Raw genomic sequence first — 288,358 nt, forward strand, 5'->3', positions numbered from 1 at the left:
TTGAAAATTTGAATTTACTATCAGTAGTAGTAATACTGCAACCATATATTGCTGTAAAAATGAATTAAGGGACTCGCCTTCGCAGCTTGGTCATGAACCACAAAAAATATTGCCGTAGGAGTTGCAATCAGTAAGCATTCTGTGCTCTGGCTTTTCGAAGTGACATTATTTCGGGATGTTGACTCTGAAACTCGCAAAAAAACTGACGCAGCTGCACTTTCACCTCATCCCTCACACTATGAAAGCGGCTCACTTCTGTGCATGCCACTGAGTTACAGTGCAGAGATTAAACAGAAAAGATTTTTTTTAATAAAGTCAAGATGAAACAATGTCAAATGAGTGAACATCTCAATGTGTCTTGGCAGCACATGAATATTCACACGTACAAACTGAACATTAAAAGATATTCTGCGACTGACCTTTAACACATCAGCTTTTTATAGTCCACCTGATTGAAAGAGTCGAACCTGTGATCATATAGTTGGTTTCCTTGACAGCAAAACTGTGGGAGACTGAAAAGCAATGCGTGTACAGACATTTGGAAGAGCAGGTGCTGAAATAGGGCAATGGACCAACAACTAGACCCTTATTGAAAGCACGAATGTGCCCTATGGGCAAAGAATGTTCAGTGCGGAAAGAGGAGGGGGGAAATAATTAAAGCTGTATTTAAAAAAAAAAAAAAAAATCTGAACTCCGAAGTGGGAATAGAGGATTTTTGTTTGACAACTGTGTTAGGTCTGTTTTCGTCAGCCATGATCGGCTCCAGCTCTTCGCGACCTTGAACAGGATTAGCAGTATATAAAAAGGATGTTGAGAGCCGTTCAAATGTCACCCAAATTTAGCACAACTAGACTTACACCATGTCAGGCTTTTTCAATTTCTAGCAATGGTAGCTTTGCATCATTTCCACCTCACCCTGTTGAGTGTAAAAGCTAAATATCTGCTGCTGAAGCACAACACGGCCGCACGAGTCTTTCCCACACTGCTCTCAGCATGCGTGCCTGAGTCGAAATGAAGGACGCGAACACCCACAGGTGCACATCCAGTTGACCCACGTGAGCCCAAAGTGCCCCGAAGGTGGCTTTAACTTTATCTCTGCCTTCCATTTGTGTCCCCTTTGTACAGCACTCTTCTGTCTCAATGCCTCTGATTTATGCAAGTGCTGCTATGACCTATATAGTAAAGGCCATTTGAAATGCACGAGCGCATACAATTATGCATCCCACTGTGTTTAACCCCAGTGGGTCTCCTGTGTGTGTGGAAAATGTGAAGGTCTCCTAGTGTGTGCAGGTCCCTGGCGGGGACTATCCGGTGTATGTCTTGAGGTACACGCTGACCCTGATGTGTCACTTCTGCTTATGGCCATAGCCATAGAACTAGTGGACCACCATGAATCACTCAAAACGCACAAATCTCGACATCCTTGCATGATTACGGTACGCCTTCCTATTACATACATCCCTACAACATCCTTCTTCAGGCACATCCATAGGCTCCACTTTATGGCAATAAAAAAAAAAAGCCAGGAAACTTTGTTAACAGTTGTCACATTGTGCATATATCATATGTGTGTGCACATGTTCCCAAGGGCCAGCTTGGCTTTTCAGAGACCTCATACAATTTGTGTTTTAATAACAAAGTAAAATGCCATCAGGTAGAGTACATTAACCTTTTAAAAAGAGTCATTCTATGCTCCGGCTGGAACACAAACACACCATTGGCAGTGTTTATTAGAGTTGAAAGTTCCAAAAAAGGTACACATTGTATGCAGTATATATTTTGACAATACATTAAAATATCTCAGCAGTGTCTACAATTTACTGATTAAAAAGAAGAGTGATTAAGCATTAAGTTCTGCATCTTTTTTTTTTTTTTAAATGGGCATTCATGTTAAGTACACTTATGAAAGTTTGACCTTTAACTTGAACAGTCAACAAAACTACTTGTACCAACAAATGTCAATAAATAAGAGCCAGAATGGCAGTAACATTCATCTGTATTATTCTCATCATAAGAGAAAGGCCACAAGTCGCATACAACACTTGACGTTGGATAAGTTTAGCAGGAAAAATAACTTTCATTTTATCCAAATGGATGAGAAGGATTTATACAATTTATTTATTATAATTGTAGCGCATGGCAGCAAATAAATTGACACGAGGGCTGTCGGGCTTCAATGCACACGCAGACACACACACACACAAACAATTTTTAACGTTAAAAAACAACAACAAAAAACAAACATGCATCCGTCGTAGCCAAAATAAATAAGTACGCAACAGGGGACTAACGCACATGCCATACACTCAATTGGTGGCCAGTCAAGTTCAGTCAGGCAAATATTTAAACGATTTGCTCCATAAATCACTGAAAAAGAAAAAAATCTTTACAGTTGTATCGCGTGATTAGTTTACAAGGAAGGCGGCTTAATGTTTTCAAATGAGGTTGCAATATGTGGCCTTACCAGAAGTTGAGACCACCTCTGCCGTCACATTGTTTTACTAACAAACACATTGATTGCATTTTCACTGCAGGATTACTTTTACAGTTTTGTATTTAAAAAGAAGAAGAAAAAAACATCAAGAGAATAGAATTCACAATTAAAAAACAACACTGGTGTCTTCAAGGTAATCCTTCAAAACAAATACTTTGTACATAATGGGAATTTAAATTTCCTTCAAGATGTCTTAATGCTTCTGGTCCAAGATCCAATGTGGTATCACGTGGCGCACGCACACACATGCGTGTATTTGACTCTTGCCAAGTTACAAGGCCATTCAGGAGACCATCACATGCCATTAAAGTGTCGAAAGCACATTCAAGTGTAAGCTTCGACTCTGCACTGGGAATAATGGCCGTCTTGTCCATTCGAGTTTGGTCTAGTTCACTTGCTCCAGTTTCTTCATTCCTGTCTGCAGTGTCACATGCTGATGATGTCACTGGAGTGTGGAGAGGTCACCTGGTGACGCCAAACACCCGCCCTGCAGCAAAGATATAGTAGCTGAAATTGAATGCTATTGTTAAGTCGAGCCATGAATCTCTTAAGAGGTCAAGCTTAAAATGTGCTTCCAGACGACAGACAGTTTGGAGCCATGACATAACATGTATGATGTAGCTCACCAGTGGTGTTTTTGGCAGGCCTTTTTAATTTTTGTCTTAGCCCTAGTCTTTTGGACAAAAATAATTATTCGTCTTATAGTCATTTCAAAATGTTCGTCTAGTTTTAGTCGACGAAATCTCATACAAATTTCGTCTAGTTTTAGTCGACGAAATCTCATACAAATTTCGTCTAGTTTTAGTCGACATTTACTCATGATGTTTTCGTCTGTAAAATTCAAAAGTTTTAGTCCAAAAATAAAGGTTTCTAACAATTTTGTATGAACATAAAGGAGTTGGACAAAATGAAAACATTAAAAAATAGACAAAAACTAATTTAATATGGGGTAGGTCTGCCTTTTGCAGCAATTACAGCCTCAATTCTCCGAGATATTGATTCATACAACATGTGAATTGTTTCCGAGGAAATCTTAAGCCATTTTTCAGTTAGAATACAGTCTAACTCTTTGATTGACGATGGCGGTCGAAATCGACGTCTTAATAAATGCTCAATAATGTTGAGGTATGGGGATTGTGCTGGCCATACGAGATGCTCAACTTCATTAGTGTTCCTCATGCCATTCTTTAACAATTATGTTCAAAGGTTATGATGCCAAAATCCATTATTTTGTCCAACCCCTGTATGTGAGCACATATTGTAGCATCTACAAGGACAACGCCAACTTTGTGATGATGCACACTCAGTAGGAAAAGCAGTACATTACTTTCAATTAACCCTACCTAGAAGCCAAGAACTGTATGCAAAAAAAAAAATGTCCGAGCGTTTAACTTCCTCTGGACTGACTGACCAGAAAAGCCAAGTGGCTGTGCTATAAATTGGCTAATGTTTTAAGAGGACGCTCGCCATTCTGAAGCTAATGCTAACGCTAGGATTTACATTTAGCATCTGATGATCACTCAGCACAGACCTTTAAAGGCTAAAGCAACAGTGCAATTCTCTCTTGCCAATATAAGAAAACCCATACTGTATTTGCTAAACAAGCAAGATAGAGCGCAGTATTCCTCGAAATACAATCTAAACTCCAGTGAAGAGGGAGAAGCGCAGCACATCTCCCATGACACGACGTAAACAGTGCTACGATGCAAGATGACGTACTCCACGTACAATATGAAAAAGTCAAGCATTGTGAACATATGACAAAAACTATGGGGCAGTTTACATGGCGACTCTGTGACACCAAGAAGCAATGACTGTGTTGCGGAATGGCCTCGCCTTCATAAGGTGTCGGCGAAAACAAAAGGCGAAGACGCAAACCATTTAATCCGCGCTCCACAGTGGAAGGATTTGATTGCAGGGCGTGGGGGGTGGGGGGCTTGATCCGCATTCATATCAATGGAAAGCGCCCGCGCCGATAACGTCAGCGCTCGCACACGTCAAATTGGGTGTGCGCAACGGTGCTAACAAACACTAAAAACAGCAAATGTGGCGAAACAGCGGCTTTAATTAACTGATTTTATAATACTTTTAAATATGTTGAATGTTTCAATTTTTGTGCCTTTTGGAGCTACAGAAAAATGCCGTTGCTTGGTGTGGGCGGGTATGTTGTCTTCCGGGCTGAGGAGGTTATTAGGGTCAAAGTGCATTGGCTGTCGCCTTGTAAATCTGCACTGCCTCCTAGGGCCTGGCATGAATACTACATCGTTTTAACGCGGAATTGCGACATTGTTCGAATGGAGATGGAACAATATCAATGCAAATTTGAAATTTTTCATATTCTCGGAGATGCACCATGTAAACGGCTCCTATGTCGCATTTTCGTCTCGTAATCTCGACAGACGGAAACTAGCATTTGTCTCGTTATTTTCTGGTCTCCTAAGCCACATTTTTAGTTTGTCATCACGACGAAAAGTATTTTCGTTATCGTCACTGTTGCCGAAAACAACACTGCTATCCACTACTGCTATACCCAGATGAGGACGCATATATAAAAACTAGGACTGATCACAATTAATAGCATGAGATCCTTAAAATTTTTTTGCATTGCATTGTCATACACACAAACAATTTGCTATTTTTTGAGATTTGGTATATCAACAGGGGGTGTGTAGAATTTGTATATCCATTATATTTTGATGAAAGCATGTCGAGACTTAAGCCCAGTTGGCATCTAAAGGATTAACTTTGCATTGTTTTGTTCATCCTTTTTCTGCTACTGTTTTTTTTTGTGTGTGTGTGTGTGATGCAATTACAGAAACCAGGGATGACAAAGAGGAAAATGTGACCAGACAATCTTAATTAGATGTGCAGCATCTCCGTCCTGGCAGCTGCAGCGCAGCAACCAGCTAAAGGTGAACAAAAGGCCGAATTTAATCTTTGATGTCCAAAATGTTGGCCATCAAGATGGATCTTATGCTAACAGAGGTACAGGGATGATGGAAAAACCGCTGTTGACATTTCTATAGAAAACAGCTATAACAGGATGAGCAGAGCTCATCACACGGATGAGCAAAAGGAGCAGTGACTGAGCAATCAAGAATGTTCTGGCACATAAATTTATCCCTGGAAAAAGCTGAAGGTTGTTTTTTTTTTTTTTTTTTTTTTAATACTGAAAGTCCAGCCGCACAATTTGGCCCTGGATTTGACAGGAGTCGTCATCAAAATGAGCCTGTTTGGTCTAGAGCCACTTTACACACACATCTCTCTGCTGGCTACTCAGTATCAACAAATCAAATCAACAATGATGATTATGCTTGTATAATACATCAAGAAATTATTGCAGAAACTACCAAGTGAGCCCTGTTGTTTATAGATAGAAGGCAACTTATGTTTGTTGTGCATGTATGTAGTAGTGATGCACGATAATACATTTTTAAACCGATATCGATAACCGATAATTTCCTGCCCCTTCCACCCGATAACCAATAATGTCACGCTGATAATTCTATTCAAATATGTATGTAAAATGTTAAAGTATACAAAGATCAAATGTTACTGTGCAAAAATGTAATTTTGTGCTATTTTTTTCCACATCAAATGTGAACAAGTAGTAAATTCCAACATCTAAACAATGGCAATGACATTGTGTAATGGTAAGCTTTTGGCAACAATTACTTGGAGAGTAAACACCCAAGTTGCACAAAAATGCCTTTAAAAGTAAGCCATTCCCAACGTATATCACATTACTAAACCGCAAAAACACCTCCTTAAAACTAGCAGAATTGGACAAAACTGCTGACTGCGCACATTTGGAGGCTAAATCAAGTATATAATTATCGGATTGCATTATCGGTTGAATTTCGTTTTATCTGGATTACCTGTGTGATAATTGCCATTATCGGCCAATAATTATCGGTGACCGATATTATCGCGCATCTCTAGTATGTAGTGTTTCATTCAAGAACTGGAGGACATTTTGGCTTTAAAATTCTTGAGATATACGCCTTCACGTCTCTGGTTTTCTTCTACGGCTTGATTAACTCGGCTTACAGATCAATAGTAGTTTATTAATTATATTATTTAGTTTTCCAATATTTGGTGATCACAGTAATAGGGTTGCAAATCTGTAGTAATTGTTTTTTTTTTTTTCTTAGGGGCAGTGTCGTTTTCTTCAACAATGACAATAAAAAAAAATTTTCATCGAGAAACAGGGTTTTTTATAATGACCACGTGATGATGACGTGCTAAAAATGTGGCTTGGGAGACGAACATATCAAGACGAATGCCAGTTTTTGTCTGACGAGACGACAATGAGAGGACAACGCGACATCGTATGTGTCATATGTTAACAATGCATGAGTCAGCGTGGCATTTTAATATTGTACGTGGAGTACGTCAGCTTGCATCGTAGCAGTGTTTGGGTCGTGTTACGTACAGTGGGGCAAATAAGTATTTAGTCAACCACCAATTGTGCAAGTTCTCCAACTTGAAAAGATTAGAGAGGCCTGTAATTGTCATCATGGGTAAACCTCAACCATGAGAGACAGAATGTGGAAAAAAACAGAAAATCACATTGTTTGATTTTTAAAGAATTTATTTCCAAATTAAGAGTGGAAAATAAGTATTTGGTCACCAACAAACTAGCAAGATTTCTGGCTGTCAAAGACGTCTAACTTCTTCTAAGGAGGTCTAACGAGGCTCCACTCGTTACCTGTATTAATAGCACCTGTTTTAACTCATTATTGGTATAAAAGACACCTGTCCACAAACTCAGTCAGTCACACTCCAAACTCCACTATGGCCAAGACCAAAGAGCTGTCGAAGGACACCAGAGACAAAATTGTAGACCTGCACCAGGCTGGGAAGAATGAATCTGCAATAGGTAAAACGCTTGGTGTAAAGCAGGGCTGTCCAAACTTTTTGCAAAGGGGGCCAGATTTGGTGTGGTAAAAATGTGGGGGGGCGACCTTGGCTGACGTCCTTTACGTAGAACAATATATTTAAGCAAATTTCAGCAAGCCATTCTGTGTGTCACATTTGCTTTATTATTTTTTAAAATAATTTCAACAATCTCGCAACTAGCCTTTGTGGCGTTCTCTTTCGACTCTTGGGCTCTTGCGAAATACTGCTGCTGTGAAATTAAACTAGCTTCAAGTTACTTCAATTTCCCGGTACGTATCTTCCCTGTAATCTTGTCATGACATGTCAGCGTGTCTTGTTTGGTAATATCGCCTCACATTGAACTCTTTAAAAACAGCGACTCTCTCTTTGCAAATGAGACAGACAGTTGTTTCGTATTCTAGTGAAGAAATAGTCCAATTTCCACCTATCCTTGAAGCGTCGGCCGTCACAGTCAACTTTCTTTTTTTTTGGTGATTGTCGCCATTTTAGAAAATTGGGAGTAAAGGGTCACACGGGGTAATGTTGCTTAGAGTGCTGCTGCCTTTTAGTGGGTAAATGAGCAGCATTTAGTGTGTTAGATATTTCATATGCTGGTAGCCGTACTGCTGACCAATTTATTAAGTCTGTGTGTGGGCCTGACTTTAGTGATTTTATGACAGAGGCTGGGGGCCGGATGAAATTTGACCACGAGCCGCATTTGGCCCCCGGGCCGGACTTTGGACTGGTGTAAAGAGATCAACTGTGGGAGCAATTATTAGAATGTGGAAGACATACAAGACCACTGATAATCTTCCTCGATCTGGGGCTCCGTGCAAGATCTCACCCCGTGGCGTCAAAATGGTAACAAGAACGGTGAGCAAAAATCCCAGAACCCACATGGGGGGACCTAGTGAATGACCTACAGAGAGCTGGGACCACAGTAACAAAGGCTACTATCAGTAACACAATGCACCGCCAGGGACTCAAATCCTGCACTGCCAGACGTGTCCCCCGACTGAAGAAAGTACAAGTCCAGGCCCGTCTGCGGTTCGCTAGAGAGCATTTTAATGATCCAGACGAGGACTGGGAGAATGTGTTATGATCAGAGGAAACCAAAATAGAACTTTTTGATAGAAACACAGGTTCTCGTGTTTGGAGGAGAGAGAATACTGAATTGCATCCGAAGAACACCATACGCACTGTAAAGCATGGGGGTGGAAAGGGACCATGACGACTGATCTGTGTAAAGGAAAACAATTAATGGGCCACGTATCGAGAGATTTTCTAGTGAAGATCTGGAGTGGCCTAGCCAGTCTCCAGATCTCAACCCTATAGAAAATCTGTGGAGGGAGTTGAAAGTCCGTGTTGCCCAATGACAGCCCCAAAACATCACTGCTCCAGAGGAGATCTGCATGAAGGAATGGGCCAAAATACCAGCAACAGTGTGTGAAAAGCTTGTGAAGAGTTATAGAAAACGTTTGGCGAATACTTATTTTACACCATGATTTGCAAATAAATTCTTTAAAAATCAAACAATGTGATTTTCTGGGGGGGGTTTTCCACATTGTCTCTCATGGTTAAGGTTTACCCATGTTGACAATTACAGGCACCTCTAATATTTTCAAGAGGAAGAACTTTTAGTTTAGTTTTCACAATTAGTGGTTGACTAAATACTTATTTGCCCCACTGTATGTGAGATGTAGGGTTGCCACCTTTCAGAAACAGAAATAAGGGACGCCCCCCTCACGCCCAAAGCCTTACGGGCGAAAAAAAAGGGGCATCCTCAAAACTCCTAAAATGCATAGAAATGTATTTTTAGATGCGAAAACTGTATTGTGCACTATGTGGGCATGGCAGTTTCCTTGCAGCAGATTTTTTTTTCTTTTTCTGCAGGTTAGTGAAAACAAAGTTGTGAATATCGTAATTAACATTTGTGTTGTCGGCACTTAATCCGGTCACGTGATCCATTGGCAAGCCAAATTTCTTAAGGGAATGTTCCAGGAGAGCTACAATTCCAGCAGCTGACTCGTCTGGCACTGAAGTACTGGACAGCAAGGGGAAGCATCTTCCTGCTCAATTTATTCGAGGCATCGGTCTGTATGGAGAATGGGCTGGGTGACGTTAAGATCTTGAGCACATCACCCACTGCCTTTGAACCCAGGACCTGTTTCAACAGTGCCTCTTGCTTTGTTCTCCCCAAAGTTATTTTCTTCACCATTTTGGAATCACATAAAAATCTTCTGATTGAGCCTTTGTCCACAGTCAGCACTATTGTAGCTCTGGCTGGCTACGTTTTTACTGTGTGGTATACCTGTGTCACCTCAGCTGCAGTAATTTAGAGGGTAGGAGTGGGGTGATGTCAAATTCACTATCAATCAATCAATAGATAGTATATATCCGCATTAGGAGTATTTATTCAGTGTTTATTTGCTGTTAATCTATTAGGAATTATTCCAAATGAAGAGCATTAGTTAGCGTAACAAAATAAGATGTTCTTTATGGGTACATAAATTCATTCTATATTGATTGATAATAAATGCATATTTCAAAAAAAAAAAACAAAAAAAAAAGAACATTCCTGAAAATAATCAACCATAGTAGCAACTGAAATAGCCTAGCTATGCTCCTATCAATGCAAGATGTATGAAGGTAAATATAAATATAGCCTATATGTTATCCATATACAAGAGCATAATAACATAGCAAATCAAGCTCAGGGGATGTTTCAGGTACAAATAATTGTGACGAAGGCTCTTCTTATATTCCGTTTGTGGAGGTCCCCTGCACCATGCTGTTTTACACTTCCGTGAGACGCTGCAAAAACTTTCCTGCCTGCCTTGCAGTTCGCTCTATAATTATCATCAGTGACTATCGAGCCACGGGTTCCCCTCTTCCCACTCCACTGTATTTTTTGGAGACGTTTCCCCTTTTGAGGATGAGGTGGGGTGTCCTGAGCTTCTGCTGCTGAAGAAGACATTTTTGTATTGAAAACGCGCAGGGCGGTGCGCTGAACAGAGCGAGCGAGGTAACCAGGCAACGAACCCGGAAGTGGAGCGCAGTGCAGGGCAGACAGCAGCGGGCAGGCAAATAACTATTTTGCTGTCTTTAATATCTCCTGCCCTTTTTGTTCATTATTGTTGGCTCGTTGGTCACTCAAGAGCGCAGGAGGTGTTTGTTTGTGTGTGACAGACTTGCATGGGCTGGGCGCACCGCCGCCCGTTATTCCCCGCCACCGGAGCCGCGGGTCGCGCAGGATCGCCCCATGGGACAATTGTGAAATACGGAATAAACTGCTGTCCGTATTGGTTCAATACGGAACGCAACTTTTAATTCCCAATTACGGAACGATTCCGTATTTCAAGGGACGGGTGGCAAGCCTAGTGAGATGTGCTGCACCTCTCCCTCGCTCTCCTCGTCGGAGTTTAGGATGTGTTTCAAGCTAGGATGCGCTCCATCTTGCTCGTTTGAAAACACATGGTAAGATTTATTGTCTTATCTTGGTAAGAGAGGATATGCCATGTTGCGTTAGCCTTTACAGGTCTGTGCTGAGTGATCGTCACACACTAAATGTATTACGTTAGCATAGCAATTGCGTTAGCATTAACATCAGCTTTAGCTTGGCGTGCATCTTCTAAAACGCTGTGACCTTTTTTTTATTTTAACATAGTTCGTGGCTTCTAGGTGGGTTCAAAGGAAAATAATGTACTGCTTCTTCTGCTGAGTGTGTATTATCATCACAAAGTTGGCGTTGTCCGTGCAGGTGCTACAATATGTGCTCATCTGCCTACGCGAATTTGAAATTGTAGGAAAGCTTTGTTTATTTTTGGACTAAAACATTTGAATTTTACAGATGAAAACATTTTGAGTAACTGTCGACTACAACTAGACGAAATTTGTATAAGATTTCGTCAACTAGAAATAACCTTAACCCTAAGAAAACAAACACATTTTGAAATGACTAAAATATGACTATTGCTTCAATGACAGATGATGAAGTAAATAAGAAAAAAAAAAACTTTCTGATCAGATCAGTCTCAAACTCTTGGCCCAAGATCCAATTGTATTTTGGTTGATATCGAAGTTAAGTGTTTAGTGCTGCACTGGGCTATTTTTATTTATTCCTAAATAACTTGCAAAACAAGCAACCATAGCTTTATCAAATTTATAAAAAAATTGCAATTCTAGGCATTAAGCATTCATATTATTTTTAATCTGAATTTAAAAAATGGCTTAGTAGTGTTTAATTTGTGAATAACAGTAATTGGTTTCAGTTTTTGACTTAGTTTTTAGCCTCGGTTTTCAAATACAGGTAGTCCTCGACGTAAGTTAGAATTAACCCTATAAGTGCCCTTAAATAACCCATAAATCTCAAAATAACTATCCAAAAACATGTATTATTCGTCATTGTACTGTCCTTGCCAAGACAATGGAGCTAAGTCCTAGCTAGACAGTCAGCAAAGCTGTAAACATGTCCCTCTCTCTCACTTAGCTGCACCACTTCTTTCTGGGAGCAAATGCGCTCTTCCTCGTGTGTGCGCGTGCACTGTTCTTCGTGTGCGTACATGTTCTTTTACTCGCGTGCAAAAGTACTACCTGCACATTTTGCCAGAGGGCAGAACAGTCATATTAGTAAAAAAGTAAAACATAATATACTGTGAGGTACATTAAAGTACTGTTTACGTGACTTAAAATAAAAATGACTGAAAGACAACTACGGCATCGTAACATCGAAATCACGAAAAGCTGGTAAGCCGTAAACCGGGGACTACCTGGAGTCGGTTTGTGGTTTTGGCCAAAAATGATCATTTCTGTGCCTCCCTCATTATAATTGTGTCAAAGCAGTAAAAACAGAAAAATGCTTGCCATTCCAGAGAAAAAAAAAATAGAAACCAGCATGCCAAGTACAGTGGAATGAAAAAGTATACCTGAACCTTTGGAATTTGTCACATTTTTGCATAAAATCATTATCAAATGAGATCTGATCTTTGTCAAAATCACACAGATGAAAAAACTTAACTAAAACCACACAAACATTTATAGGTTTTCATATTTTAACGAGGATAGCATGCAAACGATGACAGAAGGGGGGGAAATAAGTAAGTGCCTATGGAGACTTAAAGAGCAATTGAAACCAATTCGAAACCAATGATGGTCATTTTATTCAGAAATGTAAGAAATTCCAAAAGGTTTAGATACTTTTTCATACCACTGTATATTTTTAATCAGCTCAAAAATTTAACAGCAATTTCTTCAAACCTTTCCCCAGTCTTACAGATAATTCTGCATCGCATTGGAGGAGTAGTTAGCAGTTATGTCGCACCTTCCTGATATTTGGAGTTAAAATGTCAAATATATTTAACTGGGATGGTTGGTGGTAATCATTCATTTAACACTCCTAAAATGGTTTGAACATCTATTGCTGTCGATGGCAGAAAATGACTTCAAAGTAAATTTAGGTTTCACTGTGTATCCTTCAAATGAATACATGCTTGGGAGTTTCTTTGCCTCTAGAAGTAGTTAGAAAACAGAAGTGAATTAGCATTAAACACTGTACCTTTCTTGCAGCCTCCATTATCGAACGTCTCTAAAAAGCTGAAAGATAAATGGACAAATAGAGCATATAAAGACTTGAAGGCAGATGGAACAGTGGAAAGGAAAAAAGAAACTTGGCAGGAATCGCTCCAACAATCACTAGAACGCAAATATCCCGTGTAATTCTTTGGTTGGACCCACACATACTATACAAGCATTGAAAGCACACAAAGAACTTTCACATCAGTATGCCAATCCCTCCCACACACTCAAGCAAGAATCTAGCTTCCTAAAGCAGCTCCTTTCAAAGCCCTCGACTAAAATGATTGGATCAATGACGAGAATCAATAGGAAGCATGTGAGGCATTGCCCCGCTGGAGTCTGTTGGGTCACTAATCAGAGCTATGGGATGTCTGGAAAGAGCTGAGGGAGACCTTTCATTGTATTTTAGACGATTGGCTGCCAAGCATGTTCACTGTGTGTAGAATGAAGCTTTCGTGATGCTTAAACTAACCTTTCTCAATTTAAAAAAAAAAGAAGAGAACAGAGAGAGTAGATGATATTGATGTTGTTGGACTGCTCTGGTCAAAAGTCTTTGTGCTCGTAATGGAGCCCAGCAAAGCTAGAGATGATATTTGTCAGCTCCCTGCCAAGTCTACTAGGCTGCAGGGTGCTATGGCAGCCATGTAATTTAAATTTTTTTTTTCTAAACCAGCTTGGCAAAAGTCCTGCCAGAATAACTTCTGCACGGTTGTTTTTTTGGCTCACACTTCCACTAACTACAGTACAATATGTAAATGATGCATCCTACTCCTCTCTTCTTTCTCTGGTTGGAAGCTCAGGATGCAAATTAGTCATCTATTCTTCGATGTTGGCAAGTGGGAGACCATTTTACATTTTGTGTCTAAACTCACAGTTTAGGAAGCCAGATCCAGTTCTGATGCTTAAATCAAAGTTAAATCACAGTGCAGAGATTATTCACACTTCACAGGCACAAACCCCTAACCAGTGTCCTATTGGATATAAAAAAAGAAAAATTGGAACCCGAGTCATAATAATGATACTAATTGGAACCACTTCAGCAATTTGGCAAATAATAGTCTGCCACTACAAAAGATAATCCATTTCAGCGCTATATAAAATTATATGATTTTAACTAGGGTTGTTCCGATCATGTTTTTTTGCTCCCGATCCGATCCTGATCGTTTTAGTTTGAGTATCTGCCAATCCCGATATTTCCTGATCCAATTGTTTTTTTTTTTTGCTCCCGATTCAATTCCAATCATTCCCGATAATTTTTCCCGATATATACATTCATATATCGATTCATATACATTTTGGTAACGCATTAAGAAAAAAATGAATAAAACTCGGACGAATATATACATTCAACATACAGTACATAAGTACTGTATTTGTTTATTATGACAATAAATCCTCAAGATGGCATTTACATTATGAACATTCTTTCTGTGAGAGGGATCCATGGATAGAAAGTAAGTGTTGCACCGATACCATTTTTTGGCCCCGATACCGATAACTGGCTGTGCAGTATCGGCCGATACCGATACCATACCGATACCACCCCGTTTATATATATATATATACACACACACCCCAAAGAGCTACATAATTGGATGTGAAATCATTGCTATCAAGTCTTTGTCAGGCTGTTGCTTACCTTTGCAAAATAGGAAAGACTAGTACAAAGTATAATACTAGCCCAACAGTAAGAAAGTAAAAATAAGTTCATAATAATAAACTCTGAATGAACTGAGTAAACTTTTTTTTAAACCTCTCAAAGGCCAAACAGTGCAACTTTCATTAAATTATTGTCACAATCTGCTGCTGGTTAAGATTGTGTTTTGTTGCTGGGCTGTTAGTGGGGGCGTTCCTGACGTCGCACCTGAATCCAATGCGGGCTTATCAACGCAGCATTTAAGCACGGGTGAGCTCAGAGAAGGATGCCGAGATATTTGCTTTGCTGATCGCCATTTGACATCTCGCACTATAGTCTCGCTACATTTGCTTGTTACGCCCCTGCATTGGGTTTTTTCTGTTAGTGTGCTGCACTCGTTTGTAACCTCTACCCTGCGCAGGTATTTGAGTGTTTTTATTTTGGCTTTTTGGCTCGCTGCCTATCGTCTTAGCGAACCTTCGAGTTTGTAGTACTGAGCTCCGTCGACCTGCTGTCACGGACTCCTTTTGTTATTTCTACTATCCCGCGATCGCGTGTAATTTTTTGTTTGCAATTAAACTATTCAACTATTGTCTACTAGGGTTTAGTAGACTATTCACTTTTTACTAGTCTTTTTCCTGTTTTGCAAAGGTAAGCAACAGCCTGACAAAGCCTTGATAGCAATGATTTCACATCCAATTATGTAGCTCTTTGGGAGGAAAAAATAAATAAAATTATATATATATATAAACGGGGTGGTATCGGTATCGGCCGATACTGCACAGCCAGGTATCGTATCGGGAACAAAAAATGGTATCGGTGCAACACTATTTAGGACCCATTGGTAGTCTGCCCCTTAGCGTAGCGGACTGCACAGAGACGGGCTTTAGAACTCACCTTCCGAGTGAGCGGAAAGGGTGGCCCCTCCCAACTCATTGCCGAACGAACTGGGCACTTTAAAATGCGCAGTAAAAATCAAACTGCGGAACTGGTCAGTGTGTGGTACCTCAAGTCACGCATGACAGAATGATCACGATCAGTTTAACTTTCATCGGACATGACCGTCAAATTGCCGCCACTTCCAGGAGAGCCAAGCTCATGAAACAACTGCCCTGGGAGGCTCAACTCGTCTCTCAGCCATTGTTAGGCACACGTTCCCCTGGTGGTGGTTTCCACTTCCAATATACAGTCATGTGAAAAAATGAGGACACCCTATGGAAGCCTGTGTGTGAAAACTTGAGAGGTTCAAGTAATAGAACTAAACAATTTAAACTGAAAAAATCATTTTTTTTAAAGCTTTCTGTAAAATGTAATTTTAAATAAATGCAATTTCTGTTGAGGAATAAATTAGGACACCCCCACATTCAATCCCACTTAAAATGGCTAAAATCAGACACGTGTATCGCATCAGGTGCACATGATTAGAACATCATTACCCAGTGTTTTGAATGAGGCTTGCCTTATTTAAACGTCACATTAGTTTGGCGTGCCCCTGACTGTTGAAGTGAGAGAAAACACCATGGTGAGATCAAAAGAGCTGTCTAGGGCCATCAGAAACAAGACTGTAGACGCTTATGAGTCTGGTAAGGGATTTTGAAAGATCTCAAAAGAATATAAAATTTGCAATTCCACTGTCCAGAAAATAGTCTACAAGTACATTCAAGGGAGGACATTCAAAACAACTGCCAACATGACCAGGTTTGGCCGTCCAAGCAAATTCACCCCTAGAGCAGATCGCAAGATGCTAAAAGAAGTCTCAAAACCCCTAAAATATCATCACGGGACCTACAGCAGGCTCTTGCCACTGTTGATGTGAAAGTGCATGCCTCTACAATCAGAAAGAGTCTTCAGAAGTTTAACCTTCATTGGAGGTTCGCAAGGAGGAAACCTTTGCTCTCCAAGAAGAACATGGAGGCCAGACTGAGGTTTGCCAGAGTGAATGTAGACAAAGACCAGAACCTCTGGAATAATGTCCTTTGGACAGATGAATGTCACATTTGGCGTAAACCCAATACAGCATTCCAGGAAAAGAACCTCATACCAACAGTGACACACAGAGGTTGAAGTGTCATGGTTTGGGGATGCTTTGCTACAGCAGGACCTGGGCAGCTCACCATCATAGAATCCACCATGAAATTTATCCTGTATCAGAGGTCACTTGAGGAACATGTGAGATCATCTGTGAAAAAATTAAAGCTGAAGCGAAACTGAATAGAAATACAGTGCCTTGCAAAAGTATTCGGCCCCCTTGAACCTTGCAACCTTTCGCCACATTTCAGGCTTCAAACATAAAGATATAAAATTTTAATTTTTTGTCAAGAATCAACAACAAGTGGGACACAATCGTGAAGTGGAACAAAATTTAATGGATAATTTAAACTTTTTTAACAAATAAAAAAGTGAAAAGTGGGGCGTGCAATATTATTCGGCCCCCTTGCGTTAATACTTTGTAGCGCCACCTTTTGCTCCAATTACAGCTGCAAGTCGCTTGGGGTATGTTACTATCAGTTTTGCACATCGAGAGACTGACATTCTTGCCCATTCTTCCTTGCAAAACAGCTCGAGCTTAGTGAGGTTGGATGGAGAGTGTTTGTGAACAGCAGTCTTCAGCTCTTTCCACAGATTCTCGATTGGATTCAGGTCTGGACTTTGACTTGGCCATTCTAACAACTTGATACGTTTATTTTTGAACCATTCCATTGTAGATTTGGCTTTATGTTTTGGATCATTGTCCTGTTGGAAGATAAATCTCCGTCCCAGTCTCAGGTCTTGTGCAGATACCAACAGGTTTTCTTCCAGAATGTTCCTGTATTTGGCTGCATCCATCTTCCCGTCAATTTTAACCATCTTCCCTGTCCCTGCTGAAGAAAAGCAGGCCCAAACCATGATGCTGCCACCACCATGTTTGAGAGTGGGGATGGTGTGTTCAGGGTGATGAGCTGTGTTGCTTTTACGCCAAACATATTGTTTTGCATTGTGGCCAAAAAGTTCAATTTTGGTTTCATCTGACCAGAGCACCTTCTTCCACATGTTTGGTGTGTCTCCCAGGTGGCTTGTGGCAAACTTTAAACGAGACTTTTTATGGATATCTTTGAGAAATGGCTTTCTTCTTGCCACTCTTCCATAAAGGCCAGATTTGTGCAGTGTACGACTGATTGTTGTCCTATGGACAGACTCTCCCACCTCAGCTGTAGATCTCTGCAGTTCATCCAGAGTGATCATGGGCCTCTTGGCTGCATCTCTGATCAGTTTTCTCCTTGTTTGAGAAGAAAGTTTGGAAGGACGGCCGGGTCTTGGTAGATTTGCAGTGGTCTGATGCTCCTTCCATTTCAATATGATGGCTTGCACAGTGCTCCTTGAGATGTTTAAAGCTTGGGAAATCTTTTTGTATCCAAATCCGGCTTTAAACTTCTCCACAACAGTATCTCGGACCTGCCTGGTGTGTTCCTTGGTTTTCATAATGCTCTCTGCCCTTTAAACAGAACCCTGAGACTATCACAGAGCAGGTGCATTTATACGGAGACTTGTTTACACACAGGTAGATTCTATTTATCATCATCGGTCATTTAGGACAACATTGGATCATTCAGAGATCCTCACTGAACTTCTGGAGTGAGTTTGCTGCACTGAAAGTAAAGGGGCCGAATAATATTGCACGCCCCACTTTTCAGTTTTTTATGTGTTAAAAAAGTTTAAATTATCCAATAAATGTTGTTCCACTTCACGATTGTGTCCCACTTGTTGTTGATTCTTGACAAAAAAATTCAATTTCATATCTTTATGTTTGAAGCCTGAAATGTGGCGAAAGGTTGCAAGATTCAAGGGGGCCGAATACTTTTGCAAGGCACTGTATGTACTATACTGAAAAGAATATGCATTTTTGTTGACATATTTGGTTTAATGAGTAAAACAATGTTAATTTTCATTGTTTACCTGCAATTAAATCACTTTTCCAGAGATAAAAACAAGATCAGACATTGATATGTGAACATTTCTTAATCATGAACTGAATATTTAATGGGGTGTCCTAATTTTTTCGCATGACTATGCGCAACGTCAGACCCATGTTTTTCCTCCCCTATTGGCCAAGTGGTGAGTGCACAATGTGAAAATTGATTCAAAATAAAAGACACTTTGTTTAAATTACTGAGACTTTTTCTTTTCTGCTTGTTAGTACAGCAGAGCTACAATCAGCCTCAACTTACGTTGAGCACAGTTATGTTAGGCCTTCATTGTTTTCTCAAGAATTAATTCTGTCACAACACGGCGACAGCTTGCAAAAGCGAGGAGCCGAGCACAACGCTTGCTCCCACACACACACACTGTATGGCTGTCGTGGAATTAAATTTTAAACATGTGGGATTTTTGGCTCTCCTTTTCAAAAAGGTTCCCGACCCATTATAGAAAATGTGTTAATTACTACTATTATTTAAATGCAGTCTTGCCCTGACGTAGAGGTACAAGAATGTAAATCACCAATTTCATCACAATCAATTCTTTGGAGAACCATACAATATTTGACAAATTGTGACAAGACTCTATACAGAAGTCTTTGATCGAATTAGTTCATTTCACCTAAAGCAATTTTTACGTTTTTGAAAAATTTGTCGTCGAAACATTTCAGTCATTTGAAAAATTTGCTAAATGATTTAGCTAAAATATGACAATGGTGATCGATGTTTCAACAGAGTTGATTGGTTTGTTTTTTAACAGATCAATTGATCAATCCAGATCGATGTACAGTGGTACCGCTACATACAAATTTAATTCATTCCAGGGCCTGGTTGGTAAGTCGCAATGGTCGTATGTCGAGTCGGATTTTTCCATAAGAATACATAATGATTAGATTAATTCGTTCCACAGCCCAAAAACCTACATGAAATCCTTAATGAATACTGCTAGTACAATTACAAATATCAATTACACATTGCAAAACAAATAAATTATGAAATCGGAATAATAACATTGTAAAAATTATGTAACGCATCGGGTTTTAACGTGCGGTTGTGTTTTGCATGGTGTTCCTTGATGCACCGTGTGACTGACGACAAAGAGGTGTGGAAGAGTTTTTACTTTCTCTTTTCATGATGTTGTTGCCGTCATTTATGGCACAGTAGCCATGTCATGTTGCGAATGGCGCAACCTTTGTTCCTTAAAAAAGTAAAACGCCATCAAAACAACATGTTTGACCTCTCAGTTCTTTCAGACTTTTCCCCAAGTTTGCAGTCTAATTTCCACTAAAAAGCTCTGCATTAAATAATTGAAAATGTACTTGCGAAAGCTAGGAATCATTTGGGACTTAATTGTAACCGAATAAGGACTATGGTTGAGGGTTTGGATCACCTGTTGAGCATAAGCATCTCTGAATCAAGCAACCAAATTAATTGCAGAGATTGAAAGCACTGATTGGTAGGTTGACTCACAGCAAGCGGATCTTGGCTGAAAGCTGCTACGCTGTTCCGCATCTCATTCTCACTGCCACGCAGCGGTATCAGTGACACGTTACCGTGACGCGTGTCCGGCAACGCGCGGCTCATGCGGCTCGGCTGGAGTCCGTCCTGGGGCCACACGTCGCCGTCGTTCTTTAAAGGCAAGCAGAGGTGTGAAGCACATGACAACACGGTACAAAGTCAATGATTTTGACACCAGTCACAACCCACAGCTTTATACGGCCATTGCCCTTCATGATGACTTACTGGTTACAGCAGCTTTAACCCAACAATGATTTTATTGTCTTGGGTTTCATTTTCTCTTCTAAAGGTGATAAGATATGTTTGCATAACCAGATGGCCACTTCTCACGCTCAAGCAGTTTTGTCGAAATAGCAGGTCTGTTAATGACCAATGTTATTTGGGCCTATAAAAATGTGCCCCCTTGTAGTGTTAAAATGCATCGCTATGCACGAATAAATAACGAAATGAGACTTTTGACGTCAGATGTCCATTAACTCATTTGGACCGTGTGTCTCTCTAGTAACAAGCTAATTTTAAAGTGCCTGTGACAGCATAAAACAATCTTAAAAAGCATTATTAAGAGAATTTGAATCATTTTGAGACGATTCGACTATATACAACAATTTGGCAAAGCGCAGATGACGATTAGTTTTTTAATCTGCTGTTTAGCCCCTGCCTGTCATTATAGCGCTCTAGCGTCCCCAGCTGGAGGATCACGAGGGTCACGATTTCATCTGATTTAGAATTCAGCCCCATTGAGGGGCAATTATTCAGAACGAGGAAAATGCAACGAAGAGAGCAGCAAAATGTCTTTGTTTCAATCACTCCACTCATGACAAATAACAGTCCTGTGCTAAATGGAATATGAAATATCAAAAATGCATTTATTCAGTACGACATGGTAAAATTACTCCATAATGGTCGAATATATCGACTTCTTGCACCTCCCGAGCGATATTTTATCTACTGGAGTTAGTCCAGCTTTTGTCATTTCCCTGCCCTGGCTTCGGAGAGCGTAAACCAGGGGTGGGCAAACCGGTCCTCGAGGGCCGCAGTGGGTCCTGGTCTTTGTTCCAAGTGACCCAGCACAGATAGTTTAACCAATGCGGTTTCAGCAGAAATGAGAAGCACCTGACTGCAATCGACTGATTGGACTTGTAAAACAGCAGATTGGTGAAAAGGTGTCCTCTTAATGGGTTGCAACAAAAACCCGCACCCACTGCGGCCCTTTGTGGAATTAATTGCCCACCCCTGGCGTAAACAAACCAGGAGGCGTAACAGCTAGCCGACATGCTAACCTCAACTAAACGGCGTTTCCAAGTTTTATTCTTGCCTTTCGAAGCGAAAAATAACAAAACTACCCCGGATCATGTCACATTGCGGCGGGGTTATCGATCGTCTTCACGGATTGGTAACCCCCCGGCAGCAAGCAAGTTACAGCTCGTCGTTCCCCTGCTGCGGGCAGGATACCTCATTTGCCGGGGAAGCAGCTAGAGAATGACTGCCGGACAAACCGGCCGACATCGGAGGAGCATGTAGCTGCCTGAGCCCAACCCGAGGATAGTGGTCTATTGCCGGGCACACGAAGAGGGCAGAGGGGGCTGGAAGTCTGGACAATACGGAGAACCGCATGAACATAAGCTGATTATAGTGCTCTCCGGCGGGCACCCGAAGAGGACGTAGGGGGGGGTGTGACAAGCCGCCGGTCATCGGCCGAGTGGCATTCTCAGCAACAACATGCAAGCCACCTCCGTATTAAAACATGTGCCATGATCCCAGTATTCGACATAATACAAAACATGATGTCTACTCACTTCCTCAAAAGTTCAATGGTCCTACAGTTGTCGAACTTGTTTTGGCCAATCTCGGGGTGAACGGTAACTTTTTGAAACGCAAAAAGGCTCACATACATCCCTGGTGCAGCAACAAAACCCTGCAGCACATTTGGCTGGCGTGATGCGAAAAATAAACAAATTAATCTGCAAAATCAGATGAAACCGCAGTCCGTCTGCATGTTATAAAGCAATGCTGTATTTTGAGATGCTGACCCAGGTGACGACACATTGGTATTCATCCTCAACCCGAGACTGGAGCCGGAACTCACTCTTTTTCATAGCACGGGATTAAAAAAATTTTATAAAACGATTGCTTCCACACACATCCAAGCGGTCCATTTCATTCAGGAGCGTAAAATACTGCGTGAAATATGAAATAAACATGCTTTTTGCTGTCATAAGCACTGTAATTTACAGCAGAAAATTTAAAAAGCCAAAACTGGCTCTGGAGCCACAGCTTGAAGCCATCTATGGCATTAAAAGTTATAATGGGTGTTAAGACACCATATATGTAGAGATTACTGGTTGGGACACCTGGCCGTCACATTAACTGTGTGTGTGTGTGTGTGTGTGTGTGTGTGCATGTGTTTGTGAAAGAGTGAGCTCGAACCTGGATGCTCAAAAAAGTAGCATACCACTCCCTCATTTCTGGCTGAGTTTCCAAGCAAAGATACCTGCACAAATAAAATAACATGAATCATTATCAGTGCAAAACTAACAAAACCATTTCCAAAACAAGAAATAAAAGTTTAAGAATATTCTGCATTTAGGGCATGATGTGTGCCTGTGAGCGCACTCGAATACTTTATGCAACTCAGGTTGCTGCTACACAGCCCTCTGAGTCATCAGCCATGCTGTTGTGCTGAATAAATACTTTTTAATTATATATGTTTTTGGCTTTGAGCACATCTTTTGCATAAACATTTATTCAGTTGATAAGCCCTAATGGAAAAACACAAAATTGATCAACAGGAAGAGGTCAAGATTGGTAAAAGGCAGCCCCATGCGTGCAATCTACCAGATTCTCATCATTAGGACCAACAGAGCTCATTAAAGCTTGTGCACCAGGATGCATGACAGTCACTTTATTGGGCAAATATACCGAACATATCTACTGTAGTAAGCATATTCTTGGCAATTTAAGTCGTCATATAAAGCTTCGATTTGACACAGTGGTTTTGTTTCGTTCGTTTCGTATATATGTTCTTATATGTTATCTTAAAGGCCACACGGGAGGGGGGGGGGCAATCACGTCCAATCACTGTATGTTTTTGGACAATTGAGAGTTAAAGATTAAAACGCCAAAACTATGAATTTCAAACCCAGAATCTCTGACTGTGAGGTAGACAGCAGATGTTCTGCACTAGTTGAATTCTTGACGGGATACTCTAGATAAAGACCCCTTCATCTTTCATCCTTAATCACCCCCGCAGATTCATTATCCTGCTCCAATCCTCCGCCACTGTTGCGTTTTTGCCTTGAGTAACATGGTAAAACACAAGAAAAAAAAAACCTCTACAATTAAGCCAGTAGCAAAGCCATTACTAGAGAGTTGACGCATACCGTTGTTGACAGGGTGTATCGAGCACACTGCAACAGGAACGCACTGATGCACACATGGATGAACACACAAGTTGCACATATATAGTGGAAAATGTACTGTATGTGCAACATCCTGGATGCAAGATAGCTAATAAAGCAGTGTGTCTTTGCGTGACAAAATCCAATAGATATTTATATATCTACCAGCATACAAACCCCTAGCGAGATTGCATGTTTACATGTGACCAAGCAGCATTTCTGGAACCTCAAACGAGATCATGTCTGTTAGTTGGTCATGATTTCCAACTGCATGTGTTGTATTCATTAATGCATGTTTTTTTCAAATATGATGTAACTACCAAAAAATATTCATGTTGAGTTTATAAAAAAGTCTTCTGTAAATAGTTCTTACTTTATCAAAAACATTTATTTGAATTACTGCTGCAATGATTAATCGATTAACTTTAGTTTGATTAGAAAAAAGTTTTGAATTAAATTTTGCTGCTTGAGGATTCGTTCAATTAGAGTGACGTGATGGTTTGAAAGTGTTGCAAATAGTTTTATTAATTTGGGTGGATACCCTGCCCTTTAGTGGCAACATTGAATATGACATAACTCATGGAACATGGCTGAAACCAGCTGCTTCTCGTTAAGACCAGCATAAGGTATGTTTTTTGTTTAAGATAAAATATTTGTTTATGCATTCGTTATTTAATTTAGAAGTCTTTTGCAATTTTTTGTGGGATTATGTTATTTTTTAAGAGCACAGTAAAAAAAAAAAAAAAAAAAAGATAGCATTTTTTTAGCATGTAAGGTAGCGGAATTTTGCTATGCAAGTTAGCCAATTGTTCTTTTGTTGTACTCAGATCCTCATTTACTATTTTTTCATACCGTTTGAGGCTAAGCTCAGGTATGTTAATTTAGTTTTAAATGCATTTATTGCTCTTGTGAAATGAAAGCGCAATTTTGAAGAAATCAGGATTTTGTATTTGCAATTAATGCTCTTTTGAAAGTGCAATCTTAGCAAGCCAAAATAAATCTTATTTCAGGCATAAACACTTGTTTCTTTGTTTTACATCTCCTAAAATTTACATCAAATATTCGTAATCTGATTAATCGATTATTCGAACTAACTACCGTAAATTTCGCACTGTAAGACGCTACTTTCTTCCCCTCATTTTGAATCATGCGGTTTATAGTCCAGAACGGCTTATTTGTTGATTTATTTGGGTTAATAGGTAACACTTTATTTGACAGGGGCATCATAAGACCGTCGTAATTATTACATGAAACTGTCACGGGCATTAATGAATGCTTATGACAGATTATTTTATCACTAAATCCATTTATGTCAAGCTCGGATGTTTTACATCCATTCAAAAGTGAGATTATTTGCCAGGTGACACTAAATGACATCTGCTATAAGATTTCAGTATTGCTCATGGAAGTGTCAGGACATGATTATGATGGTCTTATGACAGTCTTATGGCGCCACTGTCAAAGTGTTACCAAATACCATAACTAGCAATTAATGAAACAACTGGAACAATAACTGAAGAAATAATTAGCACAGACATGAATTTTTATTGTTATTTACATCTGTATTGCTGCAATGGATGCTAGGAGGCATGTTGGACGACAATAGTGTTTAAAGCAGGTGGCAGCAGAGGTTGACTGTCTCCTTTGCTTTGCAGGCAATTGGTTCCCAGCTTCATGGTAGTTCATTTGGTCTTATAACAGTCCTATGATGCTACTGTCAAATAAAGTGCTACCGGTTGCCTTTTGGTGTAAATATCCTATAATAGAGTGAGTCCAGCTGCGTCTTATAGTCCAATGTGGCTTATCTAAGGCTAGGTTCATACCGCAGGTCTTAATGCACAAATCTGACTTTTTGTCATATTTGTTTTTTTGGCGTGCCTGTTCAAACTGCCTATGTCCATTGAGACCGTTCAAGTATTACGCATGCGCACTAATTCGTAGTCCGACACACACTGACCAAGAAGACCCCCATGCGCAGAAGCATCAAAACAAATGACTACACTTGCTGGCATCATCCGTCATTCCAGGGAGATCATATTATGATTTCCAAAAAGAGGACACAAATAACAGACATAAATAACACCGTTTGAATGGATCAATAGCATGCACGCACTGTCCGTGCATTTCACACATACATACGGGCAGTTTGCCCCAACTCTCGGCCATGTAAGCAAACTTGAAATATTGCTCATATAGAGCAGAGAGAAAACCGATCATTCTTAGGCTTATCCTCAACCCAATTTAATTTTTTAAAAACTTGTCAAGCCCGACCCTTCCCCAAAAGACGTGTTCAAGGTAAGCTAGGTGCTAACGCACAGCTGCAACTCAAGCTACCATAGCGTGCTGTCTCTCTCGCTCTTTGATGACGTAATTAATGCATGAATTCCGATTTGGGAGACTTGAGAGTTCAGACCGCCGCGACATTCTGGAAAAATGTGGCCCAGATCGGATTTGAAATAGTCCACTTCTATGTGACTTGTCCCGTTCAGACCGTCAAGTTAATGCCTCACTCGAGTCGGAAAAACACAAAAAATCGGATTCGTGCATTAAGACCTGCAGTATGAACCTAGCCTATGAACAAATGCCGTTTTTGTGTCAATTTTGGTGAGTGGCGGCTTATAGCCAGGTGCGCCTTATAGTCCGAAAATTACAGTAATTGATAAATTGATTACCTAAATAATCGATAGCAGCAGCCCTAATTTGAATATCAATGAAGCTGTTGTGCCAAAAGTATCAAATAAATAACAATCGACTTTTGATCAATCAATTTGGTCACACTTAATAATGTGCCAATGAAAGCCCAACACATTTCTGGCAAAACCACATCCACTTCCAATTTAGGCACTGCCCCGTCTGAGTACAGCTAATTTAGATCAGGGGTCCTCCAACTATTTCACATAGGATCGTAGTGGAATCAGGATTTCATTCCAATAAAAACTAAATGACTCCCTTTCATCAGGTCTGGTGGAATCGGTTTGCAGTCAGGTGCTGCTTGTCTTAGGGCAGGGGTGGGCAAACTATTCCACAAAGGGCCGCAGTGGGTGCGGTTTTTTGTTGCAACCCATTAAGAGGACACATTTTCACCAATCTGCTGTTTTACAAGTGCAATCAGTCGATTGCAGTCAGGTGCTTCTCATTTCTGCTGAAACCTCATTGGTTATACTATCTGTGCTGGGTCAGTTGGAACAAAGACCAGGACCCACTGCGGCCCTCGAGGACCGGTTTGCCCACCCCTGTCTTAGCAGAAACCTCATTGGTTAAACTGTCCGTACTCTATCGGTAGGAACAAAAACCAGGGCCCACAGCGGCCCTTAAAGCACAGTTTGGAGACCCCTGATTTAGATGGTTGAACAGATACAGATAGTGGTGTATTCACTCATACCTAATATTTACTTAGTAGAGCCAAGATACCATTTGTAATGTTTCCTGCAACAATAACCCTAATGTAACAATTTTTTTAATTGTTAAGTGGTAACTTTTACGAGTTGCTCTCGTCATTGTTGTGTCTCAACACATTTGTTGTCTTTTATTGAGTAAAAACATATGTTTTTGTCACATGTTGCTTCTATAGGCTGTGTACTCCTGCTCACCACTGCTGTCGCTCAGCCTTCTCTTGTTTCTTACTCTCATAGATGACAGTGAGGCCCCAACTGCAATCAGAAGAAGACAAATTAGACAGAGCAGCCACACCATCATGTCATTTTTAGGCTCAGCCTGTCCCCTACAGGCCGTTTCACACTCTTGAAGTCAGCAGGCAATATTTGGAAAAAGTCATCAAGCATTCTTACACATAATTTTAATTACCAGTTTAATTGGTGACAAAGGTAAAGAAAAGAGTAAAATGCATCTGTTGTATTCCATTTTTAACTGAATTTAGTCATTTCAAAGTCCATTGAAATCCATTACATGTCAGTGGCTTCATTGATGTATTCCAGAGCAAAGTGTGCTGAATTTATTAGCATATTTTTGCTTCCGAAATACTTAATGACATTCTCTGTTTGGATGACGAATGCCACACTTTTCCTCCAGGGGTCTAAATGCAGTATATTTATATACTTAGCATCTTATGCTTAGACCATGAAGAATCAACATGACTGCTGAAAAGTAGTAGTTTCTCTTTTTTCATCTAGATACTATTGCCTTAGGGTTAGAAACAGAATTGCCTGGATTTTTATCATGCCAATTCTAATTAAGCTTCAGCTTAAGCTAAGGTAATGCACACTTAGCCTTAGCCATGGTCAGTAGCCACAGTTGCATGAAACATTACGACGTGGAACACAGAGCCTTTTTTATGTGCGATTTTTTTCAAAATCCCCTTAAAAAATAGGCATAATTAAATATGTAATTACGATACCTTTGGCCTGATCTGGATGTAAATACTCTCAAATTGGAGTTAAAGCATGACTTGTTAAGACCTGTGTCAACATCCCACTATTTTATATATATATATATATATATATATAAACTATATCAGTTTGATCAACATTTTTAAAATATATTTGCTTAAATTACTTTTAATTTTCTGGTATTCATGAAAAAAATGTTTAAGGTAGGAAACATAATATTTAACCTACTTTCTATCAATCAGTTGTTGCCCGGTTTGCAGGCTACTCATTTTGTCAATTAGGGATCCCAATGGGCACCATGTTGGTGACTTCTGATGATGTAGAGTGCATCACAACATGCATGATTACACCTCGAACTCTCACCATGTTGGGGCACGGAGCTTCTTCTTGATACCAAGGAAGACTCTCAGGTTCCTGACTGGCCAATCACGTTCCGGACGGTTACTCTGGGAGACGGAGAAGAAGAAAGGAGGCTTGTGTGAACAAGCTGCATGTGTGCTTGCATGTGTCCCTGCGCCAGACTTACTCTGACTTCCTTGTACATCCGCAGTGAGCTGGAGTTGAGGATGAAATATCGGTCGTGGAAACTGCCGGAAGACAACCCCAGGCCCAGGATGCTTCGTTCTTCTCGGAATTTCATCATGCCATGTTTGGATGGGTCAACCTTATTGGCTGGAAGGCATAGTGGACACTTTATTCATGTTGAATTAATTACACTGGGGAATGATTTGGGTGGGGAGGTCTGTGGAGTTAGATTTTTATGCTGATTAACACTAAAACTGGCACGCTAAATCCACATTTGCCGTCCGTTTTATTTCCACAGCTTACCTATTTGCTTTGTTGTTAATACTTGCACAAAGTTACAGTATCCAGTCCATATGCAATATAATAACGCAAAATAAACATTACAGTCATGACTTTGTCAAATTTCACCGTATGTATTGTATAAAATTTTTAGACACCCTGGAGAGAGGTCTTAAAAACTCGCTTTGTTGTTCTTCTTGTGGAGAACACTAGCTAATGTTGCTACTCCTCAGTTATAAATGGATGCATTAGAATAAAAGTTGGCCGGTATATTCTAAGTATGTATACCAAATCGATCCTTGGAGCCCAATTCTTTATTTTTTGTCTCAGAGCTGATTAATTACATTAATAAATTGTGAACTTAAATTTGGCACTCCTCCATTATTCGTGGACGGATTACAATGAAATTTGGTAGGTGTATTATACGCATCAGATCCTCGGAGCCCTATTTCTTATTTTTCTTCTCATGGGTGATTAGTTGCATCATTTCACTGCGGATTTATTGTTGTCTGTAGGTTCCAAATTCGCCAGTAGATGGAGCCAGGCGATCACAGTTCATTTTTTGTTTTGTTTTATATAACAAGCACTTATGTTAGTTAAGCAAGGCATTTTCAAGAAATTGAAACAAAAAATGAGTGGCACAGTAGAAGAGTGGTTAGTATATCAGTCCCCGCAATTATGAAATCAAGGGTTCCACCCCGGGCTATGGCCTTCCATTGTGGAGTTTGTTCTCCCCTTGCCCGCGTGGGTTTTCTCGGAGTACTCAGGTTTCCTCCCAGATTGCACAAACGTGTGGTAGGCTATTTGAACACTCCAAATTAAGGCTGTTCGATTAATCGATTTTGAACCAAAACCGACGTTTCTGATGTAAAAAATTTTCAAATCGGTACGTTTGACTTTCAAAGCCGCACCATTTTGGTTTATCTAAGCTGCCGTAGTTTCCTCTGCATTTCCACTTCCTTCCATGAACAACAACAACAACAGATGGCTACGGGCGATTGTGCTACTTTTGCCCAGCCAACTTTGGACACAACGGGCATAATGCCATGAGTATGTGCATTATCTCATGATGTACTTAAAATATTGTTGTATATCTAGAAGGATTGCAGTGGATTGGCAAATAAAACATGCAGCCTTGAAACGTTCAACACTTCCTCCATAACTTAAATTAATTATTGTCCAAGTCCATTTGGTTTACAGACTGACTGACTGACTACCTTTTCTCATGTGTGATTTTGTTTCAGATCGTATATGCACTTTTTGTTCTTTCATTATCGCTTTAATTAAGAACTAAGCCGGAGTCTTTTGTATAAATAAAGTGCTCTTAATCCCAAGGGATTGTTCCATGTGTAGTTAACTTCACTGGCATTCAGTTCAGACATTCCAAATACTTTATTTGTCATTATTTTTATTTTTGCCAAGAAATAGTAATCGATATCATAAAATCGCCTTAGAGATCATGATTGGGATTTTCTTGTTGGGCAAAATCAAACAGCCCTACTCCAAATCCAAGTCTGTGGGTATGAGTGTGTGCAGGAACGGTTGTTTGTCTCCTTGTGCCCTGTGATGGGCTGTCAAGCAATTTGGGGTGTACACCACTTAATGCCCATAGTAAGCTGAGAGAGGCTGCAGCACATTTACATTACATTACATTTACATTTTAAAAAAGATTATTAAATGTACAGTGGTGAAACTTTTTACCCAGGTAGATCATCATTGCTTCCATTGCGATGTGTTTCTTGATGAGCAGATGGGAGTCAGTGCCAAAGGAGTGAAGGATGGGTAAGACTCGCTCTCGATAATGCAGAGGACGTTCTGTGGAAAGGAGCAGATAGAAAGGGAGCATTATTAAGATGACTAGAAACGGTGACTACAAGTGGTTGTAGAATGCCAAAAAATATGAACTAGAAAAGGCATAATTATTTTCTACAGCAGTTCCCCAACCAACATGCCAAACAAACAAAAATAAGTTATCAATGCAGTGTGGCAAATAACAAAATAATTGTCATTAATTTCATTTTGTTTTCACAAAAACAACACAGTCTGGTCAATAATTTTTGTGTTTCCTGACATTTTAAAAGCAACCTACAGGTTTTCTGCTGGGCAACCAACAAAAAAGGCTACCTACCAAATCATATCAATCAAAACAATGTTGCAGCTTAAAAAAATTGTTACATGAACAGTTTGTTACTTGGTATAATCGCCTCAACCCAATCTGTATCTCACCCATTTCTTCCTTATCAATGACCTCCCAGCAGTTCCAGTACTCTTTGTCTTTAACAGGAATGTTGCGCCTGTCCAATATCTCACAAGTCAATTCTGCAGACGTCATAGATGCGGGGATCTGTGAAAAGAGAACAAGTTGTCAGATCACATCAAGGTGAAGTTCCCTATTCTTTTATGGAACAAAAACAATGCGTTCTATAGTCTATGCAGGCTACCTTTACATGTTGCTCGGCAGTGTCCTTCTTTTCTTCCAAGTAAACCGTGCAGATGAAATGCCCACCGGGTTCAGTGCTCTAAAGTTATCAGTAGATACAAAAATATCAGAAGGAATTCACAAAAATGCATTGAGTCATGAAAAAATGCAAGATATTCATCAGACCCCAAAAAATATTTTGTATCGTGTTAAATGCTTGGACGTACAGTATGTGAGCACATTCAGATTCATACAACTCAGCAAAGGGCATAAAATATACACAATAAATATTGGATGTTATGACTCACAGGAAATTTTGTGTTCAATTTTTCTCGCACTTGAATGATAACTGTGATCTCTTCCAACTGTTTCTTCAGCTGTTGTTCATCCACCTGCAAAAAAGCTTGTATCTCTTAGCACCATTGTGAGAACATGCTTCTCCTATGTAGCAACAGGAAGAGACATTTGTGTGATCAGAGCCGCACGCCACCCTGCATAAATGCCTTCAGATTTCTGATTGTTTGAATGTTCAAAATGGCAGTAGTAATTGAATTTGTGTGTAATGAAATTTAGATGAAAATATTTTTACAACATTTTGGACAGTTGAGCGGCTTTAACTTCAATTTTTGGAGAAACCTTATATAAACCTTCAGCTAAACTATCTGACAAATATATTCCACTAGCTTCCTATAAAACTTTAATCGGATCAAGAAACATCAGAAGGCACAGGTATCAAAATAAGTCCAGGCGGAAGATCAGGCCCACCACATAATTTGGCCGGCAAAAAAATATTATGTTAATCAAATTCCTACTTCTAAAACTTAATCAAAATAAGTCAAATAATATTTAATGGAATTTATTTTTTTAATCAATTATACATTCCTGTGTCTATTTTTTTTTTTTTAAATGAAGAGGATATTTACCGTTTGTACCTTTTGCTTTTGCATTAAATAAACAAAATTATGGTTTTCCCTAATTTAGTTTGGATTTTTTTTTAATCTATAAAGAAAGATATTTAAAACAATAAGTTAAAATTTACAATAATTTAAAAATATGTATTTTCTTAAAAAACGAAAATAGCAGCAAAGTTATTCTTTTTACCTTTGTTTTTTATTTTAAAAAATAAAACATTGAAAAACAAGACAATACAGTGAACCCTCGTTTTTCGTGGTTAATGGTGACAGCCTCCCACCCGCGAAAATCAAAAATCCTCGAAGTAGAGATGGAGCTTATTTACATTTTTTTAAATTGTTTGTTCAATGTATTTATTCAGATTTAACGCCATTGCAAAAAGACCCCCCCCCCCTCCCCAAAGTATAATTTATCATATTAAGAAACACACACAAAAAAAAACATGTATATGTTTTTTAAGCACTGCAAATGTAATTATGATACAATGGATATAAAAGAAAATGATTTGTCCATGTATACATGGATGTATCTTAACATTTGTCAATAAAATACTGGATTACTGTTATTACTTTCTTTTTTTTTCCCCACGATCTGCTGGGGGCACGAAGTTTGAAGTGCGAAGTCGCGAGGGATCATTGTACTTGCAATTAAAGAGGAGCTGAAGAGCTTTTCGTATTTTGGTGTAATTTTACGAATATAAACTTTGGACGAGTTCGTCCAGACAACCATTTCATTTTTAACGTGTAACCGCGAGGATAACTTGGGTTTTTTTTTTTTTTTTTTAGGTTTTGTGCACTCCGTTAATAGTCCCTTCCCACCCCGGAATGTGACGTGAATTCCCCAACCAACAGAAGAATATCCACAGCGAGTGATATTTCCACCAAAAGCAACCATTCAGGATCGCTCTTTCAATGACGCTAAGGATGGCAAAGGCTCCCAGGAAAGATGATCTACCGTACATTTAACCAGGGGTGAAAGTGGGCCAGATATATAATAATATAGATCTATGAATAATTATATCAAATTGACATGAATAGACAACCGTCTTAGGACAGGCAAGCAACAACAACAACAAAAAAAAGGTCGTGATCAAGTAATAAACGTATCAAATTGTCAGTAAGGGTCTATTGACGTTGTATCCTAGACTAGTCTGTTAGGGCCCCCTGATTGAAGGCTGAAGGCCAGACGGGGGAACGATGACAGCTGCGACCCATCATAATCAGCCGCCTTAATAAGCCTGCTAGTCGTTTCTGCTTGTCACCAGACCAACACTTTCGGCATACCCGTCTGTCACTTCCAGCATTCAGGTATTTCTCATATTGCATCACATCCAGCTAATTTGACTTCTTGTTCCATCCCAGAATTCCCCGTGCCTGATCCAGAGCTGTACCGTCACCTGACTGACCGTGCGTCAACTTTGGACAGCAACGACCCACGTGCACGTGCGCTGCTCCGTGCCTCGTGCGAAATTAAATAAACTTTGCATGCTAGCACAGTTATTCTCTTTGTCGGCTTTGGGGGCCACTTCCCAGCGCACCCTAACAACGTCGCTGAAATGTTGCAAAGACACGATGGAGGAAACGGGAAGTTCTTCCGCTTGACTCTCACAAAAGATGTCCAAATTCTTGCAGAAGAAGGTTTTTTGGGCCACTCAGTCTTGTACCTCCGTGTGAGCAACTACAGGGTGACCCAAAAAAAAGTTTACACTCAGTTGACTGCTTGTTTAAAAGCCATTGAAACATATCTAAATAGGTTGTCATGCTTAAGTGATTCATTAAGGTCACTCAATGGAGCTGGTAATCTCTCGTCTCTACAATTCCTGTACTTCTGCTGAAAATGAAGAAAACTTTAGCTGTACCTGAATTGCTGCGTGCCGGTCTGACACCTACTGAGATTGCAGCAAATCTGAGAATATCCAGATGTGCAGTCTACAAAGTTAAAAAGAAGCTGAAAGATACTGGAACAGCCTCATAAAAACCTGGGTCTGGAAGTGCCGATCTGTGCGGACCAAAAACTTGATTGACAAGGTGATATGTGGCCACCCCAGCGTCCAGATCTCAATCCCCTGGATTATAGCATATGGGCAACTGTGGAGGACAGTGCCTGTGAGAAGCCACAAACTTCTGTGGCAGCCTTGGAGAGGTCCATTGTTAGATCTTGGAAAAAGATGACAGCATCCTACATAAAGAAGACCTGTCAAGCGTTCCGCAGGCGCCTGGAGGCTGTTGTGACACTTAAGGGAGGACACAATGAAAAATAGAGTGTACTGTACATGTTCTTTACAATAATGTATAATTTGTGATTAAATTCTAATTCTAAGATGAATAAACATGGCATTTAAGTTGTATTATGGCAGTGTAAACTTTTTTTTGGGTCACCCTGTAATCGCTACACACAGAGATGGCATGATGAATATTACTAGTAAAACCCATAAAATGTTTGCAATATATGGCGGGGATAGCGTGGTATTCATATGGAGTGCTGGCAAGGTCTTGGGGAAATGAGGTCATCAGGTAGCAGCTGGCAGCAAGGCGCATCCCTCGTTGCTAAGGTGTTGCTGTGGCAGTAACTTAAAAACTATGCGGTCAATTTTAAAAAAAATTGGGTAACCTGAGTTTTGAGACAGCAAATGATGCGTTCAGGCCAATTTAAACAAGTAAAACAGTCATCCGAAAAGCTATTCAGGTGCCCTTTAAAGAGGCTCAAAAAAGAGGATCTGGATCATTTTTAGATCAACAATATATCTAAGCAATTCATCAACTATTTAATAGTTGACTCATTTGATAATAAATTTGTTGTCAATTAGCCATGGCAGCCCTAGTTAGCAGATGTAATGGCCCTTCGAAGGAAAACAACGAATATGTAGCCTAGTGACAAAGATGACTTTAACACCGGTGTCCTAAGAGATTGACTTCACTGCCTCTGACCTCAAAGATTTGCGTGTAGTACTGTATGAGTTCCTCGATGGCACGGCCTGCCGTGTAGTCCTTTCCATCTGTCTGGAACAACGTAGGGCCAAACACGATGGCCAAGTTATGGAGATTCATTTGATTCAGCTCAGAGAACCGCTGCACACTAAAACACAAACAGTAAGCAGAAAGTGGGGTTGGGCATGTATTGCAGCAAGAGTGCATGTGTGGCACTCACCAATACAAGTGATTGATAAGGGCCCGTAGCGTCGCCCTGTTAACACGAGGCAGTTTGTTCAAAAGCGCCTGATACTGGGAGATTTTGATACTTTCATCCTGAATGGCTTGATCAAGAGAGAATGTTATGAATATGCGACACACTTTCAGAATTCCCGTGAGCCATGTGAATCTTACCAGATGTAGTAAGCCAGGTGCCGCCATCTTCAGATGTGAATAGCCCCTCTCCTAACTCCCTGAAGAAGCGCTTGAGTGTGTTGGAGACGTCATCCACCTGGTGCTCACCTTCCTTCAGACGGAGGCTTCGGGCATCTTGGCGAAATCTCTCGCATAGAGCTGCAACGCGCGAGTTCACGCCACTCTTGCGATATATCCCCTCGGATGTTAAGCCTTTTAAAAAAAAAGTTACACTCAACTAAAATACTCACTAGTACTCATAAGCAGCTTTCGCACTGTAGAAACTATCCGCAGTTCCTAGAACCTTTAGGACAGTACTTCTCAAATAGTGGGGCGAAGAGGGATGATGTTGTGGGCCCGATCATCCGCCTGGGCTTTTATTTTAATACCTATGCCTTCTGATGTTTCTTGATCAGATCAAAGTTAATGGGAAGCTAGTGAATTATATTTGTCGGAGGGGTGGCACATGATACAACAGATGCTTGTAGTCTTTTTTTTTATAAATACTGTATATTTATTTATTTATCATTTTAATAGCAACAATCTGCTAGTTTCAAGGTCTTAAGCCTTCATTTCCTTGAATTTTATATTATGCTGGTTTGCATTTTCCACCAAATAATGAGTTACCGTAATTTTCGGACAATAAGCCACTACTTTTTTCCCCCCATTTTGAATCCTGCGGCTTATAGTCCAGTGCGGCTTATGTTTTGATTTATCCGGGTAATAGTCAACACTTTATTTGAAAGCGGCATCATAAGACTGCCATAAGACTGATATAATTTGCCAGATGACACAAAATGACATCTGTCATAAGCATTCATGCTCAAGGCAGTGTCATATCATAATTATGGTGGTCTTATGGCGCCACTTTCAAATAAAGTTACCAAATACCGTAACTAGCAATTAATGAAACAACTGGAACAGTAACTGAATAATTAATTAGCAGAGAACATGAATTTTGATGGTTATTTACATCTGTCGCGCTGCAATGCATGCTAGGAGACGTGATGGAAAAAAATAAAGCTTCTTGAAGCAATGAAGCTTTGCAGTAATTGGTTCCAAGCTTCATGGTGATTCATTTGGTCTTATGACATTCTTATAATACCGCTGTCAAATAAAGTGTTACCAGTTAACATCTTTTGGTGTAAATATCTCATAATACAGTGAGGACAGCAGCAGCTTATAGTCCAGTGCGGTTAATGAACAAATGCAGTTTTCGTGTCAAATTTGGTGGGTGGCGGGTTATAGTCAAGTGCGCCTAATAGTCTAAAAATTACGGTACCCATTTTCTTTTTTAACGTCCTTTAAATTAGTCCTTGATTTACCAATAAATCAGTTCTTTACAGTGTTAAAATGAAGTCAATCCACATGATTTGCTTTCTCAGGCAACACAAAATGATGTATTGGGCTGGATTTTGGCCCCAGAGTTTGACACCTGATCATTGCTGTGTCAAAATGATGTATTGGGCTGGATTTTGGCCCCAGAGTTTGACACCTGATCATTGTTGTGTTTTCTTTTTCCATCTGTCCACTCACCACACTGTGTGATGTAGTCAATACAGCTGTGCACTACGACTGGTATATCTGTATCGGTCAGCTGCTGCTGACTCAGAGTGTCTCCTCCACTCCCTGCAGCAGACTGTATGGCAGCACACCAGCCAGTGAAGTCCAACTTCCTCTCTCCCTCTATGTACAGCGTTCTTAGTAGAAAGAGAGTGGAACATTAAAAAAAAGATCAGATGAGAATGGACAGAAGGACAGGAAAGGCGGGGGGAACTGGATCACACTTTTTCAAAGCCAATCGTGATTTTAAAAAATCTGTATTTGTGCTCTCACCTCCCTCGCTCCACCAAAACTAACACTTCATTATCTTGCTGGATTGCTACAAAACACAAAACATTTATGAGCATTGTTTAATACCAAATACAAGGTCGCAAGTCAGTGCTTTAGAAGGAATAAATTTCACTCACAGAGCTCATTCAGTTTACGAAGGTGTATCTCTTCTTCATGGCTGTCCTCCAGGTAAGCATGAAGGGTAGAGCCCACCAAGGCAAACCAGCCCACCTTGGATGTTTGTAGGTTCAGGCCATCCTTACATTTCAGTCGCCCAATTCGCTCAAAGCCCAACCTCAATAAAGGCTCAGCTTTTGCAGGGATGAAGCACTAAAATACATTTAAAAAAAAAAAAAAAAGTTAAAATTGTGCTAAGATATATACCATCAATGACAAATGTTCTTCTCTCAAAAGTGAAAACAAAGTAAAGTTTTGACAAAAAGGCTGTTTGTCTGCAATGGAGAACAAGAAATATGGCCCAGAGGTCACTTTAGAAGAGTGAGTTCTTAATGGCTAGACAGGCAGGAGCCATGGACACAGAAAGCATTACAATTAAAAGAATGGCATTTCCCACCACAGCAGGGTCTGATTTAAAATACAGTACAGTAGTGTAGATGACTAAGAATTGAAATAAAGCTTAGCGTACAGGAGATTTGTCAGGCTAAGTAAGCTTTATTAATATTAAACTGAGACATGCGGTCTTGCTAATGCTCATGTTAAATCCCCTTGTTCTTCTTGGTGGTAGGTAGCAGTGGCAACATCTTCAATCCCAAATCAAGAACAATATACCAATATGCCATACTTTCCTGTTAAAGTTGGATTCGTAACAATGTTGAAACAGTTGAAATACATTTTGTGATAGCTGTCATATGTTGCATACAATGCATTGGGTCTTATAATGTCAAAGCACGTTTTTAACTGTTTCAAGAACAGTGGTCACTACATTGGGCTGCACCTGACGATTATTTTTATAATCGATTAATTAAAAGATTAATTGGATAAATGTCATTTTCAATTACCGTCAAACTTTAACTTGAAACACAATTTTAACTTGAAGTTGTTTTAGGCATGTTGTAAGTAAGAATCAAGACGAATGACTATTTCCTTCCAAAATAATATTTTATTACAGCTTTCTGACTTAATTGTAGTTTATAATTGCACTGTTTTAAGTACATAAAACTGAAGTTAAAAGTTTTTAATAAAGGTTCTGAGCAAAAGCCATACAAATAATTAGAGGTGCATGATAATTATCGGTCCGGTAATCGGAATTATGACGTCATCCCAATAAATCCGATAACAATATGTTATCGGGCCCATTAATAATATTTTTGGCACGGTGTCAGATTGGAATGTGTGCATTTGTTTCCACTCCTGTTTTGCCGTATTTTTCTTTCACTGAGTTATAAAACTTACGATGGCAATTAGCCAATTTTTGCATTTTACAGTGTTATGTTTACAAATTCTTGAGAGGCCTTTTGGTTATTGATAGGCTTGCTGTTCTATAATTGCCAGGTTAAGAAAGTTGTTTCATGGACCAAGACGACAAAAGTCTCCTCTCCTGTTGCACCAAATGTTTTATCTGCTGACATAGCACAATACCTTTTGGGTTTATGTTTGTTTTAGATCAGTGCTCATTGTTCAGGGGAACACATCGTCAATGATATTGACTGACTGATTGTGATTGACTCAAATTATATTTATTTGAAAAAATTAATACGGGTACTTTTTTTTTTTTTTTTAAGTCAAAACTGTTCTTGACTTTGTTTTGTTCATTATAATAATGTTCATGTCATCATTAAAATTCTGGTTTGGTCAAAGGCAAATCTATGCTTAATCAACCACTAGTGTTTTTGACCTACAGGTGCTCAAACTCATACATTGAAAAATATATATATATTATCGGTTATCGTATCTGTATCGCCCTTGAAGAGCAGGTAGTTATCGATATCGGTTTCAAAAAATGGATATCGTGCACCCCTACAAATAATTTCTTAGTACACAAATCAGACAAAAACCCTGTTCAGTCAAATAAAATAAAAAAAAAGTGCTGCTGATTCATATTTTTTCTTGTGGGCAAATTGCTGATATTGTGTCAATGACTCATTTATTTTCTTTCAACAAACTACACAACAAAATCGAATAAGGAGGAGGCAGATTGTAATGAATCAGTTTTCCTTTTCAAAGAGTTGTTCATAAATACAATCCAAATCCAATTTCAAAGCCAGTGTTGTTAATCTTACTGAAAAAATTAATTATAGTTACAAATTACTTCTCCCAAAAAGTAATTGCGTTAGTAACTCAATTACCTGAATGTAAGAGTAATTAGTTACTTGGCAAAGTAAGTGGTGATAATTACTTTTTTTTTTCCCTCAAAAAAAACAACAACAAAAAAACATTGGCCACACTGTGGTTTTTTGTGAAGGTTTTTGGTTAAATTGGCCCGAGCCCAATTATTTACCCTACTTTACCCTTTACCCTGAATCAACTGTTAAAAGTTGTTAAAATTGCTCCCATTATTGCATTAGTTCCCTTCTCTCTACTTTCGACATATGAAAGTTTTAAAACTGTTTCATCATTTAAAGATAGATTCAAGTCAAGATTTTGCCGATTTAGAAGTATTTTAGATAAAAAGTTACTTAGGTTCGCTAGGAAGGTTCTCTACAACAGAGCCGTCCTAAAAAGTCTACTGCTTTAAGATGGCGGCTGTTTACTAACGCATCTAGTGCCGTGTCTGTCATTTTGCATCTAGTTATATCTATATACAGTATATGTGATATCTGCCATGCCTACCATATCTACCGTAATATGCGGGCGTAGTTTGTAGGCTATCGGATACAACATGTTTTATTGGAGCTACCTAGCATCGCGTTTGCTCGGCGTCACAACTTTCTTGCCTCCTCCCCACTCCTGCTCTGCCGTCTCGGTGAGTCCGTCTCCCTCAGACTTTTCGACCAATATAATAACGTATAGTAACGCATGCCTTTCCGTCCTCAGTAACGGTAACGGCGTTGCCAAGATGAGAAAAGTAATTAATTAGATTACCCACTACTGAAATAAATAACGCTGTTATATTGTAACACCGTTATTAACAACACTGTTCAAAGCACACTCTCTTGTATGACAATTTACAGTTTGGAGTTTTTATTAAAAGGAGATTAAGCTGGTATATGAATGGGTTAATGTTTGTGGTTTCTTTATAAAAAGAAATGAAATATTTTTACTATCTAACAATAGCTCAAGTTCTAATATGCTTCGCCAGAACACAATACAAACGGACACTTAACACAATGATTAGCATAATCGCAAATTATCTTAGCGCGCCATGCTAAGTAGTAACGTCTCGTCAACATAGAATACAAACAATACAATAGGCTTAATTTATTCACCTCTGTCGGAGGCACACTGGATCTAACAACACAAAAGACAATTCAACCCTCGAATCTCGACACTTCATAATATTATTGATTCAGTAGCCCAACATGAGTGTAGCAGTGATATCTCTTGCTCTAATCACTGGCACACATGCACTCTCATATTACACACGAACAACGACCCAGATGGGACTGCTCACAGCTGCCAGCAAAAATCGATTATCAAATTCGTTGGCCACTAATTTATTAATCGATTAAAATCAAATAATTAGTTGATTTAGTAGAGTTAATCGATTAGTTGTTTTTGCTGGAAATTTGAGTCTAGACTGGTTAACCACATCAGCTAATGTTTTCATGACAACTTGTGCACTTCTTGTCCTTTAGATGAACTAACGAAAGTTGACACACAACATTGAATAAATGTTGATCATAAAAATGTTGAGGGGCAGGCAACGCAGAAGACTATTTCGGGGCGGTCGGTTCAACTTTTGATGCCGCATAGAGAGTTCTAGCCTCGTGTGAAAACCAGCTAGCTGTGGCGGCTAGCTTCAAACGGGTGTCCAGCACTGCGTCCAGCGTTTTGTCCGAGGTCTGCAAAGCCCTCCAGCCCGATTTGTGTGCCGTGTTCTACAACCAGCCAGTGGCAAGCCAGAGCAGATTTCTAGCGTCTACGGAACTTCCCAAACTGCGTTGGAAGCCTTGATGTTAATGTCATCATAAAAGCACCGAGGCACTCTCAGTCAGTGATTATGTATCGTGTGTGAACTGACAGAGTGTGGCCACTCGATTCCGAACACACAGGCCTCGGTGGTCCTTCCATTTTTTTAATTCAATCGCTGACCTTGCCATTTGGCAATCTTTATGATTCTTGACGACACTTGCTCTTCGATGATACTCCCGTTGGCTTGGTCCATTTTTGCGTGTAGAAAAATAATGTTTTACAATGGCGGTGATTTCGCGCTGAACCGGAAACAACAGTCTGAGCGGGCCAATCACAGTCCATTTCCCAAACGTCATATGCCTTGACACGACGCTAGGGTTTGAAAAATCAATAGGTATACGTCAGGCTACGGCGCAGGGTCGTAAATCGGGTCTTCCTTGACGCCACAGGTCTGACGCGGAAGCATAACTTGGCCTTTAGTTTTTTACTTCTCTCAGGAACCAGAAGGCATAAAACCAGGTACCGCTCCCCATACGCTGTGTTACAGACATTATTCTCTGTCGCATTTGTCATTCAAAACAATAAAATAATATCCATTATTATATTTTTAACTTATTTATCAATGTTATATATTTTGTTATGAATACATTTATAAATAAACACAATGTTAATGAAACCTGAATTAATGAAGTTAAAATGAATTACAAAAATACATACTGGTTACCGTGCCAAGTAACACTCTAAAGATTTTTTTTTTCTTCATAGTATTTAACTCCTTGCATGCTGTTAACGGCACTTAACGTCCAATCCATTTTTGTTCCATGTACGTCCATTCGCCGCTGCCAGTCAAAATGTATTGGACGTCTCGTGCCGTCAATGGCAGCCAATGAGTTCAATGAGTGCCATGTTAATTTTTTTTTTTTAAATCTAAATTTGTGCATGAAAGCTTTAATCATATTGTTTTTATTTCTGTACATACCTTGCGTGACACACACCGTATATTTTGCTGTAATAAAGAAATAAATCATTTCTGGCTTGGAAACGGAAGGACAAACTACTTTTCTGGGAGAAGTTTAATTTCGAGCGAAGAAAATTGTCCTGAAGACAAAACCAACTGCTTTTTATCCACCATTATTGTGGACCAGTGTTGTTTTCGTCAACAATGGTGAAAACGAAAATATTTTGTCGACGATGATGAAAAAAATGTGGCTCGGGAGACTACAACATAACGAGACGAATGCCAGTTTATATGACAAACGATGTAGAGATGAAAATGCGACATTGTTTCTGTCGTATGCTCACAATGCACGACACTCATGTGAGATGTGTCGAGCCTCTACCTTACTCTCGTCACCGGAGTTTAGGATGACTCTCAAGCTAGGCTGGGCTCCATCTTGCTTGTTTGGAAAGATTCGGTAAGATTTGTTTTCTTATTTTAGCAAGAGAGAATATGCAATGTTGCTTTGGCCTTTAAAGGTCTGTGCTGAGTGATCATCTGACGCTAAAGGTAATCCTAGCATTAGGGTAGCATTGGCGTTAGCATTAGCTTCAGCTTCAGAATGGCGAGCGTCCTCTTAAAACACTAGCCAGTCTAAAGCAGAGCCACTTGGCTCTTCTTGTCAGTAAGTCTAGAGCAGTGCTTCTCAATTATTTTCTGTTACGCCCCCCCCAAGGACGACATAAATGTTTCGCGCCCCCCCCAAACTCTTCCGCCACTGTAAATAGTATCATTTGTCTATAATATTACTATTATAAGTACGCCTCTGCCTCACATTGTCTTTTTTTCTATTAGAGAAAATAACAGATCAACTTATAAAGTATAACTTTATTAACATTGTTTTGTTTGTAACAGAAAAGAACGCGCATCAATTTGCCTGAATTAGAAAAAAAAGTCACATCCAAACTGTAAAAATACAGTCAAGGTACATTTTTGACCATTTGATACTGAAGATTAAAATCAGTAAATAATAACAAATTCAAATTGATTAGAAACATTAACTCATGAGGACAATATGCCAAAAAATTTGACCTAAAAACAAAACTGAGTAGAAGAAAAAAAAAAAGTGTCTTTGGACAGAAGGACAGTTTTTATTTTCGCTGCTCGCGGCTCACAGTATCACCTCCAGTTTGCGAAGCTGTGGGGTTATTTTGCTCTGAGCATGCTAACAGTGCTTCACTGGTTTACTGATATAACACTGACAAAGCGGGACGATTGTTGCCAATATTCGGCACGTTTTCGCTGAAAAACAACCAAGTGGCTTATCAATGAGATTGGGGTCTAATGTCTTTAAGTGGCGTCTTAAGTGATTATGCTTCTGGCTGTCCGCGATGATCATTTTTAGACACAGTAAACAGTGGTCTTTCCTCATCTACCACCGTAATAAATGTCAAAGTCAAAAGGCAAACGACCCGAAAAAAGCGCATTCTCGGCGGCCGAGGGAGAACCGTAGGTGAGGGCGGTCGTCGTGACGATCCCAAGCCGAAAATGGCACGTCTCGGGGGGACACGTGAGAACCGGAGAAGACAGTAGGTCGCTGCGTGAGTCCGGCCGGAAAACGGCTTTTGAAAACGGCGCACAGCTCTTCATATCTCTCTTCTGTTTGCTCTTGCTTACTTCAAAAATACTGCGCGCACTTTGAAAATGAGAGCGCCACTGCCACCCACTGAGTGGATGTGCAAGTACACTTTATCTTAGTATGGCAAAAAAAACAAAAAAAAGCATGTTCCCTGAGGTCACATGCGCCACCTCTGGCATCGCTCTGCGCCTCCCTGGGGGGGTGCGCCCCACTATTTGAGAAGTACTGGTCTAGAGGGTGTTAAACACTTGGACAACTTCCGTCGAGTAAAACTAGAGGAACATGAAAACATTTAGAAATGACTGAAATATGACTAAGACTAAAAAGTATTTTCGTCCAAAAGACTAAGACAAAGATTAAAAGGTCTGCCAAAAACAACACTGTTGTGGACAACAAGCTAGTTACCTTGGCAATGGACTTGACCCATTCTTTGTGGCTGTTTGGGTCATCGGTGCCAAAGAGATAGAGACGATCTGATTCTGAGTAGAGCTCAAAAGTGTGCTCGTACCTGTGAAATAGACATTTTCTTTTTTTAGATGCATGGTACTCTGGGTTAAACCTCAAACATATGACATGGAAGTAACAAAGAGTAGGTGGGTGAGTCTTTATACCCATGTTTCTCAGGTGCGTCCACAGCCAAGCAAACTATTTCTGACGCTTTCAGAGCCCCATTAGGATTAGAGTTTTTGTCACTCTCGTAGTAGCTGAAAATGCCGTCATTGAGTGTACACCAGCGACGGCTGAACTCTGCTCATACACAAAAAAATAAAGATGTGTAATACTAAAACTGCATGTCAATATCATTTGACACTTCTGTTTTTTTTTTTTTTTTTTTAATAGAAACCACTCCACTGTTTCCTTGTAACACTTACATATTATTGCACAAATACAATAAAGTTACATACTTTTGTGACCGATGAAACAACAACTGATCATTTATGATGTTTGTGAAGGCAAAATCCATTCAGTGTACAACAGGTGTAGTAATGGTAGGGTATAATATGAATTCCTTGTTTGTATACAGTGTTGTCACAGATTACTTTACCATCAACTAAGTAACTTTAAAAGTAATTTACCGATTAATTTTCACTAATTTTTCTCCCTTTGCTGGCTCAACATAAGTATGACAACAGAAAAATGTCATCACATGGAATTAACTTTCCGATAATTGAATTTAACGGGGAAGCAGGGGTCGCGTTAACCGAATATTTTCCGTCGTTGACCGATTTTTTAAAACGGTGACGGAAAAAACTGAAGTCCATCCGTCATTTTAACCGGTTGCAATTCACACCCCAGACCACAGGGTTGCGAGTGAGCATATTAATTAGCTATTCTCTCTCTTGATGCATGACGTCGTTGGCCTTACTCTGAAAAATGTCAAGGCAACTGAGTGTCCGAAGTTTCTTCAAAAAGCCCCAAAACGACGATGGTGTTAATAAAAGAGGTGAAAAAACAGGGACTGCACAAGCGGGCACGCAATTCAAGTCCATGCGCACCAGGAGGAAAGTGTGAGAATACGTTCAGGCCACAGCAGGTGAACTGTTAATTTCATTGTTCCATATGCTACATATGGTAGGCTACCTAACTATTGGGGCCACAGTCAGCTGTTTTTGTCACTGCGGAGAAAAAGTTACATATTCATCTGCTTGATGTGTGATGGCACGGTGTGGATTCTCTGTTAAGCTTGTTCGGACAGAATATTAATTTAAAATGAATGAAAACTAAATACTATTGAATATGTTGAAGCGGTATGCAATGTTAAGAGTCTTGTTAGCTGTAGGCGCACTATCCTAGACCCCTCACTATCCACTCGCGGGGGCCTGCGCTTGTCAGTGACGTTCCTTATTCTCGCTATATGATTATACAACTTTAACATTTGTTAATAATACGCTCTGTGTGTAGTATCATCCATCGCTTTTCCTTTTTAAATGGGCACTTACTGTATAAGCGAACGCAAGAAGTAACAACGGGAACATTTTTAAACAGGCATTTCACGGGAGAGCATTTCGACTCTTCGGCCAATCATATAGCGAGAGCGAGTGGATAGTGAGGGGACCGCGCGCGGCTCTTAAGTGTCTCTGTCACGTGACTGTCGTAGCCGGTAACGCGCTCGGCCAAATGGACAGACAAGTACGGAAGGTGAATTATGCCAAACAAAGGGTCACCACAATGTCATTATCATCATTTTAAAAATTTAAGTGACGGGTAAAAATAGATTATGACCGGATTTTTATGACCCTCTCAGTCAAAATGACAGACAACGAAAAAGTGTAGCGCAACCTCTGCGGGGAAGATAAGAATTTTTCACGTAAGGCCTAATCTTCGAGTTAGCGGGGGGTTAAATTAGTCGATGGAGGTAATTTCAACCAAAACTACGGTTGAGGAGGCAAGATGGATATTTAGAATTTCAAACCTAAGCTAAATTAGGACACCCCATGAAATATTCAGTTCCTTATGTTCACATGTCAATGTCTGATCTTGTTTTTCTTTATCTCTGGAAAAGAAAGTGATTTAATTGCAGAGAAACAACATTGTTTTTACTCATTAGACCAAATATATCAACAAAAATGCATATTCTGAGGAAAAAGTTAGGACACCCTACCACCTAATAGCTTGCGTTATCCCCTTTGGTTGAAATAACTTCAGCGAGACGCTTTTTGGAGCCATCTACTAGTCTTTGACATAGGTCAGAAGAAAGTTTACCGATCTCCTAAACACAAAATACTTTCAACAGTGCCGATGAGAAAACGTGACATGTCATCATGTCACTCCCAAACTCAAGAGTAACATTTCTATTCGAAATGCTCTTTTCGTCCATGGCTACAATATTGTTAATTCTCCATACATTATGGGGCAATGACAAAATAGTAATGCACAGACACAAAGGAAAACTTTAATCAGATTACTGGTTTGGAAAAATGAACACGTTAGATTGCTCGTTACTGAAAGCAATTACTCAGATTACAATAACGCGTTACTTAACGCATTAGTGACAACACTGTATGTTTGTTTACTGAATTAAACTATGCATTGGAACATGACACTGTTGTGGCGTTGACAGTGATAAAACATCAAAACTATTGCCACCAATTGTGGTTGGATATCAACAGTATATTTCGGGTTACCCCAGTATGCTCACATACCCTCTCTGGTCTTGCGCTCTGCAAAAGCCCGAGCCATAGATCCAGTCTTGAACAGAAAGCCATTGTGATACACACAAGTTGGAGATGGAAAGTGCACTTCTTCCATGGCACTATCCACCTCTGAATGAGGAAGTTCTGTAGTACAAAACCATGAGACAGAGACATGGCGGGTTATCCATATTAGTTTAATAAATGTATAAAATTTACCAAACAAACCTAAACCAAACGAAAGTAGTATACATATTTATATACAAACAATTAAACAGAACAAAGGCATGCCACAAACATGCAGTTATCCTCTACCTGTGTTCAGATTGTGGCTCAGTAATACAGCTTGCAAGGGTTGCGAGTACGTGTTGGCTAGTGAGAGAGGAGTAGGACAACTGGCCATGCCAGTTGAACAATTTACATCTGCGCCACAGAAAATTAGGCTTAATGTCTCCAGCACATCACTGCACTGCACATTAATGCATAATGCCTGCAAAAACAGAGGAAAAACTAGTGTTAGAAACATATGTTCATGCCAAATGCTTCAACAAAATCCCCCAATATGCGAACTAAATGGGATGAAATCACGTACTCCAGAAACTGCTGATAACTAAATAATTACGAATGTACTAAGATCTGTTCCAAACACTTTAATTCTTCAAAATAAACAAAAACTACACCATCTTTTATGTCACACGCTACAGGACCAAAAGTGTTGACATTATTACAGCTTGGTGGAAACAGTTTGGGGAAAGTCCCTTGGTGCTCAGGCATTACTTGTTCCCTGTTGGAGAGTGTGATTTTGGGGATAGTTTGGCATTTATAACTTTGATTGGCACACCAAGTTCTGACCTCAATGACAATTTAGTGATTACCAAGAAGCTACACAATACCGCTTCCAATTATTCGTCCCATAAAAAGTGTCAGAGCATTTGATACTCATTAGTTAGAAGTTTTTTTTGTTTTTTGTTTTTTTTTGAGGGGGGGCAGTGGGGTGGCAAATGCATTCAACATCCATCTAATTTTTAGGGGGGCGGCAGAGGGGTGGCAAATGCATTCAACATCCATCTAATTTTAAACAAGAACATAAGTCTAATGTGGTGTGCTGTGCACATGTTGCTGTTATGACATCATACCAACCATGTACGGAGACACACCCGCATTACGACAGAACACTTAGTCCATGTGATATTTTTTATCCATGTGTTGACTATACTCCAGTACTTTACAGTGATCTGACTTAAATTTATCTTTTGAAGACAAAATAATGTACCGTACTTACCGCACTATAAGGCGCATCGGAGTATAAGGCGCACCCTGAATGAACGGCCAAATTTTCAAATGTTTTTCATATATTGGGCGCGCCGCATTATATGACGCAGTACTAGTAGTAGTAGTAGTAGTAGTAGTAGTGGTGGTGGTTGGGTTTGCATTGTGCATCCACTAGATGGGAATTTTATGACATGATTAACCAATATTGATCCATAAACAGGTAGTCCCCGTAGTACGACGGAACAACTTATGCAATTTTGACTTTACTATGCTTGCGTCTCGTCATTTTTTTTTTTTTATCTAATGTTGACTTTTGTTTTGTGAAGAATGCCTTTATTTTGGCGGAGGAAGCGCATAACAGAAGGGAGTGCATGTACAGAGGCACCACACACAAACACAGAAGCCGAGTGACAGAGACAGACTGCGTGCACATTTGTTGCTTGTGAAGCATTTAGAGGTGACTGCTGTCTATAACCCCTTTTTTACTGTTTTTTGTGCATTTTCAATTGTGGTCGAATACTTGAGGCGAGTTTATGCGATTCTTTTTTGATGATGTGCGGACGCTAACTGATACATGCTGATCGTTTGTTATTCCTGTATCAACAGCAACTTGTAAATGCAAATTTGAATTGCTGTTATTGAAGATGAGACTGATTTAAATTTATTTTATTTTAGTTTCATTCTAAAATGTTGATGTCATGAGCAGCTGAATAAAGTCAGCAAACCACACGGACGTCTGACATCATTTCAAAGGTTAGCTCACTGTTTAGCTAGGACTTAGCTCCAATGCCTTGGCGAGGACAGTACAATGGTGTATAATACACGTTTTTGGACATTTTTTTAAGACTGTGTTTTGAGGTACATTTAGGGTTAATTCGTACTTACACAAAAAAATCACGAGCGCAGGAACGGAACTTGTTCGTAAACCGGGGACTACCTGTATAAAGCGCATTGGTTATAAGGGGCTCTATTCGATTTTGAGAAAAGTGAACACTTTTAGGTAGAGATGTCCGATCATGTCATTTTCAAAAGGTAGAGATGTCCGATCATGTCATTTTCAAAGTATCGGAATCGGCAAAAAAATATCGGCCATGCCTTTTTTAAATTTTTTTTTAATTAAATCGTTTTCTAATTGTATTTACCGTTACAGACTTAATACGTAACACTCATCCAGAGTCTTGAGTCTAGGGTTAACGAAGAATTATCAGAATTATCCCATTGACGATGGCTAATAATTAATTGAAAAATGTACCACATTAAATTATTTACGACTATTAATATCTGCACTGCACGAGCATTTCAGTCATTATAGCACTCAGTCTGTTGTGACTCTATCTTACTTAGTAGAGAGACATGAGGCAGAACAAAATGAGTAGAGTGAAATTTGGCAGCCTTTGGAACCAGACCATTTTTGACTTAAACCTTGCAAATCCTCTCCCTATTATTAGCACTATCATGGATAGCTATGTTGGGAAGCAAGGTGGCTACTGATCTTTATCTTTACACCTTAGCTTATTTCCCAAAGCAGAGATGATATATCCATTGTTAGCACGACTCACAGTCATGGTTTTACTTCCCCATCATGGTTCAACTTTCCCATCATGCCTTGGGAAATGCTGCACAGCAGTATCATTTACTGAAAGCTCAACAAATACACTAGATGGCAGTATTTAGTCACAATACACAAAGTCCCAAGTCTTTCTATCCGTGGATCCCTCTAACAGAAAGAATGTTAATAATGTAAATGCCATCTTAAGGATATATTGTCATAATAAACAAATACAGTACTTATGTACTGTATGTTGAATGTATATATTCGTCCGAGTTTTATTCATTTTTTTCTTAATGCATTGCCAAAATGTATATGATCGGGAAAAATTATCGGGAATGATTGGAATTGAATCGGGAGCCAAAAAAAGTAATCGGATCGGGAAATATCGGGATCGGCAGATACTCAAACAAAAACGATCGGGAGCAAAAAAACATGATAGGAACAACCCTACTTTTAGGTGTACCTTATAGTGCGGAAAATACGGTAGTACATAAAAAGCTGAAAATCAAGTGTGCAACCTAAGGAGGAAAAAAAAAAAAAAAAAAAAAAAAAAAAAAAACAGTAAAATGGTGATGACAGGAGGGTCAAAAGTGAATACCCTATTTTGCGGACGAGAAAGGCACACTGAAAATCCTTTATTTTTTTTCCTCAAAAATTGACAGTGTGCCTTATGTATGAATTCTCGTATTATACTGCTCCAGTAAAATGACACACAATCACCATTCATCAAACCCATAAAATAATAACAATAAAACAAATAATTTATAAATAAAACAATAATTACAAAGATAAAGAACATATGACAAATGCAGTACACCGATGCAATAATGTGCCTTAGTATGAAAATGAACTCATTCATTGATTGTGCGCCTGCAAAATACGGTAATCAAAACACTATTGGTTGCATAAAAAACATTCACACCAAGAGACAGGAAACCTCAGCATTTTGAAACCTAACCATTGCTGCAGCTAGCAGAGTATCACTGTTGGTCGACATTATTTGTTCTCACCATGATAACAAATGACTTGACAAACAAAGTAAAATTTTATCAAGGGCAGTAAGACGAATACGTTGCAGCGTTTTTTAAGCTGACGCACATTCACTTACTCAGCCGCATACATTTAAAGTGGTGTTCAGCAAACTGTTTCTAAATATTGATGTACAATCAAAAATCAAAGTAATTGTGAATCAGTGCGAAGTCAGAATGCATAGTGAGGGTTTTGAGGCCGCCATTATGACTGTTGTCAGTCGTTTCTGATCCAAACAAGACTATCGTTGTGCTAAAAATTGTCTTGTGGATGGTTATACTCGTACTGAACATTGGTTTGGTGTTCAGTGAAAATGTTTGAAAAATAATGAAACCAGCTAAATTATGTCATGTAGATAACCAACATGAAAACTCCTGACAACAAGGTAACGAACCCAAAACTTGCAGAGGGAAAAAAAACCTTTGATCATGACTGTACTTCTATTTCATCCGTATGACATCCTAATTAGGCCCACAAGCACAACAAGCATTAGTTGCCAAGCTGAGCTTCACAACACTGAATGGCATCCTAATCTGAATATAAACTACATCACCATACCAGCTGCTGAGTGATGATAACCAACCCTCATAATTCTCTGTTTCTGTGTTTCAGTAAAACAAAACTAAATCAGCCCCTGGACATTAAAGTGAACGGTTGCATGCTGGATGTAGGTTAGTGTTACATATCAATAACTTGTGAGAGTGGCGAGCCAATTAGAGAATAGCACAGTGAGGAAATGGGTTGTTTGGCTTTGTAAATTCAGACGCCCTCTAACATCTGCTGCCTGTGAAAGAAAAATGAATGAAATAACAGACACACGCACGCACACACACAAGCAGGAAAGATGGGGCGGGAATTCAAGAATCTTAGTCAACCTCCCCAGAGAAAAGGAGAGAAGCGCAGCGATTTTATCAGGGTGTGTCTACAATCACACAACTCCATCTGGCTGCGTGTACAGAAGAGGAGGAAGAAAGAGAACCAAGAAAGGAAAATATTGTTAAAAAGAAGATGAAAGCCTGAGATCCAGATTCAATAATTAGCTGCTACTTGCACTGGCTGGAAATGAGTGACACTCAGAAGCTTATTGTGTACACCCCGTAACACACACAGGTCGCACACGCAGTGTGATCCTTTTTGCACACTTCATCATATATACATCCACACTTATAAGTAGGTCCATATATTAATTCCAGATGAGGAAGACTTTTTTTCCACATAAAATATACCCATTACCTCACCTGGGATGGTTTATAGAGTGAGAAGGAAGTCTGATGGACAAAAGCGGTTGAATATGAAAATTGACAGGGGAAAAAATGAATAAATGAGGAGGCAAATAAAAAGCTATCGCCCAGTACAGACAAAAACACCACATGAAGTAAAAGTTATATGCTCAAGTTGACAGAGAAGGACTTTTAACAGGGTTTCTACAGGTATCAGCAAATCTCATTTGATGCTTTTTAATGCCACTTTAAACTCATTTAATGCCCACGCCCAACTGTTAGATAGTTTCACACATACAAATTGTGAGTAGAGTTGACCGACAATGACTTTTTAACTGACAACCCGATATTATTGTCCAACTCAAAAAATCCAATACAAATATCAAACAAATACTGGTACAGCGGTACATCTACATACGAAGTTAATTCGTACAAGGACCTTGTTTGTAAGTCAAAATGGTCGTATGTCGAGCAGGATTTTCCCATAAGAATACATTATAATCCCATTATTTCGTTCCATAGCCTGAAAACCTACACTAAATCCTTAATAAATGCTGCTGGTACTTATGCAAATAGCAATTAAACAGAGCGAAACAAATAAATTTTGAATAAAAATCAGAATAATAATAATAGTAATAATAATACCTGTAATAATGTAACGAATGGGGTTCTAATGTGGCGGATGTGTTTTGCATGGTGTACCTGAGCGCACCGCGTGGATGACTTGACAGAGTGGGGGAGGGACGACTTTTTACTTTCACTTTGTTCAGCGGGGGCAGCCAATAGGCATGTTGTGTTGCACCAGTTCTGAAATAAATGATTAAAAACCTGACGAAGCTGGGGATTTTTTGCCAATTTTACCAAAATAATAATTGTCACCATAACTTATAAAGACCGGAAATTGGAGGAAGACCGTCGAGATTTTAGACATTCTATGGCCGTATCGTCAAGTCAGTACACAGACGCGCCCACCATGCTTATATTTCTGTATCATTTCCATGGAAAGCCTCACCTTTTCCTTTTTTCGCCACCTTCACGAACATTCTTGGAAGCCATGTTAATTTCTCTCACAAGAAAATCAAGTGTACGTCAGTCTTGTGGGAAAACAATATAACTGCGGCGCCGTTATAAATTGTCGTATTTCGAGAATGTCGTTGGATGTAGAAACAAATGGCGAGTCAAATTTTACATCGGATGTCGAAAAGATCGCGCGTCGAAGCGATCGTATGTTGAGGTACCACTTTATATGCGGCTGTGGACCTATTATGGCTAATTCAGAATGTGATGCGCTACTGGACACTTTAATATTGATAAATGTAACAACTTCAAGGTTTTCCAACAAACATTATATGAAAAATAAGAACAACTTCAACCGAAGTTACGGAAAAAAATGCCTATATTGCACCACAAGAATTCTTGAAATCAAAAAATTGCAAACGTCAGTTTTTGGATGAAGTGCAAGTGGAATATATATGACTCACACACTGCTTTATAACAACAAAGGCACACAGCTTTAGTACAGTGAATGATGTAATGAGTTGATAATTCATTATTTTTCAATCATTTATCATTCATTTAGTTTTTTGCACCATGATTACAAATGGTCTGCTGACATAACAAATCCCAAACATCTTAACAAGTTAACAACAAAGGGCTTCTACATTCACTTTGAAGGCAACATGTATATTGGCCCAAAACTGATGTCGCTATTATACAATATCATTTTAATATGCTTTTATTGGCCGATGTTATCGGCTACCCAATAATATCGGACAATAAATTATGTACAAAAAAACAACAGTTTTTTTAAACCATCAAGTTTACATAGTTTGTAATGCCTTGAACATTTAGTTTAATGCTGTTTAACACCTGAATTTTAACAAAATCCATTTAATGACTTTTAATGCTATTAAATGACCCGCATAAACCCTGTTTAATGACGGTGACACTCTGAATGAGTGAGCAGATGCAGCAGTGATGCATTTTACAGAAACGTATTTCTACTCTCCATTGACAAAATTGCATAACCCAGCATTTTCTAATGAGAGCTAGCCTTAAGTTTTCTTTTAGAATGAGCGGGTGTTCCACTCCAGTCCGGTAGTGAGTTGTAATGCACCAAGAGTTCATTACATCAGTGTGTTTGTGCATGCTTCCCTATCCTTGAACCATAATGCAGGATGGCCAACCCCACTAGCGTCAAGAACTTCCCATATATTATTGTATTGTGCTGTGGCTGGCAGAAAATGAACAGCTATCAATGTGCATGGGCTGGCAACCAATATGCCTGAACGGTAAAGTATTTGATTCGGCAGCAAGTAATGGGCCGTTAACATGGTGATGCTGCGACACCAAGACGCTACGATTGTGTTGCGGAATGGCCTCCCACTTTACATGGTGACAGTGTAAACAAAAGGCGAAGACACAAACTTTTCATACCAGCCTCCAAAGCGGAACGATTTGATTGCGGGCTTTGATTTGCAACCATATGAAAGGAACGCTCTCGCACACGACATTTTGGTCATGCGCAGTCGCTGCTAGTAAACATTCAAAACAGCTAACATGGTGGAACCCCAGCTATGATTTACAGTTTTTGTCATATTTTTAATTCAAATATATTTTATGTTCGAGTTTTTGTGCCTTTTGAAGCAAAAGGAAAAAAACGTGTGGACGGCATTGCTTCGAGTGGGCGGGTACGTTATCTTCCAGGCTGAGGTTGGTTGTTGTCAAGGAAGTGCATCACTGGCTGTCGCCTTGGCCTGGCATGAATACTACATCGTTTTCACGTGGAATTGCGACATTGTTCGAATGGAGACGGAACCGAGATGGAACCATATAAATACAAACATGAAATGTGTCGTATTCTTGGAGTGTCACTCTATAAACGGCCCCAAAGATGATAATAGAACCACCAAGGTAAAACTGTGATGGCTGATAAATGCTGTCAATTCATTAGCCCTGATCAAGTAGGTCATTGCCCCACTTGCTCACAATGCAAGCATACTGTAAAGGGGGACGGGGGAGTTGATCAGAGCAAATGGCTAACATTCAACCAAACAGGTTCAGTGGTTTATTGCTAAGAAACAAACAGGTTTTATAAACTCCGTTTTTTTTTTTTTATTTGGAGGCACAAAAAGGACTCAAGTTGGACTGGCCAATTTATAAGCTGTTAACTGTAATGTCAATATAAATAAGAGTTATTTCATATGCTTTGACTTTCTTATATAAACTATGGATAAACTATGGATTCAGTTCTAAGCCATGGCAAAATGCAGTTTGTTCTGTAGTGTGTAATTCAAGTATATGCTAATCATGAAAATGTGGGCCATAATCTCATTTGGGAATGGCAAACAGAGGAGGACTTCAACAACCTTTACAAAGTTGGAAACAAATGCAACAAAAGATATTGGTAAAATGATATGTGTCTGCATCTCCAATTAAATAACTAGGGACACACACTTCCCTTGTGTTACAAATGTTCCCTGTTAGATTGTGACATTCTTTTCATTATCATACATATTCTACAAATCATTTCAGACTGATAAATGCATGATGGAAAGTATACCAACTGTTGACAGACAGCCAAAGGAGAGGTTATGAAGCAGGCTGAAACTAAATGAAAAGACAGAGGCACAATGATATCCATTGATAGAGGAGGCCAATCATCCGTAGTACACATAGAAAACACAAAATATGCCTATCCACATTAGAATTCATGTTGACATATCTCAACCCACTCTAATAAGAGAAGTATGCAATGAGGCTGCAATCTGAAAACCCTTTCAACAGTCCTAACAGTGTTCTATCAAAGGCAAAAAGCTCAAATACTGCCATGTTCCAAAGTCCATTGACACAGATTCCAGAGCAAGCTCAAGCTTCCAAACCTCAATAAAACACACGTTGTCAATCTTTTAAAGGCCCTATCCACTTGAACATACACAAACAGACAACTTTGCTTACTCCCCACACATCAGCAGTAAACACAATCTTACCTGTTGGCTTCCTCAGTTTATCCTGATTTGGTGCTACTTGACAAAGCCAAGCGCTCTTTGCATCACTTAAACGTGAGACAAAACTTCAAGATAGAGTCGACATTTATGAACAGGCAAACGAACTGAAACTTTTAGCAGTCACAGCCCCGCAATGAACGGCAAAGAAGGAGGAGGAGTGAAACGGAGGCGGGGTTACAGCACATTCCAGCAAGAGCAGTGAGTAGTGATGTCACATTTGAGAAAGGGGGAAAAACAAGCAGAAAGGAAGCCGAGATGTGGGAGTAAAAAGCCAGAACCAGATGAAATGGGCTTTGGGCTTTTAAGATTTCTAAAGAGCTGCAGATGTTTTGCTTGACCCCTCACACAGTGCCTTTGAGAACCAATGGACACAGCAAGTATCCCCCTCACAGATGGCTCTGGATTCTATTAGGTCCAGGCATTGTAACAAAAACAGTATTCAAGATCTCGAATGACAGCAAGTCAGACAAACAATTTGAAAAAGTAAAAAGAGGGAAAATGTGAGCAAGTTACAAGACTAAAACATAAGTTAGCTAAATGTTTAAAATGTTTTGCGGTTTTGTTGCTCTTTTATCTCCTGCATTTCCTAGACTTTGATGCGTGTGCATTTACGCTTGATTGTGGGGGGGACGTACTCAAAGTCAGGTGATAACTGTGAGTCACTCAAACTCGATGAGAGCAGCTGACATTGTTTGCGGCTAAGTGGGTTAAGCCACCAACGACTGCCCCAGCTCAGTTGAAAATATTATGGACAATAATGGAAGCACGACAACTCTTTGCAAAACCTTTAAGGTCTTTTTTTAAAAATTCTATCCAAGACTGCATTAGATAGCAAAACAGGGATTACCCAAGTCTAAACAGTTCTTGCACCCATATAAAAGTCCAATTTAATGCTTTTCAACATTACATTTTACATGTTTAAGACCTTAAAATATAATTTAAGACCAAAACATGTTGCAACAATTTCTGTTGAAGAAAAAAACAAATATATTTTAGTGTAACTGATGTTTTTTTCCTCTCATGTGCGACTTGATGGCTTTGACGCCCATTGTCCCTAACAAAGTCTTTTTTGCAGACTTCGCACTAGCGGTGGGAACCTCTAGGTACCTCGCGATACAATAGGATTTGCTAAGGAAGGGTCACGCTAACGCGGATCTCACAATATGGCGATACCTCAATTATCGATACTTGGGTCAGGAAATCATTGTAGGATATTCTACAAAACAACAAATAGAAAACAAAGTTGTGAATTGAAAAGTTTATCATTAGTAGACATCCAATCCATTTGACTAGGGAGGGTAGCAGTGAATGCCATCCCTCCCACTTCAAACTGATTGGATGTTTATGGCGTCAGTGCAGGTGTCGCGTTAACCGAATATTTTCCGTCGTTGCCCGGTTTTTTAAAACGGTGACGGAAAAAACTGAAGTCCGTCCGTCATTTCGACAGGTTGCAATTCACACCCCAGACCACAGGGTGGCGAGTGAGCATATTAATTAGCTATTGTCTCTCTTAATGCATGACGTCGTTGGCTATTCTGTCAGAATATTGTAGCGTCACCGGGGTCTGGCGGCGGCACCGTGATTGACACATTAAGGCGAGGTTCTTATTGGCGCACCCGGTGTGCCAGCGCGTCATCCAATTGGTGGACTAGATTGCCGCCTGTGTATAGACCCCAATCACATGACGTCACAACTCCGCCCCCCTGACTGGAGCCGCCATATTGTGTGTCAGCTCGTCGTGTTTACACATTACCGCTACGTACATGCCTCCTATTACGGCGTGTTTTTCTGCTCGTTAACATTAATAATCAAAATGGTGAAGGCGTGTGTGGCGGTTGGTTGCAGTAACAGAGAAGATAGACGGAGAGACTCGAAGTTGTACCGTATTCTGAGAGACCCGAAGAGGAGAGCGAGATGGACTGCTGTAATTCGACAAGAAATCTGGGCACCAAACGATCACCACAGACTATGTAGTAGTCATTTTATATCTGGTAAGATGCATTTAATATATATTTAGAAGATTTTGGGCTGACAGCCACAATCAAGATCATTGTGTGACGTTGGTGATTGGGGTCTATATAGTTGCCTCTTTTTCTTTGGGGGCGGAGTTGTTGTTTTGTTGGTGTTGTTGGCGGTAAGCAGAGTAAAAAGAGGGAGAAAAATACCACGACTTCCGTGTCTAATTTTTCGCCGCCAAGCAAGCGCTACAATATTAATTAAAAATGAATGAAAACTAAATACTATTGAATATGTCATCATTATCATTTTAAAAATTTAAGTGACGGGTAAAAATAGATTATGACCAGATTTTTATGACCCTGTCAGTCAAAATGACAGACAACGAACATGTCTAGCGCAACCTCTGCGTCAGTGGCAACCAATGTCAGGCAATGAGATAATTTGACACTGTTTCCTGTTGATTTTTGGTTACTAAATATTACGGGCGACTTCCTGTTGATTTTCAGTCACCTATTCTTTTGGGGACATTCTTGAGTCACTTCCTTTTCAGTAACCCCAAATCAATAGGATGTGACCCAGAAATGCCCCAAAATCTAGAGGAAGTTACCCATAAATGCCCACAAAAGACTGGCTGTGATGCTCCGATTGTAATGCCATCGACGACACCGGACATCGAATCCAGTCAAAATGAATTGGATGTCAAGCGCGTTCAAAGGCAACCATTGAGCTAACAACCTATTTTTTTTTGTTTGTTTGTTTGTTTGTTTGTAAACCAGTAACAACCTTTTTAAAATGATATATCTTTTGGGCTACGAGTCACTGACCTACGATGAGGTTACAAACAACGTACCGCATAGTATATATTAATTAGGGTTAGGAATCTCTGGCATGAAGCCGATTCCATATGTATCTAGAGACACAGGTTACGATTCGATTCAAAAACGATACATTTTTAAGGCCGAGCGATTCGATACGATTCGATACAGTTTAAGAACGATACGGTTCGATACAGGGGGGAAAACGATACGATAGTAAACATTTGTGTGTGTTTGTATAGTATTTTAAATATATAAAAAAGACCACATTTCTAAAAGCAAAATTAAACAACAAAATTTCATACCAATGTTATGTTTTATTTTTTTATGGAAAAAAAAAGGCTTACTATATGACCATCATTTTGTTGGATGGGATCGATAATAAAATAAAACTAGTGACAGGCAACAATTAAGTGCAGTACTTCAATTACTGTGTTTCCTGGTGTTTTGAACACAAGAGGTATGTAATTTAAGTACAAACTTTCAACGTAAACATCTTACAAACAACAAATATTAATTATATGCAGCAGCTCTAGAAAAAAAGAATTAAACCTGCAATGTTATCATAAATAAATAATAAATTATGCTTTACCACTGGTATAACTATAATAAAAACATGGCATTTTAGACAGACAGGTCAATAATCATTACTTTAACCTTATACACAGCAAAATCATTCACTTATGCCTGTGCTTCAACATTTTTTTATTCCTCATCACTGTGCATAGCTTTTTTGAAGGGCAGATTTTTTCTTGAGGAAGATAACTAATCCACATGTTCATGTTTAAAGAGCATACGACACCAGAAAAAAAGTCTTAAATGGCATTATTATGTGAATTAGAATCATATTTTGAGACGATTCGACTATATACAACAATTTAGCAAAGCGCAGATGACGAGAAATTAGTCTTTTAATCTGCCGGTTAGCCACGCCTACAATTATAGGGCTTTAGCGTCCCCAACAGGTGGATGACGTCAGCGGTAGACTAGGCTCATCGGTTTTACTATTCAGCCCATTGAGGGGGAATTGTTCAGAACGAGGAAAACGAGACGAAGAGAGCTGAAAAATGTCATTGTTTCAGTCTCTCTACTCCCAATATTTTTACAGGATATTCTTTTTATCCAAGTATTTTCCCCAATAGCTATATAAATGGCTTGAGAAGGACCAGTCAGCCCGTCGAGGGGGAACTATTCACAATGAGGAAAACGCGACGAAGAGAGCGGCAAAATGTCACTGTTTCTGTCTCTTTACTTCAATATTTTTACAGGATATTCTTTTAATCCAAGTATTTTTCCCCAATAGCTATATAAATGGCTTGAGAAGGACCAGTCAGCCCGTCGAGGGGGAACTATTCACAATGAGGAAAACGTGACGAAGAGAGCGGCAAAATGTCATTGTTTCTGTCTCTCTACTTCAATATTTTTACAGGATATTCTTTTTACCCAAGTACTTTCCCCAATTGCTAAATAAATGGCATGGTCATGACAAATAACTTGTGCTAAATGGAATATAAAATAATAAAAATCCATTTATTCAAGACGACATGGCAAAATTACTCCATAATGGTCAAAACAGTCGACTTTACCTTTACTGTCACACCTGCCGAACGATATTTTATGACACCTAAATCGGACATATGTCATTTCCCTTCCCCGGCTTCGGAGAATGTAAACAGACCAGAAGGAGTGACAGCTAGCCGACATGCTAACCCGAACCGAGGGATGTTTCAAAGTCTTCGAAGTGGAAAATCACACATAACTAGCCTGGATTATTTGACATGACGACCCGGTTGTCGAGTTTCTTTGCGGATCGGCAAACCGCCCGGCGGAGAGCAATTTACAGTTCGTTCCCTGGAGGAGGGTGGCTGGAATTGTTGTGTAGCTAACGTGCTAACAGCTAACTGCTAATGAGCGTGAGGATAGCTTTTCACATGCCTATCAATGATCAAACGTAAGTAGTCCTTTATTTAAAGGAATTTTATAGTGTTTACTTTGTAATCACTGTATTCGTATTTGACATAATACAAAACAAGATGTTTACTCACTTCCTTGTAAGTCCAATGGTCCCACAGTAAATATCCACGGTGAATGGGAACCTTTTGAAACTCCAAAAAGGCGCATACGCCTCTCCCGCATACAGAATGATTTTTCTGCAGCCGTTTGGCTGGCGTGATGCAAAAAATAAAAGTATTAATCCGCAAAATCAGCTGAATCCTTAGTCCTCATACACAACAGTACACTGTAGCGTGAAGAGGACGTCTTCTACCGTACACGTCACAGCGCCCTCCTCCTCAATGCGAGACCGAAGCCGGAAGTCACTCATTTTCCTGGCGCGGGATTCAAAAAACTAAATAAATATGGCGATCGCTTCCACACACATCCAAGCGGTCCATATCATTCAGGAGCATAAAATACCGCGTGTATTATGAAATAAACATGCTTTTTCGTGTCACAAGCACTTTAAGTAGACAGTTTCTTGGAAACAAAATCTCCAAAGGGTCGTGCAGCCCTTTTCACCATTGTAGTGGGTTATTTTTCAGGGTTAAAAACTCACGATCTCTGTACCGCTCCACACTTCACACTAGCTCTGTCCCATGCGAACAGATCTGGCTGCCTTCATCACTTCAAAGTCAGACTTTTGTTTTCCTGGGTGCGTTGAAAATCAATCGCTGCGCGTTGCTGGCGTCGGTGCTGAAACTGTCCATTGTTTTAGGATGTTGCTTCGTTGCCACTACTAGTTTCGTTTTAGGCTATGAAGAAAACACTACGGGACGTGTGTTACAGTGGTTTTGTTAGCTCTCGCGTTGTTATGACACGCCCGTGACGATCGGGTAATGACGGCGACTAGCAGTGGTTCTGCTGAAATGCACTGGAAGTTGAGGCAACCACGACTGTGAGTTGTGCTTCTCCATATTATATCATGTGTGCGGTCTCAATCTAAGTGTGCTGTGTGGTGAATGACACAAGCGCAGCATGTGAAGTAAAAGCTAAATTATTATCCAATTAAGCAATGCATTGAACTAGGCATTAGAAGCCGATTCTTGTGCTCGCGATAGCCGTATTTTACCTCTACTATCGGTTCATTGAATATTTAATGGCTAATTACTGTCGAATGGTAACTTTACTATCGATACAGCTGTATCTCTCACCTATAAAACCGTATATCCGGTCGTATCGGTTTATCGTTCTCAAGCTTCATCCCAAACGCTTGTATTTAGTGCACCGCCATTAATAAAACAAATACACACCATTAGAAGTTTTACGGCAGACTGCAGTGATTTCCCTGGCATTAAACAAATAGTCTGGAAATGTTTTACCTACTGCAATTTTCCATTAAAGCAACACTTGGTAGCTTTTCAGTTTTGGATGATTTTAGCGACGCATGTGGACAAAAGCAGTAGTGTTTTGCCTTAAAGCGGAAGTTCCGAATTTTTGACATTAGGCTTAATCTTCGAGTTAGCAGGGTGCCATTGACTCGCGCTCACTTTGCCACTCTGGAGTCCTGAAACTAACAAATAACTTGCAAACTGCAAGGAATTTGTTGAAATAACTCCTCCAACTAACTAACCCCTTGCTAACGCGAAGATTAAGCCTGATGTAAAAAATTCTGAACTTCTCCTTTAAGGAAGACTGCATTTCCTATGAGGACCAGCGCACACCCGAACAGGATTGTAAAATCATCAATGAATCAAAAATCAATCTCCCAGTCGCCTGCAGAATTAATTAAACAACATTTCTGTTTCCAGTAGCTGTGTGAAGGACAAACAGAAACAAGGTTATGAATCCACTTGTGGCTAAACAATAGCATATGACGGTTAGCAACCGTGTGGCTCGGTATGGCTAACCCCCCCCGAAATCGTCAGAGCTGGCGAGTTAAGTTGAAGGGGGCGGGAGAAGTCAGGTTTTTTCCCTTTCCTTCCTTTCCTTCCTCCAAAACTTTCTCTTTTGTTGCTTTGCCATCTTAGCAGCATTCGCGCGAAAGCATTCGCATCCAAAGGGGGAAGTGACGTATGCCGCAAGGCTGTTTTTTTTTTTGTGTTGCAGGGTTCCTGCCACCTTCCTCAAAGTTAATTAGTGCTGGTGAAAGCGATACAGACCCATTCAATAAATAAAAGAGGTTTCATTCAACTAGTTGCCAGTCGACATATTATCACAAATGTTATGAAAATATTTCATAAAGGTTGAAAAGTTACCTATTGTTGCGTTAAATTGAAGACAATTTAAGAACTTGATTATCCAGATTTTAAATTTAAAACATTTCAAGACTTTGAGGAACCGCGGGAACCCTGCTAAAGACAACAATTCAATGCCGGGTGTCCACTCAACCAATTACTAAATGTTTGAATTATCTGTTCACGCAGCTAAAACATAATACAACAACTGTAATTCAGAAGCAAAATCGTATTTGTATCAACAGTCTGATAGATATACCTCATTAAATCTAATGCAACTGGAAAGTACTCTCTATATTCTGGATAATGGAGACAACTTTTCTCATCAAGTCATCTGCATTTCAGTCCTACAATGAATTGAACAGAAACCACATAAGGAGTTTGGAATGACTATAAGAGGAAAAATGGTTTTGATCTAGTTCCTTGTTACTGGCAGGAGAAATAATATCAGACTGTCAGATAAGTTATGACTGCTTTAAATTTTTACTTCAGCAAAAGAAAGCCCTGGTTAAACACGTCAGGCTGTCAGTGTACTTAAAAGAGTGAAAGAGCAGAACATATTCTTTGTACGGTACATCAGTCAAAGCCAGCTGTACTGTGTAGAGTGAGTGGAGTGCAGGGTAAACAGAAAGAATTCAGTCACATATGTGAGCCTGCAGGACACAAACGCAGCACTTCAGGGAAAAATAACATGCTCGCGTCAACACCAAATTGTGGCAGAAAGGGTGTAGGCACCAAGATAAATATGGGTTTAATGTAATAGAAAAGTGGCGAGACAGTGGTCACCATTATAAATCCTCCCAGTGTTATAATGTTTATCTTTAAGGATTTGTTGAATGCCCAACGTTTCAATCTTTAAAAACAAAAGCTTGTAAATTAAAGAGGAAACTGTACTCACGTTATTCAGCTCTTTCTGGTTTCCATACAGAGGGTGGTACTTCCTATATTTGCCATGGCGGTACTTGTTCGTGATGAAACGCCGCCGGTCATCACTGCAGCTTGAGGGCGACAGAGCCTCACTCGGTGGGATGTTTGCTGCCCAGAAACTGTTAACACGCTTGTTGCCAAGTAACAGGAACACCTGCACAGGTAGAGCCAGTGACAGTACCTACTTTCACTTAAGGATCTTATTTTGTACACTGGAGTACTGTAAAAATTGTCCAAAATGGTAAGATTACGGTATTTACTTTGTACTACGTTTTGAGTCAAGTAACCAAACTACCGATTGATTGATTGATTGATTGATTGATTGATTGATTGATTGATTGATTGATTGACACCCCCCCCCCCATTCATTTTCAATGACCATTTGCACAGATGTTTTTATAATATAATATAATACAGTAATATAACACTTGGCCACAGCCTTTTTTCTCCTGACACTCACTACACTCTCTATTGTGTGATGACACATTATCACTTTGCATGCCAAGCAGCTATCACTACTGGCCTGCTCCAGACCAATGAGAGCGGGCAAATAGACGCTCTTAACCAATGCCGTGGCAGCCTTTCATATATAGGAAAACCAAACTACGAGACTAAAATGTCAGCAATCTGGACATATTTCATTTTATAATCTCCGTCGAGTACAATAACTGCATGCATGATTTGCGGCCCGAAAGTTTCGAGAGGTGAAGTTAACTCTGCCAGTTTCAATACCTCAAATCTGATAAAACATTTGAAGGCAAAACGTGAACGAACACAAAAAGTTTGAGGCTACAAAAGCAGCAACTACTACCAAGAGAAAGGTCAGCTCACTTTGTCTACTTTATCTTTTACTGCAAGAATTGCCGCAGTAATTTGAGAACTGTTTCAAAAGTAGGGTTACCACCTTTCAGAAATAGAAATAAGCGACGCCCACCTCGCGACCAAAGCCATACAGGAGACGAAAAAAAGGGACATCCCCAAAACTCCTAAAATGCATTGAAATGTATCTATTTATCTATATATTCAGGGGTGCACATAAGTGGTCCGCATGCGCGCATGCGTACTGGACGTAGACAAACGAGCTGGCCCTCAACGGCTTCCATACGCTTTTGCGTACCGATGGCTGACCACTGTATTTGCGGCGGACACGGGAAAATCACTTCTCAAAATGTCAAAGAGGCAGGCCCCACTGAATAATTATTCACCCAACCCCGTCAAAAGACAGACAGACGACAGAGACGTCACCTGAGCTACCGAAAAAAAGGACTTTTGCTGAAAAGTGGCTGCAGGAGGTACCATGGCTAGAAGCAAATGATGCTCGCACGGAAATGTGGTAGAAAATTTGCCATGAGAATCCCAATGTCGCTGATAAGAGCAGCGCATTTTATGTAGGGTCAAAAATTTCAGCCATCCAAACTTTGAAAAGCACGAAAAAAACAGAGAGCATGTGGCAATGTCAGAAAGGATCCCACTCGCACTATGGACAAGTGGCAGAATAAAGTAATGAAGAACAGCGCCATGCACTGACAAACATGTTTTTGCTCGCATTTCACAAAGCTAAACATGCACGTTCAATGAGCTCTTATGAGGAGGACATCCCACTTTTACAAAGGCTTGGAGTTAATGTGGGAGCCGCATATGAATGCCCGTTATTTTGAATTAGTGCTTTTATGTCTATTTCTTTACATTTCTCTTCAAAGTAATGGCGATTTTGTTGTGCCAGTTGATAATCAAGCATTAATTGTTAATATAATTAATTAAAGGTAATTAAAAATTAAAGGTAAGTAAAATTAAAGGCTTGTCATAATTTTATCGCATCAGGCGGGTCGGCTCTCAAGCTCAATGAGGACCAAGTCACATCTCCAGGTCCTCCGATGAGAACCTGGGCAAAAAAAATATGTGCACCCCTGTATATATTCCATGTTGGTTCAATACGGAACGCAAATTTTAATTCCCAATTCGGAAAGATTCCTTATTTCAAAGGACAAGTGGCAAACCTATCAAAAATGCTGTAGAAGTAAGCTAAGCTAAGTGGCTAAGTGTGTGTTGCTGCTAGTGCACAAAGAGGGAGGCTAATAGAGAGACAGGATGCAGTTGTCAATTATTATTACTTATAGTTTCATGAAAGTTGCACTGTTTGGCCTTTGAGAGCCAAAAGGTTAATTTAATTATTGTCACCCATACCAGGTATGCAATAAAAAGTTCTACTGGATTCACTTTGTGTATATATGCTAGTATATAAATTCCAAACAAAGTGGTATCGGCCGATACTGCACAGCCAGATATCAGTATCGGGGCCAAAAAATGTTATCACACTAGTATTAATGTAAGTGAGCATTTTGACACGATAGGATTTAGTTTTCAACTTATTGAAATGTGAATCTTGATTGGACATGACCAACATTCGCCATGGCAAAGGGAAATACATTTTTTCAAATATTAATGAAAATGTTTCTTTGAATTGTTTCTACCTACCAAATATGAAAAAATTTAATTATTTACAGCAGGGGTAACCATTTTAGTGGCATCATATGTAGTAAATATATATAACAAAGTATATCATGGTTTTGCTGCTATCTTTAGCAACATGCCCATGGTTTAAAATGGCTTTAATAACTCATGAAAAAAATCAAAAGAATTATATTGTTGTCACTTTCAATCATCAAGTGCCTCCTTGAAAGGGTGTTCAAAAACTGAATCGTTTTAGCCTTTTTAACAACAGTATGATCAGATTTGATTCACTTTTTAATTAGACCAACATCTTCAGATTGATCCATAGTGCATCTGCACATTGAAATAAAAGGAGCACAGTTAAAATATAAATAAACTGCTGCAAATGCTTTCAATCTATACCTGTATAAGCTCCACGGTCCAAACCTTTCTATCCATTTTCAGACTCCGAACCTTTGAGATGCTGGGGCCGAGTCCTCTGTGCTCTCCTGAAACACATGTGCACATCAAACAAGGACAGAGTTTAAAAGAAGCTCACATGTGCACTGTTACACATTGGTATGATATACTTGAAAGATGGCTACAACGCTCAGAAGCAGTGGAAGTATTTTCACCATTCCTCACATTTGTCTTACATTTTATTATCACTTCAAAAAGCCATACATTCCTGGAATACAGAAAACGCTTTTGGAAAAATCCAAACCATCTGTACAGCTAAACCTTCTTTAGTCATTTAAAGATGTTATTCTCTAATCACATAACACAAACCTGCACATCGCTTGCAAATCACGACACACAAGTTGATTGCAGCCCATTCCGGTTTCGGCGCTCCACAATCGGCGCAGAAACTGTTGCTTGGCTCCACCCATATTCGATCAGCGACCTCACTATTGGACAAAGCCTCTCCTATGGCCTCAGTCATTGCGTCCACCCACTGATCTTTCAGTTGTTCTGATTCTGCTATAAAGCTGCGGACAGACACAACCAAACTTCGGAGTGTTAATGCTGCCATTATAGCATTAGAAAGATTAAAGTAAGCAAGTGTAGGCGTAATGTGAATGTCCTCTCATCCTCACAGAACTGACTGTCATTCTACTTATGCCTCCCAATATATATTCGGCTGAAAACTGGATTCCTAACACTTCCAGACAGACAAAAATAGATTAAGTTCTTCTTTTCGGCTGAACAAAATGTTTTTCCTGTTCTTCAAATACGTGCTTGCACAAATGACTTATCAATCAAGGCTGCTTTTATTAAAAAAATAATAATAATAAAAAAATAAATTTAAAAAACAGCCTCCTAGGCTGTTACTGATAATTTGTTCCCTTTTCTTCAAATTTGTGTTTTGAGATTATCATTGTTACCACTTCAAACGTTATTTTAAAGTTACGACACATTTACACGGGAAATTGTTGCCTCTTGTTAAGAAAGAAATTTTTGATTACAAGAGGCAAAAATACTATACAATACTGTAAAAAGATATGTATGTACTTCTTGCTTTGAAATGTCGCATCATAAGATCCTGCTGCCCTATTGGTTCATTCGAAATTGTTGGAAACCTTTATTTTTGGACTAAAACGAAAAAAAAATTGAGTAACTCAACTAAAAGTAGATGAAATTTGTATGAGATTTCGTCAACTATAAAAAAAAAAAAACAACAACACTGTTCGATTCAAAGGCCTTTTATCAATTGAATACAAAATGATGACGACATTTAACACTATCTGTTCCAATTTACCAAAAGCAAAAAAATTGAAAAAATTGAAAAAAATACAAATCAGTTTTGATGTGTATGACAATTTTGTTTTTTTAGTTTTTTGGGGTTTTTTTTTACAAAACGGTATACGAAAAATTATCATTTTGTATTTTGATCATATTACATTCAGTTGTGCTGAACAAATCGATATATTGATCCACATTGATTAATTGGTGCACCCATGGTGTCAACATACAGATTGGCAGATGTGTCAACATATGGCAGTGGGTACACGTGCCTTTTTGAAGTGTGAACATGCGATTTCTTAGCAAAATATACAAGTGACATTTACAAACTGATAGTGAAATTAAGCTTCATACAATCTTTTTTTCTATTATTATAAGGATCCTCACTAACAACACGACTTAACTATTGGCCGTAAATGTCAAATTGAAGTCCCCCTCTCCCGCATTGGTGCCGACTGTCATGTTTGGAGTGGCTAATTGGGAGGACCGGGACACTTCCCGGTGGGCCGACCTGACGTTTGGGACGGTCGTAATGTACATTTTTAATGAAGCTGTCAGTTAAACTCGTTAATAAAAGCATTAATGCAACCTCCTTGCACGATAACTTATAGCCCTTCTAGCATCCCGTAGTTTGGAATTCAAGACGTGCTCCCAATGCCGCCAGCTCTGGAAGAGAGTATCTTCCTGTTGCATGGTAACCATGTAGATACTGTAAATGCGCTATATAAGTACTGTCCGTCTATCCATTTATCCATTTGATCCAGGAAAAAATAAATTGTTTTTTAATGGCCGAAATGAGGCACGTTGAGGCAGCGTGACGAGCATGAATCTGGTTGTCTGTTGGTGCGACTATTATTATTATTATTATTACCTATTATTACTATTATGGTTGTTTTCGAGCATGTTTGAATGAAAGTACAGCGATGAACCGACCGGCATGTTAGGCAGCTGTCGTGGCCACCCGTGACGCCCTATAGGCGGGCAAAAGCACACAGAGGCTCTGGGTGAAATCCCCTTGCCCGGCGAAACTTAACTTTGTCTTTTTTAGACCAAAATGTGGCTTTTTTATGAGTTATTTTGGGAAAATTCATGTTTAATTCATCTTTAAAAGTAATGAGGATTACATTTGATGCATGTTAAGCACATGGATCAACTCCTGTGCTAATAGGTGTATTTAAAAATCAAAATATATAATAATATATAATTTTGCATTTTAAAAAAATGCCACTAATCGCAAATTTACTATTGACAGCATGCGATTAATCGCGCTTAAAAATTTTAAGGTAGGTCACGATTTAAAGTGGGCCGGTCTGTGTCATGCAACTCCCGGGCTCAAACTGAGTCCCACTCCGACCATGCCGACTGAGGTGGCAAGCCTATCTTTTGGGGTGGTAATTGCGCCCCCATGCCACCCTGGTAGATCCGCCCCTGTCTATGGGAGAAACGCTAAACAATTTTGCAGCTGAGAGGAGAGGGATAATTCATCAGAGCCTTTGCACAAACATTGGGCATAGCTGCTCCAAAAAATTTTGAATGTTTTGAAAAAAATACTACTAGCGAACTAAACAACAAACATTGAACTGGTCGGCCCAGGGTAACAACAGTAGTTGATGACAGACTTGCTGTGACAGGCGTGAAGAATAACACCAAAAACAACAGTAACTGACATCACTGCCAACCTCCACAGGTTAGTGATGACTGGTAAAAGGTAAACATCTTCTGCTGCCGCCGTCGACAGTCTAGTGTTTTACACCAGTGTGAGGTGACCAATATGCACCTACCTCCTCCCTCATGTGGGATCTATACTTTTGACCAGTATGTATGGTGTATTTAAATAGACTGAGATGATTGGGTTGATTTGAATGAAGTTTTTAAATTTGCTTTCTTTTAGCTTGGCCGGCCATGTGACACAATCGCTGCTGAGAAACTGCCGCTTTGCTTCACTTTGTTTTGCTCTCCTAAACTTAGTTTCCCCATTTGTTGGTTTACTTTGGTGGAGCCAGCGTGATTGTTGGACAAACGTCATCGCAGTGCCTGGATGGGGAAGACCACTTACTCCCATCGTCTGTCCGGCCGGTCGCGATAGTGATCTCTGCAGGCCTCCATTTAGTGCGTAAATTTTTTTTGAAACTCAAAGAATTCGCATAGACAATGCACTTGTCACTTTTTCACCCAAGTAACACCGGGCCATACTGCTCAATAAATCCATCAAGCATACATATAAAAAAATATGGGAAAGCCCACATTTCTAGGTTTCTTACGTGTCGATTTGACAAACCTTGGCCCAAAAAACCCAGCACAAGTAGCATGCCCGGCAACACTGGGCCATACTGCTAGAGGGTGTGTGTACACACACACACACACACACCCATAGTATCAGAGGTTGCGCTAGACTTTTTCGTTGTCTGTCATTTTGACTGACAGGGTCATAAAAATCCGGTCATAATCTATTTTTACCCGTCACTTAAATTTTTTAAATGATGATAATGACATTGTGGTGACCCTTTGTTTGGCATAATTCACCTTCCGTACTTGTGTGTCCATTTGGCCGAGCGCGTTACCGGCTACGACAGTCACGTGACAGAGACACTTAAGGCTCAAACACACCAGCAACGTGAACATCGCGTCAACGATCCCGCCGCGATAATGCACCAGTGACGCTCGGCGTCAATTTCCATAGGACGCGTTTCACGAGCAGCGCGTCTGTGGAGCGGCTCGATCGGTTCACGCGAGGATTGCAAGATTGCGCAAGAATAGCGGGTATTTAAAGGTAATAAAACAACAACACTTTGCCTATCAGACCCCGCGAATTGGCCAGCTTTCTTTTTGAAACAAGAAAAAAGAAGTCATGTGCTAATGCAAAAAGCAATCCCAATGACAAAGATATTAACATTTTTTTTCTTATGAACATTTTTCTAAGCTTTATTGATGTTTTTTCTCAAGTTAAAGCACCACGCAGGAATTAATTGTGTAGCAGGTTTTGTGTATTATTCGTATTAATTGCAGGTGTTTTAGCTCATTTCAGTTTATTTTATTTATATAGTGAGTTACGATTGCATATTATTTTGAAAATCGACCGGATCCACCGTATTTTTACACGAGTGACTTCCGGCCTGCCCGATCCTACCTAGTAGTATTGACGCAGGGGGGGCCGCGTCTCGCGTCAAAAAACAAACTGCTGTTCTTTTCGCGTGCGTCGCGTTTAGCGCTTCTGGGGTAACACGCGGACGCACTGCGACTGGTGTGCATTGGCTGATTGACTTTAACGGCCGCGTTTCGAAGCATAATCGCGGCGAGATCGTTGACGCGACGTTCACGTTGCTGGTTTGTTTGAGCCTTTAAGAGCCACACGCGGTCCCCTCACTATCCACTCGCTCTCGCTATATGATTGGCCGAAGAGTCGAAATGCCTGTTTAAAAATGTTCCCGTTGTTACTTCTTGCATTCGCTTATAAGCGCCCATTTAAAAAGGAAAAGCGATGGATGATACTACACACAGAGCGTATTATTAACAAATGTTAAAGTTGTATAATCATATAGCGAGAATAAGGAACGTCACTGACAAGCGCAGGCCCCCGCGAGTGGATAGTGAGGGAAATTAATATTCTGTCCGAACAAGCTTAACAGAGAATCCACACCGTGCCATCACACATCAAGCAGATGAATATGTAACTTTTTCTCCGCAGTGAGAAAAACAGCTGACTGTGGCCCCAGTATTAGGTAGCCTACCATATGTAGCATATGGAACAATGAAATTAACAGTTCACCTGCTGTGGCCTGAACGTAGTCTCACACTTTCCTCCTGGTGCGCATTGACTTGAATTGCGTGCCCGCTTGTGCAGTCCCTGTTTTTTCACCTCTTTTATCAACACCATCGTCGTTTTGGGGCTTTTTGAAGAAACTTCGGACACTCAGTTGCCTTGACATTTTTCAGAGTAAGGCCAACGACGTCATGCATCAAGAGAGACAATAGCTAATTAATATGCTCACTCGCAACCCTGTGGTCTGGGGTGTGAATTGCAACCGGTCAAAATGACGGATGGACTTCAGTTTTTTCCGTCACAGTTTTTAAAAAATCGGTCAACGACGGAAAATATTCGGTTAACGCGACCCCTGATATATATATATATATATATATATATATACACACACAGTGGTATGAAAAAGTATCTGAACCTTTTGGAATTTCTCACATTTCTGCTTAAAATCACCTTAAAATGTGATCTATCTTCGTCAAAATCACACAGATGTAAAAACTGTCTGCTTTAACTAAAAGCACCCGAACATCAAGGATTGTTGATTTGTATAAAGCTGGAAACGGATACAAAACCATCTCTAAAAGTCTGGATGGTCATCAATCGACAGTCAGAGAAGTTGTCCACAAATGGAGAGAGTTGGACCTGTTGCTTCTCTCCCAAGGAGTGGCCATCCACCAAAGATGACGCCAAGTGTCTGCTAAAGACTTACAGAAAGCACTGGCACAGTCCAATATCTCTGTGCACACATCAACTATATGTAAAACTATGGCCAAGAATGGTGTTCATGGGAGGACTCCACGGAGGAAGCCACTGCTGTCTAAATATAACATTGTTGCTTGTTTAATGTTCTCAAAAAGGCACTTGGACACTCCACAGAAGTTTTGGCAAAACATTTTGTGGATTGATGAAACCAATCTTGAATTTTTGGGACTAGCACACAACGTCATGTGTGGAGAAAAAAATGGAACAGCTCACCAACATCAACACCTCTTCCCCACCATGAAGCATGGTGGAGGAAGCATCATGATTTGGGCCCGTTTCGCTACCTCAGGTCCTGGACAACTTGCAATCATTAATGGAAGAATGAATTCAAAAGTTTATCAGGATGTTTTGCAGGAAAACCTGAGGCCGTCTGTCAGACAGTTGAAGCTAAAAAGAGGATGGATGCTGCAACAAGACAATGATCCAAAACACAGAAGTAAATCAACTTCAGAATGGTTTCAGAAGAACTAAATACACATTCTGGAGTGGCCAAGTCAAAGTCCAGACTTGAACCCCATTGAGATGCTGTGGCATGACCTACAGACAGCAATTCATGGCACACATCCCAGGAATCTGACTGAACTACAGCAGTTTTGTAGAGAAAAATGGGCCAAGGTTGAAGGTTGAAGTTATTGCTGCCAAAGGGGGGGCCACAAAATATTGAATGTGATGGTTCACTTACTTATTTTTCCATCCTTCTGTCATTGTTTGCATACTATCCTCTTTAAAATATGAAAACCTATAAATGTATGGATGGTGTTAGTTAAAGCAGACCCTTTTTTATCTGTTTGATTTTGACAAAGATCAGATAACATTTGATGGTGATTTTATGCAGAAATGTGAGAAACTCCAGGTTCAGATACTTTTTCATACCACTGTATGTATGTATCAGGGGTCGCGTTAACCGAATATTTTCCGTCGTTGACCGGTTTTTTAAAATGGTGACGGAAAAAACTGAAGTCCGTCCGTCATTTTGACAGGTTGCAATTCACACCCCAGACCACAGGGTGGCAAGCGAGCATATTAATTAGCTATTGTCTCTCTTAATGCATGACGTCGTTGGCTATTCTGTCAGAATATTGTAGCGTCACCGGGGTCTGGCGGCAGCACCGTGATTGACACATCAACGCGAGGTTCTTATTGGTGCACCCGGTGTGCCAGCGCGTCATCCAATTGGTGGACTAGATTGCCGCCTGTGTATAGACAAGTTTCCGAGGTACTTCCGGTTTACTTCCTTATGTCTTCCTTCCCCTTCCGTTTCCGCCTGTTTACCATTGAAGTCAGTGGCGGTGGAATCGAAGTTGGAAGGTCTTTATACAAGATCCCGGGAATGTTATTTTGATGTAGGCGGGTGGAGAACCAAGCCAAGGCCTCCATGCTTCGTACCATGTCGATTTCCAAACCATGGGTGCTCGTACTCGTCATACAGGAGGGAGGGAAGAAGATGTACAAAACTGACAGCTCCTGCAGTCATGCCCCCGCTGTTATGGAAGGTAATGTGCTCTAAAAATACGAAACCTAAAATCTGGCGCATGAAACGACTTGTTGCCTTTGCTCTTCATATTACGATGATGATTGTAATTACGAAGTTTAATCATTTTTACAACAACTAGCTTCTGCTACTGCAGCTAGCCGCCTGTTGCTAATCGTGTTTGAATGCACCGCATAAATCCAAGTGTTGCAAGTTTTTATTCGTTTGTTTACAGCTGGGAAACGCTGTTATAAAAGGGAAGACAACTTGGCTTGTACGTTGATGGACATATATCGAACATATATCGTTTGCGTTCCACAATGATGACGACAGCTCGACTCCCGGGAGAGGCCGAGAGAGAGGCAGGAATTGTGACAGACGGTGGTTCGCCGAGATCGCCGTGATCCAACTACGAACTTGTGAATGGTAGCATCTTTAAATATATGCTATTGGAGCTGGAATCACCGAGGATGGGAAAAAAGCACATCTAAATGCCGCCGAGGGCCTCCGTGATGTCGCTATTTGTTCACGAGGCTTCGGAGCTCTGCGGTCTGATATCACATTCTCGTATGCTATTTTTGCAATACTTTTATAAATGTGATTTATTGACCGGTTTTGGAGTGCACCAATCGTTTTAAATAAAACAAGAAATGGAATTATGTCTAAATGTTTTATTGCGATCAATGCCTGCAGTAAAAAAAAGAATGACATACTATTTGTGTTTACATCATATGTACATAACCTTGTAGCATTTCTTTGTAACAAAACAATGCATGTCAGCCCTTCTGCAGTCGGCAAATGTAATATAACTTGTAATTTCACCACATTTTGGTCACTAATGGCCGTAGTATCAATCCATTCCTCACGTTAACACAGGCTGACTGTTGTTAATAATTTTGTCCACGAATGATCAACGAAGTGACACGAACTGCCATCCAATCTCATCTACGTGTCATCTAGGTCGTGCTGAATCAATTTTTGAAGATTCCATGGGTTGCTCTGGCTTGATTTCGTAGTTTTATCGTCGTCAATACACTGCTAATACACTGCTACTCAACCGGATCGGAAGTGCGAAGCCCATATTTCACTCAGGAAACTTGTCTATAGACCCCAATCACATGACGTCACAACTCCGCCCCCCGACTGGAGCAGCCATATTGTCCGTCAGCTTGTCGTGTTTACACATTACCGCTACGTACATGCCTCCTATTACGGCGTGTTTTTCTGCTCGTTAACATTAATAATCAAAATGGCGAAGGCGTGTGTGGCGGTTGGTTGCAGTAACAGAGAAGATAGACGGAGAGACTTGAAGTTCTACCGTATTCTGAGAGACCCGAAGAGGAGAGCGAGATGGACTGCTGTAATTCGACAAGAAATCTGGGCACCAAACGATCACCACAGACTATGTAGTAGTCATTTTATATCTGGTAAGATGCATTTAATATATATTTAGAAGATTTTGGGCTGACAACCACAATTAAGATCATTGTGTGACGTTGGTGATTGGGGTCTATATAGTTGCCCCTTTTTCTTTGGGAGTGGAGTTGTTTTGTTGGTGTTGTTGGCAGTAAGCAGAGTAAAAAGAGGGAGAAAAATACAACTTCCGTGTCTAATTTTTCACCGCCAAGCAAGCGTTACAATATTGATTAAAAATGAATGAAAACTAAATACTATTGAGTATGTCATCATTATCATTTTAAAAATTTAAGTGACTGGTAAAAATAGATTATGACCGGATTTTTATGACCCTATCAGTCAAAATGACAGACAACGAAAATGTCTAGCGCAACCTCTGGTATGTATATATAATGTATACTGGTATATTAGTACAGGCCAAAAGTTTGGACACACCTCATTCAATGCAACACAAATGAAGGGCCCAAACCCATTGAAAAAGCCATAAATTCCACTAATCAACCCAATAAAAGGCATGCCTGTGAAGTCAAAAAACATTTTAGGTGACTCCTTCTTGAAGCTCATCAAGAGAATGGCAAGAGTGTGCAAAAAAGTAATCAGAGCAAACGGTGGCTACTTTACAGATACTATATTATACATGTTTTTAGTTATTTCACCTTTGTTTTGCTAAGTACTTAAATCCACACGTGTTCATTCATAGTTTTATTACCTTCAGTGAGAATTTACAAAGTAAATAGTCATGAAAATAAAGCGCACAAATGAGGTGTGTTCAAACTTTTGGCCTGTACTACATATATATATATATATATTATACTGTATACACACACACACACACACAAACAGATTATATACAGTATACGTTATCAAATCATTGACGTTTCAACAACCAACACAAAATATACCGCGCATATGACCAGGCAAACTCCACTTCCTGTCAAATTGAGCATTTGCACAGCAGGCAGTGAAGTGTCAGCCAAAAGATCACACATACAGACAAAAACACACAGGCGCTCCTTCCTTGCAAATAAACCAAACAAACGGCTAGCTGAGAGAATATGGCGAGAACTCTCATGAACTGACACACCACCAACAGTTATACCAAACTATATCAAAAATGATTAACTTCCGAGGTAAAAATGATCTGTTTCAAAGTACAAATTTAAGTCTAGTTTGAAGTAGTATAATAGTTACATTTAGAGAGTACATACAGTACCTGAAAATGCGGTAAGGTGTGGTAAGATCGAAGGTTCGGCGGTCAGTGACCTTAACATTTCCTACATTCATCTCAATTGAAGTGATTCCCACTCCAATACGGTAGTCCTAGAAAGAGAAAAATAAAAATCAACAGTGTTAAGATAACATAAGTGTCCATACAGAGACATACTTTTTACATATAAAGAGTTGTTCAAGTTAAGTACTTATTGTGTCAATCAGGTTATGTAAAAAGACAAAAATACAACCAAGCACCTCTATGTTTTTGTAGAGAAAGACCTTATCTGAAGCCACAACTGTATAGAGTTTGGAGCGTAATCCTTTGAGCTCCAAATAGCCTTTAAACTCTGGATTCAAAGGTGAGCCAGGCATCAATGCACTGCGCCTCTGGCGCCCCCTTGTGCAGTCCTGTAGCAGCGTCACCCACTCGTTTCTCTCAGCTGGATGCACAAGTGTAATTTAAAAAAGTGCAGGCAGTAAAAGAAGTTGCACTATGCACTTTATTAGTCAAGTACATATTTCAATAATCAGACAAACCATCACTTTCAGCCTTGAAGATAAATGTGCGGTTGCTTGTGATGACCTCAAACTTCAGCTCTCCCACACTTGCCACATTAGTTATTGATGCAGTCGAGATGATCCCTTTAGAATATACTTGCTGTAATAGATTGAAGCCACAGAAATTTTACCAAGATGAACAAAACCGTAACACACAGATTGCAGATTTGTCAAAGTACATCAGTAAAAAATGGTTACCTTATCACTGTCAAAATATCTCAGGTAGTCAACATCAAGCTTTACCCATCGCCTCTGATAATAAAGGGCCCTGTGGAGGAGCACACATAGAGTGAACTAGTTATGTGGTAACGCACTATTTACAATATACAGTGAGGAAATAAGTATTTGAACACTCTGCCATTTTGCAAGTTCTTCCACTAAGAAATCATGGGTGGGTTAGAAATTTTCAAGGTAGGTGCTTGTCCACTGCGAGAGACAATTGAGAAAAAAATCCACAAATCACAGAGTTTTTTAGCAATTTATTTGTATTATACTTCTGCAAATTAGTATTTAAACACCTGTCTATTAGCTAGAATTGTGAGCCTCAAAAACCTGTTAGTCACCTTGAAAAGTCCACCTCCACTCCACTTATTCCCCTAAATAAGAAGAGGGACTTTTTGAGTCTGACTTTTTGACCTGTTTGAGGTGGTTTGCTGCATATAAACACCTGTCCACCCCAGACACCCCAAAGAGCTGTCCAAAGACACCAGAGACAGAATTGTAGACCTGTACAAGGCTTGAAAGAGTTACGGGGCAATTGCCAAGCAGCTTGGTGATATAAGCTCCACCGTTGGATTATGAGAAAATAGAAGCTAAACATGAATATCAATCTTCCTCAGACTGGGGCTCCATGCAAGATCAACCTCATAGAGTCGGTCTCAATGATTCTAAGTATGGTGTGGAATAAGCCAAAAACTACACAGGAGGAGCTTCCAAGGTTAAGGTTGGTAATACACTAAGACGTCATGGTTTAAAACCATGCATGGCATGGAAGGTTCCCCTGCTTAAACCAGCACATGTCCAGGCCTGTTTTAAGTTTGCCAATGACCATTTATTTGGATGATCCAAATGAGTCATGGGAGAAAGTCATGTGGTCATAGGAGATCAAAATGGAACTTTTTGGTCTCAATTCCACTCATAATGTTTGGAGGAAGAAGAATGATGAGTACCGTCCGAAGAATACCATCCCTACTGTAAGGCATGGAGGTGGTAGCATCATGCTTTGAAGGTATTTTTCTGCACATGACTGGAAAACTGCACTGTATTAAGCAGAGGATGAGCTTTTGTGAGATTTTGCAGAATAACCTCCTTCCTTCAGTTGGAGCACTGAAAATGGGAAATGACTGGGTCTACCAACATGACAATGGCCTGAAGAAGACAGCCAGTATAACCAATGAGTGGCTTCGTAAAAAGCATATCAAGGTTCTGGAGTGGCATAGCCAGTCTCCAGACCTAAACCCAATAGAAAATCTTTGGAAGAAGCTCAAACTCTCAGTGTTTCTCAGTGACAGAAACCCGATTGATCTGAAGAGATGATCTTTGCAGTGGTGCAAAATCCCTGCTGCAGTGTATGCAAACCTGGGGGAAAAGTTACACGAAATGTTTGAGCTCTGTAATTGTAAATAAAGGTTACTCTACCAAGTATTGATATTTTCTCAGGTGTTCAAATTAGACATGTGCCGGTTACCGGCTTCACGGTTTACCGTGGTGTGAAAACGTCGCGGTTTCAAAACCACTAAAATTTCCCGTCATACCTTAGTATGGTATTCGCTATTTTTCATGTGCCAAAATGCAGCCGAAGTGGCTTGGTGCGGCAGCGCTCACCCTTCCCGTTTGTTACCGTGAGTGTCAGTGACGCTATTCTGCTAAACAGCCAGCAAACCCAAACACACACCCTCCAAACACAAGGCGTACTTTTCTTCAATTTATTGAGCTCTCAAAACGTGGTGAAATATACAAATGAATACATTTAAAACGTTGTACAATTCGATTTTTCCACGTTTGATTAGGTTCAACAGGATAGCAGTAGCACCATTAAAAAGTTAGCCAAAAACAAAACACACATTTTCCTTTCAAATTCAATATACAAACTAACTAAAACTTACAAAGACGAATGTTAGGCTAGGCTAAGCTGGGAGAGCAGCTTCGTCGAGGTTTTATGTCTCACAGCCGCTGAGTGAGAAACAAGGCACGCTTGAATGAAGGGGGAAAGAAAAAGGATCGCGTCAAAGATCGCTAATTGAGAAAGGAGGTCTCACTCCTCACTTTTTTTTTTTTTTTTTTTTTTTTTTAGATGAACCCTTTCCTCAACAATATTTACATTTTAACTAATTTATAAAACATACATTTTTAACTTAACTTTAATTAACTTATGAATTCTTTGTTCTTTTTAACACAAAGGCATGGCATCATGTAGACCAGAGTTGACACAGTGGCTGAAAATGGCGAAACTTCACTTGAGCTCCCCCCCCTCAAAAAAAAGTCATACAGTATATATTTTTATTTAGAAGTGTTTTTACTTTTTTATAGCAATGATCTTGTTCTTACTCTAATACTGAGCAACTTGAGCTGTGGCTGTGGGTATAGTCTAGGTTCTATTTATTTTAATTTTATATAAAAATTGTTATTTTTTGTTAATTTATCTATTTTCACATTATATTCATGTTCCAATTTGCAAATATGTTTTGAAAAAAAATCCTGTTCAATTGAAAAAAAAAATTTTTTTCTTCTTTTTTTTTTTTTTAAAAACCCATACATCTCAAAATTTTGGAGCTATAATTGCAATACCGTGATACCGTGAAACCGCGGTATTTTGCTCACGGTTATCGTACCGTCAAAATCTCATACCGGCACATGCCTAGTTCAAATACTTATTTGCTGTAGTATAATACAAATAAATTGTTTAAAAAAAAATAAAAAAATAAAAAAAAAAAAAAAGGCCATCATTTCAAAGTGGGGGAAATTGCAAAATCGCAAGGTGCTCAAATACTTATTTTCCTCACTGTATTCCGAGAAAAAATGTCCTCCAAACTAAATAGTTTGCCTTCCACGTGAAAAAAAAATGGGTCCCCAAGGACATGAAAGTCTGTATATTAGAAAAGAAAATGTCTTTCCTATAGGGTGAAAAGGTAAAACGAGGGAGCCATGACAATAGACGAATTAACAATTTTTACTTGGGACAGCCAAAGTTATCAAACACAAAAAAGAGCAGTAATACTAAGCTCAAATATGAACTTTTTGTACAACGTAAAAAGGAGTATTATTCCTCAACTAGGCGTAAACAACACTGTAAAAAACTAAAGCTATTTTGGGGGAGGGGGGTTGCGAACTATTGCGATAATACATTGCGACAAGATAACTAGAATATCTCTGTTTGAAATAGGCCTGAACGATAGAAAAAAATAACATCGTGATATACACTCACTGGTCACTTTATTAGGTACACCTGTCCAACTGCTCGTTAACACTTAATTTCCAATCAGCCAATCACATGGCGGAAACTCAGTGCATTTAGACATGTAGACATGGTTTAAGACAATCTCCTCCAGTTCAAACAGAGCATCAGTATGGGGAGGAAAGGTGATTTGAGTGACTTTGAACGTGGCATGGTTGTTGGTGCCAGAAAGGCTGGTCTGAGTATTTCAGAAACTGCTGATCTACTGGGATTTTCACGCACAATCATCTCTCGGGTTTACAGAGAATGGTCCGAAAAAGAAAAAATAGCCAGTGAGCGGCAGTTCTGTGGGCGGAAATGCCTTGTTGATGCCAGAGGTCAGAGGAGAATGGCCAGACTGGTTCGAGCTGATAGAAGGGCAACAGTGACTCAAATAACCACCCGTTACAACCGAGGTAGGCAGAGGAGCATCTCTGAACGTACAGTACGTTGAACTTTGAGGCAGATGGGCTACAGCAGCAGAAGACCACGCCGGGTACCACTCCTTTCAGCTAAGAACAGGAAACTGAGGCTACAATTCGCACAAGCTCATCGAAATTTGACAATAGAAGATTGGAAAAATGTTGCCTGGATTTCTGCTGCGACATTCGGATGGTAGGATCAGAATTTGGCGTCAACAACATGAAAGAATGGATCCATCCTGCCTTGTATCAACGGTTCAGGCTGGTGGTGGTGGTGTGATGGTGTGGTGAATATTTTCTTGGCACTCTTTGGGTCCCTTGGTACCAATTGAGCATCATTGGAACGCCACAGCCTACCTGAGTATTGTTGCTGACCATGTCCATCCCTTTATGACCACAAAGTACCCAACTTCTGATGGCTACTTTCAGCAGGATAATGTGCCATGTCATAAAGCTGGAATCATCTCAGACTGGTTTCTTGAACATGACATTGAGTTCACTGTACTCAAATGGCCTCCATAGTCACCAGATCTCAATCCAATAGAGCAGGGGTGGGCAAACTATTCCACAAAGGGCCGCAGTGGGTGCGGGTTTTTGTTGCAACCCGTTAAAGAGCATACGACAGGAGAAAAAAAAGTCTTAAATGGCATTATTATGTGAATTAGAATCATATTTTGAGACGATTCGACTATATACAACAATTTAGCAAAGGGCAGATGACGAGAAATTAGTCTTTTAATCTGCCGGTTAGCCACGCCTACCATTATAGGGCTTTAGCGTCCCCAACAGGTGGATGACGTCAGCAGTAGACTGGGCTCATCGGTTTTACTATTCAGCCCATTGAGGGGGATTTATTCAGAAAGAGGAAAACGCGACGAGGAGAGCCGCAAAATGTCATTGTTTCAGTCTCTCTACTCCAATATTTTTACAGGATATTCTTTTTATCCAAGTATTTTTCCCCAATAGCTATATAAATGGCTTGAGAAGGACCAGTCAGCCCGTCGAGGGGGAACTATTCACAACGAGGAAAACGCGACGAAGAGAGCTGCAAAATGTCAATGTTTCTGTCTCTTTACTTCAATATTTTTACAGGACATTCTTTTTATCATCAGTCGTCCTTTATTTAAAGAAAGTTTGTAGTGTTTACTTTGTAATCGCTGTATTCGTATTTGACATAATACAAACAAGATGTTTACTCACTTCCTCGTAAGTCCGATGGTCCCACAGTAAATATCCACGGTGAATGGGAACCTTGTGAAACTCCAAAAAGGCGGATACGCATCCCTCATACAGAATGATTTTTCTGCAGCCGTTTGGCTGGCGTGATGCGAAAAATAAACATATTAATCCGCAAAATCAGCTGAATCCTTCGTCCTCATACACAACAGTACGCTGTATAGTGAAGAGGACGTCTTCTAACCGACCGAAGCCGGAAGTCACTCATTTTCAGGGCGCGGGATTCAAAAAACTAAATAAATATAGCGATCGCTTCCACACACATCCAAGCGGTCCATATCATTCAGGAGCATAAAATACCACATGTATTATGAAATAAACATGGTTTTTCGTGTCACATGCACTTTAAGAGGACACCTTTTCACCAATCTGCTGTTTTACAAGTGCAATCAGCCAATTGCAGTCATGTGCTTCTCATTTCTGCTGAAACCTCATTGGTTAAACTATCTGTGCTGGGTCAGTTGGAACAAAGACCAGGACCCACTGCAGCCCTCGAGGACCGGTTTGCCCACCCCTGCAATAGAGCATCTTTGAGATGTGGTGGAACGGGAGATTCGCATCGTGGATGTGCAGCCGACAAATCTGCACCAACTGTGTGATGCAATCATGTCAATATGGGCCAAACTCTCTGAGGAATGCGTCCAGCACCTTGTTGAATCTATGCCACGAAGAATTGAGGCAGTTCTGACGGCAAAAGGGGGTCCAACCTGTTACTAGCATGGTGTACCTAATAAAGTGGCCGGTGAGTGTATATTGCCAACATTCAACACTTTTTGCATTGGTTGCACTGGTGCGCCTAACTCTTTTCTTTAGGTGCTCCAGCACAAAATGTAGGCGTGCACACATTTTTCATTCCATCGCCTTTAACCCTAATTTTTTAATCACTCTCCATAACATTTATATAATTAATTCATCTTCTGAACTGTTTATCCTCACGAGGGTCATGGGGGTGCTGGAGCCTATCACATCTAACTCCAAGCTGACAGCGGGGTACACCCTGAAATGGTTGCCAGCCAGTCACACATATAGACACACAACTATTCATGCACACACTCACACCTATGAACAATCTGGACCGTTCAATTTTTTAACAGTTGCATTTTGGGAACACTATTGTCTTTCAAACATTTTCACTATCTCCCATTGTCAACTACAAGACAGGAGAATTGCTAAGTGAATTATTATTTGACAAAACATGCCATTTTGGATATAGAAAACCACGGGACTCAGACAGGGGGGCTTCACTCAAATTGTTTACAGGTAGCATTTTGTCTGTTTAAATCTGCAGAGTACCATTAAAACATTTCTCATTATGTCATTCCTTGTTCCCAGAGTCTGGTTCTTGCACTGTGGACTAAATAATCAAAGAATAATTAAACAACAGCATAGACAAAATATTCAGAACAAATTCTGATTGGGGGTGGACGGGTGCTAGTGACCCCTGACCTCACAAATGCTCTTCCAGCTAACAAGCTCTTGGAGACACAGCCATTTGAATACTGTAGTAATATTTTGTATGTAAAGTACATCTCTTACCCCTGCGGTGGATTCTTGTCAAGCCAGCCCATCTTGATGACAGCTGCGAGCTGGGAGCTGTCTTCTTTCGGAGGTGACTCCATTCTGCTTGTGTTAGGCAGAAAGATGCTGCATTGTAGGCTGTTAAAGCCTGGTTCTTCCCAGACACCAGGACTATGGATGAAAATTAAAAAAAGCATTGACAAAACAACACTATTCGCAACAGGAAGGAGAGCTAGCATGAGAGAAAACATATAAATCTTATTTGGTAAAGAGAAGAATATACTGTACTAGTACAAGTTTTTCCGGTCCGTGTCAGAAATTAATGCCAACGATACATTTTACTTCCGCTTAACTCGCAGTGTACTAAGATAATTACATACAGTCCACAGATGTTTAACCAGTTAAGCAAAGTAAATGAAAGCTCTTGCATTCCCAAAAACAACCACACATCAGAGGGCAAACACTCTGAATTAGTGACACCAGTCATTTTAAGTCTGTCCCTTGTTTTTTTGTTAATGCCACGTCTGACTCACTCATCATCATCCAATAGTTCGTCATCACTGCATAAAGAAGCGTATCGTCTCTTTGCTGAAAGAGGTACTTGCAGGGACATTTCCTAGACGAAGAGATTGTTGTCATTAATCTTGTAAATGAATGCAGTTAGTACAACTGTTTACAACCAAGTACCCTCTCATCTTTCACTGCATGAACCCTGGCATAACATGCGTCTGATTCTTCAGAGTCATCAGAATCATTATCCGGTGGCAACAATGCTGAAACAGGTCAGATAGAGTATGAGGAGATATGAAATATGAACATTCATAGTCATCTGCTTACTTGTCTGAGTCGGAAGGTGGGAGACTCCTTTACCAAGCAGAGCTGCTTGAGGAGCAGGTTCGTTCGACTGCTTAACCTCTTGATTAGAGGAAGTCATGGTACGAAGTGGTGCACTTGGAATTTGGTCTTGAAGGAATTCATCAGTCTTGCTGGAAGGGGCACTGGGGGACAAAAGAGAACAGGAGTGGTCAACAGAGGTGTGGGGAGCAAGAGAGGAGTCCTCCAAGTCCATAGTGTCAGGAGGTCGCAAAAAAATCCCCCATAGGCGGCTGATTCTATCCATCTTCTGTTAGGGGGTGATCCTTTAAACAAAATGTTCAGTCTTTTCTTATTCCATTGGAAAGAAAAAAAAAGGCTTTGTTAACAGGTACTGCAAAAACAAAAGCCTTCTAAGCGATGCCCACAGTTTTGATAGTTGCTCCCGAGTCTGTGTACACCATGGTTGACAAATTTTAAATCCCCCTACACAACCAGTCTCTACAATCTTCCTGTCACATATTCTCTCCACCTCTCATTTTGACAACACGTCTGAACATGCGTCCTCTTGTGAGATACTACGATCTACGGATGAACAGCATACCACGGGATCCAACGCATATTAAATGCCTAAAATGCTGGGGGAAAACATGTGGGATGATTAGTTTGACATGAGTCATATATATTACACATCCATGTCTTTATGAAGTTCCTCCCAAGAGGAAGTATAGCACGAGTGTTTTTTTTTTCTTAAGCATTTACAGTCGGTGGTTCAAGAGTGAAATTAACCGTTACGGCCCTCTACACCTTCAGAGAAAGACTAAATAAACCAAATTTAATAATTTATGTAATCAGTAGGAGGCGGGTTGTTGGTTTTTGTTGCTGACAAACTCCTTCACGGTTAAATCCACTAGTTGGCGATAATGTAACAAGCTGGTTTGCCAAGAGAAATTATAACAGTAGAAAAAGAAAGTGGAGGTGGGCGATGTGTGGAGCGGGTTATAATTGGGGTAGCGGGAAAACTTGAACACTTGCGAACAATGGCGAAAAGGACAGGCTAGGTTCAGACCACGGGTCTTCATGCACAAATCCAATTTTTCCGTGTTTTTAAATCCAATCTGGGCCACATTTTCCCAAATGTGACGGCGGTGTGTACTACTAATACTTTGAATGGTCTCAATGGCTTACCGCAAGCAACACGTCACTTCCGCTCATTAATATTCATGACATTAGATACTGTTGCTAAGTAGGGACAAGCCACCGTTTGTCCCTGATAGGAAATGAATGGAAATTGTGTACGAAGGAGATGTTTACAGAGCTAAACCTACCAATTCTCTCCAAAAATGATGTGCCTGGTGCCAAATTCACTGGCAAAGATGTGGAAGAACATAAAAATGTTCAGTTAAAGAGATGGCTTGAGTGTCGAAGGCTGAAAAAGACGAAAAAAAAACGAGCCGACCTAAGCATAGCTTTAGCTTTTTTATCGACGCGACTGACAATGACATTCTCCTGTTTCAACAAGCTATCCTTTACCATCAACCCTGTCTTTCTTATATATCCTCTGGTTGTCCTACGTCTCTTACAGTTCTTGGGGGTAATTTAGTTAGCTTTGTGTAGCGATCGCACATGCTACTCAGTGACAGCCAACGAACACTTTTAATTTTTTCATTGATAACACATCTTAATTCTATAATTTATTTACACTTCCCCCTTACTGAAGTTGTTTATATTATATAAATATATATATATATATTTTTTAATTATTAAATTTATTAGGATCATGGACACTTCCACTTATATACTATATTCCACAATATATACATACACTGTAAATGCTAACATTCAAATTAATTAAATTTGATAAGTGAACTAAACTCAGTTTTCATCAACCTGTTGTGAACACTACTTTTAAATAAGTAAGTAGTAATTTGGGGTTGGAGAACTTGCTTAACTTGATATATCCCAGTTAAGTCAAATGAGAAAAAATAATTTATTGTACCCAGTGTCCTTTGCGCGTTCTATCAGACATGCGCAGATCTGCCCTGCCTACTACGGCCCGCGGGCCGGAAACGGCCCGCCTCCACATTTGGTCCGGCCTCCTGAACCCCCCCCCCAAATAGTGTTATCTATTTCCTGGCTTTTTTTCTGTGAAGAACCCAAACAGGGTTATTTGGTTATTATCTCTTTAATTAAGAGTGTTATTATTATTCATTATTATATGATATTATATCATATTATATTATGTTATTATTTTTATTTTATTTTGTTGCGTGAAGAATCCAGAAAGGGTAATTTAATTGTGGCTTTCTGAAAAACAATACATTTTTACATTTAGGCACTGCTGCAATCGTCACACTGTTTCTGTTACAAACTGACCCGGCCCCTCATCAGAGAAGGGAAAGTCATGTGGCCCTCACAGGAAAAAGTTTGGGGACCCCTGCTTTAGAGTGTTTGTCATCTGCACTTCCATTTGCTTTTCTTCATGTGCAGTGCTCCCCCTCCATGTTTGATCAAACTGCACTGATAATTTGAAATTGTTTTAAAATGCATTAATCGCAAAAACGGAGGACTAGATCACATTTCAGAGTGCAGAGATCACAGTCGATGCTATAACAACCTGGTGTGTTGAAGGTTGGTCATTTATGTGCCTATATTTTGAAATTGTTGCCTTAATTTTGTGTTCTTTTTCACCGTCCCCCAATCAGGCTGAAGCAAATGGTCAGAAGTCCACACATACCTCAGTCTCTGCAATTACAGGTATGTCTCATACACTGATCAATGAATTATTTAATATTTGTATTTGTTGGGTTGGGATAACAAACATGCATTAATGTTTTTACAGATGGATTAAGAAATTAATTTTACATCTCAATTTGAATGTTAAAAAAATAATCAATTACATTAATTTAAAAATAACTCATTATTACACAGTTTGTGAATATTAAACTAATTCATTGCAGATTTTAATTTGTGATTAAAAATAATTGGACATTTTAATTTGTAACTGTTAAGAAAAAATGTAACTTTTTTTTTCTAACAAGTTCTCAATGCTGAAATTATTATGTCTTTTCAGGTCAACCAGAGCAGTATTCTCTAATGCAGTGGACTTGTAAGTACTGCACATTTTCTGCTGGAAAGAGAGGCTACTTGCTTAAGCATTACCGCTTAAAACATGGATACCACACTCAGACATCCCTACTCCCCATGTCTTCATAAGGACTGCCTCTGCACATTTAAATCTTTTAATGCACTCAAAGTACACCTATCGACATGCCACTCTCAAAAAGATGCAGACAAAAGTGGAGAAACTGCATTTGACTGTCAGTTGTGCAACTTTGTGGAGCCTTGTTAAGAAGCAGACTTCTTTACCCATTTGCGAAGACATCTTAAGCTGAGGCAAATGGTTACTTGCATATATCAAGACTGTAACTTTCAGAGCACTGTTTATTCTACCTTCACTGCACACAAAAGCAGAAATGTGAAATGAGTTTGAACCATAGTATGGGTAGGACATTTGTGTCTAAATCATTCAATCCCAATAAAAGTTGCTTCAATCAAAAAAAATATTTTTAATGAAAGAAAAAGAACCTCTTGCTAAAATGTTTTTTTGAAAATATATATTTTTTTAAATATATATATTTTTTTATTGACGTGTCACTTTTTTTTGCAAAGCATGAAGTTTTAAACTTTTTTTTTTTTTAAAGTGGAAAAAGTTTTTGAAGGCACTTTTTTTCGATTGAATCATTTTGACACAAAGATACGATTTCAACGCTACTTCCGACATGTTTGAGTGGCAGGTGACTACGCCAATGGCATAAAAGCATGCAGCAAGAATAATGGCCACCAGAGCTCCATCGAGCCATCGGACTCTGCTTGAGTCCAAGCCGAAAATAGGGCACCGGTACGTGGGTGTGAAATCGGCATCTCACCGGAGTGCCTGCGATGGTATGGTGCGCTGCTGCTTAATGTCATTCAACAAAGGGAACTTCACCCGCTGCCCTGACGTGATAGTTGGCAATCGTGGTCCTACCGCAGTGTCGCGACGCGCCGGTACGTGAGTGGCTGACGAGTGGCCCGACACTAGCCTGCCCAGTAAGCGAGTGGACTACCGGCGAGTCGCCGGCATCCGCGCCGGGAGCCCCCTTCGGGAGCCCCGTCGCTTCAGCTTTGAATGAGTGTTGTGTCACTCGTGGGCCGTCCACTCAACAGCCGGCCTCCGCGCCGGGGAGGGGGGGTGATATCGGGGTCCGCCAGTGTGCTGAGACAGGGCACCGTACCATCGCGGACACTCCGGTGAGATGCCGATGTCACACCCCCCCTACCGGTGCCCTATTTTTGGCTTGGACTCGAGCAGAGTCCGATGGCTGGATGGAGCCCTGGTGGCCATTAGTCTTGCTGCCTGCTTTTATGCCATTGGCGTAATCACCTGCCACTCAAACATGTCGGAAGTAGCGTTGAAGTTGTATCTTCGTGTCAAAATGATTCAACCGAAAAAAAGTGCCTTCAAAACTTTTTCCACTTCAGAAAAAAAAAAAAAAAGGCGTTTAAAACGTTTTGCTTTTCAAAAAAAGTGACACGTCAATAAAAAAATATATATTTAAATTAAAAAAAAATTTGCAAAAGATTTTTTTCTCTTTGATTAAAAATAGTTTTTTTGATTGAAGCAACTTTTATTGGGATTGAATGATTTGGACACAAATGTCCTCTACCCATAATATGGCTCAAACACAAAAAGGATTGCTTCGATCAAAGAAAACAGTTTCAATGAAAAATAAAGTGTTGAAATGTGAATTTCTGAGTCTCAAATATTTTTTCACATTCAAACCTTTTTTTCTACAATTGATTTTTTTAAAGTTACTTTTTCTTCGATTGAAAAAAAATATATATCTACTAATGACATATTTTTGACTAGAAATTAGACTTTTTTTTTTTAGACGATAGAGCTTAATATGAAATTAGAATTTGAATAAAAATAAGACACATATTCTTGGTAAGATTTTAGGTTTCTGAGGTGTATAACTCCAGTACACGTTTTGCATGTACTCTTCTGGTGATGTGAAAAAAACAAGGTATCTTGTTCACTGTTTCAGGTGTTAAAGTGAAATTTGAATTTGAACTGAGTTGTGTGTTTTAAAAAGAGTTCTGTATTTTTATATTTATTTTATCACTGCTGCACAGTTTAAACCATGGGGCAATGTTGATTGTAGTTCGTTGTGATCACTAATATTGTTGAAGAAATCAGAACTGTTAGCTTTACCAGAGCTCAAGCTCATGTTGTAATGGGCCATCAGGCAATGTCCCACAATACGAACTTTCAAACTCAGCTCAAGCAGTGGTTGAAAGCAAATCAGTCTTGCAATCACTGACTTTTAAGTTCTTAGTAACGTATTGTATTGTTGTTTTATTGTAATCTTTTGTTATTTCTTTCCTTTTTGTATCTTTGTGTCACCTGTTTAGGGACTACAGATGTAAATTAGCATATACTTGCTACAATCTGGCATATTTACATCTTTTTAGATGTTCATCAATGTGCACTGTCCCTATTAAATAAATAAATAAAAATAATGGGCAACTAGTTTGTTGCCATGTCTTCAATGCTTAGTTAATGTCCTGAAATTATGAAAATAGGATCTCTCCTGTTAGTCTTTGGAAATCACAGGATAGGAGTGAACATTGATGCAGTTCAGGTATTATTCAGTAATTTCTGTCGCAAAAGGTTATCTTAGGTACTTATACTGTACTTTGTATGAAGTGCAAAATGTTGGCAAAAGTGGGTTTATAATTAATCCACTGATTGTTCATTGATACTGAGAATTAACCAAACACTGTTCAGCCTGCCAGGAGCCAGTGTCTCCCATTAAATGCACTTTTGAGCATTTTAAAGTAAACTTTAATTCCACTGAGTTAATCCAATGAGTGTTCTCCATTTATTGTGTTTTGGGGGTCATTACTATTAGATAATGTGTTTTTAATAAAATTAGTATGTGCAGTTGTAATTTCTATTGTGGAATTCTTTTAGGTCAAGAAAATTAAGTTGACCTGAATATGATGGATGAAATGGAAAACTAAAGATAATTAATACACAATTATCTCTTGAATACTGCACTCAAAAAAAAAAAAAGTTACTACAATCCAATTATTTGAGTTAATTTGAGTATTGTACACTCAAAATAAGCAAGTTACTGTAATCCAGTTATTTAAGTTAGTTTGAGTACTGCCAACTCAAAATAAACAAGTGACTATAATCCAATTTTTTTAAGTTAATTTGAGTACTGCCAACTCACAATAAACAAGTGACTATAATCCAAAATTTTTAAGTTAATTTGAGTACTGCCAACTCAAAATAATTAAGTTAATCAAATCTAATTCATCTAAGTCAACATAAATTAAATTTTTTAAGGCAGCAAGTTTGCATATTTTTTTTTAGTAAAGTCAACTTATAATATTTTACAGTGTACAGTATATCCTGTATATACATAATATAATAAAAATATACAGTACTGTGCAAAAGTTTTAGGCAGGTGTCCTGCCTAAAACTTTTGCACAGTACTGTATATATAACAGAAACGGTAACAGTGGCAGTCAGATACCATTGTAATTCTTTTCAGGTCATTCATTGTCAGACAGAAGCAGTACGGCACAACGTTACGCTACAAAAATAAGTTAAAAATATAAAAATGGCTTACCTCTTTGTCCTCTGAAAGACCATGCCAACCCAACATAATATTTAATGCATATCAAATGTGAATGGATTCACCAAGCTGGTGTTAAAGTCTGCGCAAGTTGATTCAGTCTTCACATTTTTTCCTCCCGAGTTTTTGGTTTCAAGAAACGTATGAAGAAAACATCCTTCATGTGTCGTAATGTCTAGAGTCGTTTCTACAAGTTCCAAAGAAGCAATGCGTGATCGGCAAGTTCGTTTTTGAAAGATTACCGGAGAAAAGTAGCACAAATTACGTTGTGTCTATGCGAGGGCGGGTCTATAATGTCCCACTTCGGCTTTACTTCCACTTTATGATGCGACGTCACGGTCTAAAAATAGCCTGCGTGCGGTACGCTATTTGCGGTGGTAATCTTGGGGCACCTAACGTTTCGATTACGATTACGATTCGATTATAAATTGATTATTGATGCATGTTTTGTACATTAGTTCTAAAATTGTTCAAAATTCCTCCCAGGCTAACCCAAACTACTATTTCAGTATCAAATTAACAGTTCAAAACAGTATATAAAATACTAAAGTCCTCATTCCATATCAGCAGCTTTAAACTAAATTCAATTAATATTGTGAATCAACTGTTTAAGTTGTTAAAATTGCTCCCGTTTATTGCATTAGTTCCCTTCTACTTTCGACATGTGAAAGTTTTAAAACCATTTCATCATTTAAAGATCGATTCAAGTCAAGATTTTGCCGATTTAGGAGTATTTTGGATAAAAAGTTAATTAGGTTCGCTATAACAGAGCCTTCCAGAGAAGTCTACTGCTTTAAGATGGCGGCTGTTGACTAACTCCGGCAAGTGTCATTTCGCATCTAGTTCTCTATACATGTTCTAACGCCGGCGTCTTCTGTCATTAGACACATCTAGTTCTATATGTATGTGATATCCACCGTAGCATTATGTGGCCATATGTTTGTAGAAACTAGCAACTGGGCGTTTTTTGTGGCGGCAGTCAGCCGCAGTCAGGTATTATTGTTTTTTTATCTAGTGGCATGAGTTGAACATGATATTTACTCTCGGTCCGTTCCTCATTGCATCCCGTGCCTGTTTTAGTTCCACTTTACCTGGTATAATTAAATAATCAGTATTGGATGTTTGTGAATCATTCTCGAATCTTCCACAGCCGAATCGCGAATAATCTAAGAATCGGAAATTTCGCTCGCCTCTAGTCTAAATGGAAAAAGGCAGTCTAAACAGGCACACCACAAAAAAAAAGATACAAAGAAAAATCTGAAATGTGCATCAAGATCTGCGGTCTGAACCTAGCCTAGTAACTGCTTTCTTTCCAACAAACCCGCCAGCACTGTTTCAAAGGAGGCCAACGAAGGGAATAAGTCCTACTCAGACAGTGAAGAAATGGTTGCCGTAAAAAAAACGGAAAAATTCATTTGGGGGGAATGAGCGGCATAGAAAGTTCACCTGGCTAACAAAGCAAGGTTAAATTTACACGTTTAAATAAACAGAATCTAGAGGTAGTAATGGGTTTAAGTAAACTTATTTTTTAGATATATTTATTGTTTGTCATGAATGGGAAACTCCGAGAGTCTGCATCCATGTTACAGCTAGGTCTCCCTTATAAAATTTTTTTTTTTTTTTAATCCCATGTTAACCTAATTTCTAAGCAGTATACTGGCTGATGTCAAAACTGATGTCTGATAGAGAATAAAATATAGATTTACAGGTTTGTAGTTTTATGTATTTATTATAAAAGTATTTATCGGTTAAACAGTGAATCTTAGAGGAACACTTTGCATGTCGATTTACAGCGTGCGCCACTGAATCTTCTGCTTACGCCCCTAAAATTTTAAGTTAGGGGCCACAGTTCTCCAAGTAGTTGTCTATATGTGCCCTGTGACTTTCTCTGAATCACCTGAGACACAAATGAAGATTTAAATGCATGTTAAGAAAATTGAGAAAAAGATTTACAATGGCAGATGACAATAACATCAGTCAGAAATTCTCTATGCTATTTATATGACTACGAAATTATCACTTATTTTGCAATAAATACATGTGGGGAGTTCATTAATGACAAGACCATTGCTTTAACGACCCAAATGAATTGATGTTACACAGAATTTGACAGAGGGATCAAGGTTTAGGTTATTTTTAGTTTTTTTTTTTTTTCAAACTGTTCTCATGACCAGAGAAGTGACATAACATTGACGAACAACCAAGTATAAAGATTATTGTGAAAGTGCTAAATGATGTCAGCACAAGCATGATCTCTAACCCTCATCGTGTCATCCACGTAAGAGTTTTCTCAATACACCACCTCCCTAAAATAGTCCCACAATGACAGGAAATGAGCATTTTCACACAGTTCCTCCTATTTTTGCAAAGGAAGAGCAGCAAAAGGGAAGGGGTATACTTATGTGTACATGTATTTTGAGGGCTTTATGTTCTTTTAAAATAGCGGTTCAAGCATTAGTATATACACGATATGGACAAAAGAATATGTATGTGCTCATCTTACACAAGCGCCTCTTCCTTGCAAAATCAAGTCTCGGTAGTGAGTGCTCGTGGCTTGTGTTGAACAAACTAAACATTTTAGTGACGCAAAAATTTATTGACGTGTGGGTAACAACTTCAGAAAGTGAAGCTTGGTTGAATTCTTTGTAGTTCAACTAAGGATGCAGAAACAAGAATAATGCCCCCCCCCCCAAAACATCATTAGTTCATCACCAATCATCAGTATGTTCTTTTAGTGCATAAAGCCCACAAAAAAGGCCTGATCACCTTAAAGTACAATTCAAATTTTAAGTAGTAAAACACGGCGTCTTGAGAGCTGAACAAGAAAACACGGCAGCTAACAGCACCTTGCTTCTCTAACAAGAAAGTAGATGACAACACAGTAAACATTTTTGAGATGTGGATGGGGGAAGTTGCAGCACAAACAATTTAGAGGCAAGAGGAAATAGTGATGAAAGTTACCTGCTCTGTGATGTAAAAAAGAAGTCCTCTTCTATGATGATATGATCATTTTCAAAGATACGCTTGTCAGGAAAATAAAAGGCAGAAAGAGAGAGGAGGAAATGACCAGTTCACCAGAAAATAAAGAGGCGGCAACCAAGCACAGTGACTACACAAAGGAGCATATGAATGTGAACCAGCAAAACTATGAGGAAACAATGGAGAAATTGAAAATCACTTCTCCATCGATTTTGCACTCTCTAATCTATGTCACTCACAGGGTTCGGAACTTGTAACGATTTTGTTCTCTACCGTGACTTCCTCCCTCTCCTTGCTGCTACTTCCTGTAGACCACAGACCATGTGTGCTCCCCAAAAGTAGAAAAATGAATGGCATTTTCTCCTTTTCAGCATAGATGGGAAGTCACAAAGTATTCATTGTGGGTCTTAAATCTACATCAGTGTTCTATGTTGCTGTTATCTGTGTGTTTGTAGATCCATTGCAAGTATGTATATATGTAATTTTTTTTTTCTCTCTCTCTCTTTGCTGATAGAAGAAATTACCAATGCGGGTATTGTTCGTCCTTCAACTTTGTCAGGAAAAAATACAGTATTTATATATGTATGTACTATATAACTATGTAACTACCTAAAACAGGTTGGGTAAAATAATTTATTTGAATGATAAATGAGAATTTGGGGTGGGATTTAATGTGTTTTATTCGTCCCACTCCCTTTCAGGCATTTCTGTCTTATTTTGTTTTGTTACTTGTTATGCAACAAGTTGAAAGCAGAAGAACTGCATTTGTAAAGAAGATAAATGCCTGAAATGAAATGAATAAGGGGGGGGGCATCTTGTCTTTGTGTCCAAATGGTGGCAGTGTTGTCTTCTTAAAACAGTCAATAATAAACCTGCCTTATTTCAATTTGAAGGTGTAGGCATAGATGATGATGAATAAGTAGAACAACATTCACACAAACGATACGCCGTTCCAGCATAATTTAAAACTTATTAACATTTCACTTACACTAGTAATTTTAATTTTTCCTGAGTAATACCGTAATCTCGCCGCATCATTTTGTCTACATTGATTTTGTACTACTGTACATAGTTTTTGCATGTGACACTGGGTATTAGGGGGCTGTGCTGTCCAGAGGTGGATGGAGTAGCCAAACTTCTAAATATTACTACTCAAGTAAAAGAAATCATAAAATGTACTCAAGTACAACAACAACAACAAAAATGTAATCATTGAAAAGAATACTAAAGTAATGAGTCAATGTCTGATTTTTTTTCTTTTTAAAAATGTTTTTTTCTTGGCACAACTTCATCTATATGAACTTATTATTATACTGTACTATAACCTATTACGTGACCATACCAGGACAAAAGACACAGAAATTTTCGAATTCAGACAAGATCAAAACTATGAAAATTGAAAAATCACCCGTCAAAAGACCATGGGTGCCCTCTAGTAGAGAAAAAACATTGTTACTTCATTGAAACTGAAACTGTCGGCATCTCTGGCAAAAAAAATAAAGTCACTATGTAGAAAGAGAAAAAAATTTAACAATTCTAGCCCAAAGTAGCGCAGTAAGAGCATTGTGTCTTCACAAATCTACTCAAGTAAAAGTCAAAAGTATTGCATGGTAAAACTACTTTAAGAAGTACATTTTTTTCTCAAAAAGTTGTAAAAATTTCAAATTACAATAGACTGACGAGCACATATTGTAGCGTCTACACGGACAACACCAACTTCGGGATGATAATACATATTCAGCAGAAGAAGCAGTACATTATTTTCCATTGAACCCACTTAGAAGCCACGGACTATGGAGGACCAGGAGTGCAAAAATTAAATGAATAAACAAACAATTAAATAAATCATTAAATATGTCATTAAAATGCTTCTATTTCAATATTTATTTACTTATTTCAATTTTAATTTATACATTGCAATTTATGTTTCACTTTTTATTTATTTATTGCAATAAATATTTTTTTTAATGAAAATAAGTAAAAAAATGAATAAGTAAATTTTGAAAATAAATATGGAACTAAATGTTGAAATAATTAAATATAAATTGAAATACATAAGAAAATAAAAATTGAAATAATTGGAATATATATTTAAATTTTAAATATATAAATATTGAAATAGAAGCATTTTAATGACATTCAATAATGAATTTAATTGTGTATTTTTTTTTTTTTTTTTTTGCACTCCTTGTCCTCCATAAAATGTAACGCATTACTACCCACCTTTGGTATTACCTCATATCTGGCAATAAGATTTGTATCACGATTCACAGGTCACGATTCAATTAGATCCCGATACATTCCAAATCTTGCCTCTTCAGCTGTAGTTTTGGCTAAGGAAAGCAAAGGACAGTCTCTAATCGGCTAGTCACCTAATATGTTCGAAAAATAATTTTGACCCATTATGAAATCCTTTTTCTTGTACATTTCATTCATTTTTGTTGTTTGTATTATTGCTTCAATAACATTTATAGACAACATTTTACAAGCTAGATCTTTATTTTAAATTCATATACAGTATATAGTAAAGTCAACTAAATGCAATGAAATTTTTTGGCCACTAGGTGAGGTACTGCACCGCCTGCCTATCCTCAATCTCCGCGTATGCATTAAAGAACATTTATCAATTTATTCATGAAACCACATACAGCACTCAAGTAAAAATGATTTTGTTTTATGTTTGAACAACATATGGCTTTCATTACAAAATTTTCTTTTTTAGTTCAAACCTGCTTTAGTCCAAACCTGCCTAAATACAGAATACTACACACTCCATGCCTCCTCTTTTGCAGTTAAAGCTAAAATGAGCCCGATTTTCAGACTTATAAAAGGACAAATCCGAGCAAAACGACCGGAAATACCCAGTCCACCATTGCTTGGGTGTGCCGCCCCCAGCACACAGCTAACGGCAGCTAATGTTACTGTTTACATTGAGTGACGCTGGACTGCTATAGGCGTGTAAACACCAGTGGCGCCACCAGGGGGTGGCCAGGGGTGGCCATGGCCACCCCTATAAATTGGTTGGCCACCCCACTGGCCACCCCGCTTGCCAGTATATCGTTAGATTGTTGTAGCATCAGTTATGCATTTCATTCCAAATTAATGCATTCATTTTGTTTTGTTAAATGTAGGGGTGTCAAATTTATCGCGTTAACGGGCGGTAATTTTTTTTATTTTTTTAATTAATCACGTGAAAATATTTATTGCAATTAACACATTCGCAGTACAAGTCATTCACGCATTGCTGCAAACAGCCTACAATGGCGCTGTTTCACTTGTATACAGAGATAAGAAGCCGTGTCAAGTGAGTGGAATAGATACAAGCATTCATTGGGGCTGTGCTTTTAATTGGCAAAAGCTTTGTCATCTCTCCCACAGCAACTATAAATAGTGTGGGAAGCAACGTGGGGAAGAATGACAGGAGTTGAACTTTTTCTTAACACCCTGTAGTGGACCCAACGCAGAGAAGATGTGGCATTTGCAGCCACCACAAACAGTCATAGTTGCACCACTTCCCAGCATGCATTTGGGCAGAACAGTTAAGTCACTACAGTATCATTTACTGAAAGCTCAACAAATACACTAGATGGCAATATTTAGTCACAATTAAAGATGCACCGATACCAATACTAGTATCGGCAGGGGGCGCAGATCCGGCCCGAAATGGTGGTATCGGTATCGGCGAGTACCAACAAAGATGGCACCGATCCCATTTACCGGTCCATTATTATAACATTTGACCAAAGCCTTTTTCTCCTCCTGGCGCTCACTACACTCTGTCTCTGTGTTGTGTGATGACACGTGAACACCAAGCAGCTATCGCTATTGGCCTGCTCCAGACCAATGAGAGCGGGCCAATAGCCACTCCTGACCAATCAAAAGGGGGCTTTTTCATATGGACGAAAAACAAACCAGGAAATATGGCGGCGCCGCGGCGGTCGGGAAATATTTCCAAATAGAAATCCCCTCGATTAAAATCAATGGCTGCATGCAAGATTTGCGGCCTGAAAGTTTGGAGATGTGGAGTTAAATCGGCGAGTTTCAATACCTCGAACTTGATAAAACATTTGAAGACGAAATGTGAACGAACACAACGAGTTTGAGCCTGCAAGAGCAGGACTGCTATCCAGAGGAAGAAGGCCGCTGGACCGGAGCAACAATCTCTGGTCAGTTCACTTCGTCTGCTTTACTTTTATTGTCTTTTACTGAAAGAAATGCCGCAGTAATTTGGGAAGTGTTTCCAAAGTATTGTTGCCACCTTTCAGAAATGGAAATAAGGGACTCCCACCTCCCGAAAAAAAGGAGAGACGGGATGCTGTGGTCAATTATTATTACTTATAATCGTTAGCGTCCGCAAATGCGGAAACAAGGTTGAACCTCGAAGCAGACAACAAGCGGGGGATACATAAAAGGGTTTAATGACTGCAAACAAAAAATAACACACGATCGAGGGACAGCAGAAATAACAAAAGGAGTCCGTGACAGCAGGTCGACGGACAAACTAAGACGATAGGCAGCGGTTACAAACGAGAGCAGCACACTAACAGAAAAACCCAATGCAGGGGCATAACAAGCAAATGTAGCGAGATTATTGTGCCAGATGTCAAATAGCGATCAGCAAGGCAAATATCTCGGCAGCCTTCTCTGAGATCACCCGTGCTTAAATGCTGCGTCTATGAGCCTGCATTGGATTCAAGTGCCACGCCCCCACGCCCAGCAACAAAACACAATCTAACCAGCAGCAGAATGTGACAATAATTTCATGAAAGTTGCACTGTTTGGACTTTGAGAGGTTTAAAAAAGTTTATTCAGTTCATTCAGAGTTTATTATTATGAATTTATTTTTACTTTCTTACTGTTGGGCTAGTATTATACATGTTTTATTAATTTTACAAATTTAGCACTATTTTGGCCTTTGAGAGCGGAAGGTTTATTCAACTATTGTCTACTAGGGTTTAGTGTCCTTTTTCCTATTTTGCAAAGGTAAGCAACAGCCTGACAAAGCCTTGATAGCAATGATTTCACATCCAATTATGTAGCTCTTTGGGGAAAAAAAAAAAAAATTAAGAAAAAAAAAAATATATATATATATATATATATATAATCGGGGTGGTATCGGTACAGTATCGGTATCTGCCGATACTGCACAGCCAGGTATCGGTATCGGGGCCAAAAAATGGTATCGGTGCAACACTAGTCACAATATACAAACGCACATTTATCCTTTAAGAATTACAAGTCTTTCAATCCGTGGATCCCTTTCACAGAAAGAATGTTAATAATGTTAATGCCATCTTGTGGATTTATTGTTATAATAACAAATACAAATACAGTACTTATGTACAGTATGTTGAATGTATATATCTTTCCATTCCAACAATAATTTACAGAAAAATATGCCATATTTTAGAGATGTTTGAACCACGATTAATTATGATTAATTCATTTTTAAGCTGTAATTAACTCGATTAAAAATTGTAATCGTTTGACAGCCCTAGTTAAATGTACACCTTATGCCTAATATATACATAACACAATAAAACAGAATTGTTGTGGAACTCAAAATGTTGACTGGACAGTTATGGCCTATGCACATTAAATCATTAGTGACATCAAATATTACACAATACTCCAAAGTATATCAGCAGCCGTGTCCTTAAGTCTTTCTGATAGTTTTCCCCTGACCTTTTTACTGCAATGATATAATGAAAACTTGACATTATGGCTTTTAGTTTTGGCCACCCCAAGATTTTAAGTGGCCCCATCTGGCCACCCCTATGAAAAATTTATAGAGGTGCCACTGGTAAACACCCCAATAATAATGGCCATCCACTAGAGGGCAACGTACACAATCTACTCAGATTAGTCTAATGTTGTTACTTCAGCAGACTGCAAGGCAATGCTGCTGCACGCTGCCAACTACTGGACGGGAAGATTAGTGCAGCCACAGAATTGTTTATTTCCACTAAAAACACATGTGAAAGGATCAATTCAATACAGACGAATTTTGAATCAATATATATTTCAGAATCTTTTTTTCAACACTCCTACGGTCTATAAATATCATGAGTCCTTTGATTTGTATGAAAAGTTCCAAGTTACTTGACATTATTACAGAACAGGAGATTATCAATGAATATAATCAGCCTCATTCTTATCAATCATTATGAAATCAACCCTTTCAAGCGTTGTACATAATTTTTTTTTTTAACCTTTTTGCAGTGAGCCATCTTTACTGTATATCATCTAGACACAAACAAATTAAGAAAACTTCCACACACAAAAAAACAGCACGCACACACACATATTTACCATTCATTTGTTTTGCTGTGTGTAATTGTTATTTGTAATTGTACCTGCAGTATTTATTAATGATTTATCGTAGGTTTTTGGGATGAGGAACAAATTAATTGAATTATAATGTATTGTAATAGGGGAAATCCATCTCAACATACAAACCAGGTCCTGGAACAAATAACATTTGTATGTCAAGGTACTACTGTATCTATGTGGCCTTAATGAAGTTGTAAAAAGACAACAACAACAACAGTTCTGAAAGTTGTTTGTAAAAGAAAATAAATAAGTTAACATGGCACTCTGTTTAAAGGTTAAATTAAACCATACAAAACCAGATCTTAGTATTTTTTCTTTGAATTTGACGTGTCCCCACTTCCCCTTTTTCATAGCTCATTTGTATCTTATTCTTTGTTTGCTGGTGTGCTCAGTGCTCTCCACTATTGCATAACTGAGGTAAACGTTTTAGCTGAGGCACTTGATTTCCTAAATTAAACTTTGTTACGGACTCTGATGATGAATAAAATATTTCAGTCACTGTGTAGCCTTGTACCATGTAGCCTGTGGTTCAGTACTGCTTCTAGGCCCTGTGCTATGTATGCTAATAAAAGTAGCAAACTTACCTTTCAATTCTTGAAGACAGTGCAGGATGCCTGCTTGGAATTTTTGGGAGCACTCTTGTTGTAGAGCCAACTTTTGGAGGAAGAGGGGGGGCATTTCTCTCTTCCCTGGGGGTGATAGTGAGGCCCGTGGGGCACATTTTTGGTGTTGTATTGTGTGTTGAATCCTGGGCATGCATTTGAAGGGAACATGTCTGATGTTGAGTTTGGCAGGGCGAGACCCAGGTTTGGTGGTCAGCTTCCTGTGCTGTGTTTGGACTTGAGTTGTAGGACGAAGCTCGAACCCGAAAAGTTGTCTCATTGACGGCGGACTTGGTGTGTTGAGGTGAGGTAGGGCTTTGTACTGGTGCTGAGGGTGTCAAGGCCACGGTGAAGCGTTGCGGTGGGCAGTTTAAGTTGCTCCGTGGGGGCACTGGTGGCAAAGAGGTTTCGCTAGCTGGAAAAATGACGGAGCTGCACTGAGAGTCCGATAGGACTGGAGCACTGGAGCGGAAACGTGTCCTCTCCTTTGGAACTGGACACTTTCTCTCTGCAACCCCGTCCACTTCATTAGTTTGAATAGTTATTGTAATCCTGTCTGCTCCTCCAGTTTCCTCCTTTATCCTACATGCTTGTCTGTTCCTCGGGACAGGTTTATCTCTTTCTCTGGGTGCAGGTTCAGGAGTCCATGCATTTTCTTTCTCAGCTTCATTTAGAGAAGCTTTTTCCTTAATTACAGAGAGTGCATTCCCACTCGAAGGCCCATTCTCCTCCATAGGTTGATCTGGGTCCTCTCTCACAGCCTGTACAGAGATTGACTGTGACTCAAGTTGCAAGGAAGGTACATCTCGGGTTTTGATTAGGCTGGCCAGGATCCGTCTCCGGTGTCCTGGAAGAGATATTCCCATTTGCTCCAACAGGTCTGGGGTGAGATTTTGGCATTCTGATAAGACTGACAGGCCTGCAGCCTGAAAGGCTTTGCAATACTGTTCAAGACGAAGCCCACTTAACCAGTCCCAAACAGTGACATCACACTCTGACTGAGACATGGCAATGCAGTCTTTCACACCTCAGATCATGGTCCACTCTGTGGAAAGGGGTAAAGAAAAATTAGTTGAAAAAATTTAGTACCACTTCTCAGAACCCTTTGGCCCAATTTTAAAGCAATAAATAAGTTTCACCCCACAGGAGTATCAGCACAATCGTTTTCATTACCTGACGATGACTATCTTAAAGATAAACTTGATGCCACAATTACCTATACCACCTAATATTTGAAGACACGGCCACAATCCAATCCCTATTTAGGAAAAAAAGTCCTTATTTACAATCGCTTCTATTGCTAAGATTCTTTCCTATGACTTTCGAACAAAAGCAGACACTAAAATGGAATTCAATGGCACTTACCCATCTTTACCTTCATTGATTTATTATTTTATGATTGTGTAAATAGTGCCATCATTTTTGCTTCTTTGTTCAACCTATGAAAAGACACTCATGTCCAATGTGAAAAAGGAAGTATTGCCAAAACAGGGAAGTGTTGATACGTAGTTGACAATAATTTTTTTTACTCATTTTGCAATTATCAGCATCTTTCCCGTGTGTTTGTCTATTAGACCTAAAAAGTAGTACAGAGTGTAGCTTTTATATTACCAAACTATTGAGGAAAAAGACCATAATGCAATTTTTAATTTTAATTACCTCTGCGCTGGAAGTGTACTCCAAATAATGATGCCTTAAAGTTACTGGTATTATTTTCCAGATCATTTCATGAGCAGGCAACGAACACACACAATCAACTAACTCAACAAACCTCTTAAAGAGGAAGTATGACTTACACCACAAACATTGGCACACACAGCTTGATCAGTCTATCACAATCAAACCGTGTCCCTCTTGTACTATTTGTGTCATGTATCCTAATCAAATTTCTAACAATTCGATAACGAAACCTCCAACATAGATTTTCACAAATATGCCTTTCATAATCTGCTACTACAATCATCAAACAAATAAATAAGAACTGAACCCATGTTTCTCTTGTGTTGCTGAAGTAAGGAAACATATGAATCATTGTACAGAGGCCCACCACGAATATATTTAGCAATCTATACACTTTGACGGGTTTCTACGACAATGCTAGTGACACTATTCATTAATTATAGGTCAGCAAAGAGCCCTGTAGATGTTAGCTAGAAAACAACAATATACGGTATGTGATGGCAGTAATGGAAGTATGAAATAAAGAGGCAAAGTATACAGTCTACAGAATTGGTGCAATTTCCTTTCAAGGGTTTGTACCAAGGGCGAAGGTTTGCATACACTACACACTTTTCAGGAAGCTGCTTAGAGAGAAGAGTCCTCCTATATGCGTTTTCTACAGTTAATGTTAATTAAACTGTGAGAAATGTATAGCCCCGAGGTTTACCCCCTTCACCCCAATTTGTGGTCTTAAAGCAGCCAAAAGGAGACTTTTTTTTTTTTTTTTTTTTTTTGTCGAGTTTGGCTGTGCTTGTGGATAAAAGCAGCAGTGTTTTACCTGAAGGAAGGCTCGATTTTTATTATTCCCTAAGATGTTTTTTCAGTTATATTTCTCTAAACAAATGTATATTTTTTCATTCCTGGATAGTTTAGAGATTATTAACAAGTTAAAATATAATTTATGTTTAAATCTTGTGATTTAAATTTGCTAATAAAATCCAGACATGTATTCTGGAAGTTTTCGAAATGTTGGTGTATCACCTGAATCAAGACAAAAGAAAGTTAGTAAAAGTCAATACAGATTTATTTTGCAATGATCATTTAGCCTATCAATTAATTAGGTTCATATTCATGAGAAATGTAGCCCTGAACCCCATTCACCCAATGTGTTTGGTCTTATTAATGTCCCGTCCCCAGCAAAAAAGTGTACATGCAGGTTATGCTGTTATATCGTCCCTATTGGAGTTGGGAAAAAATATAATCTGCCGATATATCGCGATCCTTGATGTCACGATCAGATTATCGATACTTTTTTATGAGTATCGACTTCTAATATGCTGCGCCAACTAGGGATGGGAATTGATGGGATTTTTAAGATTCCGATTCCATTATCCATATTGCTTAACGATTCGATTCTTTATCGATTCTCCTATCGATTCTAATTTGGGGAAAAAGAAGAACAAACGTTTTGATTGGCATCGAGTTTGTTTAATCAGAAGTCACAACCTTACAAACTCACAACGAGAGCAAAAGAGGCCCAAAGCCTCAAAGTTAACTGTGGCAATAAGTGGCAAATACACAAGAATGTGTAACATTTTACTGAAACATTTATCTAATAGAAATAAAAAATATTGGTATATATTGGCAGATAGGTTTTTGTTCTGCCTTTGGCAATATGTTTTAAAGCAGGGGTCCCCAAACTTTTTCCAGTGAGGGCCACATAACTTTTCCCTTCTCTGATGAGGGGCCGGGGTCAGTTTGTAACAGAAAAAGTGTGACGATTGCAGAAGTGCATAAATTTAAAAATTATTGTTTTTCAGAAAGCCACAATCAAATAACCCTTTCTGGATTCTTTATAATAATAATAATTAATAATAAAAACACTATTAATTAAATCGATAATAACTAAATAACCCTCTCTGAATTCTTCAAGGAAAAGGCCAGAAAATAAATAACACGATTGAGGAAAAAAAAAAAAAAATTCAAAATGGCCGGACCAAATGTGGAGGCGGGCCATATTTGGGCCGCGGGCCGCAGTTTGGGGACTCTGGGTTAACGTGTATTATTTTACCATTACATTGAATTGCATGCCTTTTAGTTTTTGTGTCGCTTACACGCTCAAGTGGGGGCGCCCTTGCGCTTCCTCACGCGAAGAAGAACGCGCTCACGTGAAGAAGAGCGCGCTTACACCCAAAGAAGAAATGCCGCATCCAAGTGAGTGAGCGAGTTAGTGAGAGAGGGAAACACTTCTACGAGCCTACAATCTTTGTTAATGTTAATATCTACAGAGGCAACGCCTGTATGTATCATCTTTTGTGTTGTTGTTGTTGTGTTTCCACTCGCGATCGGACACTTAAATCCAGTTGTGTAGTGGTTTGAACGATGTGCTAATGCTAGCGAACACATGCTAACCATACTGTTATTAGCAGCTAATCATCGCTGATTTACGTTGATGCAAACCTGTTTGTTATTGGGGACGAAATTGATTTGTTTCATTTCTATTCTTAGTTTCACTCTTCAAGTGATGGTTGAATAAAGTCAGCAAATTATACCAGCAGTGTGAACAGATTTGAGTGGACTAACTCCATGAAGCATTTAATAATGAAGCATTTAATAAAGTTTTTTTTTTTTCAAGTATTGCAATACGTATCGGATCGGCACACAGGTATCGGGATACGGATCGTATCGTGACAAAAACGGATCGTCCCAGCCCTAGTCCCTACCAATGTTGAGACCAAACTTACGCCTTTGGTTTGTACTAACTACAATAGATTATCTTTCAAACAAAATACACTTCCTACAGTTGAAATTGAATCAACTCCTAATGGAAAATTACACGAATGTATTTCTCATTAAAATGACACACAAACACACAAATCCTACACAAGCACAAATACCTACTATGCGGATCTTGAACTTTATCAGAACACAAAACCTCATCTCATGAAGCAGTTCAGGCCTTAATCTTCATTGTGAGTCTCATGTGTTAGTGTTAGGATTGGGAGGGGGAGGATTAATGGCATTTGCATTCATTTCATTTGCCTAACCTGCTAGTGTTGTTTACATTACTTTTCTCTGTGGTGTTAAATTTAGAAGATTTATTTTTACTTTAAGAGGACATTTATGTTATTTGGGAAAAAGTTTCCCCTTCACTTGTAAGTTGCATTTTTTTTCAAACTGCTCTGCCTGTCGTGTTAACGTTCAGTAAAGATTTACGCGTTGATGTGGCAGTAAGCGAATACATTATGTCTCCGACAAGCCTGAGGCTTCCATGAATATAATGACACAACGATCTCGGTGAAGCATGATTCAGGCACATCCTTTTGTCTTGTGCCAAAGAAAGCATGTGTACACCCAGCCTTTTGCATGAGGCCGGCTTGTGATTTGCTGCCCACTGTCCTTCTAATGCAAAGTACGGATGTGGTGTTAACCCGAACGAATTTGAGCCAGATTTCCCATTCCGAATAAAGTCAACATCTGCGGTGTGGAGTGCAAGATCTGCGTGCAAAATGGTTAGGGTTGACAATGGTAAATGTTAAACTCATTCATCATTTCCGCTGGCAATCCTCAAGCGTGTGATCAACACAGATATGAGGAGGAAGCTGGAGCGCCTGCAGAAAAATATATGTAAAATCATGGAAGGAAAATGAAGCTCTACACAGCAAGACCCTGAACCGAGTTTTCAACTCCCAGGCCCAGATGTGCTAACCACTACTCCATCATGCTGCAAATGCTGATCTGTAATGTGAACCAAGATGATGACAAATGGGCATTACAAGTATTAATGATAACCCACATGATAAGCGACTGGGCACCTCCTGTTCCTGTGCCGGGCAGTCTAAAGTCTACTACTGTGAAGCTGTGAACCAGAGACCATATCTTCACTAAGCAAACAACTATTTAACCAAAATGTCAACATACTTCTTCAAAATGTTGAGGTTGACAGTGGGGTGTGCCCTTTGTGTAACTGCTGACATCCCTTTTCAAAAACACCTCATCTTTATAATCCACTATAGTTTTCTGCAGCAGTGTTTTGTTTTCTGCACATTTCAATTAATTTATGTCCCCACTCTCTCCTATTGTCTTCTTATTCACATCCCACTGCATCCCTCCCGGACACAAAACAGCCAATAAGAGGGTCTCTGTGCAGCCTTCACAATAGAGCCGTCTGTTGCCTGGGCAAGTGCGCTCACACACGCACACACACATGGTGAGGGAACACTGTTAGCCTTTGGCCACAAATTCTAAAACAAGTAGTCACTTAATAATGTGTGTGAATAGGTGATGGGATGCCTCAGGCAGTGCTTTAGGCTTTATATCCTCTTTTGACAAATGCTGAGCAAGGATGTGCACATGCAACACCAGACTTTCCTTTTAAAGACACGTCAGAAAAAATAATGAGGTTAAAGGTTACAGTCTGTCAAAGGTCTGGGAAATAAAGTTCTGTTCGATTGAGTGTTGAGGCCTTCTCACACTAGCGTCAGCCCAGTGTGAAGAGCAGTCCACAGCAAGAGCAATACGGGAGAAGCCACATAACCTGACGTAGACGCTGTCAGGAAGTGAAAAGCGGAAAGTATATTTACTATAGTCCCAAGCACCAATGTGTTTATTTTTCCATTGTTGCACAAGTAATCTGCGATTTTTCCTATTTCAAGGAGTAGGGGCCATTATAATATCTGTGTAAAGAGTTTTACTAGTTTAAGCAAGTAGGTGAATAGTAGAGCTGTCCCGACTAGTCGACGTTGTCGACGTCATCGATGACGTAAATGCGTTGACGGGTAATGACGGGTTAGAAAAAAAAATTAAATGCGGATAAAGTTTAGAATGGCGGGCGCCCGCGATGCAAGCGGTTGTTACTGGCGCCCCCAAGGGGGCCGCTGTTATTTCAATATGACCGGCATTGTCAGATTGAGCAAAGAGGAAAAAAGGTGGGCGAGCGAGAGAGAGAGGGAGCGAGATCAGTGAGTTGGGAAAGTGCGCGGGTAGCGCGGAGTTGGCATCGCCCACGTTTTTGTTTTGTTCAATAAAAGTATCCATAAAGAGCCATCCGACGCCTCTCGGTGTTTTCATGCACGCATTATATAATTTTTTTTAAAAATTATTATTAAATTTATTAGGATCATGGAGGCTCCCACTTGGGGAAAATATATACATATATCCTGTATATACTACATAATAAAAAAATATATACGGAAACAGCACTGGCCTGCTTAGTGTAATCCATTACTGCACTAATGTTAGTTACTTTATATTATAAAGTATTATTGTGTATATACAAATAGTAGTATACTATAAAATTAATACTATATATTTAATTTTTGTTACTGTGAGTATGTGTGCCTTTCATTCAAAATAATTGTGGTAATATTTCAGTGTGCCCTCTACTTTATCCATTTTCAGGTTAAAACAAATAAAAGTTGAACAGTTTTTCCCCTCGCCCAAAAATGCGGAATGCACACCAGAAAAGGCATCTGAACTCACACAAAGTATTCTTAAAATGGTTGTCCGGGACATTGCAATTCATTTTAACATTTAGAACAATATAGACAATGACATACCACAGAAAGGGTAAGAATTGTTTTGACTCCTGTTAAAAAGTTGAAGTCACAGTGTTTCCGTTTACATTTATTTTTTTGCAATAGTTAATGCCAGCAGCATTTGACCTCATTGTATATGATTGATATTTATTTTATTTATACGTTAATAAAGAATTTAGGTGTTCCAAAATGTTTTTTGTGAATTAATAAGCTTCAACAAAAATTTCATTATTAAAGTAGTAAAAAATAATAATAATAAATTATTAGATTAGTCGACTAATAGTAAAAATAGTCGGCTGACTAATCGAGAGGAAATTAGTCGTTTGGGACAGCCCGAGTGAATAGTTTGTTTGTTGCTGTTGTTCATGAACTACATTTTCACAAACGTAAATCGATGTACCTTTTAGCTTAAGAAGAGCTGAGAGTCATTTTTCGAGTGTCTCAGAGCTCGTGAAACTTTAAAAAAGTGCATTTAGCAAAGTTTCATCGGCCGTGATTTCCGTATATCCGTCCGCTGAAACAGACCGCCAGCACAAATATAAGTACGCCTGCTCCTCTGCTATTGGATGCGTTGTTGATGTCAGCGCGGCTGTGAAAATAGAACGAGTCTCTATTTTAGGCCCCGCACCTCAGCAATAATTCACTCAAGACTTTCCACTCAGTCCAAAACCGCTGCCGCTCTCTTTCGCCGAGAAGTCCCCTTTCACATACACAATAAATGGGTTGTCGCTGAACCCTTCACACTAGGCTGCCGCTAGTTTGAAACAGCCTTTTAGCTTCAAGTAAGTGTGACACATTCACAAACCACAAAATCAGGTACACCTGTATAGTCCATATATAATTTTGGACATATTTTATCCTATGAAGAAAAAAGTCATATGAACAATACATTCAGTGTGATTTAATTTTACTGTAGTCAAGAACTGCTCAGCAGTTTTCTACAATGTTCTCCTGCCTTCTAACCTACTATTGCATGTTCTAACACTTATGTGTATGTTTAACACAATGTATTTGTTGACATTTCTTTGTTTGACAAATCAAAATCCATTTCCCCATTTTCTATAGTCAAGGGTTTTCAATTGGTTGGCCAGGACACAATAGCCCATTTAGTATGCATTTCATTGAAATAAAATTTGATTTAAAAAATAAATAAATAAAAATAATCCTATGCGATTTCGTGCATCTAACAGAGGTATGAACGTCAGTGTAGAAATATAAATAGAGACACTCAACTGGTTTAACAAATATTGCAATGGTCTGGTTTATTATTGTGGTAACTTTGCAGACTGTGTTGTGTTCATGTGATGCTGAGGATGGCATGTCATTGAGGTCTCGTGTGAACACCAGTTAATGAGATCAATGATGGTTTAGTTCTAGTACTCTATTGTCAGCATGCAGCGGCATACAAATCTGCAACACATCAGTATCCAATAAAATCGAAAGTTGCATTTACCGGTACATAATTTCAACAATATGTCCATTTTTTCTGTTAAAATTGGCTAAAGTAGCCTATAACGACACATTCAGAAACACAAATCTGCTTGCTCTAATATACAGTATATGCGACACAAAATTCCACAGTTAGTATTCCCAGTTGATTCCCAACAAGGTGTTTAGATGTTCACAACAGCCATTTAAAAGAAAGTACACTCACTCACCCCTTGTTGTTTGCTTTTAGCCCACTTTCTACGACATCTCAATGATGACTCAGTGTTGCCGGTAAAGAAAAGCATCCTAAAAGAAAAAAAGTCTTCTAGTCTGGCGAGCGCACAAGTGTATGTTCGCGAAAAGGCTCATACTGCTTACTCCTCAGTGGGCAACATTTCACAGTGAGATAGCATGACTCAAACTAACATTATGAAATCACTTGGTAACGTGTGATTGAATTCAGATAACTACAGTGTAGCCAATAAAATGACAATAGGCATCTCATTCATTCATTCATTTTCGTTTTTTGTAAAATATTGTTTTTAGATTTTTTTTACCAATACGTAATAGTTGAGAACTACCGTATATCCTGCATGAGTTTCCCCTCCATTCCTGTCACATGCCAACGCTCTCAATGTTTTATTGAATGACTCAATCCTGAGTAATCCAGTGAGTGCATTGGCCGGACAGTGGAGTGGCGGGAAGAAAAGGGAGAGCAATGTTACGGGACTAAAGAGAAAAGCTGGCCGGTTTAACTGTCAGGCTGATTTGCTTTGGCATTGTACTCCAATGATCATGTCTCAAAAATGGTCTGGTGTAAAAATATATACTTAAATGAGCAAGAAAAACACACTAGTCAATTCAAAAAGAAGACCTGTATAATTTGATGAGATGCATAATATGAGCAGCATTGGAAACACTGCCTTCAAAAATATATTTTCTTATTGACATGGTCAGCGATATTCATTTCACAACATGGATCATGATTACAGCATAATCTAGTTATGGAGATCTGTTCTCAATCATGGCAAGGTCAATTTTTAGGAGTCTGATTAGGACTGCACAATATATCGGAAAAAAGTATTGCAATAATGGCACGTGTAACATGTTTATTGTAAATGAATCAATCAATCAATATTTAATTCCACAATTGTGTTTTGTTGAATGTAGGCATGTGCCGGTTACCAGTTTGAAGGTCTACCGTGGTATGAAAACGTCACGGTTTCAAAACCACTAAAATTTTCTGTCATACCGTAATACGGTATTCGCTATTATACTACATTTCCCAAAAATGCAGCCAGAAGTGTCGTGGAGCGGCAGCACTCACCCCTCCCTCAGTGACGCTATTCTGCTATACAGCCAGCGAACCAAAAAAGAAACACTCCAAACTCAAGGCGTACTTTTCTTGAATTTATGGAAGTCTCAAATCATGGTAACTAAAATAAACAAAACGAATATAATTTAAAATGTTGTACAATAGTATTTTTACACGTGTGAGTAGCTTTAATAGCACAAACACAGCAGAATGTGAGGAAGTCATATCCATGAACACCATGAAAAACTTCGCCAAAAACAAAACACACATTTTCCTTTCAAATTTAAAATACAAACTAACTAAAAACTTTCAAAGACGAATGTTAGCCTACTCTTAGCTGCGAGAGCAACTTCGTCGAGGTTATAAATCTCATGGCCACTGAGAAACAAGCTTGAATGAAGAGAAAGGGATAACATTAAAGATCGCTTATCATGACAGATGATCTTGCTCTAAGCACAAATGCACGTTAGCTCACCATTTTAACTTATACATTTTTAACTTAATAACTTATGAATTCTTTATGTCTTTTCAACTCAATAGCATGACATGTAGACGAGAGTTGACACAATGGCTGAAAATGGCAAATTTCACTTGAGCTTTTTGCCCCCTCCAAAAAAAAAAAAAAAAAGTCATACAGTAGATATATTTCAATTTTATGTAGAAGCGTTTTTACTTTTTTATAGCAATCATTTTTGTTCTTGCTCTAAGCTTGAGCAACCTGAGCTGTGGCTGTGGGTAGTCTACAAGTTCTATTGATTTTAATTTTATTTAATTTTTTTTTTGTTTGTTTGTTTAACATTATGTTCATATTCATCCATCCATCCATCCATCCATTATGGATAACATTATGTTCATATTTCAATTAGCAAATATGTTCTGAAAAATTAAGAAAAATCCCGGGAAAAAGTGTTGTTGTTTTTTAACCCATACATCTCAGAATAACACATTTTGGAGCTATAATTGCAATACCGTAATACCCCTCAAACCGCGGTATTTTTCCTCAAGATTATCGTACCGTCAAAATCTCATACCGGCACATGCCCAGTTAAATGCTTTTGTGCATTATTCAAGTATGGCATACTGTTCCCAGATAGCAAGAGCGGTGACATGGTTATTAATAGGGATGTCCCGATCGTATATTTTTGCACCTGAGTGAGTCCGAGTCACCTGATTTTGAGAGTCTGCCAATAAAGAGTCCCGATTCGATACGGGGAAAAATCTTTTTTTTTGTTTTTTTTTTGTTTTTTTAAGAAACGTTCCAAACATGTTACTGTCCCACTGTGCCGCCTTCATAAAGAGAACTATTTTTAAACAAGAATAAAACCAGAAAAATGCTCGTCTTTATTAAATGCTTCATTGAGTCCACTAACACTTTGACGCGCACGCTGCAGAGAACAGCCTCTCACTTACACCATGTGTTGCCACAGCATACTTTACAATGATTGACACATGTGTGCCTTTGATCATAGAGCTACCAAGCTTCTCTGGCAAGATCAAAGTTAAAAACCTGTCAATCATCATTAACTAAGTACCAAGTGCAAGCTGGAGAGATTAGCCGCACTGCTTAGTAGGAGGGAGGGTGACAGGCTGTGGCGCTGTACAAGCATGAAGCAGAAAAAATATAAAAAATTTTATTAAAAACCTTTTCATCAGTTTCCAATTTTCAGAAAAATGTTGCAATCGGCCCAATTTCTGATCACATGATCGGATCAGGACATCCTTGGTTATTACTTACACATGACTTTGGGAGCGTGTTCAAATCGGATTAATCTGAGACATTAAAAGTTGAAAAATACCGATTATCGGCATCGATATTTGGAAATTTGATGTTTATATGTATATTGGTATTACTTTTTTTTTTTAATCCAACCGGCCAATATGAAAAAAAAAAATCACCTGGGTTTTTTTCGGCTCAGATGCAGCCGCACCTCTCTCTCCTGACTGCTGTCTCCTGCAATATTATTCTCCCTGTCCTCCGATTGGTTTAATGGTAAATGGAGTTTAGTGCTGCAACGATGAATCGATTCACTCGACTAATTCGATTAGAAAAGAGCTTTTAGTATTCGTTTAACCCCTGGGTGTTATTTGTCCATTTTTTGGCTTTTTTCGTTTTTTTCTGTGTTTAAAAGGAAAAAAAGCATATGAAAAAATACACTAGGGAGCTGATATTTCCTGCAGGATACTAAATCATGTAGAAGTTCGAAATGGCACCATCCGGCAATTTCTAACTTATTGCAAACAGGCTGGGAAGATTTGCACTAAACTCTTGTTATTTTGCCATTTTTTGGCTCATTGACTCCCATTATAAATCATGATTTTTAATATGCTGTAAACCTGATGTTTTATCATGCATTTTCCGTGATTATTGATGCAATCGCTTCTTTGGCGAGTCAAAAACATGCAGATAAAAAAATTTTTGTGTTGACACCCAGAAGTCACTAGATGGAGCCATAGGCCAATACATGAATTTTCTTGCGAAGCTAGCTTCAGATCGGTCAAAAATTAATGCAATAAAGACGGTTGGCTTTACAAAAAAAATGGTGTCAATGTTGTCTGAGCTCACTTTCAGTCTATTTGGGCATGCGTATTTGCAATTTTGCACGTTTGCACAAGACAATAAAAAGGTACTTCCCGGAAATGCAAAAAAACCAAAACAAAAAACCACGTGTTTATTGTTGTCGTTTGAATTTCAACTTTTATTGGTTGGGTGTTTGAATTTCTTTACTCTCATTGGTTCTGGGCATTTTGGGAGTCTCTGTTCTCGCGAGGATCACCATTTTGCATTTCTTCCAACACAACTTATGATCGATGGCGGCGAGAAGTATTTCACCGCAGGACACGATTCGAATGGTGTTAGAAAATCCTGATTCCGACGACGACGACCTTTGTTCGGACGCTTCTTTGGAGAGCCCAGAAGACATTGAACAAATTCTTCCGGACTTTCGATGCCGGAGGAGGACGGCTTTGATGACGAGGATTAGGAAATAGTTGACAACATAACGAGATGAAAGCGGGGAGCAGAAGGCGGGGGCACGGACATGACCACGTTGAGGCGCATGACGAAAATGACGGCGATCGAGGTAATGACGAGAGTGAGTAAGCAAATGTTTTGCATATCAAGGTTTGTCTTGTAAAAGCTGATCAAAGATCAAAGCTGTTATTGTTGCGTGCGCTTGTGCTTTGCAGGCCTGAGGCACATACTCCTGCCGCCGGCGCGCACTCAGGTGGCCAATGTGTGTTTTTTCACATGCCGGACATTTCGTCATGCAGCGCGTTTGTGCTGTTCACGGAGATCTACCCTCGTTTGTGCTGTTCACGGAGATCTACCCTGAGTGGAACGTGAAGAAAAGCTACAAGCGCCGACTATTTCTTGAGGAACTTGGCAAGGCTCTAATTCGGCCAGAAGTCCTAAAACGGGAACCACCGCCTTCTGCCGAAGGCTTGGTTGAGCAGCGAGCTGGACCCCCGTCCAAGCGCAAACAATGTGGCCTTTGCACAAAGCCACTTCGGGCTTCGAACATAATAATAAATAATAATACATTTTATTTATAACGCACTTTACATTTGAACAACAAATCTCAAAGTGCACATCATGAATTGTGTATGTTGTTATTATGTTAACTGTTATATTGTATGTATGTTTTGTAAAATTAACATAAATTCTATCATCAAATCAGTTATTGTCACGTTGTCACAGTCTTGTTCTAAAACAAAAAATCTATTGTTACGACTTTTACTTATCCAATGATGTAATTATGTAATATAAAATATTTTAGTTTGATTTATATATAGCCTATATAGCATAGTTAGTTTTACTATTAGGATAATGCTGCTATTATTGTCCATAGGGGGCCAAAACAAAAAAACTATATGTTTAGATAGGTCTGATGCCACTGAACATTGTGAGTGGTTGAAAATGAAAACATATTCAGAAATAACTTAGTTATCACACTTCAAAGGAAAAGCCATTTTTTGGACAAAATCACAAGAGTTGAATGTAAATGAGAAAACTGCAATTGTGTAAAAAGTGGGTGTGCATAAAAAAATTGGTTGTTACGACTTGTGGACTTATTCAAGCCTCTAACTATGTGATATGGAATATTCAAATTAGACTTTTGTTTTTTATATATATACAGCATAGTTAGTTTTGCTATTCGGATAATGCTGCTATTATTGTCCATAGGGGGCATTGAAAAATAAAAAAACTTTATATGTGTAGATAGGTCTGACGCCACTGAACATTTTGAGTGGCTGAAAGTGAAAAAATATTCAGAAATGACTTAGTTATCACACTTCAAAGGAAAAGCCATTTTTTGGACAAAATCACAAGAGTTTAGTGTAAATGAGAAAACTGCAAATGTGTAAAAACTGGGCATGCATAAAAAAAATCGGTTGTTATGACTTAACGACTTATTCAAGCCTCTAACTATGTGATATGGAATATTCAAATTAGACTTTTGTTTTTTATATATATACAGCATAGTTAGTTTTGCTATTCGGATAATGCTGCTATTATTGTCCATAGGGGGCATTGAAAAATAAAAAAAATAAAAAACTATATGTGTAGATAGGTCTGATGCCACTGAAGATTTTGAGTGGTTGAAAGTGAAAAAATATTCAGAAATGACTTAGTTATCACACTTCAAAGGAAAAGCCATTTTTTGGACTAAATCACAAGAGTTTAGTGTAAATGAGAAAACTGCAAATGTGTAAAAACTGGGCATGCATAAAAAAATCGGTTGTTATGACTTAACGACTTATTCAAGCCTCTAACTATGTGATATGGAATATTCAAATTAGACTTTTGTTTTTTATATATATACAGCATAGTTAGTTTTGCTATTCGGATAATGCTGCTATTATTGTCCATAGGGGGCATTGAAAAATTAAAAAAAATAAAAAACTTTATATGTGTAGATAGGTCTGACGCCACTGAACATTTTGAGTGGCTGAAAGTGAAAAAATATTCAGAAATGACTTAGTTATCACACTTCAAAGGAAAAGCCATTTTTTGGACAAAATCACAAGAATTTAGTCGAGATAAAATAACGCCCAAGGGTTAAAGAGCGTGGCATTGTAATAGTTTGGTATGAAAGTGTTTGCATTTAGTTTGAGTGGGAATACTGCCCTCTAGTGGCAACAGTGAATATGACATAACTCATTTAACATGGCCCAATCCAGCTGCTCCCTGTTAAGACCAACATAAGCTAATGTTTTTTGTGGATTTATAATTTAGTTTATAGTAAGCTTGAGAACGATAAACCGATACGACCGGATATTCGGTTTTACAGGTGAGAGATACAGATGTATCGATAGTAAAGTTACCATTCGACAGTAATTAGCCATTAAATATTCAATGAACCGATAGTAGAGTTAGAATTCGGCTATCGCGAGCACAAGAGTCGGCTTCTAATGCCTAGTTAAATGTAATGCGTAATATGATAATAATTTAGCTTTTACTTCACATGCTGCGCTTGTGTCATTCACCACACAGCGCACTTAGATCGAGACCGCACGCATGATATAATATGGACAAGCACTACTCACAGTCGTGGTTGCCTTAACTTCCCACGCATTTCGGCAGAACAGCTACGAGTCGCTGTCATTACCCGATCTTCACGGTCGTGCCATAACAACGCGAGAGCTAACGAAACCACTGCAACGCACGCTCCGTAGCATTTTCTTCACAGCCCAAAATGAAACTAGTAGTGGCAACGAAGCAACATGCTAAAACAATAGACAGTGTGATCACCGATGCAGCGACGTGCAGCGATTGATTTTCAACGCACCCAGGAAAACAAAAGTCGGGCTTGGAAGTGATGAAGGCAGCCAGATCTGTTCGCATGGGACAGAGCTTGTGTGACTGTGAAGTGTGGAGCGGTACGGAGATCGTGAGTTTTTAACCCAGAAAAATAACCCACTACAATGGTGGAAAGGGCGGCATATTGTTTCCACGAAACGCAGTATACTTAAACATGAACATGTGGATTAATTGATCTTCCTCAAGAAAAAGCTGCCCTTCAAAAAAGATATGGACAGTGATGAGGAATAAAAAATGAGGAAGCACAGGCATAAGTGAATGAATTTGCTGTGTATTAGGTTAAAGTAATGATTATTAACCTGTCTGTCTAAAATGCCATGTTTTTATTCGCCCAATTATACCAGTCGTAAATCATTATTTATTATTTATTTATGATAACACTAGCAGGTTTAATTCTTTTTTTTTTCTAGAGCTGCTGCATATAATTAATATTTTTTGTTTGTAAGATGTTTACGTTGAAAGTTTGCACTTAAATTACTTACCTCTTGTGTTAAAAACACCATGAAATACAGTAATTGAATTACTGCACTTTATTGTTGTCTGTCACTGGAGTTTTATTTTATTATCAATCTGCGCATTATAAACGGGTACAGGGATGGAGACAAAAATATAAATATATTATATGTATATAAAGACAGATTTTTTTTATTGACACGGCCACGTTGTGTTGAAGAAACGTATGCGGCGATCCGTTGCCGACCATTACGGTACGTGACGTCACCATTTTGTTTCGGTCGTGGCGAGCTAGGGAAGGAGTCGCAGGCGGAGTATCAAACAACGGAGCTAATACGCGTTGCTTTATTGACATTAAGGCTACGTCTACACTAGGACGGATAATTTTCTCCAGGGTATTTTGCCGACTATTTTTATACCTTTCCACACTTCGTTAAAGGTGCGTTTAAGGGCCTCCCTGCTTCTGCAAGGTAGCCTGCATTTGTGCAAACTATGCATGCGTAAAAAGTAGAAGCCTCGTGTGTTACGTCATCACCCACGCGGATTACCGTTATTTCCCAAATATAACGCGCACTTTTTTTCCACAAAATCAACTTGTAAAATCATGGTGCGCATTATAATTGGGTACAGGGATGGAGACAAAAATTTAAATACATTATATATATATAAAGACTGATTTTTTTTTTTTTTTATTGACACGGCCATGTTGGGTTGAAGAAACATAAGTGGCGATCCGTTGCCGACCATTACGGTACGTGACGTCACCATTTTGTTTCGGTCGTGGCGAGCTAGGGAAGGATGCAGAGTATCAAACAAGGGATCTAATCCGCGTTGCTTTATTGACATTTAGGCTGCAACAAAATACAGTAGCAATGTCTATCACATGCAACCCGCGGAATGTAATTTATAAATCTTTCCGGCTGTTCCCTCAACAAAATACCTCCCCCCGGGAACTATACAATGTGCCAACATAAGTTCTGCCGGTGAATTCTGTTATAACTCGTTACGAGGTAATACTTCACTCTGATTTTTCGAACGATTTCGTCTGTGTTAAATTCTACTTTTTTCACTCTTCATAAAGAACAGAATTTATTTTCTTGAACTCATTTGAGTCAACGTTTATTGCAGCTCCGCAACTCGGACCGTAACAAATCTAACACAATACAGACTTTCTGTGTCCGTCAACTATATCTGTCCCTTGGGAATCTCAAACCCAAATAACAATAATTCCTCTTGTTAGTCTACAGCGATCTCGCCTCACTTTTATTTTACCGTATCTATCCATGGAAGGAACATTTATTCATCATGATGAAATGAGCAAGTTATACAACAGCCTTTAAAAGAAAAGCCACTTCTGTTTTGTTTTCTCCTGGATTCTGGTAAGTTGGAGAAGTTGTCAAATCATATTATTACCATACATATTGTCAGTTTACGGTAATGTTTTGAACTACCAATGTGCTATGCTTGTGCTGTGTTTCACCAGTCAGTAAAATGACATTTCTGTATCTGTACACGAGCTTTGTTTTCTTGTATTCTTCTATTTATTGGTGCTAATTAGGGTGCGCGTTATACACGGGTACAATAATTTTCCCTAGATTTTACAAGTAAATTTGGGGTGCGCATTACACACGGGTGCGCCTTATATTTGGGAAATTACGGTACCTTTGAACCGGAAACTCATTCCTCACCCGCGGCAAATATCGAAATTACTACACCTTCTAGACTGCCATTATTTTGTGATCACTGTTTTTTCTGTGATCGCAATCGAACGCGTCATGCAGGAGCGAAAGTGGAAGGGAGAGCACGCTCGGCTTTTACGAGCAGGAGCAGAGTTGTGATTGAAATAAATCTTTATAAAACAACGAAAGCCTGATATCATTACTTGGGATGTTACCATCGATGCTCAGTTGCGCTCTCACCACTTGGAAAATAACAAATAGAAGCATATGTTGTGGCGCTGGGTATATTTCCTGGAAGCAGCAACCAGGCTGCTTGTGCATAAAGTGGCGATCCTGGTAGTGGCAACAGTTTTAACAGGCTGTCTTGAAAAAATAAAAAACTGATCACGTGCCTCTTTGACTGGGGGTACCACGCAGGTCACTTTTCGGGGTTTAATTTTCCTCTATGCATTTTTATATACAGTACTTACGTATGTTCGGTGGGCATTGAGTTGGGAGGGGCCAGCCTTGCAGCTGACTGATGTGAGATAACTCAGGACATGAGCTCTGTAAAAAATGCTCATCTCCACCTCATCCGCGATAGGAGGACCCCAAATGGGGACTGAATTGTAGCATATTATTGAGACGTAGTTTGAAGGTTCAAGAAAAATGTGTGGAAAAGAAAAGAGCAGGAATTCCACGTCGTGATCGTCCGCCTCCATTGTTTACATGCTGTCATGCCATACTACAACAGCGATGGCATGACGTCCCTTCCTGAGTATGGAAATGTTGTACGGAGACAGCAGTCCATATTGGGCGATGCGTAGGCGGTGAGTAACATTACCCGCGTACGTTATACGTCTAACAACTAATCCAGATAATAGGCATACTAGTTTAGCCGATATGGCGTATAGTCCAACTAATTACACGTTTAAGGCCATTATCCATCCTAGATTAGACGTAGTAGCCTTAGGCTGCAACAAAATACGGTAGCAATGTCTGTCTCACATGCAACCCGCGGAATATAATTATCTTTCCGGCTGTTCCCTCAACAAAATACCTCCCCCCAGTAACTATACAACGTGCCAACATAAGTTCCGCCGGTGAATTCTGTTATAACTCGCTACACGGTAATATTCACTCTGATTGGTCGAATGATTTCGTCTGAATTAAATTCTGCTTTTTCACTCTTCATAAAGCACAGAATTTAGTTTCTTGAACTCATGTGAGTCAACGTTTATTGCAGCTCCGAAACTCTGACTGTTGCAAACGTAACGTAACACAACACAAACTTTCTGTGTCCGTCAACTATATCTGTCCCTCGGGAAACTCAAATCCAAATAACAATAGTTCCTATTGTTACATTCTAGTCAACAACGATGCGCTCTTCTGATTTCCGCATAAAATCACCACTTTTATTTTACCGTCTCAATCCATGGAAGAAATATTTATTCATCATGATGAAACAAGCAAGTAATACAGCAGCCTTTAAAAGAAAAGTCACATCTGTTTTGTTTTCTCCTGGATTCTGGTAAATTGAAGTAGTTGTCCGATCATATTATTACCGTACATATTGTCAGCTTACGGTAATGTTTTAAACTACCAATGTGCTATGCTTGTGCTGTGTTTCACCAGTCAGTAAAATGACATTTCTGTATCTGTACACAAGCTGTTTTCTTGTATGCTTCTATTTATCGGTGCTAAAATTAGGGTGCGCCTAATACACGGGTATAATAATTTTCCCTAGATTTTACAAGTAAATTTGGGGTGCGCGTTATACACGGGTGCGCCTTATATTCGGGAAATTACGATAAGTGTTTCCGCCTTGTGTGCTCACAGTTTTTTCTTCCATAAAAATCCAAAGTATTCCAGGGGGCTTACTGTAGTCTCTTATGTGCCGAAGCAGCTTTGAAGGGATCATTTTCTCCTTTGCTTGCTTCTGGTCACATATTATGCAGACCAGACTCCAATGGAATTCTATGACAACATCCTGTCCAGTTTTATTATTATACCAATAGACAAGACAGGCAGATTAGTCTGACAAGAGGCACAGACCAGAATGATGTCGTCGATAAATTATTATTCCTGTGCAGCCCAGTAGCAAATGGGACCGGTACCGGTCCCCGGCCTGTGAGTTTGAACTATTTTGGTCACCGTTATCCAAGTGACAATGAACTGAAGAGATCCTAACGGGTAAGTACGCAGTGGCTAAAGGAGAGAAAATCCCTGTTCAAACATGCACATCCTGGGGAAAACTTGAGGCTCCACACTTTGAAAAGAGTTGAATGGCATCAATAGGGTTAGGAAAGGGCATGTATGTAAATCGTAAACGTGAGCGGGACTGGAATTTGCCAAACTGCATTTTGACAAGCCACAAAGCTTCTGAGAGAATGTCCTAAGGTTTCACTTTTTGCATTATTTTCACATGTGGCCAAACTGGTTTGTACCCCTCTGTTAAACCCACAGTGGTCACAAAAATGCACACTGCAGTGACTACCTACTGTGAAATATGCAAGAAAATCCTATTTTGGGGGGCTGCTTTGATGTATCTGGCACAGGATGTCTTGAATCAGTAATGTACAATGAACCGAAAAGACTATTAAGGCATTCTAGAGAAAAATGTGCTTCTCCATGTCAGAAAGATTGGTGCTAGTCGCAAGCTATGGGTCTTGTAACAAAAGAACACTGCATGGTAAAAACACCAAAGAATGGCCCAGCACAAAACATTGGTCTGTTTTGTCAAGTGGCCTGATCTAAATCCTATTGAACATTTGTGGAAGGGGGTTAAACATGGTATTAGGAGTCCATACCCTTCAAACCTGGGACAACTGGAGCTGTTTTCTCTTGATTAGAAAGCTAAAATAACTGCAAAAGTGAAAACCTGTTCAATCGGAAAAGTTTGACTTCATCATTGCCAACCCATGTAATATAATTGAGTTGTACTTATGCTATTGACCAAACACATGTTTTTTGCACATTATACAAGGTTTTTGAAACCATTTAATGTTATTTGCTGGGGGTTTTTTCTACCAACATCTGTTGAAAATGACAGTCCTCTTTCATCTTATTAACTAATTGGCTGCCATTGAAGGAGCTAGACGTCCAATCCATTATGACTCTGAGGTGTGTCAGCGATCATTCACTGAAAAATTAGCTTCCACAGCCAGTCCTCCAAGTTTAACTAAAGTAGACTGGATTAATCGATTTCAAACCGAAACCGACTTGTCAGGTTAAAACGATGTTAAAAACAATCAAATCGGTACGTTCGATTTTCGAAACCACACCATTTTCTTTATCTAAGCGACCATAGTTTCCTCTGCATTTCCAATTCCTCCCACAAGAGCGTGCTGCCTTAAACAACAAGAGCAACCATGGCTACTGGCGATTCTGCTACTTAATTGCCCACCTAACTCTGTCTGTCTGTCTCTGTCTGTCTGTCTGTCCCTCTGTCTGTCCCTCTGTCTTGTTTTCCTGTCAAGATTGCTGCTACAAGATTACAGTAACTAAGAGCATGCTATGTTTTAAAACAATAATATTTGGCAAAATCTACCCATTTGAAAATTTAAGCTATATGCATATTGTTCATTGACCCCAATAATGTGTTTGACCTGACATATTTTGTAAAGATGAGGTGCTCATAAACCTAAGAGATCATTCTCTTTGTTAATGTCACCGACTCACTGGGGTGCATATTTGTGTTTGTTTAGACAAGGTGATTACCACCTTGCAATTTGTTATTATTGAGTGACAGTTTTGCACTCATCATTGATTTATGCAGGTAAGGGCGCTTTCATATTAGACCAAGAGGACCAGAGTCCTGTTGGAGAGCTACCTTGAAGCAACACTTGCAAATGAGTTGTTAAAAAGGTTCAGGATTCACACTGTGCCAACTGAAATTTCCGAGTAGCATCGCTTGGACGAAAGGCACACACAATGATTGGACAAATAGAAGAGGAAATGCCTCCCTGTATATGTAAATTTTTATGTCAACTGACTGTTTTGTGAAGCAGACATTTATATAAAAGCAGGAGAACTATTTGTAAAAATGAATGTAACTGCCTGAAATGAAATCAAATTAAAAAATTAAAAAACATTAAAAATTAAATATATGTGGCGGAAAACACTCAGGTGACTTGAAGTTCCGCTCCGAGACCCCCAATTTGGCCAACTTTCAAAATTGTCCGATATGCATGTATGATACATCATTGGAAAGCTTAAAATCTCAACTTTCTGGGGGAAGAAAATTTTTCAACAGGAGGGCATTTAAAAAAAAAAAAAAAAAATTTAAACAGCAAAACCCTTACTGGAGGCGAGACCACGCGAGAGCAGAATTAAAGACACCACGATTTTAACGAGATTTTATCGCGTACATATCTTGTTTCGATCCAAAAAACTCCATGTAGCACGTATCACTGAGTGTCAAGAAACAGCTGTGAATGGCCACAGCCAGATTTTGGGGGGATTTTATAGGTGAAACATGGTGATATAACAAGGGTCGCGATGCAGAAATCACAGACATCAAGGAGTGGTCGAGAGTTTCTTTTTCAAATACGTACCCGTTTAAACGTTATTTTTCAATTTTTCTTTGTTTGGATCGAATATTTATCATCTAAAATATTGAGGAAAATGCGACAGTGATGATAAAAACAATTAAGCGATAGTTATGAGGTAGATATCAGTGACTTTTTTACAGACGCCAATTTTTTCATTGTGACATAATTTGTTTAAAAGTTTAAAATCTGCAAGTGAATGCTTTTTAAGGTTCCTTTTTTTTTTAAATAAATATTAGACATCAATTAATGATTCTTAGCTCAAAACGACAGACATTTCGAATAATAAATACTATTACTTACCTTCTTTTTATGGCTAGGTTGAAACCAAAGCGGTTGTGCGACATCTGCACACGGGGGTTTTCAGGGTAAAACGGACAAATTAAAAATAGTCTGGGAGCTTAATGCGCCATGAATCTGATATGGCAGCATACAATCATATTGGTCTATCAAACACAACAATTCATTTTGGCCTAAAATACAGCAGTTTCTTTTAAAAAGGGGTGGAAGAGCAGAAACTGCTTTTTCAGTCTTGTCTGTGTTTCCCGTGCTAGTAAACAGGCGCCATCTTAAAGCAGTAGACTACTCTAGATAACTCTGTTGTAGCGAACCCAATTACTTTTTATCTAAAAAAAATAAATGAAATAAAATAAAAACCCAAATCGGCAAAATCTTGACTTGAATCTATCTTTAAATGATGAAACAGTTTTAAAACTTTCACGTCGAAAGTAGACGAAAGTGAAATTATGGAATAACGGGAGAAATTTTAACAACTTTAACGGTTGATTCACAACATTAAATTAATTGAATGTAGTTTAAAACTGTCGATACAGAATGGGGACTTTATTTTATTTACTGTATTTAACGGTTAACTTGATACTGAAATAGTAGTTTGTTTAGCCTGAGAGGATTTTTGAACAATTTTGGAACTAGTGTACAAAAAATTAAAAGCAGGGAGGGGGGGTTTGTGGTGCATCAATAATCGATTTATAATTGAATCGGAGCCTCTGAATCGTAATCGAATCGTTAGGTGCCCAAAGAGTCCCACCTCTAGTGTCAACCCATACTATCTGTCTGCTTCTGAATGAAAAGGGACTCAATCGTAGGATACCCAGGAAAACCCCACTTCTGACCCAGACATAAAAAAGCCAGGCTGGAGATTGCCAGACTTGCCTGAGAAAGCTAAAACTTTTTGGAAGCATTTTCTCCGGTCAGATTAGACAAAAGTAGAGCTTTTTGAGAAAAAGCATCAACAGAGTTTACAGGGATAAAAAGGGGGCCTTCAAAGAAGCTAAATGGTCCCCACAGTCAAACATGGCGGAGGTTCCCTGATGTTTTGGGGTTGCTTTGCGTCCTCTGGCACTCGACTGCTTGACTGCGTGCATAGCATTATGAAGTCTGAAGAGAACTAACAAATTTTGTAGCATAATGTAGGGCCCAGTATGAGAAAGCTGGATCTCCCTCAGAGGCCATGTGTCTTCCAGCAGCACAATGACCCAAAGCACACTTCAAAAAGCACTTGAAAATGGTTCGAGAGAAAGCACTGGAGACTTCTAAAGTGGCCAGCAAAGAGTCCAAACCTGAATCCCATAGAACGCCTGTTGAGAGATCTGAAAATGGCAGTTTGCAGAAGGCACCCTTCAAATTTCAGAGACCTGGAGCAGTTGGCCAAAGAAGAATGGGCTAAAATGCCAGCAGAGCATTGTAAGGAACTCATTGATGGATATCGGAAGCGGTTGTTCATAGTTATCTTGTCTAAAGGTTGTGCTACCAAGTATTAGGCTGAGGGTGCCAATACTTTTGTCTGGCCCATTTTTGGAGTTTTGTGTAAAATGATAATGATTTTTTTTTTCCATTCTCTTTTGTTTTTTTTCATTGCAAGCAAAATAAATGAAGATGTTACTACCAAAACATTTGTAATTGCAATAATTTTCTGGGAGAACTTGAGCATTACCTCACAGAATTGCAGGGTTGCCAGTAGAGGTGTGCAAAATTTCCGATTCTTAGATTATTCGCGATTCGGCCGTGGAAGATTCGAGAACGATTCACAAACATCCAAATTCCGATTATTGAAATATGCCAAGTAAAGCAGAAGTGCAACACACTCAGCGCGCCGCGCGGTCTTCGGTACGCAATTAGGGACGGAGCGAGAGTAGCTAAACATCATGCTTCTCATTACCCGGCCCCTCGGGTAACGCTAATGCTCAACTCACGGCTCTAGCTCAACTCATGCCACGAGATAAAAAAAAACAACAACATACCTGACTGCTGCCGAAAAGCTGCTACAAAGTACATCCACATTATGTTACGGTAGATATCATTTATATAGGACTAGATGCAATATAGATTCGGTATCGTTAGCAGCACATCTACAAAAAGCTAGATGCGGGCGTTAGTAAACGGTCGCCATCTTAAAGCAGTACACTTCCCTGCAAGGCTGTTGTAGCTAACCTTCCAAGCGAACCTAATTAACTTTTTATCTAAAATACTCCTAAATCGGTAAAATATTGACTTGAATCTATCCTTAAAATAGTTTTAAAACTTTCACATGTTGAAAGTAGACAAAAGAGAAATTATGGAATAACAGGAGCAATTTTAACAACTTTAACGGTTGATTCACAATATTAAATTAATTGAAAGTAGTTTAAAGCTGCTGATACAGAATGGGGACTGGAGTTATTTATTTACTGTTATTTTTGTATATTTGTTTACTGCTATATGTTAACTTGATACAGAAATAGTAGTTTAGTTTAGCCTGAGAGTATTTTTGAACAATTTTGGAACTAATGTACAAAACAATTTAAAAAAATAAATAAATAAAAGGAGGGCGGTGCATCAATAATCGTTTTATAATCGAATCGGAGCCTCTGAATCGTAATCGTAATCGAATCGTTAGGTGCCCAAAGATTCCCAGCTCTAGTTGCCAGTACTTTTGGCCAGCAGTGTAGGCGGCCAGGCTCATGGTGATGTGCTGGTCTTATGGGACTTTCACACTAGCACTGTTTGGTCTGTTTCAAACGGACCAGAGTTCTTTTTTTCCAGATGGTCCACATTGTTTTGTTAATATGAACGCGCATCCGAATTTTAGTTCAGTCCAAACAAACGAACTCTGGTCCGCTCAAAAATCGTGTGGCTCTGTCCGCTTTAAGCGCACCCTTCTTCACTTGTGAAGACAACCGGAGCAATGTGTGCTTATGCTTCTTTATGTGCAGCTTCACAGCGTGAAACTGTGATGCTCCAGGCTGTGACGGGACACGCAGGGCGTCTTTGGAAGTACAGTGCACACTAGGCCTGCACAATATATCGTTTGATCATCGCCATCGCAATGTGCGCATGCGCAGTAGTTCCAATGCATGAAGTGCGATTGTTTTTATTTTTTAATCTGAACATTTCTTTTGCTTACTAAAAGAAGCAATCATGCATTGACATGACTTCCTGGATCCCTTTAATATACTCCAATCTTCATCATTCACAGATAAAACCCCCCTTAGCCTGGAATAAAAGGTATTATATGAGTACCAGAGTAGCATCTGAGTCACCGGATTTTGAGAATCTGCCGATACTGAGTCCTGATCCGATACCGAAAAAGTTTTTTTTTTAATTTTTATCTTTTATTTTTTGCTTTGACACTCACGCTGGCGAGAACAATCTCCCAGTTACCTCAGCACACTTCAGACTGTGTACCAAAGCTTAACGTTTTTTAACACATTTGTTGTAGAACTACCGAGGCGTCTCTGGCCAGATCAAAGCTACAAACTCTGGCCAGATCAAAGCTACAATTCTGTCAATTATCATTAACTTTAGGTACCAAACGCCAGCTGCACTGGTGACCAAGAAATACAGTTTGGTCCTACTGCTTAGCCGGAGGAAGGGGGAGAGGCTGTACAAGCAGGAATCGGCAAAAAAAAATTTTTTTTTTTTTTTAAATCAAAAACCCAATCTATTTCGCCCGATTTCCGATCACGTGATCGAGACCTCGCTAATAAATACAATGTGGTCATAGTGAACCAAAATGTTTCCAAAACTAAGCTATTCAAGTCCTCTGGTCAAAATTCTTCTAGTATTAATATTGCAACATAGAGTATATCGCAAACCCCCAAAAAGTCGCAATGGCAGTTTTTTCCAATATCGTTTCAGCCCTAGTGGGCACGCTATTCAAAATCAACAATGGCAAGATGACAGACATGGCCAAATGTTGTTGTGCTGCGCTAAGCAATTGCATTTGATACACGGAATCAGGTTGTAATATGGCGGTTGTGTTTTGGATGGTATTGCTGAATGTTTCGTGTGAGTGACAAAAGATAAGACAGGCGGAGCCTCTAGGACAGGGGTGGGCAAACTATTCCACAAAGGGCCGCAGTGGGTGCGGGTTTTTGTTCATACCCATCATGAGGACAGCCTTTCACCAATCCGGTTTCTTACAAGTGCAATCAGTAGATTTCAGTCAGGTGCTTCTTGTTTCCACTGATACCTCATTGGCTAAACTGTCTGTGCTAAATAAGTTTGAACAAAGACCAGGACCCACTGCGGCCCTCGAGGACCGGTTTGCCCACCCCTGCTCTAGGAGCTGCCATTTCGTGAGTCTCTCTCTCCTGGAAGTGGCGACAATTTGACAGTCTAAAAAGTCACGAAATTGACAGTGATGGCACACCTGTGTAACTTTGGGTACCACGTGCTTGCCTTTCGCGTTTTCATTTTCCCCTTTGCATTTTTTATATACAGTTGTGGTCAAAAGTTTACATACACTTGTGAAGAACAATGTCATGGCTCTCTTGAGTTTCCAGTTATTTCTACAACTCTGATTTTTCTCCGATAGACTGATTGAAACAGATACATCTTTGTCACAAAAAGCATTCATGAAGTTTGATTCTTTTATGACTTCATTATGGGTTAACAGAAAAAGTGATCAAATCTGCTGGGTCCAAAATATACATACATGGATCTGAAAAAGCGAATCATTGACTTGAACAAGTCAGGAAAGTCACTTGGAGCCATTTCAAAGCAGCTGCAGGTCCCAAGAGCAACAGTGCAAACAATTGTTTGTAAGTATGAAGTGCATGGCACTGTTTTGTCACTGCCACGATCAGGAAGAAAACGCAAGCTATCACTTGCTGCTGAGAGAAAATTGATCAGGAGGGTGAAGATTCAACCGAGAATCACCTAAAAGCAGATCTGCCAAGAATTAGAAGCTGCTGCAACACAGGTGTCAGTGTCCACAGTCAAGCGTGTTTTGCATCTCTATGGACTGAGAGGCTGCCGTGCAAGAAGGAAGCCCTTGCTCCTAAAGCGGCACCTTAAGGCTCGACTGAAGTTTGCTGCTGATCACATGGACAAAGATAAGACCTTCTGGAGGAAAGTTCTGTGGTCAGACGAAACAAAAATCGAGCTGTTTGGCCACAATGCCCAGCAATATGTTTGGGGGAGAAAAGGTGAGGCCTTTAACCTCAAGTACACCATGCCGACCGTCAAGCACGGTGGTGGTAGTATTATGCTGTGGGGTTGTTTTGCTACCAATGGAACTGGTGCTTTACAGAGAGTAAATGGGATAATGAAGAAGGAGGATTACCTTCAAATTCTTCAAGATAACCTAACGTCATCAGCCCGAAGGTTGGGTCTTGGGCGCAGTTGGGTGTTCCAGCAGGACAATGACCCCAAACACACATCAAAAGTGGTAATGGAATGGCTAAATCAGGCTAGAATTAAGGTTTTCGAATGGCCTTCCCAAAGTCCTGACTTAAACCCCATTGAGAACTTGTGGACAATGCTGAAGAAACAAGTCCATGTCAGAAAGCCATCAAATTTAACTGAACTGCACCAATTCTGTCAAGAGGAGTGGTCAAAGATTCAACCAGAAGCTTGCCAGAAGCTTGTGGATGGCTACCAAAAGCGCCTAATTGAAGTGAAAATGGCCAAGGGACATGTTACCAAATATTAGCGCTGCTGTATGTATATTTTTGACCCAGCAGATTTGATCACTTTTTTCTGTTCACCCATAATAAAGTAATAAAAGAACCAAACTTCATGAATGTTTTTTGTGACAAAGAAGTATCTGTTCCAATCACTCTATCAGAGAAAAATCAGAGTTGTAGAAATAACTGGAAACTCAAGAGAGCCATGACATTATGTTCTTCACAAGTGTATGTAAACTTTTGACCACAACTGTAATCCACTTCGCTTGAGTGGGGAGGGAGCAACCTGGCCGTTGGCGGAGCGGCGACTTGTTATGCTATGCTACATTGTTTTTTTGTTTAATTCAAATTTACATTCATATATATATATATAGCACCTTTATAACAACAAATGGTCTACCAACGCAAGCAGCCTCAAATTCCACTTCATTTCATCATAAGCAGATTTTAAGGGGGGGCCAGGGGGACCAGGCCCCTGGTGGTTGAAAAGTGTCATTGCATGTAATTGACTTTCCTATATATAAGTTGTAAAGCAATAAAACTGCAACAAAAATGAATGAAATGAACAATAAAATATATTTTTATAATGGTCAAAATTGTTTTTCGAACAGATCATGTGACTAGCACCTTAGACAGTCATTTGCTTTGCATATAATTTATATATATATATATTATATATATATATATATATATATATATATATATATATATATTAGGGGAAGGCAATTTCATTTTTCATGAGAATTTTTTCTTTGATTTAAAATATTTTTTGATTGAAGCAACTTTTTTTGGGATTGAATGATTTAGACACAGATGTCCTACCCATAATATGGTCAAAACACAAAAAGGATTGCTTCAATAAACGAAAACTTTTTCAATGAAAAATTAAGTGTTCAAATGCAAATTTTTAAATCTCAAATATTTTTTTCGCATCCAAAAACTTTTTCTATGATTGAAATTTCTTTTTTTGATTGAAGTGATTTTTCTTTTTGAAAAATATATTTTTTATGAGGCAACTTATTTTTTGTGTAAAGACAAAAATGTCCAAGCCAAAATGTGGCCCAAACACAAATCAACATTACTTCAATCAAAAAAGTTGCTTCAATACAAAAGAAAAAAAAAATAAATCAAAGAAAAAAAAGCTTTCACTTACAATTTTTTTTTTTTTTTTTTTTTTTTTTTTTTTTTTGAGTTTCAAATTTTTTTGTGTGTGTGTTCAGACACATTGTTTTTTTTTTTTAATTGAAGCGAATTTTGGGGGGGGGGGTTGAAAATATATACTTTGATCGAAGCAACTTTTTTTGATTGAATAATAAAAACACAAATCTACCTCCATATGGCTCCGCCCATGGGATACAATTTTTGACTGGGGTAACTAAATTGGCACGACACCGGCGGGCGCACCATATTCAATGGATGATGATCTTGCCGAAAAGTATTGCCTAAGCAGCCAGATTTAGAATTCCCCTCAATGATGATGGGAAACGCTCACTGTCAACTTATTATTAGAAATATTCTTGTAAGTTAATTTTATAGCCGACACTGCGTTTCGGGGTCATCAACATGTTGGGCCCCCCGCCCCATAAGTCAAACTCCGCGCATGCATTTCAAGTAAAATCGACATAAAAGCCCATTTCAGGGCAACACTATGACCAACAGTGACTCACTAGTGTATGAGTGTTTTTGAATTATGGCTCGTCAAGAGAGGCTTAACCCGAATGAATTCCTCTGAGGATCAACATGCACCTCAAAGAAGTTCACTAGGCAGAACAACAATATTTGGCAGTCGAAAAACAAACTGCAAAAACTTCAATTATACCCTACTCTCAGTCAAATAAGAAACTGACCAGTCCAGCGTAGCAGTAATTAGTGGTTTGACAGCAATTTGGTCGGAATGCATTTCCGCAAACTTAGCTGTCAGTTTAGCCACTAATACCAATCGCATGTTGTGGGAGCCACCATCACACTTTATTATCATTCATCATTAGTTTCTATCTGTATCAGCTGCTTTGGGGAAGTTGCCTTTCAAGAGTGTTGGAGGGGAAAAGTTGTAAATGAATCGCCTTACCTTTTAGTCACCGGTCGAGTGAAGTGAGCTTTGCTCCAAGTTTGATGTCAAGTCATCCTTCTCAACGACCGCCGAGTCAAATAGCGATGTACATATTCTCACGGATGAAAAACAGCAGCAAACACTTAACAGCCTCACACTGACCCAAATTGAAAGAAGGCGGCATTTTAGTTCCGTTGACAAATTTCAAAATAAGATATGTATAGTACTTGCAATGCTTCTCGTGTTTTGTTTTACTTGCCTAGAGATGTGCACTTCCGCCTGTACACTTTGCTGATTATAGGACAAGTGACACAGCTTCGATTGTTAAAAGGGGGTCACGTGAGCAGTAGGGAACCACTGGCCAACTAACCACTCAAACCAAAAGAGTGAAGACTCTCATAAACATTCACTATTTTTTCCTTTCAACGCCACATACGCCTTCGTTACCAACAAACAAAACGTTTGGATGAAACATTATTAAACACACAATCTTATTAAAACATCAAGTCGAGGTTATTTGTAAAATTCCCAATGAATTGCATTGTATTGGCACTCCTTTTGACAATGTCGCTTTTGAATTATGTATGACAATCAGCCCAACCTCACTCTAATTCTGGAAGGAAAGGACCCATTTGGAAATACCTGTCCTGTAAAGTACATTCATGTTTTTAGTTGCATGCTCATTGTCTAAAAAGAGGGCGACATTGCATAAACTCACATCTTTTCTTCCTGGCAACATAATTTTTCCAACAATTTGAAAGTTCCCGAGATTTTATAACCTGTTTGTGGCATGCATATGCATAATGCATAATGCATTGCTAATGAATTTGAATTTATTTTTATATATTGATTTTATTACATTTTATTTTTCAGTATCAAATGGTCAAAAATGTACATTGAGTGTATTTTTACAGTTCAGATGTGTTTTTTTTTTTTTGTTTTTTTTTCAAATTCAGGAAAATTAACGCACTTTTCTGTTACAAACAAAACAATGTTAATAAAGTTATAATTTATATATTTTAATTACATTATTATTATTATTTAATAATGCGCTTATTTAAGTTGATCGATATTACCTTTCACTCTTTAAAATTAAAAAGGACACAACGTTATGCAGAGGTGCACTTATAGTAATAATAATTTCATGAACAAATGATACTATTTGCAGTGGTAGCAGAGAGTTGGGGGGGCAAGAACCATTTTAGTCATCCTGGAGGAGGGCGTAACAGTAAACAATTGAGAAGCACTAGTCTAAGATAAGGTGGAGGAAATTATGAAGAGTTTACATTGAATGGCAGTACTAGCACACAATCTTCAAGTTTCTGCGGAGGTAAAAAAAATTCCAGTGGAAAATTCTTTGAGGATAACGGAATTTTATCTGGAATTATTTAGAGGCAGCCTATATGATTGCAGTTCTGTCTTTCCATTCTACGAGTTAAAATCTCATCGGTTTTTGGCCACATTCACTGGACAGTTATAGGATGTGCACACTTGGGAAACCACAATATTACTACTTTTTTGTTTTTAATTATTTTTTTAACTTCCCCTCTTTTTTTCTTAATTGATTTTGCAGGTTATAGGACATATTAATCGTGAACACTTTTAAATAATTAGTTTCACTTTTTATTTAACAAATACATTTGATCAGACATGGACGACTTTTTATATCCAGTTTAAAAATACAATGTCAGTAGCAAACTTTTTTCTTTTTTTTTACTCATGTTTGGTCAAAAAACAATTCATGTATAATCCAACAAATGACAGATACACCTTTTAATCAGCTAAATTTGAACAATTTGAAGATAAAAAAAAAAAAAGTCCCTCAATAAAAGATGATGAATACACCAGGAAAATGGGTATGTTCTTTCTGTTTTTGCGGTAGACCCAATTTTTTGCTCAAGAGTGTCAAGTGAGTGAGTGTAGCCTCAGGTTTTTAATAAATTATTTATGAAACTAATGTTTAATAATAGAAATATAAAACAATTTAAAAAATAACTACTGATTTGCTGCTGTGTGGGAGTCTGGCCTCCTTGGGGCAGTGTGGCGCATATATTATTAAAGTCAAGATTTAATTTTGTTAATTTAACTAATTTTTCAAATATTACGAGGAATATAAGTTTGAAGCAGTGTGGTATCACCTGTCTTTATGCTTTACTACAGCGTTTGTTTGTAAATATTCTTTATTTGAAGGTGAACTCCACCATAATTTCTGCTGCTACAGCGTTTTATTTTATTTACTTTTTTTTAGGTGTTGAAATAAAGTTGATGTTTTTTTTACTTTACAAAATGTGCTTTTTTTTTTTTTTTTTTTTTTTTACCCTAAGTGTAACCTTTCAGTTTTCTGTCAATTTCAACATTTAGATATGGATTTAAAAAAAAGACAACCGACATACTAGAAATAACATAGAACCTGTTTATTAAATTCAAAAGTGAGATTAAAGTGAGATAATGCTGAAAAATCAAAATGCCTTTGTGGTAAAAGACTTAACATAACAATGTCAACAATTTTTTATCAAACATTAACAAATGAACAACATTGAATTATTTTTCCATTTCAATGTCCTGGGGTAGCTCTTTTCGTTTGCGGTAGAGGAATATGGCAAGGACAACTATGACAATGAAGAGTGTGGTGATAGTGACAACGATTGCAGCGACTGCAGTGGTTGTCAGCAATCGTGGACTGCTCACACTGTTGTCCTGGGGCAGTGAACAGTCCAGGTGAAGGTCACAGTGTTTGGTGCCCACCATACTTTCCACCGTGCAGCGATAGCTTCCACACTCCCGCTCGGTGATGTTGAAATGCAAGGTGGCTCCTGTGGGGTCCACAGTGGCCTGAGGAGGCAAGACCTTATTTCCACTGGTCTTGGACCAGATGTAATGCAAAGGTGGGGTGCCTTGCAGAGAGCTGCATTTCAGCGTCATACTGTTGTCTTCTTCGTCCACACTGCAGAGAGGCTGACTGGGTGCCTCCATGACTGTCAGGTCTAAGATCTTCTTGTCCAGTTCTGGTAACTTCTTCACCAGACAGCGGTACATCTCCGTGTCTGACGGACGTACATCTTTGATGATGATAGACGCGTCTCCGTTTTGGGGATCGGCTGACGTGAAGTGGACCCTCCCCTCCATTGGTTTGTACAAATCGGAATACAAGCGGCCGCCAGTAAACCAAATGATGGGTTGCTCCTCTCGGTCTGCAGACTCAATACTCCACGAGACCTCCGTGTACTGCTGAGAGTCCACGGTGTGAGTGTACACACAGGGTAGCTGGACACTTGACCCCCTGGCGACGTAGTAGTGGTTCATTTCCTTCTGGATTTCCAGAGGGCATGCTGGACAAATGTTGAAAAACACTCCCAGGAGGACAGAAGGCCAAAGGAAGTGCCACATCATCGCCATGTATACACCTGCAAGTAAAAGACAAAAACATACTGGAATTAATCAAACACATTTTAGGATTTTTTTTTTTTCTATCACTATAAAGCAGGGGTGGGCAAACCGGTCCTCGAGGGCCGCAGTGGGTCCTGGTCTTTGTTCCAACTGATTCAGCACACACAGTATAACCAATGAGGTTTCAGTGGAAACAAGGAGCACCTCACTGCAATCAACTGATTGCACTTGTAAGAAACCAGATTGGTGAAAGGCTGTCCTCATGATGGGTATGAACAAAAACCCGCACCCACTGCGGCCCTTTGTGGAATTAATTGCCCACCCCTGCTATAAAGCATAGACTTCACATCAGCAATCATGTTTTCATTATAAATGTAAAAAACAATGGAAAACAGAATAACACTGACATCAGTTAAATGTATTTTACCTCGATCCAAGTTTAAATGTTTTCAATCAGTCATGTTTACTCTTTAAATAAAAACTATACAATTGAAGACAGCAATTTTTTTCCCCAAGTGTTAAAATAAATGGAAAACACAAACACTGCCACAATAACATGTTTTTTGCATGATTACAAGTATAAAAGTTATCAGTCATCAATGCTTAGACTATCAAATGAAATTAAAAGAAAAAAAGTTAACACTGCACTATTCAGCTTATGTGGAAACATGATCAATACAAAACACCACAATTCCAATGTCTTTCAAAACAAGTAAATAGGATTTCTTACTTGCTTATCTTTAGGAAGGAAGATGCACACCAACGACAGCAACACTTGTCTGCTTCTTTGGCATTTGGAGTAGTAATTCATCACGAAAAAGCAACTTATATCGGAAAGAGAAGATCAAAGTATCAAAGAGTTGAAAGGGCTCCTCTCATCGTGACGTCATGCTATTTGTTGACACGCCTCCGCCGCCATGACAGACGGCTTCGTGTACCGCGACTTCCGCTTTACTTCCGTACTTGCGCTCGCGTTTTCCGGTTTACACGTGCTCTAAACGTCGACACTAGGACGGATAATGGCCTTTTATCAAAAAATAGTCGCAAAATACCCAGGAGAAAATTATCTGTCCTAGTATAGACGTCAGGGCCATGGGTTTTCCTGTTTACACCACATACACCTCCAACAGACAAACAAAAACGCTTAGAAGAAACATGACAATGCACAAAGTGATCGCATGAAAACTTCAAGTCAAGGTTATTTGTATCATAGCCACTACTTTTCACAATGTCGTACTTTTGAATTCTATACGTATGACAATCAGTCTGTATATTTTTTAAGCAGTTGCATGGTCATGGTCTAATTTAACCAAAGGAGGGCGACATAACGAACTCAAAACTTTCTTTACTAGCGAAATATTTTTATCTTTGCATTCAGCCACCCCAACACACACATACACCGACGCACCCACTGTTTTACAATCACGGGGCTTTTCAAAGAAATGTCAAATCTCTCAATCTGACTCCAAATTAAGGGATTTTTTCTTATTAAACAGCTTCAGAGACCTATACCCAAGAAGAAACTCATGCATCCAATGTTCAAAACAAGATTTAGTTTGAAAGTATCTGCATTTGTGAAGAAGAAAAAAAATCACATTGATCACATAAACAAATATTTATTTGTGCCAAACATTTCAAACTTAATTGAATCCACTGTCCACTTTGAAAGATCAATTTGTTTGGACTGAAACCAGCTCCGCGTATCCCTCCAGAACAATTGCACTATATCACACTGAAAAAACAAATGTTCAAGATTATCAATGTCATTTTCAAAAAACACAAAACAATTGTGCACAAAATCAAAGATTTAAGTTCCCGGGAGTCTATGACCTGTTTGTCGCACACATATAGGCTGATATTTGTTTAATCAGAAAATACGTTTTCTAAAGTTAAGCATTTTAAATTCACTTCTGATGGCACTAATAGCCTATCAGCCCATAGAGAGCACCCATGAATAGACAATAATAGCACTTTCAGTAGTGGATGCTGAATTCCTTACAAACACTGCAAGTCAAGTATTATTTATGTTCATGGCCCTCAATCACAACAGTGTCTTCGTTGGGGCACGGGATGAACTTACTTACCTTTGGCACATAACAGGTGGTGGCAATAGCTAAATCACACTTGCAGCAAGTTAAAATGGACAGAACAGCTAAATCACACTTGCAGCCAGTTAAAATGGATTCAAGTTGACTCAACCTCTGTCCTGTGTCCTTGTGTGTACCAAATTGAGCATGCAGAGAAGAAAGAAGACCAAAGAACTGTCTGAGAACTTGAGAAGCAAAATTGTGAGGAAGCATGGGCAATCTCAAGGTTACAAGTCAATCTCCAAAGACCTGAATGTTCCTGTGTCTACCGTGTGCAGTGTCATCAATAAGTGTAAAGCCCATTTTTACTAACCTCCCTAGATGTGGACGGAAAAGAAAAATTGATGAGAGATTTCAACCAAAGAGTGTGCGGATGGTGGATAAAGAACCTCGACTAACATCCAAACAAGTTCAAACTGTCCTGCAGTCCGAGGGTACAAAAGTGTCAACCCGTACTATCCGTTGGGGTCTGAATGAAAAGGGACTCTATAGTAGGATACCCAGGAAGACCCCACTTCTGACCCAGAGACAAAAAAAAGCCAGGCTGGAGTTTGCCAAAACTTACCCGAGAAAAGCCAAAAACATTTTGGAAGAATGTTCTCTGGTCAGATGAGACAAAAGTAGACCATTTTGGGAAAAGGCATCAACATAGAGTTTACGGGGGGGGGGGTGAGGCCTTCAAAGTAGAGAACACGGTCTCCAAAGTCAAACGTGGCGGAGGTTCCCTGATGTTTTGGGGTTGCTTGGCTGCCTCTGGCACTGGACTGCTTGACCGTGTGCATGGCATTATGAAGTCGGAAGACTGCCAACACATTTTGCAGCATAATATAGGGCCCAGTGTGAGAAAGCTGGGTCTCCCTCAGAGGTCATGGGTGTTCCGGCAGCAGGACAAGGATCCAAAACACACTTTAAAAAGCACTAGAACATGGTTTGAGAGAAAGCACTGGAGACTTCTAAAGTGGCCAGCAATGAGTCCTGACCTGAATCCAGGAGAACACCTGTGGCGATATCTGAAAATGGCAGTTTGGAGAAGGCACCCTTCAAATGTCAGAGACCTGGAGCAGTTGGCCAAAGAAGAATGGTCTAAAACAGGGGTCCCCAACCTATTCCACTAAGGCACACTGTGGGTGCAGGATTTCATTCTTACCAAACAAGATGACAACACTTTTTCCCCAATCTGGTGTTTTACAAGTGCAATCAGTTGATTGCAGTCAGGTGTGGCTTGTTTTAGCAGAAGCCTCATTGGTTCAACTGTCTCTGCTGGATCGGCTGGAACAAAAACCAGGACCCACAGTGTGCCTTGAGGACTGGGTTGAAAACCCCTGGTCTAAAATTCCAACAGAGCATTGTAAGAATCTCATTGATGGATACCGGAAGGGTTTGTTCGCAGTTATTTTGTCTAAAGTAAAGATACACGATAATATCGGTCACCGATAATTATCGGCCGATAATGGCAATTATGACGTCACACAGATAATCCAGATAATAAAAAAATTCAAACGATAATGCAATCCGATAATTATATACTTGATTTAGCCTCCAAATGTGCGCAACCGAAGAATTCAGCACGCCGCCTCCTCAACCCCTCCCCTCTCTGAAGCCCGAGGGAGGAGGGGATGAGGAGGCGGAGTTACACGACAAGAAGTAGTTGAATATTATGGCGGCTGTCACAAAAAAAAAGACGCTCCCACCATCTGCGAAACATGTACCGTAGAAGTTCCATGAGGCAGAAAGAACGCGTACTCATTCAAAACCACTAACCCAGCAGCCATTTAAAACTGCATCACAAAGATTTTTGGAACGAATACGAGTCTGCTGCTAGCGGGAATGCTAAAGCTATTGTAAACACTAACAAAGTTAAACTACAGGGCTTGTGACGATACAGAGTCGGGCTGTTTGGGAATGCAGCCCAAGGCGGGTGGTAAATTCGCATCTAGGCTAAACACCGGCAAGACTGGAGACCGATAGTCGGCAAGTAGCCGTCTTCCGACGGAGCCCGCCGCTCTGGCCAGTCCGGCAGGCCGCCGCCGCCTCGCCGTAGGCGGGGCGGGCCGAGCCGAGCGATACCCCGGCTTGGGGACCTCCGGCGAACACCCCGGTTTCTCGAGCGTTCTCCCACGGCGTGCGAGCAGAGCCAGGACCCGAATACGCCGCGGCGAACCGGCTGGGGCGGGCGGATTATCCAGTACGAACGTAGCTGCCGCCGCCGCCGAGTCAAGACACGGTTGTTGTTTTTTTTACCTAAATGACCCGAGAACCAAAGCCCTGGATAAAAAAAATAATGCAGTTTATACCACCACCATTCTTCATGAAAAAGTGATGTCCAGTAAGCGAGCTTATCATGACGGCACGGTGGTTAGATGATAATTTAAACATGGAGAAAACGAAGTCAGCCAGTCAATAATGCATTCAGTATGTAAAATGACGAGCGGACTTTGTAACGCTGCCTTTATTTTCGGCTTAACAAAACTCGGGCACAAAACAACACGCGCGCGGGTGCGAGTTCCAACTCCGTCCAAATAGTACTGCCGTGTATCAGTTTAGCTGCTGTAACGCAAATGTCGTGAAAGCCGCAAATGTAAACAAAGCGCTGCAGAATGGATACATGACATCGCGCTCTTTTGAGTTAATCATTTTCACAGTGTGCAACAAAGCATATAACATTAGCAATCACTTTTCAAATTATTTAACTTATTTCTCTGATCAATTACAGTCACAGTAGATAATCAAATTCTTAAATCAATATTCTGTAGCCACAAATATTATTCAAAATCTTTCCTTCTTCCAAGTTTTTTTTTTGTTTTTTTTTTTTAGGATTAATTAGAATAATGTATTGCTTAAAACAAGGCTGTTAAGATTATTTTCAGCTAGCTATTTTTCTTCCAAGAAATCTGAGAGAAATACACTTGAAGCGATGGCAGATAATTTCACTTATTGCCAATAGATTTACACTTAAAACTGACTAGTTTTAAGGTTTGTTTTGCAGTGTATTAATGTTATATATGTTAGGAATGGCTTACTTTTAAAGGCATTTTTTTGCAACTTAGGTATTTACTCTTTAAGTAATTGTTGCCAAAAGTTTACCATTACACAATGTCAGACAATCTGTCATTATTAAGATGTTTGAATTGACGACTTGTTCACATTTTATGTTGGAAAAAAAAATAGCAATAAATTATATTTTTGCACAGTAACATTTTCTTTTGTGTATACTTTAAAATTTTACATAAACATTTTAATATAATTATCGGCTTGACATTATCGGTTATCGGTTGGAATGAGGAGGAAATTATCGGTTATCGGTATCGGTTGAAAAATGTATTATCGTGCATCACTAGTCTAAAGTTTGTGCTACCAAGTATTGGGCTGAGGGTGCCAATACTTTTGTCCGGCCCATTTTTGGAGTTTTGTGTAAAATGATAATTATTTAATTTTTATCCATCTCTTTTGTGTTTTATAATTGCAAGCAAAATAAATGAAGCTATTACTACTAAAGCATTTGTAATTGCAATCATTGTCTGGGAGAAATTGAGCATTATCTGACATAATTGCAGGGGTGTCAATACTTTTGGCCAGCACTGTATATAGCAATGGCTGTATTGTGAGATGGTGACCCGGCTGACGTCACATTCGCATTCTTCCTCAATCCAGGAAGTCACTCGTTTTCATGGCGCGGGATTCAAAAAATGGAATAAACAAATCAATCGCGTCCACACACATCCAAGTGGTCCATTTCATTCAGGAGCATAAAATACAGCGTGAAATATGATATAAACATGCTTTTTGCTGTCATAGGCACTTTAGGCCTTTTCTGTTACATACAAAACAATGTTATTTAAGTTATACTTTATTTATTTTAATTATATTATTATTATTTAATGATACGATTATATAAGTTTATCGATATTACCTTTTTCTCTTTAACATTAAAAGGAAAAAACATTAAACAGAGGTGGACTTATAATAATAAAAAAATTACGAACAAATGATACTATTTACAGTTGTTGCAGAGAGTTGGGAGGGCGCGAAACATTTACGTCTTCCTGGGGGAGGGCATAACAGAAAATAATGGAGAAGCACTGGCCTAAGACAAGATGGAGGAAATTATGAACAGTTTACATTGAATGGCAGTACTAGCACACAATCTTCATGCTTCCACAGAGGTAAAAGAAATTCCAGTAAAAATTCTCTTAAAATAACGGAAATTTATTTGGAATTATTCAGAGGCAGCTTACAGGTATATGGTTGCAGGTCTGTCTGTACGTCTAGGATGCTTTTTATTCTTCATTGAGTTTGCAGGTTATAGGACACATTAAACGTGGAAACTTTTAAATAATTTTACTTTTTACTTAACAAATACATTTGATCGGGAATGCGACGACTTTTTATATCCACGGTATAATAATAAAATGCCAAACTTTTTATTTCTTATTCATGTTCGGTCAAAAGACAGTTTATGTATAATCCAACACTTAACACATAAACCTTTCAAATCGCTAAATCTGAACAATTTGGAGATATAGAAAAAAAAAAAAAAAGGCCCCCAAAAAAAGATAATAAATACATCTAGCTGTTTTTTCAAAGATAGCCCACCCAGTTTTTTTGCTCATCAGTGTCATGTAAGTGAGTGTTGCCTGAGGCTTTCAATGAATTACTTATGAAACTAATGTTTAATTATAACAATATAAAACAATTAAAAAATAACTACTGCTTTACTGCTGTGTGGGAGTATGGCCTCTTAGGGGCAGTGTAGCGCACATATGATTAAAGTCAAGATTTGATTGTATTAATTTAACTAATTTTTATAATATTACGAGGAATATAAGCTTGAAGCAGTGTGGTATCACCTGTCTTTATAGTTTACTACAGCGTTTGTTTGTAAATATTCTTTATTTGAAGGTGGACCCCTCCATAATTTCTACTGCTACCGAGTTTTTTTTTTTTTTTTTTTTTTTTACGTATTTATTTATTTTACCTTAACTCATGATCAGTCCAGATCAGTTTTCCATTAGCTATTAAAACTACTTACTTTACAAAATGTGCTTTTCTTGCCCCCCGGGGTAAACTTTCAGTTTTCTGTCAATTTCTGCATTTATACATGTATAAAAAAACCACAACCGACATACTAGAAATAACATAGAACTTTTTTTTTAGATTCAAAAGTGAGATTAAAGTGAGATAAAAATCAAAATGCCATTGCGGTAAAAGATATAACAAACAATGTCAACAATTTGTTATCAAACATTAACAAATGAACAACATCAAATTATTTTTCCATTTCAATGTCCTGGTGTTGCTCTTTTCGTTTGCGGTAGAGGAATACGGCAAGGACAACTGTGACAATGAAGAGTGTGGTGATAGTGACAACCACTGCAGCGACTGCAGTGGTTGTCAGCAATCGTGGACTGCTCACATTGTTGTCCTGGGGCAGCGAACAGTCCAGGTGAAGGTCACAGTGTTTGGTGCCCACCATACTTTCCACCGTGCAGCGATAGCTTCCACACTCCCGCTCGGTGATGTTGAAATGCAAGGTGGCTCCTGTGGGGTCCACAGTGGCCTGAGGAGGCAAGACCTTATTTCCACTGGTCTTGGACCAGATGTAATGCAAAGGTGGGGTGCCTTGCAGAGAGCTGCATTTCAGCGTCATACTGTTGTCTTCTTCGTCCACACTGCACAGAGGCTGACTGGGTGCCTCCATGACTGTCAGGTCTAAGATCTTCTTGTCCAGTTCTGGTAACTTCTTCACCAGACACCGGTACATCTCCGTGTCTGACGGACGTACATCTTTGATGTTGATAGACGCGTCTCCATTTTGGGGATCGGCTGATGTGAATTGGACCCTCCCCTCCATTGGTTTGTACAAATCGGAATACAAGCGGCCGCCTGTAAACCAAATAATGGGTTGCTCCTCTCGGTCTGCAGACACGATACTCCACGAGACCTCCGTGTACTGCTTAGAGTCCAGGGTGTGACTGTACGCACAAGGTAGCTGGACACTTGACCCCCTGGCGACGTAGTAGTGTTTCCTTTCCTTCTGGATTTCCAGAGGGCATGTTGGACAAATGTTGAAAAACACTCCCAGGAGGACAGAAGGCCAAAGGAGGTGCCACATCATCATCATGTATACACCTGAAAGTAAAAAACAAAAACATAATGGAATCAGTGACATGTATGGGTTTTTTTTTTTCAACTAACACTATAAAGCATAGACTTGAACAGAAATTACTTTTTCATTACAAGTGTTACCAAAAAAAACAATGGAAAACAGAAGATCACTGACATCAGTTACATGTATTTTGCCTCGTTACAAGTTTAAATGTTTTCAATCAGTCATGTTTACACTTTAAATAAAAATATACAATTGAGGACAGCAATTTTTTTTTTTCAAGTGTAAAAAAAGAATGGAAAACACATAAACACTGCCATCAATAACATGTTTTCTGCATGATTACAAGTGTAAAAGTTATTAGTCAGCAATGCTTAGACTATCAAATGAAACAAAAAGATAACGGAACAATGCACTATTTAGCTCATGTGGAAACATATGTGTGGATCAATACACAACACCACAATTCTAATCTTTCACAAAAAAAAAAAAGGTTGGATTTCTTACCTGCTTATCTTTAGGAAGGAAGATGCACACCAACGACAGCAACACTTGTCTGCTTTTTAGGCATTTGGTGTAAAAATTCATAACGAAAAAATAACTTATATAGGAACGAGAAGATCAAAGCATCACAGATCTCAAAGGGCTCCTCGTGATGTCACTCTTTGTTGACACGCCTCCACCGCCATGTTAGACGACTTGGGTACCGCTACTTCCGCTTTATTTCCGCACTTTTGCTTGCGACTTCCTTTTTACACGTTCACCAACACTAACGCATCTCACCATCAAGATGATGCTGAACAAGTTTGCAAGCTACCCATCGACCTCAAATACCATAAGCCATGGAAACACCACGCAAGGAACCTACCAAAGTAGCAGAGTTAGAAAGCTATCCTGTAAGGATTACTAAACCAACTCCATGTTATAGTGATGAGTAAGCATGATTTAAAAAAACAGAAAAGTTGCTTGTAAGTTTGATTTGCAATTTGAAATAATACAACTGTCAAGAAAAAATCATGTAAATGACTACATGGTTCGAAACAGAAATCTTCGTGTGAAGGAGAGGTTATGTATGAACCTGTTATACAGTATTATACCACGAGGTGGTATCAGATTTACGTGTTCCTTATGCTGACAATGGCAAGTACAAAAGAAATAATAAATGGAAGGGTGAAGCAGCCAAGTGTCTCCGTATGCGTAGCTCTGTGTCGAGTGTTTACATTTAGACGTAAAAATGAGCAACATAACAAAAGTAAATAATATATGGCAGAAAGATGTGAGGACAGAAAAAGGGTAGATAAAAGGGAAAACGAGGTGGGGTGGTAATGAGTCATGACCCATCTATCAGTCGTGGTGGGCCAGAATACTGCAGGGGTGGCAGTATGACACATGGACACGCACACACTCAAGGATGCTGGCCGTCATGCTGCTTCTCTCTATTCTACAGTGTAATGCACAGGCAAATGGAACACAGCACAGGGATGACATTGGGCCACAACCAGTGAAACACACTATCCAAGTGTGGGGCCTCATGACCAAGGATAGATGGTTACACACAGACAGCTGCAGGGAGACAAAGGGAGCACTACAGTAGAGCTGCACACACCTCATTCATATTTTATTAGGCAGCATATGCAAGGGTTAGGAAAAGGTAAGGAAGACTACCTGGCATGAGGGACTGGGGGGTATTTAAAGCCACAGTAAACAGGCAGCCTTGTTTAAAAAGCCAAGCCCTGAATGTGACAATCTTTCCACTAAGGCGTTGATCACAGCAGGGTTACCATGCCAACAGATTAGGGACTCCTAATTTAGCTCCTGACTAGTAGGCACAGCTACACATATGCAGACTTGCCATCAAAGTCTGTGCTGGATACTGTTAACTAATTGGTTAACGATTGACGATGGTAGATAAACCAGCTCTGCTGTAAAAATGAACTGCTTTTACAATATCCACATTGTAACTTGGCATGTTTCCACTAAGAAAAGTGAAACTCAGGAAACAGATCGGCAACCTTCCCAGATAGCAGACCGACATTAAATAAACGTTGATTTTCCATTAAAATCATCAGTATGGTTGGCATCGAAATTTTCAAAAGTTGAAACAACGTTGTTCTATGGTATGTCGGCGATGGTTGGGTTAACATTCTTTTATAGTTGATGAACTAATGTTGACAAATAGTTGATTTATGATTGACCAGAAAATATGATTGGAAAGTCATTGAATTATGGATGAGCGAGCGTTTTGGTCGAAAACATATCATTGATTCAGCGTTGTTCCAATATTATTGATAATCAAAATTAGTGCTGCAACGATTAATCGATTAACTCGAGTATTCGATGAGAAAAATAATATTCGAATTAAATTTTGTTGCTTCGAGTATTCGTTTAACTAAAGGGGCGTGGATACACTGCCCTCTGGTCTGCCTCTTTTCACATGGCTGAATCCAACTGCTTCCCGTTAAGACCATCGTAAGTTAAGTTTTTGTTTAAGCTAATGTTTTTTAATGCATTCATAGTTTAGTTTGTAGGTATATTTAGCTGTTTTTGTGGGAATATGTCTCTGAACCATTTGTTAAGAGCATTGTAAAAAAAAAAAAATACTAGCATTTTATAGCATTTAAGCAGGCGGACTTTTTCTAGGTAAGTTATCCAATTGTTCTTTTGCCGTACGTGAATCCTCATTTTTAAAAAAAATTATACCGTTTAAGGCTCAGCTCAGGTATTTTAATTTTTCATGTTCCTTATCCGATTACTCGAACCAACTAGTCCATCGATTAATCGACTACTAAAATATTCCGATAGCTGCAGCCCTAATCGAAATAACGTTTAGGTTTTGTAAGGATTTCAACGTTGAAACAACATTAATTGAGGGTGCAAAAGTGACATTGATTCAACGATATAAGATCAACAGCGAAATGTTGATCCAACATCGGTCTGTTATCTGGGTTCCTATTGCCTTATCAGGTTTAAAGGTGCTATGAAATGGTGACCACATCAAATGGGAAAAAAAAGAAAATGACTGCACGGATGTAATTTCACACGTAGAAAAGAAATTTGGCATTCAAATCAAATTTCATTATTAACTCATTTACTATCAAAGACGTGCAAACAATATTGGTTATGCTGTTCAACTGCTCATAACTGAGGAAAAAGAATAGAAACCTATTTTGATATAAGATCACCTTTTTGGTAGGTTCTCTGTTGTAGCCGTAAAACAATATTCTTTGGCGGTTAAAAAAATAAAAAATCATCGCAAATGTAAAAGAATGAGTTAAGCCTTCTCTAACTTTTTGAGATACATTTGTTATGATGTCTACCATTTTAAAGTCAGTTGCTGTAGTATACCATAGCACTTAATGTAATACATTAAAAACATTTTTTGGATGGTGCTTCCAAAACTCAATTCAGAACTGCTTGCTTAAAGACATTTTTAGAAGTCAATGGGGGAAGGTTTACTAGTGTATTTTCCAACTTGATGGGTGCAAGTCCCTCAATAAATTTACAGTAGGCATTTGAATGCAAGCAATGAAGTGGTTTGAATAATGTGTTCAACATCTTTTTTTTCTGTTTACAGGCAATTTGGGTAATATGCCAGCTAGTTTTGGGTCCAAGTAGTGTTACACTCCATACTAGACATCAGCCTTAGACATTTAGACAACTGTGGTGACTCGTATTCACACCAATGGACAATTTTATCTAATCAACCCACCCTCCAACCCCCAATTTTTTTGATGTTACAGGAAACCAGACTGCCAGAAGAAAACCTTTGCGTGGACAGGAAAACATGCAGACTCCAGGCACTCGGATCAGAGCAGAGCTTCAAACTCAGAACCTAAGAAGTCAATAATTGACAACCATATAAATATCTGTTCATTATCATAAAGAAAATTGGCCTGAAGCATATAATAGACACAAAATGACACAAATCTCAGGTGAAGCTTGAAAACCTCAGTCGGATTCTGTATTAAATTTCTGAACATACATTCATACTTCAGCTGTGTAGAGGAAGAGAAAGAATATATGCCTAACAGCTGTATTTGTACATGCTTTTCTAGTTTTGCGAGGACTCTAATGTCAAACTATTACCGTGAATATATTTTTTCCCTACAGTTGGGATACTTTTTAGCTGGTCTTCACAAACTGGCAGTAGTTGAGCATTAAACATAGTTATTACTCATTGGATAGACACAATGCTATTCTCTCACTTGCTTGTCGAACATCTTTAAACCACGTTGGGCTTTTGAGCACAGATCATTTTACATTTTTGGAACATGTGGAGTCTCTCTCTGCTGGCCATTGGAAAGATTGCAGGTATAAGGCACTTCCACATCAGAGGACAGCCCACTGCTTTTCTGCAGTCTGCAAATTGTAATTATGCTTGGATTACAATTTGGGGCAAGACATCAGAGTCCTCACAAGTAAAGAAATTATGTTCTTTGAGTTTTGTCATGAGCTTCAGCTGCTTTCTGTGCACCTGCATATTTATTGTGTGTTTACAAAACAACTGAAAACATGTTACAGAGACATACAAATGAAAGCAAATCTGTAAATCTTTTTTGTGAACACATTGAACTATTGTAATATGAACTCCATTTTTGCAAACTGTGGAGGAATATCAGTTTTAAATACATTGTTTTGCTGAGGTGTAATCGAAAGCCACTAACATATAAACATCTATCCTGTAGATTTGCCAAGATTTACCATCACAATCTGATTTGAAAACTAACGGGCCACTTGCATTTGTAGATATTCGACCAATATTTCTTAAGTTGTAAAAAATACTTGCAGTCCATTGCAAGTGACTGTACAGCTGTGAGTGCATCCGACATAGGGAAAGTATGTATGCATGCATTATGTAGGGAAAAACTGGAGCTGACTTTTTGAAATGTGCATTTGCATCTGAATGCTCCAACACAATATGCTGTGAGCATGAAGAGGTATACAATCATTGTGTGTCTGTGTGTGAATGAATCTACAAAGTGTACGGGTAATTGTGCATCAGGCATGCATGTATCCCTGCATTTATGCATGTATGTATGAATACATGATCTAGGTCTAACTTGCATGTGCATGGATTAGTAGCTGTCATCCCTGTCATTGGTCTCAGCCAGGGAGCTCTCATCAATATTTTCCAGGCTCTTGGCATGCTGAATGCTAAGCTCAGAAAGTGGGATGCTGGGTAATGTAGTCTGTTCTGGGTAGAGCCAAGGCTTCAATCCAGGGTTGTGTCTCTGCTTCCAGTCGGAATACTTCAAACATGCTTTGTTAATACTCTTCATTGCCTAGAAAGAGAAAAATACAATCATTGCAAAGAGCAATTCATTTAATGCTGTTTTTTTGAACAACCGACAATCATATAAAACTTCATAATGTTTGCACAAACTGCTCAGATTCTCAAAGAATTAAAAAACAAAAAGCATTAAGCAAACAGATACAGAAGTGTTCCAATATTTTTGTGTTAAAAGTTATCAGGATTATTATTACAGCATGCATTACAAAGCACGACTTCAATTGCCCTCCGTATAGAATCGTTGCCTTACTTATGGTAATATAAATTGAACAATGCAGTCAGTCCCGAAGTCATATACCATGAGCGTGTCTGGCCAGCTGCTTGTGTTTGCTCTGGCACAGCTGTGAATTAACATTTTCTCATCAGGTGTGTACAAATATGAAGAATTGCAGCTCTTACGAGGATAAGTAATACAGATGATAGATGTTGCATGGTGTATTCAGCGGTTCATTCAGTTTCTTTTTTATTCAATAAATATTTACATTGGACAATTTTAGGCTCATCAGGTATTATGCAACATAAATATGATTTTCTTTGGTCGATGCAGAAAGAAGGACCTCATGATTAGCTCGCACTGTAACCATACAGAGGACAACAAAATTAAAAGCTAGCCTGTCGCGGTATGCAATAAGTCAATTTATCGCACGGTAAATAAAAATTAGGGAGGCAAATTTCCCAGCTGCGATTTATCTTACATGCGTGTTGATTGCATACGAGAGTACAGTTCCTTTCAAAGATGATTAATTGGTCATCAACACGCCGTAAGATTAAAGTTCTGACATACAAAATAAGGAAACACGTCTATATTAAACATTGTACAACGTTAGCATTGCTACATTGAAGCTAATGGAAAAAAGACAATGTACTAGCACTTTAGCCTGCTATAAAACATTCTTCTCCAAAACGCTAAATTGCGGTTAAAATGTGACACTCCAAGCATGAAAACTCGCTGCTGGAAAAAATCTATTATTGACAACACATGCATGCCAAAAATTGAAGTGCACTTTTTTTTTTTTTTAAACGAATTATGACGCTTACGGTTAGCTCCTTAGCGAACATACTTCCGGTGAACCTTTCGGAATAAAAGCTTGTAATGTTCAACATGTAAATAAAAATTTTGGGAGTTAATCTCACATACCTCAGATTCTACACTAAGAATATCTTTAAAATCACACCCGTTTTGAAAAATCTGATATCCAATTAATAATTTGGCTTCAAATTTGCTAACGAGCAATTTGCAGGACAAGAGGACAGTCCTTTTGGATCAAATTATGCAGGGTCATCAAGGTGAGTGTGAATGACTGCCTGTCATTATATGCACAGGTGCCCAAAATGAGTCAAAACAGTTACCTCGTGGATCTAGCTGCGCCATGTATGTGAGGACACAGTGGTTGGGCCCCTGGCTCTGGACCATGTAGCCAGTCTGTATGGACACAGCTCTAACCACATCCTTTTTAAGAGGATATTTCTGTTGGAGCAACATCATTAACACAATGAAACTATTTTTAAAAAATGTACATATTACGAGCACCGTGAGCAAAATATTGATCACACACAAAATAGAATGAAATGTAAAAACCCTATTTTGGGATCAAACTGAAGCGAAAAGGGAATGCTAGGAAAGAATTTTTTAATCTCTCCTTGATCCGAAGATGTTCTAAAGGTGGCAAAAAGGTTACGAAATTGAAGAATGTGATTGTTTTTTTGTTTTTGTTTTTTGTTACTAAATGTGGATTTAACGGGCTATACACAGCAAAGCACATCCAAAATAATTACATCACACGTGAACTGCAATTAGATAACCACCACCTCCATCCAATTAGATTTTTTTTATGTGCCAAACAATCACCGATTGATTGTTGTCAATATGAAGATTGGTACATTAGCCCTTAGATGCATAAGTGGGTCAAAAATGACTCGGTGAGGTGGTTTTCTTGAAATATCTTCGGATTGAAAAATTGTTATCAATTCATATTCCAGGTATTCCTCAAAAAACATGTTTGTGATATAATGCCATTCAAATTTTTGATTAACTTTTTATACATTTGAAGAAATTGTCATTTTTGTATTACTACCCTAAGCTTCCACAAGTGGGTCAAAAATGACCCGCATGCATTTTCTATAGAATCCAATGGGAATCTTTCATTCTTATTAACTTTGGCTGTAAGGAATAAATTTACCGTGGAACACACAGACTAGGTATGTAAAAAGAAGATTATTTTACACAGCAAGAGCTGATAAGTGTACTGTAAGTATTATGTCCATGTAGTATTTTGTGTGTCGTTCATGACTCTTTTTATTATTATTTATCGACAAATTAACCTAGTTCATAACTAGCTAGCTAACTAAGACTAGGTTTATACCGCAGGTCCTAAAGCACAATTCCGATTTTTTGTCATGTTTTTTTGGCGTGCCCATTCAGACTGCCTTTGTCCATTGAGCCTGTTCAAGTATCACACATGCGCTCTAATTCGCAGTCCGAGATACGCTGAGCAAACCAGCCCGCATGCGCAGGAGCATCGGAGCAGAGAGAAAACCGAGCATTCTCAGACTTATCCTCATCCCATTTTATTTTTTTATGACTGTTGTCAAGCCCGCTCCTTCCCCAAAATCCGCTTTCAAGCTAGGCGCTAACGCTAATGCACAGATGCACCGGTACCGTTGCGCTCTGTCTCTCTCGCTCTTTGCTGACGCTAATTGCTGCATGAATTTCAATTTGGGGGACTTGACAGTTCAGACCGCGGCCACATTCTGGAAAAATGGTGCCCGGATAGGATTTTAATCACATTCGAAAGTGACCTGGAACAAATTTTGAATGGTCCACTTCTATGAGACTTTTCCCGTTCAGTCGAGTCGGAAAAACACGAAAAAATCGGATTCGTGCATTGAGACCTGCGGTATGAACCTGGTCTACGTTAGCTAACATTACTGTATGTATATATATATATATATATATATATATATATATATATATATATATATATATATATATATATATATATATATATATATATATATATATATATATATATATATAGTCTGTGTGTGTGTATTTATTTATACAGCTACTAGGGCTGTCAAAATTATCGCGTTAACGGGCGTTAATTAATTTTTTAAATTAATCACGTTAAAATATTTGACGCAATTAACGCACTAGGCCCGCTCAGACAGATTTAAATGTCAGTACAGTGAAAGGCCAACTTGTTAATTGTGTTTTATGGAGTTTTTCCGCCCTCTGCTGGCGCTTGGGTGTGACTTGCATATGTTATGTGGCGTAATGTCGCCCTCTGCTGGCGATTCAGTGCAGCTGATTATTTGGGTTTCGGCGCGCTTTTCTGACGTTATTATATGTCGACGCGAACTCACACTAATAGACAGTGCTATTCAGACCAGCTAACGTCCGCATCCAGTATTCAGTGGCAGTTCTCATAGCCCCATCACACTGTTTGTGTCTTAAGGCCCAAGTACACTGCATGCGTGATCGTTGCGGTTCCGGTCCGACTCCGGTAAAAAATAGCGCCGGAGCCAATCCGTTCCCATTATATCCTATTGTTCAACGTATACCGGCCGCGTCAGTGCTCCGGCTTGACTGCGAACCACCTCCGGCGTGCCGCATGCCCGCCGGATGGTATAGGCTATTTTCTATTTTTGCCGGACACGCATCCGGCAAAATGGGCGAAGCTGGGCCTGGACGTAACAACCCAGGTGCCTAATCACGGTTTAAACACGAGCCAAGATGGATGATGAGCGCTTCATCATGGAGGTGGAAACCCACAAAATCATTTATGATGCAGCAGATCCTTTCTATAAGGACAATTTTAAAAAGGAAGCTGCAAGGTGTCCTATTATGTGTGTTTTTCTGTCCTGATCTCATCATGATGCAGTCATGTCTGTCTCTTAATTCCAGATTAACTAAAATATCAATATGCAAAGAAAATATGTGCTCTCTCTCTGCTTCTCTGATGAGTATAGACTCCGTGTGTTTTTCGTTGTTTTAAATGGCACATTATCGCGCGCGATCACGTGAGAGCTCACGGGGGGGACGAGGTTGGCGGACCGCAGCCGTGCAGCAGCCGGTATGATTTGCCTGTTTTTGACGGACTGCGTGGCACGCAGGCAACACTGAACCGGACCGGAACCGCAACGATCACGCATGCAGTGTACTTGGGCCTTAATACATGCATCGCTTGTGAGTTATATTCCTCCTTTGTTTATATTCATGAGCATTAGATAGTTATTGATGATGTGTATTTGAATTTGTTCACATATATGGTGAAATGCAGTTACATTGTTAGATGCTTGTGAGGTAATTGGCTAGTGCTACTGCTCAAATGGACACGTGTGTGTACATTTTATGTTATTTTGTGATTTATGCAAGTTATTGACACATTGCCTTGTTATTTTCAGTTTTACAAAAATACAAGAAACGTGCTCCTGTCAAAAAGAGATGACTTCAGTAAAGCCCATGCAACTTTGCCACACCGTCTGATTTCTTTTTGGAACTTATGTTCGCTATCTGTCAATTTGTGTACTCACACACATTGAGGACAGAATAGGGATACTAGTTTATTTTTTGATTGAAAATTTTACAAATTTTATTAAAACGAAAACATTAAGAGGCGTTTTAATATAACATTTCTATAACTTGTACTAATATTCATCTTTTAAGAACTACAAGTCTTTCTATCCATGGATCACTTTAACAGAATGTTAATAATGTTAATGCCATCTTGTTGATTTATTGTTATAATAGACAAATACAGTCCTTATGTACCGTATGTTGAATGTATATATCCATCTTGTCTTATCTTTCCATTCCAACAATAATTTACAGAAAAATATGGCATATTTTATAGATGGTTTGAATTGCGATTAATTGCGATTAATTACGATTAATTAGTTTTTAAGCTGTAATTAACTCGATTAAAAATTTTAATCGTTTGACAGCCCTAACAGCTACATATTAATCTATTGAAAACACTACTCTTATGTTTCCTTATCCAAAATGTCATAGCTGCTGGATTTACAGCTGAAATGGTCCTACAGATGTTGGATGATGGAGAGGCAGTGACGGGGTTGGATTCAAGTGTCCGAACTTTCTGATGATGAGGGCCCAGACTATTGTCCAGGTGGCAGTGGCACTTGTCCACCTGGAAATCCAACTGAACAGGATCAATCTGACTCATAAGATTCCACTTTTGTGTCCTCTGAAGAAGAAAGTGTCCAAATCATGGCCAACAGAATGAGTTGGTATGGCTCTTACTAGAGAGAATTACCTCCCACCCAGGGCAGAACACAGTGCCACAATATCCTCAGAAATCAGTCAGTGCCCCCACAAGGGCTTAGCACCGCTGTCTCACCAAAAAGATGCATGGGAGCTCTTCATCATTGATGATAAAATACAAGGAAGGATATAGTCTTTTGCTGTTCTGTTGCGTTTTTTTTTTCTTAAAAAAATGTTAATTGAATTATTAAAATATTTCAAGCATGAAATAATTCTTGTGTGGCCCTAAATATAATACTAACTAATAGAGGTGGGAATCTTTGGGCACCTAACGATTCGATTCCAATTCAGAGGCTCCGACTCGATTATAAATCGATTATTGATGCATCAAGTCCCACCACCCCCCACCCCCACAACTCCCCCCCCCCCGTTTTAATTTTTGTACACTAGTTCCAAAATTGTTCAAAAATCCTCTCAGGCAAAACAAACTACTATTTCAGTATTAAGTCAACCGTTAAAAACAGTAAATAAAATCCTCAAGTCCCCATATGTATCGGGTGCTTTAAACTACATTCAATTAATTTAATGCTGTGAATCAACTGTTAAAGTTGTTAAAATTGCTCGTTATTCCATAATTTCCCTTCTGTCTATTTTGGACGTGAAAGTTTTAAAACTGTTTCATCATTTAAAGATAGATTCAAGTCAAGATTTTGCCGATTTGTTTTTTTTTTTTTCAGATAAAAAGTAATTAGGTTCGCTACAACAGAGCCTTCTAGAGAAGTCTACTGCTTTAAGATGGCGCCTGTTTGCTAGCGCGGGAAAGTGTCATTTCGCATCTGGTTCTTGGTATATGATCTAACATGGCCGCCGTCCGTCATTTCACATCTAGTTCTAGAATATGTGATATCTACCATAGCCGTATGTTGCCGTATGTTTGTAGCAACTAGCAACTGGGCGCTGTTTGCAGCAGCTGACGGCCGCAGTCAGGTATTATTGTTGTTTTTTTTTATCTAGCGGCATGAGTTGAACATTATATTTACTCTCGGGCTGTTCCTCATTGAGTCCGGAAGGCCGCTTTACCTGGTATAATTCAATAATCGGAATTTGGATGTTTGTGAATCATTCTTGAATCTCCCACGGCCGAATCGCGAATAATCTAAGAATCGGAAATTTTGCACGCCTCTAGTTGACACTGTTTTACCCTCGGACTGCAGGACAGCTTGAACTTGTTTGGATGTTAGTCCAGGTTCTTTGTCCACCATCCGCAAAATCTTTTGTTGAAATCTCTCGTCAATTTTTCTTTTCTGTCCACATCTAGGAAGGTTAGCCACAGTGCCATGAAGTTTACACTTATTGATGACACGGGCGGCGCACAGGACAGACACCGGAACATTCAGGTCTTTGGAGCTGGACTTGTAGCCTTGAGATTGCCCACGCTTCCTCACAATTTTGCTTCTTGAGTCCTCAGACAGTTCTTTGGTCTTCTTTCTTTTCTCCATGCTCAATGTCGTACACACAAGGACACAGGACAGCGGTTGAGTCAACTTTAATCCATTTTAACTCGCTGCAAGTGTGATTTAATTATTGCCACCACCTGTTACAGTGGGGAGAACAAGTATTGCCAATGGGAAAACCCAATGACAGTGTATCAAATACTTGTTCTCCCCACTGTATGTGCCACAGGGAAGTAACAGGTGCTGTTAATTACACAAATTAGAGAAGCATCACATGATTTTTGAAACGGTGCCAATACTTTTGTCCGGCCCATTTTTGGAGTTTTGTATGAAATGATAATGATTTCATTCACCCCCCCACCCCCCCACCCCCACCCCACCCCATTCTCTTTTGTGTTTTCTCATTGCAAGCAAAATAAATGAAGATATTATCAACAAAGCATTTGTAATTGCAATCATTTTCAGGGAGAAATTGAGCATTATCTGACAGAATTACAGGGGTGCCGATACTTTTGGCCAGCAGTGTACCTACTTCACCTGACTGACTTGATTGACTGACTAGCTGGCTGGCTGGCAGACAGACTTGCTGACAGGCTATATGGTTTACAGACTGACTGACTACCTTTTCTCATGTTTGATTTTTTTTTTGCAACTGGTATATGCAATTCTTTAATTATTGCTTTATTTAAGAACGGAGCTGGAGTCTGTGATATAAATAAAATGCTCTTAATCCCTAGTCATTATTTTATTTTCCCAAGAAATCGTAATAGATATCGAAAAATTGGGTTTGAGAGAAAATAATTAGGATTTTTTGTTAGGCAAAATCGAACAGCCCTAAAGTGGACGTCAATCGTAGTCAATTGCAGGAAATTAGATAATTGGGATGGAGAACTTGAAAAATTAGAAGCTCCCAATTAGGGATTTTTTGTGCACCTTTATGAACACCAAAAGGTCTACCAATGCAAGCAGTCTCAAATTCCACTTCATTTCATCATAAGCGGATTTTAAGGGGGGGCAGGCCCCTGGTGGTCGAAAAGTGGCACTGCATGGAACCGACTTTCCTATATATATATATATATATATATATAAGTTGTAAACCAATAAAACTGCTACAAAAATCAATTAAACGAACAATAAAATATATTTTTATAATGGTCAAAATTGTTTTTCCAACAGATCATGTGACTAGCACCTGAGACAGTTACTTTGCATATAATTTAAAAATATATATATATGTGTATATATATATATATATATATATATATATATATATATATATATATATATATATATATATATATATAGATATATAGATATATATTAGGGGAGGGCAATTTTATTTTTCAAGTGAATTTTTTCTTTGATTTAAAATATTTTTTGATTGAAGCAACTTTTTTTGGGATTGAATGATTTAAACACAGATGTCCTACCCATAAAATGGTCAAAACACAAAAAGGATTGCTTCAATCAACGAAAACTTTTTCAATGAAAAATTAAGTGTTCAAATGCAAATTTTTCAATCTCAAATATTTTTTCGCATTCAGAAACTTTATCTATGATTGAAATTTTTCTTTTTTTGATTGAGGGGATTTTTCTTTTTGAAAATATATTTTTCATGAAGCAACTTCTTTTTTGGTTGAAGACAAAAATGTCCTAGCCAAAATGTGGCCCAAACACAAATCAACTTTACTTCAATCAAAAAAGTTGCTTCAATGCCAAAAAAAAAAAAAAAAAAATCAAAGGAAAAAAGCTTTCACATGCATTTTTTCTTTTTTCAGTTTCAAATTTATTTTTGCATTCAGACACATTGTTTTTTTTTTTTTTATTGATGCGAATTTTTTGGGAGGGGGTGAAAATATATATTTTGATTGGAGCAACTTTTTTTTGATTGAATAATAAAAACACAAATCTACCTCCATATGGCTCCGCCCATGGGATACAATTTTTGACTGGGGTAACTACATTGGCACGACACCGGCAGGCGCACCATATTCAACGGATGATGATCTTGGCGAAAAGTATTGCCTAAGCAGCCTGATTTAGAATTCCCCTCAAGAATGATGGGAAACAAAAAACGCTCATTGTCAACTTATTATTATTATAAATATTCTTGTAAGTTAATTTTATAGCCGACACTGCGTTTCGGGGTCATCAACATGTTGTGTCAAGTACATGTCAAATAGTCTGAGCACATTGTTTGCATCCTGATTAGCTTCTGGCTACTATCCCATGTACAGTCCAACATAAAATTCCAACCTCCTCCTCTTCCTCCAACTTTTCAAAAACTTGGATCTCCTCCCTTGCGCTCGATCTATCACTTATATCGCTGTTTGAATCATTTTTTGAAGGGCTTTGTATGGCGGCCTTATGGAGCGCTGCCATCGCTGTTCTCGGTGTGACGTATCACTTCCGGGTTTGTCCCCTTTCAGGCTCGAACTTCGGAAACGCGATTATTTTGTCAAATATACAACATATAAATTATTTTTTCATGCTTTATTTGTTGGACAATGTTTAATTACTTTAATTGTGACCCTATTTGGCATGTTATGAAATTACTTCACACTACAGCTTTAACAACACTGGTCATAAAAATGAAGTCTGCAGAATGAAAAGTGATGAAAGCGGAGATTTTATTCTGCCAATTTGTTGCCGAATACAATTTGCCCGCAACTATTGCTGATCACTTCTCAGAATTAACAAAACAAATGTTCCCTGACTCAAAGATTGCATCGGTAAGTTAATTTTATCAATTGACATTAATTTATAATTGGACACACTAACGAACTACCTTCAAGTCAAACTGAATTGCGAGATGAAGTGCCATGAAGTGCAGCCATCAAAAGACATGATAAAAATTGTTACATTCGTACATACACACACATACATACACTAGAAGTGCTACATACAATGATAACAAAAGTCACTGTTAAATTTTAGTAATCATGATGTAGCTGAATATATTGATTGTTCTTTGATTGGTTATATGTTACAATATTACCAATAAATTCATATTATTTAAATACAACATACTTAAATACTTTGTAAGATTAGTCACCAATTTGTAAGGGTATACGTCACTATTTGTAAGATTGCCAACGGCCTCGGGTTGACAGGTATGCATATGGGCTTACAGTATATTCGTGGCATCAGAAATTAAATTTTCTAAAGTTAAGCATTTCATATTCAATTTCTGATGGCACAAATAGCCTATAGACCCTACCCACGTGACGTCACAACTCCGCTCTCCTGAATGGTACCGCCCAATTGTCCGTCAAAACAGTGTTAACCTGTTACGGCTACGTACATTCCTCCTATTTACGGCGTGTTTTTCTGCTCCTTAACATTAATAATCAAAATTGTGAAGGCGTGTGTGGCTGTTGGTTGCACTAACAGAGAAGATGGAAGGAGAGACTTGAAGTTTTACCGTATTCCGAGGGATCCAAAGAGGAGAGCGAAATGGACGGCTGCAATTCGACGTGAAAACTGGGCACCAAAAAATCACCACAGACTATGTAGTAGTCATTTTATATCCGGTAAGATGCATTTAAGATATACTTAGAGGGTTTTGGGCTGACAAATAACCACAATTAAGATCATTGCTAGGCTAATCGCCGACAACATACACGTATGTATGTAGTGAGAGTGCTATCGCTAAACCATATAAACATTAAAAGCCTTAACTCCATTGACAAACGACATGAAATACATTAGACTTGACAGTGGATGTTAGCAATAACAAAAGATTTTGAATTGAAAATTTCGTAACTCACCTTTCCAAGCACAAGATAGATTCCTGCCGAATTTTCGTGGACGAGGACCTGTTTCACCCAACCAGCAACGAAGTATTTATAAGCCTCCTAGCTCTTGAAGTTTTTCAAATTTTCGTGAGAATAGGCTGATTTTGTGTGGAAAAGATAATTGTAAACATCAGCGTAGCAGATGTCAGGCAGACAGGACGAAGACAGTGGGTCGAAAAACATCGATTTGGGCATCAAATATGGATCTGGCGACTGTATAGAACGAAGCTTTTCCACATAACGCCTTTTATGCAACACATCCAGTGAGTTTACGGCATCAGAAAGCACCGGGTCTTCCATGAAATGCATTTTAAATTCCTCGATCAATTGAAACCAATGCTAATACAGAGACAAAATGACGGACAAGTGGGCGGAACCATACAGCGAGCACGTGGTTTTGTGACGTCGGTGGGTAGGGTCTATAGCCCATAGAGAGCACCCATGACTAGACAACAATAGCACTTTCATTAAAGGATGCTGCATTCATTACAAACATTGCCAGTCAAGTCATATTTATATTCACCGCCCTCAATCACAACAATGTTGATTAAAAGTGGGTTCAAATCCAGCATCAACTAACGCACATTGTTGTTATGCATAGCAAAGAAGCTTACACCGCCTGCAGCAAAAATAAAAACTGTCCCTCTGTCCAATGACATTGTCTTTTTTGTTCTATTAATTTTTGTTTGTTCGGTCAAATTGTTTGGCATATTATCGTCATGAGTTAATGTTGCTAATCAATTTGAATTTATTTTTATTTATTGATTTTATTACATTTTATTTTTCAGTATCAAATGGTCAAAAATGTACATTGAGTGTATTTTTACAGTTCAGATGTTTGTTTGTTTTTAATTCAGGCAAATTAACGCACTTTTCTGTTACAAACAAAACAATGTTAATAAAGTTATAATTTATATATTTTAATTACATTATTATTTAATAATACGCTTATTTAAGCTGATCGATATTACCTTTCACTCTTTAAAATTAAAAAGGACACAACGTTATGCAGAGGTGCACTTAAAGTAATAATAATTTCATGAACAAATGATACTATTTGCAGTGGTAGCAGAGAGTTGGGGGGTCGCGAAGCATTTTAGTCATCCTGGAGGAGGGCGTAACAGTAAACAATTGAGAAGCACTTGTCTAAGATAATGTGGAGGAAATTATGAAGAGTTTACATTGAATGGCAGTACTAGCACACAATCTTCAAGTTTCTACGGAGGTAAAAAAAAATTCCAGTGGAAAATTCTTTGAGGATAACGGAATTTTATCTGGAATTATTTAGAGGAAGCCTATATGATTGCAGTTCTGTCTTTCCATTCTACGAGTTAAAATCTCATCGGTTTTTGGCCACATTCACTGGACAGTTATAGGATGTGCACACTTGGGAAACCACAATATTACTACTTTTTTGTTTGTAATTATTTTTTTAACTTCCCCTCTTTTTTTCTTAATTGATTTTGCAGGTTATAGGACATATTAATCGTGAACACTTTTAAATAATTAGTTTCACTTTTTATTTAACAAATACATTTGATCAGACATGGAGGACTTTTTATATCCAGTTTAAAAATACAATGTCAGTAGCAAACTTTTTTCTTTTTTTTACTCATGTTTGGTCAAAAAACAATTCATGTATAATCCAACAAATGACAGATACACCTTTTAATCAGCTAAATTTGAACAATTTGAAGATAAAAAAAAAGTCCCTCAATAAAAGATGATGAATACACCAGGAAAATGGGTATGTTCTTTCTGTTTTTGCGGTAGACCCAATTTTTTGCTCAAGACTGTCAAGTGAGTGAGTGTAGCCTCAGGTTTTTAATAAATTATTTGTGAAACTAATGTTTAATAATAGAAATATAAAACAATTTAAAAAATAACTACTGATTTGCTGCTGTGTGGGAGTCTGGCCTCCTTGGGGCAGTGTGGCGCATATATTATTAAAGTCAAGATTTAATTTTGTTAATTTAACTAATTTTTCAAATATTACGAGGAATATAAGTTTGAAGCAGTGTGGTATCACCTGTCTTTATGCTTTACTACAGCGTTTGTTTGTAAATATTCTTTATTTGAAGGTGAACACCACCATAATTTCTGCTGCTACAGCGTTTTATTTTATTTACTTTTTTTTAGGTGTTGAAATAAAGTTGATGTTTTTTTTACTTTACAAAATGTGCTTTTTTTTTTTTTTTTTTTTTTTACCCTAAGTGTAACCTTTCAGTTTTCTGTCAATTTCAACATTTAGATATGTATTTAAAAAAAAAAAAGACAACCGACATACTAGAAATAACATAGAACCTGTTTATTAAATTCAAAAGTGAGATTAAAGTGAGATAATGCTGAAAAATCAAAATGCCGTTGTGGTAAAAGACTTAACATAACAATGTCAACAATTTTTTATCAAACATTAACAAATGAACAACATTGAATTATTTTTCCATTTCAATGTCCTGGGGTTGCTCTTTTCGTTTGCGGTAGAGGAATATGGCAAGGACAACTATGACAATGAAGAGTGTGGTGATAGTGACAACGATTGCAGCGACTGCAGTGGTTGTCAGCAATCGTGGACTGCTCACACTGTTGTCCTGCAGTGAACAGTCCAGGTGAAGGTCACAGTGTTTGGTGCCCACCATACTTTCCACCGTGCAGCGATAGCTTCCACACTCCCGCTCGGTGATGTTGAAATGCAAGGTGGCTCCTGTGGGGTCCACAGTGGCCTGAGGAGGCAAGACCTTATTTCCACTGGTCTTGGACCAGATGTAATGCAAAGGTGGGGTGCCTTGCAGAGAGCTGCATTTCAGCGTCATACTGTTGTCTTCTTCGTCCACACTGCAGAGAGGCTGACTGGGTGCCTCTATGACTGTCAGGTCTAAGATCTTCTTGTCCAGTTCTGGTAACTTCTTCACCAGACAGCGGTACATCTCCGTGTCTGACGGACGTACATCTTTGATGATGATAGACGCGTCTCCGTTTTGGGGATCGGCTGATGTGAAGTGGACCCTCCCCTCCATTGGTTTGTACAAATCGGAATACAAGCGGCCGCCAGTAAACCAAATGATGGGTTGCTCCTCTCGGTCTGCAGACTCAATACTCCACGAGACCTCCGTGTACTGCTGAGAGTCCACGGTGTGAGTGTACACACAGGGTAGCTGGACACTTGACCCCCTGGCGACGTAGTAGTGGTTCATTTCCTTCTGGATTTCCAGAGGGCATGCTGGACAAATGTTGAAAAACACTCCCAGGAGGACAGAAGGCCAAAGGAAGTGCCACATCATCGCCATGTATACACCTGCAAGTAAAAGACAAAAACATACTGGAATTAATCAAACACATTTTAGGATTTTTTTTTTTCCTATCACTATAAAGCAGGGGTGGGCAAACCGGTCCTCGAGGGCCGCAGTGGGTCCTGGTCTTTGTTCCAACTGATTCAGCACACACAGTATAACCAATGAGGTTTCAGTGGAAACAAGGAGCACCTGACTGCAATCAACTGATTGCACTTGTAAGAAACCAGATTGGTGAAAGGCTGTCCTCATGATGGGTATGAACAAAAACCCGCATCCACTGCGGCCCTTTGTGGAATTAATTGCCCACCCCTGCTATAAAGCATAGACTTCACATCAGCAATCATGTTTTCATTATAAATGTAAAAAACAATGGAAAACAGAATAACACTGACATCAGTTAAATGTATTTTACCTCGATCCAAGTTTAAATGTTTTCAATCAGTCATGTTTACTCTTTAAATAAAAACTATACAATTGAAGACAGCAATTTTTTTTCCCAAGTGTTAAAATAAATGGAAAACACAAACACTGCCAGAATAACATGTTTTTTGCATGATTACAAGTATAAAAGTTATCAGTCATCAATGCTTAGACTATCAAATGAAATTAAAAGAAAAAAAGTTAACACTGCACTATTCAGCTTATGTGGAAACATGATCAATATAAAACACCACAATTCCAATGTCTCTCAAAACAAGTAAATAGGATTTCTTACTTGCTTATCTTTAGGAAGGAAGATGCACACCAACGACAGCAACACTTGTCTGCTTCTTTGGCATTTGGAGTAGTAATTCATCACGAAAAAGCAACTTATATCGGAAAGAGAAGATCAAAGCATCAAAGAGTTGAAAGGGCTCCTCTCATCGTGACGTCATGCTATTTGTTGACACGCCTCCGCCGCCATGACAGACGGCTTCGTGTACCGCGACTTCCGCTTTACTTCCGTACTTGCGCTCGCGTTTTCCGGTTTACACGTGCTCTAAACGTCGACACTAGGACGAATAATGGCCTTGTATCAAAAATTTGTCGCAAAATACCCAGGAGAAAATTATCTGTCCTAGTATAGACGTCAGGGCCATGGGTTTTCCTGTTTACACCACATACACCTCCAACAGACAAACAAAAACGCTTAGAAGAAACATGACAATGCACAAAGTGATCGCATGAAAACTTCAAGTCAAGGTTATTTGTATCATAGCCACTACTTTTCACAATGTCGTACTTTTTAATTCTATACGTATGACAATCAGTCTGTATATTTTTTAAGCAGTTGCATGGTCATGGTCTAATTTAACCAAAGGAGGGCGACATAACGAACTCAAAACTTTCTTTACTCGCGAAATATTTTTATCTTTGCATTCAGCCACCCCAACACACACATACACCGACGCACCCACTGTTTTACAATCACGGGGCTTTTCAAAGAAATGTCAAATCTCTCAATCTGACTCCAAATTAAGGGATTTTTTTTTCTTATTAAACAGCTTCAGAGACCTATACCCAAGAAGAAACTCATTCATCCAATGTTCAAAACAAGATTTAGTTTGAAAGTATCTGCATTTGTGAAGAAAAAAAATCACATTGATCACATAAACAAATATTTATTTGTGCCAAACATTTCAAACTTAATTGAATCTACTGTCCACTTTGAAAGATCAATTTGTTTGGACTGAAACCAGCTCCGCGTATTCCTCCAGAACAATTGCACTATATCACACTGAAAAAACAAATGTTCAAGATTATCAATGTCATTTTCAAAAAACACAAAACAATTGTGCACAAAATTAAAGATTTAAGTTGCCGGGAGTCTATGACCTGTTTGTTGCACACATATAGGCTGATATTTGTTAAATCAGAAAATACGTTTTCTAAAGTTAAGCATTTTAAATTCACTTCTGATGGCACTAATAGCCTATCAGCCCATAGAGAGCACCCATGAATAGACAATAATAGCACTTTCAGTAGTGGATGCTGAATTCCTTACAAACACTGCAAGTCAAGTATTATTTATGTTCATGGCCCTCAATCACAACAGTGTCTTCGTTGGGGCACGGGATGAACTTACTTACCTTTGGCACATAACAGGTGGTGGCAATAGCTAAATCACACTTGCAGCAAGTTAAAATGGACAGAACAGGTGGTGGTAATAGCTAAATCACACTTGCAGCCAGTTAAATGGATTCAAGTTGACTCAACCTCTGTCCTGTGTCCTTGTGTGTACCACATTGAGCATGCAGAGAAGAAAGAAGACCAAAGAACTGTCTGAGAACTTGAGAAGCAAAATTGTGAGGAAGCATGGGCAATCTCAAGGTTACAAGTCAATCTCCAAAGACCTGAATGTTCCTGTGTCTACCGTGTGCAGTGTCATCAATAAGTGTAAAGCCCATTTTTACTAACCTCCCTAGATGTGGACGGAAAAGAAAAATTGATGAGAGATTTCAACCAAAGAGTGTGCGGATGGTGGATAAAGAACCTCGACTAACATCCAAACAAGTTCAAACTGTCCTGCAGTCTGAGGGTACAAAAGTGTCAACCTGTACTATCCGTTGGCGTCTGAATGAAAAGGGACTCTATAGTAGGATACCCAGGAAGACCCCACTTCTGACCCAGAGACCAAAAAAAAAAGCCAGGCTGGAGTTTGCCTAAACATACCTGAGAAAGCCAAAAACATTTAGGAAGAATGTTCTCTGGTCAGATGAGACAAAAGTAGAGCTTTTTGGGAAAAGGCATCAACATAGAGTTTACGGGGGGGATGAGGCCTTCAAAGTAAAGAACACGGTCCCCAAAGTCAAACATGGCGGAGGTTCCCTGATGTTTTGGGGTTGCTTGGCTGCCTCTGGCACTGGACTGCTTGACTGTGTGTTGGCATTATGAAGTCTGAAGACAGCCAACACATTTTGCAGCATAATATAGGGCCCAGTGTGAGAAAGCTGGGTCTCCCTCAGAGGTCATGGGTGTTCCGGCAGCAGGACAAGGACCCAAAACACACTTCAAAAAGCACTAGAACATGGTTTGAGAGAAAGCACTGGAGACTTCTAAAGTGGACAGCAATGAGTCCTGACCTGAATCCCATAGAACACATGTGGAGATATCTGAAAATGGCAGTTTGGAGAAGGCACCCTTCAAATCTGAGAGACCTGGAGCAGTTGGCCAAAGAAGAATGGTCTAAAATTTCAGCAGAACAATGCAAGAATCTCATTGATGGATACCGTAAGGGGTTGTTCGCAGTTATTTTGTCTAAAGTTTGTGCTACCAAGTATTAAGCTGAGGGTGCCAATACTTTTGTCAGGCCCATTTTTGGAGTTTTGTATAAAATGATATTGATTAAAAAAAATTTCAGTCTTATTTGTGTTTTTTAATTGCAAGCAAAATAAATGAAGATATTACTATCAAAGCATTTGTAAATGCAATCATTTTCTGGGAGAAATTGAGCATTATCTGACATAATTGCAGGGGTGTCAATACTTTTGGCCAGCACTGTATATAGCAATGGCTGTATTGTGAGATGGTGACCCGGCTGATGTCACATTCGCATTCTTCCTCAATCCAGGAAGTGTGAGATGTGCTTTAATGCTTTTGCACAATAACAGTATTAACAATATTCACAATAATAGTAAATGCAATAATGTGTGTTTAAAACTAGGTGTTATGATTGTTTTCTCTATTCACTTATGCTTTTTAGTGTTTACACAATGGAGTAAAGTTTCTGTTTTCAGTAAATGTCACCATAATGTTTCATTCTGGTTTCTGTTCTCAGTAAATGATACAATCTCGATAAAACAAAACTTACGCATGTGCAATGAATGCTCTCCAACTCCTTAATAAAAGGCTGGCGCTTCTCAGGGGAGGGTTTAGATAAGCTTGTTGCGTCCCCCACGGTACGCATCAATCTTTCTCCTGACGGCCGTCAGTGTTAAAAGCTTTATTTTCGTCTCAAGTCTGATTCTCTCTCCGCCCTCCTCTAGGTCTTTATTATTTTGCTAGATACAAGTAAGTTTAGACCCAACAATTCTTGGTGCCGAAAGCCGGGGCCTAAAAATCCGCGTCCTTCCGGGCCGCCGCGGGGCCAGTGGACGCCGCCGGGATATTTACGACCTTCTTCTCGTGACCGGGCGGCTGCGCTTTTGTTCCTGCGACGACCCGGATGGCCGGTGACAGGTCCCAGACGAACCAGGGCAGGACGGAGTGAGGTAGGATAAAGTTTAATTAAGTTGTTGACGCTTTCGGGTTTAAATACGGGGCGGATTGAATTATGAAGTCGAAGTACTGACTCATAATTGTTCGAAGTACTGAACATCCGTTAAGTAAACCGTTGAAATTTAAACCATCCTAGTTCGAAGTACTGAACTATTGTGTGACGAATTACGTGCGTTTAAAGGGTCTAAAAACGTTACCTAAACAGTAATCCTCGAAGTACTGAGGACTAACACACAGGCGATATTTTGCGAAGTAAAGACAAAATATTGCGGAAAGCGGGCCGAAGTACCGAGCCATAAAAAGTTATAAAAACGTCCAAACCCGGAGTCAGAGACGAGATAAAGCAAACATAATAGCGTAATAAAAAGCAAACGTGAAAAGACCGTGCACGGCAAATAAAATCGAAATTACGTGAAATAGAGGTCATTGAAACAACGAAACTTGCGAAAATGGGTCAAAAGGTCGCTAAAACAATAGAAGATAGACTGGAAAATGATGAAACGGGAAAAACGAAAGGTGAATTCGGTTGTGAATAGGAATTTCTGTGTATCTGTGTTGACAGTTTGTCATTGAGCTCAAATTGTTTGTATGCTTTTATTTTTGGTCTGGTGTGAACCATTAGTTGATTTGTATTTGAAATAGTACTGTCTTGTATGATAAGTCATTGTGGATAACTATGGTTGTTGTCATGTGACTGATTATGAGGCTCCGTTGTGTCTTTCTTTCATGATTTTTCATGTTCATAGTGATAATTGGTGAATTGTGATGTTGAAGGTTTGAGTAAGTTGCATGAAGGGCAGAGATAACCATAAGTTTGGGGAAAAGAGGAGCTGTGGAAGTGGGGCTTGGAAATTTTTGGGCGTGTGAGACGAGCGTCGATAAGCGAGGGAATTGTTTGTAAATAACTGACCGTTTTTTGTGCAAAATCGGAAAAAACTGGGAGTTTTTCAACATGAGGAGTGCGGCCCTTCGGTGGCCCCTATTTGCAACATGGGGTCCTCGACGGCATCCGCTGGGTTTTTGCCCAAATTAATTATAAGGGAAGGTTGTAATTGCAGCTGGGAATAGTCCAGCCTTTCCCTTGTACTATTTAGGATATGATTTTTGAAATGGAATCTCATTAGAGATAAAAAAAAAAATAGACTTGAGCTAAATTGAAACTTATAGAACACTCTTAAAAGAAAATAAGAGAATGGCTAAAAGAGAAAGAAAATAGTTAATGTTTTGAAAAAGGAAAAGATCAACTGTTGATAAATAGCTGTTTGAAAATAAACTTAACAGATTTATTTTAAACAAAGAGCTAGTATGTTTGATAAAAAGAAAATCAGATTGTTAGAAATGTTCATTCAAGAATAGATATTGTTAAAGTAAATTCTTCTGAATGAAAGCAGATAATTCTACCAACCTGGAGTGACATACAAATGGATGTTTTTTAGTGCACGAAAAAACATTCTTTGTTCTCCTCTGGACTGCTGAATTATCCTCCATTATAAATTATATGGATGTCAGTTGAAAATGATTGGAATTAAAAAATTGAATTGAATGCTATAAGAGGTTTTGTTTTAAGTGTTAAAGAATAGCAGAGAAGCCATAGTGGAATAAAAGAGAAAGTTAAAATATTTTGTGAAGTAAATTGATCCTAAAGAATTATAGATTTTGACTAAAAACAATCAATTGAATAGATTATAATTGCGTCGTGGAATCGTAATTTTTGGATTACATGTTGATGAATCTTCAACAGTGACCCAAAGAAGGTGAAAAGACATTTTGTCAGCTCTAAAGAAATTCCAAAACAAAGAAAAATTCCAATTTTGTAAGTTTGAGTGGAACATTGCGCGATATATTAGTGCCGCTGCAAAATTCAATTTACTGATTAAAATGGGAGCTGACAAAATTGATCATAAGCAAATATTGGCATTTGCCAAGTGGAAATTATTATACTGGGAGAATTGTAACTCTGTAACTTTGGGTTGATTGCGGAACGTAAACTGTTTTTGATAGGGTAATAGTAACGGTAACCGTAATAGTATGGGGTTTAAGAGATTGTGCATTGTTTTCAAATTTGCGATATATGATTACAATTCTCCCAAGATAAGCTTGATTTATTAACCTAGCCTTTGGTTGATTTTGTGGAATTTGTTTAACGTGGAGTCTATAGAAGCTAACTAAGTAAACAGACTTACAGTATATATGTCAGAAAGAAGGGTTTTTTTGTGCCATCAAAGGGGACATTTGGCAAAGGAATGTGAGATAGAAGACATAAGCGAAGGGGAGGTGGTGAATGTTCCGGGTCGAAGACAAAGTAAATTCGAGACGCAGGGCGTGACTGGAGGAGGATCGCACCTCCGAGGGTGCGGCTTTGGAGAAGGCCCTTCCCACGGAGGAGGTTGATCTGTACCTCTTAGTTGATTAAATAAACTATAGACAAAGACCGGAAATGACAATATTGATGGGAAACACGCCAACTTTTTTCTTGTAGATTCAGGAGCGGAACATTCGTGCGTTAAAGACATTGCACGTTTAAGACGTTTAATAAAACAATCCGCGTCATGTCAGCTAAAGGGAAAACAACTTTAAATGCGATAAGTGAACCCAAAGAAGATCCAGACCCAATGTGTATAGTTGTCATGGCACCTAACTGGCCACACAATCTACTGGGAAGATACAAAATAGCAACTGATCAGACTTCCCAGTTCGTTGTGGAGGCTTATGATGACGTCTGATACCATTGGTCACTTGACGCTCCCACTCGGGGGGCTAGATAAAACAGTTGAGGCACTAATTGCAGAAATTTAAAGGCTATCAAAACATAGCATCGTCAACAGGAAAGCAAAAATGGGCGATGAAAGGTTTCTACCAAAATTATTGATCATATGGGCAGCTGAATAGAGCCACACGATTGTCAAGTGTCTACAGGGGGGAGGACTGAGTTGGTTAATAATTGGTTAATAGACACTATGACAATTGTGGCCCAATGTTTTCAATTCATACTTGGAAAGGAAAAAAAAAAATTTTTTTCAGTGTTTACTTTGCATAAACAATGTTAAGAGAGACCAAAAAGAGGGAGGTTTCTAGAACCAACTGAACTATTTCATACATTGCACATGTATTATATTGAACTAAATAGAGTGTTGGGGAAAAGATATTGCCTGGGGAAAAATAGATGTATTTTCTAGATGAGTTAAGATCTTTTCTAGCGTACATGAGGACGAAAAAACAGTGATTGCATGTACAGACCCCAGTTTGCCAGACTATTGGAAAAGACAAATTGGACAAATTAGTAACAGACTGATGCAGAAGGAAAGACTTTGCCACTTTTTAGACTGCTAGATTTAACCCCAGGACCTGTTAAAGGTTCTGGCAGCATTCCAGCTCACATAGGGAAACAGTTTGATCAAAGACAAGTTTGAGACAACAATGATCTGCCAGAATGTTCCGATCCACAGACTCTCAAGGTGCGGGTCGGAGACTTGGTCTTCCTGAAAGTGTTGCAGCGTGCCAGATGGGACAGTGAACGCTGGGACGGTCCTTACGAGATGGTGGGCTTCAGCTCGACTGCAGTGAAAGTCTTTCCAGTTGCCAGAAGGACCTAGCGACGCCAGTCCACCAGGCCCTGATTCCTAACGTCCCGACCTCACCTAAAGTCATCAAGACCATCCGGCAGCCGAGGAACATTCCTGACAAGGCCAAGCTCATCGACGAAGGTTCTCTACAACTATACCAACTTGGTACAGTCTAAGTACTCTGAGCAACTGCACGCGGTTTCCCTTGCGGCTATCTAGGATAGGGAAGCCCTGGACATGCTCCTCGCAGAGAAAGGCGGACTATGCAGCTTCATCAAGCAAACAGGAGAGTGCTGCACCATGGTCCCACTCCACACCGCCAAGAACGGCTCCATCCCCCAGCTCATGGACTGGTTCACCGATTTCAAAGAGAAACTTCACCATAACGAAGGAGTTCCTGAGAATGCTATCCTCAAGTGGTTCCTGGACAAGTTTGGCAGCTGGAGGAACGTCGTCATCTCCGCCATCACTGCAATGGCCTCCATCCTGGCCGTTGTTCTCGTTCTCTCCTGTTGCTGTGTGCCCCTCTGCAAGTTTATCATCAACCACGTGCTCTCGAACATGGACCAGAAGGTTAGCGCCATGTTCATCGCCCACACCGTCCAGTACGAGTCCGTAGCCCAAGATCACTCAGAGGATATTGACAGCGATATGGTCAGTGACGAGTCGGACTCTCTCGTCTAAAGTGGAGCGATATGGACAGGGACGAGTCGGACACTCTCGTCTAAAGCAGAACGATTTGGACAGTGACGATACGGACAATGTCGTCTAAAGCAGTTTCCCCATTTTGGCCATCCCGACTCTGCAACCCTATGGACTCTTGATAAATAACACTGACGCGGCGATCATAAATCGCTGAAATATGGCGTTCAAAAGTATTCCAGCCTGTATATACACTTGCTCACCATATTATTTCAATGTTTTGTGTTCCATGAAGCCATGGCAATGAAGCTGCTCTCGTCCCTAGTGCTAATGGGGAGGGAATAGGGGAATTTTTTCCTACGTGCTTAGGTTTTTCGCCCCTATCGTGGCATTTTCATAACTCCTGCTAATGGATAATTGACGGGTCTGACACCAACCCCGCTCTCAGGAATGTTTAACTCTGATGAAAGCTGAAAAGTTTTAAACCCACAACAGGAGGGAAATGTGAGATGTGCTTTAATGCTTTTGCACAATAACAGTATTAACAATATTCACAATAATAGTAAATGCAATAATGTGTGTTTAAAACTAGGTGTTATGATTGTTTTCTCTATTCACTTATGCTTTTTAGTGTTTACACAATGGAGTAAAGTTTCTGTTTTCAGTAAATGTCACCATAATGTTTCATTCTGGTTTCTGTTCTCAGTAAATGATACCATCTCGATAAAACAAAACTTACGCATGTGCAATGAATGCTCTCCAACTCCTTAATAAAAGGCTGGCGCTTCTCAGGGGAGGGTTTAGATAAGCTTGTTGCGTCCCCCACGGCACGCATCAATCTTTCTCCTGACGGCCGTCAGTGTTAAAAGCTTTATTTTCGTCTCAAGTCTGATTCTCTCTCCGCCCTCCTCTAGGTCTTTATTATTTTGCTAGATACAAGTAAGTTTAGACCCAACAGAAGTCACTAATTTCCATGGCGCGGGATTAAAAAAATTGAATAAGGCGGAAAACACAGACAAGACTGAAAAAGCAGTTTCTGCTCTTGCACACCTCTTTAAAAGAAACTGCTGTATTTTAAGCCAAAACAAGTGTTGTGTTTGATAGAACTATATGTCTATATGCTGCCATAGCAGATTCATGGCACATTAAGCCCCGGAACCATTTTTAATTTGTCCGTTTTACCCCAGAAGCCCCCGTTTACAGACGTCGCCCAATTGCTTTTGTTTCCACCCAGCAATAAAACGAAGGTAATTAATTATATTTTTATTCAAAATGTCTATCATTTTTAGCTTAGAAACATTAATTGGTGTCTAATTTTTTTTTTTTTTTTTTTTTAAACGACTTTAAAAATTATTCACTTGCATATTTCAAACTTTTAAACAAATTACGTCACAATGAAAAAAATGGTGTCTGTAAAAAAAATCACAGATATCTACCTCATAACTGTCGCTTAATTGTATTTTTTTGTTACTGTCACATTTTCTCTGATATGTTAGATGATAATCGATCCAAACAAACAAACAAAAAAAAAAAACGTTTAAAAGGGTAAATATATGAAAAAGAACATTTCGACCACTCTTTGATGTTTGCGATTTCTGCATCGCGACCCTTGTTATATTATCATGTTTCACCCATAAAATCCCCCCAAAATCCAGCTGTGGCCATTCACAGCTGTGTCTTGACACTCGTTGATACATGCTACATGGAGTTATTGAATTCAATTCAATTCAATTCAATTTTATTTGTATAGCCCTCAATCACAACAGAAGTCTCAAAGGGCTTTACAGAGGCAATATGATACACAGTTAGAAATGAAGCAACAAAGATATTCATCTTTGTTGCTAGATACAGTTCAAGTCCTGGGTATCCCCTATCCTTAAGACCCTTCATGCCGGCAAGGAAAAACTCCAAAAACTCCAGAGTCGATTGGGAGAAAAATGAGAAACCTTGGGGAGTACCACAGTCAGGAGAGATCCACTCCCAGGACGGATAGACAGGAACCCCAGAACTGCTAATGGGAATTAGCAAGCGAAGTTATAGTCCGTAAAAATACAGTGGAGTAAAGGAGCAAGAAGAGGTCCCTCTAGTCAGATGAGACGGGGGTAGCAGCGAGGACGTCTATCCAGCCAGGGGTCCGGACAGTCAGGAGGCTGTAGCTGAAAAATAGCCCCTCCCCAGAGGGGAGGGGGGAAAGGGGACACCAGGTGACTAGTGATGAAGAGACTAGACAACTAGATATTAACGTTGGAAAATAGAAATAAAGTAAGACAAGTGGTAGGTAGAGTAAGAAAAGGAGATAGAACTCAGTGGCTGTACTGCCCCCAGCATTATAGCTTCTAGTGCAGCTTAGACTAAACTGTGAGTCTACTCCGACTTCAACTAGCCTAACCATAAGCTTTGTCGAAAAGGAACGTTTTTAATCTAATCTTAAATGTGCAGACTGTCTCGGCTTCTTTAATACTAGCTGGAAGCTGATTCCATAAAACAGGGGCTTGGTGGCTAAAGGCTCTAGCTCCGACAGTACTTTTATAAACCCTGGGAACTACCAGTAGACCTGCATTCTGAGATCGGAGTGTTCTGTTGGGGCGGAATGGAACCAGAGCATCGGTGAGATAAGATGGCCCCAACCCATTAATGGTCTTAAATGTAAGAAGGAGTATTTTAAATTTAATTCTAAACTCGACTGGAAGCCAGTGAAGTGCCTGGAGCACAGGGGTGATGTGCTCTCTTGTATTGGTTCCTGTTAAAAGTCTTGCTGCTGCGTTTTGGACTAGCTGAAGACCTTTTAGAGAGGTTTTAGGACAAGCTGCAAGTAGGGAGTTACAGTAATCCAATCTCGATGTAACGAACGCGTGAATTAATTTTTCTGCATCGCTTTTAGATAAAATATTTCTAATTTTGGCGATGTTGCGCAGGTGAAAGAAAGCCGTTCAACAGGTTTGTTTAATGTGTGCTTTAAACGATAAGTCAGGGTCAAATAAAACTCCTAGGTTTTTAACTGTGGCGCTGGAGGCTACACTTACATTGTCCAGAGTGACTATCTGGGCAGCTAAAGAGTCTCTCACACTTTTCGGGCCTATTATAAGGACTTCTGTCTTTTCAGGGTTAAGTAGAAGATAGTGCTCATCCAGGTATTTATATCTCGGACGCAGGCGCTTAGTTTTTCTACTTGCCTGACGTGCTCAGGTTTAATTGATAAATACAGTTGTGTGTCGTCAGCGTAACAATGAAAGTTAATGCTATGTTTTCTGATGATATTACCTAGAGGAAGCATATACAGCGTAAACAAGATGGGCCCGAGGACCGATCCTTGCGGCACACCATAACTAACTCTAGAGTACGATGATGATTGCTGATTTACATTGACAAACTGGTACCTATTAGATAAATATGATTTAAACCAGCAGAGGGCTGCTCCTCTAATGCCTATGTCACATTCTAATCTCTGCAATAAGATATTATGGTCGATTGTGTCAAAGGCTGCACTCAGGTCCAACAGAACCAGGATCAAGACTAATCCAACGTCAGCGGCAAGTAGCAAGTCATTAGTTACTTTAACTAATGCGGTTTCAGTGCTATGATGAGCTCGAAAGCCAGACTGGAAATGTTCAAATAAACTATTGTCCTGTAAGTGCTGACAGAGCTGTTTAATTACCACTCTTTCAAGGACTTTGGAGAGAAATGGTAAGTTAGAAATAGGTTTATAATTGGCCAAAATATCAGGATCAAGAGTAGGTTTTTTCAAGAGCGGTTTAATAACTGCATATTTAAAGGACTGTGGCACGTAGCCAGTAACTAATGAGGTATTTATTATATTTAAGATAGTGTCAATAGTTAGAGGCAGGGTCTCTTTAAAAAGTTTGGTTGGGATTGGGTCGAGGAGGCACGTTGATGGTTTGGAGGACATTATAATTGAAATTACATCGATTTGGTCTACAGTGGTAAAGTTATTTAATATTTTAGAGGGGTTTATAGGAGATTCCGAATTCTTTGTCTGCACTTTATCAGACCTAATAACTGGAAGTGATTCATTTATTTTATTTCTAATAGTTGCGATTTTATTGTTAAAAAATTTTAGGAAGTCATCACAGCTAAGGGTGGTTGGGATATGAGGTTCTATTGAGCTGTGACTGTTTGTCAGCCTTGCTACAGTGCTGAACAGAAACCTAGGATTATTTTTGTTTTCATCTATTAAGGATGAGTAATATCTGGTTTTAGCCGTACGCAAGGCCTGCTTATATGTCACTAAGCTGTGTTTCCAGGCAGAGAGGGTGTGCTCTGTGTTGGAACGGCGCCAAAGTCTTTCTAATTTACGTGTCGATTGTTTAAGAGAGCGTGTTTCAGCATTATACCAGGGAGAGGCTCGTCTCGGCTTGACAAACTTTAATTTGGAGGGGGCGACGACATCGAGGGTAGTACGAAACGTAAACATAACACGATCAACAAACTCGTCATTAACAGCAAGGCCGGACATTATTGCTTCATAATTAGATGACATGGAGGCAAATATAGGCTGAATTATCTGTTTATACTCTGAAACAGAGCGATCACCTAATGTCCTTTTCATCTGACTTCTAGTCACTAGTGGCGGATTATCTTGAAGCACAAACTGAAAGGTAATTAGAAAATGATCAGACAGTACGGGGTTGTGGGGATGGACACTAAGATCACTAATCTCCGTACCATAGGTTAAAATCAAGTCCAGGGTGTGCTTGTGACTATGAGTTGGTTTATTTACATTTTGAATGAAGCCAGTCCCATCTAGTAGGTCATTAAAGGCCTTACCAAGGGAGTCACCTTCATCATCAACATGTATATTAAAATCCCCTACAATTATAATTCTATCCCAGCTTAGCAAAATACTAGATAAAAAGTCAGAGAAATCTAACAAAAACTGTGAGTAGGGACCAGGGGGACGGTAAACCACTATGAAAAGAACTGGTTTTTGGTTCTTCCAGTTAGCATCTATAATTGATAGTGCTAGACTTTCAAAGGAGTTATAAATGTAATTAGCTTTACTTTTTGGGCTAATACCTAAACAAGAGTGTGATATTACTGCCACCCCCCCTCCACGGCCCGTGCTTCTAGCTGTGTGAAAATTCACGTGACTTGGGGGTGTGGATTCATTACGTCTAACAAAGTCATCCTGCTGAAGCCAAGTTTCAGTCAGGGCCAAAATATGAATATTATAATCCCCAATTAAGTCATTAACTAACAGAGATTTGGGCGAGATTGACCTGATGTTTAATAATCCGCATCTTATATATTTATTACGAGCTATTTTATTTTCACTGCTATCAGGGACTATATGTATTAAATTCTTTGGTCTCGTTCCTATAGTACTCTGTTTTCCCCTGTTCACTATACGAGGCACGGACACAGTCTCTATCTTCTGTCCTGAATTTTGGATTTGTGACAGCTCGGAAAGAGGCGAGTGGTCACTACTAACAGAGTTGTGTTTTACACTACAACACTGCGCCCGGGCCCCCACTCTGAAGTGTCACTTTGGGAGACTTAGTTTGGCGGCCAAATTTCGAGTTAAGAGAGCAGTACCGTCCCAAGTCGGATGAATGCCGTCTCGGCGCATGAGCCCGGGCTTGCCCCAAAACGCGTGCCAGTTATCAACAAAGACTATATCGTTTTCTGGGCACCATCTAGACAACCAGCGGTTAAATGATGAGAATCTAGAGTACATCTCATCATTGACCAAATTAGGCAGAGGACCAGAGAAAACTACAGTGTCCGCCATCGACTTAGCAAGTTCACACACCGAGGCTACGTTTAATTTAAGCACCTCAGACTGTCTCCGCCGGGCGTCGTTACCGCCTGCGTGAATCACGATACGGCGGAACCTCTTCCTACTCTGCTTTAAGAGCCTGAGGTTTCCTTCGATGTCACCGACTCTGGCCCCTGGGTAACACCTGACAGACACCGCCGGGTGCTTCACGTCTCTAACTATGGAGCTTCCAATTACGAGAGTGTCTGGTTCAGCCGGTGTGTCGCTGAGGGGGGCAAACCTATTGCTGACGTGAAGCTGCTGGTGCACTAAGGTTGTGCGTTTACCACTGCGCTTCCCCCGTACAGTCACAAATCCGTCCTTAATTTCCCCCGGCTGCACGGGGCTCGCTGGGGGGCTAACTGCGCTAGCAATCCTACTACTGCAAGCACGACCTGCGGGCCCTGCCACTACCTGGCTATAGCTAGGACTAGCTTTCGTCTCTAGAGTGCAGAGCCGTGCTTCTAGCTCAGAAACCCTGGTCTCCAACCCTGAGACCAAGCTACACTTCCTACAGCTACTACTGCCCTCGACGAAGGAGCCAGGGTGCTCGCTATACATACAGCACACTGAGCAGAAAAGACGGGAGGAAGAAGGCAGAGGGCTAGCCATAGCTCGGATAAGCTAGGCTAGCAAGATAGAGCTAAAGAGGAGAGTAGAGTAGTTTTAATCCACGACCTGTTAAATCGTGGGATAAAACAAATTAAGGAGCACTAGGAGAGCCGAACCAGCCTAGGATCGATTCTCCGATGTGTCCGTGGGATAAAACAAATTGAGGAGCACTAGGAGATTAGCGACTAGTAGCAGCGCTAACAAACAAACGATACACTCACCGGATGTGTGTATTCGAAACAAGGTAAGTACGTGATAATATCTCGTTAAAGTCATGGCGTCTGTAATTCTGCTCTCGCATGCTCTCACCTCCAGTTCGGGTTTTGCTGTTTAAATTTTTTTTTTTTTTTTTTTTTTTAAATGCCCTGCTGTTAAAAATTTTCTTCCCCCAGAAAATTAAGATTTTAAGCATTCCAATGATGTATCACACAGATATAACACTGATAAAAGTACAGCTCATGGTTTTTTATTAAGAACTGTATTTTAGATGACTGTTGTGAACTGAAATATCCACTAGATGGCACTACATGATTAGGCATTACACTAAAAGTGGGGGTATGAGCATTGCATTTTGGGAAATGGAGATGCTATGAATGCTAATGGAGAAACTGCTAATGCTAGCGCGAGCAAGACTCAGACAAAAGAGAAACTGGTAATAGTTTAGTAAATAAATAAATAATTTGTTCAATTTTATGTACGTGAAACCATAAAAGGTTGATTTTGTTGCAGACGAGTTCCAGACTGCACTAATGGGCGAATTACTTTGAGTTATTCTGTGTGATACAAGACTCCAGTGAGTTGCTATGCTGTATGCTACTATGCTAACAGCTATGTGATAGACACGTTTTCCTGTAGAGTTGAGTTACAAAATACTGTGTCTTTTCTTTGTCTAAAAAAAACCAATCGGAGGAAATTGGAAATATAGTAAGGTGTCAGGGTGTACCCTGCCTACTGCCCGAAGTTAGCTGGGATAGGCTCCAGCACCTCGCGACCCTCGTGAGGAATAAGCGGCATGGAAAATGAATGAATGTTATTTTTTCATATACAAATATGTTAATGTTGTATGTAGATCCAATCTGGAAAGAAATTGCTACATGTGAGCTAGTATCTGTCACTGTATACTTTATGAACAAACTGTTTGATTTCAGAAACGACGTATTTTGACCAGTATTAGAAGTTATATGTGATGGATATAAAAGGGAGATGACATGCTATACATTAAATGGTTGGTTGAAAATTAATTTAAGTCCTTAATATGCAGATTGTTTTTTTTTTATTGCTGGATCTACATCGGAGTGACAGCGCTGATGTCAAGGAGGATTCGGCCTGATTCAAGGCAGGATTGAAGACGACCATTTTTCTTCAACTTCAACGAACTTTTGGAGCATCACCCTGGGAGCAGATAAGCTCACCTTCACTACAAAATCTTTCATACATTATACAGTCACACTACCTGGGTAGTACACACATACGCTGAATAGGAGAACGGACATTGAAGGACGGCAGCAATAGGCTGTGAAGGGACTATTCAACCAAGTAATATTTTTGATTTACATGGTTCAGGTGTTGTTATATATTGTTCTATAATAGTTTAATAAATGTTGTTTTTGTATATTTTTCTTAGTTGCTCTTGCTCCTTGAGTCGAACCTAACTATAATAAGGTGTTCCATTCTTAGCAGCACCAAAAGAGAACTACTGTGTTACACATGCATATCAGACAATTTTGAAATTTGGCCAAAATGGAGGTCTAAGAGCAGAACTTCAAGTCACCTGAGTGTTTTCCGCCATAAATAAATCGATCGCGTCCACACACATCCAAATGGTCCATTTCATTCAGGGGCATAAAATATCATGTGGAATATGATATAAAAATGCTTTTTTTCTGTCATAGGCACTTTAGGCCTTTTCTGTTACACACAAAACAATGTTAATAAAGTTATACTTTATTTATTTTAATTATATTGTTATTATCTCGTGATACAATTATATAAGTTGATCGATATTAGCTTTTTCTCTTTAATATTAAAAGGACAAAACATTATGCAGAGGTGTACTTATAATAATAAAAAAAAATATCAAAAAATGATACTATTTGTTGTTGCTGAGAGTTGGGGGGCGCGAAACATTGTCGTCTTCCGGGGGGAGGGCGTAACAGAAAATAATTGAGAAGCACTGGCCTAAGACAAGATGGAGGAAATTATGAACAGTTTACATTGAATGGCAGTATTAGCACACAATCCTCAAGAAATTCCAGTAAAAATTCTCTTAAAATAACGGATATTTATTTGGAAGTATTTAGAGGCTGCTTACAGGTATATGGCTGCAGGTCTGTCTGTACGTCTAGGATGCTTTTTAGTCTTAATTGAGGTTGCAGGTTATAGGACACATTAAACGTAGAAACTTTTAAATGATTTGTTATACTTTATAATTAACAAATACATTTGATCGGTAATGCGACGACTTTTTATACCCATGGTATAATGATAAAATGCCAAGACCAAACTTTTTTTTTTTTTTAAACTCATGTGCGGTCAAAACACAGTTTATGTATAATCCAACACTTAACACATAAACCTTTCAAATCACTAAATCTGAACAATTTGGAGATTTAAAAAACAAAAAAAAGTCCCTCAAAAATAGATAATAAATACATCTAGCTGTTTTTTCAAAGATAGCCCACCCAATTTTTTTTGCTCATGAGTGTCATATGAGTTTGTGTTGCCTCGGGTTTTCAATAAATTACTTATGAAACTAATGTTTAATAATTGCAATAAAAAACAATTTAAAAAATAACTACTGATTTGCTGCTGCGTGGGAGTCTGGCCTCTTAGGGGCAGTGTAGCGCACATATTATTAAAGTCAAGATTTAATTTTATTAATTTAACAAATTTTTCTAATATTAGGAGGAATATAAGCTTGAAGTAGTGTGGTATCACCTGTCTTTATAGTTTACTACAGCGTTTGTTTGTAAATATTCTTTATTTGAAGGTGGACCCCTCCATAATTTCTACTGCTACCGAGTTTTTTTTTTTTTTTTTTTTTTTTACGTATTTATTTATTTTACATTAACTCATGATCAGTCCAGTTCAGTTTCCCATTAGGTGTTAAAATAAAGTTGATGTTTTACTTTTAAAAAATGTGTTTTTTTTCCCCCAAGTGTAACCTTACAGTTTTCTGTCAATTTCTACATTTATATATATATATATATATATATATATATGTATATATATATATATATATATATATATATATATATACACATATATATATACATATATATATATATATATATAAAAACACAACCGACATACTAGAAATAACATAGAACTTGTTTAATAGATTCAAAAGTGAGATAAAAATCAAAATGCCATTGCGGTAAAAGATTTAACATAACAAACAATGTCAACAATTTGTTATCAAACATTAACAAATGAACAACATCAAATTATTTTTCCATTTCAACGTCCTGGTGTTGCTCTTTTCGTTTGCGGTAGAGGAATACGGCAAGGACAACTGTGACAATGAAGAGTGTGGTGATAGTGACAACGATTGCAGCGACTGCCGTGGTTGTCAGCAATCGTGGACTGCTCACATTGTTGGCCAGGGGCAGCGAACAGTCTAGGTGAAGGTCACAGTGTTTGGTGCCCACCATACTTTCCACCGTGCAGCGATAGCTTCCACACTCCCGCCTGTTGAAATGCAAGGTGGCTCCTGTGGGGTCGACAATGGCCTGTGTAGGCAAGACCTTATTTCCGCTGGTCTTGGACCAGATGTAATGCAAAGGTGGGGTGCCTTGCAGAGAGCTGCATTTCAGCGTCATACTGTTGTCTTCTTCGTCCACACTGCACAGAGCCTGACTGGGTGCCTCAATGACTGTCAGGTCTAAGATCTTCTGGTCCAGTTCTGGTAACTTCTTCACCAGACAGCGGTACATCGCCGTGTCAGACGGACGTACATCTTTGATGATGATAGACGCGTCTCCATTTTGGGGATCGGCTGATGTGAAGTGGACCCTCCCCTCCATTGGTTTGTACAAATCGGTATACAAGCGGCCGCCAGTAAACCAAATGATGGGTTGCTCCTCTTGGTCTGCAGACTCGATACTCCACGAGACCTCCGTGTACCGCTGAGAGTCCACGGTGTGAGTGTACGCTCAGGGTAGCTGGACACTTGACCCCCTGGCGACGTAGTAGTGGTTCATTTCCTTCTGGATTTCCAGAGGGCATGCTGGACAAATGTTGAAAAACACTCCCAGGAGGACAGAAGGCCAAAGGAAGTGCCACATCATCGCCATGTATACACCTGCAAGTAAAAGACAAAATCATACTGGAATTAATCAAATGTATTTCATGTTTTTTTTCCTATCACTATAAAGCAGGAGGACATCTTTTTTTTCCCATTACAAGTGTTAAAAAAAAAAAAAGATAATAATGAAAAACACATCAACACTTCCATCAATAACATGTTTATTGCATTATTACAAGTGTAAAAGTTATCAGTCAGCTATGCTTAGACTATGAAATTAAAAGAAAAAAAAGTTAACACTGCACTATTTCGCTCATGTGGAAACAATTCTTATGTCTCTCAATAAAAGGAAATAGGATTTCTTACCTGTTTAACTTTAGGAAGGAAGATGCACACCACCGACAGCAACACTTGTCTGCTTCTTTGGCATTTGGTGTACTAATTATAACGAAAAAACAACTTATATAGGAATGAAAAGATCAAAGCATCAAAGAGTTGAAAGGGACCTGTCATCGTGACGTCACGCATTTTGTTGACACGCCTCCGCCGCCATGACAGACGGCTTTGTGTACCGCGACTTCCGCTGGCAAAAACTCGGACATGGGAGGAGTTCGGCGAGGCCATGGAAAACGACTTCCGGACGGCTTCTAGGAAATTCTGGTCCACCATCCGGCGTCTGAGGAGAGGAAAGCAGTGCACCATTAACACTGTGTATAGTGAAGATGGTGTACTGCTGACCACGACTCGGGACGTCGTGAGTAGGTGGAGAGAATACTTCGAAGCCCTCCTCAATTCCACCGACACGCCTTCCTTTGAGGGAGCAGAGTCTGGGGACTCTGAGGTGGGCTCTTCGATCTCTGGGGTTGAAGTCACTGAGGCGGTTGGTAAGCTCCTCGGTGGCAAGGCCCCAGGGGTAGATGAGATCCGCCCGGAGTTCCTAAAGGCTCTGGATGTTGTAGGGCTGTCATGGCTGACACGCCTCTTCAACATTGCGTGGACATCGGGGACAGTGCCTCTGGATTGGCAGACCGGGGTGGTGGTCCCCCTTTTTAAAAAGGGGGACCGGAGGGTGTGTTCCAATTATAGAGGGATCACACTCCTCAGCCTCCCCGGTAAAGTCTGTTCAGGGGTGCTGGAGAGGAGGGTCCGTCGGGAAGTCGAATCTCGGATTCAGGAGGAGCAGGGTGGTTTTCGTCCCGGCCGTGGAACAGTGGACCAGCTCTACACCCTCGGCAGGGTCCTCGAGGGAGCATGGGAGTTCGCCCAACCAGTTCACATGTGTTTTGTGGATTTGGAGAAGGCGTTCGACCGTGTGCCTAGGGGAGTCCTGTGGAGGGTGCTCCGGGAGTACGGGGTACCGAGCCCCTTGGTAAGGGCTGTTCGGTCCCTGTACGACGGGTGTCAGAGTCTGGTCCGCATTGCCGGCAGTAAGTCGAATTCGTTCCCAGTGAGGATTGGACTCCGCCAAGGCTGCCCTTTGTCACCGATTCTGTTCATAATTTTTATGGACAGAATTTCTAGGCGCAGCCGAAGCGTTGAGGGTGTCCGGTTTGGTGGCCTCAGCATTGCATCTCTGCTTTTTGCAGATGATGTGGTGCTGTTGGCTTCATCAAGCCGTGACCTCCAACTCTCACTGGGGCGGTTCGCGGCCGAGTGTGAAGCGGTTGGGATGAAGATCAGCACCTCCAAATCCGAGACCATGGTCCTTAGCCGGAAAAGGGTGGAGTGCCCTCTCCGGGTCGGGGACGAGATCCTGCCCCAAGTGGAGGAGTTCAAGTATCTTGGGGTTTTGTTCACGAGTGAGGGTAGGAGGGAGCGGGAGATTGACAGGCGGATCGGTGCAGCGTCTGCAGTGATGCGGACTCTGCACCGGTCCGTTGTGGTGAAGGAGCTGAGCCAAAAGGCGAAGCTCTCGATTTACCGGTCGATCTACGTTCCTACCCTAACCTATGGTCACGAGCTGTGGGTCGTGATCGAAAGAACAAGATCCCGGATACAAGCGGCCGAAATGAGTTTCCTCCGCAGGGTGTCCGGGCTCTCCCTTAGAGATAGGGTGAGAAGCTCGGTCATCCGGGAGGGGCTTGGTGTCGAGCCGCTACTCTTCCGCGTTGAGAGGAGCCAGTTGAGGTGGCTCGGGCATTTGGTTCGGATGCCTCCTGGACGCCTCCCTGGAGAGGTGTTCCGGGCATGTCCCACCGGCAGGAGGCTCCGGGGTCGACCCAGGACACGCTGGAGAGACTATGTCGCTCGGCTGGCCTGGGAACGCCTTGGAATCCCGCCGGAGGAGCTGGCTGAAGTGGCTGGGGAGAGGGAAGTCTGGGCTTCCCTGCTAAAGCTGCTGCCCCCGCGACCTGACCCCGGACTAAGCGGAAGATAATGGATGGATGGATGGATGGATGGATGGACTTCCGCTTTATTTCCGCACTTGTGTTCGCGTTTTCCAGTTTACACGTGCTCTAAACGTCGACACTAGGACGGATAATGGCCATAAACGTGTAATTAATTGCACCTTAAACTTGAAGTGTGGACAGGTATAAAAATAGTTGCAAAATACCCTGGAGAAAATTATCTGTCCTAGTATAGACGTCAGGGCCATAGGTATTCCTGTTTACACCACATACACCTCGAACAGACAAACAAAAACGCTTAGAAGAAACATGACAGAATGTACAATGTGATCGCATGAAAACTTCAAGTCAAAGTTATTTGTATTATAGCCATTACCTTTCACAATGTCGTACTTTTGAATTCTATATCTATGACAATCAGTATGTATATTTTTTAAGCAGTTGCATGGTCATGGTCTAATTTAACCAAAAATGGGCGACATATCAAAACTCAAAACTTTCTTTGCTAGCGAAATATTTTTATCTTTGCATTCAGCCACACCAACACACACACACCCCTACGCACCCACTCTCTTACAATCACGGGGCTTTTCAACGAAATGTCAAATCTCTCCATCTGACTCCAAATTAAGGGATTTTTGCTAATTAAACAGCTTCAGAGACCTATACCAAAGAAGAAACTCATTCATCCAATGTTTAAAACAAGATTTTGTTTAAAAGTATCTGCATTTGTGAAGAAAAAAACAAGTATTACAAATCACATTGATCACATAAACAAATATTTATTTGTGCCAAACATTTCAAACTTCATTGAATCCACTGTCCACTTTGAAAGATCAATTTGTTTGGACAAAAACGAGCTCCGCATATCCCTCCAGAACAATTGCATTATATCACACTGAAAAAACAAATGTTCAAGATAATCAATGTCATTTTCACAAAACACAAAACAAAATTGTGAACAAAATTAGATTTAAGTTTCTAGGAGTCTATAACCTGTTTGTGGCATGCATATAGGTTGATATTTGTGGTATCAGAAAATACATTTCTAAAGTTAAGCATTTTAAATTCACTTCTGATGGCACTAATAGCCTATCAGCCCATAGAGAGCACCCATGAATAGACAATAATAGCACTTTCAGTAGTGGATGCTGAATTCCTTACAAACACTGCAAGTAAAGTATTATTTATATTCATGGCCCTCAATCACAACAATGTCTTCGTTGGGGCACGGGATGAACTTATTTACCTTTGGGACATAACAGGTGATGTCAATAACTAAATCACACTTGCAGCCAGTTAAAATGGATTCAAGTTGACTCAACCTCTGTCCTGTGTCCTTGTGTGTACCACATTGAGCATGGACAGAAAAAAAAAGACCAAAGAACTGTCTGAGGACTTTAGAAGCAAAATTGTTAGGAAGCATGGGCAATCTCAAGGTTACAAGTCTCTCCAAAGATCTGAATGTTCCTGTGTCTACCGTGCGCAGTGTCATCAATAAGTGTGATGCCCATTTTTACTAACCTCCTTAGATGTGGATGGAAAAGAAAAATTGATGAGAGATTTTAATCAAAGAGTGTGCGGATGGTGGATAAAGAACCTCAACTAACATCCAAACAAGTTCAAACTGTCCTGCAGTCCGAGAGTACAACAGTGTCAACCCGTACTATCCGTTGGCATCTGAATGAAAAGGGACTCTATAGTAGGATACCTAGGAAGACCCCACTTCTGACCCAGAGACAAAAAAAAAGTCAGGCTGGAGTTTGCCAAAACTTACCAGAGAAAGCCAAAAACATTTTGGAAGAATGTTCTCTGGTCAGATGAGACAAAAGTAGACCATTTTGGCAAAAGGCATCAACATAGAGTTTACGGGGGGGGGGGGGTGAGGCCTTCAAAGTAAAGAACACGGTCTCCAAAGTCAAACGTGGCGGAGGTTCCCTGATGTTTTGGGGTTGCTTGGCTGCCTCTGGCACTGGACTGCTTGACCGTGTGCATGGCATTATGAAGTCTGAAGACTGCCAACACATTTTGCAGCATAATATAGGGCCCAGTGTGAGAAAGCTGGGTCTCCCTCAGAGGTCATGGGTGTTCCGGCAGCAGGACAAGGATCCAAAACACACTTTAAAAAGCACTAGAACATGGTTTGAGAGAAAGCACTGGAGACTTCTAAAGTGGCCAGCAATGAGTCCTGACCTGAATCCAGGAGAACACCTGTGGCGATATCTGAAAATGGCAGTTTGGAGAAGGCACCCTTCAAATGTCAGAGACCTGGAGCAGTTGGCCAAAGAAGAATGGTCTAAAATTCCAACAGAGCATTGTAAGAATCTCATTGATGGATACCGGAAGGGTTTGTTCGCAGTTATTTTGTCTAAAGTAAAGATACACGATAATATCGGTCACCGATAATTATCGGCCGATAATGGCAATTATGACGTCACACAGATAATCCAGATAATAAAAAAATTCAAACGATAATGCAATCCGATAATTATATACTTGATTTAGCCTCCAAATGTGCGCAACCGAAGAATTCAGCACGCCGCCTCCTCAACCCCTCCCCTCTCTGAAGCCCCTGAGGGAGGAGGGGTTGAGGAGGCGGAGTTACACGACAAGAAGTAGTTGAATATTATGGCGGCTGTCACTAAAAAAACGACGCTCCCACCATCTGCGAAACATGTACCGTATAAGTTCCATGAGGCAGAAAGAAAGCGTACTCATTCAAAACCACTAACCCAGCAGCCATTTAAAACTGCATCACAAAGATTTTTGGAACGAATAAGAGTCTGCTGCTAGCGGGAATGCTAAAGCTATTGTAAACACTAACAAAGTTAAACTACAGGGCTTGTGACGATACAGAGTCGGGCTGTTTGGGAATGCAGCCCAAGGCGGGTGGTAAATTTGCACCTAGGCTAAACACCGGCAAGACTGGAGACCGATAGTCGGCAAGTAGCCGTCTGCCGACGGAGCCCGCCGCTCTGGCCGGTCCGCCTATGGCGAGGCGGGCCGAGCCGAGCGGTACCCCGGCTTGGGGACCTCCGGCGAACACCCCGGTTTCTCGAGCGTTCCCCCACGGCGTGCGAGCAGAGCCAGGACCCGAATACGCCGCGGCGAACCGGCTGGGGCGGGCGGATTATCCAGTACGAACGTAGCTGCCGCCGCCGCCAAGTCAAGACACGGTTGTTGTTTTTTTTACCTAAATGACCCGAGAACCAAAGCCCTGGATAAAAAAAATAATGCAGTTTATACGACCACCATTCTTCATGAAAAAGTGATGTCCAGTAAGCTCGCTTATCATGACGGCACGGTGGTTAGATGATAATTTAAATATGGAGAAAACGAAGTCAGCCAGTCAATAATGCATTCAGTATGTAAAATGACGAGCGGTCAAATGACTTTGTAACGCTGCCTTTATTTTCGGCTTAACAAAACTCGGGCACAAAACAACACGCACGCGGGTGCGAGTTCCAACTCCGTCCAAATAGTACTGCCGTGTATCAGTTTAGCTGCTGTAACGCAAATGTCGTGAAAGCCGCAAATGTAAACAAAGCGCTGCAGAATGGGTACATGACATCGTGCTCTTTTGAGTTAATCATTTTCACAGTGTGCAACAAAGCATATAACATTCACTTTTCAAATTATTTAACTTATTTCTCTGATCAATTACAGTCACAGTAGATAATCAAATTCTTAAATCAATATTCTGTAGCCACAAATATTATTCAAAATCTTTCCTTCTTCCAAGTTTTTTTTGGTTTTTTTTTTAGGATTAATTAGAATAATGTATTGCTTAAAACAAGGCTGTTAAGATTATTTTCAGCGAGCTATTTTTCTTCCAAGAAATCTGAGAGAAATACACTTGAAGCGATGGCAGATAATTTCACTTATTGCCAATAGATTTACAGTTAAAACTGACTAGTTTTAAGGTTTGTTTTGCAGTGTATTAATGTTATATATGTTAGGAATGGCTTACTTTTAAAGGCATTTTTTTGCAACTTAGGTATTTACTCTTTAAGTAATTGTTGCCAAAAGTTTACCATTACACAATGTCAGACAATCTGTCATTATTAAGATGTTTGAATTGACGACTTGTTCATATTTTATGTTGGGGAAAAAAATAGCAATAAATTATATTTTTGCACAGTAACATTTTCTTTTGTGTATACTTTAAAATTTTACATAAACATTTTAATATAATTATCGGCTTGACATTATCGGTTATCGGTTGGAATGAGGAGGAAATTATCGGTTATCGGTATCGGTTGAAAAATGTATTATCGTGCATCACTAGTCTAAAGGTTGTGCTACCAAGTATTGGGCTGAGGGTGCCAATACTTTTGTCCGGCCCATTTTTGGAGTTTTGTGTAAAATGATAATTATTTAATTTTTATCCATCTCTTTTGTGTTTTATAATTGCAAGCAAAATAAATGAAGCTATTACTACTAAAGCATTTGTAATTGCAATCATTGTCTGGGAGAAATTGAGCATTATCTGACATAATTGCAGGGGTGTCAATACTTTTAGCAAGCACTGTGTATAGGAATGGCTGTATTGTGAGATGGTGACCCGGCTGATGTCACATTCGCATTCTTCCTCAATCCAGGAAGTCTCTAATTTCCATGGCGCGGGAGTCAAAAAAATTGAATAAGGCGGAAAACACAGACAAGGCTGAAAAAGCAGTTTCTGCACTTGCACTCCTCTTTAAAAGAAACTACTGTATTTTAAGCCAAAACAACTGTTGTGTTTGATAGAACTGTATGTCTATATGCTGCCATAGCAGATTCATGGCACATTAAGCCCCGGAACCATTTTTAATTTGTCCGTTATACCCCGGAAACCCTCGTTTACAGATGTCACGCAACCGCTTTTGTTTCCAACCAGCCATAAAACGAAGGTAATTAATTATATTTTTATTCTAAATGTCTATCATTTTATAGCTTAGAAACATTAATTGGTGTCTAATATTTGTATTAGAAAAAAAAAAAAAAAAAAGAAAAACGACTTTAAAGTGCCTGTGACACGAAAAAGCATGTTTATTTCATTATACACGTGGTATTTTATGCCCCTGAATGATATGGGCCGCTTGGATGTGTGTGGAAGCGATCGCTATTTTTATTTAGTTTTTTGAATCCCGCGCCATGAAAATGAGTGATTTCCGGCTTCGGTCTTGCATTGAGGAGGAGGGTGCTGTGACGTGTACGGTAGAAGACGTCCTCTTCACGCTACAGTGTACTGTTGTGTATGAGGACGAAGGATTCAGCTGATTTTGCGGATTAATACGTTTATTTTTCGCATCACGCCAGCCAAACGGCTGCAGAAAAATCATTCTGTATGAGGGAGAGGCGTATGCGCCTTTTTGGAGTTTCAAAAGGTTCCCATTCACCGTGGATATTTACTGTGGGACCATTGGACTTATGAGGAAGTGAGTAAACATCTTGTTTTGTATTATGTCAAAAACGAATACAGCGATTACAAAGTAAACACTACAAACTTCCTTTAAATGAAGGACTACTTACGTTTGATCATTGATAGGCATGTAAAAAGCTGTCCTAATGGTCATTAGCAGCACCACGTTAGCTGCACAACAAATCCAGCCACCCTCCTCCGGGGAACGAACTGTAAATTTCTCTCCGCCGGGCGGTTTACCGATCCACTAAGACAATTGACAACCGGGTCGTCATGTCAAATAATCCAGGATAGTTATGTGTGATTTTCCACTTCGAAGACTTTGAAACATCACTCGGTTTGGGTTAGCATGTCGGCTAGCTGTCACGGCTTCTGGTTTGTTTACATTCTCCGAAGCCGGGGAAGGGAAATGACATATGTCCGATTTAGGTGTCATAAAATATCGTTCGGGAGGTGCAACAGTAAAGGTGAAGTCGACATTTTTGACCATTATGGAGTAATTTTGCCATGTCGTCCTGAATAAATGCATTTTTATTATTTCATATTCCATTCAGCACAAAACTGTTATTTGTCATGAACATGCCATTTATTTAGCAATTGGGGAAAATACTTGGATAAAAAGAATATCCTGTAAAAATATTGAAGTAAAGAGACAGAAACAATGACATTTTGCCGCTCTCTTCGTCGCGTTTTCCTCGTTGTGAATAGTTCCCCCTCGACGGGCTGACTGGTCCTTCTCAAGCCATTTATATAGCTATTGGGGAAAATACTTGGATAAAAAGAATATCCTGTAAAAATATTGAAGTAAAGAGACAGAAACAATGACATTTTGCCGCTCTCTTCGTCGCGTTTTCCTCGTTGTGAATAGTTCCCCCTCGACGGGCTGACTGGTCCTTCTCAAGCCATTTATATAGCTATTGGGGAAAAATACTTGGATAAAAAGAATATCCTGTAAAAATATTGGAGTAGAGAGACTGAAACAATGACATTTTGCGTCTCTCTTCGTCGCGTTTTCCTCGTTCTGAATAATTCCCCCTCAATGGGCTGAATAGTAAAACCGATGAGCCCAGTCTACCGCTGACGTCATCCACCTGTTGGGGACGCTAAAGCCCTATAATGGTAGGCGTGGCTAACCGGCAGATTAAAAGACTAATTTCTCGTCATCTGTGCTTTTCTAAATTGTTGTATATAGTCGAATCGTCTCAAAATATGATTCTAATTCACATAATAATGCCATTTAAGACTTTTTTTCCCGTGTCATATGCTCTTTAAAAATGATTCACTTGCATATTTCAAACTTTTAAACAAATTACGTCACAATGAAAAAAATGGTGTCTGTAAAAAAGTCACAGATATCTACCTCATAACTGTCGCTTAATTGTATTTTTTTTTTTACTGTCGCATTTTCTCTGATGTTAGATGATAATCGATCCAAACAAAGAAAAATTGAAAATATTGAAAAAAAAAAAAAAAAAAAAAAAACGTTTAAAAGGGTAAATATATGAAAAAAAAAACATTTCGACCACTCCTTGATGTTTGCGATTTCTGCATCGCGACCCTTGTTATATTACCATGTTTCACCCATAAAATCCCCCAAAAATCCAGCTGTGGCCATTCACAGCTGTGTCTTGACACTCGTTGATACATGCTACATTTACGCTACGTTTTTGGATTGAAACAAGGTAAGTACATGATAATATCTCGGTAAAGTCATGGTGTCTGTAATTCTGCTCTCGCGTGCGCTCACCTCCAGTTTGGGTTTTGCTGTTTAAAAAAAAAGTTTTTTTTTTTTTTTTTTTAAATGCCCTCCTGTTCAAAATTTTTCTTCCCCCAGAAAATTGAGATTTTAAGCATTCCAATGATGTATCACACATGCATATCAGACAATTTTGAAATTTGTCCAAAACGGGGGTCTAAGAGCAGAACTTCAAGTCATCTGAGTGTTTTCCGCCATAAATAAATCGATCGCGTCCACACACATCCAAGTGGTCCATTTCATTCAGGAGCATAAAATATCGCGTGAAATATGATATAAACATGCTTTTTGCTGTCTTACGCATTTTAGGCCTTTTCTGTTACACACAAAACTATGTTAATAAAGTTATACTTTATTTATTTTAATTATATTGTTATTATGTAGTGATACAATTATAGAAGTTGATCGATATTAGCTTTTTCTCTTTAATAGTAAAAGGACAAAACATTATGCAGAGGTGTACTTATAATAATAATTAAAAAATTATAAACAAATGATACTATTTACAGTGGTTGCAGAGAGTTGGGGGGGTGCGAAACATTTACGTCTTCCGGGGGGAGGGCGTAACAGAAAATAACTGAGAAGCACTAGCCTAAGACAAGGTGGAGGAAATTATGAACAGTTTACAATGAATGGCAGTACTAGCACATAATATTCAAGCTTCCACAGAGGTAAAAAAGAAATTCCAGTAAAAATTCTCTTAAAATACAGTGCATGTGACACGAAAAAATATGTTTATTTCATGATGTAACTGATGTGTAAAATGGTTAAAAGTAATTTTCACCAAAGTTCGTTTTTTTCTAAATTGCATTTTTCAAAAAATAGTCATTAGCTTCTTCATATTTGTGAGTGTTGTTATAGGGAGTACTATTATTTATTTTAATTTAATTCATCTACATCACCTTTGACTTCGTCGTGATGTCACTTCCTCCTGTGTTCGCGCTCTCTGTCTTCAGTTGTTACCGAGACTGCAGAGGCAAGTACGATGTGAAGTTGTTCTTTTGTTGGTGTGTTCTGCTATGTACAAAAAACGCTAAATAAGAAAGTTAAGTTGCTTTTCAATGTAGCATAGCTTGTTCAGAGAGTATTTGTGTTTCATAGAACTTGGGTACAGCGAGTGTAATGCTCTTTTTAAGACATTTAAGCCGACGAAGCTGGGGTTAATTCTCACGGTCCCGCCACATTGTTTTTCCTTTGAAGGTGCGCATGAGGGCTTCAGCCAGAGAGGTCGCTGTATTCATTTTTATTTTTTCTATCAAGTATGTGTGCTCCCTTGTCTTTATTTTGTACTATTTGTATTTTTACTATTGTAATTGTTCAAATGTTCATGTTCCAAAAATTCTAAAATAATTGTTGAAAGTCAGGAAGGGGAAAATTTGTGTTTGTTGTATAATGTTTTAGTTTTGAAGTTGTGCGCAGTAAAATGTATATTTCAGTTGTTACCAAGACTGCAGAGAGAGGCAGGTGCACATGAGGGCTTCAGCCAGAGAGGTCGCTGTATTCATTTTTATTTTTTCTATCAGATGGCTGTGTGAGTCAATAAACTCCTTCTGGCTGGCAACAAAGCGACCTCCTCCTCGTCATCATTTGTCAACACAACACAACGCAGAAGTTTTATCTAGCCAGGGGTCAGAAAGACACCGGCTACAATGGTGCCGTGACCCGGATGCACACCGCTTCAGCGTAATTCATCTTCTGGAGCTGTGGATCAATGCCAATTTGCCAAGGTTGCTACTCAGTTTTGGTGAATTTGAGAAGCCTCCATATTGGCATTTGGAAAATGTGTCAATAGAGTGAGAGGAAAAAAAAGTCAAATTTGTGAACATCTGGACTGTTTTCAATTTTTTGATGTTAAATTGTTTTGTTTTTTTGTCCCCCATATAGAATTGTAAAGGTATTTGTTTAACGAAACGTACAAAATGGCACACTTTAATGGAAAAATAGATGACGACAACATGCCAAGTGGTCATTTTAGTTTTGGCAGGGGAGAACATTTCAGAAATTTGCCTTGTACTCCAGCTAAAGATACGTCTTATGTTGGTTCGCCAAATTTACGCTCCACAAGCATACCAATTCCAGCCAGGTCCATTACACATTCGAACCTTCCAGATGTAAATGATTCAGCATTAAATAACCTCTTAACACATATTGCTCCGCGGGTAGGAAACACCATAAGAGAGCAATTGAAAGTTGAGTGTGAGGGAATGGATGTTCAAGGCTCACAAGTTCAAAGTAGTGTAGACCTGAATGCTAGTGAACCAACTTACCTCAATTTAACCAGTACAAAGTTAGTCCTCCATTCAGATGTCAGTGAACCTCCAGTCTTCAGAGGAGATGTGTCTGACAAGAACACAGTTTGTGAATGGCAAGAAATGATGGAATTGTACTTAAGAAAACGAGGTATACCCCTTAAAGAACAGTACCGTGAAATAATGTCAAAGTTAATGGGCAAAGCTAAAGATGCGGTGAGGATAAAATTGAGAAGCAGTCCCTCTGGGAATCCTCAAGAAGAGCCAAAAATTATCTATGACATCTTATGGCAGCATCTCAGTGATGTGACCTATTCCTGCATGCCTATGGCTGATTTCTACAGCACAGTCCCAGTGGCGGGAGAGTACCCCGTTAACTATTGGCCTCGACTCAACAAGGCAGTTGATGCAGCAGAAGAGGGCTTGAAGAGGCTTGGACGACATATGGAAGACTCATGTCAAGAGGTGGCAATGATGTTTGTTAAATACTATACAGATCCCACGTTTGCAGCCCTTTTTAAATTCAAGGCTCCAGATAAGTGTTCAAGAACACATTGATCGCCATCACAGTGAAATGAAGGAACGTGCTCTCTCCAACCAAAGCACAATAAGCCAGTAACTATGCATGCACAGTCGCCTGAATTTAACGAACCAGAGCAAAGCCGTCAATCAGGACAGTCTTTCACGTGCTGCGTCACCAGTAGGTAGATGGCGAGATAGTGTAAAGTGCTTTGAGCACCTTGAAAGGTGGAAAAGCACTATATAACACCATAACGAAGTGAAAATAGTGCCCCGCCCACTGCTCACAATGATGACTGCATGAAAACATTGGTCAGCCTCTTTGAAGAAGCACTCTCACAGAGGGATCAAGGTGTTCGCCAGTCTGTCACTCCTGACCCATCATTCCAAAAATCCTGTAGGGTCTGTAAGTCAATGGAGCATTCTACACTAACACGTTGCTGGCAGAAGCATCTATGTTTGGCATGCTTTGAGCCAAATCACATTAAGAAAACTTGTCCAAACCGCCGCTCAGATCAAGCTCGAAATTCTACAGTCTCACCGAGCGGGCCCCTTTTAAACTAGTGGGTCCGCATTTGGCGAGGGGAAGTGCGGGCGGAGAAGAAGCCCTCGACAGTAGTGTGGATGAGCAACAGTATTTGAAAGTTTGTGCAGCAGCACCAACTAGTGTTAAAGTGATTTTCCAAAATACCCAGAAGCTTGAGCCTTATGACGAATTGTTTCATACTCCTGTTATTGTTAATAACACATTTCAGTTGCAGGCTATGATCGATTCTGGATCCATGGCTTGCACCTTAAGTGAGGAGGCAGAAATGAAATTGTACTCTCAAAGCCCACCCTTTTGACACAAAATGTTGTGCTAGTTGGATGTGGAGGGAAATTAACCGAGCCCAAATGTATGTATGAAGTTGAAATGAAAATGTTGGGAGAAACTTGTCTTGTCCCTGTTCTTGTAGTAGCTGGCCAACGTGACGACTTGATTATTGGCACCAATGTCATCAGATTTCTCATGCGTCAACTAAAAGTAACCAATGACTACTGGTGTCTTGTTTCCAGTGGTAGTCTTCTCCCAGAGTGCGAGCAGTTCCTCGATCTTATGGCAAATTCATCCCGGTGGAGAGGTGATGAACTTCCAGGTAGGATTGGTCCTGTAAAGCTACAGTAGTCAGTTACCCTGTTAGCAAAACGTGAGCATTTAGTCTGGGGAAAGCTGCCAACATATGTTCCCATGTCGCCAGGCAGTACAGTAATAGTTGAGGCCACTTCATCCAAGTCCATGCCTCGCAACATCATGGTTGGCAGAATTATAACACCATTATGGGGTGATGGATGGATCCCAATGAGAATTTCAAACATGTCAGATCGCCGCGGTTCATTGAGGAACTGTAAGCTGGCTGATGTGTCTCCTTGTTTGGCAGTGGAAGATTTTGAGGTCTCTCAGAATACCAGTCAACCAGAGATGGTCAAGCAAGAACTTCCCACTTGTGTCAAAACTGACGATTTACAGCAGCGACTTCAGCAGCTTGGGCTTGCAGACATTAACGTTGACAACGGTCATGTTGGACTCTCAGGGAAGAAGAAATTAGTCAATTTGCTCGATAAGTACAATGACATTTTTTCCAAACATGCACTGGATTGTGCAGAGGCACTTGGATTTGTCCACCGCATCAGACTCACCGACGAAAGACCATTTCGACATCCTTACCGGCTAGTTCCACCTGCTCATTACCAAAAGTTAAGGCAGGTTCTCTCCGAGTTGGAAGAGCAGGAATTAATCAAGAAATCAGTGAGTATCCCTCACCTCTGGTATTGGTGTGGAAAAAAGATGGGAGTTTGAGACTTTGCACAGATTTCAGATTGCTAAATGCACGAACTGTGAAAGACGCCCACCCGTTGCCTCATCTATCAGACTGTCTAGCTGCACTTGGAGGAAATATGTATTTCAGCACAATGGATTTGACCTCAGGTTTTTACAACATGCCGATGGCAGAAGAGGATAAGAAGTACACTGCATTCACAATGCCAATGGGGCTTTATGAATACAACCGAATGCCGCAGGGGTTGTGCAATAGTCCCGCCTCATTCATCCGAATGATGATGAGTATTTTTGGTGACCTGAACTTCAGTAGCCTCTTATGCTATCTCGATGACTTGCTTGTGTTTGCTGCGACAGAGGAAGAAGCATTGGCAAGGTTGGAAACAGTGTTCCATCGACTCAGACTCAATAACCTCAAGTCCAAAGAAATGCCACTTAATGAGGTCTTCTGTAAAGTTTTTGGGTCACATAATTGATGGCAATGGAGTTGCAGTGGACCCAGCTAAAGTCGAGGTGATTTCCAAAATGTCCAAAGATCATCTAATGGAGGATGATGGTTGCACACCCTCAGTGAAAAGAATAAAGTCATTCTTGGGGATGGTATTTTAGTACCAACCAGAGGTTGCGCTAGACTTTTTCGTTGTCTGTCATTTTGACTGACAGGGTCATAAAAATCTGGTCATAATCTATTTTTACCCGTCACTTAAAATTTTAAAATGATGATAATGACATTGTGGCGGCCCTTTGTTTGGCATAATTCACCTTCCGTACTTGTGTGTCCATTTGGCCGAGCGGGTTAGCGGCTACGACACAGTCACGTGACAGAGACACTTAAGAGCCGCGCGCATCCCGGCTTGAATAGAGAGTTCACAGAGAGCAGCAGAGCTACAGCAGCTGGACACAGCAATTCGAGCTAACAAGACTCTTAACATTGCATACCGCTTCAACATATTCAATAGTATTTAGTTTTCATTCATTTTAAATTAATATTCTGTCCGAACAAGCTTAACAGAGAATCCACACCGTGCCATCACACATCAAGCAGATGAATATGTAACTTTTTCTCCGCAGTGACAAAAACAGCTGACTGTGGCCCCAGTAGGTAGGCTACATTATGGAACAATTAAATTAACAGTTCACCTGCTGTGGCCTGAACGGAGTCTTACACCTTCCTCCTGGTGCGCATGGACTTAAATTGCGTGCCCGCTTGTGCAGTCCCTGTTTTTTCACCTCTTTTATCAACACCATTGTCGTTTTGGGGCTTTTTGAAGAAACTTCGGACACTCAGTTGCCTTGACATTTTTCAGAGTAAGGCCAACGACTTCATGCATCAAGAGAGACAATAGCTAATTAATATGCTCACTCGCCACCTTGTGGTCTGGGGTGTGAATTGCAACCTGTCAAAATGACAGGTGGACTTCAGTTTTTTCCGTCAACGACAGAAAATATTCGGTTAACGTGACCCCTGGTACCAACATTTCATCCCAGATTGCTCCTCTTTGGGCAAGCCCTTATTTGCCCTCACAGCTGTTCAGAAGAGGCGCGGCAAAGTCAAAATCAGTTCCAACACTGGCTCGTGCAGGAAGCTTAAGCCCTCTGATTGGACAGATGATTGTCAAGAAGCCTTCTGTTCATTGAAAGAAAGTCTCTTGAACTCTGCTGTTCTCTCACATCCAGATTTTTCGCTGCCGCTTATTCTTTCTGTCGATGCATCACTAGATGGGCTTGGAGCAGTTTTATCTCAAGTACCAGTGGGTGAAGTAAAAGCGCGCCCAATTGCTTTTGCAAGTAAGAGACTGAGTAACTCCCAGAAGAAATATCCAGCTCACAGACTCGAGTTCTTGGCTTTGAAGTGGAGTATTTGTGAGAAATTCAGTCATTGGTTAAGAGGTCATCCATTCACAGTATGGACCGACAATAACCCTCTAACTTACATAATGACAAAGCCAAAGTTGGACGCATGTGAGCAGCGTTGGGTGTCACATCTTGCCCCCTTACACCTTTGACTTGAAACACATACCAAGCACCAAGAACATCGTCGCAAATGCACTTAGCAGGGACCCTTTCAGTCAGCCGTCGGCTAATAACAGAGCAATACAGCCACCTCCTTGCTGAAGCTGAGAGTTTGACTCAAGAGGGTATCCAAGATGCATTCCGACTGAAAGTTCAATGTCACAAGTTGAAAAGAACAGTCCAACACAGTTCCACCTCGGCACAAGATTTCATCAAGTGCTGTTGGGATGCTGAGTCCATTAAAGCTCTCATGAATGCTCAAAATCAGTGTGAAGATGCAATCCAGACAAGAGCTGTGGAGTTAATTCAATCTGTCCAAGATCAGTTGATGCCAGGACAAGAAACTCTTTCCACATTGACACTTGAACAACTTCAGCGTAGTCAAGAGCTTGATCCTGTTATTTCTGTTGTCATGCCATTTGTTATCGGCAAGAAGCGTCCGTCAGGACGTGAAAAAGCAAAGTTGAATAGGAAAGCATTAGTGTTGGTCAAACAGTGGGATAGACTCAAAGTTCAAAACGGTTTTCTTTATTGTGTCACAAAAGACCCCGTTAGCAAGAGGAGGAGACATCAATATGTCTTGCCTGAAAGTTTGAAAGAGAAAGCACTGCATAGCATTCATGATGTTGTGGGACACCAAGGAAAAGCAAGGACATTGCACCTAGCAAGACAGCGGTTCTTCTGGCCCAAGTTAGAAGCTGATGTGAAAGAATATGTCAAGTGTAGTTCGAGGTGCATTTTAGCCAAGACACCAGCTCCACTCGAAAGCATTAGGACTTCTGCTCCCATGGAGTTAGTGTGTTTGGATTTCTGGAGTGCTGAAGACAACCACAAAAAGTCAGTGGATGTTCTCTTTGTCACCGACCATTTTACCAAGCTTGCCCATGCATTCCCATGCTCAAATCAAACTGCAAAACAAATAGCAAAAAAATTGTGGGACCATGTCTTTTGTGTGTATGGATTCCCTGAACGCATTCATTCTGACCAGGGTGCAAATTTCGAGAGCGAGCTCATCTCTGAACTTCTGAAACTTGCTGGTGTTTCGAAATCACACACTACGGCCTATCATCCCATGGGAAATGGAGGAACTGAAAGATTCAATCGGACACTTGGAAGCGTGTTACGAGCTTTGCCTCTCATATAAAAGCACAAGTGGCCTCAGCAAATTCAAACTTTTGACATTTGCCTATAATGCAACAGTCCATTAAACGACAGGCTATGCACCCTTTAAGCTCATGTTTGGTCACATTCCGATGCTCCCAGTGGATGTGATGTTCAAGCAAATCCTGCAAGATCCAGTGGTTGTTGACTATTCAAACTACTTCAAAACTTTGATGTCATATCTCCATGAAGCAGCCCGCATTGCACAAAGTCATGCTCTCAAAGAACACGACAAACAAGCAAAAGGCTATAACAAAAAAGTCAAAGGTTTTCATCTAAACATCGGAGATAGGGTGCTCATTGCAAACAAGGGAGAGAAAGGGAAGAGAAAGCTAGCAGACAAATGGAAAGAAACAGTGTACACTGTCAAGGAAAGAAATCTGCAAACTCACACTTACAAGCTCGTAGACAGTAAAGGTGACACAAAGGTGGTTCATCGCAATTTGGTTCTGGACGTAAGTTTCTTGCCAGTGGTGACATCTGAAGAAAGACTTTGTCACGCTGAATCAGGGAGACAAGGCTCTGTGAATGAGGACACTTTTGGAGATGGGACATGTGATGCAGTCAGTGCACAGTCAGACCACTTGGGACAGTCAAGTGACCAGAGTTTTTGTCAAGTGATAGTGTAGTCTCAGTTAGTGACAATGATCTGGATAGTTCTGTAGTTGATTCTGATTGTAGCCTTCCTCTCATGTCAAATGTCTCATCTGAGCCTGTTAGCACACAGTTGCATTCAAGTTTTGCAAACAGTGATGAGCAGACAAATTCACAACCACACGTGCCACTACCTAGCACAGACACCCAGATACATCCTCAAGCTGACACCGAGACAGTTATTAGGACACGATCTGGCAGGGTTTCCAAGAAAGTTAATCGACTAATTGAATCCATGTCACAAAAACCTTTTGGGTTCCACAATTTTGCTAGGTTAGTTGGTGAAATAATACACGCTGTATTTTATGCTTCTGAATGAGATGGACCGCTTGGATGTGTGTAGGAAGCGATCGCTATATTTAGTTTTTTTAATCCTGCGCCATGAAAATGAGTGACTTCCGGCTTCGGTCTTGCATTGAGGAGGAGGGCGCTGTGACGTGTACGGGTGAAGGCATCCTCTTCACTAAACAGCCGTACTGTTGTGTATGAGGACTAAGGATTCATCTGATTTTGCGGATTAATACGTTTATTTTTCGCATCACGCCCGCCAAACGGCTGCAGAAAAATCTTGCGCTATGAGGGAGAGGCATGTGCGCCTTTTTGAAGTTTCAAAAGGTTCCCATTCACCGTGGATATTGGCCAAAACAAGCCCTACTACCCTGGGACCATTGGATTTACGAGGAAGTGAGTAAACATCTTGTTCTGTATTATGTCAAGTACGAATACAGCGATTACAAAGTAAACACTACAAACTTTCTTTAAATAAAGGACTACTTACGTTTGATCATTGATAGGCATGTAAAAAGCTCTCCTCATGCACATTAGCTGCACGTTAGCTGCACAACAACTGCAGCTGCCCTCCTCCGGGGAACGAGCTGTAAATTTTGATCTCCGCCGGGCGGTTTTGCCGATCCGCGAAGACAATCGACAATCCAGTCGTCATGTCAAATAATCTGGGCTAGTTATGTGTGATTTTCCACTTCGAAGACTTTGAAACATCACTCGGTTCGGGTTAGAATGTCGGCTAGCTGTCACGCCTCTTGGTTTGTTTACATTCTCCAAAGCCGGGGAAGGGAAATGACATATGTCCAATTTAGGTGGTATAAAATATCGTACGGAAGGTGCGACAGTAAAGGTGAAGTTGAGAGTTTTGACCATTATGGAGTAATTCTGCCATGTCGTCCTGAATAAGTGCATTTTTATCATTTCATATTCCATTTAGCACAAGACTTATTTTTCATGACCATGCCATTTATTTAGCTATTCGGGAAAATACTTGGATAAAAAGAATATCCTGTAAAAATATTGAAGTAAAGAAAGAAACAATGACATTTTGCAGCTCTCTTCGTCGCGTTTTCCTCGTTGTGAATAGTTCCCCCTCGACGGGCTGACTGGTCCTTTTCAAGCCATTTATTTAGCTATTGGGGATAAATACTTGGATAAAAAGAATATCCTGTAAAAATATTGGAGTAGAGAGACTGAAACAATGACGTTTTGCGGCTCTCTTCGTCGCGTTTTCCCCGTTCTGAATAATTCCCCCTCAATGGGCTGAATAGTAAAACCGATGAGCCCAGTCTCCCGCTGACGTCATCCACCTGTTGGGGACGCTCGAGCCCTATAATGGTAGGCGTGGCTAACCGGCAGATTAAAAGACTAATTTCCCATCATCTGCGCTTTGCGAAATTGTTGTATATAGTCGAATCGTCTCAAAATATGATTCTAATTCACATAATAATGCTATTTAAGACTTTTTTTTCTCCTGTCGTATACTCTTTAAAATAACGGAAATTTATTTGGAATTATTTAGAGGCAGCTTATATGGTTGGAGGTCTGTCTGTACGTCTAGGATGCTTTTTATTCTGAATTGAGTTTGCAGGTTATAAGACACATGAAACGTGGAAACTTTTAAATGATTTGTTTTACTTTTTAATTAACATATACATTTGATCAGGAACGCGATGACTTTTTATATCCACAGTATAATAATAAAATGCCAGGACCATACTTTTTATTTTTTACTCACGTTCGGTCAAAAGACAGTTTAGGTATAATCCAACACTTAACACATAAACCTGTCAAATCGCTAAATCTGAACAATTTGTAAATTTAAAAAACAAACCAAAAAAAGTCCCTCAAAAATACATAATAAATACATCTAGCTGTTTTTTCAAAGAGCCCACCCAATTTTTTTGCTCAAGAGTGTCATGTGAGTGTTGCCTCAGGTTTTCAATCAATTACTTATGAAACTAATGTTTAATAATTGCAATAAAAAACAAATTAAAAAATAACTACTGCTTTGATGCTGTGTGTGAGTCTGGCCTCCTAGGGACAGTGTGGCGCACACATTATTAGAGTCAAGATTTCATTTGAATAATTAAACTAGTTTTTCACATAGAAGGAATATAAGCTTAGAAGTAGTGTTGTATCACCTGTCTTTATGGTTTACTACAGTGTTTGTTTGTAAATATTTTTTATTTGAAGGTGAACTCCATAATTTCTACTGCTCGCGAGTTTTATTTCATTAATTTTTTTCTGGATTTATTTATTTTACAGTAACTCATGATCAGTCAAGATCAGTTTTCCATTAGGTGTTAAAATGAAGTGCATGTTTTACTTTACAAAATGTGGTTTTTTTTTTTTTTTTTTGCCCAAGTGTAACCTTTTAATTTTCTGTCAATTTCAACATTTAAAAGTGTATGAAAAAGACAACTGACTTACTAGAAATAACATAGAACTTGTTTAATAGATTCATAAGTGAGATTAAAGTGAGATAAAAATCAATATGCCATTGCGGTAAAAGATTTAACATAACAAAAAATGTCAACAATTTGTTATCAAACATTAACAAATGAACAACATCGAATTATTTTTCCATTTCAATGTCCTGGTGTTGCTCTTTTCGTTTGCGGTAGAGGAATACGGCAAGGACAACTGTGACAATGAAGAGTGTGGTGATAGTGACAACGATTGCAGTGACTGCAGTGGTTGTTAGCAATCGTGGACTGCTCACATTGTTGTCCTGGGGCAGCGAACAGTCCAGGTGAAGGTCACAGTGTTTGGTGCCCACCATACTTTCCACCGTGCAGCGATAGCTTCCACACTGCCGCTCGGTGATGTTGAAATGCAAGGTGGCTCCTGTGGGGTCCACAGTGGTCTGAGGAGGCAAGACCTTATTTCCGCTGGACTTGGACCAGATGTAATGCAAAGGTGGGGTGCCTTGCAGAGAGCTGCATTTCAGCGTCATACTGTTGTCTTCTTCGTCCACACTGCACAGAGGCTGACTGGGTGCCTCCATGACTGTCAGGTCTAAGATCTTCTTGTCCAGTTCTGGTAACTTCTTCACCAGACAGCGGTACATCTCCGTGTCTGACGGACGTACATCTTTGATGATGATAGACGCGTCTCCATTTTGGGGATCGGCTGATGTGAATTGGACCCTCCCCTCCATTGGTTTGTACAAATCGGAATACAAGCGGCCGCCAGTAAACCAAATGATGGGTTGCTCCTCTCGGTCTGCAGACTCGATACTCCACAAGACCTCCGTGTACTGCTGAGAGTCCTAGGTAGCTGGACACTTGACCCCCTGGCGACGTAGTAGTGGTTCATTTCCTTCTGGATTTCCAGAGGGCATGCTGGACAAATGTTGAAAAACACTCCCAGGAGGACAGAAGGCCAGCGGAAGTGCCACATCATTTCTATCACTATAAGGCATAGACTTCACATCAGCAATCATATTTTCATTATAAATGTAAAAAACAATGGAAAACAGAATAACACTGACGTCAGTTAAATGTATTTTACCTTGATACAAGTTTAAATGTTTTCAATCAGTCATGTTTACACTTTAAATAAAAACTATACAATTGAGGACAGCAATTTTTTTCCCAAGTGTTGAAATAAATGAAAACACATAAACACTGCCATCAGTAACATGTTTTTGCATGATTACAAGTATAAAAGTTATCAGTCATCTTTGCTTAGACTATCAAATGAAATTAAAAGGAAAAAAAGTTAATACTGCACTATTCAGCTTATGTGGAAACATGATCAATACAAAACACCACAATTCCAATGTCTCTCAAAACAAGTAAATAGGATTTCTTAATTGCTTAACTTTAGGAAGGAAGATGCACACCAACGACAGCAACACTTGTCTGCTTCTTTGGCGTTTGGTGTTGTAATTCATAATGAAAAAACAACTTATATCGGAAAGAGAAGATCAAAGCATCAAAGAGTTGAAAGGGACCTGTCATTGTGACGTCACGCTATTTGTTGGCACATATCCGCCGCCATGACAGACGGCTTCGTGTACTGCTCTCACGTGCTCTCACCTCCAGTTTGGGTTTTGCTGTTTAAAAAAAAGTTTTTTTTTTTTTTTAAATGCCCTCCTGTTCTAAATTTTTCTTCCCCCAGAAAATTGAGATTTTCAGCTTTCCAATGATGTATCACACATGCATATCAGACAATTTTGAAATTTGGCCAAAATGGGGGTCTAAGAGCAGAACTTCAAGCCACCTGAGTGTTTTCCGCCATAAAAAAATCGATCGCGTCCACACACATCCAAGTGGTCCATTTCATTCAGGAGAATAAAATATCGCGTGAAATATGATATAAACATGCTTTTTGCTGTCAGAGGCACTTTAGGCCTTTTCTGTTACACACACAACAATGTTAATAAAGTTATATTTTATTTATTTTAATGATATTATTATTTAGTGATACAATTATACAAGTTGATCGATATTAGCTTTTTCTCTTAAATATTAAAAGGACAAAACATTATGCAGAGGTGTACTTATAATAATAAAAAAATATATAAACAAATTATACTATTTACAGTGGTTGCAGAGAGTTGGGGAGCGCGAAACATTTACGTCTTCCGGGGGGAGGACTTAAAAGAAAATAATTGAGAAGCACTGGCCTAAGACAAGGTGGAGGAAATTATGAACAGTTTACATTGAATGGCAGTACGAGCACACAATCTTCAAGCTTCCACAGAGGTAAAAGAAATTCCAGTAAAATTCTCTTAAAATAACGGAAATTTATTTTAAATTATTTAGAGGCAGCTTATATGGTCTGTCTTTACGTCTAGGATGCTTTTTATTCTTAATTGAGTTTGCAGGTTATAGGACACATTAAACGTGGAAGCTTTTAAATGATTTGTTTTACTTTATAATTAAAAAATACATTTGATTGGGAATGCGTCGACTTTTTATATCCACGGTATAATAATAAAATGCCAGTACCAAACTTTTTATTTTTTACACATGTTCGGTCAAAAGACAGTTTATGCATAATCCAACACTTAACACATAAACCTTTCAAATCGATAAATTTGAACAATTTGGAGATTTAAAAAAAAAAAAAAAGTTGTTGAATTGAGGCGACAAAAAAAGGGCAATGCAACATAAAATGGATCAAATCTTTAAGAGCAACGAAAGAGTTGAGGAGGCTTACTTATCATTAAATTTTATTTGCTCTGATGGGGAGGTTCAGGACATCTTAGCTGTCAATGTGCACTTTGGACTTATATTTGTTAATTTATGTTAGGTTACTTATTCATTTCCTTATGATTTAAAAAAGTCAATGTTTGCGCAATCTTCAAAATATATTCCATTTCACTCTCCATAATATAAGTCATTTGTACTTATTTTTCTGATAGTATGTTACTTACATCTTTATTATATATATAAAAAAAAATTTTAAGTGTTTACATTAACTTCAAGTTTTTTATACATCCTATGTTCTTAAGTAGTTAAAATTGAGATTTGGCATTTAGTATGTGAGGAAATGAGGGAAAATAAAAATTAGGAGATGGAAGTTGGGGTTAGTGCTGTTTTTGTTATCTTTTATTTTGCAAGTCATCTAAAAAATACAATTTTGAATGAAAATCTGTGTTTTTATGTGTTCTAGAAATAACTGCTAAAAAAGTTTTCTTTACATTTCAGTAGTTTAAGAGGTCTGAACACCCCCCCCCCCCCCCCCAAACAATGTCAACAATTGTGATATCACTTATCGAACAATAACAAATGAACAACATTGAATTATTTTTCTATTTCAGTGTCCTGGGATTGCTCTTTTCGTTTGCGGTAGAGGAATACGGCAAGGACAACTGTGACAATGAAGAGTGTGGTGATAGTGACAACGATTGCAGCGACTGCAGTGGTTGTCAGCAATTGTGGACTGCTCACATTGTTGGCCAGGGGCAGCGAACAGTCCAGGTGAAGGTCACAGTGTTTGGTGCCCACCATACTTTCCACCGTGCAGCGATAGCTTCCACACTGCCGCTCGGTGATGTTGAAATGCATGGTGGCTCCTGTGAGGTCGACAATGGCCTGTGTAGGCATGACCTGATTTCCACTGGTCTTGGACCAGATGTAATGCAAAGGTGGGGTGCCTTGCAGAGAGCTGCATTTCAGCATCATACTGTTGTCTTCTTCGTCCACACTGCACAGAGGCTGACTGGGTGCCTCTATGACTGTCAGGTCTAAGATCTTCTTGTCCAGTTCTGGTAACTTCTTCACCAGACAGCGGTACATCTCCGTGTCTGACGGACGTACATCTTTGATGACGATAGACGCGTCTCCATTTTGGGGATCGGCTGATGTGAAGTGGACCCTCCCCTCCATTGGTTTGTACAAATCGGAATACAAGCGGCCGCCAGTAAACCAAATGATGGATTGCTCCACGAGTGAGTCCACGGTGTGAGTGTACGCACAGGGTAACTGGACACGTGACCCCCTGGCGACGTAGTAGTGGTTCATTGCCTTCTGGATTTCCAGAGGGCATGCTGGACAAATGTTGAAAAACACTCCCAGGAGGACAGATGGTCAAAAGAGGTGCCACATCATCGCCTTGTATACACCTGCAAGTAAAAGACAAAAACATACTGGAATTAATCAAATGTATTTTATGTTTTTTTTCTGTCACTATAAAGCATAGACATCAGCAACCATTTTTTCATTACAAATGTAAAAAAACAATGGAAAACAGAATAACACTAACATCAGTTACATGTATTTTGCCTCATTACAAGTTTAAATGTTTTCAGTCATGTTTACATTCTGATGTCTCTCAAAAAAGGAAATAGGATTTCTTACCTGCTTAACTTTAGGAGGGAAGATGCACACCAACGACAGCAACACTTGTCTGCTTCTTTGGCATTTGGTGTACTAATTTATAACGAAAAAACAACTTATTTCGGAACGAGAAGATCAAAGCATCAAAGAGTTCAAAGGGACCTGTCATCGTGACGTCACGCTATTTGTATTGTATAAGTGTAGGCAAAATGATCTGCAATACAACTGATAATGATTTAATTTTTTCCCCCAGTCTCTTTTGTGTTTTTTAATTGCAAGCAAAATAAATGAAGATATTACTACCAAAACATTTGTACCCTAATTTTTGGACTATAAGCCGCTACTTTTTTCCCTCATTTTGAATCCTGAGGCTTATAGTCCAGTGGGGCATATTTGATGATTTATTTGGGTTAATAGGTAACACTTTGTTTGACAGCGGCATCATAAGACTGTCATAAGAACGTCATAATTATGAAATGAAACGACACTATCATGGGCATTACTGAATTATTATGACAGATGTCAAAATGTGTTGCATGTTGCATATTATGTCACTAACTCCATTTATGTCCAGCTCAGATCTTTTACATCCATTCAAAAGTGAGATAATTTGCTGGATGACACTAACCGACATCTATTATAAACATTCAATAATGCCTATGACAGTGTCATGTAATTATGACAGTATTATGACACCACTATCCAAGAAAATGTTACCAAATACCGTAACTAGCAATTTAGGAAACAACTGGAACAGTAACTGAAGAAATAATTAGCACAGCACATGAATTTTGATTGTTTTTACATCCGTAGCGCCGCAATGCATGCTAGGAGGAATGTTGGATGACAACAGTGTTGACAGCAGGTGGCAGCAGAGGTTGACTGTTTCCCCCAAGGGAGCAGTGATAGCCAAATGAGGATTTTTAAAACAATAAGGCTTTGCACCAAATTGGTTCAAAGCTTAATGGTGGTTCATTTGGTTTCATGACAGTCTTATGATGCCATTGTCAAATGAAGTGTTACCAGTTAATATCTTTTGGTGTAAATATCCCATGATACAATGAGGACAACTGCGGTTTATAGTCCAGTGCGGCTCATCTATGAATAAATGCCGTTTTCATGTCAAATTTGGTGGCTGGCGGGTTATAGTCAGGTGCACCTTATAGTCCAGAAATTACGGTAATTGCAATCATTTTCTGGGAGAAATTGAGCATTATCTGAAAGAATTGCATGGGTGCCAATACTTTTGGCCTGCACTGTATATAGCAATGGCTGTATTGTGAGATGGTGACCCGGCTGACGTCACATTCACATTCTTCCTCAATCCAGGAAGTCACTCATTTTCATGGCGCGGGATTTAAAAAATGGAATAAACAAATCAATCGCGTCCACACACATCCAAGTGGTCCATTTCATTCAGGAGCATAAAATACAGCGCGAAATATGATATAAACATGCTTTTTGCTGTCATAGGCACTTTAGGCCTTTTCTGTTACATAAAAACTATGTTAATAAAGTTATACTTTATTTATTTTAATTATTATTATTCAATGATACAATTATATAAGTTTATCGATATTACATTTTTCTCTTTAACATTAAAAGGAAAAAACATTAAACAGAGGTGTACTTATAATAATAAAAAAATTATGAACAAATGATACTATTTACATTTGTTGCAGAGAGTTGGGGGGGCGCGAAACATTTACATTTTAACATTTAATAGAAAATAATGGAGAAGCACTGGCCTAAGACAAGATGGAGGAAATTATGAACAGTTTACATTGAATGGCAGTACTAGCACACAATATTCATGCTTCCACAGAGGTAAAAGAAATTCCAGTAAAAATTCTCTTAAAATTACGGAAATTTATTTGGAATTATTCAGAGGCAGCTTACAGGTATATGGTTGCAGGTCTGTCTGTACGTCTAGGATGCTTTTTATTCTTAGTTGAGTTTGCAGGTTATAGGACACATTAAACGTGGAAACTTTTAAATAATTTATTTTAGTTTTTACTTAACAAATACATTTGATCGGGAATGCGACGACTTTTTATATCCGCGGTATAATAATAAAATGCCAAACTTTTTATTTCCTACTCATGTTCGGTCAAAAGACAGTTTATGTATAATCCAACACTTAACACATAAACCTTTCAAATCGCAAAATCTGAACAATTTGGAGATTAAAAAAAAAAAAAAAAAAAAGTCCCTCAAAAAAAGATAATAAATACATCTAGCTGTTTTTTCAAAGATAGCCCACCCAGTTTTTTTGCTCATCAGTGTCATGTGAGTGAGTGTTGCCTGAGGTTTTCAATAAATTACTTATGAAACTAATGTTTAATTATAACATTATAAAACAATTAAAAAATAACTACTGATTTGCTGCTGTGTGGGAGTCTGGCCTCTTAGGGGCAGTGTAGCGCACATATTATTAAAGTCAAGATTTGATTTTATTAATTTAACTATTTTTTCTAATATTAGGAGGAATATAAGCTTGAAGTAGTGTTGTATCATCTGTCTTTATAGTTTACTACAGCGTTTGTTTGTAAATATTCTTTATTTGAAGGTGGACCCCTCCATAATTTCTACTGCTACCGAGTTTTATTAATTTTTTTACGTATTTATTTATTTTACATTAACTCATGATCAGTCCAGATCAGTTTTCCATTAGGTGTTGAAATAAAGTTGATGTTTTACTTTACAAAATGTGCTTTTTTTTCCCCCCAAGTGTAACCTTTCAGTTTTCTGTCAATTTCTACATTTATATATGTATTTAAAAAAACACAACCGACATACTAGAAATAACATAGAACTTGTTTAATAGATTCAAAAGTGAGATTAAAGTGAGATAAAAATCAAAATGCCATTGCGGTAAAAGATTTAACATAACAAAAAATGTCAACTATTTGTTATCAAACATTAACAAATGAACAACATTGAATTATTTTTCCATTTCAATGTCCTGGTGTTGCTCTTTTCGTTTGCGGTAGAGGAATACGGCAAGGACAACTGTGACAATGAAGAGTGTGGTGATAGTGACAACGATTGCAGCGACTGCAGTGGTTGTCAGCAATTGTGGACTGCTCACATTGTTGGCCAGGGGCAGCGAACAGTCCAGGTGAAGGTCACAGTGTTTGGTGCCCACCATACTTTCCACCGTGCAGCGATAGCTTCCACACTGCCGCTCGGTGATGTTGAAATGCAAGGTGGCTCTGTGGGGTCAACAATGGCCTGTGTAGGCAAGACCTTATTTCCAGTGGTCTTGGACCAGATGTAATGCAAAGGTGGGGTGCCTTGCAGAGAGCTGCATTTCAGCGTCATACTGTCTTTATCCACACTGCACAAAGGCTGACTGGGTGCCTCTATGACTGTCAGGTCTAAGATCTTCTTGTCCAGTTCTGGTAACTTCTTCACCAGACAGCGGTACATCTCCTTGTCTGACAGACGTACATCTTTGATGGTGATAGATGCGTCTCCATTTCGGGGATCGGCTGATGTGAAGTGGACCCTCCCCTCCATTGGTTTGTACAAATCGGAATACAAGCGGCCGCCAGTAAACCAAATGATGGGTTGCTCCTCTCGGTCTGCAGATTCGATACTCCACAAGACCTCCGTGTACTGCTGAGAGTCCACGGTGTGAGTGTACGCACAGGGTAACTGGACACTTGACCCCCTGGTGACGTAGTAGTGGTTCATTTCCTTCTGGATTTCCAGAGGGCATGCTGGACAAATGTTGAAAACACTCCCACGAGGACAGATGGCCAAAGGAGGTGCCACATCATCGCCTTGTATACACCTGCAAGTAAAAGACAAAAACATACTGGAATTAATCAAATGCATTTTATGTTTTTTTTCTATCACTATAAAGCATAGACTTCACATCACTAATCATTTTTTCATTACAAATGTAAAAAACAATGGAAAACAGAATAACACTGACATCAGTTGCATGTATTTTGCCTCGTTACAAGTTTAAATGTTTTCAATCAGTCATCTTAACATTCTAATGTCTCTCAAAAAAAGGAAATAGGATTTCTTACCTGCTTAACTTTAGGAAGGAAGATGCACACCAACGACAGCAACACTTGTCTGCTTCTTTGGCATTTGGTGTACTAATTCATAACGAAAAAACAACTTATATCAGAATGAGAAGATCAAAGCATCAAAGAGTTCATAGGGACCTGACATCATGACGTCACGCTCTTTGTATTGTATAAGTGTAAGCAAAATGAACTATAATACAATGATTAAATTTTATTTTTTCAGTCTCTTTTGTGTTTTTTATTGCAAGTGTAACGGGTACACATTGTATCTGTTGTGGAACGTGGAAACCTCCCCGCCGATTTATTCATGTATCAGACCTTTGGAAGGACGCTAACGGCTGTCAGGCCTTTGGAAGGACGCTAACGGCTGTGCCGTTGGCTCGAGCTTTAATTTGAATTTATTGTCATTTGTCATCATCATCATCAACATCATCATCATCAGCATTAAAATCAACGTAAAAAAAAAAAAGAAAAAAGAAGGAAAGAGGAAGAAAATATTTGTTTATCCAAGAAGATGAAAAGAGACATGACAAAGGGAACGGAAAAAAGCCAAAGCTTATCGGGACCCGTCCCCCTTCCACCAAGGTCGCACAAGCTTACATGAATAAATCGGCGGGGAGGTTTCCACGTTCCACAACGGATACAATTTGTACCCGTTACTCAAGCAAAATAAATGAAGATAGTACTACCAAAGCATTTGTAATTGCAACCATTTTCTGGGAGAAATTGAGCATTATCTGAAAGAATTGCAGGGGCGCCAATACCTTTGGCCAGCACTGTATATAGCAATGGCTGTATTGTGAGATGGTGACCCGGCTGACGTCACATTCGCATTCTTTCTCAATCCAGGAAGTCACTCATTTTCATGGCGCGGGATTTAAAAAATTGAATTAACAAATCAATCGCGTCCACACACATCCAAGTGGTCCATTTCATTCAGGATAAAATACAGCGTGGAATATGATATAAACATGCTTTTTGCTGTCATAGGCACTTTAGGCCTTTTCTGTTACATACAAAACAATGTTAATAAAGTTATACTTTATTTATTTTAATTATATTATTATTATTTAATGATACGATTATATAAGTATCGATATTACCTTTTTCTCTTTAACATTAAAAGGACAAAACATTAGGCAGAGGTGTACTTATAATAATAAAAAAATTATGAACAAATGATACTAATTACAGTTGTTGCAGACAATTGGGGGGCGCGAAACATTTACATCTTCCGGAGGCAGGGTGTAACAGAAAATAATTGAGAAGCACTGGCCTAAGACAAGATGGAGGAAATTATGAATAGTTAAATTGAATGGCAGTACTAGCACATAATATTCAAGCTTCCACAGAGGTAAAAGAAATTCCAGTAAAAATTCTCTTAAAATAACGGAATTTAAAATTATTTAGAGGCAGCTTATATGGTTGCAGGTCTGTCTTACGTCTAGAATGCGTTTTATTCTTAATTGTGTTTGCAGGTTATAGGACACATGAAACGTGGATACTTTTAAATGATTTATTTTACTTTTTAATTAACAAATACATTTGATCAGGAATGTGACGACTTTTTATATCCACAGTATAGTAATAAAATGCCAGTACCAAACTTTTTTACTCATGTTCGGTCAAAAGACAGTTTATGTATAATCCAACACTTAACACATAAACCTTTCAAATCGCTAGATCTGAACAAATTGGAGATTTGGAAAAAAAAAAAAAAAATCCCTCAAAGAAAGATAATAAATACATCTAGCTGTTTTTGTCGTAGTTAATTATCAAAGATAGCCGACCCATTTTTTTGCTCATGAGTGTCATGTGAGTGAGTGTTGCCTAAGGTTTTCAATAAATTACTTATGAAACTAATGTTTAATAATAGCAATATCAAACAATTTCAAAAATAACTACTGCTTTGCTGCTGTGTGGGAATCTGGCCTCCGAGGGACAGTGTGGCGCACACGATTAAAGTCTAGATTTAATTTTATTAATTGAACTACTTTTTCACAAAGGAGGAATATAAGCTTTGAAGTAGTGTTGTATCACCTGTCTTTATGGTTTACTACAGTGTTTGTTTGTAAATATGTTTTATTTGAAGGTGAACTCCATAATTTCTACTGCTAGCGAGTTTTTTTTTTTTCTGTATTTATTTATTTTACAGTAACTCATGATCAGTCAGGATCAAGATCAGTTTTCCATTAGGTGTTAAAATGAAGTGTATGTTTTACTTTACAAAATGTGCTTTTTTGCCCAAGTGTAACCTTTTAGTTTTGTAGTGTGTAAAATGTAGTGTGTGAAGTGTATGAAAAAGACAACTGACGTACTAGAAATAACATAGAACTTGTTTAATAGATTCAACACATGAGTAAAGTGAGATTTTAATCAAAATGCCATAGCGGTAAAAGATTTAACATAACAAACAATGTCAACAATTGTGATAATCACTTATCGAACATTAACAAATGAAAAACATAGAACTATTTTTCTAATTCAATGTCCTGGGATTGTTCTTTTCGTTTGCGGTAGAGGAATACGGCAAGGACAACTGTGACAATGAAGAGTGTGGTGATAGTGACAACGATTGCAGCAACTGCCGTGGTTGTCAGCAATCGTGGACTGCTCACATTGTTGGCCAGGGGCAATGAACAGTCCAGGTGAAGGTCACAGTGTTTGGTGCCCACCATACTTTCCACCGTGCATCGATAGCTTCCACACGCCCGCTCGGTGATGTTGAAATGCATGGTGGCTCCTGTGGGGTCCACAGTGGTCTGAGGAGGCAAGACCTTATTTCCGCTGGACTTGGGCCAGATGTAATGCAAAGGTGGGGTGCCTTGCAGAGAGCTGCATTTCAGCGTCATACTGTTGTCTTCTTCGTCCACACTGCACAGAGGCTGCCTGGGTGCCTCCATGACTGTCAGGTCTAAGATCTTCTTGTCCAGTTCTGGTAACTTCTTCACCAGAGAGCGGTACATCTCCGTGTCTGACAGACGTACATCTTTGATAATGATAGACGCGTCTCCATTTTGGGGATCGGCTGATGTGAAGTGGACCCTCCCCTCCATTGGTTTGTACAAATCGGAATACAAGCGGCCGCCAGTAAACCAAATGATGGGTTGCTCCTCTCGGTCTGCAGACTCGATACTCCACAAGACCTCCGTGTACTGCTGAGAGTCCACGGTGTGAGTGTACGCACAGGGTAGCTGGACACTTGACCCCCTGGCAACGTAGTAGTGGTTCATTTCCTTCTGGAAACGTAGTAGTGGTTCATTTCCTTCTGGATTTCCAGAGGGCATGCTGGACAAATGTTGAGAGACACTCCCAGGAGGACAGAAGGCCAAAGGAAGTGCCACATCATCACCATGTATACACCTGCAAGTAAAAGAAAAAAACATACTGGAATTATTCAAATGTATTTTAGGATTTTTTTCTCTCACTATAAAGCATAGACTTCACATCAGCAATCATGTTTTCATTATAAATGTAAAAAAACAATGGAAAACAGTACTGACATTGACATCAGTTAAATGTATTTTACCTCGATACAAGTTTAAATGTTTTCAATCATTCATGTTTACTCTTTAAATAAAAACTACACAATTGAGGACAGCATTTTTTCCCCCCCAAGTGTTAAAATAAATGGAAAACACATAAACACTGCCATCAATAACATGTTTTTTTGCATGATTACAAGTATAAAAGTTATCAGTCATCTATGCTTAGACTATCAAATGAAATTAAAAGAAAAAAAAGTTAACACTGCACTATTCAGCTTATGTGGAAACATGATCAATACAAAACACAATTCCAATGTCTCTCAAAACAAGTAAATAGGTTTTCTTACTTGCTTATCTTTAGGAAAGAAGATGCACACCAACGACAGCAACACTTGTCTGCTTCTTTGGCATTTGGTGTAGAAATTCATAACGAAAAAAACACTTATATCGGGAAGAGAAGATCAAAGCATCAAAGAGTTGAAAGGGGCCTGTCATCGTGACGTCACGCTATTTGTTGACACGCCTCCGCCGCCATGACAGACGGCTTCGTGTACCGCAACTTCCGCTTTATTTCCGCACTTGTGCTCGCGTTTTCCGGTTTACACGTGCTCTAAATGTCGACACTAGGACGGATAATGGCCTTAAAAGTGTAATTAAACGCACCTTAACCCTTGAGAGTCGAAGGACGCGCCTGCGCGTCCTCAGCGCACGTCGTCTTTGAAGCACCCTCGCCTTTTAATTACGTCACCCACATGCCGTTGGTTGGTCTCGTTTTAAAGTGCGGAAGTTGCGGTTTACTCTCGTTGTTATTTGAAGTCAATCGACCAACTAAAACGTGAGATATTGTCATTTAAGTTTTATAGTTTTATTGTCCTCTCAAAAAAACATTAAAACGCTGCATGGATCATTTGTTTATGTCTATATTTCCATCATTTCTTGTCCTTTTTCAAAACGGAAGCTCCATGAAAAAAACACAAATCAAACGAACCCTTTCGAAGTCACAGTGGAAGCACAAAATGCGTTTTTTTTTTTTATAAATATAACTGCCGTGCGAGGTTCCACCGAACGAGAGGCAGGAGTGTTCTGACGCAGCGAGGGGGCGAGCGACGGCCGTTTGAATCAAGCAAGCGGGCGAGCGACTTTGTGTGACTTTGAGGATGAACGGAAAACTAAATTTAGCGCAAGCAATTGTGCTTTTTGATCAACTTGAGGAAGAGGGTGGTCCAAATTCGTCATCATCGTCTTCCTCGGAAGAGTCCTCGAGTGAAGATAGTGACGGATTTGAACACGTGGGTGACGCCATCGACGAGCAGAGGTAAGCCAACTCGCTTTTTTTTTTTTTTTTTTTTTTTTTTTTTTAATGCTGTAAAAGTTTCTTTTGATATTGCAAGACAAAGTTAATTTTAATGCAATATAAGTGCGTGTTTGTGTATGTAATAATAAAATGTGCATATCAGATCAAAGTATAATTTGTGGTCTTCTTTCTATATGAAGATTAGGGATGTAGCACATATTCAGCTACGGTATTCTTTCTATTGTCATACATATAGATTTCCATTATTATTTATTGCTGTATGTATTTTTATTTTATACTTTATTATTTTCATAAATACTGACTTTTGTTTCATGTACATTTATAGTGACAATGAAAGTAAAGTGAAATGAAAATGGAAGGGTGGAAAGAGGACCGACACCCCATGGAAGTGTGGGCTGTGATGTAGCCCTGTGTCTAATTCCAGGATGAAACTGCTTTTCGGAGTGGCATGCCTGAAAAAAATTTAACTTGTTTATTGTAAATATTTTTGAAAATACTTTTTTCCCCAATGTTATATATATATATTTTTTTCCCACAATCAGTCTTCTCAATTTGTGTATATAAATGTGTGTTCAAGAAGCTTGATTGTGTGTACATAGTTTTCATCAGGTGATGGGCCGCAATACCTAAACTCATAAAGAGATGGCCTCTAAACACTTTTTGTGTTAGATGGTATATTTTTTCACTGTTCTTCACTGTTTGGTCTGCTGTATATAACCTGTTTTGACTAGAGCATGTATAAATGCAAAAAACGCCTATGGCTATACCTGTTGTTTATGTTGAATTGTCAAATAAAAGACTATTTATTCTAAATTTTTTTGGTTGAATGTTCATCCTAACATGTTGAATAAATATTACAAAGTTTCAAAACGGTTCGTTACGCATGTTTGGTTGTCAATTGGACATCAATATTAAAAATTTTGACAAAACGATTTTGGAATTTTTGGTCTTTTTGGGCCCAAAATTATGATTTATAATTGGTCAGTGAAGGAAACAACAGTTTGGACATGAAGTTCAAGGTGTCACAAAAAAAGGGACCAAACCAGGCCATCGTAAACAATTCTGTCTTTGAAATATAAAGGCAACTTCAAGGGCATGCAAAATCAGACAAAATAGGCCCAGACCTTAAAGGGTTAAACTTGAAGTGTGGACAGGTATCAAAAATTAGTCGCAAAATACCCTGGAGAAAATTATCTGTCCTAGTATAGACATCAGGGCCATGGGTTTTCCTGTTTACACCACACACACCTCCAACAGACAAACAAAAACGCTTAGAAGAAACATGACAGAATGCACAATGTGATCGCATGAAAACTCCAAGTCAAAGTTATTTGTATTATAGCCATTACTTTTCACAATGTCGTACTTTTGAATTCTATATCTATGACAATCAGTATGTATATTTTTTAAGCAGTTGCATGGTCATGGTCTAATTTAACCAAAAGAGGGCGACATAACAAACTCAAAATTTTACTAGCGAAATATTTTTATGTTTGCATTCAGCCACCCCAACACACGCATACACCTACGCACCCACTCTCTTACGATCACGGGGCCTTTCAAAGAAATGTCAAATCTCTCAATCTGACTCCAAATCAAGGGATTTTTTTCTTATTAAACAGCTTCAGAGACCTATACCCAAGAAGAAACTCATTCATCCGATGTTCAAAACAAGATTTTCTTTGAAAGTATCTGCATTTGTGAAGAAAAAAAACAAGTATTACAAATCACATTGATCACATAAACAAATATTTATTTGTGCCAAACATTTCAAACTTCATTGAATCCACTGTCCACTTTGAAAGATCAATTTGTTTGGACTGAAACCAGCTCTGCATATCCCTCCAGAACAATTGCACTATATCACACTGAAAAAACAAATGTTCAAGATTATCAATCTCATTTTCAAAAAAAAAAAACCAAAACAATTGTGCACAAAATTAAAGATTTAAGTTCCCGGGAGTCTATGACCTGTTTGTCGCATGCATATAGGCTGATATTTGTTTCATCAGAAAATACATTTTTTAAAGTTAAGCATTTCAAATTTACTTCTGATAGCACTTATAGCCTATCAGCCCATAGAGAGCACCTATTAATAGACAATTATAGCACTTTCAGTAGTGGATGCTGAATTCCTTACAAACACTGAAAGTCAAGTATTATTTATGTTCATGGCCCTCAACCACAATAATGTCTTTGTTGGGGCACGGGATGAACTTACTTACCTTTGGTACATTACAGGTGGTGGCAATAGCTAATTCACACTTGCAGCCAGTTAAAATTGATTCAAGTTGACTCAACCTCTGCCCTGTGTCCTTGTGTGTACCACATTGAGCATGGAGAGAAGAAGGAAGACCAAAGAACTGTCTGAGGATTTGAGAAGCAAAATTGTGAGGAAGCATGGGCAATCTCAAGGTTACAAGTCAATCTCCAAAGACCTGAATGTTCCTGTGTCTACCGTGCGCGGCGTCATCAATAAGTGTAAAGCCCATTGTTACAAACCTCCCTAGGTGTGGACGGAAAACAAAAATTGACTAGAGATTTCAACCAAAGAGTGTGCGGATGTTGGATAAAGAACCTCGACTAACATTCAAACAAGTTCAAATTGTCCTGCAGTCCGAGACTATAACATTGTCAACCCGTACTATCCGTTGGTGTCTGAATGAAAAGGGACTTTATAGTAGGATACTCAGGAAGACCCCACTTTTGACCCAGAGACCAAAAAAAAAAAAAAGCCAGGCTGGAGTTTGCCTAAACATACCTGAGAAAGCCAAAAACATTTTGGAAAAATGTTCTCTAGTCAGATGAGACAAAAGTAGAACTTTTTGGGAAAAGGCATCAACATAGAGTTTACGGGGGGGGGGGGGGGGGGGGGGGGGGATGAGGCCTTCAAAGTAAAGAACACGGTCCCCAAAGTCAAACGTGGCGGAGGTTCCCTGATGTTTTGGGGTTGCTTGGCTGCCTCTGGCACTGGACTGCTTGACCGTGTACATGGCATTATGAAGTCTGAAGACTGCCAACACATTTTGCAGCATAAATTAGGGCCCAGTGTGAGAAAGCTGGGTCTCCCTCAGAGGTCATGGGTGTTCCGGCAGCAGGACAAGGACCCAAAACACACTTTAAAAAGCACTAGAACATGGTTTGAGAGAAAGCACTGGAGACTTCTAAAGTGGCCAGCAATGAGACCTGACCTGAATCCCATAGAACACGTGTGGAGATATCTGAAAATGGCAGTTTGGAGAAGGCACCCTTCAAATCTCAGAGACCTGGAGCAGTTGGCCAAAGAAGAATGGTCTAGAATTTCAGCAGAACGTTGTAAGAATCTCATTCATGAATACCGGAAGGGGTTGTTCGCAGTTATTTTGTCTAAAGGTCGTGCTACCAAGTATTAGGCTGAGGGTGCCAATACTTTTGTCAGGCCCATTTTTGGAGTTTTGTGTAAAATGATAATGATTTAATTTTTATCGGTCTCTTTTGTGTTTTTTAATTGCAAGCAAAATAAATGAAGCTATTACTACTAAAGCATTTGTAATTGCAATCATTGTCTGGGAGAAATTGAGCATTATCTGACATAATTGCAGGGGTGCCAATACTTTTGGCCAGCACTGTACATAGTAATGGCTGTATTGTGAGATGGTGACCCGGCTGACGTCACATTCGCATTCTTCCTCAATCCAGGAAGTCACTCATTTTCATGGTGCGGGATTCAAAAAATTGAATTAACAAATCGATCACATCCACACACATCTAAGTGGTCCATTTCATTCAGGAGCATAAAATACTGCATGAAATATGATATAAACATGCTGTCATAGGCACTTTAGGCCTTTTCTGTTACATACAAAACAATGTTAATACAGTTATACTTGATTTATTTTAATTATATTATTATTATTTAATGATACGATTATATAAATTTATCGATATTACCTTTTTCTCTTTAACATTAAAAGGACAAAACAAAAAGCAGAGGTGTACTTATAATAATGAAAAAATTATGAACAAATGATACTATTTACAGTTGTTGCAGAGAGTTGGGGGGCGCGAAACACGTCTTCCGGGGGGAGGGCGTACCAGAAAACAATTGAGAAGCACTGGCCTCAGACAAGATGGAGGAAATTATGAACAGTTTACATTGAATGGCAGTACAAGCACATAATATTCAAGCTTCCACAGAGGTAAAAGAAATTCCAGTAAAAATTCTCTTAAAATGAAGGAAATTTATTTGGAATTATTTAGAGGCAGCTTATATGGTTGCAGGTCTGTCTTTACGTCTCGGATGCTTTTTACTCTTAATTGAGTTTGCAGGTTATAGGACACATGAAACGTGGAAACTTTTAAATGATTTGTTTTACTTTTTAATTAACAAATACATTTGATCGGGAATGCGACGACTTTTTACATCCACGGTATAGTAATAAAATGCCAGTACCAAACTTTTTATTTTTTACTCATGATCAAAAGACAGTTTGTGTATAATCCAACACTTAACACATAAACCTTTCAAATTGCTAAATCTGAACACTTTGGAGATTTAAAAAAAAAAAAAAAAGTCCCTCAAAAATAGATAATAAATACATCGAGCTGTTTTTTCAAAGATAGCACACCCAATTTTTTTGCTCATGAGTGTCATGTGAGTGAGTGTTGCCTCGGGTTTTCAATAAATTACTTATGAACTAATGTTTAATAATTGCAATAAAAAAACAATTAAAAAATAACTACTGATTTGCTGCTGCGTGGGAGTCTGGCCTCTTAGAGGCAGTGTAGCGCACATATTATTAAAGTCAAGATTTAATTTTATTAATTTAACTAATTTTTCTAATATTAGGAGGAATATAAGCTTGAAGTAGTGTGGTATTACCTGTCTTTATAGTTTACTACAGCGTTTGTTTGTAAATATTCTTTATTTGAAGGTGGACCCCTCCATAATTTCTACTGCTCCCGAGTTTTATTTATTTTTTTACGTATTTATTTATTTTACATTAACTCATGATCAGTCCAGACCAGTTTCCCATTAGGTGTTAAAATAAAGTTGATGTTTAACTTTACAGAATGTGTTTTTTTCCCCCAAGTGTAACCTTTCAGTTTTCTGTCAATTTGGCCAGTTCTACAATTTCTACATTTACAGTACTGTATATATGTATAAAAAAAACACAACCGACATACTAGAAATAACATAGAACTTGTTTAATAGATTCAAAAGTGAGATAAAAATCAAAATGCCATTGCAGTAAAAGATTTAACATAACAAACAATGTCAACAATTTGTTATCAAACATTAACAAATGAACAACATCAAATTATTTTTCCATTTCAATTTCCTGGTGCTGCTCTTTTCGTTTGCGGTAGAGGAATACGGCAAGGACAACTGTGACAATGAAGAGTGTGGTGATAGTGACAACGATTGCAGCAACTGCAGTGGATGTCAGCAATTGTGGACTGCTCACATTGTTGGTCAGGGGCAGCAAACAGTCCAGGTGAAGGTCACAGTGTTTGGTGCCCACCATACTTTCCACCGTGCAGCGATAGCTTCCACACTCCCGCTCGGTGATGTTGAAATGCAAGGTGGCTCCTGTGGGGTCGACAATGGCCTGTGTAGGCAAGACCTTATTTCCGCTGGTCTTGGACCAGATGTAATGCAAAGGTGGGGTGCCTTGCAGAGAGCTGCATTTCAGCGTCATACTGTTGTCTTCTTCGTCCACACTGCACAGAGGCTGACTGGGTGCCTCTATGACTGTCAGGTCTAAGATCTTCTTATCCAGTTCTGGTAACTTCTTCACCAGACAGCGGTACATCTCTGTGTCTGACGGATGTACATCTTTGATGATGATAGACGCGTCTCCATTTTGGGGATCGGCTGATGTGAAGTGGACCCTCCCCTCCATTGGTTTGTACAAATCGGAATACAAGCGGCCGCCAGTAAACCAAATGATGGGTTGCTCCTCTCTGTCTGCAGACTCGATACTCCACAAGACCTCCGTGTACTGCTGAGAGTCCACGGTGTGAGTGTACGCACAGGGTAGCTGGACACTTGACCCCCTGGCGACGTAGTAGTGGTTCATTTCCTTCTGGATTTCCAGAGGGCATGCTGGACAAATGTTGAGAAACACTCCCACGAGGACAGAAGGCCAAAGGAAGTGCCACATCATCGCCATGCATACACCTGCAAGTAAAAGACAAAAACATACTGGAATTAGTCAAATGTATTTTAGGATTTTTTTTCTATCACTATAAAGCATAGACTTCACATCAGCAATCATGTTTTCATTATAAATGTAAAAAACAATGGAAAACAGAATAACACGGACGTCAGTTAAATGTATTTTACCTTGATACAAGTTTAAATGTTTTCAATCAGTCATGTTTACACTTTAAATAAAAACCATACAATTGAGGACAGCATTTTTTCCCAAGTGTTAAAATAAATGGAAACCACATAAACACTGCCATCAATAACGTGTTTTTTTGCATGATTAGAAGTATGAAAGTTATCAGTCATCTATGCTTAGACTATCAGATGAAATTAAAAGAAAAAAAAGTTAACACTGCACTATTCAGCTTATGTGGAAACATGATCAATACAAAAAACACCACAATTCCAATGTCTCTCAAAACAAGTAAATAGGATTTCTTACTTGCTTATCTTTAGAAAGGAAGATGCTCACCAACGACAGCAACACTTGTCTGCTTCTTTGGCATTTGGTGTAGTAATTCATCACGAAAAAACAACTTATATCGGAAAGAGAAGATCAAAGCATCAAAGAGTTGAAAGGCACCTGTCATCGTGACGTCACGCTATTTGTTGACACGCCTCCGCCGCCATGACAGACGGCTTCGTGTACCGCGACTTCCGCTTTATTTCCGCACTTGTGTTCGCGTTTTCCGGTTTACACATGCTCTAAACGTCGACACTAGGACGGATAATGGCCTTGTATCAAAAATTAGTCGCAAAATACCCTGGAGAAAATTATCTGTCCTAGTATAGACGTCAGGGCCATGGGTTTTCCTGTTTACACCACATACACCTCCAACAGACAAACAAAAACGCTTAGAAGAAACATGACAGAATGCACAATGTGATCGCGTGAAAACTTCAAGTCAAGGTTATTTGTATCATAGCCACTACTTTTCTCAACGTCGTACTTTTGAATGCTATAGACCCTACCAACGTGACGTCACAACTCCGCTCTCCTGAATGGTACCGCCCACTTGTCCGTCAAAACATAGTGTTAACCTGTTACGGCTAAGTACATTTCTCCTATTTACGGCGTGTTTTTCTGCTCCTTAACATTAATCATCAAAATGGTGAAGGCGTGTGTGGCTATTGGTTGCACTAACAGAGAAGATGGAAGGAGAGACTTGAAGTTTTACCGTATTCCGAGGGATCCAAAGAGGAGAGCGAAATGGACGGCTGCAATTCGACGTGAAAACTGGGCACCAAAAAATCACCACAGACTATGTAGTAGTCATTTTATATCCAGTAAGATGCATTTCAGATATACTTAGAGGGTTTTGGGCTGACAAATAACCACAATTAAGATCATTGCGAGGCTAATCGCCGACAACATACGACGTAGTACGACATAGTTTCAAATTCAAGATGTTTGTGACTTCCCTTTCTTCCACCATCGTTATTTTTTGAATAATATTTAGCTGGTACCAAGTGAAAGAAACTGGCCTCGTCTACGGAGCTGACAAATAACCACAATTAAGATCATTGCGAGGCTAATCGCAGACAACATACGACGTAGTACGACATAGTTTCAAATTCAAGATGTTTGTGACTTCCCTTTCTTCCACCATCGTTATTTTTTGAATAATATTTAGCTGGTACCAAGTGAAAGAAACTGGCCTCGTCTACGGGGCTGACAAATAACCACAATTAAGATCATTGCTAGGCTAATCGCCGACAACATACACGTATGTATGTAGTGAGAGTGCTATCGCTAAACCATATAAACATTAAAAGCCTTAACTCCATTGACAAACGACATGAAATACATTAGACTTGACAGTGGATGTTAGCAATAACAAAAGATTTTGAATTGAAAATTTCGTAACTCACCATTCCAAGCACAAGATAGATTCCTGCCGAACGAGGACCTGTTTCACCCAACCAGCAACGAAGTATTTATAAGCCTCCAAGCTCTTGAAGTTTTTCAAATTTTCGTGGGAATAGGCTGATTTTGTGTGGACAAGATAATTGTAAATATCAGCGTAGCAGATGTCAGGCAGACAGGGCGAAGACAGTGGGTCGAAAAACATCGATTTGGGCATCAAATATGGATCTGGCGACTGTACAGAACGAAGCTTTTCCACATAACGCCTTTTATGCAACACATCCAGTGAGTTTACGGCATCAGAAAGCACCGGGTCTTCCATGAAATGCATTTTAAATTCCTCGATCAATTGAAACCAATGCTAATACAGAGACAAAATGACGGACAAGTGGGCGGAACCATACAGCGAGCACGTGGTTTTGTGACGTCGGTGGGTAGGGTCTATAGCCCATAGAGAGCACCCATGAATAGACAACAATAGCACTTTCATTAAAGGATGCTGCATTCATTACAAACATTGCCAGTCAGGTCATATTTATATTCACCGCCCTCAATCACAACAATGTTGATTAAAAGTGGGTTCAAATCCAGCATCAACTAACGCACATTGTTGTTATGCATAGCAAAGAAGCTTACACCGCCTGCAGCAAAAATAAAAACTGTCCCTCTGTCCAATGACACTGTCTTTTTTGTTCTATTAATTTTTGTTTGTTCGGTCAAATTGTTTGGCATATTATCGTCATGAGTTAATGTTGCTAATCAATTTGAATTTATTTTTATTTATTGATTTTATTACATTTTATTTTTCAGTATCAAATGGTCAAAAATGTACATTGAGTGTATTTTTACAGTTCAGATGTGTGTTTTTTTTTTTAATTCAGGCAAATTAACGCACTTTCCTGTTACAAACAAAACAATGTTAATAAAGTTATAATTTATATATTTTAATTACATTATTATTATTATTTAATAATACGCTTATTTAAGCTGATCGATATTACCTTTCACTCTTTAAAATTAAAAAGGACACAACGTTATGCAGAGGTGCACTTAAAGTAATAATAATTTCATGAACAAATGATACTATTTGCAGTGGTAGCAGAGAGTTGGGGGGGCGCGAAGCATTTTAGTCATCCTGGAGGAGGGCGTAAGAGTAAACAATTGAGAAGCACTTGTCTAAGATAATGTGGAGGAAATTATGAAGAGTTTACATTGAATGGCAGTACTAGCACACAATCTTCAAGTTTCTACGGAGGTAAAAAAAAATTCCAGTGGAAAATTCTTTGAGGATAACGGAATTTTATCTGGAATTATTTAGAGGAAGCCTATATGATTGCAGTTCTGTCTTTCCATTCTACGAGTTAAAATCTCATCGGTTTTTGGCCACATTCACTGGACAGTTATAGGATGTGCACACTTGGGAAACCACAATATTACTACTTTTTTGTTTTTAATTATTGTTTTAACTTCCCCTCTTTTTTTCTTAGTTGATTTTGCAGGTTATAGGACATATTAATCGTGAACACTTTTAAATAATTAGTTTCACTTTTTATTTAACAAATACATTTGATCAGACATGGAGGACTTTTTATATCCAGTTTAAAAATACAATGTCAGTAGCAAACTTTTTTCTTTTTTTTACTCATGTTTGGTCAAAAAACAATTCATGTATAATCCAACAAATGACAGATACACCTTTTAATCAGCTAAATTTGAACAATTTGAAGATTAAAAAAAAGTCCCTCAATAAAAGATGATGAATACACCAGGAAAATGGGTATGTTCTTTCTGTTTTTGCGGTAGACCCAATTTTTTGCTCAAGACTATCAAGTGAGTGAGTGTAGCCTCAGGTTTTTAATAAATTATTTGTGAAACTAATGTTTAATAATAGAAATATAAAACAATTTAAAAAATAACTACTGATTTGCTGCTGTGTGGGAGTCTGGCCTCCTTGGGGCAGTGTGGCGCATATATTATTAAAGTCAAGATTTAATTTTGTTAATTTAACTAATTTTTCAAATATTATGAGGAATATAAGTTTGAAGCAGTGTGGTATCACCTGTCTTTATGCTTTACTACAGCGTTTGTTTGTAAATATTCTTTATTTGAAGGTGAACTCCACCATAATTTCTGCTGCTACAGAGTTTTATTTTATTTACTTTTTTTACGTATTTATTTTACTTTAACTCAAGATCAGTCCAGATCAGTTTTCCATTAGGTGTTGAAATAAAGTTGATGTTTTTTTTACTTTACAAAATGTTTTTTTTTTTTTTTTTTTTACCCTAAGTGTAACCTTTCAGTTTTCTGTCAATTTCAACATTTAGATATGTATTTAAAAAAAAGACAACCGACATACTAGAAATAACATAGAACCTGTTTATTAGATTCAAAAGTGAGATTAAAGTGAGATAATGCTGAAAAATCAAAATGCCTTTGTGGTAAAAGACTTAACATAACAATGTCAACAATTTTTTATCAAACATTAACAAATGAACAACATTGAATTATTTTTCCATTTCAATGTCCTGGGGTTGCTCTTTTCGTTTGCGGTAGAGGAATACGGCAAGGACAACTATGACAATGAAGAGTGTGGTGATAGTGACAACGATTGCAGCGACTGCAGTGGTTGTCAGCAATCGTGGACTGCTCACACTGTTGTCCTGGGGCAGTGAACAGTCCAGGTGAAGGTCACAGTGTTTGGTGCCCACCATACTTTCCACCGTGCAGCGATAGCTTCCACACTCCCGCTCGGTGATGTTGAAATGCAAGGTGGCTCCTGTGGGGTCCACAGTGGCCTGAGGAGGCAAGACCTTATTTCCACTGGTCTTGGACCAGATGTAATGCAAAGGTGGGGTGCCTTGCAGAGAGCTGCATTTCAGCGTCATACTGTTGTCTTCTTCGTCCACACTGCAGAGAGGCTGACTGGGTGCCTCTATGACTGTCAGGTCTAAGATCTTCTTGTCCAGTTCTGGTAACTTCTTCACCAGACAGCGGTACATCTCCGTGTCTGACGGACGTACATCTTTGATGATGATAGACGCGTCTCCGTTTTGGGGATCGGCTGACGTGAAGTGGACCCTCCCCTCCATTGGTTTGTACAAATCGGAATACAAGCGGCCGCCAGTAAACCAAATGATGGGTTGCTCCTCTCGGTCTGCAGACTCAATACTCCACGAGACCTCCGTGTACTGCTGAGAGTCCACGGTGTGAGTGTACACACAGGGTAGCTGGACACTTGACCCCCTGGCGACGTAGTAGTGGTTCATTCCCTTCTGGATTTCCAGAGGGCATGCTGGACAAATGTTGAAAAACACTCCCAGGAGGACAGAAGGCCAAAGGAAGTCCCACATCATCGCCATGTATACACCTGCAAGTAAAAGACAAAAACATACTGGAATTAATTTAACACATTTTAGGATTTTTTTTTTCCTATCACTATAAAGCAGGGGTGGGCAAACCGGTCCTCGAGGGCCGCAGTGGGTCCTGGTCTTTGTTCCAACTGATTCAGCACACACAGTATAACCAATGAGGTTTCAGTGGAAACAAGGAGCACCTGACTGCAATCAACTGATTGCACTTGTAAGAAACCAGATTGGTGAAAGGCTGTCCTCATGATGGGTATGAACAAAAACCCGCACCCACTGCGGCCCTTTGTGGAATTAATTGCCCACCCCTGCTATGAAGCATAGACTTCACATCAGCAATCATGTTTTCATTATAAATGTAAAAAACAATGGAAAACAGAATAACACTGACATCAGTTAAATGTATTTTACCTCGATCCAAGTTTAAATGTTTTCAATCAGTCATGTTTACTCTTTAAATAAAAACTATACAATTGAAGACAGCAATTTTTTCCCCAAGTGTTAAAATAAATGGAAAACACAAACACTGCCACAATAACATGTTTTTTGCATGATTACAAGTATAAAAGTTATCAGTCATCAATGCTTAGACTATCAAATGAAATTAAAAGAAAAAAAGTTAACACTGCACTATTCAGCTTATGTGGAAACATGATCAATACAAAAAACACCACAATTCCAATGTCTCTCAAAACAAGTAAATAGGATTTCTTACTTGCTTATCTTTAGGAAGGAAGATGCACACCAACGACAGCAACACTTGTCTGCTTCTTTGGCATTTGGAGTAGTAATTCATCACGAAAAAGCAACTTATATCGGAAAGAGAAGATCAAAGCATCAAAGAGTTGAAAGGGCTCCTCTCATCGTGACGTCATGCTATTTGTTGACACGCCTCCGCCGCCATGACAGACGGCTTCGTGTACCGCGACTTCCGCTTTACTTCCGTACTTGCGCTCGCGTTTTCCGGTTTACACGTGCTCTAAACGTCGACACTAGGACGAATAATGGCCTTGTATCAAAAATTTGTCGCAAAATACCCAGGAGAAAATTATCTGTCCTAGTATAGACGTCAGGGCCATGGGTTTTCCTGTTTACACCACATACACCTCCAACAGACAAACAAAAACGCTTAGAAGAAACATGACAATGCACAAAGTGATCGCATGAAAACTTCAAGTCAAGGTTATTTGTATCATAGCCACTACTTTTCACAATGTCGTACTTTTGAATTCTATACGTATGACAATCAGTCTGTATATTTTTTAAGCAGTTGCATGGTCATGGTCTAATTTAACCAAAGGAGGGCGACATAACGAACTCAAAACTTTCTTTACTCGCGAAATATTTTTATCTTTGCATTCAGCCACCCCAACACACACATACACCGACGCACCCACTGTTTTACAATCACGGGGCTTTTCAAAGAAATGTCAAATCTCTCAATCTGACTCCAAATTAAGGGATTTTTTTTTTCTTATTAAACAGCTTCAGAGACCTATACCCAAGAAGAAACTCATTCATCCAATGTTCAAAACAAGATTTAGTTTGAAAGTATCTGCATTTGTGAAGAAAAAAAATCACATTGATCACATAAACAAATATTTATTTGTGCCAAACATTTCAAACTTAATTGAATCTACTGTCCACTTTGAAAGATCAATTTGTTTGGACTGAAACCAGCTCCGCGTATTCCTCCAGAACAATTGCACTATATCACACTGAAAAAACAAATGTTCAAGATTATCAATGTCATTTTCAAAAAACACAAAACAATTGTGCACAAAATTAAAGATTTAAGTTGCCGGGAGTCTATGACCTGTTTGTTGCACACATATAGGCTGATATTTGTTTAATCAGAAAATACGTTTTCTAAAGTTAAGCATTTTAAATTCACTTCTGATGGCACTAATAGCCTATCAGCCCATAGAGAGCACCCATGAATAGACAATAATAGCACTTTCAGTAGTGGATGCTGAATTCCTTACAAACACTGCAAGTCAAGTATTATTTATGTTCATGGCCCTCAATCACAACAGTGTCTTCGTTGGGGCACGGGATGAACTTACTTACCTTTGGCACATAACAGGTGGTGGCAATAGCTAAATCACACTTGCAGCAAGTTAAAATGGACATAACAGGTGGTGGTAATAGCTAAATCACACTTGCAGCCAGTTAAATGGATTCAAGTTGACTCAACCTCTGTCCTGTGTCCTTGTGTGTACCAAATTGAGCATGCAGAGAAGAAAGAAGACCAAAGAACTGTCTGAGAACTTGAGAAGCAAAATTGTGAGGAAGCATGGGCAATCTCAAGGTTACAAGTCAATCTCCAAAGACCTGAATGTTCCTGTGTCTACCGTGTGCAGTGTCATCAATAAGTGTAAAGCCCATTTTTACTAACCTCCCTAGATGTGGACGGAAAAGAAAAATTGATGAGAGATTTCAACCAAAGAGTGTGCGGATGGTGGATAAAGAACCTCGACTAACATCCAAACAAGTTCAAACTGTCCTGCAGTCTGAGGGTACAAAAGTGTCAACCTGTACTATCCGTTGGCGTCTGAATGAAAAGGGACTCTATAGTAGGATACCCAGGAAGACCCCACTTCTGACCCAGAGACCAAAAAAAAAAGCCAGGCTGGAGTTTGCCTAAACATACCTGAGAAAGCCAAAAACATTTAGGAAGAATGTTCTCTGGTCAGATGAGACAAAAGTAGAGCTTTTTGGGAAAAGGCATCAACATAGAGTTTACGGGGGGGATGAGGCCTTCAAAGTAAAGAACACGGTCCCCAAAGTCAAACATGGCGGAGGTTCCCTGATGTTTTGGGGTTGCTTGGCTGCCTCTGGCACTGGACTGCTTGACCGTGTGTTGGCATTATGAAGTCTGAAGACAGCCAACACATTTTGCAGCATAATATAGGGCCCAGTGTGAGAAAGCTGGGTCTCCCTCAGAGGTCATGGGTGTTCCGGCAGCAGGACAAGGACCCAAAACACACTTCAAAAAGCACTAGAACATGGTTTGAGAGAAAGCACTGGAGACTTCTAAAGTGGACAGCAATGAGTCCTGACCTGAATCCCATAGAACACATGTGGAGATATCTGAAAATGGCAGTTTGGAGAAGGCACCCTTCAAATCTGAGAGACCTGGAGCAGTTGGCCAAAGAAGAATGGTCTAAAATTTCAGCAGAACAATGCAAGAATCTCATTGATGGATACCGTAAGGGGTTGTTCGCAGTTATTTTGTCTAAAGTTTGTGCTACCAAGTATTAAGCTGAGGGTGCCAATACTTTTGTCAGGCCCATTTTTGGAGTTTTGTGTAAAATGATATTGATTAAAAAAAATTTCAGTCTTATTTGTGTTTTTTAATTGCAAGCAAAATAAATGAAGATATTACTATCAAAGCATTTGTAAATGCAATCATTTTCTGGGAGAAATTGAGCATTATCTGACATAAATGCAGGGGTGTCAATACTTTTGGCCAGCACTGTATATAGCAATGGCTGTATTGTGAGATGGTGACCCGGCTGATGTCACATTTGCATTCTTCCTTAATCCAGGAAGTGTGAGATGTGCTTTAATGCTTTTGCACAATAACAGTATTAACAATATTCACAATAATAGTAAATGCAATAATGTGTGTTTAAAACTAGGTGTTATGATTGTTTTCTCTATTCACTTATGCTTTTTAGTGTTTACACAATGGAGTAAAGTTTCTGTTTTCAGTAAATGTCACCATAATGTTTCATTCTGGTTTCTGTTCTCAGTAAATGATACAATCTCGATAAAACAAAACTTACGCATGTGCAATGAATGCTCTCCAACTCCTTAATAAAAGGCTGGCGCTTCTCAGGGGAGGGTTTAGATAAGCTTGTTGCGTCCCCCACGGCACGCATCAATCTTTCTCCTGACGGCCGTCAGTGTTAAAAGCTTTATTTTCGTCTCAAGTCTGATTCTCTCTCCGCCCTCCTCTAGGTCTTTATTATTTTGCTAGATACAAGTAAGTTTAGACCCAACAATTCTTGGTGCCGAAAGCCGGGGCCTAAAAATCCGCGTCCTTCCAGGCCGCCGCGGGGCCAGTGGACGCCGCCGGGATATTTACGACCTTCTTCTCGTGACCGGGCGGCTGCGCTTTTGTTCCTGCGACGACCCGGATGGCCGGTGACAGGTCCCAGACGAACCAGGGCAGGACGGAGTGAGGTAGGATAAAGTTTAATTAAGTTGTTGACGCTTTCGGGTTTAAATACGGGGCGGATTGAATTATGAAGTCGAAGTACTGACTCATAATTGTTCGAAGTACTGAACATCCGTTAAGTAAACCGTTGAAATTTAAACCATCCTAGTTCGAAGTACTGAACTATTGTGTGACGAATTACGTGCGTTTAAAGGGTCTAAAACCGTTACCTAAACAGTAATCCTCGAAGTACTGAGGACTAACACACAGGCGATATTTTGCGAAGTAAAGACAAAATATTGCGGAAAGCGGGCCGAAGTACCGAGCCATAAAAAGTTATAAAAACGTCCAAACCCGGAGTCAGAGACGAGATAAAGCAAACATAATAGCGTAATAAAAAGCAAACGTGAAAAGACCGTGCACGGCAAATAAAATCGAAATTACGTGAAATAGAGGTCATTGAAACAACGAAACTTGCGAAAATGGGTCAAAAGGTCGCTAAAACAATAGAAGATAGACTGGAAAATGATGAAACGGGAAAAACGAAAGGTGAATTCGGTTGTGAATAGGAATTTCTGTGTATCTGTGTTGACAGTTTGTCATTGAGCTCAAATTGTTTGTATGCTTTTATTTTTGGTCTGGTGTGAACCATTAGTTGATTTGTATTTGAAATAGTACTGTCTTGTATGATAAGTCATTGTGGATAACTATGGTTGTTGTCATGTGACTGATTATGAGGCTCCGTTGTGTCTTTCTTTCATGATTTTTCATGTTCATAGTGATAATTGGTGAATTGTGATGTTGAAGGTTTGAGTAAGTTGCATGAAGGGCAGAGATAACCATAAGTTTGGGGAAAAGAGGAGCTGTGGAAGTGGGGCTTGGAAATTTTTGGGCGTGTGAGACGAGCGTCGATAAGCGAGGGAATTGTTTGTAAATAACTGACCGTTTTTTGTGCAAAATCGGAAAAAACTGGGAGTTTTTCAACATGAGGAGTGCGGCCCTTCGGTGGCCCCTATTTGCAACATGGGGTCCTCGACGGCATCCGCTGGGTTTTTGCCCAAATTAATTATAAGGGAAGGTTGTAATTGCAGCTGGGACTATTCCAGCCTTTCCCTTGTACTATTTAGGATATGATTTTTGAAATGGAATCTCATTAGAGATTAAAAAAAAATAGACTTGAGCTAAATTGAAACTTATAGAACACTCTTAAAAGAAAATAAGAGAATGGCTAAAAGAGAAAGAAAATAGTTAATGTTTTGAAAAAGGAAAAGATCAACTGTTGATAAATAGCTGTTTGAAAATAAACTTAACAGATTTATTTTAAACAAAGAGCTAGTATGTTTGATAAAAAGAAAATCAGATTGTTAGAAATGTTCATTCAAGAATAGATATTGTTAAAGTAAATTCTTCTGAATGAAAGCAGATAATTCTACCAACCTGGAGTGACATACAAATGGATGTTTTTTAGTGCACGAAAAAACATTCTTTGTTCTCCTCTGGACTGCTGAATTATCCTCCATTATAAATTATATGGATGTCAGTTGAAAATGATTGGAATTAAAAAATTGAATTGAATGCTATAAGAGGTTTTGTTTTAAGTGTTAAAGAATAGCAGAGAAGCCATAGTGGAATAAAAGAGAAAGTTAAAATATTTTGTGAAGTAAATTGATCCTAAAGAATTATAGATTTTGACTAAAAACAATCAATTGAATAGATTATAATTGCGTCGTGGAATCGTAATTTTTGGATTACATGTTGATGAATCTTCAACAGTGACCCAAAGAAGGTGAAAAGACATTTTGTCAGCTCTAAAGAAATTCCAAAACAAAGAAAAATTCCAATTTTGTAAGTTTGAGTGGAACATTGCGCGATATATTAGTGCCGCTGCAAAATTCAATTTACTGATTAAAATGGGAGCTGACAAAATTGATCATAAGCAAATATTGGCATTTGCCAAGTGGAAATTATTATACTGGGAGAATTGTAACTCTGTAACTTTGGGTTGATTGCGGAACGTAAACTGTTTTTGATAGGGTAATAGTAACGGTAACCGTAATAGTATGGGGTTTAAGAGATTGTGCGTTGTTTTCAAATTTGCGATATATGATTACAATTCTCCCAAGATAAGCTTGATTTATTAACCTAGCCTTTGGTTGATTTTGTGGAATTTGTTTAACGTGGAGTCTATAGAAGCTAACTAAGTAAACAGACTTACAGTATATATGTCAGAAAGAAGGGTTTTTTTGTGCCATCAAAGGGGACATTTGGCAAAGGAATGTGAGATAGAAGACATAAGCGAAGGGGAGGTGGTGAATGTTCCGGGTCGAAGACAAAGTAAATTCGAGACGCAGGGCGTGACTGGAGGAGGATCGCACCTCCGAGGGTGCGGCTTTGGAGAAGGCCCTTCCCACGGAGGAGGTTGATCTGTACCTCTTAGTTGATTAAATAAACTATAGACAAAGACCGGAAATGACAATATTGATGGGAAACACGCCAACTTTTTTCTTGTATTTCAGGAGCGGAACATTCGTGCGTTAAAGACATTGCACGTTTAAGACGTTTAATAAAACAATCCGCGTCATGTCAGCTAAAGGGAAAACAACTTTAAATGCGATAAGTGAACCCAAAGAAGATCCAGAAACAATGTGTATAGTTGTCATGGCACCTAACTGGCCACACAATCTACTGGGAAGATACAAAATAGCAACTGATCAGACTTCCCAGTTCGTTGTGGAGGCTTATGATGACGTCTGATACCATTGGTCACTTGACGCTCCCACTCGGGGGGCTAGATAAAACAGTTGAGGCACTAATTGCAGAAATTTAAAGGCTATCAAAACATAGCATCGTCAACAGGAAAGCAAAAATGGGCGATGAAAGGTTTCTACCAAAATTATTGATCATATGGGCAGCTGAATAGAGCCACACGATTGTCAAGTGTCTACAGGGGGGAGGACTGAGTTGGTTAATAATTGGTTAATAGACACTATGACAATTGTGGCCCAATGTTTTCAATTCATACTTGGAAAGGAAAAAAAAAAATTTTTTTTCAGTGTTTACTTTGCATAAACAATGTTAAGAGAGACCAAAAAGAGGGAGGTTTCTAGAACTAACTGAACTATTTCATACATTGCACATGTATTATATTGAACTAAATAGAGTGTTGGGGAAAAGATATTGCCTGGGGAAAAATAGATGTATTTTCTAGATGAGTTAAGATCTTTTCTAGCGTACATGAGGACGAAAAAACAGTGATTGCATGTACAGACCCCAGTTTGCCAGACTATTGGAAAAGACAAATTGGACAAATTAGTAACAGACTGATGCAGAAGGAAAGACTTTGCCACTTTTTAGACTGCTAGATTTAACCCCAGGACCTGTTAAAGGTTCTGGCAGCATTCCAGCTCACATAGGGAAACAGTTTGATCAAAGACAAGTTTGAGACAACAATGATCTGCCAGAATGTTGCGATCCACAGACTCTCAAGGTGCGGGTCGGAGACTTGGTCTTCCTGAAAGTGTTGCAGCGTGCCAGATGGGACAGTGAACGCTGGGACGGTCCTTACGAGATGGTGGGCTTCAGCTCGACTGCAGTGAAAGTCTTTCCAGTTGCCAGAAGGACCTAGCGACGCCAGTCCACCAGGCCCTGATTCCTAACGTCCCGACCTCACCTAAAGTCATCAAGAGAAAAAACTGGTCAAGCCCACGCTGGGACGGCCCCTGCACAGTTTCCTGACCACCCTGCAAAGCCTTGGGAAACCTTGACCCCCTGATATGCAACCTTACCATTGTCAAACCAAGCAGTCCAGAACACTGGCATGTCATCAGGACCGGCCTCTGGTGGTTCTGTGGAGGAGTAACCCTATACTCCAAGCTCCTGATGGAATGGATCGGACGATGTGCCCTCGTCACCCCCCTCCAAAAGTCCACAACGATCGTGCTCGATCAAAGACACAGCAACATGACAGCTGATGAAGAACCAAAGTCCACTCGCCGAAGAAAAAGATCCATCTTGGCTGAGCTGCTCACCGACGCAAACGGAGTCCATCCGGCAGCCGAGGAACATTCCTGACAAGGCCAAGCTCATCGACGAAGGTTCTCTACAACTATACCAACTTGGTACAGTCTAAGTACTCTGAGCAACTGCACGCGGTTTCCCTTACGGCTATCTAGGATAGGGAAGCCCTGGACATGCTCCTCGCAGAGAAAGGCGGACTATGCAGCTTCATCAAGCAAACAGGAGAGTGCTGCACCATGGTCCCACTCCACACCGCCAAGAACGGCTCCATCCCCCAGCTCATGGACTGGTTCACCGATTTCAAAGAGAAACTTCACCATAACGAAGGAGTTCCTGAGAATGCTATCCTCAAGTGGTTCCAGGACAAGTTTGGCAGCTGGAGGAACGTCGTCATCTCCGCCATCACTGCAATGGCCTCCATCCTGGCCGTTGTTCTCGTTCTCTCCTGTTGCTGTGTGCCCCTCTGCAAGTTTATCATCAACCACGTGCTCTCGAACATGGACCAGAAGGTTAGCGCCATGTTCATCGCCCACACCGTCCAGTACGAGTCCGTAGCCCAAGATCACTCAGAGGATATTGACAGCGATATGGTCAGTGACGAGTCGGACTCTCTCGTCTAAAGTGGAGCGATATGGACAGGGACGAGTCGGACACTCTCGTCTAAAGCAGAACGATTTGGACAGTGACGATACGGACAATGTCGTCTAAAGCAGTTTCCCCATTTTGGCCATCCCGACTCTGCAACCCTATGGACTCTCGATAAATAACACTGACGCGGCGATCATAAATCGCTGAAATATGGCGTTCAAAAGTATTCCAGCCTGTATATACACTTGCTCACCATATTATTTCAATGTTTTGTGTTCCATGAAGCCATGGCAATGAAGCTGCTCTCGTCCCTAGTGCTAATGGGGAGGGAATAGGGGAATTTTTTCCTACGTGCTTAGGTTTTTCGCCCCTATCGTGGCATTTTCATAACTCCTGCTAATGGATAATTGACGGGTCTGACACCAACCCCGCTCTCAGGAATGTTTAACTCTGATGAAAGCTGAAAAGTTTTAAACCCACAACAGGAGGGAAATGTGAGATGTGCTTTAATGCTTTTGCACAATAACAGTATTAACAATATTCACAATAATAGTAAATGCAATAATGTGTGTTTAAAACTAGGTGTTATGATTGTTTTCTCTATTAGTGACGAGATTTGTCGTTCACTTGAGTAAACGAATCCATTCCGGTTCGTTCAGTAAAAAGATTCGTTCAAACAAATCGTTCAACGAATCGTTCGCCCCCCTCATCTCCCTCCCCGCCCAAACGAATCGTTCGGTTACTGAACGGGAAGTGACGTTGCCGAACGAATCACCAAAGACCGCTTCGCAGTATAACTGAACGGGAAGTGACATTGCTTGGTCCCTCCCTCTCTTCCACATTGACCACTCGTCGTAGTTTCAGAAATGAGTGACAGGCGGTATCATTCTGCTTTCACAGACAGCCTCGTCTCCCTCCTGCTGCTGCAAAAGCGAGGGAGAACTTCCGCGTCGTCTGTCCTAGTTCTATGGGCTCAAAGTCATGGCTCGTGCTTGCATTTCGATTTAGGACACGGTTAAACATTTTCCTTTTGTGAGGGGAGTAGGGGGCGGGGGCGCACGGACTTTCTTTAGCAGGTTCTTGATCACACATACAATCACATATACAGCATGTTTGCTGTCACGAAAATAAAAATACATCGAAAGTTTAATTTTTGAATATGGAACGACCAACACATCATATTTACATCTCGCTCTGTTGTATTTTTGTTTTTTAGTATTAAGATGATCGTGTTGAATTTTTGCACTGGTATTAATAAATAAAATAATCCGGTCAACTCCCCTGTCGTCCCCGCATCTCAGATCGTCAAATGCTGACGAGAAATAATTGTTTGCTCTTTACGATGTCGCCTTTCTACTCTCATTATTCTGTTAAGAAAAATGTAGACATATTGCGACATCTCCCGTGTCCGCGTGCTTTGTTTTTGGGCGCTTGAGTGGCACATGATGGACGGATTGACATAATTTGTCAAACCAACCAACACCTGACACGAAAAAAAAAAAAAACACTCGGAAAAAAATTACATGTATATACAGTTTCATTGCAAATCAGTATTATGGTGATCATATTGTTTTTTTTGCACTGGTATTAATAAATAAAATAATCCGGTCAGCTCCCCTGTCGTCCCCGCATCTCAGATCGTCAAATGCTGACGAGAAATAATTGTTAGCTCTTTACGATGTCGCCTTTCTACTCTCATTAGTCTGTTAAGAAAAATGTAGACATATTGCGACATCTCCCGTGTCTGCGTGCGTTGTTTTGGGCGCTTGAGTAGCACATGATGGACGGATTGACATAATTTGTCAAACCAACCAACACCCGACACGCTGACACGAGAAAAAAAAATAAAACACTCGGGAAAAAATTGACATGTATATACAGTTTCATTGCAAATCAGTATCATGGTGATCATACTAAATATTTTTTTCTGTGCACATATGAGGTAAATATCGCTGCCATGAAGCCTCCATATAGTGACAGTTCTCTGCCCGCTTCACTGCCGTCACGCGACCGCAGCTCAGCTTTTGCTTGCCTCGTAGCTACCCGTGTTTTAAATTACTGTAAATTTGATAGTATGTCGTCATAGGCAGTCACGAGTTTGTTGAGAAAAGTACTACTCTAAACAATGCTCGCTAGATTTGTGTGGTGTTTTTGTCTGTTTGAGCAGCATTTGATAGGCTCCACGTTAACAAATATGTGACAAAGTCATTTCCTTTCATTTTCTGATTCGTTCACCGCATAGTCATTACTGGAAAATCAAGTTAGCAGCAAGCTAGGTCAGGAACCGGAGGACCGAGTCACTGAACGGGAAGTGACAAAACTCAGTCTTGCCCCCCTGCCTGCACGCTGGCTGCTTATTGGCCACACGTGGACGTGAGTGACAAACGCCCTGATTCTGTTTCCGCTCCCTCCCCTGCCCGCGATGAGGCTGGCGTCTGATTGGTCGTGTGCGATGTCAGAAGACGCTGCCGCTTGCTCAACGCCCTCCCACGCAGCGAACAAGCACCACCTTCATAAAACGAATCAGTGCAGATGATGATTAGTTCGGTCTCGTTCACCAAAACAATTCGTTCAAAAAGAACGAATCATTCGCGACCGATACAACACTATTCTCTATTCACTTATGCTTTTTAGTGTTTACACAATGGAGTAAAGTTTCTGTTTTCAGTAAATGTCACCATAATGTTTCATTCTGGTTTCTGTTCTCAGTAAATGATACCATCTCGATAAAACAAAACTTACGCATGTGCAATGAATGCTCTCCAACTCCTTAATAAAAGGCTGGCGCTTCTCAGGGGAGGGTTTAGATAAGCTTGTTGCGTCCCCCACGGCACGCATCAATCTTTCTCCTGACGGCCGTCAGTGTTAAAAGCTTTATTTTCGTCTCAAGTCTGATTCTCTCTCCGCCCTCCTCTAGGTCTTTATTATTTTGCTAGATACAAGTAAGTTTAGACCCAACAGAAGTCACTAATTTCCATGGCGCGGGATTAAAAAAATTGAATAAGGCGGAAAACACAGACAAGACTGAAAAAGCAGTTTCTGCTCTTGCACACCTCTTTAAAAGAAACTGCTGTATTTTAAGCCAAAACAAGTGTTGTGTTTGATAGAACTATATGTCTATATGCTGCCATAGCAGATTCATGGCACATTAAGCCCCGGAACCATTTTTAATTTGTCCGTTTTACCCCAGAAGCCCCCGTTTACAGACGTTGCCCAATTGCTTTTGTTTCCACCCAGCAATAAAACGAAGGTAATTAATTATATTTTTATTCAAAATGTCTATCATTTTTAGCTTAGAAACATTAATTGGTGTCTAATATATTTTATTTTTTTTTTAAACGACTTTAAAAATTATTCACTCGCATATTTCAAACTTTTAAACAAATTACGTCACAATGAAAAAAATGGTGTCTGTAAAAAAAATCACAGATATCTACCTCATAACTGTCGCTTAATTGTATTTTTTTGTTACTGTCACATTTTCTCTGATATGTTAGATGATAATCGATCCAAACAAAAAAAAATTGAAAAAAAAAAAAAAAAAAAACGTTTAAAAGGGTAAATATATGAAAAAGAACATTTCGACCACTCTTTGATGTTTGCGATTTCTGCATCGCGACCCTTGTTATATTATCATGTTTCACCCATAAAATCCCCCCAAAATCCAGCTGTGGCCATTCACAGCTGTGTCTTGACACTCGTTGATACATGCTACATGGAGTTATTGAATTCAATTCAATTCAATTCAATTTTATTTGTATAGCCCTCAATCACAACAGAAGTCTCAAAGGGCTTTACAGAGGCAATATGATACACAATTAGAAATGAAGCAACAAAGATATTCATCTTTGTTGCTACAGTTCAAGTCCTGGGTATCCCCTATCCTTAAGACCCTCCATGCCGGCAAGGAAAAACTCCAAAAACTCCAGAGTCAATTGGGAGAAAAATGAGAAACCTTGGGGAGTACCACAGTCAGGAGAGATCCACTCCCAGGACGGATAGACAGGAACCCCAGAACTGCTAATGGGAATTAGCAAGCGAAGTTATAGTCCGTAAAAATACAGTGGAGTAAAGGAGCAAGAAGAGGTCCCTCTAGTCAGATGAGACGGGGGTAGCAGCGAGGACGTCTATCCAGCCAGGGGTCCGGACAGTCAGGAGGCTGTAGCTGAAAAATAGCCCCTCCCCAGAGGGGAGGGGGGAAAGGGGACACCAGGTGACTAGTGATGAAGAGACTAGACAACTAGATATTAACGTTGGAAAATAGAAATAAAGTAAGACAAGTGGTAGGTAGAGTAAGAAAAGGAGATAGAACTCAGTGGCTGTACTGCCCCCAGCATTATAGCTTCTAGTGCAGCTTAGACTAAACTGTGAGTCTACTCCGACTTCAACTAGCCTAACCATAAGCTTTGTCGAAAAGGAACGTTTTTAATCTAATCTTAAATGTGCAGATTGTCTCGGCTTCTTTAATACTAGCTGGAAGCTGATTCCATAAAACAGGGGCTTGGTGGCTAAAGGCTCTAGCTCCGACAGTACTTTTATAAACCCTGGGAACTACCAGTAGACCTGCATTCTGAGATCGGAGTGTTCTGTTGGGGCGGTATGGAACCAGAGCATCGGTGAGATAAGATGGCCCCAACCCATTAATGGTCTTAAATGTAAGAAGGAGTATTTTAAATTTAATTCTAAACTCGACTGGAAGCCAGTGAAGTGCCTGGAGCACAGGGGTGATGTGCTCTCTTGTATTGGTTCCTGTTAAAAGTCTTGCTGCTGCGTTTTGGACTAGCTGAAGACCTTTTAGAGAGGTTTTAGGACAAGCTGCAAGTAGGGAGTTACAGTAATCCAATCTCGATGTAACGAACGCGTGAATTAATTTTTCTGCATCGCTTTTAGATAAAATATTTCTAATTTTGGCGATGTTGCGCAGGTGAAAGAAAGCCGTTCAACAGGTTTGTTTAATGTGTGCTTTAAACGATAAGTCAGGGTCAAATAAAACTCCTAGGTTTTTAACTGTGGCGCTGGAGGCTACACTTACATTGTCCAGAGTGACTATCTGGGCAGCTAAAGAGTCTCTCACACTTTTCGGGCCTATTATAAGGACTTCTGTCTTTTCAGGGTTAAGTAGAAGATAGTGCTCATCCAGGTATTTATATCTCGGACGCAGGCGCTTAGTTTTTCTACTTGCCTGACGTGCTCAGGTTTAATTGATAAATACAGTTGTGTGTCGTCAGCGTAACAATGAAAGTTAATGCTATGTTTTCTGATGATATTACCTAGAGGAAGCATATACAGCGTAAACAAGATGGGCCCGAGGACCGATCCTTGCGGCACACCATAACTAACTCTAGAGTACGATGATGATTGCTGATTTACATTGACAAACTGGTACCTATTAGATAAATATGATTTAAACCAGCAGAGGGCTGCTCCTCTAATGCCTATGTCACATTCTAATCTCTGCAATAAGATATTATGGTCGATTGTGTCAAAGGCTGCACTCAGGTCCAACAGAACCAGGATCAAGACTAATCCAACGTCAGCGGCAAGTAGCAAGTCATTAGTTACTTTAACTAATGCGGTTTCAGTGCTATGATGAGCTCGAAAGCCAGACTGGAAATGTTCAAATAAACTATTGTCCTGTAAGTGCTGACAGAGCTGTTTAATTGCCACTCTTTCAAGGACTTTGGAGAGAAATGGTAAGTTAGAAATAGGTTTATAATTGGCCAAAATATCAGGATCAAGAGTAGGTTTTTTCAAGAGCGGTTTAATAACTGCATATTTAAAGGACTGTGGCACGTAGCCAGTAACTAATGAGGTATTTATTATATTTAAGATAGTGTCAATAGTTAGAGGCAGGGTCTCTTTAAAAAGTTTGGTTGGGATTGGGTCGAGGAGGCACGTTGATGGTTTGGAGGACATTATAATTGAAATTACATCGATTTGGTCTACAGTGGTAAAGTTATTTAATATTTTAGAGGGGTTTATAGGAGATTCCGAATTCTTTGTCTGCACTTTATCAGACCTAATAACTGGAAGTGATTCATTTATTTTATTTCTAATAGTTGCGATTTTATTGTTAAAAAATTTTAGGAAGTCATCACAGCTAAGGGTGGTTGGGATATGAGGTTCTATTGAGCTGTGACTGTTTGTCAGCCTTGCTACAGTGCTGAACAGAAACCTAGGATTATTTTTGTTTTCATCTATTAAGGATGAGTAATATCTGGTTTTAGCCGTACGCAAGGCCTGCTTATATGTCACTAAGCTGTGTTTCCAGGCAGAGAGGGTGTGCTCTGTGTTGGAACGGCGCCAAAGTCTTTCTAATTTACGTGTCGATTGTTTAAGAGAGCGTGTTTCAGCATTATACCAGGGAGAGGCTCGTCTCGGCTTGACAAACTTTAATTTGGAGGGGGCGACGACATCGAGGGTAGTACGAAACGTAAACATAACACGATCAACAAACTCGTCATTAACAGCAAGGCCGGACATTATTGCTTCATAATTAGATGACATGGAGGCAAATATAGGCTGAATTATCTGTTTATACTCTGAAACAGAGCGATCACCTAATGTCCTTTTCATCTGACTTCTAGTCACTAGTGGCGGATTATCTTGAAGCACAAACTGAAAGGTAATTAGAAAATGATCAGACAGTACGGGGTTGTGGGGATGGACACTAAGATCACTAATCTCCGTACCATAGGTTAAAATCAAGTCCAGGGTGTGCTTGTGACTATGAGTTGGTTTATTTACATTTTGAATGAAGCCAGTCCCATCTAGTAGGTCATTAAAGGCCTTACCAAGGGAGTCACCTTCATCATCAACATGTATATTAAAATCCCCTACAATTATAATTCTATCCCAGCTTAGCAAAATACTAGATAAAAAGTCAGAGAAATCTAACAAAAACTGTGAGTAGGGACCAGGGGGACGGTAAACCACTATGAAAAGAACTGGTTTTTGGTTCTTCCAGTTAGCATCTATAATTGATAGTGCTAGACTTTCAAAGGAGTTATAAATGTAATTAGCTTTACTTTTTGGGCTAATACCTAAACAAGAGTGTGATATTACTGCCACCCCCCCTCCACGGCCCGTGCTTCTAGCTGTGTGAAAATTCACGTGACTTGGGGGTGTGGATTCATTACGTCTAACAAAGTCATCCTGCTGAAGCCAAGTTTCAGTCAGGGCCAAAATATGAATATTATAATCCCCAATTAAGTCATTAACTAACAGAGATTTGGGCGAGATTGACCTGATGTTTAATAATCCGCATCTTATATATTTATTACGAGCTATTTTATTTTCACTGCTATCAGGGACTATATGTATTAAATTCTTTGGTCTCGTTCCTATAGTACTCTGTTTTCCCCTGTTCACTATATGAGGCACGGACACAGTCTCTATCTTCTGTCCTGAATTTTGGATTTGTGACAGCTCGGAAAGAGGCGAGTGGTCACTACTAACAGAGTTGTTTTACACTACAACACTGCGCCCGGGCCCCCACTCTGAAGTGTCACTTTGGGAGACTTAGTTTGGCGGCCAAATTTCGAGTTAAGAGAGCAGCACCGTCCCAAGTCGGATGAATGCCGTCTCGGCGCATGAGCCCGGGCTTGCCCCAAAACGCGTGCCAGTTATCAACAAAGACTATATCGTTTTCTGGGCACCATCTAGACAACCAGCGGTTAAATGATGAGAATCTAGAGTACATCTCATCATTGACCAAATTAGGCAGAGGACCAGAGAAAACTACAGTGTCCGCCATCGACTTAGCAAGTTCACACACCGAGGCTACGTTTAATTTAAGCACCTCAGACTGTCTCCGCCGGGCGTCGTTACCGCCTGCGTGAATCACGATACGGCGGAACCTCTTCCTACTCTGCTTTAAGAGCCTGAGGTTTCCTTCGATGTCACCGACTCTGGCCCCTGGGTAACACCTGACAGACACCGCCGGGTGCTTCACGTCTCTAACTATGGAGCTTCCAATTACGAGAGTGTCTGGTTCAGCCGGTGTGTCGCTGAGGGGGGCAAACCTATTGCTGACGTGAAGCTGCTGGTGCACTAAGGTTGTGCGTTTACCACTGCGCTTCCCCCGTACAGTCACAAATCCGTCCTTAATTTCCCCCGGCTGCACGAGGCTCGCTGGGGGGCTAACGGCGCTAGCAATCCTACTACCGCAAGCACGACCTGCGGGCCCTGCCACTACCTGGCTATAGCTAGGACTAGCTTTCGTCTCTAGGGTGCAGAGCCGTGCTTCTAGCTCAGAAACCCTGGTCTCCAACCCTGAGACCAAGCTACACTTCCTACAGCTACTACTGCCCTCGACGAAGGAGCCAGGGTGCTCGCTATACATACAGCACACTGAGCAGAAAAGACGGGAGGAAGAAGGCAGAGGGCTAGCCATAGCTCGGATAAGCTAGGCTAGCAAGATAGAGCTAAAGAGGAGAGTAGAGTAGTTTTAATCCACGACCTGTTAAATCGTGGGATAAAACAAATTAAGGAGCACTAGGAGAGCCGAACCAGCCTAGGATCGATTCTCCGATGTGTCCGTGGGATAAAACAAATTGAGGAGCACTAGGAGATTAGCGACTAGTAGCAGCGCTAACAAACAAACGATACACTCACCGGATGTGTGTATTCGAAACAAGGTAAGTACGTGATAATATCTCGTTAAAGTCATGGCGTCTGTAATTCTGCTCTCGCATGCTCTCACCTCCAGTTCGGGTTTTGCTGTTTAAATTTTTTTTTTCTTTTTTTTTTTTTTAAATGCCCTGCTGTTAAAAATTTTCTTCCCCCAGAAAATTAAGATTTTAAGCATTCCAATGATGTATCACACAGATGTAACACTGATAAAAGTACAGCTCATGGTTTTTTATTAAGAACTGTATTTTAGATGACTGTTGTGAACTGAAATATCCACTAGATGGCACTACATGATTAGGCATTACACTAAAAGTGGGGGTATGAGCATTGCATTTTGGGAAATGGAGATGCTATTGTAACGGTTAAATGTGTCTCATGTTGATGGCGTGGGCAAGCGCGGGAGTCGAGTGCAAAAAGAGAGGGAAAAAGTGGTTGTTATTGAGTGGTTGGCGGTGCAATAAAGAGTCGGGACGGCTTCGCCCAAAAGAGCACAAGTCTACTGAGTTTTGTCTACCACGAAGAGTGTGCCTACAGCAACCCACACGGTCCGCTACATTGGTGGCAGCGGTGTTTTTGTGTGTTTCCGGATAGTGGATACTTTTTGCCTCTTCGGACTTTTGCTGGACTTTTCTAGTCGGCTGCTACCTGGCTAGCTGTGCTCCTGTTTTGGGCGGAATGTTCGGCGCTTTGAAACGCGGCAGCATGGATTGCGACATCGATGAGGATTATTGTGCTCCGTGGACGGATGCCTCGAGTGGCGTGAGAGTCGAACTCCCTGCGCCTTTTCGCGGGGACGGCGCCAAGCCTTTTGCTACTTGGGTGAAGCAGTTTGAGGCCGCCGTGCGCGCGCAGGCGAGGCCCGGGAGTTACGCTGCCGCTCTGGTGAGTCTTCTACCCACGAGGCTGGATGGCGCGGCTTTCCTGCTGTGGAACAGTTTGGGTCCGGACGTTCAATGTGACTATGGGCGAGTGAAAGAAAAATTGAAGGAGGCTTTCGGCCAACAACAATTCCTGTTGTATTTCCAAACTTGCGTCGGTGCGCGGCCTCGTCAGCCTAATGAGAGTTTGGACGTTTACGCGGCTGATATCTCCAGGCTTGTGGCCGAAGCTTTCCCGGACTATGACAAAGTTGCCAGGAGTGGTGAGACCTTTCGGCGTTTTCTTGCCGGTCTCGATCCTGCCCTGCAGGCTAAGTGCCACGAGCAAGGGGCCACTGACGTTGAGGAGGCGTTGATAATTGCGGGCCGTTGTGAACGGGCCAGGTTGGCTCTGAAGTCGAGCACACCTCCTGTTGCGCTCTCCATCCAGCAACCTGCTGTTGTGGCAACCCTCGGTTCATCTTCTCAGAGGGCGGAGGACGGAAAAGTGGACTCGACGGAGAAGCTGGTTCATATGCTGGGGCAGCTCAATTCAAGGATGGATGACTTGCAGTTGGAGGTGAGAGAGCTGAGATCGCAGTCTCGTGACGTCGGGCGTGGTGGTCGGCGTTCCCCTTTTCCGGAGGTCCGTCAACAGAGCCCGGGAGAGCGTCGCGAACATCGTCGTGCCTGTCGCTGTGATTGTGGTGGAGTTGGCTGCAGATCGACTTCCAGGGGCTTCCGAGCGGAGGACGACGTGAGGGGACGGTCCCCTGAACGTGGATCTCAACGAGGATTGGACAGGCGGTGGTCTCCACGCGCCCGCGACGCCGAGTTGGGTTCTGCTGGATACCAGCACGCCAGTGGGAGCCTTTCGCGCACTACGGAGGAGCAACGTGCAAGGCGCGGTGTCAGGTTTTTGTCACCCTCTCGACGCTCACCTTCCCCACATGGACATGGACAGGGAAACTTCCTGTAGCTGGTATCGGGACCCAGATGCCAGCGTTGTCGTCGCAGGGTCAAAGTGAGATTACTACAGCTACGCCTCCTCGTTCGGTGGGTGAGTCTGAGCCTACAGCTTATATCAAGGGACTGGTCGAAAACATTGACGTGACTGTGCTAATTGATTCGGGGTCTACTGTTTCATTGATTTCTGAGGAATTTAAGATGTCCATTCCAACCCTGCGTAAACGTGTGTTGAATACACTGTTCCCGTTGGCACGGGCGGTAAATGGGCAAATGTTAGATGCCTTGGGAACCGTGGTCCTTCACATATCTTTGGGTGGTAGACCTTATGAACAAACAGTGCATGTTGTGCGGGGAGCTACACAAGCTGTATTGTTAGGTTTTGATTTCATGCGCCAAACCAACGCTATTATTGATGTTGGTCGGGGACATGTTATCCTTGGGGATGTTCAAATTCCTCTCTTGCTAGCTACTGACATCATCCCAAACTGTTGTAACATTTCTGTGTGTTCTAGCATCACTGTTCCCCCCTGTTGCGAAATACTTGTGCCCGTCCAAGTGGAACGCTCTCACGTTATGGGGCCACCTTGTGACTCTTATTTGGGGTGTTTAGAACCGGAGGTGCGTGACAATATGGGTTTGGTGGTTGCGCGGTCAGTGGCTCCTGTGATTAATGGGTGCACTGTGGCACGGCTGCTCAACCCAACGGACCAAGAATTTGAATTACATCCTGGCACCCACCTAGGCATATGCCACCACGTCAAAACGGGTGACATACTTTCCCCTGATGAAGACGTAACTGTTAGGCAGCTAAATGCCCCCCTGCCAGACGTGTCTGATTGCCAGTTATCTGACATTGAGAAGCATCAGTTAGAGGCCTTATTGGTTAAACATCGGGGGGTCTTCAGCCAGACACGTAATGGCAGGAGCAATCCCGATTTGATCAAACATCAAATTCGAACGGGTGACCACCCTCCAATTAAACAGTGTGCGTATCGCACCTCTCCTGATAAGCGTAAGGAAATAAATAGACAGGTACAAAAACCTTTGGAGAGTGGTGTTATTGAGGAGAGCTGCAGCCCATGGTCCTCACCTGTAGTTCTCGTCCGCAAGAAGAATGATACGTGGCGTTTTTGTGTTGACTACAGAGGCCTGAATGCAGTGACTATTAAAGATTCTCATCCATTACCCAGGGTGGATGATTCGCTAGATGCCCTCGCGGGTGCCACCTGGTTCAGTACCCTAGACTTTTCGGATGGGTATTGGCAAATCGAGGTGGCACAGCAGGATCGGGAAAAAACTGCCTTTACAACAGGCCAGGGTCTATACCAATTTAAATCGATGCCAATGGGGCTCACGAATGCCCCAGCAACATTCCAGCGCGTTATGGAATTGGTGTTGAAGGGGCTGCCTTGGCACATTTGCATGGTGTATCTTGACGACATTCTCATTTTCAGTAGGTCATTTGAAGAACATCTTGCCGCGCTGGATGAAGTATTTTCTCGGGTTGGAGCTGCTGGCCTGCGGTTAAACGCGAAAAAGTGCTTTGTAGCTCGCGATCATGTCGTCTTCCTGGGTCATGTGGTGTCGGCAGAAGGTCTTCGCCCAGATCCCAGAAATACGGATAAAGTGAGATTTTGGCCCGTGCCTCGATCGGCTACGGAGGTCCGCGCGTTCTTAGGACTCTGTTCCTACTATCGGAGATTCGTGAAAGGTTTTGCCCAGCACGCTTTTCCCCTCAGTCAGCTCACAGGTAAACATGTCCCATTTAATTGGACCACGGAGTGTCAAGAGGCGTTTGAGTTCCTCCGAGCCGCTCTCTGTGCTGAGCCCATTATGAGGCACCCCGACTTTTCACATCGTTTCCTCCTGTATACGGATGCGTCTCTGGTGGCTGTTGGGGCTGTGTTAGCACAAAATACAGATGGTGGTGAGAGAGTAGTGGCGTACGCTAGCCGCTCTCTCACGGCCGTCGAACGGCGGTGGTCTACGTATGACCGAGAGTTGTGGGCGATAGTCTGGGCAGTGCGTAATTTCAGGCATTATCTTGGCTTTAGTCCTTTCACCATTATAACAGACCATCAGCCACTTGTGGGCCTTCGGCGACTGCCTATTGATCATGACCAAACTGGGCGTCGCAGTCGTTGGGCCCTCGAACTTGATCCCTATGACTGGGTAGTTGTGCACAAAGTGGGCGCTCAACATACTAATGCTGACAGTCTCTCACGTAGACCCATCCCTGGTTCAGAATTGATGAATGAAAATACTCATGCTGCGACCCACATTCTTGTCGATTCAGGTACCCAGACGGAGAGTGTAAACACCCGTGGGTCGGTGTGCGGTGTGGAGTCTCCTACCACTGCTCCTGGTGCGGATCCCTGTTTGAGTCCCGGTCTTTGTCCAAATTCAATCTCCCCGTCTTCTGGGGATCAGTCTCTAATTTATACTTTGTCCCATGATGGCTCGAATATCAAGGAGCTCCAACAGGGTGACGCTGACATTGGCCAGGTTTTGGGCTGGCTGGCAGAGGGCCGGAGACCCCCTCGGTGGAAGTTGAAGGCTGCCTCGCAGTCTTTGAGGAGGCTGTGGCGTGAATTCCACCGTTTGGCTTCCATCGACGGGCTTTTGTGCAGGTGCGTGTGGCTATCTGAGGTGGGTCAGACTTCTCAGGTAGTTGTCCCCACTGTGTTAGTTCCCGAGGTCCTCAAGCATTTACATGGCACTCCGTTAACCGCTCACCTTGCCTATGAACGTGTAGTGTCGCGTGCCAGAAGTGTTTGTTATTGGCCCACCATGTCTAAGGATATCAAAGCGTGGTGTGAGCAGTGTTATGCTTGTCAGCGGAGAAAATCACCTGTTCCCAAACATCATGCTCCTATGAGATCTTCACAGGCTGAACGGCCTTTCCAACGAGTGGCGGCCGATATACTCGAGTTGCCAATAACATCCAGGGGTAATCGATATGTGCTGGTTGTTGAGGACTACTTCACTAAATTTGTCAACCTCTATGCCATGTGTGATCAAAAGGCCACCACAGTTGCTGACTGTCTTTTCCAAAATTATATCTTGGAACATGGGGTGATGGAAACATTACACACGGATATGGGGAGACAATTTGAGTCAGATGTGGTGAGGAATTTGTGTTGTAGGCTCGGGGTGAAGAAAACGCATACCACACCCTACAACCCAAAATCTGACGGCATGGTTGAGAGGTTCAATAGGACACTGATTGATCAATTGGCAAAAATCCTTTTGTCCTGTGAAGGGGAGTGGGACTCGTTCCTGCTACAAGTAGCGTTTGCTTACAATACGAGCGTGCACTCGAACACAGGTTTCACACCCTACTTCCTTACGCATGGCAGGGAGGCCCGTACACCGGTTGATGTGGTGCTTGGGGCGTCAGGGCATAGCGGACTAGGTGATGGGCCCCATGGAGACTTTGTTGAACATCTCCTCTTGCGTTTAGAGACTGCTTTTTGCCGAGCTAAAGATAACAATATTGTTGCGAGCGAGAAGCAAAAGGCCTTTTACGACGCCAAGTTGAGACATGAACCTTATGAGGTTGGGGATCTCGTTTGGCTAAATGACCCTCCAGAATTCCGACGTAAGCTGGCTCCTCATTGGAAGGGACCTTTCGTGATTAAGCGTCGTATGGATAAGAATGATGAGGTTGGAGTCACTTATGTAATTGGTAGTCCATTTGGGGAGGACAAATCATTGCAAACAATTCATTATGACCGGTTGCGGCGTTACAGTCTGCCGGTGGCCGTCCCCGCAGGGATTTCAGAGGCAGTGTGTCCCTCCCCTTCCCCTTCACTGGTACCACCAGAGGGTACTACTGCACCAGGTAGTCCTACTGGCGGTCACCTATCTGGTGGGGACTCCTACAGCATTTTCAATCCCGATTCGACTTCCGATGTCGCTCCTGCCTCAGCGGACTCAGGTCCGAGTCAATCGCGGACCGGTAGGCTGCTAAGACCCCCCGTCTGGTCGAAGGATTATTTGTGGGGCTAATTTGTGCCTTTGCTGGGCCTTGTGTTTGTTTAGACTGTGTTATATAAAAAACAAAACAAAAACAAAAACAAAACAAAACAAAACAAAAAATTCTGTTGGTCTGTTTTCACATGTTCTTTTGTGTCTGATTTGTTGTTGTTTATGTACCAATGTTTTATTGTATTTGTTATCTGAGTGGGGGGAAAAAAAAAAAAAAAAAAAACGTATTTTGCATCGAAATGTGGACATTTCTTTTTGTGAGGGGAGACTCCTGTAACGGTTAAATGTGTCTCATGTTGATGACGTGGGCAAGCGCGGGAGTCGAGTGCAAAAAGAGAGGGAAAAAGTGGTTGTTATTGAGTGGTTGGCGGTGCAATAAAGAGTCGGGACGGCTTCGCCCAAAAGAGCACAAGTCTACTGAGTTTTGTCTACCACGAAGAGTGTGCCCACAGCAACCCACACGGTCCGCTACAGGGGGTTTTCAACCCAGTCCTCAAGGCACACTGTGGGTCCTGGTTTTTGTTCCAGCCGATCCAGCAGAGACAGTTGAACCAATGAGGCTTCTGCTAAAACAAGCCACACCTGACTGCAATCAACTGATTGCACTTGTAAAACACCAGATTGGGGAAAAAGTGTTGTCATCTTGTTTGGTAAGAATGAAATCCTGCACCCACAGTGTGCCTTAGTGGAATAGGTTGGGAACCCCTGTAGACAGCTACACTATGAATGCTAATGGAGAAACTGCTAATGCTAGCGCGAGCAAGACTCAGACAAAAGAGAAACTGGTAATAGTTTAGTAAATAAATAAATAATTTGTTCAATTTTATGTACGTGAAACCATAAAAGGTTGATTTTGTTGCAGACGAGTTCCAGACTGCACTAATGGGCAAATTACTTTGAGTTATTCTGTGTGATACAAGACTCCAGTGAGTTGCTATGCTGTATGCTACTATGCTAACAGCTATGTGATAGACACGTTTTCCTGTAGAGTTGAGTTACAAAATACTGTGTCTTTTCTTTGTCTAAAAAAAACCAATCGGAGGAAATTGGAAATATAGTAAGGTGTCAGGGTGTACCCTGCCTACTGCCCGAAGTTAGCTGGGATAGGCTCCAGCACCTCCGCGACCCTCGTGAGGAATAAGCGGCATGGAAAATGAATGAATGAATGAATGTTATTTTTTCATATACAAATATGTTAATGTTGTATGTAGATCCAATCTGGAAAGAAATTGCTACATGTGAGCTAGTATCTGTCACTGTATACTTTATGAACAAACTGTTTGATTTCAGAAACGACGTATTTTGACCAGTATTAGAAGTTATATGTGATGGTTATAAAAGGGAGATGACATGCTATACATTATATGGTTGGTTGAAAATTAATTTAAGTCCTTAATATGCAGATTGTTTTTTTTAAATTGCTGGATCTACATCGGAGTGACAGCGCTGATGTCAAGGAGGATTCGGCCTGATTCAAGGCAGGATTGAAGACGACCATTTTTCTTCAACTTCAACGAACTTTTGGAGCATCACCCTGGGAGCAGATAAGCTCACCTTCACTACAAAATCTTTCATACATTATACAGTCACACTACCTGGGTAGTACACACATACGCTGAATAGGAGAACGGACATTGAAGGACGGCAGCAATAGGCTGTGAAGGGACTATTCAACCAAGTAATATTTTTGATTTACATGGTTCAGGTGTTGTTATATATTGTTCTATAATAGTTTAATAAATGTTGTTTTTGTATATTTTTCTTAGTTGCTCTTGCTCCTTGAGTCGAACCTAACTATAATAAGGTGTTCCATTCTTAGCAGCACCAAAAGAGAACTACTGTGTTACACATGCATATCAGACAATTTTGAAATTTGGCCAAAATGGAGGTCTAAGAGCAGAACTTCAAGTCACCTGAGTGTTTTCCGCCATAAATAAATCGATCGCGTCCACACACATCCAAATGGTCCATTTCATTCAGGGGCATAAAATATCATGTGGAATATGATATAAAAATGCTTTTTTCTGTCATAGGCACTTTAGGCCTTTTCTGTTACACACAAAACAATGTTAATAAAGTTATACTTTATTTATTTTAATTATATTGTTATTATTTCGTGATACAATTATATAAGTTGATCGATATTAGCTTTTTCTCTTTAATATTAAAAGGACAAAACATTATGCAGAGGTGTACTTATAATAATAAAAAAAATTATCAAAAAATGATACTATTTGTTGTTGCTGAGAGTTGGGGGGCGCGAAACATTGTCGTCTTCCGGGGGGAGGGCGTAACAGAAAATAATTGAGAAGCACTGGCCTAAGACAAGATGGAGGAAATTATGAACAGTTTACATTGAATGGCAGTATTAGCACACAATCCTCAAGCTTCCGCGGAGGTAAAAAAGAAATTCCAGTAAAAATTCTCTTAAAATAACGGATATTTATTTGGAAGTATTTAGAGGCTGCTTACAGGTATATGGCTGCAGGTCTGTCTGTACGTCTAGGATGCTTTTTAGTCTTAATTGAGGTTGCAGGTTATAGGACACATTAAACGTAGAAACTTTTAAATGATTTGTTATACTTTATAATTAACAAATACATTTGATCGGTAATGCGACGACTTTTTATACCCATGGTATAATGATAAAATGCCAAGACCAAACTTTTTTTTTTTTTTTAAACTCATGTGCGGTCAAAACACAGTTTATGTATAATCCAACACTTAACACATAAACCTTTCAAATCACTAAATCTGAACAATTTGGAGATTTAAAAAACAAAAAAAAGTCCCTCAAAAATAGATAATAAATACATCTAGCTGTTTTTTCAAAGATAGCCCACCCAATTTTTTTTGCTCATGAGTGTCATATGAGTGAGTGTTGCCTCGGGTTTTCAATAAATTACTTATGAAACTAATGTTTAATAATTGCAATAAAAAACAATTTAAAAAATAACTACTGATTTGCTGCTGCGTGGGAGTCTGGCCTCTTAGGGGCAGTGTAGCGCACATATTATTAAAGTCAAGATTTAATTTTATTAATTTAACAAATTTTTCTAATATTAGGAGGAATATAAGCTTGAAGTAGTGTGGTATCACCTGTCTTTATAGTTTACTACAGCGTTTGTTTGTAAATATTCTTTATTTGAAGGTGGACCCCTCCATAATTTCTACTGCTACCGAGTTTTTTTTTTTTTTTTTTTTACGTATTTATTTATTTTACATTAACTCATGATCAGTCCAGTTCAGTTTCCCATTAGGTGTTAAAATAAAGTTGATGTTTTACTTTTAAAAAATGTGTTTTTTTTCCCCCAAGTGTAACCTTACAGTTTTCTGTCAATTTCTACATTTATATGTGTATATATATATATATATATATATATATATATATATATATATATATATATATATATATATATATATATATATATATATATATATATATGTATGTATATATATATATATATATATATATATACATACATATATATATATATATATATATATATATATATATATACATACATATATATATATACATACATATATATATATATATATATATACATACATATATATATATACATACATATATATATATACATACATATATATATATATATATATATATATATATATATAAAAACACAACCGACATACTAGAAATAACATAGAACTTGTTTAATAGATTCAAAAGTGAGATAAAAATCAAAATGCCATTGCGGTAAAAGATTTAACATAACAAACAATGTCAACAATTTGTTATCAAACATTAACAAATGAACAACATCAAATTATTTTTCCATTTCAACGTCCTGGTGTTGCTCTTTTCGTTTGCGGTAGAGGAATACGGCAAGGACAACTGTGACAATGAAGAGTGTGGTGATAGTGACAACGATTGCAGCGACTGCCGTGGTTGTCAGCAATCGTGGACTGCTCACATTGTTGGCCAGGGGCAGCGAACAGTCTAGGTGAAGGTCACAGTGTTTGGTGCCCACCATACTTTCCACCGTGCAGCGATAGCTTCCACACTCCCGCCTGTTGAAATGCAAGGTGGCTCCTGTGGGGTCGACAATGGCCTGTGTAGGCAAGACCTTATTTCCGCTGGTCTTGGACCAGATGTAATGCAAAGGTGGGGTGCCTTGCAGAGAGCTGCATTTCAGCGTCATACTGTTGTCTTCTTCGTCCACACTGCACAGAGCCTGACTGGGTGCCTCAATGACTGTCAGGTCTAAGATCTTCTGGTCCAGTTCTGGTAACTTCTTCACCAGACAGCGGTACATCGCCGTGTCAGACGGACGTACATCTTTGATGATGATAGACGCGTCTCCATTTTGGCGATCGGCTGATGTGAAGTGGACCCTCCCCTCCATTGGTTTGTACAAATCGGTATACAAGCGGCCGCCAGTAAACCAAATGATGGGTTGCTCCTCTCGGTCTGCAGACTCGATACTCCACGAGACCTCCGTGTACCGCTGAGAGTCCACGGTGTGAGTGTACGCTCAGGGTAGCTGGACACTTGACCCCCTGGCGACGTAGTAGTGGTTCATTTCCTTCTGGATTTCCAGAGGGCATGCTGGACAAATGTTGAAAAACACTCCCAGGAGGACAGAAGGCCAAAGGAAGTGCCACATCATCGCCATGTATACACCTGCAAGTAAAAGACAAAATCATACTGGAATTAATCAAATGTATTTCATGTTTTTTTTTCTATCACTATAAAGCAGGAGGACATCTTTTTTTTCCCATTACAAGTGTTAAAAAAAAAAAAAGATAATAATGAAAAACACATCAACACTTCCATCAATAACATGTTTATTGCATTATTACAAGTGTAAAAGTTATCAGTCAGCTATGCTTAGACTATGAAATTAAAAGAAAAAAAAGTTAACACTGCACTATTTCGCTCATGTGGAAACAATTCTTATGTCTCTCAATAAAAGGAAATAGGATTTCTTACCTGCTTAACTTTAGGAAGGAAGATGCACACCACCGACAGCAACACTTGTCTGCTTCTTTGGCATTTGGTGTACTAATTATAACGAAAAAACAACTTATATAGGAATGAAAAGATCAAAGCATCAAAGAGTTGAAAGGGACCTGTCATCGTGACGTCACGCATTTTGTTGACACGCCTCCGCCGCCATGACAGACGGCTTTGTGTACCGCGACTTCCGCTGGCAAAAACTCGGACATGGGAGGAGTTCGGCGAGGCCATGGAAAACGACTTCCGGACGGCTTCGAGGAAATTCTGGTCCACCATCCGGCGTCTGAGGAGAGGAAAGCAGTGCACCATTAACACTGTGTATAGTGAAGATGGTGTACTGCTGACCACGACTCGGGACGTCGTGAGTAGGTGGGGAGAATACTTCGAAGCCCTCCTCAATTCCACCGACACGCCTTCCTTTGAGGGAGCAGAGTCTGGGGACTCTGAGGTGGGCTCTTCGATCTCTGGGGTTGAAGTCACTGAGGCGGTTGGTAAGCTCCTCGGTGGCAAGGCCCCAGGGGTAGATGAGATCCGCCCGGAGTTCCTAAAGGCTCTGGATGTTGTAGGGCTGTCATGGCTGACACGCCTCTTCAACATTGCGTGGACATCGGGGACAGTGCCTCTGGATTGGCAGACCGGGGTGGTGGTCCCCCTTTTTAAAAAGGGGGACCGGAGGGTGTGTTCCAATTATAGTGGGATCACACTCCTCAGCCTCCCCGGTAAAGTCTGTTCAGGGGTGCTGGAGAGGAGGGTCCGTCGGGAAGTCGAATCTCGGATTCAGTAGGAGCAGGGTGGTTTTCGTCCCGGCCGTGGAACAGTGGACCAGCTCTACACCCTCGGCAGGGTCCTCGAGGGAGCATGGGAGTTCGCCCAACCAGTTCACATGTGTTTTGTGGATTTGGAGAAGGCGTTCGACCGTGTGCCTAGGGGAGTCCTGTGGAGGGTGCTCCGGGAGTACGGGGTACCGAGCCCCTTGGTAAGGGCTGTTCGGTCCCTGTACGACGGGTGTCAGAGTCTGGTCCGCATTGCCGGCAGTAAGTCGAATTCGTTCCCAGTGAGGATTGGACTCCGCCAAGGCTGCCCTTTGTCACCGATTCTGTTCATAATTTTTATGGACAGAATTTCTAGGCGCAGCCGAAGCGTTGAGGGTGTCCAGTTTGGTGGCCTCAGCATTGCATCTCTGCTTTTTGCAGATGATGTGGTGCTGTTGGCTTCATCAAGCCGTGACCTCCAACTCTCACTGGGGCGGTTCGCGGCCGAGTGTGAAGCGGTTGGGATGAAGATCAGCACCTCCAAATCCGAGACCATGGTCCTTAGCCGGAAAAGGGTGGAGTGCCCTCTCCGGGTCGGGGACGAGATCCTGCCCCAAGTGGAGGAGTTCAAGTATCTTGGGGTTTTGTTCACGAGTGAGGGTAGGAGGGAGCGGGAGATTGACAGGCGGATCGGTGCAGCGTCTGCAGTGATGCGGACTCTGCACCGGTCCGTTGTGGTGAAGGAGCTGAGCCAAAAGGCGAAGCTCTCGATTTACCGGTCGATCTACGTTCCTACCCTAACCTATGGTCACGAGCTGTGGGTCGTGATCGAAAGAACAAGATCCCGGATACAAGCGGCCGAAATGAGTTTCCTCCGCAGGGTGTCCGGGCTCTCCCTTAGAGATAGGGTGAGAAGCTCGGTCATCCGGGAGGGGCTTGGTGTCGAGCCGCTACTCTTCCGCGTTGAGAGGAGCCAGTTGAGGTGGCTCGGGAATTTGGTTCGGATGCCTCCTGGACGCCTCCCTGGAGAGGTGTTCCGGGCATGTCCCACCGGCAGGAGGCCCCGGGGTCGACCCAGGACACGCTGGAGAGACTATGTCGCTCGGCTGGCCTGGGAACGCCTTGGAATCCCGCCGGAGGAGCTGGCTGAAGTGGCTGGGGAGAGGGAAGTCTGGGCTTCCCTGCTAAAGCTGCTGCCCCCGCGACCTGACCCCGGACTAAGCGGAAGATAATGGATGGATGGATGGATGGACTTCCGCTTTATTTCCGCACTTGTGTTCGCGTTTTCCAGTTTACACGTGCTCTAAACGTCGACACTAGGACGGATAATGGCCATAAACGTGTAATTAATTGCACCTTAAACTTGAAGTGTGGACAGGTATAAAAATAGTTGCAAAATACCCTGGAGAAAATTATCTGTCCTAGTATAGACGTCAGGGCCATAGGTATTCCTGTTTACACCACATACACCTCGAACAGACAAACAAAAACGCTTAGAAGAAACATGACAGAATGTACAATGTGATCGCATGAAAACTTCAAGTCAAAGTTATTTGTATTATAGCCATTACTTTTCACAATGTCGTACTTTTGAATTCTATATCTATGACAATCAGTATGTATATTTTTTAAGCAGTTGCATGGTCATGGTCTAATTTAACCAAAAATGGGCGACATATCAAAACTCAAAACTTTCTTTGCTAGCGAAATATTTTTATCTTTGCATTCAGCCACACCAACACACACACACCCCTACGCACCCACTCTCTTACAATCACGGGGCTTTTCAACGAAATGTCAAATCTCTCCATCTGACTCTAAATTAAGGGATTTTTGCTAATTAAACAGCTTCAGAGACCTATACCAAAGAAGAAACTCATTCATCCAATGTTTAAAACAAGATTTTGTTTAAAAGTATCTGCATTTGTGAAGAAAAAAACAAGTATTACAAATCACATTGATCACATTAACAAATATTTATTTGTGCCAAACATTTCAAACTTCATTGAATCCACTGTCCACTTTGAAAGATCAATTTGTTTGGACAAAAACGAGCTCCGCATATCCCTCCAGAACAATTGCATTATATCACACTGAAAAAACAAATGTTCAAGATAATCAATGTCATTTTCACAAAACACAAAACAAAATTGTGAACAAAATTAGATTTAAGTTTCTAGGAGTCTATAACCTGTTTGTGGCATGCATATAGGTTGATATTTGTGGTATCAGAAAATACATTTCTAAAGTTAAGCATTTTAAATTCACTTCTGATGGCACTAATAGCCTATCAGCCCATAGAGAGCACCCATGAATAGACAATAATAGCACTTTCAGTAGTGGATGCTGAATTCCTTACAAACACTGCAAGTAAAGTATTATTTATATTCATGGCCCTCAATCACAACAATGTCTTCGTTGGGGCACGGGATGAACTTATTTACCTTTGGGACATAACAGGTGATGTCAATAACTAAATCACACTTGCAGCCAGTTAAAATGGATTCAAGTTGACTCAACCTCTGTCCTGTGTCCTTGTGTGTACCACATTGAGCATGGACAGAAAAAAAAAAGACCAAAGAACTGTCTGAGGACTTTAGAAGCAAAATTGTTAGGAAGCATGGGCAATCTCAAGGTTACAAGTCTCTCCAAAGATCTGAATGTTCCTGTGTCTACCGTGCGCAGTGTCATCAATAAGTGTGAAGCCCATTTTTACTAACCTCCCTAGATGTGGATGGAAAAGAAAAATTGATGAGAGATTTTAATCAAAGAGTGTGCGGATGGTGGATAAAGAACCTTTTTTCTGTTGTTTTTTTTTTGTTGTTGTTTTTTTTCAAGTTATTGTGTTATTTTTTTCTCGTTTCCTTTAAGAGGAAAAGCAATGAATCGAGAAATGGACGATCTTTATTCACTATTGTAAGTACAAAGTACTGTGTATTATTTGTGAGTCGGAAAAAAATAAAAACTTAAATTATAAAAAAAAAGAACCTCAACTAACATCCAAACAAGTTCAAACTGTCCTGCAGTCCGAGAGTACAACAGTGTCAACCCGTACTATCCGTTGGCATCTGAATGAAAAGGGACTCTATAGTAGGATACCTAGGAAGACCCCACTTCTGACCCAGAGACAAAAAAAAAGTCAGGCTGGAGTTTGCCAAAACTTACCAGAGAAAGCCAAAAACATTTTGGAAGAATGTTCTCTGGTCAGATGAGACAAAAGTAGACCATTTTGGGAAAAGGCATCAACATAGAGTTTACGGGGGGGGGTGAGGCCTTCAAAGTAGAGAACACGGTCTCCAAAGTCAAACGTGGCGGAGGTTCCCTGATGTTTTGGGGTTGCTTGGCTGCCTCTGGCACTGGACTGCTTGACCGTGTGCATGGCATTATGAAGTCTGAAGACTGCCAACACATTTTGCAGCATAATATAGGGCCCAGTGTGAGAAAGCTGGGTCTCCCTCAGAGGTCATGGGTGTTCCGGCAGCAGGACAAGGATCCAAAACACACTTTAAAAAGCACTAGAACATGGTTTGAGAGAAAGCACTGGAGACTTCTAAAGTGGCCAGCAATGAGTCCTGACCTGAATCCAGGAGAACACCTGTGGCGATATCTGAAAATGGCAGTTTGGAGAAGGCACCCTTCAAATGTCAGAGACCTGGAGCAGTTGGCCAAAGAAGAATGGTCTAAAATTCCAACAGAGCATTGTAAGAATCTCATTGATGGATACCGGAAGGGTTTGTTCGCAGTTATTTTGTCTAAAGTAAAGATACACGATAATATCGGTCACCGATAATTATCGGCCGATAATGGCAATTATGACGTCACACAGATAATCCAGATAATAAAAAAATTCAAACGATAATGCAATCCGATAATTATATACTTGATTTAGCCTCCAAATGTGCGCAACCGAAGAATTCAGCACGCCGCCTCCTCAACCCCTCCCCTCTCTGAAGCCCCTGAGGGAGGAGGGGTTGAGGAGGCGGAGTTACACGACAAGAAGTAGTTGAATATTATGGCGGCTGTCACTAAAAAAACGACGCTCCCACCATCTGCGAAACATGTACCGTAGAAGTTCCATGAGGCAGAAAGAAAGCGTACTCATTCAAAACCACTAACCCAGCAGCCATTTAAAACTGCATCACAAAGATTTTTGGAACGAATAAGAGTCTGCTGCTAGCGGGAATGCTAAAGCTATTGTAAACACTAACAAAGTTAAACTACAGGGCTTGTGACGGTACAGAGTCGGGCTGTTTGGGAATGCAGCCCAAGGCGGGTGGTAAATTTGCATCTAGGCTAAACACCGGCAAGACTGGAGACCGATAGTCGGCAAGTAGCCGTCTGCCGACGGAGCCCGCCGCTCTGGCCGGTCCGCCTATGGCGAGGCGGGCTGAGCCGAGCGGTACCCCGGCTTGGGGACCTCCGGCGAACACCCCGGTTTTTCGAGCGTTCCCCCACGGCGTGCGAGCAGAGCCAGGACCCGAATACGCCGCGGCGAACCGGCTGGGGCGGGCGGATTATCCAGTACGAACGTAGCTGCCGCCGCCGCCAAGTCAAGACATGGTTGTTGTTTTTTTTACCTAAATGACCCGAGAACCAAAGCCCTGGATAAAAAAAATAATGCAGTTTATACGACCACCATTCTTCATGAAAAAGTGATGTCCAGTAAGCTCGCTTATCATGACGGCACGGTGGTTAGATGATAATTTAAATATGGAGAAAACGAAGTCAGCCAGTCAATAATGCATTCAGTATGTAAAATGACGAGCGGTCAAATGACTTTGTAACGCTGCCTTTATTTTCGGCTTAACAAAACTCGGGCACAAAACAACACGCACGCGGGTGCGAGTTCCAACTCCGTCCAAATAGTACTGCCATGTATCAGTTTAGCTGCTGTAACGCAAATGTCGTGAAAGCCGCAAATGTAAACAAAGCGCTGCAGAATGGGTACATGACATCGTGCTCTTTTGAGTTAATCATTTTCACAGTGTGCAACAAAGCATATAACATTCACTTTTCAAATTATTTAACTTATTTCTCTGATCAATTACAGTCACAGTAGATAATCAAATTCTTAAATCAATATTCTGTAGCCACAAATATTATTCAAAATCTTTCCTTCTTCCAAGTTTTTTTTTTGTTTTTTTTTTAGGATTAATTAGAATAATGTATTGCTTAAAACAAGGCTGTTAAGATTATTTTCAGCGAGCTATTTTTCTTCCAAGAAATCTGAGAGAAATACACTTGAAGCGATGGCAGATAATTTCACTTATTGCCAATAGATTTACAATTAAAACTGACTAGTTTTAAGGTTTGTTTTGCAGTGTATTAATGTTATATATGTTAGGAATGGCTTACTTTTAAAGGCATTTTTTTGCAACTTAGGTATTTACTCTTTAAGTAATTGTTGCCAAAAGTTTACCATTACACAATGTCAGACAATCTGTCATTATTAAGATGTTTGAATTGACGACTTGTTCATATTTTATGTTGGGAAAAAAAATAGCAATAAATTATATTTTTGCACAGTAACATTTTCTTTTGTGTATACTTTAAAATTTTACATAAACATTTTAATATAATTATCGGCTTGACATTATCGGTTATCGGTTGGAATGAGGAGGAAATTATCGGTTATCGGTATCGGTTGAAAAATGTATTATTGTGCATCACTAGTCTAAAGGTTGTGCTACCAAGTATTGGGCTGAGGGTGCCAATACTTTTGTCCGGCCCATTTTTGGAGTTTTGTGTAAAATGATAATTATTTAATTTTTATCTATCTCTTTTGTATTTTATAATTGCAAGCAAAATAAATGAAGCTATTACTACTAAAGCATTTGTAATTGCAATCATTGTCTGGGAGAAATTGAGCATTATCTGACATAATTGCAGGGGTGTCAATACTTCTGGCCAGCACTGTATATAGCAAAGGCTGTATTGTGAGATGGTGACCCGGCTGATGTCACATTCCCATTCTTCCTCAATCCAGGAAGTCACTAATTTCCATGGCGCAGATTCAAAAAATGGAATAAGGCGGAAAACACAGACAAGACTGAAAAAGCAGTTTCTGCACTTGCACTCATCTTTAAAAGAAACTACTGTATTTTAAGCCAAAACAAGTGTTGTGTTTGATAGAACTATACAGTGCCTTGCAAAAGTATTCGGCCCCCTTGAACCTTGCAACCTTTCGCCACATTTCAGGCTTCAAACATAAAGATATAAAATTTTTATTTTTTGTCAAGAATCAACAACAAGTGGGACACAATCGTGAAGTGGAACAAAATTTATTGGATAATTTAAACTTTTTTAACAAATAAACTGAAAAGTGGGGCGTGCAATATTATTCGGCCCCCTTGCGTTAATACTTTGTAGCGCCACCTTTTGCTCCAATTACAGCTGCAAGTCGCTTGGGGTATGTTTCTATCAGTTTTGCACATCGAGAGACTGACATTCTTGCCCATTCTTCCTTGCAAAACAGCTCGAGCTCAGTGAGGTTGGATGGAGAGTGTTTGTGAACAGCAGTCTTCAGCTCTTTCCACAGATTCTCGATTGGATTCAGGTCTGGACTTTGACTTGGCCATTCTAACACCTGGATACGTTTATTTTTTAACCATTCCATTGTAGATTTGGCTTTATGTTTTGGATCATTGTCCTGTTGGAAGATAAATCTCCGTCCCAGTCTCAGGTCTTGTGCAGATACCAACAGGTTTTCTTCCAGAATGTTCCTGTATTTGGCTGCATCCATCTTCCCGTCAATTTTAACCATCTTCCCTGTCCCTGCTGAAGAAAAGCAGGCCCAAACCATGATGCTGCCACCACCATGTTTGACAGTGGGGATGGTGTGTTCAGGGTGATGAGCTGTGTTGCTTTTACGCCAAACATATCGTTTTGCATTGTGGCCAAAAAGTTCAATTTTGGTTTCATCTGACCAGAGCACCTTCTTCCACATGTTTGGTGTGTCTCCCAGGTGGCTTGTGGCAAACTTTAAACGAGACTTTTTATGGATATCTTTGAGAAATGGCTTTCTTCTTGCCACTCTTCCATAAAGGCCAGATTTGTGCAGTGTGCGACTGATTGTTGTCCTATGGACAGACTCTCCCACCTCAGCTGTAGATCTCTGCAGTTCATCCAGAGTGATCATGGGCCTCTTGGCTGCATCTCTGATCAGTTTTCTCCTTGTTTGAGAAGAAAGTTTGGAAGGACGGCCGGGTCTTGGTAGATTTGCAGTGGTCTGATGCTTCTTCCATTTCAATATGATGGCTTGCACACAACATTATCTCGGACCTGCCTGGTGTGTTCCTTGGTTTTCATAATGCTCTCTGCACTTTAAACAGAACCCTGAGACTATCACAGAGCAGGTGCATTTATACGGAGACTTGATTACACACAGGTGGATTTTATTTATCATCATCGGTCATTTAGGACAACATTGGATCATTCAGAGATCCTCACTGAACTTCTGGAGTGAGTTTGCTGCACTGAAAGTAAAGGGGCCGAATAATATTGCACGCCCCACTTTTCAGTTTTTTATTTGTTAAAAAAGTTTAAATTATCCAATAAATGTTGATCCACTTCACGATTGTGTCCCACTTGTTGTTGATTCTTGACAAAAAAAATTAAATTTCATATCTTTATGTTTGAAGCCTGAAATGTGGCGAAAGGTTGCAAGATTCAAGGGGGCCGAATACTTTTGCAAGGCACTGTATGTCTATATGCTGTCATATCAGATTCATGGCACATTAAGCCCCGGAACCATTTTTAATTTGTCCGTTTTACCCCGGAAACCCCCGTTTACAGACGTCGCGCAACCACTTTTGTTTCCACCCAGCCATAAAACGAAGGTAATTAATTATGTTTTTATTCAAAATGTCTATCATTTTTAGCTTAGAAACATTAATAGGTGTCTAATATTTGTATTTTAAAAAATAATTAAATAAACGACTTTAAAAATGATTCACTCGCATATTTCAAACTTTTAAACAAATTACGTCACAATGAAAAAAATGGTGTCTGTAAAAAAGTCAGATATCTACCTCATAACTGTCGCTTAATTGTATTTAGGGCCCGAGCACTAAGCGTGCGAAGGCCCTATTGTTTTGCAAAGGATTTTTTTTTTTTTTTTTTTTTTTTTCAGGGCAAATGAAAACGGCCAATTTGGAGGCCTGAACATGCACGAAAAGTCACCAAAATTTGCACATACGTCCGGAAAATTGTAAATTTCGATAATTTTGCAACGTTGCAAAAAAATATAACAAAATGGCTCAGTGGCGCCCCCTTGAAATTTTAAAATTGGCCTATAACATTAGGGTCTGTCAGCGTAGAGCAATGAAATTTGGGGGGTCTATACCTTGTCCAAAACCGCTCCAAAAAAACATTTACACGCATATTCCAAACCCAACAGGAAATCGGTTATTTTGGATCAAATATGAAATTTTTATCGATTTACAGGGTGCACATTTGAGACCTTTTCGCCGAGGGAGTTAGTTGGATCATCTTCAAAATTGGTGAGACTGTTCAGGAGACATATGAAATCTTAAGTTTTGAAAATGGTGCGTTTTCATTCACGGGTCTGACCTGGGCGTGGTGCCAAAGTCGACCATTTTTTCGGCAAAATGACAAATTCAAGTTCCTTAACACAACGTTAAATCTTTTTCATATTTGGCATGTATGTGTGGTATCCCACCCTTAACACGAGTGCATTGAAATATTACCCATTAGGTCTAGCGCCCCCTAGTGTGAACAGGAAATGCCTTTTTTTACGAGACAGGTTCCTCCTCCAAGGGAAAAAAATCTGTTGACCTCAAACCTGCATCAGGGGAGCCTTAAGACCTGTGTTCAGGTGCCTGATGAAAAATATTGAGGTTTCGTTGAGGCGGAGGGGTCCAAACAGGAAAGTGAAAATGAACGTCAACAATTTGTCACGCAAAAAACTTTGAACAGTCATAACTCGGCAGATATACAACATATCTGTGCCAAACTTCCCGTGTTTGTTGAGAGTCATACCCTGAAGGTTCTTGTAGGGGTCATTTGCATCAACTCTACAGTGCCAACTAGTGGCGACAGAAAGAAGTTTTAAAAAAGGCCTTTCCTATTGGGTTTTTTCAACATAGAGCAAGGAAATTTGGGGAGTAGATACCTTATGCAAAACTGCTCCAAAAAGTCTCTTGCACCCATATTCCAAATCCAACAGGAAATCGGGTATTTTGGATCGAATGTGAAATTTTCATGGGTTCACAGTAGGAGTTTACATTTGGAGGCTTGAATATGCACAAAAACTCGTAAAAATTTGCACATACATGCGGCTTTGGATAACGTTCGATAATCTTGCAATGTTACGAAAAAATGTAACAAAATGCCTCAGTGGCGCCCCCTTGAATTTTTCAAAAAGGCGTTTCCTATTAGGTTTTTTTAACATAGAGTGATGAAATTTGGGGAGTCGATACCTTGTGCAAAATTGCTCCAAAAAGTCTCTTGCACCCGTATTCCAAGTCCAACAGGAAATCGGGTATTTTGTATCGAATGTGAAATTTTTATCGGTTCACAGTAGGAGTTTACATTTGGAGGCTTGAACATGCACGAAAACTCACAAAAATTTGGACATACATGCGGCGTTGCATAACGTTCAATAATCTTGCAACGTTACGAAAACATGTAACAAAATGGCTCAGTGGCACCCCCTTGAAATTTTCAAAAAGGCCTCTCCATTTAGGTTTTTTCAACGTAGAGGGATGAAATTCGGAGAGTCAATACCTTGTACAAAACATCTCCAAAAAGTCTCTTGCATGCGTATTCCAAACCCAACAGGAAATCGGGTATTTTGGATTGAATGTGAAATTTTTATCGATTTACAGTGTGCACATTTTACACCTTGGCACCTAGGGAATTAGTTTGATCATTCTCAAAATTGGCGAGACTGTTCATGAGGCATATGAAATCTTAAGTTATCAAAATGGTGTGTTTTCATTCACGGGCCTGACCTGGGCGGGGTGCCAAAGTCGGCCATTTTTTCGCCAAAACACCGAATTCGGAAAATGACTGATAACTCCCTCATACAACGTTCAATCTATTTTAAATCTGGCATGTGTGTGAGGTATACCAGCCTGAGCAGGACTGGATTGAAAATTTACCATTTGTGCTTGGCGCCTCCTAGTGGGAACAGGAAATGCCCTTTTTTTACGGGACACACACCTCCTCTAAAGGGAAAAAATCAATCTACCTCAAACCTGCATAAGGGAAGCCTTAAGACCTGTGTTCAGGTGCCTGATGAAAAATATTGAGGTTTCGTTGAAGCGGAGGGGTCCAAACAGGAAAGTGAAAATGACCGTCAACAATTTGTCTCGCTAAAAACTTTGAACAGTCATAACTCGGCAGATATACAACATATCTGCGACAAACTTCCCGTGCTTGTTGAGAGTCATACCCTGAAGTGCCTTGTAGGGGTCATTTGCATCAACCCTACAGCGCCAACTAGTGGCAACAGAAAGTCACTCGTTTTTCCAATACATGTCCAGTTCTTTTCAGTTTTTTCATTGTAGTTTCAAGACCTATTAAAATACTTATTTACGGCCCATGTCCACGTGTCTGTCTTTTGCCGTGACGACCCTTTGTTTGCCATTTAAAGGAAATATTTTTTTTCCAGAGAGTCAGGCAGCTTATAGAGCCACAATATTTGGCACACTTGGTCGAATTGGCCCAGTTAGAAGATTAATTTTGGTTTTGAACAAGGGCTTGGCTGCACAGCTCAGTAGTGGCTCCTTTTTTGTAGTACCCTCTCCAATAGGGGTTTTTATCTCTTGGGTGTGGTAATGTAAGAGGCGACTTTCGAGCATGTTAGGTTCTAATGAGATGATTAGAGAGGAGGATCTGCCACCACCCTGACCTGCGCACAGTCCGAGTTGCGTGACGTCCGAGTTGCGCTAGATTGCGAGGGCCCGTTCAGTCCTGCTTGCAGGCCTAGTTTTTTTTGTTACTGTCGCAATTTCTCTGATGTTAGATGATAACCGATCCAAACAAAGAAAAATTGAAAAAATAAACTTTTAAAAGGGTTAATATATGAAAAAGAACATTTCAACCACTCCTTGATGTTTGCGATTTCTGCATCGCGATCCTTGTTATATTACCATTTTTCACCCATAAAATCCCCCAAAAATCCAGCTGTGGCCATTCACAGCTGTGTCTTGACACTCGTTGATACATGCAACATGGAGTTTTTGGCTCGAAACAAGGTAAGTACGTGATAATATCTCATTAAAGTCATGGCGTCTGCAATTCTGCTCTTGTGTGCTCTCACCTCCAGTTCGGGTTTTTCTGTTTAAAAAAAAAGTATTTTTTTTTTTTTTTTAAATGCCCTCCTGTTCAAAATTTTTCTTCCCCCAGAAAATTGAGATTTTAAGCATTCCAATGATGTATCACACATTGCCTGGTACACCAGACTCACCGCTGTTCCAGCTATTGAGTCTGGCCACCATTCACGCGGATACAATTTCCAGGGATGAGCAAGCCACAGCAAACAGACAGCGGAGTGGACCAATCAGCGACGGGCAGACGTGACGTTAGTAAAATGACGAGGGCAGGACGAGGGACTTGCGCGCGGAAGTAAACATATGAAGAGAGCGGAGTTTATTCAATCTGGCTAGCGCGAGACAGACTGTTGTCAATGACTCGTGTCGATGTGTTTTTGATCATTTAAAACTGATTTTACCTTGGAACATATTCTCGGCTCTCCCGTTCACCATCTGTGTTGTTGTCGAGACGACTTTCGACGCGCAAGAGTGACGTTGTTCGTTAAGAACACGTCACGCAAATAAACGAATCTGATTTGTTGATTGATTTTGTACCTGCCCGAGAGGCCGTTAATGGGCTGGTTCCCAGACCTTTCTCTCTGTGTTTGAAAAATACAGGGAGAACAGTCTGGCAGAGCCAGGCAATATCACACATGCATATCAGACAATTTTGAAATTTGGCCAAAATGGGGGTCGAAGAGCAGAACTTAAGTAGCCTGAGTGTTTTCCGCCATAAATAAATCGATTGCGTCCACACACATCCAAGTGGTCCATTTCATTCAGGAGCATAAAATATCGCGTGAAATATGATATAAACATGCTTTTTGCTGTCATAGGCACTTAAGGCCGTTTCTGTTACACACAAAACAATGTTAATAAAGTTATACTTTATTTTAATTATATTGTTATTATTTAGTGATACAATTATATAAGTTGATCGACATTAGCTTTTTCTCTTTAATATTAAAAGGACAAAACATTATGCAGAGGTGTACTTATAATAATAAAAAAATTATAAACAAATGACACTATTTACAGTGGTTGCAGAGAGTTGTGGGGTGCGAAACATTTACGTCTTCCGGGGGGAGGACGTAACAGAAAATAATTGAGAAGCACTAGCCTAAGACAAGGTGGAGGAAATTATTAACAGTTTACAATGAATGGCAGTACTGGCACACAACCTTCAAGCTTCCGTGGAGGTAAAAAAGAAATTCCAGTAAAAATTCTCTTAAAATAACGGAAATTTATTTGGAATTATTTAGAGGTAGCTTACATGGTTGCAGGTCTGTCTGTACGTCTAGGATGCTTTTCAATCTTAATTGAGTTTGCACGTTATAGGACACATGAAACGTGGAAACTTTTAAATGATTTGTTTTACTTTTTAATCAACAAATACATTTGATAAGGAATGCGACGACTTTTTATATCCACAGTATAATAATAAAATGCCAGTACCAAACATTTTATTTTTTACTCATGTTTGGCCAAAAGACAGATTAGGTACGTATAATCCAACACTTAACACATAAACCTTTGAAATCGCTAAATCTGAACAATTTGGAGATTATCCCAAAAAAAAAAAAAAATCCCTCAAAGAAAGACAATAAATACATCTAGCTGTTTTTGCCGTAGTTAACTATCAAAGAGAGCCGACCCATTTTTTTGTTCATAAGTGTAATGTGAGTGAGTGTTGCCTCAGGTTTTCAATAAATTACTTATGAAACTTGTTTAATAATAGCAATATAAAACAATTTAAAAAAATAACTACTGCTTTGCTGCTGTGTGTGTCTGGCCTCCGAGGGGCACTGTGGCGCACACATTATTAAAGTCAAGATTTCATTATTAATTGAACTAGTTTTTCACATAGGAGGAATATAAGATTTGAAGTAGTGTTGTATCACCTGTCTTTATGGTTTTACTACACGACTAGTTTTTTTTTTTTTTTTTTTTTTTATTTGAAGGTTAACTCCATAATTTCTACTGCTCGCGAGTTTTATTTCATTAATTTTTTTCTGTATTTATTTATTTTACAGTTAATGATCAGTCAGGATCAAAATCAGTTTTCCATTAGGTGTTAAAATGAAGTGGATGTTTTACTTTTAAAAATGTGCTTTTTTTCCCAAGTGTAACCTTTTAGTTTTCTGTCAATTTCCACATTTAAATGTGTATGAAAAAGACAACATACATACTAGAAATAACAGAACTTGTTTAATAGATTGAACACATGAGCATTGAGATTTAAATCAAAATGCCATAGCGGTAAAAGATTTAACTTAACAAACAATTTCAACAATTGTGATATCACTTATCGAACATGAACAAATTAACAACATCGAATTATTTTTCAATTTCAATGTCCTGGAATTGCTCTTTTCGTTTGCGGTAGAGGAATGCGGCAAGGACAACTGTGACAATGAAGAGTGTGGTGATAGTGACAACGATTGCAGTGACTGCCGTGGTTGTCAGCAATCGTGGACTGCTCACGTTGTTGGCCACGGGCAGCGAACAGTCCAGGTGAAGGTCACAGTGTTTGGGGCCTACCATACTTTCCACCGTGCAGCGAGAGCTTCCACACTGCCGCTTGGTGATGTTGACATGCAAGGTGGCTCCTGTGGGGTTGACAATGGCCTGTGTAGGCAAGACCTTATTTCCGCTGGTCTTGGACCAGATGTAATGCAAAGGTGGGGTGCCTTGCAGAGAGCTGCATTTCAGCGTCATACTGTTGTCTTCTTCGTCCACACTGTGGACCAAATTGAGCATTATCTGAAAGAATTGCAGGGGTGCCAATACTTTTGGCCAGCACTGTATATAGCAATGGCTGTATTGTGAGATGGTGACCCGGCTGACGTCACATTCGCATTCTTCCTCAATCCAGGAAGTCACTCGTTTTCATGGCGCGGGATTCAAAAAATGGAATAAACAAATCAATCGCGTCCACACACATCCAAGTGGTCCATTTCATTCAGGAGCATAAAATACAGCGTGAAATATGATATAAACATGCTTTTTGCTGTCATAGGCACTTTAGGCCTTTTCTGTTACATACAAAACAATGTTAATTAAGTTATACTTTATTTATTTTAATTATATTATTATTATTTAATGATACGATTATATAAGTTTATCGATATTACCTTTTTCTCTTTAACATTAAAAGGAAAAAACATTAAACAGAGGTGTACTTATAATAATAAAAAAATTATGAACAAATGATACTATTTACAGTTGTTGCAGAGAGTTGGGAGGGCGCGAAACATTTACGTCTTCCTGGGGGAGGGCATAACAGAAAATAATGGAGAAGCACTGGCCTAAGACAAGATGGAGGAAATTATGAACAGTTTACATTGAATGGCAGTACTAGCACACAATCTTCATGCTTCCACAGAGGTAAAAGAAATTCCAGTAAAAATTCTCTTAAAATAACGGAAATTTATTTGGAATTATTCAGAGGCAGCTTACAGGTATATGGTTGCAGGTCTGTCTGTACGTCTAGGATGCTTTTTATTCTTAATTGAGTTTGCAGGTTATAGGACACATTAAACGTGGAAACTTTTAAATAATTTCACTTTTTACTTAACAAATACATTTGATCGGGAATGCGACGACTTTTTATATCCACCGTATAATAATAAAATGCCAAACTTTTTATTTCTTATTCATGTTCGGTCAAAAGACAGTTTATGTATAATCCAACACTTAACACATAAACCTTTCAAATCGCTAAATCTGAACAATTTGGAGATATAGAAAAAAAAAAAAAAAAAGGCCCCCAAAAAAGATAATAAATACATCTAGCTGTTTTTTCAAAGATAGCCCACCCAGTTTTTTTGCTCATCAGTGTCATGTAAGTGAGTGTTGCCTGAGGCTTTCAATGAATTACTTATGAAACTAATGTTTAATTATAACAATATAAAACAATTAAAAAATAACTACTGATTTACTGCTGTGTGGGAGTATGGCCTCTTAGGGGCAGTGTAGCGCACATATGATTAAAGTCAAGATTTGATTGTATTAATTTAACTAATTTTTCTAATATTGCAAGGAATATAAGCTTGAAGTAGTGTGGTATCACCTGTCTTTATAGTTTACTACAGTGTTTGTTTGTAAATATTCTTTATTTGAAGGTGGGCCCCTCCATAATTTCTACTGCTACCGAGTTTTTTTTTTTTTTTTTTTTTTTACGTATTTATTTATTTTACCTTTTAACTCATGATCAGTCCAGATCAGTTTTCCATTAGCTATTAAAACTACTTACTTTACAAAATGTGCTTTTCTTTCCCCCCGGGGTAAACTTTCAGTTTTCTGTCAATTTCTGCATTTATACATGTATGAAAAAACCACAACCGACATACTAGAAATAACATAGAACTTTTTTTTTAGATTCAAAAGTGAGATTAAAGTGAGATAAAAATCAAAATGCCATTGCGGTAAAAGATATAACAAACAATGTCAACAATTTTTTATCAAACATTAACAAATGAACAACATCAAATTATTTTTCCATTTCAATGTCCTGGTGTTGCTCTTTTCGTTTGCGGTAGAGGAATACGGCAAGGACAACTGTGACAATGAAGAGTGTGGTGATAGTGACAACCACTGCAGCGACTGCAGTGGTTGTCAGCAATCGTGGACTGCTCACATTGTTGTCCTGGGGCAGCGAACAGTCCAGGTGAAGGTCACAGTGTTTGGTGCCCACCATACTTTCCACCGTGCAGCGATAGCTTCCACACTCCCGCTCGGTGATGTTGAAATGCAAGGTGGCTCCTGTGGGGTCCACAGTGGCCTGAGGAGGCAAGACCTTATTTCCACTGGTCTTGGACCAGATGTAATGCAAAGGTGGGGTGCCTTGCAGAGAGCTGCATTTCAGCGTCATACTGTTGTCTTCTTCGTCCACACTGCACAGAGGCTGACTGGGTGCCTCCATGACTGTCAGGTCTAAGATCTTCTTGTCCAGTTCTGGTAACTTCTTCACCAGACACCGGTACATCTCCGTGTCTGACGGACGTACATCTTTGATGTTGATAGACGCGTCTCCATTTTGGGGATCGGCTGATGTGAATTGGACCCTCCCCTCCATTGGTTTGTACAAATCGGAATACAAGCGGCCGCCTGTAAACCAAATAATGGGTTGCTCCTCTCGGTCTGCAGACACGATACTCCACGAGACCTCCGTGTACTGCTTAAAGTCCAGGGTGTGACTGTACGCACAAGGTAGCTGGACACTTGACCCCCTGGCGACGTAGTAGTGTTTCCTTTCCTTCTGGATTTCCAGAGGGCATGTTGGACAAATGTTGAAAAACACTCCCAGGAGGACAGAAGGCCAAAGGAGGTGCCACATCATCATCATGTATACACCTGAAAGTAAAAAACAAAAACATAATGGAATCAGTGACATGTATGGGTTTTTTTTTTTCAACTAACACTATAAAGCATAGACTTGAACAGAAATTACTTTTTCATTACAAGTGTTACCAAAAAAAACAATGGAAAACAGAAGATCACTGACATCAGTTACATGTATTTTGCCTCGTTACAAGTTTAAATGTTTTCAATCAGTCTTTACACTTTAAATAAAAATATACAATTGAGGACAGCAATTTTTTTTTTTCAAGTGTAAAAAAAGAATGGAAAACACATAAACACTGCCATCAATAACATGTTTTCTGCATGATTACAAGTGTAAAAGTTATTAGTCAGCAATGCTTAGACTATCAAATGAAACAAAAAGATAACGGAACAATGCACTATTTAGCTCATGTGGAAACATATGTGTGGATCAATACACAACACCACAATTCTAATCTTTCACAAAAAAAAAAAAGGTTGGATTTCTTACCTGCTTATCTTTAAGAAGGAAGATGCACACCAACGACAGCAACACTTGTCTGCTTTTTAGGCATTTGGTGTAAAAATTCATAACGAAAAAATAACTTATATAGGAACGAGAAGATCAAAGCATCAAAGATCTCAAAGGGCTCCTCGTGATGTCACTCTTTGTTGACACGCCTCCGCGCCATGTTAGACGACTTGGGTACCGCTACTTCCGCTTTATTTCCGCACTTTTGCTTGCGACTTCCTTTTTACACGTTCACCAACACTAACGCATCTCACCATCAAGATGATGCTGAAAAAGTTTCCAAGCTACCCATCGACCTCAAATACCATAAGCCATGGAAACACCACGCAAGGAACCTACCAAAGTAGCAGAGTTAGAAAGCTATCCTGTAAGGATTACTAAACCAACTCCATGTTATAGTGATGAGTAAGCATTCTTTAAAAAAACAGAAAGGTTGCTTGTAAGTTTGATTTGCAATTTGAAATAATACAACTGTCAAGAAAAAATCATGAAAATGACTACATGTTTCGAAACAGAAATCTTCGTGTGAAGGAGAGGTTATGTATGAACCTGTTATACAGTATCATACCACTAGGTGGTATCAGATTTACGTGTTCCTTATGCTGACAATGGGAAGTACAAAAGAAATAATAAATGGAAGGGTGAAGCAGCCAAGTGTCTCCATATGCGTAGCTCTGTGTCGAGTGTTTACATTTAGACGTAAAAATGAGCAACATAACAAAAGTAAATAATATATGGCAGAAAGATGTGAGGACAGAAAAAGGGTAGATAAAAGGGAAAACGAGGTGGGGTGGTAATGAGTCATGACCCATCTATCAGTCGTGGTGGGCCAGAACACTGCAGGGGTGGCAGTATGACACATGGACACGCACATACTCAAGGATGCTGGCCGTCATGCTGCTTCTCTCTATTCTACAGTGTAATGCACAGGCAAATGGAACACAGCACAGGGATGACATTGGGCCACAACCAGTGAAACACACTATCCAAGTGTGGGGCCTCATGACCAAGGATAGATGGTTACACACAGACAGCTGCAGGGAGACAAAGGGAGCACTACAGTAGAGCTGCACACACCTCATTCATATTTTATTAGGCAGCATATGCAAGGGTTAGGAAAAGGTAAGGAAGACTACCTGGCATGAGGGACTGGGGGGTATTTAAAGCCACAGTAAACAGGCAGCCTTGTTTAAAAAGCCAAGCCCTGAATGTGACCATCTTTCCACTAAGGCGTTGATCACAGCAGGGTTACCATGCCAACAGTTTAGGGACTCCTAATTTAGCTCCTGACTAGTAGGCACAGCTACACATATGCAGACTTGCCATCAAAGTCTGTGCTGGATACTGTTAACTAATTGGTTAACGATTGACGATGGTAGATAAACCAGCTCTGCTGCAAAAATGAACTGCTTTTACAATATCCACATTGTAACTTGGCATGTTTCCACTAAGAAAAGTGAAACTCAGGAAACAGATCGGCAACCTTCCCAGATAGCAGACCGACATTAAATAAACGTTGATTTTCCATTAAAATCATCAGTATGGTTGGCATCGAAATTTTCAAAAGTTGAAACAACGTTGTTCTATGGTATGTCGGCGATGGTTGGGTTAACATTCTTTCATAGTTGATGAACTAATGTTGACAAATAGTTGATTTATGATTGACCAGGAAATATGATTGGAAAGTCATTGAATTATGGATGAGCGAGCGTTTTGGTCGAAAACATATCATTGATTCAGCGTTGTTCCAATATTATTGATAATCAAAATTAGTGCTGCAACGATTAATTGATTAACTCGAGTATTCGATGAGAAAAATAATATTCGAATTAAATTTTGTTGCTTCGAGTATTCGTTTAACTAAAGGGGCGTGGATACACTGCCCTCTGGTCTGCCTCTTTTCACATGGCTGAATCCAACTGCTTCCCGTTAAGACCATCGTAAGTTAAGTTTTTGTTTGAGTTAATGTTTTTTAATGCATTCATAGTTTAGTTTGTAGGTATATTTAGCTGTTTTTGTGGGAATATGTCTCTGAACCATTTGTTAAGAGCATTGTAAAAAAAAAAAACTAGCATTTTATAGCATTTAAGCAGGCGGACTTTTTCTAGGTAAGTTATCCAATTGTTCTTTTGCCGTACGTGAATCCTCATTTTAAAAAAAAAAAAAAAATACCGTTTAAGGCTCAGCTCAGGTATTTTAATTTTTCATGTTCCTTATCCGATTACTCGAACCAACTAGTCCATCGATTAATCGACTACTAAAATATTCCGATAGCTGCAGCCCTACTCGAAATAACGTTTAGGTTTTGTAAGGATTTCAACGTTGAAACAACATTAATTGAGGGTGCAAAAGTGACATTGATTCAATGATATAAGATCAACAGCGAAATGTTGATCCAACATCGGTCTGTTATCTGGGTTCCTATTGCCTTATCAGGTTTAAAGGTGCTATGAAATGGTGACCACATCAAATGGGAAAAAAAAGAAAATGACTGCACGGATGTAATTTCAATCGTAGAAAAGAAATTTGGCATTCAAATCAAATTTCATTATTAACTCATTTACTATCGAAGACGTGCAAACAATATTGGTTATGCTGTTCAACTGCTCATAACTGAGGAAAAAGAATAGAAACCTATTTTGATATAAGATCACCTTTTTGGTAGGTTCTCTGTTGTAGCCGTAAAACAATATTCTTTGGCGGTTAAAAAAATAAAAAATCATCGCAAATGTAAAAGAATGAGTTAAGCCTTCTCTAACTTTTTGAGATACATTTGTTATGATGTCTACCATTTTAAAGTCAGTTGCTGTAGTATACCATAGCACTTAATGTAATACATTAAAAACATTTTTTGGATGGTGCTTCCAAAACTCAATTCAGAACTGCTTGCTTAAAGACATTTTTAGAAGTCAATGGGGGAAGGTTTACTAGTGTATTTTCCAACTTGATGGGTGCAAGTCCCTCAATACATTTACAGTAGGCATTTGAATGCAAGCAATGAAGTGGTTTGAATAATGTGTTCAACATCTTTTTTTTCTGTTTACAGGCAATTTGGGTAATATGCCAGCTAGTTTTGGGTCCAAGTAGTGTTACACTCCATACTAGATATCAGCCTTAGACATTTAGACAACTGTGGTGACTCGTATTCACACCAATGGACAATTTTATCTAATCAACCCACCCTCCAACCCCCAATTTTTTTGATGTTACAGGAAACCAGACTGCCAGAAGAAAACCTTTGCGTGGACAGGAAAACATGCAGACTCCAGGCACTCGGATCAGAGCAGAGCTTCAAACTCAGAACCTAAGAAGTCAATAATTGACAACCATATAAATATCTGTTCATTATCATAAAGAAAATTGGCCTGAAGCATATAATAGACACAAAATGACACAAATCTCAGGTGAAGCTTGAAAACCTCAGTCGGATTCTGTATTAAATTTCTGATCATACATTCATACTTCAGCTGTGTAGAGGAAGAGAAAGAATATATGCCTAACAGCTGTATTTGTACATGCTTTTCTAGTTTTGCGAGGACTCTGATGTCAAACTATTATTGTGAATATATTTTTTCCCCACAGTTGGGATACTTTTTAGCTGGTCTTCACAAACTGGCAGTAGTTGAGCATTAAACATAGTTATTACTCATTGGATAGACACAATGCTATTCTCTCACTTGCTTGTCGAACATCTTTAAACCACGTTGGGCTTTTGAGCACAGATCATTTTACATTTTTGGAACATGTGGAGTCTCTCTCTGCTGGCCATTGGAAAGATTGCAGGTATAAGGCACTTCCACATCAGAGGACAGCCCACTGCTTTTCTGCAGTCTGCAAATTGTAATTATGCTTGGATTACAATTTGGGGCAAGACATCAGAGTCCTCACAAGTAAAGAAATTATGTTCTTAGAGTTTTGTCATGAGCTTCAGCTGCTTTCTGTACACCTGCATATTTATTGTGTGTTTACAAAACAACTGAAAACATGTTACAGAGACATACAAATGAAAGCAAATCTGTAAATCTTTTTTGTGAACACATTGAACTATTGTAATATGAACTCCATTTTTGCAAACTGTGGAGGAATATCAGTTTTAAATACATTGTTTTGCTGAGGTGTAATCGAAAGCCACTAACATATAAACATCTATCCTGTAGATTTGCCAAGATTTACCATCACAATCTGATTTGAAAACTAACGGGCCACTTGCATTTGTAGATATTCGACCAATATTTCTTAAGTTGTAAAAAATACTTGCAGTCCATTGCAAGTGACTGTGCAGCTGTGAGTGCATCCGACATAGGGAAAGTATGTATGCATGCATTATGTAGGGAAAAACTGGAGCTGACTTTTTGAAATGTGCATTTGCATCTGAATGCTCCAACACAATATGCTGTGAGCATGAAGAGGTATACAATCATTGTGTGTCTGTGTGTGAATGAATCTACAAAGCGTACGGGTAATTGCGCATCAGGCATGCATGTATCCCTGCATTTATGCATGTATGTATGAATACATGATCTAGGTCTAACTTGCATGTGCATGGATTAGTAGCTGTCATCCCTGTCATTGGTCTCAGCCAGGGAGCTCTCATCAATATTTTCCAGGCTCTTGGCATGCTGAATGCTAAGCTCAGAAAGTGGGATGCTGGGTAATGTAGTCTGTTCTGGGTAGAGCCAAGGCTTCAATCCAGGGTTGTGTCTCTGCTTCCAGTCGGAATACTTCAAACATGCTTTGTTAATACTCTTCATTGCCTAGAAAGAGAAAAATACAATCATTGCAAAGAGCAATTCATTTAATGCTGTTTTTTTGAACAACCGACAATCATATAAAACTTCATAATGTTTGCACAAACTGCTCAGATTCTCAAAGAATTAAAAAACAAAAAGCATTAAGCAAACAGATACAGAAGTGTTCCAATATTTTTGTGTTAAAAGTTATCAGGATTATTATTACAGCATGCATTACAAAGCACGACTTCAATTGCCCTCCGTATAGAATCGTTGCCTTACTTATGGTAATATAAATTGAACAATGCAGTCAGTCCCGAAGTCATATACCATGAGCGTGTCTGGCCAGCTGCTTGTGTTTGCTCTGGCACAGCTGTGAATTAACATTTTCTCATCAGGTGTGTACAAATATGAAGAATTGCAGCTCTTACGAGGATAAGTAATACAGATGATAGATGTTGCATGGTGTATTCAGCGGTTCATTCAGTTTCTTTTTTATTCAATAAATATTTACATTGGACAATTTTAGGCTCATCAGGTATTATGCAACATAAATATGATTTTCTTTGGTCGATGCAGAAAGAAGGACCTCATGATTAGCTCGCACTGTAACCATACAGAGGACAACAAAATTAAAAGCTAGCCTGTCGCGGTATGCAATAAGTCAATTTATCGCACGGTAAATAAAAATTAGGGAGGCAAATTTCCCAGCTGCGATTTATCTTACATGCGTGTTGATTGCATACGAGAGTACAGTTCCTTTCAAAGATGATTAATTGGTCATCAACACGCCGTAAGATTAAAGTTCTGACATACAAAATAAGGAAACACGTCTATATTAAACATTGTACAACGTTAGCATTGCTACATTGAAGCTAATGGAAAAAAGACAATGTACTAGCACTTTAGCCTGCTATAAAACATTCTTCTCCAAAACGCTAAATTGCGGTTAAAATGTGACACTCCAAGCATGAAAACTCGCTGCTGGAAAAAATCTATTATTGATTGGCAATTTTTGCATGCCAAAAATTGAAGTGCACTTTTTTTTTTTTTTTTTAAATGAATTATGACGCTTACGGTTAGCTCCTTAGCGAACATACTTCCGGTGAACCTTTCGGAATAAAAGCTTGTCATGTTCAACATGTAAATAAAAATTTTGGGAGTTAATCTCACATACCTCAGATTCTACACTAAGAATATCTTTAAAATCACACCCGTTTTGAAAAATCTGATATGCAATTAATAATTTGGCTTCAAATTTGCTAACGAGCAATTTGCAGGACAAGAGGACAGTCATTTTGGATCAAATAAACACTTTTGATGGGCTCGAATTGGCAGAGAACAAAAATGGCACTGGGTTTCTCACCTATTTGATATTCTGCACTTAGCTTTCAAATAACTCGTTACACATTGTGTGTGTTTTTTTAATATTGTTTGTGTTTTATTTAAGAATTTACTGCATTTCAATGGGTGATTTATTAGGATGTATATTCACTACATTAGTGGTTGAATTGCTTAAAAAAAATTGACAATATCTCATATCGACAATACTTTATGAGATAATATATCGCCTACTAAAATTTGGTACCGCGACATGGTTAATTCAAAGTGTTACAGTGAGTAGTTGTCTGGCAAAGAGGCAACACAACAGCATCAGCATATCAAACAAGATGGCCTTGCAATCTTTGTTGTCGCTTCTAACAACCCATCTGCCGCGGATACGCCACTCTGTCAACGAGTAGTTTACACTGGATCGCTGTTGCAACATTTCCACAGCGAACAGGCATTAAAAATTGTGTCTATGTGGAGCAGGGAGAAAAAAGGGATGCTATCTCATCGACAACTTCTAAACCTGACAATCTTGTCAATAAAACATATTTTTCCGGCATCTGCATTAAAGTGTCAATGACTTACGCCTGGTGCAAGGTAGTGGGAAAACTTTTTCACAACCCACTTGGGTAATGAACCTGCAAAGAAAGAAAGAAAGCACGACTGAGCAACACGGGTTACAAATTATGCAGGGTCATCAAGGTGAGTGTGAATGACTGCCTGTCATTATATGCACAGGTGCCCAAAATGAGTCAAAACAGTTACCTCGTGGATCTAGCTGCGCCATGTATGTGAGGACACAGTGGTTGGGCCCCTGGCTCTGGACCATGTAGCCAGTCTGTATGGACACAGCTCTAACCACATCCTTTTTAAGAGGATATTTCTGTTGGAGCAACATCATTAACACAATGAAACTATTTTTTAAAAATGTACATATTACGAGCACCGTGAGCAAAATATTGATTGTAAACAACATAGTCGAATAGATCAACACAAAATAGAATGAAATGTAAAAACCCTATTTTGGGATCAAACTGAAGCGAAAAGGGAATGCTAGGGAAGAATTTTTTAATCTCTCCTTTATCCGAAGATGTTCTAAAGGTGGCAAAAAGGTTACGAAATTGAAGAATGTGATTGTTTTTTTGTTTTTGTTTTTTGTTACTAAATGTGGATTTAACGGGCTATACACAGCAAAGCACATCCAAAATAATTACATCACACGTGAACTGCAATTAGATAACCACCACCAATCCAATTAGATTTTTTTTATGTGCCAAACAATCACCGATTGATTGTTGTCAATATGAAGATTGGTACATTAGCCCTTAGATGCATAAGTGGGTCAAAAATGACCCGGTGAGGTGGTTTTCTTGAAATATCTTCGGATTGAAAAATTGTTATCAATTCATATTCCAGGTATTCCTCAAAAAACATGTTTGTGATATAATGCCATTCAAATTTTTGATTAACTTTTTATACATTTGAAGAAATTGTCATTTTTGTATTACTACCCTAAGCTTCCACAAGTGGGTCAAAAATGACCCGCATGCATTTTCTATAGAATCCAATGGGAATCTTTCATTCTTATTAACTTTGGCTGTCAGGAATAAATTTACCGTGGATTTTTTTATGACTGTTGTCAAGCCCGCTCCTTCCCCAAAATCCGCTTTCAAGCTAGGCTAATGCACATATGCACCGGTACCGTTGCGCTCTGTCTCTCTCGCTCTTTGCTGACGCTAATTGCTGCATGAATTTCAATTTGGGGGACTTGACAGTTCAGACCGCGGCCACATTCTGGAAAAATGTGGCCTGGATAGGATTTTAATCACATTCGAAAGTGACCTGGAACAAATTTTAAATGGTCCACTTCTATGAGACTTTTCCCGTTCAGTCGAGTCGGAAAAACACGAAAAAATCGGATTCGTGCATTGAGACCTGCGGTATGAACCTGGTCTACGTTAGCTAACATTACTGTATGTATGTATATATATATATATATATATATATATATATATATATATATATATATATATATATATATATATATATATATATATATGTATTATATATATATAGTCTGTGTGTGTGTATTTATTTATACAGCTACTAGGGCTGTCAAAATTATCGCGTTAACGGGCGTTAATTAATTTTTTAAATTAATCACGTTAAAATATTTGACGCAATTAACGCACTAGGCCCGCTCAGACAGATTTAAATGTCAGTACAGTGAAAGGCCAACTTGTTAATTGTGTTTTATGGAGTTTTTCCGCCCTCTGCTGGCGCTTGGGTGTGACTTGCATATGTTATGTGGCGTAATGTCGCCCTCTGCTGGCGATTCAGTGCAGCTGATTATTTGGGTTTCGGCGCGCTTTTCTGACGTTATTATATGTCGACGCGAACTCACACTATTTTTTTTTAAATTTTATTTTATTATTATTTTTTTTTATTGACAAACAACAACAAACATTACAACATAAGTGGCATGGTACAATGTTAAACCACTTTAAAATTAACAGACAAGCCAAGAACATAATCATCTACATAACAACAAAAATTACACACAAAAAAAAAAAAAAAAAAAAAACATTTGGAAGAAAAGAAAATAATATATATATATATATACATATATACATACAAAATAAATATTAGTAAAAGCAAAAAACACTAGGGTCTATCTGCCAAGTCCAGCTCCTCAGCAATTTCACACAGTTTTAAAGCAATTTTTCCCTTCATATGTTTCAAAGAAGAAAAATAATGACATAATTCTTTGTGAAAAATAGTAAAAGTAGGAATAGACTTGAAATATTTATTTTTATGTATGAAAAATTTCCCAAGAATTAAACTTATATTGATAACCAGGTCGTGCGATGACTCTGATACAGAAATACCATATAAAACATTTTCTTTCGTGAAACTAGACAAATTTGCCAATTTAGGAAATAACCAGTCATACAAATCTTCCCAAAACGCAGTGACATATTTACAATCAAAAAATAAGTGGTCAATCGTTTCGATGTCTTCATTACAAAAAACACAGTTGTTGCAGTCCAAATTGAAACGGAGCCTCAGAAATTCTGCTGAAGGATATACTTTGTTAATAATTTTATAGTGAACTTCCTTAGCCTTTGGTAAAATTGGAAATTTAAAGAATTTGGATCTCAAAATTTCAACATCGTTTTTAGAAAAAAAATTCAAAATCGAAGTTCTGTTCGACGAAAATGGGTACATTTCATTCACAAGAATTTTCCGAATTTTGACATTGGGTAAATTTGAATCCTTGATATTGAATCCATTTACCAACAGCAAAGGAAGCGTCGACTCTAGCTTCATTTGAAACAAATTATAAGACATCTTAATAATCGACTTGGGTATTGCTTTAATAAGACTGTTATATTGTTTTTTATCAATCCAATTATGTTTGGAAGATAGATTTTCAAAAGACGCAATATGTCCAGAATCATCTAAGAGGTGCATTACCGACCAAATTCCTCCCTCTATCCAATTGCGATAAATCAGTGATTTATTTTTGAACAGAATATATCGACAATTCCATAACGGGGTATTGTGGGGACTGAAGTTGTGTTTATAGATCATTCTCCAATATAGCAAAACTTGTTGGTGGTACATAGACAATTTTATGGGAATTTTATTAATATCAAAATCACATCTCAAAAAGAATTCAATACCTCCCAACTGGTTAAATATGTAGTATGGGATGTGAAACCATATTTCGTCCTGACCTTTCAAAAAGGATCGCAACCAATTAATTTTAATAGTACCATTAATACAATCAACATCAATAGCTCTAAGGCCTCCTTTTTCATAATCTTTCATCAAAGTACCTTTCCTAATATAATGTGCTTTTCTATTCCAAATGTAATTGAAATTAGCCTGATTTATAGCTTTGATCACTGTTTTTGGAAGTGGAAGAGAATAGGCTGGGTAAATGAATCTAGAAAGGCATTCCATCTTCGTCAGAAATATTCGACCTATGATAGAGATGTCCCTTTGAGACCAGATATTCAGAATTGATTTACATTTTTCTAAATTTTTCCAAATATTTTGGTTATTTAAAACGTCAGCATCCTTAGAAATGTGTATGCCCAAGTATTTAACTGTAGAATTAACTGGTATATTATGAATTGTTTTCAGATGAGAATCATGAATTGGCAACAACTCACATTTCTTAAGGTTTAACATTAAACCAGACGCCTTCGAAAAAAATTCAATTATATCCAGGACCTTAGGGACCTCATCCAAATTCTTCATGAAAATTGTTGTATCGTCTGCTAGTTGGCTTATTGCCAATTGTCTGCCACACACCGTTAGTTTCTTAAAGTCTGCATTTTTGACAAGAATGGAAAGCATTTCTGCTGCTGCAATAAAAAGTAAAGGAGAAATCGGGCAACCTTGTTTAATTCCTTTGCTTATGGAGAATCTTGGACAAGTACCTTGTGGTAAAATAACCGCACTATTTGTATCCTTGTAAATTAATTTGACTATGCTAATAAATTTATCTCCAAAGCCAAATAGTTCCAAAGTACTGAACATGAAATCATGCTCTACTGTGTCAAATGCTTTAAAGAAATCTAAAAATAATATGAAACCTTCATCTTCAATTAAATGATTATATTGAAGCAAGTCTAATATAAGTGTTATATTGTTATGGATTGAACGCCCTTTAACAAATCCAGATTGTGTTTCCGAAATGATTTGGGTGATGCCTGTTTTCAGCCTGTTTGCATATATATGAGTCAAAATTTTATAATCATTATTAAGTAGAGTTATAGGTCTGAAATTGTCAATAATTTTATGGTCCTTACCAGGCTTAGGAATGAGCGTTATAATTCCTTGCTTCATAGTCGTGGGAAGAGTGAGGGATTCAGATATTTCTCTCAACATTTGAAAGAATAATTCCTTAAGATGTCCCCAAAAATGTCTATAAAAATTGCTTGTTAGGCCATCTGAACCTGGCGACCTGTCCACGGCTAAACACTGTAAAGCTTTGTCTACTTCAACCATACTAATATCCGCCTCACAAACCAATTTAAAACATTCATCTATTCTGGGGGTCCATTCCTTAACATACTTAAAAAAGGCTTCGGCATCTGTGGGCGAATAAGAGGATGAATAAAGTTTACTATAGAAATTGAAGACTTCTCTAGAAATTAAATTTGGATCGGAACACATTTGACCATCTATCAATAAAGCTCTTATAGCATTCCTTTCTTGTCTTTTCTTCTCTAGTTTACAAAAATATGCTGAACTCCTCTCTCCTTCTTCTATCCATTTCGCTCTTGACCTAATGTAGGCACCTTTGGCTTTAGAGATATAAATGTCATCCAATGAAGTTTGTAAAATGAACACTCTTTGTCTGTCATCCTCAATTAGTAAAGGTTTAGTGCAAATACTGTTTATTTCTTTAATTATTTCAATTTCTTTTTTCTTTACATTCCTATTCATCAACTTACTTTTCGATATTGAAATCTGACGTATCTTGTATTTCAAATACTCCCATTTTTCTCGATAAGTTTCATAGTTTGTGTCTCCTACTATAGTATTTATCTCCTTTATAATTGCATTGCAGAAAGATTCATTCTTCAATAAATTTGAGTTAAATTTCCAAAAACCTTTCTTATATTGTGAGCATGAGGTGATAATATTAAGTTTAACCAAACTATGATCTGTTAGAGGTGCAGCCGAAATTGAAATCTTTGCCTCAATCCCCTGGCCAAATTCAGACACAAGCCAGTAATCAATTCTGGATTTCATTGAACCATTGGGTTTGAACCAAGTATAAAATTGGGAATCTGGATTATCAATGCGCCACACATCTTTCAAATTGAATTTCCTGCAAAAATCCATCAGAACAGGATTGTAAGAGTGTGTTTGGTATTTTGATGGATACCTATCCAGTCATTCATCCATCACCATATTGTAATCACCACCCAGAATGATATTTTTTGTTGGATACCTTTGATAAAGATCATTTACAGTTTGAGAGAGTTCAGTAATCAATTTTCTGTTTAACTTAAGGTTGTTATAACCATAAATGTTTCCGATAATGAGCATATCCCCATTTGTTTCAAGGACACAAGTAATCCAGTGGCCGAAAGGGTCCTTACTAGTAGTCAAAATTTTCCCCTGGAAATTATTTAATAGAATCGCTACGCCTGCCGATTTGTTCGTGCCATGATTGAACAGGATTTTATCACCCCATTGATTTGACCAAAACTTTTCGTCGTTATCATTAGAATGCGTTTCTTGCAGAAGAATACACTGCGATTTTTCATTTTTGCAAAACAAGAAAATAGATTTTCTTTTAACAGAATCTCTGAGACCCCTAGCATTAAGAGAAATAAAGGAGAACTTTGAACTGAAAAAAGACAGTTTGAAAAAAATAAATAAATAGAAAATTTACAAGTAAGAAAGTTTGTTTAAACTAAGCACTGTAACTATACCCCTATCAAACACTGTTAGATCGTTAATTACAAATTCAATATCCATATCAAAACATACAATGTCAGAATTAGGACAAAATCTGACGTTTTTTTTTTTTTTTTTTTTTTTTTGATCATTCCCCCCTAACCAAAATAATCTAAGTCCTAAAATCTGGTTTATAGGATGGGGAATTAACTAAACTCTCATTTGAGAACAGCATATTGTATGAAAAAAAAAACTCTAGATTAGCTGACAAAAAATGCAGAATATTGCAAACTCTTGAACATCCAAAACATCTGGGAATTACCAAGGAAGGATCCAACGTTATAGAAGGCACATTATTTCCGACATATTGTAAAGGATCTAATTCAGAACCACCCTGTTACCATTAATGTACCCCACACCACCTCTGAAGTACACATTCTTCCCTTCTGCCCGGGCTCGCTCCATCTTCGGCCACGCTGCAGCACGAGCCTCCCGGTCAGCTTTGCAGAAATCTTGCTTGAAGTGGATTCCCAAGTCCCTGCAGACTTTACAGTTTTTGGTCAGCTTCCAAACAGCATCCCTATAGTGTCTCATTGTGAAATGTAAGATGATTTGGCGGTGCCTTCCGTCTTGTCTTCTTCCAAGGCGATGAACGGTATCGATCACAGTCTCCATTGATGAATCCCACTCTGGAACAATTTTGGACAGGATCTCCATGATATCATCTCGGATGCGCTCGTCATCTTTTTCTTTAAGGCCATGAATCCTGAGGTTCCATCGCCTCTTGTGTCTCTCCAGCTCCAGCACCTTTTCTTTTAACATCTCATTTTCCTCAACGAGACGTGGCATGTCATCTTTAACCACTTTAATGGATTCCTTACACTCTTTGATGTCAGCAGCATTTATCTCCACTGCTTTGGCTACGTTAGCCACCATGACGGAGTTTTCTCTCAGTTGCACAGCGAAGGTATCAATTCTGTCCGTTAGCTTTTCTATAGCCCTGACGAGAGCCTCGTTCGATCCTACAGGCGGTTCTTGAAGAGACTTTACCTTCGAGGGTGGCATGGTACTTTTTGTCGGAGTGCGCGGAGGATCTTTCCTCTTCAATGCCCCTGTCGCTGTGACTTCCATTTCTGCATAAGAGTGCTCGCCCAGGTAATTTTTGTCCGCAGTTACCGTTGGTTTAGCTCGTGGCTTTTCAGAGGACATGTCGGTTCAAAAGTGCTTGTTAAGTTTCCCAGTTGTGTAAAACAATGTCCACCAAACGGTTACAAAAACCTCCACTTAAACATCTGTTTAAGTCCGGTTGAAAATTAACGAATTTTGATGTAAATTTCGGGGCTTTATTACAGAAGCTCAAAAACAACAGCTTGTCCGGTCCGCCATCTTGCCGGAAGTGAACTCACACTAATAGACAGCGCTATTCAGACCAGCTAACGTCCGCATCCAGTATTCAGTGGCAGTTCTCATAGCCCCATCACACTGTTTGTGTCTAATACATGCATCGCTTGTGAGTTATATTCCTCCTTTGTTTATATTCATGAGCATTAGATAGTTATTGATGATGTGTATTTGAATTTGTTCACATATATGGTGAAATGCAGTTACATTGTTAGATGCTTGTGAGGTAATTGGCTAGTGCTACTGCTCAAATGGACACGTGTGTGTACATTTTATGTTATTTTGTGATTTATGCAAGTTATTGACACATTGCCTTGTTATTTTCAGTTTTACAAAAATACAAGAAACGTGCTCCTGTCAAAAAGAGATGACTTCAGTAAAGCCCATGCAACTTTGCCACACCGTCTGATTTCTTTTTGGAACTTATGTTCGCTATCTGTCAATTTGTGTACTCACACACATTGAGGACAGAATAGGGATACTAGTTTATTTTTTGATTGAAAATTTTACAAATTTTATTAAAACAAAAACATTAAGAGGCGTTTTAATATAACATTTCTATAACTTGTACTAATATTCATCTTTTAAGAACTACAAGTCTTTCTATCCATGGATCACTTTAACAGAATATTAATAATGTTAATGCCATCTTGTTGATTTATTGTTATAATAGACAAATACAGTCCTTATGTACCGTATGTTGAATGTATATATCCATCTTGTCTTATCTTTCCATTCCAACAATAATTTACAGAAAAATATGGCATATTTTATAGATGGTTTGAATTGCGATTAATTGCGATTAATTACGATTAATTAGTTTTTAAGCTGTAATTAACTCGATTAAAAATTTTAATCGTTTGACAGCCCTAACAGCTACATATTAATCTATTGAAAACACTACTCTTATGTTTCCTTATCCAAAATGTCATAGCTGCTGGATTTACAGCTGAAATGGTCCTACAGATGTTGGATGATGGAGAGGCAGTGACGGGGTTGGATTCAAGTGTCCGAACTTTCTGATGATGAGGGCCCAGACTATTGTCCAGGTGGCAGTGGCACTTGTCCACCTGGAAATCCAACTGAACAGGATCAATCTGACTCATAAGATTCCACTTTTGTGTCCTCTGAAGAAGAAAGTGTCCAAATCATGGCCAACAGAATGAGTTGGTATGGCTCTTACTTGAGAGAATTACCTCCCACCCAGGGCAGAACACAGTGCTACAATATCCTCAGAAATCAGTCAGTGCCCCCACAAGGGCTTAGCACCGCTGTCTCACCAAAAAGATGCATGGGAGCTCTTCATCATTGATGATAAAATACAAGGAAGGATATAGTCTTTTGCTGTTCTGTTGCGTTTTTTTTTTCTTTAAAAAATGTTAATTGAATCATTAAAATATTTCAAGCATGAAATAATTCTTGTGTGGCCCTAAATATAATACTAACTAATAGAGGTGGGAATCTTTGGGCACCTAACGATTCGATTCCAATTCAGAAGCTCCGATTCGATTATAAATCGATTATTGATGCACCACGCCCCCCCCCCCGTTTTAATTTTTGTACACTAGTTCCAAAATTGTTCAAAAATCCTCTCAGGCAAAACAAACTACTATTTCAGTATTAAGTCAACCGTTAAAAACAGTAAATAAAATCCTCAAATGTATCGGGTGCTTTAAACTACATTCAAGTAATTTAATGCATTGAATCAACTGTTAAAGTTGTTAAAATTGCTCGTTATTCCATAATTTCCCTTCTGTCTATTTTGGACGTGAAAGTTTTAAAACTGTTTCATCATTTAAAGATAGATTCAAGTCAAGATTTTGCCGATTTGTTTTTTTTTTTTTTTTCAGATAAAAAGTAATTAGGTTCGCTACAACAGAGCCTTCTAGA

The 288,358-nt window shown here is 39.5% G+C and overlaps 12 protein-coding genes across 16 annotated transcripts; 1 reads left to right on the forward strand and 11 right to left on the reverse strand.

The window, feature by feature from the left end:
- Window positions 1-496: 496 nt before the first annotated feature.
- Window positions 497-131,724, reverse strand: LOC130917012 (arf-GAP with Rho-GAP domain, ANK repeat and PH domain-containing protein 1-like). 5 transcript variants are annotated; one of them, XM_057838050.1, is made up of 34 exons: window positions 131,559-131,724; window positions 101,143-102,205; window positions 84,579-84,739; window positions 84,429-84,514; window positions 84,275-84,357; window positions 83,760-83,912; window positions 77,331-77,400; window positions 77,112-77,232; window positions 76,830-77,014; window positions 76,576-76,682; window positions 67,003-67,202; window positions 66,637-66,722; window positions 63,755-63,937; window positions 47,146-47,320; window positions 46,843-46,977; window positions 44,311-44,446; window positions 44,105-44,207; window positions 37,229-37,421; window positions 37,095-37,140; window positions 36,795-36,958; window positions 35,259-35,471; window positions 35,083-35,188; window positions 34,863-35,010; window positions 31,332-31,415; window positions 31,046-31,123; window positions 30,831-30,948; window positions 30,306-30,419; window positions 28,327-28,472; window positions 28,164-28,246; window positions 27,045-27,104; window positions 22,484-22,547; window positions 20,092-20,167; window positions 12,930-12,967; window positions 497-2,981 (listed from the first exon to the last, which is right to left on the reverse strand). In XM_057838050.1, the coding sequence occupies exons 2-33, from the start codon at window positions 102,165-102,167 to the stop codon at window positions 12,960-12,962; spliced, it is 4,710 nt and encodes a 1,569-aa protein (XP_057694033.1). In that variant the 5' UTR covers window positions 102,168-102,205; window positions 131,559-131,724; the 3' UTR covers window positions 497-2,981; window positions 12,930-12,959. The 5 variants fall into 5 exon arrangements, with proteins under 5 accessions (XP_057694033.1, XP_057694030.1, XP_057694031.1 ...); XM_057838049.1 differs by having other exon boundaries at window positions 505-2,981; window positions 20,009-20,167; XM_057838047.1 differs by lacking the exon at window positions 12,930-12,967 and having other exon boundaries at window positions 498-2,981; window positions 20,009-20,167.
- A 2,357-nt stretch (window positions 131,725-134,081) lies between these two features.
- On the reverse strand, window positions 134,082-134,936 carry LOC130917083 (coxsackievirus and adenovirus receptor homolog). The gene has a single exon (XM_057838170.1). The coding sequence runs from the start codon at window positions 134,934-134,936 to the stop codon at window positions 134,082-134,084; it is 855 nt and encodes a 284-aa protein (XP_057694153.1).
- A 7,344-nt stretch (window positions 134,937-142,280) lies between these two features.
- LOC130917084 (coxsackievirus and adenovirus receptor homolog) lies at window positions 142,281-143,714 on the reverse strand. The gene is made up of 2 exons (XM_057838171.1): window positions 143,628-143,714; window positions 142,281-143,143 (listed from the first exon to the last, which is right to left on the reverse strand). The coding sequence occupies exon 2, from the start codon at window positions 143,133-143,135 to the stop codon at window positions 142,281-142,283; it is 855 nt and encodes a 284-aa protein (XP_057694154.1). The 5' UTR covers window positions 143,136-143,143; window positions 143,628-143,714.
- A 17,606-nt stretch (window positions 143,715-161,320) lies between these two features.
- Window positions 161,321-162,172, reverse strand: LOC130917085 (coxsackievirus and adenovirus receptor homolog). Its single transcript, XM_057838172.1, has one exon. It carries the CDS (start codon window positions 162,170-162,172, stop codon window positions 161,321-161,323), a length of 852 nt encoding a protein of 283 aa, XP_057694155.1.
- Window positions 162,173-176,064: 13,892 nt separating this feature from the next.
- On the reverse strand, window positions 176,065-177,397 carry LOC130917555 (uncharacterized). Its single transcript, XM_057839100.1, has one exon. The coding sequence runs from the start codon at window positions 176,966-176,968 to the stop codon at window positions 176,081-176,083; it is 888 nt and encodes a 295-aa protein (XP_057695083.1). The 5' UTR covers window positions 176,969-177,397; the 3' UTR covers window positions 176,065-176,080.
- A 3,017-nt stretch (window positions 177,398-180,414) lies between these two features.
- On the reverse strand, window positions 180,415-181,816 carry LOC130917086 (coxsackievirus and adenovirus receptor homolog). Its single transcript, XM_057838173.1, has 3 exons — window positions 181,787-181,816; window positions 181,581-181,652; window positions 180,415-181,095 (listed from the first exon to the last, which is right to left on the reverse strand). Exons 1-3 carry the CDS (start codon window positions 181,814-181,816, stop codon window positions 180,415-180,417), a joined length of 783 nt encoding a protein of 260 aa, XP_057694156.1.
- Window positions 181,817-192,192: 10,376 nt separating this feature from the next.
- On the forward strand, window positions 192,193-206,735 carry LOC130917087 (uncharacterized). Its single transcript, XM_057838174.1, has 2 exons — window positions 192,193-192,449; window positions 205,196-206,735. The coding sequence occupies exons 1-2, from the start codon at window positions 192,193-192,195 to the stop codon at window positions 205,623-205,625; spliced, it is 687 nt and encodes a 228-aa protein (XP_057694157.1). The 3' UTR covers window positions 205,626-206,735.
- A 1,746-nt stretch (window positions 206,736-208,481) lies between these two features.
- On the reverse strand, window positions 208,482-210,485 carry LOC130917946 (coxsackievirus and adenovirus receptor homolog). Its single transcript, XM_057839744.1, has 2 exons — window positions 210,257-210,485; window positions 208,482-210,012 (listed from the first exon to the last, which is right to left on the reverse strand). Exon 2 carries the CDS (start codon window positions 209,910-209,912, stop codon window positions 209,301-209,303), a length of 612 nt encoding a protein of 203 aa, XP_057695727.1. The 5' UTR covers window positions 209,913-210,012; window positions 210,257-210,485; the 3' UTR covers window positions 208,482-209,300.
- A 1,995-nt stretch (window positions 210,486-212,480) lies between these two features.
- LOC130918063 (coxsackievirus and adenovirus receptor homolog) lies at window positions 212,481-214,316 on the reverse strand. Its single transcript, XM_057839939.1, has 2 exons — window positions 214,095-214,316; window positions 212,481-213,622 (listed from the first exon to the last, which is right to left on the reverse strand). Exon 2 carries the CDS (start codon window positions 213,544-213,546, stop codon window positions 212,731-212,733), a length of 816 nt encoding a protein of 271 aa, XP_057695922.1. The 5' UTR covers window positions 213,547-213,622; window positions 214,095-214,316; the 3' UTR covers window positions 212,481-212,730.
- Window positions 214,317-220,362: 6,046 nt separating this feature from the next.
- On the reverse strand, window positions 220,363-221,217 carry LOC130917088 (coxsackievirus and adenovirus receptor homolog). Its single transcript, XM_057838175.1, has one exon. It carries the CDS (start codon window positions 221,215-221,217, stop codon window positions 220,363-220,365), a length of 855 nt encoding a protein of 284 aa, XP_057694158.1.
- A 21,543-nt stretch (window positions 221,218-242,760) lies between these two features.
- On the reverse strand, window positions 242,761-244,067 carry LOC130917297 (uncharacterized). The gene has a single exon (XM_057838550.1). It carries the CDS (start codon window positions 243,650-243,652, stop codon window positions 242,765-242,767), a length of 888 nt encoding a protein of 295 aa, XP_057694533.1. The 5' UTR covers window positions 243,653-244,067; the 3' UTR covers window positions 242,761-242,764.
- Window positions 244,068-269,461: 25,394 nt separating this feature from the next.
- LOC130917298 (coxsackievirus and adenovirus receptor homolog) lies at window positions 269,462-272,698 on the reverse strand. Its single transcript, XM_057838551.1, has 2 exons — window positions 272,562-272,698; window positions 269,462-272,080 (listed from the first exon to the last, which is right to left on the reverse strand). The coding sequence occupies exon 2, from the start codon at window positions 272,070-272,072 to the stop codon at window positions 271,218-271,220; it is 855 nt and encodes a 284-aa protein (XP_057694534.1). The 5' UTR covers window positions 272,073-272,080; window positions 272,562-272,698; the 3' UTR covers window positions 269,462-271,217.
- Between the last annotated feature and the right edge of the window lie 15,660 nt (window positions 272,699-288,358).

This window comes from Corythoichthys intestinalis, chromosome 6 (assembly GCF_030265065.1).
Source record: "Corythoichthys intestinalis isolate RoL2023-P3 chromosome 6, ASM3026506v1, whole genome shotgun sequence".
NCBI classification, from domain to species: Eukaryota; Metazoa; Chordata; class Actinopteri; order Syngnathiformes; family Syngnathidae; genus Corythoichthys; species Corythoichthys intestinalis.

Excerpts from the sequence above, each read along its gene's own strand:
- LOC130917012 (XM_057838047.1), bottom strand. The coding sequence starts at position 102,167 with ATGTCTCAGTCAGAGTGTGATGTCACTGTTTGGGACTGGTTAAGTGGG. Across the intron at positions 77,015-77,111 it reads CTTCAAGGCTGAAAGTGATG|CTGAGAGAAACGAGTGGGTG; the intron begins GTTTGTCTGATT and ends TTGTGCATCCAG. Across the intron at positions 46,978-47,145 it reads GAGCCACAATCTGAACACAG|AACTTCCTCATTCAGAGGTG; the intron begins GTAGAGGATAAC and ends TTTGTACTACAG.
- LOC130917083 (XM_057838170.1), bottom strand. The coding sequence starts at position 134,936 with ATGGCGATGATGTGGCACTTCCTTTGGCCTTCTGTCCTCCTGGGAGTG.
- LOC130917084 (XM_057838171.1), bottom strand. The coding sequence starts at position 143,135 with ATGATGATGATGTGGCACCTCCTTTGGCCTTCTGTCCTCCTGGGAGTG.
- LOC130917085 (XM_057838172.1), bottom strand. The coding sequence starts at position 162,172 with ATGGCGATGATGTGGCACTTCCTTTGGCCTTCTGTCCTCCTGGGAGTG.
- LOC130917555 (XM_057839100.1), bottom strand. The coding sequence starts at position 176,968 with ATGGCTAGCCCTCTGCCTTCTTCCTCCCGTCTTTTCTGCTCAGTGTGC.
- LOC130917086 (XM_057838173.1), bottom strand. The coding sequence starts at position 181,816 with ATGTCCGAGTTTTTGCCAGCGGAAGTCGCG. Across the intron at positions 181,653-181,786 it reads TTTTGCCAGCGGAAGTCGCG|TACACCAAATGCCAAAGAAG; the intron begins GTACACAAAGCC and ends CGTTATAATTAG. Across the intron at positions 181,096-181,580 it reads TCCTTCCTAAAGTTAAACAG|CGGTACACGGAGGTCTCGTG; the intron begins GTAAGAAATCCT and ends GTGGACTCTCAG.
- LOC130917087 (XM_057838174.1), top strand. The coding sequence starts at position 192,193 with ATGAGGGCTTCAGCCAGAGAGGTCGCTGTATTCATTTTTATTTTTTCT. Across the intron at positions 192,450-205,195 it reads ATCAATGCCAATTTGCCAAG|TGTCCTGGGATTGCTCTTTT; the intron begins GTTGCTACTCAG and ends TTTCTATTTCAG.
- LOC130917946 (XM_057839744.1), bottom strand. The coding sequence starts at position 209,912 with ATGAACCACTACTACGTCACCAGGGGGTCAAGTGTCCAGTTACCCTGT.
- LOC130918063 (XM_057839939.1), bottom strand. The coding sequence starts at position 213,546 with ATGCCCTCTGGAAATCCAGAAGGAAATGAACCACTACTACGTTTCCAG.
- LOC130917088 (XM_057838175.1), bottom strand. The coding sequence starts at position 221,217 with ATGGCGATGATGTGGCACTTCCTTTGGCCTTCTGTCCTCGTGGGAGTG.
- LOC130917297 (XM_057838550.1), bottom strand. The coding sequence starts at position 243,652 with ATGGCTAGCCCTCTGCCTTCTTCCTCCCGTCTTTTCTGCTCAGTGTGC.
- LOC130917298 (XM_057838551.1), bottom strand. The coding sequence starts at position 272,072 with ATGATGATGATGTGGCACCTCCTTTGGCCTTCTGTCCTCCTGGGAGTG.